General features: G+C 41.1%; 9 protein-coding genes across 13 annotated transcripts; 6 read left to right on the top strand and 3 right to left on the bottom strand.

Moving 5' to 3' along the window:
• The first annotated feature begins 23,274 nt into the window (after window positions 1-23,274).
• Window positions 23,275-32,816, top strand: LOC138621002 (lactase/phlorizin hydrolase). The gene is made up of 17 exons (XM_069698718.1): window positions 23,275-23,884; window positions 24,350-24,420; window positions 25,105-25,182; window positions 25,280-25,373; window positions 26,231-26,315; window positions 26,402-27,080; window positions 27,169-27,817; window positions 27,913-29,463; window positions 29,589-29,857; window positions 29,951-30,241; window positions 30,340-30,538; window positions 30,668-30,870; window positions 30,951-31,057; window positions 31,255-31,386; window positions 31,553-31,776; window positions 32,002-32,238; window positions 32,643-32,816. Exons 1-17 carry the CDS (start codon window positions 23,275-23,277, stop codon window positions 32,813-32,815), a joined length of 5,652 nt encoding a protein of 1,883 aa, XP_069554819.1. The 3' UTR covers window position 32,816.
• A 1,648-nt stretch (window positions 32,817-34,464) lies between these two features.
• gjc4b (gap junction protein gamma 4b) lies at window positions 34,465-37,305 on the bottom strand. Its single transcript, XM_069698861.1, has 2 exons — window positions 36,155-37,305; window positions 34,465-36,019 (listed from the first exon to the last, which is right to left on the bottom strand). The coding sequence occupies exons 1-2, from the start codon at window positions 37,290-37,292 to the stop codon at window positions 36,006-36,008; spliced, it is 1,152 nt and encodes a 383-aa protein (XP_069554962.1). The 5' UTR covers window positions 37,293-37,305; the 3' UTR covers window positions 34,465-36,005.
• A 23,545-nt stretch (window positions 37,306-60,850) lies between these two features.
• cxcr2 (chemokine (C-X-C motif) receptor 2) lies at window positions 60,851-61,921 on the top strand. The gene has a single exon (XM_069698917.1). The coding sequence runs from the start codon at window positions 60,851-60,853 to the stop codon at window positions 61,919-61,921; it is 1,071 nt and encodes a 356-aa protein (XP_069555018.1).
• A 3,209-nt stretch (window positions 61,922-65,130) lies between these two features.
• On the top strand, window positions 65,131-69,467 carry faima (Fas apoptotic inhibitory molecule a). 2 transcript variants are annotated; one of them, XM_069698926.1, is made up of 5 exons: window positions 65,131-65,270; window positions 66,159-66,289; window positions 66,373-66,601; window positions 67,813-67,862; window positions 68,135-69,467. In XM_069698926.1, the coding sequence occupies exons 2-5, from the start codon at window positions 66,176-66,178 to the stop codon at window positions 68,282-68,284; spliced, it is 543 nt and encodes a 180-aa protein (XP_069555027.1). In that variant the 5' UTR covers window positions 65,131-65,270; window positions 66,159-66,175; the 3' UTR covers window positions 68,285-69,467. The 2 variants fall into 2 exon arrangements, with proteins under 2 accessions (XP_069555027.1, XP_069555026.1); XM_069698925.1 differs by having other exon boundaries at window positions 66,156-66,289.
• A 53-nt stretch (window positions 69,468-69,520) lies between these two features.
• On the bottom strand, window positions 69,521-76,006 carry parp9 (poly(ADP-ribose) polymerase family member 9). The gene is made up of 8 exons (XM_069698911.1): window positions 75,912-76,006; window positions 73,967-74,866; window positions 73,510-73,725; window positions 72,968-73,183; window positions 72,675-72,726; window positions 71,518-71,996; window positions 71,144-71,303; window positions 69,521-71,006 (listed from the first exon to the last, which is right to left on the bottom strand). The coding sequence occupies exons 2-8, from the start codon at window positions 74,849-74,851 to the stop codon at window positions 70,735-70,737; spliced, it is 2,280 nt and encodes a 759-aa protein (XP_069555012.1). The 5' UTR covers window positions 74,852-74,866; window positions 75,912-76,006; the 3' UTR covers window positions 69,521-70,734.
• Window positions 76,007-76,164: 158 nt separating this feature from the next.
• On the top strand, window positions 76,165-90,034 carry parp14rs1 (poly(ADP-ribose) polymerase family member 14-related sequence 1). 2 transcript variants are annotated; one of them, XM_069698894.1, is made up of 17 exons: window positions 76,165-76,339; window positions 76,434-76,525; window positions 78,553-78,583; window positions 79,462-79,713; window positions 80,002-80,226; window positions 80,384-82,629; window positions 83,523-83,759; window positions 83,970-84,191; window positions 84,373-84,451; window positions 84,696-84,845; window positions 85,128-85,190; window positions 85,422-85,595; window positions 85,893-86,099; window positions 86,201-86,815; window positions 86,964-87,100; window positions 87,334-87,508; window positions 88,553-90,034. In XM_069698894.1, the coding sequence occupies exons 1-17, from the start codon at window positions 76,165-76,167 to the stop codon at window positions 88,837-88,839; spliced, it is 5,367 nt and encodes a 1,788-aa protein (XP_069554995.1). In that variant the 3' UTR covers window positions 88,840-90,034. The 2 variants fall into 2 exon arrangements, with proteins under 2 accessions (XP_069554995.1, XP_069554994.1); XM_069698893.1 differs by having other exon boundaries at window positions 79,459-79,713.
• A 1,212-nt stretch (window positions 90,035-91,246) lies between these two features.
• esyt3 (extended synaptotagmin-like protein 3) lies at window positions 91,247-105,732 on the top strand. 2 transcript variants are annotated; one of them, XM_069698859.1, is made up of 23 exons: window positions 91,247-91,753; window positions 93,003-93,044; window positions 93,403-93,537; window positions 93,830-93,906; window positions 94,978-95,047; window positions 95,136-95,225; window positions 95,316-95,371; window positions 95,514-95,634; window positions 96,697-96,873; window positions 97,393-97,475; window positions 97,761-97,809; window positions 98,021-98,110; window positions 98,242-98,304; window positions 98,419-98,478; window positions 100,475-100,546; window positions 100,760-100,846; window positions 101,491-101,640; window positions 101,906-102,261; window positions 102,397-102,495; window positions 102,903-103,034; window positions 103,195-103,300; window positions 103,517-103,566; window positions 104,618-105,732. In XM_069698859.1, exons 1-23 carry the CDS (start codon window positions 91,418-91,420, stop codon window positions 104,655-104,657), a joined length of 2,541 nt encoding a protein of 846 aa, XP_069554960.1. In that variant the 5' UTR covers window positions 91,247-91,417; the 3' UTR covers window positions 104,658-105,732. The 2 variants fall into 2 exon arrangements, with proteins under 2 accessions (XP_069554960.1, XP_069554961.1); XM_069698860.1 differs by having other exon boundaries at window positions 91,679-91,753; window positions 92,865-93,044.
• Window positions 105,733-106,101: 369 nt separating this feature from the next.
• dnah7 (dynein, axonemal, heavy chain 7) lies at window positions 106,102-178,713 on the top strand. Its single transcript, XM_069698928.1, has 66 exons — window positions 106,102-106,144; window positions 106,406-106,496; window positions 106,666-106,849; window positions 107,310-107,367; window positions 107,933-108,113; window positions 108,393-108,465; window positions 108,719-108,844; window positions 109,474-109,593; window positions 110,294-110,477; window positions 110,598-110,777; window positions 111,195-111,467; window positions 111,772-111,899; window positions 112,226-112,304; window positions 112,663-112,887; window positions 113,069-113,215; window positions 113,727-113,906; window positions 115,327-115,467; window positions 115,622-115,989; window positions 117,168-117,354; window positions 121,703-121,896; window positions 123,707-123,905; window positions 124,135-124,275; window positions 125,878-126,090; window positions 126,180-126,289; window positions 127,607-127,775; window positions 128,444-128,546; window positions 129,196-129,323; window positions 129,500-129,712; window positions 130,724-130,822; window positions 131,168-131,416; window positions 132,519-132,668; window positions 136,027-136,209; window positions 137,530-137,703; window positions 138,046-138,177; window positions 140,229-140,450; window positions 141,537-141,734; window positions 143,869-144,024; window positions 144,224-144,392; window positions 145,537-145,663; window positions 146,322-146,541; window positions 146,751-147,377; window positions 147,605-147,850; window positions 148,620-148,849; window positions 149,036-149,366; window positions 149,479-149,825; window positions 150,724-150,904; window positions 151,386-151,571; window positions 152,109-152,272; window positions 153,538-153,692; window positions 155,763-155,953; window positions 159,407-159,540; window positions 159,633-159,968; window positions 160,192-160,318; window positions 160,630-160,824; window positions 163,455-163,547; window positions 163,706-163,882; window positions 164,104-164,265; window positions 164,474-164,674; window positions 164,819-164,980; window positions 165,673-165,858; window positions 167,250-167,387; window positions 169,566-169,796; window positions 171,266-171,418; window positions 174,374-174,551; window positions 175,400-175,503; window positions 178,439-178,713. The coding sequence occupies exons 4-66, from the start codon at window positions 107,365-107,367 to the stop codon at window positions 178,643-178,645; spliced, it is 11,586 nt and encodes a 3,861-aa protein (XP_069555029.1). The 5' UTR covers window positions 106,102-106,144; window positions 106,406-106,496; window positions 106,666-106,849; window positions 107,310-107,364; the 3' UTR covers window positions 178,646-178,713.
• A 3,397-nt stretch (window positions 178,714-182,110) lies between these two features.
• Window positions 182,111-202,992, bottom strand: slc39a10 (solute carrier family 39 member 10). Of its 2 annotated transcripts, XM_069698902.1 has the most exons (11): window positions 202,559-202,992; window positions 199,245-199,324; window positions 195,148-196,344; window positions 194,129-194,306; window positions 188,648-188,823; window positions 186,514-186,678; window positions 186,301-186,409; window positions 185,907-186,215; window positions 184,971-185,051; window positions 182,488-182,678; window positions 182,111-182,271 (listed from the first exon to the last, which is right to left on the bottom strand). In XM_069698902.1, exons 3-11 carry the CDS (start codon window positions 196,321-196,323, stop codon window positions 182,116-182,118), a joined length of 2,541 nt encoding a protein of 846 aa, XP_069555003.1. In that variant the 5' UTR covers window positions 196,324-196,344; window positions 199,245-199,324; window positions 202,559-202,992; the 3' UTR covers window positions 182,111-182,115. The 2 variants fall into 2 exon arrangements, with proteins under 2 accessions (XP_069555003.1, XP_069555004.1); XM_069698903.1 differs by lacking the exon at window positions 202,559-202,992 and having other exon boundaries at window positions 199,245-200,450.
• Window positions 202,993-249,596: the final 46,604 nt, after the last annotated feature.

The following is a 249,596-nucleotide window of genomic DNA, read 5'->3' as shown; positions in this document are numbered from 1 at the left end:
ACACACACACACACACACACACACACACACACACACACACACACACACACACACACACACACACACACACACACACACACACACACACACACACACACACACACACACACACACACACACACACCTGAAGCTGTGGGAAAATGCAGTGTCCCGGGAGCGGTTGGGGGGTTTCCCAAGGCTCCAGGAAGCAGTGTACGTTAAGACAGTCAAGTCAAATACAACAAGAGTTACCAAAAAAAAAAAAAAAGCTGCACAACATCAAACAAAAATCTTTTTAAATATTTGAGGCATTAAAGACAGAAGGGTAAGCAGCGTTTAATCACTGTGCTGCCTACACGTTTTCTTTTGCCAGTCCAGGGAATCATCACTTGGGATGAAAATACAATATAAGAGAGAGGAGATCAAATTTTACAGATGTGTCACCCACACCTCTGGGATTTATTATCATGTATTCTATGTTTGTGCAGCACTGCAGCATAACAGACACGCTGGTGTAAAAAATAAACTCACATTTGCAAGTGCACAGCTGTAAAAGACTTCTATTGTCATCCAAGGACGAAAAACTACAATAAAGTAATAGAATAGCAGAAACGGTTGTAGGTAGATGGAACATTACTCACCTTTAATGTTGAATAACGTGATTACTCTTTTCCTTTTTTTAATCCCACAGTAAGAACCAGGTTGTCTGCAGACATTTTTGCAAAATGTCAGGTTTGTTTCCCTGCGCTGTCCCTCCGGTATTTACAAAAATACTTATTGAAATTCAAGGGAAATTTCTAATTGCTACTCCCTTGTTACCCATCATGTTGCTTTCCTCCACTGTAGCTAATTATCAGAAGGAACCATTGCGTTTTATTAGCTGATTCATACAGTGAAATTACACATTTTCTCTGTGATTTTTACTGCAAGGTGTAATTTTAACACATTTCTGTTTTTCCTTTAAAAAAAAATAAAAAAATATTATTACTATAAACAGACATTCTGCCCCTGGGGATGTTTTTTTTATTACCCACCTTGAAAAAATAACACATACAGTATTATGCAGATTAAACAAGTAGCAAAGACATCACTAACAAGCCATGGTTTCAAAAATAAAAATGACACAATATCAGAGAAGGCAAAAAAAAAAAATAAACAATTCTCAGTGAGAAAACAGGTTTAATTAGGTGGATAGAATAGAAGACTGAATTGTTAGTCACATCAAGCCTTTGAAACACAGTTCATTATTCACACACGTTGTCTGGAGTTGATTATGGGAACTGGGCAGAAATAATGATAATAAAGCTGGACTTTATTTTTTAATGATCAAATCAGAACCTATAAAGGCTTCTTCCACGTAAAAGATGCATGAAGGATTGGAAGACTTGCTAATATACACAAGCTAAGAGATGTGATAAATTGCAGGTAACTGTGTCCTTGAATTACTCACATTGAGCAGTGATCAAGCACTGATGCAATCACTGAACAGCAGTAGAGTACATTACAGTAAGGCCTGAAAGGGCACCTGATGCTGCCACAAATGTAGCAGCAGTAAAACTGAGATTAAACACCAGCACCCTCGCTTTAAGCGTGTGGGCTCATCTGAAAAGAAATGGAACGACTGAACCCGGCGGAGCTGCTCTCCAAAGAACAACACTGACAGCGTAATAAGTATCCACTCAAACGGGCCTGTCCACGGTAAGCGAAGGAAGCTGATGGGACAACTCAACCCGGCCGCACTCTCCGCTGACAGCATAATAAGTACTCTCCCAAACTCGTCCATGGCAAGTGTAAAATGGGATACATCTACTGCTGTAACGGCAGCAGATGTGGCCCACACATGATGCTACAGCAAGTGGTACAATAAATGACCAACACTTGGGGCAGTTACAAAGATTGTAATCGCACCATATTCTTCTCTTTCATGCAATACTAAAGCACACAAATGCTGTATTTCCTACGCAGATTCGAAATGCACAATTTTGTATCGTCGTAGGCTCAGACAGATGAGTTGTGAGCTGGCGTGAATCGTTGCTCACACTATTCAAAACTACCAACCTGAGGTCAACTTAGGTGCTGCTGATACCAGCTTTCGTACACACTTGCCGACCCCCACTCTTCCTGTACAGACCGTATGTCGAGGAATGCAGAGACACTTCAGGAACCAGTAGATTTGGTCAGTTTGACTGTTAGTCTGTGATAACGGTTCCTGGCTGCCTGCAGACTTCGGTGAGACTCTCCCTGTATTTCCGATATCCATACTGCCATACCATTTAGTATGTCAGAAAAAGATGTAGTACGTCCCATTACATAGTATATGAAATGGAGTGTGCCAAAAGTTCCAGGATGTCCAGCAGGCCCGTATGCAGGCCAGCATGCTACTCTGGCTGTTCTGACCCACAATCCTTTGCGCGGTGAAGGATACCTCTCTGAACGAGCCACCGAGAGAGTTGGTTGCGATAATGCTCCACCTGCAAAAGGTCATTGGATCCTTTTTCTTTTTACTTCAAATGTCGCACTGCAGATTGTGACGGATACGACCAGGAGGGTCAAAGTTCAAGGGGCATTTTTGTATTTCCTGCATTTCCTGGATTACGCTCCCCCCCCCCGTTAGTTTCCTAAATTGTTAGCCTCTGTGGCTTCGAGACGCCATCCACGTTGCCTAGCAACAGTGTTTTTACAACCTAACCACTTGAGCACAGAGCATACGGTGCACACGACTTCCCATGTTGTAACTACGAGCTCACCAGTTCCATTTGAACGCAGCAAGACTATCTCACATCTCCTGGTTTGTTTGAAACTTTTCCTTCCGGCATCACCGTTGAACGGTATAACTAAAAAGGGATAAATCCCTGAGAGGTGGTCTTTACAAACAACAACTGTAATGCATGGTAGATCACAAAAAGAACACCCCGACTCGTGACAAATGACACAAATCCCAGACAAATCCTTTTTTCCTTCTTGAGGACAAATGTATCAATGGTGTTGCGATCTGTGTTGACCTTAATTATAGCATTCGAGGACAAAAACAGTATTTAGGATATGAATTTAACAAAAGCTTGACTCAGCTGTTTTTGTTATATGGCGTCATAGCAGTTTATTGGTGTTCACCGTTTGAGGTGCAGCGATGTGCAACAAATAGAACCTTTAATCCACTCAGAACCAATCGGAAATCTTTGCAAAATGGATCAGAAACTCATAAAGTGCAATAAAAGCACATGGTTATTTTGTATTTTTGTCAGTGAAAAACGTATGCATTCTCACTTCATCACTCCACAATGCTAAACCACAACTAATTCCTCTCTGCTAACAGAAGCAGCTTGTGCAACCAGTCACTGTCAACAACTTTCCAGAAATGCCAGTACAGGCCTTTCAAAACACCTGCTTCATTAAATCTGCCTGCTTTTCTTCCAAAAGATTGACTGGTAATTGTATTTGAGCTCCGGAGTCATCCAAGATCTCCATGAAACACACACGGTATGCCTTCATTGTAATATTGCTTTGACAGCAGCGGATGGATTTCCTGCACATTATGACGGGAAGATCAATTCCTCCAAACCAACGATAGCGGCGCGTTCTCCGGGGAGCACAGCATTATCTTTTCGGAGATAAGCTAACGTTCGCACGAACACACTCTGTAGGTTAATGCAATTCAAAGTGGAAGATGAGAAGCAGGGGTGGGTGCCAAGGCATGCAAATCTGGCACACATGATAAACATGGGGAAATTGCTGGTACTGCTATAAACTGCTGTGCAGAGAACAAGGTTTTACTTATAGCCCCTTTGAAATAATCGAATAATGTTCCTCTTTGCCATTATCTTATTTAATTTTAAGATTTCAGCCACCCACAGAAGAAGGGAAAAAAGCTAACAGGGCGTGTCTTTGTGCATCCAGCTAACTTAATTAAGGCCCCAAGTTTTAGTCCTTCCTGTCGCGATCACTCAGCTCATTGATTTAGTACATTGGTCCTGCAAAGAGACAATGTTTTGTCTGATTTTTATTCTATGTGGTGAAAAGTATGATTTTATACAAGATATGCATTAATGAATACAGATTGAAATTGTGGGGATGGGAAACGGGCCTGCTGACTGTAATTTGCAGTTCTGTCTGCTTAAGAGTTGGATCAAAAACAGATAAAAAAAAAAAAAAGATAGGAAATGCTTATTAAGTATTTCACATAACATTGACCTAAACACATGATGCATTACTTACAGACTAATTCACACTATAAACACTTCTGAAGCACATAGCAAGTTTCGATAACCAATAGATACCCTGCTTTTGCTGCAGAAGTAAAGTTTTAGATTTATCTGTGATTCCATTAAATTGAGTGTTTTCTGACAGTTTTAGAAGTTTATTGTTTTAAAAGTGGAATGGTTTTGACTTTGTCACCAAAAACTATGGTGAAATTAGGCATCCTCAAATCAACAACAAGGAACAGATGGATACAGATATTTTCAGGGTGTCAGAAAAGCTTTAAAAAAAATAAAATTGAATCAAATACAGTATAATACAGTGTGACAGAATACAAACATCAACCATGACACCTGGTGTTCAACTAATCAATGAAAACAATCGTTTACATCCTTGAAATACAAGTACAAATGACTGGAGATGTTGAATGTAATTTAAACCGGTATAAGAACACACACAAGTGATTTTGGATGTCATGGCTTTTTTCTCTTCTGGCTGGTTTGAAGAAGGGATAACCTGCAGGAGACAGCAAGAGCTTGCTCCACTCAATATCCTTCCTCCACAGTTTAAGGTGCAGCAAGTGGATAAGAAGGATTAAAGGTATCTGAGCCACAAAACATCAGCCAATCCTGTTAAGCCAAGCCAGGCAGGGTTGCAGTAGTTCAAATGTGTACGGTTTCAGCGATCCCCAGTGGGTCTACTGACACTTAAGGATTGCTCACATGACTGTGATCATGCCTGCCTGCACATCTTCTCCTTGTAGGATCCCTTTGTGTTTCTACTGAGCCAGATGAAATAACTTTTGTAAATAGGAATCATTTACAAAAATATAGAATAAAAAAAATCATAAATATCATAATCTCAGTTCAGTCATTGTACAAAAGCTTCGCAAACCAATATATCCTCGGATCCTGCTCCTTTCCCTCTTCAGTTGAACCCCTGCGTTAATGAGACACCACTGACTGGACTATTACATCCGTTCTGGTTTACCGGCAGCACAGATACTCAGTTCAATGGCACATTCATCAAGCAAATCCTGATTTACTGCAAAACCGGAACACTTCCCCTCTCACTTTTCACTCTGTTCTTTGTCTTATAGTTTTCATTAGATCTGGCTTAGGAGTGGATTATGTGTATACTTTTTTTTTTTTTTCTGGACAAACAATACCATGTTTTGTTACAGCAAAAGTTGGTCCCCCAGTGGCTGAATACCTAAAACCCATAACAAGGTTTACTTTTTTTTTTATGTCTAAGCTTCAAGTCAAAAGCTTCATTGAGTCAATGCTGCAGACTTCATGCTTGTCTCCAAGCCAGCTCAATCATGCTCCTCAGAAACATCTGAAAGGGACTGCGACAGTCAAAGTCCTGTGACAGTGCGATAAACAGAATGCAGCTCTTAATCCGCCAACCACACCAATACATTAGGAGGAGAGCTCGAGGAGTGACAGCGAGGTGGGAAAGGCGCTTCGATACTCGCAATCTACCCACCAGATGTGAGCAGCATTACTGTGGTAACAGTGGATTATCATCGATTACATAACTGGGGCTGTGCGCTTAAACCCTACAGGATAAAGAGTCACATTGTGCTGTTTTTTTTTTTTTGCTGGCTTGTACAGTATGGGTGAGACAGATTGTTCACTGATGAATAATTTCAGCAACAAAGGAGTATTTTTGCCACTAAACTTGTTGTGATTCAACCATACACTAAATATAAGAGGATTGAACTGGATTTTGCACTTTGTTCCATTAATAAGTGTAAAGACAGTCCCTTAAATAATAATTTAAAAAAAAGTACATTTGAAAGCATATTGCGACTCTGTAGCATGGCAGCTCTCATTGTTTCATTAGTTTAAGTAACCCTAACCCTTGAGATATAACAATACATTGACATCATTCACCACAAACATGTGGGTTTTTAAATATGCCATGTCTCAATATTTATAATGCATCTGTTTTCATAAGCATCATGCTCGATTTATAATTGCCCAACTAAACTAATTAATGCATGCATTTCAAATTATGCAGGTTTAAACGATGACTTGTGTCTCATATTGTTGGTAAACATCAACCTTTGCTTGTTAGGAAATTTCTGATATTTGTATGTAAATATTGTTACATTTAAAATTACAACCGTTCAAAATAAGATCTCTCCGACTAACCATTAAGTAATTCTCAATGTACGGTTTGCTTCTTTAACAAAAATATTTGTAATGTCACAAATCAGAATTGTACGTGCATATTTGTGCATAACTTCCACATCTTAAATTAAGCATATGTAGGAGACTAATTGGTTTAGTAGATGTCACCTTTGTGCTTTAGGTCTATCACAATATTGGCAGGAACCTTCAATACAGGTGACAGCCAGGTGATAATAACTCGTGCAATTATGGATTGTACAAAATATATTTAAGAAAGACAATGTATGAACTAAGAACTGAGAAAGGCTGGAGTTTAAATGATTTTATTAACCTGCAATGAGGGTCGAGTTGGGGAACTTTATTGATTTGATTAAACAAACCAGACGGTTCACACTCCGGAGCAGCAGGTGGCGCTAAAGCTTCTAATACGTTAGTTGTCAACCGCCGTAAAAAAATAAATAAATAAATAATAATAATAAAAACCAATAGACGAAGAAGAAGCCGGTGACAGGTGTAGCTGGATGGAGGACGAACAGTTTCTGGCTGTAGAAACTGCGCCAACGCTTGGCGAAATGTGTATTTATGGACGGTGGTTATTGTAACTTGCATTTAACAACTTTATGGTTGCAATTAAATGATGAGAAATTAACCTTCCGTTTCAAGCAAGAAGCAGAAGTCTGAACTGTTATTTCACGACGAGCGCGTTAATTATATGCCTGTCAACAGCAGACCCTCTGCGGCTTTAAGTTCAGGTTTAATTTCACGTGGAAAAAAAACAAACAAAAAACTGCTTCGTGACCCAGGAAGAAACTCATTGCGTGCGGAAATATATCTGCCAAAAGCTCCACTTTCCAGCCGAGGAGACAAGGGAAACCCCCTGAGCCCGTTTAGGAGTCTCCAGCTCGGTTCATCTCTTGGACCAAGGCCGTCCATCAGTGAGGACACCGGGAGCTTCTCTTCAAATACTCACAATGTGAGTTATGTCTATTTATATTTATTTATTTATTCTTTTTAATGGCTAGTCGTGTTTGTGTGTTGACAATCCAATCCGATTATAAATGTAGTACATTGGTGGGCTAAGAGAGAGAGAGAGAGAGAGAACAAATGAAACAAATGACTTAGTTTAGTCTGATGCAATCAAGCCTGCTTGGAGAAAGCTGAATTATGGATGTGTGTGACACCGGACAGGCCTACTGAGGCTATTGCACAATCAGCTGCACAACAGGGCAAATCAAAACGTGTTAAAACGTCCTAAGGCCTTTGCAGAAAGCTAAGATAAATAAGGCTAGTAAAATAAAATAAAGGGATGCAAGAGCTCATGCAAAGAATAGGTAAATAAGTACATGTGATCTTAATGATCTTGTCGATTTGTGTGATGAAGCAAAAGGTAATTATGATCTTTTAATGGTTTTATTACCTGGTGATGAAAAAGAAAAGCATGGTCCATGGTGTCACCCTTTGTGTTTTGTTCAATCACTATATATGAAGGAACATTTGGCATCATTTGACTGTCCTTGCAGCCTCAATGCCTTTAACTTTATGTTTAGCTGTTGCGTTTCGTTTCCTTTAGCAGATAAATGTAAAAATCAGCTTGCAACTGTCAAAAAAGTGCACTCGCATCGTTCTGACTGTTAAACGGAGAACAGCTCAATGTAGGCAAAAACATTTGAGTAAAGGCTCGCTTTCCACTGGAAAATATATTCAATTTGTAGATGAGTTTTTGTATGCTTAACACTTAGGTAATTCCCCCGTTATCTGAAAGCACTTTCAATTTGAAGCCCCTTGAAACTTTTGCAACAGGTAGTTTCATTTATGCAGTCTGCTTAGTGGACGATGTCCGGACGATCCAGTGAGCTCTTTGGCATCGCGTACGGTATCGTTTTTTTTTTTTTTTTTCTCAGTTTTTCTCCCTTTAAACCCATTTTTTTTGCTTATTTTTATTACTGTAAAAAGTTTTCAGACAGCTTGCGTGGGTGTTAGTGGTTAATTTCATTCTTCCAATGGTACGGTAGGACATTACAAACTGCGTGTTACTCAAAATGACAAAAACAAGCGTTTAGAGCGTTTGCAACAGGCTCAGTGGGACTGTACTGACTGCTTTCTATGCAGCTAATTTCCTGCCAAAACTTAACAAACAAACATGTTTTTCCATGTCTAATGGATGTAAATGTTCATAAACTACAGGTTTCGGGTAGTTTATCACGATGGGTAAACCTGGCGAAGAAAATTGCATTGGTTTCGAGCCGTACTTTGTCTCGGGAAATCATTACGACGTCTCTGGTGTTTTTTGTTTTTCTTTTAGCGGTTGGTGCTGCCGTCCTCGGTTCAGGGTCACCAGCTGTTGTTCAGAGGGAATTATTCAGGTAATCTTCAGTGCAATTATGGCGGAAAGATTGTACCAAACATGATACATTTCTTTTGTCTTTTTTTAATTTTTTTTTTATATATTTCTTTTATACTTTATCGGTCGAGGCATTGAAAGAAAATCCAGGCGATCATCGGTCTGTAGAACACATCCGCCGGTGACCGTGAATGTCTGTACAAAATCTGTACGCCACATCTAGTAGCTGTTGAGGTACTTTAGTAGTTGAGTGGTCGATCGATGGACGCCGAGTTTATATCACTGGAGCCATAACGCCACTCCAAAATAACTGGGGGTTATTGCTTAATTGTGATGTTTTTGTAAATATTTTTTAAACACAGTTTGACGGTCGGAATGAAGTTAGAATATAATCTACAAACAAAGTAAAGATGTCGCTTTCTCACTCTGCAGTTCAAGGTAGTTGCTCATATTCGAATGTCTGAAAATGCCGAGCGGCGTTGTGGCGAAAGCTCCCTCTGAGGAGAGGCAGTCTGGGTGTAATTAGTCTTGGTTTTAAAGTGTGAAAAGTCAAGTCTTATCTCCCACAAAATATTAATTTGCTTTGCCAAATACAGTTGTAGCCCGACTAATGATGACTGGCAGCGTTTTGCTTTTCTAATCCAGGAAGTGTGACATCTAATTTATGCTGCAGGGAGCACAAGGGACACGTTTTTGACACTCGGGGGCCGTGATCGGGTTCAGACTACTAAAACCCCCTCCCGGTGTTTAAAGTTAGGAAATGATTTATGTTTTGGCTCGGTGTTGAAAACATCAACAGGGTCCTCTTTTGTGTAACTGCATTTGACTCTGTCTTGCATGTGCAGCAGCGGAGGCAGTGAATGGCATATGAGTCAGTCAGTGACTCATTTGGATTCAATTGGCGCCTCTAAACTAAAATCTCTCTCTATGCAGTCAAGTTTCACTTTTTCCACTTTCTGCATTTAAGTCTTTATTTCACAGTGAAAGAGAGATGACATGTGACAAAGGTCAGTAGCTCGGGCGTTGTGATTCAGTGGTATGTAACAGTCGCCAGGGCAGAGGAATTGGAGGACGCGCCGATGAAAAGTGAAAGAAAGGGCTGATAATATCGTTTAACTTTCTTTTGACACTCAGCCGTCAAATCAATACTCTACTTTTAGCATATACGATCAAAGGAAATAGTGTTGTTCGAGTAATATATTTTATTTGTCATAATTTTCCAAATCTTGGATGCACAAGTTTCGTTCAAAGGCAAGGCGTTGAAGTCACACTTGGATCAGCTGATGCTTCATTCATGCGTCATATATCTCCTTCAACGAGCTGACTAGAAGCCTAACATATTATCATATTTAACACATGTTCACCAGCCTTTCCAAGATGTCACTTTTACCTTCCTTAATCCACTGTATTGACACCATTCGCTGCCTTATATCCTTCCACCCCAACCTCCTCCTCATTTGTTAATCCATGCATTTTATGGAGGTGTGTCACTTCTTCCATTGGCGTCTTTGTTGCTGCTTAAATTCTTTTGAAAAATCCCCCCAAAGAGCAGAAGCCTTCTTCATCAATTCTCCATCTGTGCCTGAAGTCACTGTTTACTATACGGTGCTCAACATGTACTGTTCACCATCTTTTATGTGCTCTGCTCTCTGTTAAAATGCAATGTGTCATTTGACTCAACAGCTGACAGTGATAAAACAAACTGATAATATGCGACTGTCTGAAATCTGAACTATTGAGGATGTGTATACAGGGAGTAATGAATGAGTGAGCAACGGGGTGATTTCAGACCTTGTACCATCTGTTAAATGCTCTCAGAGGAAAAAACCGAATCGGATTTTAATGCTTTAATCTTTAAACCAAACTGTCTGTTGTTTCTTCTCGTACTTATAACAAAGAATACGTCTGTGCTGCAACAGTAGAACAATAAGCTGCTTGTTTATTTGTTTGTCTTCAGCTGATGAGGATGCTAACTTTGTGGCACGGACATCTTGTAAAAGGATATTATGTATTTATAGCCTTTAAGGTTATATTCAAGACCCGGGTTTTTGTTTTAAAGTTCCCAAAGTGTGTGATTCAGATTTTAATTTCTCTTTGGATTATAAAGCAGGTGCTTTGAAAATACTGCGAAAGTGTCAAACCGCGCCGGCCGCAGGGAACTGCACACGGGCGTATTCAGCAGCTGCTGTTCAGACTTGCATACATTTGTGATGTCACAAACTCACGTCCGTGTCACATGTCCGCCCTCAGCATGGCTCACTGACGAACCGGTTATGTGGAAGAAAATACCAATCGGTCGTTCTGTCGTTAAACTAGCAAGCTACAAGTTCGATGAAAACCTGTGGTTGGCTGGGCCATGCATCGCTCAGAAAAGTGTCAGCCAATCAGAAGACAGGGTCGTTGATATCAATGTGCCTGAAAGAAACTGGCAGAACACAGCCTGTTCTCGGTAGAACTCCAGAGACAAGCTAAAGAGAGGAGATGCGAAACTATTGCGACATGGTTTTGGTACTGTCAACTACAAAAATACGCTGTCATGGTATCAAGACTGCAAATAAACCGTCAGAGAAGTGTAAAATATGGACCTTGTTTACCACTGTTTGAAAGTAAGGGCTCATTTTGCTGATGCATTGCATGCTGCATGCGTGTTGTAGTTAGAATGGAAAGCTTTGACAGGCCTCGCAACAGTCACTAAGTGAGGTGGAGCTAAGTGGCCAAAAAAAAAACCCGACATTTTTAAAATAGTAATTTAATTCTAAAATCATTTCTGAATTTCAAATGAGCAGTTTCCACCATCCAAAATGACAAACACTGTGATACTGAAGGAAAATGAAATAAACAATAGTTTATAAAACAAACGCAGGTGGGTAGCATTAGCTATTTACATTCATCCCTCATAATATGCAGCAAGGCTCTATAGAACTAATTAAATCGCTGTACCTGATGATCCTGAAAGGTTTTTTTTTTTTAGTGTTTACTTTGTTTTGCAGAGTGAGCAGACAGTAGTCCAGAGTTTACTCAGCGGGGTGAGTGAGCCTGGTGGGAGAATGGCGGACTACATCCTGTCATGGTGGGGCTGTTGCTAATTGTTTCCGGGAGACCAGTGGCACACCAGACAGCCAGACCTAATTAGGACTTTCCAAACAATCCAACCTGCCAGACAGAGTTGTTCGAACCCATTCTGTGAGCAGACGGGCACGATGACTTTGCTGTCATCTTCTCAGAAATGTGACTTTATACTTTTGTGCAGATGTCACAAATTGTTGCATAGTGGCCTTGACAGTTGATTGCATCCACTGTGATAATATACAATATATGTGCTGATATACATATATGGGTAAAAAAAAAAAAATTGTTGAAAATGTGAGATGTTTAAAAAAAAACAAAAAAAAACATGTTCATCTAGAATTATCATAATAGCATTTTTATTAAGTTGAAAGTGGACCTTTTTTTTTTTTCCACATCTTTGTTTATATCTTGTCTTAACTGATCACCCTTCAATCTCACTCTCATATTATGACCGTCTCCTTGTATACTGAAAATATAAAGCAAAGGCAGAGTCAAATTCGGAAGAAAAAAAAAAAAAAAAAATGAAATGTCATCAAAAAAGAAAGAGACTGTGGTAACTCATGTTTTTCTTTTCACTTCTGATAATTAAGTGCTATCATCAGCAGAGACTATAAACTGGTTTTGGCACTTGCTAAACATTAGCGAGCAGTCTGTAAGCCACAGAGAAACACCAAGCTGTATACCAGCTGCTGGTTGCATCCTGCCGCATGTCCTTTTGAAGTGATACAGCCAACCAAGCCGCATGAAGAATGCCAAATGGCACACTGCTGCCACGTCAGTGCCCCAACAATACTATAAAATGTAATCGAGCTTTGAAATAGCAACAGTGTTATGGGTAATATTGCATTACATGTCTGACCAGAATTTTCCCCTCAAGGACTGTGAGGATTATTAGACGGGGCACACATACATCTGGTGAGTGTACAGCACTGGCATGTTCAGAGGAAATAGAAGGAGGCACAGCAGTCTCCACAACACAACAGGACCCCTTTTTTCAATTTCCTGCTCCAGTTTCCATTCCTGCTTTATTTCGTGCGGGGACCTGTAAAGTGGGATTCGCAAAGGAAGAATGCAGCATTTAGCCGATATGGCACCACTGAGCACAAAACAAGGAAATTGGTTCTGTCAAAGGCAATATTTGTGATAATGATCTCAATAAAAACATAGGGTGATTTCAAACAGCGTTAGCAGGATTCCCTCTGTGGATATTTTACTCCAGAACACAGCAGTGTTTTCTAATTGGCTTTAAAAACAAGTGCTGTACACTTCAAGTTTAACACTAGCCAGTAAACTGAGGTGTAATTTACTTCCTTATCCAAACTAAAGCTTGTCTTTAGTAGTTCGATATCAGAGCTGAGTTTAGCGGTGATATTTTCTCAGTTTCATTTAGTAGCCAGACAGTTCACGTCTGGGTGGCACATGTCTTTACGTCCTGGGTTGCTTTCGGCTGTATCGAATTCTGTGAGGTCTTTTTTCCAAACTAGCATGTCAATCAAGGATATAAATCACTGACTTTTTTTTTTTTTTTTTTTAACCAGAAAATTCAGTTTTACACCAGTGAAGTGTAACTAGAGAATTGCCCGACTGATTCTGAATTTTAGAGGCTGGAACCAAAATGTTTGTTTGAGAGATTTTAAAGTGTTGAAATATAATGAAATTATACTGTACATCACCCCGTATTCATTGTCACCCATAACAACCAAGTAAATGACTAGCAGAAGTGAATATTTCCATAGTGCATCAAATGACAATATGAAGACAATGTGAAGTCCCTTCAGCTGTACTAGAGTTTTATATATAAATGTAGCTCATTAGACGGGTTTCCATCAAACTGTTTTAATGCGCATTTTAAATGATCACGTGAAAAAAAATCTGAGGGGTGATACAGAAAATCAAAAAAAAAAAATCTTGAGATATCAGAAGGAAAGATTTGGGCTTCGGTGGAAAAGATGTATAAATAAAAACAAAATGCGACAAAGTGCAAGAGAAACGAATATATTGTGATCTATATGAAGCATGCGACTTAAACATCAACTGAGACAAAAACAAGTTGTTTTTTTTTAAGACCCACTTTGCTCCTCCTGGTCGGCAGCAGAAGGCAGACTGATGCAGTCAGCAACTAGCTGGTAAACACAGTGGGGCATTTAGCCGCCAAAGGGTCAGATATTTTCTTCAGGAGTTGGTAGAGAACAAAACAAACTGTTGTTATCGCAAAAATACCTGGGAAAAAAAACCACAATGTTTTTCTCATGGCCATTACGCCATATTTACCTGCCACAACAATCACCTGTTGATCTAAGGATTAAAACCCCAAAATACAAAAATGAAAGCGATAAGTACTAACCAGGCCATTTGACAGCTGAAAAATAAACATGTCGCCTTCCGGTGAACATAATCTGTGGCGTTGCTGTACTGCGGGGTTTTTGTTGTTTAACTGAGACATTTAAGTAATACAGATATATTTGTTTGTTTGCATTTATTTCTTATCGTAGGCCAGTGTGTTTATGTGAATGTGTTTGTGTAAAAGAAAGAAAGAGAGAGAAAGAATGTTTACTTCACCAATTAGACTCATAAAAGTAGAACACAGGAAAGTGCTCACCAACCTGAATTTCCACATCTAAGGTTGCCACGGGAAGCAGACTCAACAACACCCAACAGCCATTTATTAGTCTAATTATTTACAGATGGTATATTTGTGGCTATTTATTTCGACATTTTGTTACAAGCCAAATCTTTCCAAGGCAATTATTAGAGTCATACCCATCGTGACACCGTGGTAAAAAAAAAAAATCTTTTGAGTATTATACACACAATTTAGTCTGTAAAAGCCTAAATCAACAGCCTACAAAGAGCTGCTGAAACAGACAACCAGACCACATTTGTTTATTTTGATTCACATGACTGAGATTTTTGTGTGATGTTCAGTGGTTTAAAATTTGTTCCTGATAATTTTGTATACATGTTTCATTAAGATTATACTTAACTGTAAGAGTTACACCCAGCATAACATCGGGATCTGTGTTGCAGTGGCTGCTGGTTCCAACAGCTCAGCTGGAAACATTCTTAAAGTATCACATTGCTATTATTGGAATGAAAATATTCCTCCTCCATTTTGGTAGGCTCCAATTCCAGCGTCCCTTCCCACACAGTTCTTGAACAATAATGTTTTCCCGGTCTAGTATTTCAAACAGGAAGATCTCAGCCTCTTTCCTGGAAGGACAGAGTAGAAAAAAAAGCACTTTAAACTCTTAGATTTTGTACAGTGTAATTCATCCACTCACTGTACGTCAGACTGGATTTGAACATGAAATGTAAAGTGTGAGTACTCGTCAAACAAAAACACCACGTGTCGCAATAACAAATGACCCAGGAGGGCAAACTATTTCTTTTGCTTTGATAAGAGTAGCTGTTCCACCTTGTGCTCGTGCAGGCAGAGGGTGTGAGCAAAGATGGGATGCAGCAGTTTGCAATCAACATCACTCTACTTTGATGACACAAAGGGGAGACTTCCACCCAGCAAGCATTCGATTAAAGCAACAGCAGACCATCAAATCTCATCTTTGTGCCCGTGCAAAACACAGCATGGAGAGGCAGTAAAGAGCAGCAGATGTGTCGTATATTTATTAAGTTTGTTTGTGCATGTGATTGCAATGGAGACCAAAGCTTAACATTCATTGTGATATACAATAAGATGACATTTAAATGTTATAGAAATGAGTGATTTTCATGGTTTAGATGATGTGATCCATAACTATACTTTAAACATACTGCTGAAAATAAGTCTTTTGTTAGATTTATTCAATATTTCCTTCAATTTCAGTTGAATTCAATTCTATTGATATAGCGCCAAATCGCAACGCAAGGCATCTTAATATGTCCTCACAGAACCGTATAACATCGTAGAGAGAAAACTAACAATTCAACAATTCCCACACAAGCAGCAGCTGGATGGAAAAACTTCCGTTTGAACGGAAAGAAAGCTTCTGACAGTGGGAAGGGGAAAAACTCCCTTTTAAAAAGAAGAAAACCTCTAAAAGTGGGAAGGAAAAACTCGTTTAACAAGAAAGAAAACCTCAGACAGAATTAAGCTCAGAGGTGGATGGCCATCCGCCTCGATTGGCTGGGGTGATGGGGAAGTGCAGGGGAAAAAAGAACAGCAAAGAGATGGAAAAGATAAGAGCAAAATAATGTTTTGGGTCTTAAAGTGTTCTGCATTCTTGCAGTCGAGTTGATTATGAACTCGGAGCTTAATAATTAAGTTTAGAAAATGGCAGGTAAAAAAGGGTTTTGCCGCTCCAAAGATTTGTCTTCCTTCTCCCTTTCACATAACGTTTAATATAGACGGTTGTGTTGCAGTAAAACCATTCCATTGTCTTGTCAGGCCTTTGCTATAGAGTCTAATACACAGAAACAATGGCAGTTCTTTGGCATCACTGCATTTTATTTACTGAATTCAAGTTGAAGTTCACACCCTGCATGCGGCCTGTCACGTTTTATTTACTGCACATACTGTATGTCATTATTTCAGTCTAATATAACAGACTTCCTCTGTCTGGGCGGTTTCTTATACAAGTGTGTGCATATCAGCAGGCAAGTCATCAAGCTTTTATGCAAGTTGATCAGCTTGACCCGAAGACATCTCACGGAACTTGGAGCGAATACGTTTTCCTCTCGTCTGACTCGCACCGCATCCCGACAGTCTCTGGGGTTGTAGATATTGAGCAGACTCCTTGTTGATCGGAGCTGTTGAGTAGTAAGCGGGGGAGAGCATGTGGAACAGACACCCACCGAGCATTAGCATTAGTGCGCACATCCTGTTGAGAAGGCGCGTCACAGTGGAGACCAGACGCAAGTGTCCTTGCAGGTAGGAGCACTGAACATGTGTATTTGCCCGCTCAGCCCCTATTTGTGTCGATCATGTTGTCGAGCGGACGCGCAGCGGCATGTCCCGGCTCCTCCTCCCTTTAAATCGGTGGTTCGGATCTCCAGAGCAGATTGTCAAGTCCTTTTCAAAGTGATGGAGGTAAAACGAAATCCTCCTGCCTCAATCAAGACGCTTAAATTCAAAACTAAGTGGAGGCCACTAGCTGCCCAACAGTTTAACGCTGACGATGTCCCCCTCATGCCATCGAATACATAAACTGCTTTACTGGTGCCCGTGGGAAAAGGTGCAAGCGTTGCATAAGGCGGGTCAAACGATCAGAGTTCAGTAAACCCTCCAACTAAATTCATCATTTATTAAGACAGGATCTTGAATGTAAGTCGTTTGATCAAAAATAGTTGTTAAAGAGCAAAATGTATTAAAAAAAAAGTGAAAGTCTATTTCGCTCTAAGGAAATGTACGTGTTTCATTGCATGTGCTTGTATTTATTTTCTTGATGTGCCTTCTTCAATTTACACTCTTATTTCGTCTTTACTTACATTTCAATTAAATATAAACTGGCTATTTAACAAATGCCAAACTGCTACATAATGTAGCAACAGCAGAGTTACAGACGGTGTCCCTCAGAAGATAATATACTGGCGCCATCCAGTGGTTATTTATAGACATGGACAATGATCTGAAAATTGTAAAAGTAAACTCTTTATTTCTCAAAATAAATGAGACATACTGAAGCAGTAATAATGACATTACTTTGACAAAGTGGGTGTTCAACTCATAAATCAAGTGAATTATTAAGCATTAAAAAAAAAAATGTTAGGATCATACTGGAGTGCATGACTGCAAATATTGAGATTTCTCCATTTTCACAAATTCCACAGCTCCCTTTACCTTCCTTTTTGTGTTCAAGAGCCGATACAAAACAACGATGATCCAGAGTGCACTGGCTCGGAGACATGCAAAGATGAAATAAAGTGCCACTTCGGCATCATGAGGTGAAAGCTGCAGACCCAAGAAGTCCACTGTATCCGGAGGCAGTATAGGACTGGTTGTATGTACTGATGTCTCTGATTGAGTCACAGTGGGGGGAGGGGGGGGGCACTTGTAGCTGTTTGAAGAGGGCAACAAGAAAAAAGGAAAATGTAATTATTAACCCCAGTTATGCTAATATTTTGCATATAGACTGTATCTAACCTCTTTTTAAGATAGTCATTGGTTCTGCATGCAATTGCGTGTTTGTTTCCGCATTGCCAAAAATGAATAACTTGAGGAAGTATTGCGTGAGGTATGCAAAGTAAGTTAAGCAAAACAACGTATGTCGCTACTTATCTGTGAGTTTAATGTCCTCCTGTGTCACCAATCTTCTACTAAGGTACTTTGAGGCAAAGCACCCATTAAATGTTACCTTAGAGCCACTTTTTAATTCCAACCTACCTGTCACCCTTGTAATCCTGCTGAATTCCCAAATCAACAGGGTATGAAAGAACCGTGGTGTAATGGTTAAATCCAAAGTAATCGTGAGTCTCTTTGATCCTCTTGATTTCCTCAGGGGTGAACTCTGGAAGCCTGTATTAAAAAAAAAAAAAAAGAGACTTTTCAAACCCTATCTAGGATTTCTCACATACATTACTCTGTCCTTAAAAATGCATATTGATCAAGACTTCAACACCAAGTGTCTGGAAAATTTGTATCAAACCAACTTCTCTGCTTGTGATGGTTCAACAAATTTGTATTTACCGTGATTTTGTGAGACCTGCAGCAAGGCTCCGCTTATGAATGATTGTTTTCATTAAGTCAGGGTAATCACCGTTGAAGATGGGATGGGCGAACCAGCCAATGAAGAACTGCAGAACAAAGTATAAGTTATAGTATTAGTTGACCTAGTCGTTTTTAACCTGCTGAAGATACCAGATAGGTGAGGTAACTCTGAAAAGCAGCTGAACTCCTGCACCCATCTGATCAATAAAACACCCAAATGTGGCAGACCCACTTCTGGTAAACACGTCCATTTATGATATCTACCTGTAAGTAGCGCTTGGCTGCATCCACATCCTCCTGCTTATACGGGCTCCTTGGTTCCACCCAATCAGAATTGATGGTAACGGATGTGATGCCACCCTGCGTTGCTCGATACTTGTCATTGTACAGATGCCAAGCCTCAGCGTGGGCCTTGATCAGGTGCAATATACTGCTTACCCACAATGCCTGTAACATTTGAGATTACAAAAGACCACATAGAACATTTGTTGTTGTTGTTGTTTAGAATGTGATCTAAAAATAAAAGCCTATTCGCTTATTCAATGCCAATTGAGTAACCGCAAGTGAAATGAAAGTATTTATCAGTTACAGCAATTCTTATTTGAAGCTTTGACTAAATTGCATCAGTTTTTGTCAGGAAACTATAAGAGTTTCATACATATACTGATCAGTTATATCAATATCTATAAAGGATGAAGACTTTTAAAAATGCTCTGAAGTTTAAATGATAACATTTTTAATATCACCTTTTAAAACTGCTTTGTAATGTTTTCAGGGATGGCACTGTTCAGACTGAACATTCTCAACAACATTTGATCAGATTAACAGGAACATTTGTATAGACATTCATGTCCCGCTCATGTTCACTTTGGTAACACTTTCATATTTTTAATCTAGTGTCATCACGAGGCCAAGTAGAGCTTTGAGCATGATGCTTTTAGTCATGTTGTTGTACAAAGTCTCTTTTTTTTTTCTATCTTTTTTTAAACTGAAAAGTCTCATTTTGTTTCCAAGAAAATTTGACTTGGTGAATTATATATATTTGAAACGGATAATATGCTGATCCATACAAAAAGACTTTTCCTATACAGGGAGTGATCAAAATTGGTCAAGGTAGAAAGCATCCAAGTATAATCCTGTTTGGTTACCTGGAGCAAAGGTACCATATTCATAGCCCACGTTGGCTACAAGGTAGGGTTCATTCAGAGTGATCCAGAGCTTTACTCTGCTTCCAAGTCGGCTGAATAACACATCAGTATACTCTCTGAATCTTTGGACAATGGTTTCATTCTCCCAGCCTCCCACTTCCTGTAGAGCTAAGGGAAGGTCCCAGTGGTACAAAGTAACCTGAAAAATAAAAGGGAGGACATTTTTTTTACCTCAGTCATAAATTTGATACACTTTTTGAGGGTGATACAGATCGTATTTTATTTAGGCATAATAATTTAATAATGACATACACTGCTAATACTACCACCAGGGATTATGTATAATAAAATCATACAAATATGAGCTATTGCTGGTTTGAAAATTTGGCATTTAATTAATAACAACAATCTACGTAGGGCTGAATATTTGCTGCTTCCAAAGCATCCAGTAATCTATGGTAGTACTTCAATCCAGCTTCACTGATGTGTTTGTAGGTGCCATCAGGAAGCACTCTGGGCCAGGACACGGAAAAGTGATGGTGGGAACCTTTCAACTTCTTTAGCACATCCACATCCTCGTCAATCTTGTTGTAGCTATCACATGCAGTATCGCCATTGTCGCTGTTGGCCACTCTTAAAGGAGTGTGGGCAAATTTGTCCCAGATACTCAGTCCCTTTCCATGGGCTCTCCAGCTTCCTTCAATCTGAAATTAAAGACGAGTAGTTATTACAGAACCAGACACAGTAAACATTCCCCCGAGCTCACCTCTTTTCCACCGTGGCAGTGTGAAGCGTTCTACCTTTGTTGAAAAGGGTGTGGCCTGTTATTGCCTACCCGGTAAGAGGCACTGGCCAGTTAAAAGTATTGGGAAAATGTCCATGAAGTACTTTTTCATCATCTGGTAATGGGAAAGTAAAAGTAATTGCTTTCATTAAAGTAATATGTAAAAGTATAAGAACATCCCATAAACTTAAAATATATTATGCATATGTCATTAATTATTATAAAATTCAATTAGTATCCTTGAATTTGTAATGCTTAAAATGACATGGTTGTAAAAAAAAAAGTGTTGCCAGTTATCACATAAATACATTTCTGAATATGAATACTTAACATTACTTAGATAATCATATCGTATCAGGACCTCATTGTCATTTTTACAATGCCGAAAAAAGTATTGATCAGAATTGTTCTTCTGCACGGTTTTCACTTTTGATTGATTATATACTTTACCTTTTAAGATTTTGGTATCAGACGGGAACTGCAGAGGAGAACAGCCATTGATGTCCACCTCATAAAAGACAATGGGTTTGTCTCCACATTTTCCCTATAAGAAAACAATTATTCAATACATGTAACAGAATACACACAGAAGAACAAAAAGGGCTTTCCATTTTATCATTTTCACAGCTCAAGGAGGTTAATTTGAATTGGAAATACATTGCAACCTACCATAAGACGTTGCAGCTCTTCAGCCAGGTTTTGTCCAGTAGTGCAGTCATATTCAACTTTGATAGACAGAAAATCTAAATATTTCTGCAACACGGGCGAGTATATGTGCGTGAGTGTAGCTGGATGAGGAAGCACTGATGATCATCAAACAGCTATATGCATTAGGGAAATATCTCGACATAGTCATAACATGTTGCTGTACTGCAGATGAACACAATCCCTTCTTTTATTGTTTTAACGTTATGTGTGACTATGTCATCTTACCAGTAGTTGGGTGTCACAGATGATTGGGATTTGACTGGCCTTTACCCCAACAGATACTTGTCCGTCTGCACAAATTTGAATTCAGTTATTAATTTACACTTTCCCTTTCATTGCCCCCGTCCTACTTATCATGACCTTCGGGACATGCGGTAAGCAGTTATTGAGACCATTATCTCATCAAGCACTGCCATAATTACTGTAGACTGTAGTGATATATGGGGACAACTACAGAATACGGTAAGAAAAACTCTCCCAAAAAATGATTACAAGCCAAAGTAACTCAAACTCCTGATGTAGTCATGCTGAATATCAATAAGTACTGTAATATATAATGTAAAAACAGACTTGAGAGGACTTGTCTCTTATTTGTATGTTCAAAAAAAATACAAGAAGCCCTATTCTCAATGCATCATCAATAAAATTCTTGTTTTTTTGTACTTTGATAAGAATTTAATAATTAATGCTAGAAAATTAACCACTTAAATCCTGCTGGGTAAACCCAGTGAGTCACCATTATATACAAGTGTGTCAAATCAACATTTTTGAGGATGTTTAATGTTTGAATTTAATGTTATTGGGCAGTCATAAAAAAAAAAAACATTTGCTCATTTTCAACACATCATTGCCCTGCAAAGCTTTAATTGTATATTATTGCCAGCCGATAAAGACATACTGTGCGGAAAGACTTGTGTTCATTTTAGGTGGAAATATGAGGAATGAAATATGGATAAATGGGGTTAAAACATTTTGCGTTTATATTATTGAAGCTCAGCAGGTATTGCAATAAAATATTGATCTCCTACCTCTCCCAGGAAACAGTTGGTGGTAGTGACGGTAGACGATGGCATGTGTATCAAGAGCGTTTCGTAGGTCAGCTTCCTTCCGCTCATCCAAGCTGGTCAGTGTCACCCAGGTCTTTGCCAGCTCTCCAAACTCTCCAAAAACAAACTCTGCATACTGCTTAAACATCTCTAGTAGCTCCTGACTCTCCCAGCCTCCGTACTTCGACCTCAGAGTGTCTGGTACCGTAGATTCCTGAAGGATGGCCAAAGGCTCAAGTTCCACCTCCAGCAGCTGTTTCAGCAGAGTCTGATAACAGCTAACCGCAGCCTGTTGTGGCTGGCTGGAGAGGCCCGTAGGAAGGAGCTGAGCCCATGATAGCGGCACTTTGAAGTGGGTCACCCTTCTGCTCCGGAGGTGCTCAAAGTACCGTTTAGAACCAGGAGGGAGGGGCTGACGGCAGTCAAAGTCGTCCAGCAATGTCCTTTCAGATGGTTGTCCATGGAGGCCCCTAACCTGTTCGTTGATCATGGGACCTGCAAGAAACATGGCCTGATGTTGGTCGTCATGTTTCTGGCACATGCGGTCGTACGCACTTACCAAACACGACGACATGTTGTCTGAGTGTAGGGGAATCGAGTGAGCCGCAGCACGGTTAACCTTTTATAGTCGTCCACTTTACAAGCTTGAACTTTCACACTGACCAGAGTTTGCTTCAATATGTGTTTACCAAGTCTGGCTGAGTGCTTCTGATAAAAGACAAAGGGTCAAACTGGAAGCAGAACACATTTAAAGATGAAAGGTTGCACATTTCTGAGGAGAGCTTGAAGGAGGAACTGTTCAGTTCACAAAGTGTACGAGACTTTCAGCTGGTTATTGACAGTAATATATGTGTTCAGTATTTTTTGTTGTCTTAAGACTTGGATAAGGATCGCCAACGTGTAATTATACATGAATGGTGTTGAGGTGCAGGCCTTTTTGCATCATATAACTGCACAACAAATTACACAAGTTACACAATATTCAGAGCAGTGTTGGTGTAGAATAATAATTGTTGTGTTATTGAGGGCTTTACACATGCAACTATCACTTGTATGAGTCCAGAGTCTTTCTGACCATATCACAGATGCAATAAAATGCCATAACTTGCAATAATTGGATGTGATATCCATCTTAATTGTGTAATAATGCAATAGGAAGAAAACACTATTGCTTTAAAAGAGCTTGCCTTTCTCTGGGTATCATCAGTCCATTCTTTTCAAGCCACGATGAAGAGGCTGCTGTGGGTTGTGTGTCTGTGCATTTTGTGTCTGTATGGTTGTCGGAGCAGCGGCGCGAATGGACAGCAGGACTTCATGTTTCTTGCTGGCCCTCTGACAAAGCAGGGGGTCAGAGGCTCAGGCAGGGGGGTGAATGATGCCTTTGATTGCAGTCAGCCCGTACCTCCCGGTACTGAACGGTACTTTGAGGACCTCCGGAGCAGAGGGGTGACCCACTTCAAAGTGCCGCTGTCATGGACTCAGCTCCTTCCTACAGGCGTCCCCAGCCAGCCCAGACGGGCTGCGGTTAGATGTTACCAGACTCTGCTGACACAGCTGCTGGAGGTGAACCTCAAGCCTCTGGTCATCCTTCATGATTCTACTATACCAGACGCCCTGAGATCAAAGTACGGAGGCTGGGAGAGCCTGGAGCTGGTACAGATGTTTCAGCAGTACGCAGACTTTGCTTTCCGGGAGTTTGCAGCACTGGCGCACTCATGGGTGACGCTGAGTGATTTGGAGGATGTCTGGCTTGACGGGCAGCCCGCAGGGGCTCCCGGTATCCTCCGGCTCAACAAGAATATTTACCAGCTCTACCATCAACACTTCCCTGACAACGGTGAGTTAAACCAGGAGCACAGGCATGAAGTCTTGACTGACCTTATTCACATTTACGGAAATGTGGTAATTTCTTACGTCTGTTTATTTGTTCAATTGAACTGGATGTTTTGTCATCTTTCTCAGTCACTGAAAATATCATTTGATAATGAATTTAGTTAACAACTTGCTTTGTTGTGTCTTAAGAAATCACCTGCAAAAAAAAGATGTACTTTATGACTAGCTGATACCGAAACCCTTCACCGCGTTATTTATTGTTCAGATTACATGTGTAGATTATCGTGCCTATCTCAATAATCAATACGTGAGATCAATAAAACAATCTTGCGTGCATGACCTTGTACAGCAGTGCCCAATGGGCTTTTTTTTTTATTATTAAATTTTTTTTGCTTGACATAGTAGGAACAGCGCACGTTACTGATATTACATTATGTTAAAAAAATATCCATTGCTTCTCTATTCACAGGGAGACGTCTGTCAATGGGGTTGAGAACCAAAGATGCAACTTCTCTTTCACAGATTAAAGCTTCAGCAACAGTAAGTGCATCTTCCTTAATTTATATTTCATTTAGCTGTTGCTATTAAATCTAAAATGACAATCCACCTGAAAGTAACAAATCAATATAAAGACATGGTAACTCATTTTCAACAATGTCATTTTGTCACACTTTTGAAGATGCTCTGTGTCTTAAACTATATCTCTATTAACAGAAGCAAAGTTTGTTGCTGGAGAACATTGGCAGAAAATATATTTCTTTCGTAGACCCCCGTATTAAAATTGCTTTCTACCCACATAAAGGGTTATGGCCGTGGGTCTGAATAGAACAAAACAACCCTTCATTTTTAAGACCTTTTGTGATGAACTGCCAGAGTGCTTTGGATCAATGCAGGGTGAAATGGATTTTTATTTTTATTTTTTTAAATAGAACACCTGATTTAAAATGTATAAATTATTCATTTGTTCTTGCAGAGGAAAAACAACTTGTTGGTATGATGCTCTCGCTATAAGTCCGGCAAACAAGTCTTTAAAAACGTAAAGAATTAAAAATACATGCAATTCGCATGGGATGTACTTATTTTCTCACTAGACTGTATGTATTTGTGCACATATGCGTCACAATACTAACTCCCAATGTCTTTCATTGCACATGTAGTTCATTTTTTCATTAAGAGACATGGGTGTGATCACGTGTGCTGTGCTGTATGTCCTTTATTCAATAGATGGATTTCTTGTCGGTGCACATTGAATATAACTGTGCCTTCTCATCAAACTTTGCAGAGGAGTTGAGGAGCCTACAGGTACATTACATATTAAAAGGGTTTGCTTTTAATTTTGCATTTCATATTTCACTTTGCTATCAAACTGCAGCTACATGTGTGTTATGTTATCTCCTAGATGTTGACTGGAAACTTCCCTGTCCTGATATACAAGATGACCGTCAGTGATTGTCCCCACAGTCAATACCAGCTTCTTGGAGATTTCCTACGTGGTATGTTATTTAAGATCACTCAATATTACTCAGTTATTTACAAATTTTCCACATCTAATTTTAGCAATGAATACTAACAACATGGAGAACTGAATATTTGTTTCTCTTTCATGTATTTTGAAGTTTACTGTATTATCTCCAGCGATCGTTCTTACCAGATTAGTATAGATTTATATAAAAAGTCTGCTTCTTTCTCTCTGAAACAGCAGAGCAAGTCTGCCCTTTAATAATTACGATTCATTTTGAATCAATAAAAGCCCCTGTGGTTATAATACCACTAAATACTATGTGCCATTAACATGCTATGAACTCAATCTCAAACTGCAAATTTCTTTATGAATTTTCAAGGCAATGTTAAAACGATGACCAACACCATCTGAACCAATCTTCTGTGTTTTAATGAACAAACAGATTAGGAATGGCATCAAGAATGTAAATTCAGTTTTAAAGTGCAATATCATAAACTTTTACAGTACAATAATCATAAAAATTGTGATTCTTGGGAGTGTTATCATATGGCAGTGACTAGTGTAAATTCTGCTTAGTAAGGACCAATAAAGTTTTACATGGAAAACCACGTGAATGCTGGATCACAGCCGCAGGACTTGCTTTTTATAATCTGTCCAGCTGTCAATACATATTTTATAACGAAAACGGTCATCACCGCTGTGTTAGGCAAGTTTCATAACTTGACTGATTTAATTAGATTTTTTTTTTTTTTTAATACAACCAGAAAAGTTTTAGTAAACACATCAGCTAAATCATTTACAACATTTTAAATAATAAAAAACAATATGCGTCATCTAATTTATGTCAGTCATTTAACTGTCTGTAACTTTGTCTTCAACTAATTACAGTCCTGCAGGAAAATGATCTGAATATTGTGGGATGTGACATGATGGACATGTTAGGCATCCAGGACATGCAAAAAGCTCTAGTCAGGTGAGAGATGAGTCACTAATTCATGTTTATTGCCAATGTTTTTCATGTTTACCTATGTTTTTTCATGTCCTTCTCTTTTCCAAAAGTCCAATGATTGCAGAGTACACCGGGATGAAAGGGTCCAGAAACAGTTTTCAGAATGTTTGGGAAAAGTTTGCGGCCGAGACCACAAGAGAACGAGATCTTTTCCTGAATGAATCCTTCCCTGATGGCTTCCAATGGGCCACCTCCAGTGAGTCCTTCAAGGTTGAAGGAGGCTGGTCAGAGGGTGGGAAGGGAGAGACCATTTGGGACCGTTTTGGTCATGATGATCTAGCCTTTGCAAATCAGACAGCTGACTTGGCTTGTGACAGTTACCACAAGGTGGACTATGATGTCTACCTGCTGCGAGGTCTTCATGTAAACACCTACCAGTTTTCCATCTCCTGGGCCCGTATTTTCCCTTCTGGCCACCGAGGCAGCCAATCAGAGAAAGGGGTTCTCTACTATGACGAGCTGATCAATGCTCTCATTGAATCTGGCATACAACCGGTTGCCACTCTCTACCACTGGGATCTGCCCCAGGCACTCCAGGATTACGGTGGATGGACCAACGCTTCCATTATTGAAGCCTTCAAGGACTATGCAGACTTCTGTTTCTCCAGGTTTGGGGACAGAGTCAAGACCTGGAACACATTCAGTAGCCCCTGGGTGGTGAGCCATGCTGGGTATGGCACTGGTGAGCATCCCCCCGGAGTAAAGGACTATGTGGTTTCTTCTTATCAGGTGACAGGAATGCTTTTACTATCACAAACTCATACACTGTTTCACTGTTGCTCTGGTACATTTACCTTATTTGTTTTTGCCTTTTCAGGTCACTCACAATATGATCAAATCCCATGCTGAGGCTTGGCATGTCTACAACGACAAGTACAGGAAGACCCAAGGAGGGAAAGTGGGCATTGCACTGAACTCTGACTGGGTTGAGCCCATGGACCCCTCCAGACCTGAACACATAGCAGCTGCAGATCGCTACATGCAGTTTATGCTGGGCTGGTTTGCACATCCCATATTTGTTGATGGAGATTATCCTGCAACACTCAAAACTCAGATTGAAAAGAAAAGTAAGGAGTGTCCCGACTCTGAGCCAGCAATACTCCCAGTTTTCACACCGAAAGAGCGCCAGAGGATACATGGAACTGCTGACTTTTTGGGATTAAACCATTACACTTCCCGGTTGGTAAACCACAGAGATGGTGGCTGCACCCCTGGTCCTCAGGGGGTAGGTGACTTCCAGGCAGGTGTGGACCCCTCATGGCCCTCTACAGCCTCTGACTGGATCTATTCGACACCTTGGGGACTTAGAAGGCTTCTGAACTACATTTCCAAAGAATACTTGAATGCGGCCAAAGTACCTATCTACATAACTGGGAATGGGATGCCAACAAATTACAGTGGCGACAGCTTCAGTGACACCAGCAGAGTGGAGTACATGAGGAGTTACATCAACGAAGCCCTGAAAGGTAGAGTTTGGAATCTCTCTCATTAGAAACCACTTTTTAAACAGACCGGAAATAATTCCAACTTTGATGTGCTGTTTTCTTTGTTTATTTTGTAGCAATTTTCTTAGATGGAGTGGATGTGCAGCGATTCACAGTGCAGTCACTCATGGATGGATTTGAGGGAAAACAAGGCTACAACCAAAGATTTGGTCTTCACTATGTCAACTTCGAAGATGCAGACAGGCCAAGAACCCCAAAGCAGTCTGCATATTTCTATTCCCAGATTATCAAGCAGAATGGTTTTGGTTCACACAGAGGTGACATTTTTAAAGGGGTTGAAATGCAACATAGTCGCCATTCAACTGCATTATCACCCTCAGAGGTTCCATCTAAATCAAAGGTCATCTGGGAGAAATTCTCACACCAGTCAAACTTCCAGAGAAAAATGTACCACTATGGCACCTTCCCACAAGGCTTCGGCTGGGGAGTTTCATCTTCGGCTTACCAGACTGAAGGGGGCTGGAATGCTGATGGGAAAGGGCCCAGTGTTTGGGATAACTTCACTCAGAAACCTGGTAATATTCCTGCCAATGCTAATGGAGATGTAGCCTGTGACAGTTACCACAGACTTGATGAAGACCTCTACATGCTGCGAGCTCTGAGGGTGAAATCATTCAGATTCTCTTTGTCCTGGTCCCGGATCTTTCCTGATGGTAGGCGTACCTCCCTGAACCAGAAAGGTGTTGACTACTACAACAGATTCATTGATGGCCTCTTGGCCAATGATATCACTCCAATGGTGACACTTTATCATTGGGACCTCCCTGAAGCACTGCAAAACCTCGGTGGGTGGGAGATCGTAGACATGATTAATATTTTCAATGACTTTTGTGACTTCTGCTTTGACACCTTTGGCGACAGAGTGAAATTCTGGATGACCTTCAACCAGCCTCACACAATCGCATGGTCAGGATATGGACTTGGCCAGATCCCACCGAATGTTATGAATCCAGGAACTGCACCATACCGAGTTGCACACAACCTGATAAAAGCTCACGCCATGGCCTACCATACATATGACGACAAGTATCGCAAATCCCAAGGTGGTCTAGTATCCGTAGCCCTCAATGCTGATTGGGTCGAACCCAAAGACGTCAACGCTCCCCGTGAAGTGGTGGCCGCTGACCGCGCGCTGCAGTTCCAACTGGGTTGGTTTGCACACCCCATTTTCAAGAACGGTGACTATCCTGATGCAATGAAGTGGCAAGTCGGAAACAAAAGTGAACTCCAAGGTCTTTCAGAGTCAAGACTACCTTCCTTCACTGAAGAAGAAAAGAACCTCATCAAGGGAACTGCTGACATGTTCTGTGTGAATCATTACACTACAAAGATAGTAAGCCACGCTACAGCTCGGCTTAGCCCTCAGTCTTACGAATATGACGGGGACTTGTCAGAAGCAGAGGACGTTGATTCACCAACTACGGCCATCAGTAAACAAAGAGCTGTAGCATGGGGCTTGAGAAGACTCCTTAACTGGATCAAGGAAGAGTATGGAGATCCAGAGATCTACATTACTGAGAATGGAGTAGCTACAGAATCCAAGACAACTTGGGATGACTCTGCCAGGGTATTTTATTACAAGTCCTATATTGACGAGGCTCTCAAAGGTGCACTGATATAAACACATTTTGCAAGATCCATTTGATAATTATCGCAACAACAAAGTGTCTTGATCACTCATTTGTGTGTGTGTGTGTGTGTCTGTGTCTGTCTGTTTTCATTTCAATAACAGCCTATGAAGTAGACAGCGTGAAGGTGAGAGGATACATAGCGACATCACTTATGGATTCTTTTGAGTGGCTTAATGGCTACAAAGTTGGATTTGGGCTGCACCATGTCGACTTCACCAACCCAAACCGGCCTAGGACACCCAAGTACTCGGCTCATTTCTACCACCAAGTCATAAAGGACAACGGTTTCCCCACACCAGATGATGAGAAGATGCTTTATGGGCATTTCCGAAAAGATTTCATTTGGAGCACCGCAACGGCTTCATACCAGGTAACGCTTTAGCTAGCCTGGGGTCAGGGAATTGCACACGCTTACTGTGTTTTCATCTGCTGAAATAATTGTTTAACCTTTTATTGTTTCCAGATTGAAGGGGGATGGAGGGCAGATGGAAAAGGTCTCAGCATCTGGGACAAGTTCGCTCACACTCCTCTCCGAGTGTTCAACGACGACGATGGGGACATAGCCTGCGACAGTTACAATAAAGTCGATGAGGACGTTGCGATTTTGAAGCAACTCAAGGTGACTCATTATCGTTTCTCCATATCCTGGCCGAGGGTGCTTCCCGACGGCACCGCCAAACACGTTAATGAAGCTGGACTCAACTATTACCACAGACTGGTGGACGCACTGCTTGCTGCAAACATCCAGCCTCATGTACGAGGGATTCTTTTTCTAGCATCTCAGAAAAACAGTATTTGTAATGGAAATGTTATGAATTCAGTCAACTTTAGCTGTTTCTCCTTTGTTGTCAGATCACTCTGTACCACTGGGACCTTCCACAAGCTCTGCAGGATACTGGTGGCTGGGAGGATGAGACAATTGTTGTCAAATTCAGGGATTATGCTGACCTGATCTTTAGCCGTCTTGGCCACAAAGTCAAATTTTGGATCACCATTAATGAGCCGTACAATATAGCCAACATAGGCCACGGCTATGGAGCAGCTGCCCCAGGTATGCTTTATAAAAGACTTTGCATCTGAAACTCTACATCACCCAAACAGTTTTTTGCAAACCAGTTCTTGACCGAGTCTTCACCCATATAGCATTGTAGACTGAAAATGACTCCATCCGTGTGTCCAGGGATCAGTTTCCGACCAGGCACTCTGCCCTACATTGTGGGTCACAACCTGCTAAAAGCTCATGCCGAAGCCTGGCACCTCTATAATGACAAGTACCGGGCCGAACAGAAAGGGATTATCTCCATCACCATCAACTCCGACTGGTCAGAACCCAGAAATCCCTACAAGCAGGAGGACATTGATGCTGCAAGACGTGTGGTGCAGGTACACCAAATCCTTCTAGATTTTACCATCAACCTTTACGGCAGTAGTTTCCAATACCAGTTATGTTTATCTTTGTGCAGTTCTACATTGGCTGGTTTGCCCACCCCGTATTTAACGGCGACTACAGCGACGTGATGAAGACAATCATTAAAGAGCGAAGCCTTGCTGCTGGACTGACAAAATCTCGGTATTATAAAAAAAACAACAATATTTACACCTGAAAGAGAAATAACATTAGTTACCTCTGATTTTATAAGTCTCTAGTATATAGTTGTTGTTTTTTAAACCAACTGCAAGGGTTGATTTTTAACTGACACACAAGGTATAACCTTTGCTGTATTTCACATTTCCTAAGTAAAACCAATATCACTTGAATTTTTCCAGGCTGCCTGAATTTACTCCAGAGCAGATCAAGAGAATTAAGGGCACCTATGATTATTTTGGGTTCAACCATTACACCACTGTCCTGGCATTCCCCGTTGGCTACGGAAAGCTTCAGCACTATGATGCAGACAGGTAAGTACTAACATCAGAAAAAGAAATATTCTCTTGATTTACTTTAAGAGCAAATGAAATAGCCTGTTTTATTGAGCAACATCACCCTCATAATTGTATTTTAAACAACTGAAAACATTTTGACCTTTATTTGAGCTTTAAAATCGAACTAATGCGACCTTCACAGGGGAGCAGGGACAATTGCAGATCGGACCTGGCTGGATTCAGGTTCTTCCTGGCTGAAGGTTTCGCCATTTGGATTCCGTAAAATACTGAACTTTATAAAGGAGGAGTACGGAAATCCTCCGATTATCATCACAGAGAATGGCATCTCAGAGCGTGGGTCTATTGACCTAAATGATATTCACAGGAGCTACTACTATGAAAAATACATCAACCAGCTGTTGAAAGGTATTAAAGCACTTTCGTGGAACACAATGAGGACAGGCGGGGAGAGACGAAGTTATAGAAACGCTTTAACAATTTCTTATGTGAAGGAAGATGTAAAATAGTTTGTGATTTAAAAAAAAAAAAAAAAAAATTCTAAACCAAGAAAGTGGATTTTAAGAATATAGAACAAGAATTTATTGTATGAATTTGCAATTTTTTTTAATCAATTTTCTTTTCTCCCCCTAGCTTACTCGCTAGATAATGTGGATGTCCGCGGTTACACAGCTTGGTCTCTGATGGACAACCTGGAGTGGGCCACCGGTTTCTCAGAGAGATTCGGCCTTTTCTACGTCAATCATTCGGACCCTAAGCTTCCTCGAGTGGCCAAGGCCTCGGTTTCTAGCTACTCCACCATCATAACCTGCAACGGATTCCCCGACCCTGCTTTAGGACCCAATGACTGCTTGGACCCTGTGACTGAAGGTGAATTGACACAGAATTGCTCAGATACCTTTTTCTGACTGATGAAGTGCTAAATTGTAGATTCAAAGTTTAAATTTTTTTTTTTTTTTTTTTAAATACTGTAAGTATTTCAAAAGCGCTTTTGTAAGGATCACTAATTAACAGGTAATATTCTTTTTGGTCATCAAACAAGGCATAGTGAGGGACAGAGTGTAAACCGGTGAGCTGTGAAGGTACTTATAGGTGGATGTTCAGGGCCAGGTTAGCTGATTCCAGCCTTCATGCTAAACCAGGAGAGGCGAATGAGCACATTTTTCCCAAAATTTGTAATTATGTGATGTAAAAAAAAAATATATATATATTTATAATTTTTGTCATCAAACGGTTTGAAAATAATATGACTATTTTTGTGCTCTTTTCAACAGTAACTCCTGCGCCAATCACTGACAACCCTGTGGGGTTCCTGGGAATGAAGCTGTCCACCACTGAAGCCGAGACAGGACTCGTCACCACATTTGCTCTACTGATTGTTGTAGCATTGGGAGCTATTTGTTTATCCTTTTTCTTCTTAAAGAGAACAAAATTGTCAAAGAAATAGATGCCTGTTGAATTTACGAACATGAAGAAATTCTAATTCCAAGCAAGCTGGAAGACTTCCAACGTAAACATAATTTAATTGCGGGCTAAAAAAATTTTTTTTTTTTAAATTGTATTGCTGTTCTCAAGGCTCAATTTAGGGTTGACAAATCCACCATGTGATGTTTTTTATTTGATTGACTATCCATACGTTCTTTAAATACTTTTGTAAATTCCCGGCAAATCTTTTAATAGCAGTAGCTCTTCCTGTATTCTGGAAAATAAAAGACAAGTCATTGTCATGTAAAAGTGTTGACTATTTTCCAGTTACATCAGCAACCTTTCGCTTTAATGTTGCCCTATAACAAAACTTTTTCAACCACACGTTTACCCCTATTTGACATTATATAAAACATTACCGTGTGAAAATATGTTTCCGGGTCCATTTCAGAAAAAAAATATTTCATAACTTGCTATCAAATGTCAGCATCTTTTCAAGCCATCGCACACATTGCAGCGCAAAGTATTCAGAGTTCATGACCGCTGTCGTGTTCCTTTGGACAATGACAAGCATTATCAGACACTTTATCCTCAAGTATTTAATGGGCATCATCTGCTTTATATAACGAAACGGCAGATGTTGCGTCACACGTGGCGAAGTGGTTTGTGACTTGCAAAAAGTCCATCGTCTTTTGTGCCATTTCGTGTTTATGACTACCAGTTTCTGAATGAATTGGATCTTACAATGTAAAAGACGGGTTGAAATCCGAGTTGTTTAAAATTAAATTACGTGGCCTCTTGAACCTTGCAGCTCTGTCTCCAGAAGCTCCCGTTTAAACTTGAGCGGTGGTTGGGCATTATTACTGTTGTGAAAAAGGGTCTGTAGGAATCGCCTAAAGCCACTAGAGGTCGCTGTAGGATTTGACTGAACCTTCGTCACGCCTGGAATACGAGGAGATGGTAAACCTTTCACCATAAATTATTCTATGAAGGAAAAAAACTATTATAGCGTCTAACAACAATGTATAATCGCATTCAAAAGGTGCCATGTTTGAAGCCGTGAAGAAGGTCTGGCTTGGAAGGTGAATTTAATGCAATTGTTTAGGCTGCTGACCGAGTTTTGTCAGCTATGGCGTCTACATTACTGTTGCGTTTTAGTCACCTGAGGCTCTAAGCAACAGATGTTCAAACATAAATCATTCATGGGAATAGTTAGAATATCTGACATTTTATATTTGTGGATATACTGTATATATTTATAAATGCTTGCAATAGCCCTCGGTACAAATTCGCGGCTTGTGGTTTTCACTGCTATTTCTGAGCTCTTCCTGAACAGCGTGCAGCGGCAACAGCCATATTTTGAAACTGGTTCAGCTAAACTGATATACGAGAATGAGATGTCGAGCGACACGGCAACAACCCATCTGAAGGGTTTGTAAGACGATGCCGTTTGTTTCCAGTCAGAATATAGATTTTCAGTTGAACTTTCTCCAAATACAAGAAGAAATCTAAAGTAAGTATTTCTCTTATTAGGTGGAGTCGGATGACTAATGAGGGAAAGAAAAAGAAAAAAAAAAAAAACTTATTCGGGATCAACCAGATCAATCAGACCTTAACAATTGCAAAGCCGGTAATAAAACACGGATCACTAGGAAATTGGTATTTGTTGTAAAAAAATGTATTTCAAAAACTAACCACAAAGTACTATCAATACAAAAAGTACAAAAAGTACAAAAAGCATTGGTCAAAAATAACTTGAGATGACAATATTTTGAGTTGGCACTAATGGCACGATGCCGAGTACAAAAGATGGCATCTTCTTAGAGCGCATTCAAGGCATCGAATTCACATTGAAATGATTACACTTGTTTACATGTAGATTGCGGAGAAGTGATAACACTCGTCCAAAAATCAGCACTTTCAGATATCAAACATGACACAGCATTGTCCCTTATTTAACCAACAGATACAATTAAATTCAGGTTTGCATTGGGGGGGGAGGGGAAAAAAAGAAGTAAACATTTGACAGTCGAACATGATGTGTACCTAATAATACAAGCAACAGATTATTATCAGAAGAATTGTAATTATTGACAGAAAAACTGTTGCACTCGAACTCAAATTGTACCAAACATTTTTCCAGAACACGCCAGTCCTCCGCAGAATCTGGCTTCAGAGAGCCGAGACAGTAGTGAATGTCATTCTTTTTCAAATAATAAAAGAAAAGTGTTTGCCACAGTGACGAAAGCCTTTTTTTTTTTTTTTTTTTAAATCAAATCCACAATACTTAAAACTAATACAAAAATAAAGAACAGTATCAAATGTTGAATACAATACAAGACGATATCAAGAGTTGACGTGTTTCAAGCATTACCCAGGTTTGTTTATTCCTTTGGACAAAGGCACCCCAAGTGTGTTCCAGTTACCATCCAGGCACCCGACTTGGGAATGTTGACTGGTGCGGTGCCAACATTGTCAAAACCATTCAAGGAAAAAAAAAACAAAAAAAAACAACGTTGTGAAATTTAACGCCTTAAAAAGTCTTCATCAGCATGACAACAACTCCAGTACCTTTCTTTTGAGTGGTGCCTTGTCCATTAACCTTTTTTTGTTTGCATCCACAAGCACTCGCTCACTCGCTTCCTCAAAAAAAATATAAAATTCATACAGTTTAAACGTTCTTTTTGTTGTTGTTTTCCTTTGCTTAACTGGCTGGGCCCTTACCTTAACAAAATGCACACAAAAAAAGGAATTCCAGTTTAAGTCTGAGGCGAACATGAGATGCAATCACTGAACTTCCAACAAAAGGACAAAATGTATATATATAAAAAAAAAAAAAGACTAATAGCTCTAAGTCTCATAATAATAAAAAAAAAAAAAAATAGATATATATATATAAAAAAAGAAAAGAAACAACAAATAGCTGCCCTGAGGGAGAAGTATATGACCTTAAGCGTTCTTCATGCACGATGGCAGTTTGTAAGCACTTTGGATCTTCAGACAGGCTGGCGTCTCAAGTATTGCTGGGTTCGAGACCGCCGTTCTCCTTTTGACTGGATGTCCGACCACGCCTGGCCGTTAACACCGCGCGGCTCGGGTTGACTTCATCCACCTCAAGCGAATTCACAACGCCGCACACTCGCGCCCCTCGTTCGGTTTCCCTTATTTGTCCGCTCGCCGCTCCTCACGTGAACCGATCAGCTGATGGGAACCTACGCGCGGAGACCTGTCGACAGATTTTTTTTAAAAAAATTTTTAATTTTAAATCAAAGAGCCAGCGAAGCGTTTTGTTTTCGATCGCAGCTGAAGGAAAAAGACACAGCAAGGTTCGCGAGGGGACGGGAGGGGTTAGGAGGCTCACCTTTGTCGCAGGTGCCGCTCTGCTTCTCCTGGGCGAAGTTGAGCCGGTTCTGCTCCACCGCGGTGCCGTTGGACTCGGGGCTGCTGCTGCGCGACGGGCTGCTCTCCCCGTTCCGGTACGCCAGGTCCAGGTGCTGCTGGGCCAGCTTCAGGTGCCTGCGCAGCCTCTCCAGCTCCCGCGACGACGCCTCGTCCCCGAACGACTCGCGGCCCGAGTCGCCCAGGTTGTCCCTGAAGCCCAGTTTCCCCGACGGGTCCTTCTTCAGGGCGACGTGGTAGCCCGGCGGCGCGGAGGGCTGGCGGCAGATGGACGACCTCTGGCTGGCCGGGGGCGGGGCGGGGGGCCGAGGCCGCGGCGCGCAGAAGCAGTCGCGGATGCCGCTGTAGCCGAGGTGAAGGATCTCCAGCAGGGTGAAGAACAGGCACAAGGCGCTGACGGCGTACATGATGAGCAGGAAGATGGTCTTCTCCGTCGGGCGGGAGACGAAGCAGTCCACCGTGTGCGGGCACGGCGAGCGCGTGCAAACGTACGACGGCGCCACCTCCAGGCCGTAGAGGACGTACTGTCCAAACAGGAACGAGGCTTCGAAGATGGCGCGGGAGAACAGCTGGAACACGTAGACCTTCATCAGGCCGTCGCGCTTGATGCGCCGGCGCCCGTCGTGCTTTTTGCTGGGCTTCTCCGCAACCTCCTTTTCCTTCTCCGGCTCGATCTCCTCCAGGATCATGGGGTCTTCCTCGCCGTTGTCCTCCGCCTCCTCGTAGTCCCGGTTGGCGCCGCGGCTCACTATCGGCATCTTCTTCCGGCCCCGGGGCCTGTAGTCGTCGTCGTCCATGCGGGCGATCTTGTGCATGGCGAACCCGAGGTACATGACGGTGGGAGTGGTGATCATGATCACCTGGAACACCCAGAAGCGGATGTGCGACAGCGGCGCGAATTCGTCGTAGCACACGTTCTCGCAGCCGGGCTGCTGCGTGTTGCACACAAATTTGCTCTGTTCGTCGTAGTAGATCGACTCGCCCCCGACCGCCGTCAGCACGATCCGAAAGACGATGAGGAGCGTGAGCCAGATTTTGCCCACGAAGGTGGAGTGATTGGAAATCTCGTCCAACAGACGCGTCAGGAAGCTCCAGCTCATCGTGTCGGTGGAACGGGGGAGCTTCTCAAACCTGCGCAGAAAAAAAAAACAAAAAAAAAAAACTTTTTTTTTTTAAAATTTTTTAAGTCTTTACCAGGAAAGTGTTCACCGACAACCCGAGGAAGCGACTCCCGAGGGTGAGGCTGACGGAAAGCCTTCAGTCTCAAGAACTAAATAAGAAAATACCAACACGCAAACTCAATTTTATTCACCGGGTCCGGTGCGTTGATCACATTTTTAAAATAGCTCGTCTTGACTCTTGTTATTGCGCCAGACGGCCACAAGGTGGAGCCGTTAGGTCACCGTTACCAAGCAGCCCCCCCCCCCCCGGTGGGAGGGAGCGTGCACGGGCAAAGATCCGCTTCAAAAAGGTCAGATTAGGCGCCGTCACAAAAACCGTGACGCAACCGCAACCGCGGTGTTGCGCACGGGCTGCGGAGTGAGCGGGAACGCCCCGAGGCGTACCGCATTGAAAACGATACAAGGAAAGATCAGCTGTGGCGTCGAGAGACAAACACTCCAAATTCAAACGCTCCAGCCAATGTCCCGTCCCGTCCCCCCCCCCCCCTAAAGCTACAAACCGACGAAGTGTCAAAAGTCCCGATTCAGTTGTTGTTGGTTAAGTGTTTAATAAACCGAAATCTGACGCCACTACAGAAGTAGTGAAGGACTCGTGGTTTCACGCCTTCTGTGAAAAACCTCATAAACAACTTTCGCAGAGTAATTACCCGCCGTTGTAAAACCACAACGCCGCGCTTTCACCAAGTGGGGAAGCAATAATCCTTTTTAACTGCAGAACAGTTTGCATGGTTCTTATCTGCGGGCGTCGCTTGTGTCGTTTCTACCTCCATTTTGTCACGTTTTTCTCTGCGCTGCTTAAATTAGCTTAGGCGCTGGACAACCCACGTTTTACGACGCATCGAAAGCGCCGCTCGCGGAACCAGCGAGAGGGGGGGGGGGAGGGGTGAAAACGGTGGGTGCCGGGCGACTCCCGGGCGTGAACGTTTGAAGGAAAAACCAAACCCGGTTAAATAAAAAAAAGTCAAAGAGCATAAAGGACGCCGGCTTCCATTGTGCGGCCAAAACTCGGGCCCCACCAAGCCTCTGATGAATAATCGGCTTCATGAGACATGAAAAGAAACTCCCATTCATGGCTGACCCGGGTGGCGGCTCTATTATGAGATCATTGATTCTTTTTTTTCCTTCCCCTCCCTGTCTGTGATGATTAGGAGTTCCCATTCTGCATGTGAAACATACTCGGAAGAACAACGAGCTCCACTGTCCCGCCGATCCGTCGGGTCTTTACCGGTAACGCAGTGAAACTAATTTTGAGTACAACTCTCCACAAAACGCCCCCCCCCCCCCCCCCCCCCTCCATTTCATTACTGTGTTTATTCTCCGCTTTTACGATGACCGTCTTGTTCACTAGTCGCATGGACCGGGCGCTATCCTTTATCCTCCGCCCGCGGCTCCCCGTCAAAAGATGCCGACGCCGACATATTCGTCATCGACTCCGTATTACGCGTCAGAACTGAAGGGTTTTTCTCCCAAAAACAAACAAACACAAACAAAAAACGACGACACAGTTCCAAGCGATGACTGCTTTCCTGTCAGGCTGCCGGAGACACCAAAGGAACCCAATTCAACGGCGTGCTCGGCTGCTTTGTAATCTAGGCTTGACGGTTAGGGAGTTGACGCCAGCCGCCGTCGGGCCCGAGGAACACCGCTCCCTCACAGGCGCGTCCCGACCGTCCGGTTTAGAAATCGGCGGAAAGAGGGGGGGGGGGCAACAAAAACGACAACAACAACAAAAAAATCAGACAAGAGCGCAAACTTAAGAGCTGAAAAATATAACTCTAGAGCCGTTGTATTTTTGTGCTTCCCGCGCACTAACGGGCGGACGCCCGTTTGTTCGTGCGCTTATTTGCAGCGCCGATGCAGAAGTTTTCTGCGGCGATTTTTCAACGTTTATAATACTTTCACGCGACCAAAAAAAAAAAAAAAAAAAGTCGAAAATGGTGGACAGCCGTGATTTAAAAATCGGCAGGGGGAACTTCTGTCTCCCCCTTCTGCCAGTGAAAAATAATTACGAGAACACACTTCACAAACGCTAAGCCCTGCATAGTCTGCTCCATCACCGCAGCCGTTAAAAAAAAAAAAAAAAAAAAAAAAACGTTTTACCCGCGCAAATTCACCGTGACGCCAAAACCTAAGCGTTTGTGCGGCGTGAAGCCGAGCCGGCGACGTTTGAACTGGTTTGGCGTGATCTTGAAAGTAACCGACAGGTAAAAGCCACGCGGCGCTTTGCGGGTGGAAGTGGATACCTGGATTTTTTTTAATTTTTTGCATAAAACCAACGTCAATATTTGATTGTACTGTATTGGCGAGACACTTTTTAACCGTACTCTCTCGTCACGCGCCGCCAAACGTCCACACAAACAGCAACAGGCTGCCGCGCGCCGGCACCGGTCCCGACCGCGCTTTTCGTGCGGCGCGGATTCGCCGGTTCCGCGTTGCCTCCGTCGGATGGGATTCACCCTTTTTTTTTTTTATTCGTTTTGCTTCGTAAAGCGACATCGCGTGTCCCGTTTCAGCCCTCTGTGCTGCGGGGCACTTGACGGAAAACAGTCTGCTCCCAATGCAGAATAAGTTACAACACAGCCGGAGCCCTGCCTGAACAGAGAGGCCTTTTGTGGCTCTCACATCTGGGGGAGATGAGGGGGGGGGGGGAATAGTTATAGTTATAGTTAACCCTCCTGGATCCCCGAGGCCCTTAAGCCTAGAGGCCTCCAAGAGGGAAACGACCCCCCTCCCCCCCAAAAAAAAAGATGAGAATGAGTGATTAAAAACTGAGGTTGCGGTGCTGGTGGTGAAACTGGGAAGAATTCAAATTCCATCCACCCTTTTATTTCATCACGAGCAATTATAAACCCAACGCGCTGGTTTTGGCCTCTTAAAACGTGAAAATGAAGGTAATACGACACTGGGACACCTCTCTTTAAAAGTATCCCGCACTCTAAATTCATTAAAAAAAAAAAAATAATAATTTTTTTAAAGTACAATGTGAAATTAAAACTATTCCAAATTTGCATGGGGAGATGGGGGAGGGAGAGGGGGGGGGATCGTCCTCGTGGCTAACGGGACACGACGTCACTCCACACGCTCCAATAACGTTCAATTGATGGTTGATGAGGCTTACGGCTGCGCCATATTGGAAGAGGGGGAGGAGGAGGGGGGGAGGAAAAAAAAAGTGTGGGAAGAAACTTTAAGCTATAAATATCACTAATAAGCAGAATAAAAAAATTTAAAAAAAAAAGACCGGGCAACTTCGAGGGGAGAAAACCAATCCCGACGCGTCCCCATGACCAAATGCAGCCACGATTTCTCCGGTGTAAAAAACAACAACAACACAAAATGCGCAAACATACCCTGCATTCCAGCATAATTAACATTACATGTGGCGCCGCCGACAACACATTTTGCCCAAATGTGCCGTAAAATGCCGATAAATCCACACGACGAGGCTAATTTTGGGGGGGGGGGAGGGGGGAGGGGGGAGGTATGTAATGTGAAGTCTCCTGCCAAACCCGTGCGCGTAAAAACTTGGCTTCAACGTTTAAACGACACATTTCCTCACGCTGGGTTTGTGAACACGGGTGGTTCAAATTTTAAAAAAATAAATAAATAAATAATATAAAAAGCCGAAACGACATCTAAAGGCTTTTGGAAAACAACTCCCGGTTAGTACAGGTGCTGAAGGTAGAGATAAAAAAAAAATAAAACATAAAAACTTACGGTAAAAGCACACGCGCACACAAATATATCTATATACAAGCTCAAAGGTGATCCTGCAGCGTATTCGCGCAGCGCCGCTTTTGTTTGTGGCATTTTTTTTTTTTTTGTTACCTTCAGTTGTGATTTCAGCTCCTCCGTCTCATCAGAGTTGTCCTTCTTCTTCTTCTTCTTCTTCTTCCTCCCCGACAGCTTCGTTTTCCCTTCGTGGTTTTTTTTTTCTTCTCCCCTCTCGCTTTAATATCGAGCCACGCAGGGTTTGGGTTTTTTTTTCTTCCCCCCTGTTCCTGCGAGGAGCCTGCGTGCTTCTCCAGTTGTGCGTTGCACTGCTGGGTGAGGACAAAGAATATTCCCAAACCCCCCCCCCCCCCCTCTTTTTCTCCTCCCAGTTTCAGCCGGGCACCCCCACCCACCCCCACCCCCACCGTGTCTGCGCAGAGTGGAGGAGACCGATCGACTTGCCAGCATTCCTGATGCAATCTCCGCTCCCTCTTAAATCCTTGGTTTTGTTTTGTTTTTTTTTAACTTCAGACTGGAACTCGGGAGCTGAAGAGACTCGGTTACTGAAATCTGTCAGGAGAACCCTTTTTTAATTTGTAATTTTTTTTAAAAAATTTTTTTTTCTGTTTCTGTTAAAAACAATATGCTGAGAACTTAAAAAAATAAATAAATATTTTTTTTTTTTTTAAATCTGTTTTAATTGTCACCAACGGAAGAAACCTAACATTGCCTCTTTAGCTGGTGCTTCCTGTTGCAACATGTGTGACCCGCGTGGGCCCAACCGTGCTCAGATATCAGGTGAAGATAAGCAGCGACCTGATCTAACCTTTTTGTTTCTGGTGTGTGTGTGTGTGTGTGTGTGGGGAGGTGGAGGGGGCAGGATGTGCAGAACAACATACAGCCTGCTGATAGTGGTGGTGGTGGTGGGTGCCCTCCTACCGCCCCGCCCCGCCCCCCACCTTCCTTCTGATGCAGATGTTCGGAAGTTGTTGCTACCGTAAAGGTCTTATTATTATTTCCTCCATGTCACACTTTCCTTGGCGTGGGCAACACGTGTGTTTCCTGAGCCCCCCCCCCCCCCCCCCCCCCACCACCACACACACACACACACACCGACATGCTTCACTGAATAACGTCCATGGCTTGATGTCAGAGGGGTGTTAACTCTGTTTTAGAGACAGGATTTGTGTCCCACATCAGGACCAGCGGTGTCTTCAGTCACAACGTGAATAGTCAGTCGTCCGATGTCAGCACTATAAGGGCTCATATTCTGGGGGTTGGGGGGGGATGTGGCAGATATGATATTAGCACCTCGCAAGCAATCGAAAGCCGAGACTTCCTTCAAGCAGCCGAATTTGCAGTTTGGCTTGACGCTGCACTTTCTCGGTCGAGAAGCGACTTAAACGAGGTACGTGCGGTCACCGAGATGAAATGCTGCAGGCGTCCAGTCGCCCGTCGGCCTCCCGAGGTATCGTCAACTCCGATTCAAACGGGCACATTGTTCACCCCCCTCCCGGGCCTCTTGAGAAATGCATGTAAACCCGCCCCTCTTCGGACGAAAACGACCGTCAGACGCCGCTCGAGCTTCATCTCGTCGTCCCATGAAACCCGGCGGCGGCGGCAGCCAACGTTTGATATCTGCTGCAAAACCGGAGGTCAGTGGAGGAATGCGATTGCCCTTCCCCCTTCTCCGGGTGCAGCCCAAGCTCTATTGTGAAACCACAAGCGTGCTTTTTATTCACAGGGTGTCAATGCGGGGTGCTCTCTGGCACCAGACCGCAATCCAAATGACAAGAGAGAGAGAGATAATGTGGAGACCGGAGCGGCCTTCAGCTGAGTCAGCGCTGGCTGCCGTTTAAACAGTTTAACAGGGAAATGTGTTTGTCCCGGAGACGTTTGTTTTGGAGCGCGCGCGCGTCGAGAGTCGGAACGCCATAAGGACAACCGTTGTTTCCAATGCCGATGTGCCGTCACAGCCCTCCTGAGCCCGTAGTTGTCTTGCCGGTCGCTCGTTTGTTTTGAAGGTCACGGCGTAGTCAGCAGCAGGTGCGTCAGCTCAGACGTGTTCGGGATGTCTGAGGCTGTACGTACAAGTGGACGCAGCTTCCGACTCTGGAAAACGAGGCCGATGCGGAAGTGCCTGAAACTGCAGTGCCGCCGAGTGCCGCTGGAGGTCGGCTCCAAAAAGCCCCCGGCTCCGTAGACTCCCGTTCAGCTCGTCTCAATAACATTTCTCCACAAATGATTTCCGGTTTTGCGGTTTAACTGCCTAACCTAATTAAAAAAAAGGTCCCCTCGGGGATTAATAAAGTAATTACCTAACCTGGCTAACGTCGCTCCTTGTCAGTTTTCTGGCCGTCCGTCTGAAAATAATCCCGTCATTAATTTGAAAATAAGCCTCAAAAAGATGGGTTTTTTTTTTTTTTGGGTCTGTTTTGATTGATTGTGTTGCAGTCAGGTTACGGCTATTGGTGGGCGGGACGTAGTATTGGCGGGTTTCCAACAAGATGGAGTCAGATCCCCCCCCCCTCCTCGTGACGTTACTTTTGACTGCCCCGTGGGTTGGGATGCATTTTGCGTCAAATGTATAGCGATTCAGGTTGCATCCAAAGTGTTAAAGTGGTTTTAATCAAAACTATTATTAGAAAACCTGTTTCTTTGCGCCTTCAGCATCGACAGCCGAAAACAGGTCATTTATAAAACAGGCTCCCGTGTAGATGCATTTAGAAACACATTTCCAGCTCTGAAGGGTTGAAGGAAACGCTGATCTTTTAGTGCAGATGGGGATTTATAAGCGTACAGTCTGGCCTGCGCTTGCTTAAGTGGCCTGTGATTTACCCAATGAAGGAGGCTTACGCATTCCTCTGTTGCTCTGGTGGTTCATTGTGGGCTTCGGAAGTTTTTAAATATCTTTGATAGACGCGCACCAGTCGGTCAACACAGTTTTTCCTGCATACGCCACTTTTTTTTTTTTTTTTTTTTTTAACCACAGAAAAAAAAAAATAAAGAGTCATTTCCTCGGTTATGATGTTGCAATTTCATATCCGACAAAAGAGGTGAAAGGGCTTCGCTCAAATGTTGCCCTCTTGTTTACTTCAGAACCTGACCCATCGTGAATCATCCCCTTGTGATGTTTGCTTTCCTGCAGCACACGCACACGCACACACACACACACACACACACACACACACACACACACGCGCACACACACACACACACACACACACACACACACACACACACACACACACACACACACACACACGATTTTAATGAAAGAGTCAGCCCAGAACTGGTTTTGTGCCCGGGTGCTTGTGCAAGTTCTACTAGGAAAGCCTCAATGTTCCCCTTTTGGCAGTTGTGGTCATATCCTTTGTCAGCAGAAGGAGCAGAAGCGCTCCAAGGTCATCAAGATGGAAAAAATATGGCTTTCTCTACGGGACTCACTCTCTGACAGACTGTTACCTTGACTACTAGTAGACCATGTGTTTATTCATCAATAGACTTTTAAGGGATTCCCTTTTATCCCCCCTCCCCCCGGCCTGTTCTAGCAACGTCCTCGGAGTACATGAGGCACACATGCGGGCCTACGGACGTATTACCGTCTTGGCCTCAGCAGGATTCCTGTCTGCACGCTCGTGCTGGTTTTCATTTTTTAACTGGCATTCTTGAGGCACTCTCCGTGCCGACACACCTGGGGAAAAAGCACAAGCGCGCAACTCATTTTATTAAATGGCATGAGCACAAGGTAGATATATACTGTACTGTATGTATATATATACACATATATATATATATGTTGACTGTGTTTATTGGTTTGTTGTATATAATATATATAGATATATAATGTACTGTATATATACTGTATATACTGTGCATTTTATATTTTATATTTTTTTACTGCTATTTTATTTGATTGCTTTTCTATTATATTATTCTATTCTATTATTTTATTCTATTGTTTCTATTATTGCTTCTGTATGTATGCTGCTGTGGCGAAAAAATGTCCCCTCGGGGATTAATAAAGTAAATACCTACCTACCTACCTACCTACCTACCTACCTACCTCAACCTGGCAACCGTCCAAGATGACATTAGAAAGAAAAAAAAATATGACCAGCTGTGTCTCTGCTGCAGGCCTTGAATGGAATTCCTTTCTCTCTCTCAGCATGGCTGTCAGTCAGGAAACTTGTTTTTTTTTTATTAATTCGTTTCCTCTATTTTTAATGCTTCGCAGTTTCTTTCTTCAGTACTTCCCTCAACGCGAATCTTTCTCTAAAAGACACACTTTGTGTTTAGGTAGCCGATCAACCTGCACCTGCAATTATTCACTGGACCCAGATTAATGAAATTGAGCAGTAAACCTTACTTTAATATTTTAATTGACAGTGCAGCGGGGAAGTGGAGTTTCCTGCCAACAAGACTAATGCGTTCCATCTGTGTGTTGTTTAGGAGTCTGCGTATCCCAAATAGTGCCTAATAAGGTTCTGCCTTAGATCCCACTAACTCACTTTCCCTTTAACCCAATAATACATCACATACAGGAGGACTGGGCTTAGTAGAGAGTTTTGGACATCACAATCTCGTATCCCTACATCGTAAAAGAAAAAAAGAAAAGAAAAAAAACAGTACGGACAAAAGAAATATGCTTACATGGCCCCAAAAGCTGTGCTGCAAATCACGCCGCAAATCCCATAAAAATATAGCCAGACGTGTTAGTGACATGCCAAGGGAAGTGAATGCAGTTACAGCACCGTGGCCACAAATTGCTTTTGGAATTTAATTTGAAAAAAACAAACAAAAGAAAAATAAAAAGTTTCTAAAATTTGTAACCCTTTTGCACACAGGAGCAACAGAACATAATCGGTGTTTAAAAAAAAAGACAGACATCTTATGTTGTAATTTCTGCATTTTGATGAGGTTGTGTAACTTTAACTTTGTATTTTTTCATTTTCATTTTTGTTTATAAGTGCATGACCTCTTCCCTTACTCCCCTCTTCAGCAGTCTCTGAATTTATGTCTTCCACTTTACTGTTCCTTCCTTGCAGGTTTACGGCTTCCTATCTCACTGTCATCTCACTGCTGCTGGGACAGTCCATTGAGGAAGAGGGTGAGGGGTTGGGGGAGGAGGACAGGGTGACTCGGCACTGTGTAGACGGAGGAGGGGTGGGTGGGCTTAATTTGCAAGCTCACCTTCTTGTGCTTGGGGGAGGGGGACTGATGTTCTCAGAAGTGAGGTATGTTCGTGAGTGCTTGTGTGTTTTTTGTTCCACAGGTGTCCAAGTCTTTTTGAGGCTGAAATTCTCAAACGCATCTCATTTGTAACAATAAATCCTCAAAACAGCAACAACAACAACAACAACAACAAAAAGCAATTAAAAAGCAACCAAAGCTCTTGTTTCTGTCACTGCAGTCGGCACCCCTCAGCAGGGTGGCTGGGTTACAGTTGGAACAGACCACACGTGGGACACACAAAAGAAGCCTGCCTGTGGAGGAGGAGGGGTACGGAGTTACCATGGAAACAGACAGCCCTACCCCCGGAGCAGATGGTGGCGGTTGAGGGTATCGGGGGGCTGGGTGTAGTGGAGATGGCGGGACCCACAGATGATGATGATCTGTCCCGGGTTTTTCCGTCCTGAAAACAAGCGCCTGTGTGTCTTGACTAAACAGGTGGCTCAGGTCTGAGTTAAGTTGTTTGTGGGCTTTGTCCTGAGGTTCACTGGGAAACTTCAGTTATCAGTCAGATCAAATTAAAAGCATCGCTGCATTTCAATGCTTCACTCAAAACTTTGATTTATTTTGTGTTCGCATTTTGAAATGCGAAATTAGTTTTGCTCTAAAATTCCTGGCTATATACTACCCTACCCTGGCAGTCGGGGTGTAACTTTATAAGCTTATAATTTATTTTGCCAACGTGCAACTGAAATAGAAAATGGTTGCTGCAATCATTCCTCTTGTCCATACTTGCAATGAAGAAATCTTTGCTTTGCGTAACTAAGAGGGAGGTGAGAATAATCCACATTTCCTTAAGGCCTCCTGGGAAACAATCAAAAACGAAACTCAAATCAAGTGGACTATTTTCCGATTGCTTTTTACAGAAAAAAATAAAAAAAAATAATCCCATTTTGTGTTTCCCTGGCAGTGCTCCCCAGCTGTAGGGATAGTACCACAAAGGATGAATTATACCACAAATCTGTGACTGTGACAGATATCCACTTAATTTGGATAAACTGCTGACGCCTGTCAGTTTCTCTGAAGTTGCCAGATGCATTTTAACATAGGAAAATAACCCTTAGGCTGTTTTTATACCAAATTTAGCCCGTGGTGGTGGTGGTGTGCCAACACAGAGGCTCTGAAAAAAAAAAAAGAAAAAAAAAAAGTAAAGTCTTCCATCATCCTCCTACAGTACTCTGTCAAGTGAACACTATTTTTGATCGTCATGATTACAGATACAAATTGAAGCTTTAAAATCTAAATCTATCCCGGATTAATTTGGCATGTGTTGACCTTTTATGCCCATTGACCTGTTACTCAAAACTTGACTTCCTGGATCATATTTTATGTCCAACCAGTCCCTAAAATGGCACAACCACAAGTTAAAAAAAAAAAAAAGGAGCAATCTTTGATCTCTCAACTTGAGTCTGAAGAGCCGAGGCCATCCTTTAAAAGGAGGAAAAAAAGAAACACTTCAAAGCACAGGAAATGTGGTTATTGAGGATGGCCTCTGTGCTCCGCTGCCCCTGCTGCTTACAACACTTCCTTCCATTTGCAGTCTCAGCTCCCATAAAAAAAAAGCCTTTTTATGAGAAAGACTTGAATTTAGAAAAATGTGTGAGGAAAGTTCATGTTCTCTAAAAATGACGCGCCAAATCTTACAAGTTCTTCATGCAGTTTAATTTACGTGTGCACTTGTGTGCGCATTTCATGATAATCCTTCAAAAATTGTTATATGACCTAAACGAAGGGGGGGAAAAAGTTTTGTTTTACCACCAGAAAAAGTTCCCATTCATCTCTGCGTGTGCTTGTGCGAACTCTCCCTTAAAAGACTCCTCTTGTGACTCGACCCTCCAGCTGGCTGCATCTGGTTTCGGAGGGTTTTGTGACTTCGCATTCGCTCGAGATTGATTCCCTCTATTTCCACTTCCAGTGACACCCATTTCATCTTATAAGGCACTTAGTATCAAAGAAATGCCCGAGTGTAGAAGTAATTGTCCTAAGTTGAGCCCGTTAAGCCCCTCTGCCTTTATGTCACGAGCGTGCTGCTCCGGTGACGTCAGCGTGACTCTGCCAAAGAGCCATAAATGCGTGAAAGACTTGGCAGCCGCGGTGCCAGGACTTTGAGGGAGGTTTGACAAAGAGGAGTTATGGGCTGAGTAAAAAACTGCTTGGATCACCATTGATTCAGCATGTATAGCACCTCTCCCGCGGACGACGGGAAAATGAGACGATCTATCAAAGCGGCGGTGAGGGGACTGCAGAGGAGAAGATGATTTGTGTCCCGAGAGCCGTGTGAATGTAAAGCGGAAGGTCGAGCTTCAGTATCACTGTAGAGTGGCGTGACTGGTATTTAGATCCAAATGTAGGGTGTATTAGGGTTAGGGGTTTTATTGGTCATCTTATTTCACATCGGTCAACAAAAACTGTTCATTGAACTCATGTGGTTTTTCTAACGGAATGACACACGAGGGAGAGTTTGGGTGAGGAGTTGTTTGTCTTTACACTGGTGCGGGTAGCTCAGACACAGCTCTGGCGTTGCACATGTGTTTATTCCATCAGGCCCTGCCCTCTCATGTCTGACTGGTGATGTCATGAAAAGAGGTTTCCAGGTCTCGCGGCTTCTTGTTACACCATCGCACTAGGTCAAAGTTAGACTTTTTAGGAGACTACGGTTACGTGTGGACCGGATGGGACGTGTTGCACATTCTGCTCGTGGTCAGAATTATGCCCCACCAAACAAAAACAAAAAACATGACTACAATTACGCAGATTTACCAAGTTAGGTAACTTTTCCAAGTGGATTCAGTGTTGGAGGAAGGGATGAGTGACCGCAGATGATTAAAAGACTGAGGACACTAAACAAAAGAGTACCAAATGGTCTGCTCTTTTCACAGTACTTCAGTACAACTCTGGCAGTGGCGGCTCCTTATTATCACCCTATCGTTGCTTTACAAATGGAAATAAGAGAACTAGGAGTAGAGAGGCAAACCCAGGTTAAATGCAAACGTAAATCCTAAAGCTGGAGTCACCTTGGCGTCCAATTTAAAATGCAAAACCCAACCCGAAGTACGGAAGTGAGAATAGAAAGCGTTCATTTTTGAAGGTGAGAATGGCAGATGCTTTTGAGGGTTGTGGGAAGAGCTATTAACTGGGTATTTATCAAGTAAAAAAAAAAAAAATTGTTTGCGAGATAAACTCAAGTGCCCATTGGCTGAAAATAAACAAGAGAGTTAAAGTGAGTATTGTCCGTGGCTTCTGGACGACGATGGGAATATCCTGTAACTTTCTTTGCAGCATCTGTAGCCTGGAGTGACCCCATTGTGTGCCAGTGACATAAAACACTCCTAAAGGAGAGGTCTGACGGCGCTCTTTTAAACCCGCCTTGCGCGTATTTTATGCCTTCGCAGAAATTAACAGCCCACTGACAGATGGACAGCGTCGTTCACGCTGAAATCTCCTGGTGCGATATAAAACCCTCCCTTTTCCTTATTGGCTGAAATGTTCCAAACGGCTGCTTCAACTAGATAAATCGCCTCCTTTCAGCTCGTGTTGTAAACTTCTGTGACGGCCAGCGGCCACTGCAGACAGCAAGATGCTCATCACAAAAAATGTTTAGCAACGTAATAAATCCAATCATCCATTCGACTCCCAGCAGGTTCAAAATCAGGAGAGACTGATAGCAAACAAAGAAGAGATTTGGTCGTATAGCTGTCAAGTTAATTCGCAATCAATGAGCTAACGCAGCGTTATGTAACTATTTTACCTTAAAATAATCGCTTTCAAATCATTTTAATGGTACACTGACTTCTAATAGGGAGAGCGGAAGCTCTCTGAGTTGACTGCTTACGATCTGCTGCAAAAAGTGTGTAACCCACAGGCGAAGAGAGCGAAGTGAATGGAAACCGAGGAAGCTGAGAGACAAAGAGAGAGCGGCCACTTCTAGGTCTGGAATGAGCTTTGCGAAATAAATGGACGCATGCCAACTTCTTACTAGTCAGTAATTTTAGCTCGTTTGCTCTCTTGCGTTGTTGCGTTTGCTTGATGTTTGGCAAGCTTTTGGTCAAAGGCCAAGTCAGCCCATTTAGAGGGAAGTTAGCAGCTCCCTCGACATCTCGAGGTTGGCAAACTTTCTGGGTCTTCGGTACGTCCTCCCGTGTTGGTTCTCCACCTATGTTGCGACGTTTCAAGTTTTGCGATGTTAATTTTAGGGTCCTCGCTGGTTTTTTTTTTGTCTGTTATCCCATACATCCTGTTTTGACATATGCGTGTACAGAGTTTATTGCTGATTTGTGTTGAAATTCTGATTTTGTGTGAATACCATTAGTGGCCACAGAGGCAGTTTAGCAGAAAGTTCCATATTGTTGCTTTAAATCAAAGAAAAGCAGGACACTAAAACTAAGAACAGGTCTATTTACCCACATTTGTTTGCCGGTATCTCTTAATAAAATACTGTGCCCTGTGTTTTTTAAGCTTTAATGGGAAGGCAGCATGTAATTTACAAAGTTCCATTTTTGTTACCATAGATGTTAAACTGTTGTAACGATATTACTTTGATAGTCTGTAAGGTGCAATTGTTGGTCAGTCAATCAGTTGAAGTGGACATCCAAGTGACCCTAATGACATTTCATTAAATCAGTATTTCCATTAGTGTGGGATTCATATAAAGTTTCCTCGTACATCTGAAGCAAAATTTTCCAGTCTTGACATTGACATTGTTTGACATTTGAAGAATTCCTTAGTCAAGGCTGGAGGGGATTTAATAAGATGTAAGTGGTTGGAACAAACCTCTGGTCTTGTTTTATAGAACGAAGAGTTGCTGTGCAGCTTTGAAAAAGGCTTCATTTAAAAGCCACACAAACCTTGGAAACTAACTGAAAGTCATATCTGAATGTAAAATGCAAAAATGGGCATGTTGTGACTTAACAGTTCAGAGTTAAAAACAAAACAAAACAAAAAAAACAGGTCATTCCCACTTGTTAAAGTTAGATGGTGTATGACAGGATTATCTGTGTATTATTCACAAAGTATTTCTGAGCTGCCCTCGTTGATATTGCAAAAGAACGGCTGCTCGATGACGATGTTTGATCGAATTAATTCAGTGGAATCAACAGATCTGTTTTTGACGAATGTCATGGCAGTCTGATATTGAAGAGCTGAACTTAGGAAAGAATTGCTGAAATTCTGAAATGCTCCCTTCTGACGTTACTTCTGGTCACCAACCATCCGTTGGTTTGGCACACCGACCGGAACATGACAGACAAGTTCAGACTGTCTGAGCAACTGTGAGCAAACCGTGTCTCACTGGCTGACTAACACAGTGGGTTCACAACAACAATTCCTCTTTCGGATTTACCCACGTGGAGAAGTTTTAATGTACGCCTGGCAAAAGAAAAAGGAGGAATGGTTGTTTATCAAAAAAACAAAAACATAATGGAAGATTTATAGTAACAGCTGTGTCCGCCTCCGAGAGAATTTATGAATTTTGTTTTTAATTTTTTTTCAGCCAAGTAACAAAACAGCTGTAGGGTTTTAAAGATAGGACGCAGGCCTGTTTGTACAAGGACCCATGAGCAACATCCACAGCTTGATTTTTAAATTTTTTTTACCTCAAGTGGGCCACACTCCTCACGTTTGTTTCCACATGCAGTTAAAGAAAGCTAACAGTGACACTGTATTATTATCTGTGAGGTCAACTACATAGTCCAGAAACCTCGTGGAGATACAGTGTGTGTGTGTAAAGATCACAAGCGGCCTTTAATGTGGGTGTCATATTAATAATATTAGTTTCCACAAGGGCGTTAACGATCACTATCACTGGCGGTTCCTGTTGGCGCTGATAAGGACGATTCCCACTGTACTTTTCCGCTACCCCATGATAAAAAAAACAAACCAGTATATTAACCCCTTCCACGCTGGGTATTTCTATATCGGGGCCGGGTCTGTGTCTTTAATTAAAACACAACCAGAAGACATTTTTACAACAAGCTCAGTAACATCCGTGTTTACTGATGAATTGTTATGAGGCTGATATTTACCTTCAAATTTACAGTTTAGATGAAATGTCTTGGATTTCTATACCTGTCCTGTTCTCTCTCTCCCCAACCGGTGGAGGGAGATGGCAGCCCACCTCTGAGCCTGGTTCTGTCCGAGGTTTCTTGTTAAAAGGACGTTTTTCCTTCCCACTGCTGGAGTTTTTTTTTTTTTTTTTTTTTTTTTTTTATCCCTTAAAGGGTATTTTCTTTTCTTCCTAGCTGCTGGGTTCGTGTGTTGTAAAGTTTTGTTGTAAGGGCTTTACGGCGTTAAGTGCCCTGAAATAAACCTGCGTTGTGATTTGGCGCTATATAAATACAATTGAATTAAATTTAAGTAAGGACAAAATGTCAATTTCTTTTTGGAGTTTATCAAGACGTGAAGCACGATCTTTGCTGCATTCGCAGCCAACATTTTAGTGCGAGGGCCATGAGTTGCATAAGAAAAGCCTGAGACTCCACCACAGCCAGCTGTTCTTTGTTTCTGGGCTGAGGGGCCCTGCATGTATGTGCCTCTTGAGTGTCTGTGTGAAAGGCAGGGTTTGTTGTGTCTTGTTTTGCAAGTTTGTGCTCACGTAAAGCTAATATAACAGGACAAAGTACAAGTGTTGACAGCATTACCTTAACAATGAAGGGGTGAAGATAAACTATCCAATCAATAAAACCTCCTGTTCAGCAGGTATTCTATACCAAGCACATATGGGCATTGTGAAGAACCCGAACTACCAAATGTTGAAGTACGAGACAAAATAAGGACATTTATTCATTGACTAAATGCATTCACTCAAAGCTCATAATAACTGACCAGTGAATAGAAATCACTTTTGATGTGTCGCCTGTTTATTATTTCTCTGTAACTTTTTTTCCGGTCACGATGGAAATATGACATTTTCATTAACTGTAAGTCCCGCCTATTTACTATGCACGGTCTACAGTGGTGTGCTCATTCTTGTCATGAAGGTCAATATGATGGTTTGTGAAGAGCGGCGTTCCACTGTATATTGGAGAATAAAGTTTCCAGGTCACTGAATGACTCCTGGTCTCTGTCAGATGGGCCTTTTCTTTCCCATGGGTCCTCTGGCAAAACGAGCTGTGACCTTATGGGATTCCTTGAATCCATTATATGTTCTTTGGAAAACAAAAAAAAACAAGAATAAAAAGCCAACCGCTGACTTTGGCCTTCTGTCAATTTCATCATCATCGTTGAAGATAATCTACTTGACCACAGGCATGCTATTCCAGCTCACTGACAATACACTTCTTGTGACATGTCAGATCGATGTGGCTTGTGCACTCACAGTATTGGCTTGTACACATAGCCACACCTCACATGATAATCTTTAGCGCTGCAATGCCTCGATTGTGGGTGAATTACACATTCACACACTCAACCCTCCTCCCTTCACCCAAAATCGACACCGCTTGTTTTGATTAGTTTGGCTAGAGGCGCGTGGGAGGTACAGCTGCTTTTCAGACACCTGACCCATCAGGTGTGCCCTTTAGATTAACTGTTGAAGCAAGAGGAAAACCCACTTCGCCATTGTTCCTAGAGCCTGACACTGGCTTAAAAAGCAGAAGGTACAATTAAGGATTCTTGTGCCACGGGGCAAGACAAAACAAGATGTTGGTACTCTGCAAGTTGTTCAGAATTTATCTTTGGTTCTGTACCTCCACAAAAACCTCTACTATTTAAAACAAACAAACAAACAAACAAAAAAAACAGCGGTGAAACTTGTAACTGTCATTGTCCATTGTCCAATCCTGGCAAAACGTGAAATAGACACGCAGGTCCGCTGCAGCACCATGGCTACGTTTTGCTGAGGTGGACCGGCGTGTCTATTCCGCGCTTTGCCATAATACTGGGTTGCATTGTCACATTTCAACTATTATTGCATGTTCACTATCATTACGGTCCTGTTCTAAGTTGCATCCCAGCATTAACGTGTGCTAGCGTTCCGCTAAATAAAAATAACTGCAGGTGTAATTAAAAAGGTGGCGCTCATGTAGCGCCTCGTAGCTCTTAGCCTCGGCTGTGGGTTTTGTGGCCTACAAACTTCCCTTTCATCATTCTTGTTTCCAGCTTGTAGTAAAAATATTCTAATAAACTGACTGTAACCTGCCTGCTCAGCAAAAAAAAAAAAAAAAAAAAAAAAAAAAAAAAGCAGTGGCGCATTATGCAGCTAAGGAGAGACATTACCTCCAGGCCACCAAAACAAAGTTAAAGAAGATGTGTCGAGTGACCAGAAAAAAAATCTTTTGGCTAAATGGTAATGTTATGTTGACATATCCGAGATTTAAGATCCCCCCTCCCACCCACCGCCCCCAGGCATGTATAACACTTTGAATCTCTGAATAATCTATGATGAAATGAATACCATTGATTTTGTTTTTTTGAAATTATAGCATAATTGAATTTACAGTAATTTTGTCCACAATTAGTTTACAATAGAATTCGGTACTTCTTTTAGCAATAAGCTCAGCCCTTGTGAATCAATAATGTGCCGATATTTTTACAGTATTTTGTGAATAAAAACACTAATTCTAAAGTAATTCATTTTCTACTCAAATTTATTGGTCACAAAAAAAAAAAAATGCACTCATGCCTATTAATTGAAGTAGTCCTGTTGTGGACAAAACTGCTGCCAAAATATCAGGAGTAGTTTGTGGTTTTGTAAAAAAAAAAAAAAAAAAAAAAAAGTCACATTTCTAGAGAAACGCAGGCACCATGAGTCTTCCACAGATCCCCCACTGTTCCAAGGATATATAAAAAAATAAAAAAATCCCCACCAATGTGTGGGTTGGCACACTCTTACTATTGCTTCTAACAGACAAGTTATTTTAGACTTGACTTGGGTCCTTGAAAATACCCTTAACGGCACAGTGGTTGACCTTGATTAAGATGGTTTTGGAACATAAAGTATATGCTGTGGTTTAGGTTTCTGTGACTCATGCTGTGCGTAATATAAACCTAGAAATCTAACCCTAAGCCTCTGGCTTCTAATGTGAAGGGCAAAAGACACACCTTGCATTGAACTGAAAAGAGTTTTGTTTCGTAAGTTTTGTAAGGCTGATCATGCCGTTAAAACAGAAGTTCAGCAGTTTCGTTCCTCCAAAACAGACATTAGTGTGGCACAGCTGTAAAGCCCAAGGAGCAGCAGCACAAAGCAGATAACACAGAATGCACAGAGAGAATACAAGAGCATTTTTTTTTTTTTAATGTTCTCAGTGAGTCAGATGTGAGTCAGATGTGTCAACAAATTTGGCTAATAAGCTTGACTCTGGTTCATACTGTGCTTAAATACAGGTAAGACTAAGTGCTGGCGAGCCTTGTCCACAAGGAAAGACACACCCTTTTGTATTTCTTCCTAAGCCGAGTGCATTTTACTGCCTGTTTACACACACAGTTGCCTTTCTTTTTTTTTTTTTTACAAGCTGTTCTATGTTATTGTGTATCTTTTGTTTTTTTGACTGCATTTCTGGCACCAAGTATGCTCTTTTTACAATCTCCCTGTATAAACCATGTTGATCTCCCTCAAGGTTTGAATGGTTGGATGAGTGGAACACAATGCTCAACTTTTCCCTCATTACTGCATTCATTGTTTTTCAGAGAGAACAATTCTTGAGACAGGGCCAACTTTATATACAAATACCCACAAACTGTCAGAAAACTGTGCAGGTCTGTGGAACCACTATTTTTTATATGAATTCCTGCTTTTCAGTCCAACAATTGCAACTGAACTCAGTACCTTCCTTTGACTTTAAAGCACCAGTATGTAACATTTTCTGAGCAATGGCAACAGCGGCCTCTGTGGCCACAAATGGTAACTGCAGGATTGTAGTGCATTACATTCTTCTGTAGGACTGGGTGCACAAGGGGATAAACCCAACAACAACTCTCAGGGTCACCGTAGCTACGGCTACAATCATCGACTTCAGATTTATGTACATAACCAGCGTTTTGCTAGTAAGAATGAAATTAGACATGGAAAAATGTCTAGATGCGGAAAGACTGCTTAACAAGCAGCAGCTATTTGGGCGTCAAATTAAAAGCACATTTACTGCACTTTAAAATAATCACAAACATGACCATGAAACAGGTTATTGAAAATGGTTGTATTAGTGAGGGAAAGATTTTTTTTTAAAAAAAAGAAAAAGAAAACGAGACATACAACAGCCATACAACGACTGCACTGCACTCAAGCTGCATAGTCTTTCGCCATTTCTCTGTAGTTCCTGTTCAATAAAAAAAGATGAGAAAGAGGGATGTGAGTTTTTGCAGAGTCGAGGCATTAGAAAGAGCTGAGTCAGAGTTTGTAGACTTTAAAGTACTTATGCTTGTCTAAAATGTACTATCTATTACTGGATGTCAAGAATGGTTTATTAACTATAAAATAACAATTTAAAGGCTATATTTAGCTGCACTTTAAAGTCAGATAAAAAAATATAATAAGGCACTAATGGCAATATTGATTGTAGCACTGAATTCCTGAATAAACGCTGCAGCAGGGCTCAAAAGGGAGTTGACACCGTCACAACAGTAGAGATCTTCATTGACAGGGAGTGTACACTTGCTTCTGTTTTAAAATCCAACTTAATCACAATCTAAATACACAAGACCTTTCAGCGGTGTCCACAACCTAATCTCTGGCCATCGAGCTGACAAAAGCAAAAAGCAAACAGAGCAGAATGGATCAACGGGAGGATTGTCTGGGTGGTCCTATTTCAAACAGACATAAAGCAAATAGGTTGCTTTGTGCTGGATTTACTTTTGTGGCGCAACTTTAGATTGAAGTATTAAAAGAGCAAATTCCACAATAATACCTTGTATGGATGTCAGAAGAAAAGGGTTTTTGTAAGCGCTCCCAAGTTATCCCAGCTATCAGGCAAGAAGCCTTATCTACATAAAGCACAAGACATGCACCTACTTTTCAGAACAATCTTTGGGTAACTTTATAAAAGAGCTTGAACTGTATGCTTTAGTTAGGTATAGCATGTGGAGTTGCAGGAGTGGATGACAAGAAAAGACATTTGCTTTTCTGGCCAATCTTTCAGGCTGGAATCTGCTGATTAGAGCAGCATGCGATCCAACAGATGGAAAAACGCAGCAGTCTTTAAATGGATGTGGCAGGGTTATATAAGGAAACCTTTCTGTTTTGTCGGCGTAGTGAGCAGGCTAGAAGGGTGAACTAGGGTCACCAGGACTCACAAGTGAGTGAGCCTTACGGTAGTGATGTCAGAAAACTCAGTATAATGGGAGGTTTCTTGCAAGATAACTCGAAGAATTTTCCTGCTCTTTCATCCAACTTTAAAGCAATTATTTTAAGACCCATCCTTTATATACAAACTTATGATTAAAATGTGATATTCCTTAGTGGCTACGGGTCTGTCTTTAACACTTAAAATCTGTTATTACAGCTACCACTTTGGTAATGTTTCCATGGGTTGACTTTATTGCTTGGTGGAGTAATTGTTGAGCATGTTAAGATTTATTTTGTGAACATTTTTGAACGATGCAAGACATAGTCATGTGAAGAAATAATCGCATGCCATGAAAATTGTTGACTTTTTCAACTGATTTGCACAAGTAAAGACTTCATCATCTTTGAAACAGTGCCAGTTAATATAGGTTATACACTACATATAGAAATCGTGTGGTCTTTTCCATGATTTAGATAAGTAGAAAAAAACTCATACATGAATAAATGTATGTATGTGCACCATATCTGACACATTCAAAGTCAAAAACTTGAAATTGGTGTTACAGCTTAGGTGCCCGTAATTAGAACCTTCTCAAGGAACGACAGGTGAAACATCTTGTATACAAAACTCTGACATGCCAGATCTAGTATTGTATTTGCTGTTGCAGCTCTGTTTGGTGTCATCATGCCAAGATCTAAAAAGCGCTCTAAAACCGTCAAATAAGATATTGTAAATGCCTTAGAGTCTGGTACGTGTTCCAAAAAGATCTCCAAGTTATGTGAACTAAATCATTCCACTGTCAGGAAAATCATCTGTAAGTGGAGTAGATTTGTGATGCGGGTAAATTCTTATAACTGCTTGCGTCAAAGTACATACATTTACAATCAGAGAGAGATTGCACAAATTTGACCTGCATGGGAGATGAGCCAGGATAAAGCCTTTGCTGTCCAAAAAGACCATTAGAGCAAAAACTATACGTTGCCAATGAACATATAGATTAAGAGCAGACCTTTTGGAATAATGTGCTTTGAACAGACGAGTCAAAGATTTGAGAGCGTTTTGGCGACAGTAACTGTAGATGCTGCATACTTGGTGCAGACCAAAGAAAGCTTTTCAGGATAAAAAAGTACAACCTGTGAAGCACGGTGGTGTTAATATTATGGTTTAGGATTAATGCACAGCTTCAGGGACCAATCAGGTTGCAGTTATTGGTACAACTAAGTCTTCAGCATCATATCAAAGAGTTCTTAAAAATAATGTGAGGTCATCTGTCTTTAAAGGGGAAACTGAACCAGAAGTGAACATTTTAACAGGACTTTGACACTCATTTTTGAGCAATGTGCTTAACATTAAGAATGAGGCTGATTTTTAGCAGAAGCTGAGATATCCTAACTTTTAATAGTTGTGAGTAAATCCCGAAAAACACTAAATGTTTTATTATGTAACTCATCAGCCTCCTAAATAACCCACATATTTTGAAAACCCATGCCTCCAGTGTGTCTCAAGCATAAACCCCAAAAACTGTGATGAAATACTCTGTGTAACTTTTTCAGACTTGTCAAAAGTCGCCTGAAGTGCCGCTAAAGCCATTACACAACTGTTCTCTCAGGCTCAATGATGACATAAATTACATTCATGTGTAAAATTGCCTCAAATGTAACAACAAAATGTTGTTTCAGTCCTATTTATTTATTTCAATTTCAAAATGCCAAAACAGGTCAACACTATACACAACACGAAACATCTTCTATGCTCCAACCACACAGATCACAGCTTGTTGCTGCCTCCTACTGGACAAAGTGTCAACAACTGTATCCCATATAAAACATGCAAATAAGAGTATACTGACAGCTTTTCAGAAAACACACTCAACACAATTGTTTGATTTCAGTGGAGGCTCAGCTCAGCATGCCAATTTTTTACAAACTATTTCCTCTTTCTACTGCAGACTACAGATGAAGACTCTGGCACTCTTTGGATTATAGCAGGGTGCATTATTTGTATCATGTATTCTAAATGAAACCATAATATACATACATATATATATGCAATGGGTCAACACAAAATTATAGTTTCCTATGTTGTGCACTCTGCTGTTCAATTTCAAAATTTGGATTATAACACAAAGCTGTTGTGAACCTAAAATTGTAACAACACAGGCCCTTTTTACTCACAAATTTGCTTCAGTTCATAGCTTTGCAAACATTTAGTCAAACCCAACATCCACATGTACAATCAGATGTGAGAATTCAGTGGAAATAACCTGTTGTCAATACTGCTATAGATCTCTTAAGACAGATAACGTCCGTGGTCTGGCCACTTCCCTTAAAAGAATTTGCTAATATAACACCGGTATGCACACACATCACAGAAAGTCTTCAAGCACTCTTTGACAAGTAGCTGTATTACTGTTCAACATTATGCACATCGAGCACATCGGGATGAAGCTACAACTTTTCATTGTTGCTGTCTTAAAGTATTTGGTGCAAACCAGCAAAGCAGAAGGAGAAACACAGGTAAATATCAAATTCAATTTAAAAAAAAAAAATTCTTGTAAATGTGATAAGATGATAACAGACCTACTGATTTGATCTTATTGTCTTTCAGTACATTTGCATGCATGCTATTATGATAAGAGATTGTGTTTTTCAGAGTGAGAACATGGAGAGTTTTAAACAGTTTGTTTGAGGGTCTCAAATTGTTTGAAAAGCAATATTCAGCCTTGGCAGCTAAATTTAAGTTGACACTTACTAAATCTATCTCAAGCTATTTCATACACTGGTTGGGAAAATTGCAGTGGCAATCGAAATTTTGTGTTTTAAAATCGAAACTTTGTGACTTTTTCACCTGAGAGTAAGATGAGAGGATGACACTCACATTCTGACATATCTGCTTTTACACTCATTACTTTGCATATAGTTTAATTGTGTACTTATCATTTTATATTCTTTTAAATCGTAAATCCTTTTTTATCTTTATTATATTGGATTTTTTTTATGTTAACACCAGCACAAAGAGAAATTCCTCGTGCACCTGATACTGAGTCTGAGTCAGTATCAAACTGCCTGCTGGCTACACATACCACATATTTCCCATCAGCAAAATACGTGCACAACATGTGCTCATGTGGTCTCATGTGAAATTCCTACGTTTTTATGTTTTTCTTGTAAGCGAAGATCGATACTTGTAATGCAGATTTAACTATTTTTATGATTTCTTTGAAAGCTATTCTCTTCGTTACTTCGCTGCCTTGGCAGCATTGAATTATGTGTATTAGTACTCGCAAACTTGAATACATTTGTTTTTATTCAGCTGCTGGCCATGCAGGACGGCCAGGATTTTTTCGACGAGGCTTACTTCAATTCAATTTACAACTCGACACTTCCTTCGTATGACGGCAAACAATCGGATTCCTGCGACGTAATTGTCCCTGGATTTAACACCGTGGCCCTGATGGTCATCTACATGATCGTGTTTGTTTTCAGCCTCGTGGGCAACATTGTAGTTGTCTACGTGGTTTGCGTTATGAAGAAAGGTAGAGCCAGCACGGACATCTATTTGATGAACCTGGCGATGGCAGACCTCCTCTTCTGTCTTACCCTCCCGTTCTGGGCGGTTGACGCTCATTTCGGCTGGATCTTTGGCAGCTTCCCGTGCAAAGTCCTTTCCGGCTTCCAGGAGGCCTCGGTGTACAGCGGTGTCTTCCTGCTGGCGTGCATCAGCGTGGACCGATACGTCGCCATTGTGAGAGCGACGCGTGTCCTGCCCTCCCATCACCTGCTGGTGAAAGTGGTCTGCAGTGTTGTGTGGCTGGTGGCCGGATTGCTCGCCTTGCCCGTGGCCATTAAGAGGGAGAGCATCTATGCTGAAGACGTGAAGCTGTTCATTTGCTATGAAAACCTCACGAGCGAAAGCAGCGACCAGTGGCGTGTCAACATGCGTGTCCTGCGGCACACGATGGGCTTTTTCCTGCCTCTGGTGGTGATGACTATCTGCTATTGCTGGACTATCGTGACACTGATTCCCACACGCAATCAACACAAGCATAAAGCCATGCGCGTCATCCTGGCAGTGGTGTTTGCGTTTATTCTGTGCTGGCTGCCTTATAACGTGAGCGTACTGTTTGACACGCTCAAACGAGGAGGAGCATTCAAAGTGAAGACGTGTGAAACTACTTACAGATTGAATGTGGTGCTCCACGTGACCCAGGTGTTGGCCTACATGCACTGTGCAGTGAATCCAGTGCTGTACGCCTTCATCGGGGAGAAGTTCCGCAACGAGCTGCTCTCAGCTCTTTACAAACATGGCGTCATCAGCAAGAGGCTTCTGGTGGCTCACAAGAGGGGCTCCGTCAACAGCAACAGATCAAGAAACACCTCTGTTACAATGTAAATAAGTCCCGATAGATCAATATCTGATGGTCATTTTTATTTGCCCGTTTAACCGGTCAAACGTTAAAAGACCTCACAACTTTTTGAAACTAGAGGACATTTACAACATCCCTCTTTGTAGGTGATGTTGTAAATGTCCTCTGGTATCGGCAAGGCGCGAAGTGAATTTTCGCCCCGCTTTACTCCCATGAGTACAGCTGCTCAAGTTCAATATTTTCGACTCACGCGGACATGAATTTCGCTCCTTTCCACGTCGCTTGGCGAATTCGCGCCAAGCGACGTGGTCTGAAAACACCATAAGAAAATCTGACTAAACTACCATTAAAGGGATTCATTTGATCGTTCAAAATCTGGATCAAGTTTCACATTTATTACTCCGTTACGGCTTTTGTACATTGTCTGATTTTCCTATTTTATTTCAGATAGAGACAAAGATTATCGTCTTTCTTGGAAAGATAAAAACAAAAGAAAGAAAACAAGTATGGTAAATGAATATCTGGAGCCAGCAGTTAGCTCATCTTAGTGTGAAGACAAAAAATGACTTGATTCAAAGGTAACAAAATTCACCTAACATCTCCTCGAAAGGTCACTTATTAAGGTGTTATATCACTTTTGTTTTATCGGTACAACTTTTGTGTAAAAATAACAATTTATGTTCCAAGATATTTCGTGGCTGAGGGCAATAGCTTCCTTTAAGTACTTTAGGAGGATACTACCTCGCAAATTTTCTAGCTGTCTCGCTTTCCCCTTATTTACAGCTGAGCTAACAAGCATTCTAGCCTTTCTTTATGAGTCAAATTATGTCCACATTTCATGCCAATTTTTATATACGTTGTAGACAGAGACCTCTTTACTGAACAGAAGCATGTACGTGTTATACATTTTCTCATCCATATCTTAAAAAGAAAGCGAATTTCCTCAAGCTGAAGTTGGCTATTCTGTAAAAGTATGTTATTGGATAATGTTTCTGAGTAATTAGTGTCATCCTTATTTTGAACTGCCATAAGAAAGAATACCAAGAACGTACGTGGTTCACATGGAAAATGCAATTTTTTTTTAACAGATTAGTCACTTCACAGTTTCAGGTGTTTTTGTTAGTTTTTTCTCGCAATCAGTTCTTTTCATCTTTTAAAGAGGAAGAGGTGGCGAAATCACCTTTCTGTTTTCAAAAAAAAGGACCTTTACTATCTCTGACAAATGACTATCATTTGGGTAACTTCTGGGAAACTGCTGGTGCAGGAAACACAACACTGTACTTCATAATTAATGCTGTAATCTTGAATTGCTACATGTTTTTCATTGGCCAGCAACTTTTGTCTTGCATGATTAATAAAATATATTCTTCCGTTTATCTAAATGTGTACATTGTGTTCATTGATCACGAGTGCTTCTGCATGTGCAGGTGAATGAAATGTGTATGCATCTGATGTCATACCTACTGTATGTGGGTGGCTAAGATTTACTGGTGTAAAGCAGAAGAAGGGAGAATTCTTCACAACTTAACAAGAAATTGTGCAGCAGCCACAATTGCAAAACGAAAAATTAAAGATAAAGGATGTGCATACTGAACACGTGACACACATGTATTGCCTATTGTACTTCCTTCTAAGCAGGAAAAAAAACATGAGGGTGAATTTCTGACGCAAACTGAAACATGATAAAATGTTATTTCATGCTTAGTGTTCTGGTCATCTTCCTGCTAGTGTTTGTGGTTTGGTGATCTGCTAATTTTCTTAGCGACTACGAACCACTATTCACCATGTGCTCCATTGAACATGGCTCACAAGAGCTGACAAATATGCTACAAAGGGGACGGTTATTAAAAGAATCAAATAATCAAAATTCAAAAAGACCAAAACAGAAACAGATTTTTGCGTTTTGTCATTCATATCTTGTAGTAGATGTGAGAGACAATCCCAAGTGCATTCTGGGAAACTGTCCAGGTCCATGCAGGTAGTGAAGCTTTCATGTTGTGCTAAACCACAATACTTACTCTTTGCAAAAAAGAAGCGAGAGATGACTACATAAAAATGTGTAGCGGTCTGCTTTTTTCTCTATAAAAATTAGGAAATAAAAAGGGGAAATACTGTGTTTTTGTAAACATGTCTTACCACGTGTTCTCCTATTTGGTAATTCACTTTCCTCTTGCCCATTTAACAGGTTCATTTTCAGGGGGAAAAATAAAGTGTTTGATGCCAGAGTCAACTCTGTGAAACAGTGCGACAGCTTTAAATCACTCAACTCCCCCTTCAAGTACAATACTGTGTGTCTCTTTTAAAATAGGCTGCTGTATGGTCTTAGATTACATGGTCAGTCCGCTTCCTTTTCAGCTATGAGGCCCTCTGCCAGATGGTGGAGCCAGATCATTTCCTTCATACCATGGCGTTATCAGAAACACTTGGGATTTTATTTAGTAGTTTACAAGAATTAAAGGAAGAAATTACAAATGAAATCCTGGATTTTATATTAAATAAAATGTACTGAAGAACTTAAAGGACCAGCGTGTAGGATTTAGAGGGATCTGACAAAAGAATAATCTAATATTGATAAGTATCTTGTTTTCATTTGTGTACAATGGAACTAAAAATCTTTCTGTTTTCCTCATCATGGAACAAGCCTTTTTTTATGTTGGGTCTTCTTCCACAGAGCGCACCATGTTGCACCTCCATGTTTCTATTTTAGCCTAGAACTGACCAACCTAACGCTGACTCTACTGGGCCAAATGTGTTTTTTTGGTGAGTTATCCTACTCGTTTAAAAGGGAGGAGTGAAAGCAGAGGTCTTCATTTGGTTGCAATCTGCAACCTCACCACTAGATGGTACTAAATCCCACACACAATCTTTTGAAGTAACCTACATTTTTATATGGAAATTGACCTAAACGTTGTACATGTTTTAAGATGTTTGTAAACTCTACTTCGCATACTAATTTGTATCTGATATGTTTTTTCCACAATGGGGAACATTTAATTAGCTTGTAGAAATCCTTAAAAATGACTTCTGACCTTTCTCACCCATTAAGAAATTGAGAATCTGTTAATGTGCAACAACAACAACAACAAACAAAAAAAAGTTTACCCCGATGGACATGATATGTCTGATTAGCCTACCTTTCAAGCTCCCACGTGTAAACTGAACTGGACCTTAGATTTCCATCCTCCCACCAGGGTGGGCGGGGACAAGGCTGCGCGTAGGGCGACGTCACGTTACCGTGGTAACAGCATAGTCACCACTCGTCCGTCGGCTCTCTCTCTCTCTCTTGCAAACCAGCTGTGAGTAAACTGCGTTAAAGTGGCCCGCTGATCATTTGTTAACCGCGGAGGCTCGACGGATTGCTTCAGGGCCATTCAGGTAATCCCGCTGTATAATGGATGGATGATAATCCTGAGCTGTTTGAGGGTTATCCTCTTAGAGCAGAGAAGGTAACGTTAGCGGTAGGAGCTACCGAGAGTTACCATCAGGCATATGGCGGATCTCTGCTTCCGCTTTCTCTTCAAAATAAAACACCGGTTTAGCGAACAAATCAATACCTGTCTACGGAAACAACTATTTTAATGCCTTTGAACGACTGTTACAGTAAAAGGAGTGATACCGAAGACAGAAACATCTTAAAACACTGTAAAAAAATATAAATCTTTGAAGTCTATGAATTGTATGTATGGAAGAAAGTAACATAAATATACTGTTATGAAAAATAAAAATCCATAACTTTCTTATATAAATATGTTTCCTACCATAGTAGATGAATAATAATAATAATAATAATAATAATAAAAAAAAACAACGTAAAGGTTCAATAATCGGTACATACTGTTTTGGTTAATGTGGTTAACCAGTGTTTGTTTGAGTAGTTTATTAGAAACCATTAATTAGAAGAAGTTCAAACATCGCTGGCTTTTAAGTTTGAAAGAGATCCACCGCCACCGGAAGTCAAAATACGAGAAACAGCGACAACTTACTGTGTCCTCTTTACCCATGTTTCATCACGATTTGACGGGTTGTTCGTGCTTTAACGTGAAACTCTTGAATCACAGCAGCGCGTGTTGCCGCAAACGCACTTAAACCCACGCAGGGAAAAATATAAACACGTCCCACCTCCCCTCTACTCCTCTTTATCCCGAGCTCATTGTCAGCCCGGTTTGCAAGCTGACGTGAGGAAAAACAAGCGTCCCGCCATGCGGTAGTTTTAGTTTCCTCCCATTTTAAAGCTCGGGTCGGTTTGTTGTTCGTCTCCAGCAGGTTCCGAAGAAGTCGCGATGTCCAACGATCTCGCCGGTGTGTGGGAGGTGGCCCTGAGCGACGGAGTCCACAGGATAGAGTTTGAACACGGCACGACCACGGGGAAGAGGGTGATCTACGTAGATGGAAAGGTATGTGTGAGAGGAGGAGGAGGAGGAGGAGGAGGAAGGGGAGAGAGGAGACTGTTTTCTGATGTTTAAACTGCGCTTTACAGGAGGTACTGAGACGGGAATGGATGTTCAAACTGGTGGGGAAGGAGACGTTCAGCGTGGGCAGCTCAGACACCAAAGCAACCATCAACATCGACGCGATCAGTGGCTTCGCCTACGAGTACACCTTGGAGATCAACGGGAAGAGCTTGAAGAAGTACATGGAAAACAGGTCAAAGGTCACCAGCACCTGGGTGCTCAACTTGGATGGCACCGACTGCAGAGTTGTTCTCGGTAAGCTCATCTGCGGGGTTTTTGTTTGTTTCCAGTCTTTTCCATTAGTTGTTCGGTCATTAAAATGTCAGACAATGTTAAAAAGAAAGAAAGAAAGAAAGAAAAAAAAGTCAACCGGTGTTCCCCGAAGCTTAAAGTGAAGTCTTGTTTGGTTTCCGATCAATGGTCCACAACCAAAAGATATTACATTTATCGTGGAAATTGAATATATATACATGTAACAAGGTGGAATTAAGAGCATTTAAAAAAGTTTTTCCATTGAAATAAATGACTCGAATTAATCAATTGTCACAATAATACATTTAACTGTTGATCAGGTGCGTTCAGTCACTCGTCAATATAAATGACAAAGCTGTATTCTGAGTTGATTTACATAAGAGCGTGTGCCGGTTACTTTAAATTGGAATATGCATTAATATTTCATCTCTGGGTTTATGTGTTCATTCGTTTAATCAATTTCCATGGATATTGCATTGACGTAGAGCGTGTGATTTACGCCCCTCAAGCCTCCTGCACATATAATGCTGGAGCGGAGGCTAAGCTCTTTACCTGCTTAACCCCCCACCCCCGCCATCTTCAGCCACCTTTGTCATCTGGACAAGCTAATCCTCCTTGAAATTGCACAGCTTACTGTTGATCAGGTGGCATACTCCCCACAGCATGCAAAGCACATCCGAAATACTGGACATCGTTTGCAGTTCAAATTTATATAAGTCAGCAGTAAAAAAGAACAGGATATGTAATGGGAAATTCAGTTTAAGATGTCCAGAGCGTTTCAATTTAACTGGTGGGAATAGTGTGTTTATTATTTCTTATAAACACAACATTTTCTATTTAAAGACTTGGTTTTTCTAAGAACTTATTCTTAAGATATTGTTGTTGTTGTTGTTTTAACTTTCAACTTTGCATTACATGCCATATTATTATTTGTGCACTGTATTTAAAAAAAATAAAAATTTCATAGTGTATATCGAAAGAGGGTGGATATTCCTTATAGAGTTTCTGTTTTTAGGAGCTCTAGTCAAACAGGAAGGATGCCAGGTTAATGGGACAATGGACCAGATATCTGTCTGAGCGTTGTTGCCTTGCTTTGTCCCACTTTAGGATCAAACGGCAACTGTTAGCTGGCAGTCGTAGCGCATACGTTTTATCGGCTAACGGTTTTAAAATATGTTGATTAATTGATTCCGTGTCTGTTTCCTTTATTTCAGAGAAAGACACTATGGACGTGTGGTGTAACGGGCAAAAGATTGACACTGCGGTGAGAATAATACCAGTAACTGATTTGTTAGGCGATAAAGGATGCGTCGCTGAATTTAAGAATGTACCGCGTGCCACATGTGGTAAGTCCATGAAAAAAAAAACCACAGCTGCAGCAGTTTTGAATAACTCCTAAAGTCATAAACCAAAGCATCATATACGCTCAAATTAAAAGAAAAGATCCCGTGGCGGAACATCTTCCGCAAATAGAGCTGAAAATATGAAACGGGAGAATTGTTTATTTATTTTATTTATTTTTATTTGCGCCTGCAGGGGGAGTTTGTGGACGACGGCACGGAGACGCATTTCTCGCTCGGAGACCACAACTGCTGCGTAAAAGCTGTGAGCAGCGGCAAGAGGCGGGACGGGATCATTCACACGCTGCTCGTCGATGGCACAGTGATCGCCGAATGCACAGAGTGAGTGCCTGCGTGTGTTTGCATTTGTATGAAAGCAGAGGTTTGAGTTTTTTTTTTTTTTTTTTTGTGACTTCGTCTCTGTAAAGCTGAATGAGTGAGTGGAGTTGAAAAAAAAAAAGTGTAATGAATTGTAAAGCTGTTGGGAGTCTGGGACCAACTGACGGATATATATATACGTGGGCCTCGGTGTGCAGATAGCCACAATTCACAGGGTATACAAGCCATATACTGGTGAAGGTTTCCTTGTAATTAATCCAGTAACAGTCGAAGGCAGGAAACCTGGTACTTTGTACTGATACAAATACCGCCAATCTCTGCTATTATCAGTACCGAAGTCCAGATGTGCCACAATTATCTCACTCAACCAGTTCACTCGGGCAGCTGCAGGTGAACACGTGCTGCCGCAGATGTCATAATGGTGCAAACCACCACCCGCTTCACAACGCAACCCTCCCCGGTAACCCGCAGACTTGTCCCCCGTGCTCTTCATGCCGGCTGTCTTGTATTTTCCAATATTGCGCAGTAGGAGGTTAAAGTACCAAAAGTACAAGATTGCTCCTCGAATGTAGCGTCGTGCTCCTCGTTTAGTCCTACGTTGACGTGTCAAGTGGTCTTTGTTTCATCGGTCAAACCAGTGTGATGTTATTAGCTTTAAGTAGACAGCTGTACAACATTCGAGGATGAATTGTCTACAATGTAGTGCTTCGACACCGGTTTCATAGACAATCATTTAGATGTGTCAATATTGCCAGCAATAAATAATGTACGCATCACTTTCTGACAGCCAGGCGTACCTTTGGAGACTTCCTGTTTGTCCGAAGAGATGTGCTGTCGATTCATTGGTCGTTCGTGTTTATGAAATGGCCAGATATTGTGCTCATAAGCTAAACACTTTTTTGTGAAGTCGTAGTTACAAATTAAACATTTAATGTGCCTGAAATATTTGTATAGAGAGAGGCATTAACTATTTATTGGGCACTGGCAAAATGCAGTGAAAACTTGCTTTTCCCACAGACACGAGTTTGAACCCTTGAAGTCCAAACTGGTGTTATTATATTACTTAAAATATGAGGGACTTCCTTTTATGTCTTTCATGTCCTGTATAAAAGCTATAAGTTTATACATGTATTTTATTTTGTAAATGGAAAATTGTATTTAACTTGATTAAATCCATGTAGATGATCATGTTTCGTGGTTGAGCTTCAAATATATCTTACTTGTAGACAACACTGGACAGATATTAAGAGCTGTGATCTTTATTTGAACAACACGTTTCCATACTCTTGTTTGGTGATTTACAATCGGCTACAAAATCATTCTTTATACTTCAAACAAACAAAGAACACAATGATTATTTTTTTTTTAAAGTTTAGAAATCAACATCAAGCACACAAATGCTGTAGGCTACACTCATTTACTTGTAATTGTGCTTCTATGTCCCTCCTTGTCCATGAAAGATTTTAGTCTGTTATGTAAAGAGTTAGATTATTGATATAGATTATGATATTCCTCAAAACAAAATGAATATATGATATTGCGTGGTACAACTAAACAAACTAAAAGAAAGAAGCATATTTTTAAGCGATTTTTAAAGTTGAGTCTTTGACTGATATACTAATGATTATTTGCAGTATTAGGCTATTTAATACATGTTAATAATCCAAAAAGAAAAACATTATAATGAAATAATCAAAATGGAAAAAAACTCAAAACAAAGAACTCGATCACTGCAGTTATGTAATGTTCAGCTCTTAAAAAAAAAAAAAAAAAAAAAAAAAAAAAACTGATGTCAGCGATTACTCTGTTATACTGTGTCACTTATCTCTATATTATGGTTTTAAAGAATAATGCAGGCATTTTTTTTTTCTAATTGTAAATACATTCATTAAAATACAACTGAAGTTCCCCATTCAAAAGTCTGTTCTGGTCAATTTTACTTGACCTTCACTGAACAGAACGACGTGTTCAGATTTGAATACTAAAATGTTTTGTTTTTTTCCCCAATTCTCCAATACTCTGAATTGACCTTAAGTCTGAGTTTAAGTTGTTCCTGCGAGGGGGATTCGTGACATCACAATTAGTTCGTAAGCCGATCCCAAATTTACACAATTTTGATGAAGAATCTTAAAGCCTGCATTGTGCATATGTTAAGAATAAAATGTCAGCAATTAGGATTGTTTTTGTTTTTTTCAACTGTTGAAAAGAAACATTTGCACACGCACAGACTGTAATTTTTAGTGAGCGAGGAGGTGAAAATGTCAATTTAAGCGTTTTAAATCGCGTGTGTGTGGAAAATTCACGAGAAGCAAATCATCTTTCAAATCTGAATCCCCTTAGATCTCTGGACATGCCCAGAGAGGGTCTGTGAGATTATTTTAGATTAATTAAACAAAGAACTTGCATCGGTGCGATTGAACACAGTACAGCCGGAGGAATCAGTGAGGAAAACCCTCTTCACTTCTGGCAGGTGATAATGTACTTGGGCAGAGCCTGATAACCACTAAATATGACGGAGATATCAGATCCTCCGCTCACACTGTCATGCACACGTAGCGGTTCTGTCCCCAGAGCAGGTGGCAGAAAAAGACCTCGTCTGCCAGGGACGGAGCTTCCTGTCAGCACCTCGGCCTCCACGAAGTACAGATACTCTTCCCGTTTCCCCTTCCACACTTCCATGGCCTTCTTCGCTGTACTTGCAAAGTAGATCCCCTCTCCATATGCTGGGTCTGCATCCAGAGGTAGATCAATAAGTTTTGTTCTCTTATGTCTTTTGTTATCGTATTGGTTATCTGTTATTAACAGTAACAATTCTGTATTTCAAGAACGTCATCATTAATGCTTTTTCGTGGAATCACTATCGTACCTTCAGGTGGTGCGAACTCGGCGTGGAATCCAACATGGCTGACCATCTCACAGAACTGAGCAGGTACGCGTTGAAACATTTCTTCAGTTGCGTGGCACTGCAGCTGGTTTTTCTTGAGGTTAAACAGCAGCTGCAGTGTAGAGTTCTCCACTTTGTCCAACTAAAAAAAAAGAAATAACTCGCTGGTCAACATCACACGGTTGCAGCTACTTGAAACAGAATCTGAAACAAATTAGTTTGAACCATTTAGAAAGCGCTTATCTATGAGGCAGAACAAAACTAACAGGTTAAAATAAAAAAAATCCAACTGTGACATCAAACCAAATGACTTTATAGTCATAACCTCAAACATGCTGTGATGAAACATACTGTACCTTTGATATCCTCAGCCCCTGTTTGTGGAAGGCAGCGGCTTTGTCTTTGAACTCTTGGGTTGAGCGATCAACTCTCTTTCTTTCAAAGGGCACGTTGTTACCAGCAGAAGACAGTAGCAGCATTTCACCCTCTTCCTCGGCGACAAAATCCTTCTGGACGCTGCAGAGCATGGCCTCCACCTGCAACGCAGCAACTGCAACCTCATCCGAAGGCCCGTTCAGGGTGATGCACGCGTGACCGGCTGTAAAGAACTCCTCGACGGAAACGCCGTTCTGCTGCAGACGAGACAGCTGGACGTAGTCGTTGTGACTGAAGTGCTGGATGAAGTTGTTGTAGATCTCAATAGTGCCAGAGGACTTAAAGAGGTGACCGAGCCATTTATCAGCCTCGAATAGTGATTCAATAGAGGGTCCAGTCAGGCTGATCTGGGGAGGTGGAGTTCTGGTGTTGGGGAACGGATCTCTCTTCTCAGATGCTTCTGAAAAAGACACAAAGGCAAAATGACCGTCGCAAGAGCACTATTCTTAAAGAAATAATTCATGCATTCGTTTTACAGCTTTCTAGGAAACATCCGACGAGTAACCAGGAACGTCAGCCAAGCTTTTTCCTTTAAATTTGACTTGTGATACCTGCATGTTATTACTAAGAGAATGTCTCTTTCAGGATAAATACATCAGCCAAACTGTATGAAAGTCTTGACATACGTACAAGACTATTCTGCCGTGTTTGACGGGTGCATCTGCAATTTCCCCACGAACCAGAGCAGAAGGTGCACATCTAATTAGTGTCAAACTTGCAATGAAGTATGGCTTCCCCCTGCTACAAGCACATTACACTGCTCCACTTTGTTCGCACACAACAGGAACAGTTTTAGAAAACTCTGATTGCCCCTCATGCACTTTGAGATTAAAGCCAGCGATGAATACATTTCGCACGAATTAATTCGCAAACTAGTGAGTTTACACTACTGCAGGGTCAAGGTAAACAAAGACTGGAACAGAAAGCCTTGTCAGGACAGGTTTTTTTTTTACTGTGTTTGTCGGCCCTGCAGTGCTTCACGTGGTGCGATACATCAGCCTTCAAGTCCCTCAGGTACTTCCACAGGTAACTTTGGTCTCGATTAATCGTGTAGTGAACTGAAATATTGTGTTGTTACCGGGTGTAGGGCCGCGAGGAGCCTGGAGCCATTTCATTTGTTCCTCAAAGGCCTGGAAAGAGAAGGTCATTAATATATATATATATATTAGTACGAGACAATTCACAAAGCTTGCATTTTCCTAAGTTAAGGTAGCACTGGCAACTAAACTTGATCAACTGGATAAACCCAGTAAATATTTCTCAGTTCAGGGAGTGTTTCACACCACAGTAAACACATTCCATCTTACAGATGCGTTGGTGTTAAGACATAATGGATTTGGTACAATCATGAGGAAATATTTGAAATACAACCTGAAATGTGCCGTGGTCAGAAGGAAATATGACAAAGTAAACGTTCATCTTTTGGGTAGAATTTTGGGCAAATTGGTTCACAGCGTCGAGCAGGATCCGGGCAGATTCCTTTCTTGTGAACTTGAGGTTTCCTGTGCCGATTGCAGGGAAGGCGATTGACTTGTAAAAACTTGCCGCTGTTAACCATAAGCAATCCGACACTGACTTCCAAAGGACCTATGATAGATGAATAAGCAAACAAGTGGAGAAATGGACAAACCTCAGAAATAATACATAGTAATCGTTACTTTCTAAATGGTGTCTGTTTATAAGCTTTCAGTTGAGCTACTTTTGATATTCATCTTGACAAGGAACTGTTAAGTCTACTGGTAAACATGCACTATTTAAGACAACACGCCATTGTGAAATGGAATTAAGCAATTAATTATTGCTATCTGTTCAACAACATTTTGTGGGGATTCGGCCTATTAAATCTTTGGATATATCCGACTAGACGAGAGATTTTCTTGAATGAATTGCCTTATAACAGACTCGTACTGTACCTTCTCCGCTCCGTGTGCCCCTCTATCTGTGCAACGAGTGTGATACACCTCTTTACATGGTAGTTTGTAGGATGGTGTGCGGATGACATAACCCTTTGGAGGAGTGTTTTTGATTGCATTTTGAATTTCCGGCCCAGCTTTCTGCAATAAAGCTTTGGAGATTTCACCAGTACTCAATTTCAGGTCTGGTGATGCGGTGTTTACGATGACATCTGTCTGAGATTGCAAAAAAGAAAAAAGGACCATAACAATACAAGATTTCAAAAAACTAACAATAAATAATTCGCATGTATTCAAAAAGGCGCCCACAAAAATCCCGATCCTCTTTAATCCCCCCAAACAACATGTAACTTTTACGCGTACTGTTTAATCAAACAAATGTCCGTACAAACAGCCATTCATAAAACAGGGAATGAATCTTTTCGCAAAGTAATGAAGAATCAGTAGTGATTCTTACCGGCTGGTCCTCGATTCTACCCTTCATCAGTGTCAGACAGACATTTGCGATCTGGACAGTGGGTGTTGAGGTTTTGGCAGCACTCCTGGTTTTCCTTGCCGTCGTCTGGCTGTTTGGCACGGCCAGGTGTGGAGCTAGTATCTCACGGCACGCCCTCTCCATTTCCTGGACCGTGAGGTCGTCATGGTTCACAAGAAGGATCTCTTTTGGAATATGTCCAATGTTGAAAAAAACCCCTTCATAGTAGCGTTTCACAGTTTTGACTATGGTGTTGGCGCATTGTGGCAGGGGGTAGTTGAACAACCCAGAGCTTATAGCAGGAATGGCAACAGTATTCAGTTTATTTGTCTTAACTCTGTCAAGAATGCTGTTAATGGCCTTCTCCAAAAATGGTTCAGCGCTGGAAATGTAAGAAGGGTCTGTCAGCTGTGGACCTACAGCATGGATTATATTCTTGCACGGTAGTTTCCCGGGTGCACTGATTATTGCCTCTCCTGTAAGTAGGGGACCATTTTTTCTGATGTGATCATCGCTGTCGCGTTGGATTTGAGGACCACCCGCTTTGGACAGAGCCCAAGCGAGGCCGCCAACATGCTGAAGGTCGGTGTTCGCGGCGTTCACAACAGCATCCACACTCAAGTTGGTGAGATCAGCCTTCCACACAGACACCTCAACGCCTGAGTGCAGCGTGACACCAAACCTCCTGTCGGGGCCAACATATGAGCTTTTCTGATGCGCAATACTCAAATCTCTCTCAAAATCCACGCCACTGAAGGTGGCCCCACATCCAAATTTGCTATTCAGGATATCATTCAGAGCGGGTCCACATTTTTTTACAATGTTGACTGAAGATCCAGTGAGAGGAATATCATGTTTACTGGCCATGGTTCCTGAACAGATCTGTGGAAACACCTTGCGTTAGTAAAGTTATACACTGACATCGGCATCGCATCTCAAGACAGCACGAACCCCACGGCCAACGAGTTTCACAGGGAATCGAGACAACACACGCCAGACGAGAACGAGTGATGATGCTTAGACATCCCGATAAATACTTGGAGCTCAAGATGCAAGAATTACGCACGACTGAAGGTTAAAATAATCAATCTGTAACTGCAGGATAGTCACCATTTACACGATAGGGAACATTACAGGGTTTTTTTTTTTTATCAATAAATCAAAGTAGGGCCATTAACTTGATTACACTCGGCAACAAACACTTCATGGCCAGATTCTCATGTATTGTTTCCCGCTTACTCCAAATATGTTTTCACAAATCGCACCCTTTATCCCTTCTACTTAAAATGCCACCCATCGGATATGACCAAGAATGTCAAAGGTCAAGGTGCACTTTTATGACAAATGTCCCAAGTTGTATGCACACTGAATACAACAGTACATACCATATAAGGGTGGCTGCAGTACATGCTGAAAGTAAAAATAAAAAGTTTGCGACACACACACACACACGCACACGCACTCACCACACACACACACACACACACACACCACACACACACACACACACTCACCACCTCAACTCACCTAAACTCTCAAAAAAAAAATTAAAAAAAAAAAAAATCCTTGAACCACCTCTGGACTGCACTGCATCGATACCGACGCTTTCTGTCCTCCTCCCCAAAAAAACTAATTTATATACTTCTATAAACTATAAGTCAAACGCGAGAGATGTGAAGTAAACCCATGTTTTCTGTCTGCCTCTCTGTTTCTGTTCGCCATTTTTTTTTTTTTTTTTTTTCCTAATTTACTCTTCGGATATTCGCACGCGCAACCTGCCACACAATGTTCACGAAACATCAAAAACAAAGTTTTCTAGTTATTGTTCATCTAAGTTGGAACATTTTCGCATGAATTAAAAAAAAACAACCGTGCATTTCATCTGAAAGACTAAAGCTTATTGTGCGGATACGGTTGAGGAACTCACCTACTGTCGTCTGGAAAGTACCGAAGAAAGCCAGTAAGTGAACGCGCAATAAAAGGACGGACCTTTGCGCACAGTCTCTCTGGATCCCAGCCAAGTTTAAACTCGGTATTTTATTTCTTCGTGCAACTGACTCCATGCCCAGCCTTCAGCTACACCCCCTGCCTCCCCCCACCTCCCGTTTCTGCTTCAACCTTTTCATTTCTTGGGAAACAAAAGTGAAAGTATCGCGGCAGACGAGTTCAGGTTCGCAACGATGGCCGCCGCGTACTCGTATCCTCTCCTCGTCGAGTTCAAAGAAAACGACATCCCGAGATTAAAAAACCAACTCGTGAAGTATTTCCAAAGCAAGAAGTCCAACGGTGGCGACTGTGAAGTTGACTGTGACTCCGGCAGCACGACAGCGACGCTGCGCTTCCGCAACGAGGAGGGTAAGTTTTGGCCGGAAAGGCGCTTCGTTTTGTCGTTAAAATAACAAAAAAAAAACAACCAAAACAAGTAACATTTTTTATTTCTCCCCCACAGACCAGCGAAATGTTTTGGGGAAAGCGACCCATAAAATCAGTTCCGATAAATGGGTTTTGGCGATGACCGTCCGCTTACCCACAGACGCTCAGGTAACGGCCAAAAGTTATTAAAAGTTGGTCACAAATCTGTGACTCTGGCAAAAAATAAAAAAATTGCCAGCAAATGTTTTCCTTGTGCAGTGATCGAAAGTAACGCGGCACATTTACTCAAGTACTCCACTTAAGTGCATGTTCGAGGTATGCTTTGCGTTACACTACCTGATACTCAGAGGGAAACTTAAACATTTACTCCACTATATTCATTTAACAGCGTGAGGCTTTTTACTTCCTGTTATTATATAAATAATCCAAATCATTGAAGAGTTGATGTTTTTTTTTTTTTTCACCTGCACTTTTACATTAATACTTCAATTACATTTTGCTGCTAAGACAAATATAATTTTTATGAAGGATTTTTTTTAGCCAGCACTTTACTTGTGTGAAGTTTTTTTTTTTATATATATATATATTACTGCATTAGTACTTGTACTCTGTGGCCCATTGTGCTTATCTTACAGGCATTGATGGGGCTCCTGTATCGCCATTTATAATAGCCCTGTGTACTGTATGAGGCTACAGAGCAATTAAAACCTGCTTTCATTTCAGTAATTGTTATGGCTTAATGCCCCATGATATCACAATGATATCTAAGTTCTGTATTTGCTGGGGACCTTTGAACCTCTTGTCAGACTTGAACGAGTTATATTCAAACTCGGACGCTGATTAAAGTGAGTCGCTGGCCTTTAACGGTTTATATCTTCCAGGAAGTCATGAGTCATCATGAACACCAGAGGGCTGGTTTATGAAGGGGGTGTGTGAGTAAAATCACATGCAAACGTCACACCACCCACAAAAAAATATCCAAGCAGATCTACTGACGACGTGCCGTGATGATTGCGTCTTTCAAATGTGCAATTTAACGCAGGTTGTCCATTTTGCGTGTTTGCCCGCGTGCATATGTAATATCGGGCGTTTCTACCTGAAGGTGCAAAATACTGCGAGGGAACATGCAAATACATAAATTTAGCACCCGCAATGATATTTACTAAACCTGAAAGTAGAAATAGGAGAAGTGGTTGTTGTGTATTTTAGTACGACTGAAAGGCATTTATTAATCAGATGCGCAAATATGGAGAGACGACTGCTCTTATAGTGGTGAGAAGGAGACGCAGAGAAACCAAAGAATACGTAGTGAACGTGGTTTTACACCCGTGGAAACATTTTTGAAATGTCAGAGGGAAAAATATATCGTTTTGTTCTTGTTATATTTCTATTTCTAAATTCAATGGGATCAGATTTCCTTTTCCTTTTCTTTCTGTGTTTTCCATGGCTGGAATCGCTTTAACACACGCAAACCCCTCATTTAAATACAGCAATTTGCACCTTACTTCAATAATGCAATTACTCTTAATAAATCACCCGCAAAACAGGTGCAAAAAAATGTGCAAACTTTTGGAAGGAAAGCGCAATTTAGTACCCTTTATTTGAGATCTTAGTAAATCAGGCCCGAGGTGGGGCTGCGCTCTGTGATTTCTGTTTTTTTCAGTTCCTGTTGTACAGTGCTGAGGGAAGTATTTGGATCTTTTACTGAAGTACATGTACCAGTACAGCAATGTAAAAAGACTCCATTACAATCAAAAATCCTACTTAAGTGAGAGTACACAAGTATCACAAGTATTAGCAGTAAAATGTTATTAAAATATGAAAGTAAAAGTACTGGTTTGTTCCCGCCGACTAATAAATTACTGTGAAATGTAGCAGAGTGGAAGTATAAAACAGCATAAAATGGAAACACTGAAGTACAAATACCTCAAAATTGCACTTCAGTACAGTACTTGAGTAAAATGCACAAAGTTACTTTTCACCACTGCTGCTCTATGGACATCATAGAGGTTTAAACCAGCATACAAAACACCTGTAAACTATTTATGTGCTATTTCATCGACACAAAGCTGACGGTTTGTTCGACTGGTTTCTTTTTCAGACACGCTGCCGTTTAGATCAGTGGCATGAACACAACATATCAGTGTAATCCAAACGAAAGACGACTAAACTGTCATTTTATTTTTTCAACACAGGATGCTCCAACTGACAAAGGCAACAAGAAATGTAAGTACTGATTAAAAGAAACACTAAAAAGACACTTTACTATGACAATACTGTAACCGTTTTTTTTTTATAATTATAATATTTACAGTCTCATAACACACAAATCACAGGCGTTCTCACTTTATACAATCCATGAGTAATAATACAAAGAGAAATAGTTTTATTTTTCAGTGTCCTGTTCCGATTTTCTTTCTGTGAAGAGTTGGAAACTATACTGTAAATATGTTTTGGTCCATATAGTCAACTGCTAATTTTGCATTTATATATATTATTATATACAGAATATTTATATAGTTATTAAACAACCTGCATTCATTGCTGCACAACGTTGCAGTTACTTGTGGTAGCTGATGCTGTGGAGTTGGGTGGATTATTTGATTACCGTGACAGCTTTACAATCTTTACATGCTTGACGCAACACATTGTAAAAAGACACCTCTCAAAGTACTGAGCTCAACAGAAAAAGTTCAGTGTATTTTAACACAGACTTTTTTTTTCCTCCATGTTTTCATGTTTGTTTTGAAACAACATTCTGCTACACTTTAATACTGAGCTTGAACCGGGGCAATGCACCCAAATGTTAGTTTTTTTTGGAAAGATATTTCGTTTCATTTTCGCTTTCACCCACGTGCTCCTCCACTCAGTTCATGGAGACACCTCTTCAGTTTAATGCAGTAAAATCAACCCTCTATTAACCACAGAAAAAACTTTTTTTTGAAGGTTTTATTCATTGTTGACTGATTTTTAGCATTATTAATAATAATAATAATAATAATAATAAACTTTATTTGTATCGCAAATTATTTATAGTTATTTTATGGTCTGTCAATAAGAACTGTGTGTTTACTCACTTTGCTTTCATGTCTTATTAACAGCAGACGTTGCTGTGACTCCCGCTGCCAAAGTCCAGAACCAGGCAGAAGGCAGAGATGACGACACAGCAGATGAAGATCTGCGTTCCACCTCGACTGTCATAGAAAATATTCCACAGGTGCTGAACCAGGAGTATTTGGAGATGCTGGTGGAAAGCATTTTGAGAAATTATGACTCTCCATCTGCCAACGAAAACTTCATTTTGGAGGTCTTTCGCGACATCAACTCTGCCGTGGTGACTTTTCAGAGTGGAAAAGGTACATGTTTGGTGCTAGTTAATATAAACATTACATAACATGAAACTGTTCTCGACCAAAACTAGGCAGAACAGAAAAGCAACGCATCCCAAATACTATTAGCCAGTTTAAAATCCCTGCTTTTAGTCTCCACGTGTACATGTCAGAATATACACTTCCTACCCAATAGGTCACTGATAATAGAACCTGACAAACTGGTTTACATTTCATTAAAGGAACAATGAACATTAAAGGGATGCTGTTGAGTTTTCAGCAAAATGCCTTAACCTTTTTATCACTGTTTCACAGAAAATGCTGACTTCATAACAAAATGCACCGAACACAACACGTTCAAGAAAAAGAAGTTATCAGCCCGACCTCTGGAAGTCACAGATCAAGTTGTCGTCGAAGACAATCAAAATCTTAGTGAAGATATCCTCCGCCTCCATTTTGAGGGTGAAGGGGCCGATGTGGAAGATGTCACATTGAATAAAATGGAAGAGTCTGCTGTCATCACATTTAAAGACCCCCAAGGTAGTTCACTTGCACTTCCTTTTTTGATATATTAGTCCACCAAAATTTAAATGTACAGTATATGAAAAAAAATATACAACATAATACACATCAGTGATTGGAAATATAATATTAATTCAAGACTGTGACAATTATTCTGAATCCCCCCCCCCCATAGATGTTAAGAAAATCTTGAAGAAGCAGCACTACATCAAGCAGAAAGAGATCAGAGTTTATCCTTTTTATAAATCTCTGGGAATCGTCCTCTATGGCAAAGACAAGCCTTCGCTGAAACTTCCTGCTGCCATCTCTGAACCCATTGAGGATCCTGTCTGGAGATACCTAACTCAAAATCAATCAGCAGCTGAGACAGTTCATAGCAACTTGAAAAAACACTTCTGTAGCGTAAACCTCGCCAAACCTATTGTGTGCTTGAGCCCTGAATCTTCCCTACTGGAGCAAAAAAATGCTAAAGCCCTCATCAAAGAATGGGCGGATACTGCAAAGTCAGTCTTTGCTCAAGCAGTGTCAAAATTCAAATCCCTGAAGTTTGTCTTAGAGTCCGACGTGTGGGAAGAGTCTGAGAAGGAGATCAATCAGGCTCTACCGAACAAAGGTGTGCTTGTAGTGCCTGACAAAGCCAAAGGTGTCCTACATGTGGTTGGCCTTGTGAATGATGTCAACGGACTAGAGAAAACTCTCTCTGAAGTCATCAACGAGATTGTGAAAAGGGCGAAGAGGGAGAAATTGAGCGAAACATGTGAGATCAAGGTGACACGGTCAGTTTTCCACCTCCTGTGTCAAGACGGTTTTCAGAACAGGCTTCTGCAAGTGTACCCACAGCTCAAAATGTCATTTGAGGGAGGGAGTCCAAATTTGCAAGTAGAAGGCTTACAGCAGGAGATTTTGGCAGCGAAGCAAACTCTACTTGACGCAGTGCTTTCATTAAAAAGACAGACCGTCGAAGTGCATGACTTCCTGCTTGAATTTTTGAGGGATGAACAACAAGAGCAGCTTACAGAAGTTTTTTTCACATCTAACAGAATCGAAGCAGCATTTGAAATCAGTGCTTACAAGGTGCAGCTCCTCGCTGTTTCTGACAAGAACCTGAAAGATGCTGAAGACCACCTGCGACGGCTGCTCATATCTCAGTACATTGATGTTGAAGACACTAATGTCCTAGATAAGCCCGAGTGGCAGCTGCTGGTCAGTCAGTTCGAGAATGACAACAGTATGCCATCCAGCAGAACTCAAATTCGCATCACTGGTCAACAAGTCGTGGTGTCAGGCCACAACGATAGAGTCAAACAAGTGAGCAGTCAACTTAATGACTTCTTGACACAAAATGCTCAAGTTGAAGAGACTGTAGTGGTCAAGTCCAATACCATCATTGAATACATACAAAATCATAACACATCTTTGGTGGACCAATTGCAAGGAAAGGTGGTGGTGTCTTACGGAAAGGAGGCCATCCATCTGAGTGGTTCAAGAGTGGATGTGGCAAGTAGCAAGACCTCAGTTGAAAACTTGGTCTCTTCTGTGTTCTTTGACCGTTTACAAGTCGCCAAGCCTGGAGTGAAGAAGTTGTTCAAGGTTAAAGGAGCTATGTTTGTTTCCACTTTAAAGAACAATACTGGTTGCCTGGTCCGGATGGTTGATGAAACTCTTGGTGGACAGGACAACTTGGCGCCTACAACAGTACAAACCCTATACCAACTTCAAACATCCGATGGAGTGGAAATAGCTGTTTGCAAAGCAAATATGTGCAGTTACCCAGTGCATGCTGTTGTCAGTCCTTCATCTCCAGACCTGAAACATAGTGGAGGTCTTGCAAAAGCAATTTTGAAAGCTGCTGGCCCTCAGTTGCAGGATCAATGTAACAAACTAATCAACTCCGGGCAAAAACTCAAGCCAGGAAACTGTGTCATAACCGGTGCAGGAGGGCAGCTTAGTTGTAACAAAATCATCCATGCAGTGGCACCACAGTTTGATTCAGCTAAACCCCAAAAGGCTCAGGCACTTTTGAAAAAAGCTGTTCTAGAAAGCTTAAACCTTGCTGAAGGGCACAACTGCATCTCTGTGGCTGTTCCTGCCATCGGCAGCGGCCAAGGCTTTCCATTCAAGCTGTGTGCTGCCATCATCGTCAAGGCCGTGAAGGAATACTGTGATGAGAGGTTTGAAGACAACACCTTGAAGAAGATCCATTTTGTGAACAATGACGACGTTGCTGCTCAGGCTATGAAGGCTGCTGTCATACAGGAGTTTGGAAGTCATGGTGTCAGTCAATCTCAACAAACCAAACCTGCAATACCTATCAAATCTCCACTTGTGAAGGGTGTTGGATCTGGATCCTTCTTGTGTCGTGTGCAGACCAAAGAGGGCTTGGACATCACTCTTACAAAAGGAAACATAGAAGTTACCACGGTAATTTATACTTTTTTTTGTTGTTCTTCTTTGTGCTTCTGAGTAAAATATTTCTACAGTGGGACTACAGACTACTATCATATGTAGCATTGACTATTCAGTCCCTCATGGTAATCATGATCTTGCCATCAAAATCATTAATGCAAATTACAACCATCTCCCCAACATTTGCAGGAGCTTTCAATTTTGCAAAATACCTAAGATTTCTTTGCAATAAAAGTACTCCAAAGCCAGAAATGTCAGAATTAGACCACAAATAATCACACCTCCCTGCATCAATCTAATCCGTATCTGAATGTGAAATTACCTTACAGTTGTAAGAGATTACACTTTGGTTTTTTTTGCACAAAATATGTGTAAAATATGATTTAAAAAAACATTTAAGGTACTTATTTTCAGAGAAGATTTAGCCCATGTTTTCTATATTGTAGTCACAGATTGTCTGTTTTGTAAAACTTTGTCACATTTATGTCTCAAGAATTTTTTTGTAACTTTGAGTCCATGATTTAAAAAAAAAAAAAAATCATCTTCGGAAGTGTTTACATGTGACTCTTTTCTTATTACGAAGAGTTGAAAAGAAAAAAAAGATACTCGACTTGAAGTTTTTGTCAATTTCCACCATTTAATGACAAGAATTACCCAAACTCTGCAAACTGGATCTTGATTTTTGAGAAAAGCTGCTGAAAAAACCCCCGCCTTTTTGATGGCAACAATTACAAAACCACGAAACCCTGAAGAGATTGACTACTAGCTCCGATGTACCCTTATTACTGAATTCATCTGAGACTTGACCGACTCTTATAGCACTGATTTCTGTCTTTTCTGTTATCTGACAAAGATATTATTAAAAAGAAAGAACACACAACTGATAACAGTCTTGTCACACATTTTAGACGGAAGTGGTCGTGAATAGTATTTCGGATGATCTTGACCTGGACAAAGGGGCAGTTTCAAAGGCCATTCTGGGTGCGGCTGGAACCAATCTTCAGCAGTTGGTAAATGCAAAGAAACCGAGTGGCAGTGCAAATGTTGGCGAAGTCATCGTCACTGACGGCTGCAAGCTGAAGAGCCGGTTCGTCTTTCATTCAGTTTCACCTCAATGGGACAATGGACAAGGCACGGCTGAAAAGGTAAATTATTGAATCATTTATAGCATTTGTTAAATGACCTTTACAATCTGACTTTTATTCAATGTTTTTTTTTCCTCAATAAAACAATATCATGCTAATTTCTATAACACATTGCTTTCAGCTATTTTCAGTTTGAGGTCACTGTTAAATTATCACTAAATGCAATATATTGCATTTAGATATTAATAGTCTCTATGCGTTACCCTCTAGACCTTGAATGGGATCCTCAAGGATTGCTTGGGCAAAGCAGAAGGTGATGGTCTGACCTCCATATCCTTCCCAGCCATTGGCACGGGAAACTTGGGTTTTCCAAAAGACCTCGTCGCCTCTGTGATGTTGGATGCAATTGTAGCTTTTAGCAGTAGCAAACAACCGAAGCATCTGAAGAAGGTCATGATTGTCCTTTACCCAGGAGATACACAGACTATCCAGGTGAGGAAAGATAACAAGCCTTCAAGCAATTTTATGCTCAGATTGGTTCACAAATTGGCACAATCAACCAGTAAGATCTCACTGTCAAGAACAGCACTGTCAAGTATATTTTTTTAGCCTTTTACTTTGGTGAAATATTTATGAGTGTTTTGGTAGATGATCTCTCTGATTCTATCACCAGGAGTTTAGTGACGAATTTCAGAAGAAGGTCCCGAGTGCCTCAGGTGGGTCACTGTCAGCGAGTTCCCCACAAAGTCCAGGTAGGCACCAGTTTTTTATGTCCATACATGCAATTAAAATGCATTGATACCAATCAGTAGGGATTCAGTTTGCTGTCATTAAAAATGCTTTTTAGAATTACAATACTATAAAATATAGTGTATTTGTGTCTACCATCTAATTGCTAATTTTATAAATACTAAAATTTTAAAGTTTTTAACAGAAAGCTGAACTTTTTGCAAAAACAGTATTTGCTGTTAATTCTTAATTTGTGTCCAGTGACAGCGGGCCCCTTCTCCAAGGTTGTATCAAGCTCAGGAATGCACGAGACAAAAATGGGAAATGTCACTGTACAGGTTGTCACAGGAGACATAACCAAGGAGACTTCTGATGTTGTTGTCAACTCCACCAATGAAAAGTTCAATCTTAAGTCAGGTAAATGATAGAAAAACTGAAATATTGAAGTTAGTTGAAGTAATTCAAATTTGTATTTAATCCACACTAAAATTCAAGTTTGCTTGTGGTTCTTGTGGTTGGATTTACATATTATTTGTGATGATAACACTTTAAACTTAATGTAAGGCAATGTATTTGACTGCAATCTCTTTTAACAATAAATATACATACAAATTTATCCACCCACAGTAAAAAAAAGCTCCTCTGGTTTATGTTTATGTGTTTATATGTTTCATATGTTTTCATCTTTCCCTTCTCCAGGAGTATCCAAGGCTATTCTGGAGGCAGCTGGTCCAGCTGTTGCAGAAGAATGTTTCATGTTCGGTATGAGAACACACACTTGAAAATTTCATGACGCCGTAACCCAGAGCTAGACACCACCCACAGTATAACAATATTCTTGCCCGGTAATAACATGAACACTGAATTAATAATTAACCCAATTCTGGAGTCGTAGGATATGGTTGTCTTTTCAAAAGAGCAAGTGTGCTTTAAGTACACACACTCATGGTTGTCACGGTTCGAAGGCATTCAGATCCACTCTCACACCTTTAGGTGCCCAGCCCAATCCAGGCATGATAATGACGCAGGCAGGAAAACTCAACTGTAAGAAGATCCTCCATCTGGTTGGACAGTCGGACCAAGTAAAAATCAACAAGGCTGTGAAAGATGCACTCCAAATGTGTGCAAATAACTACACCTCTGTATCATTTCCTGCCATTGGCACAGGTGAGACTTTAATAGTCTTGACATATGTACAAACATATCCTGTTTGTTGTTGTTTTAGTGTTTTAAATTACAATCAATTCATAGATCGTAAGTTTTCTTCCGATTTCTGTCTTTCCACAGACAAGTTAAGGGAAATATTTTTTTCGAGTTAGGGACAGTGAGCATGTCGTAGTCGTGGCAACCTCTATGATGTGTGTCTGTGTGGTTGTTGTTTTTTAAATGGCCTTTTACAACCTACTTCTATTCAGATAATGTTTTTTTTTGCCTTTGTCTTTAATCTATACTGTTCCTTTTTAGGTCAAGGCAATGTACAGGTTAAGCAGGTGGCGGATGCCATGTTGGATGCGGTGATTGACGTGTTCAGCCAAAACCCTTCTAGCGCCCTCACTACAGTACGGATAGTTATTTTCCAGAAACAAATGCTGAAGGAGTTCCATACTAGTATGCAAGAGAGAGGAGCCGATGACTCAAAGGATAATGGAACGATCTGGGGAAAAATCAAATGTATGTACAAAGATACAAAAAAACGTGTTTGTAAATTCCTCTTTCTTTAATGTGTTTTGGATGTTCAATTCTAATGTATGTAATACAACTTTTTCTTGTAGCGTTCTTTGTAGGTGATAGTGCTGACAAGCCACAGAAAAAGTCAGATTTTTCCATTGTGCCTCAGAAAGTGGACCCAACTTGCTTCCACATCTGCGGTGACACACAGGCTAACGTAATCTCAGCCATGCAAAATATCCAAAACCTCATATCCCAAGAACAAAACAGTGTCAGCATCAATGACAACTTCATCCTCAGCTTGTCTGATGCGGACCACCAGTGCATTGCTGATATCCAGAAGACCATGGATGTGACCATAGGGATCGAAAGCAAGCTGAACCAGGGCTCAATCACCATAGAAGGGCTCCACAAGGATGTGCTAGAAGCCAGCAGAGAGATCAATAAGATTATAAGTATGGCAAGAGACAAGGATGAGCTGAAGAACAAAGTGGAGCAGGCAGGCTTAATGGCAGACTGGCAGTACCAGCAGCAGGGGGTTGCCTTTCAGGTTGTGGATCCACTGACCAACTTCCAGCTTGAAGAAGCATTGAAAAATGGGGAAATAAAAGTAACAGTTAAAATCCAGGGTCAAGACTACACTGTCAACATGCCAAGCGGACCAGCCACTGACAGCCAGGGATCTGTCCTGCAGATAAAGCGAATCAACAGACTAAAAGGTATTTCATGAATATATGGGAACTTGTTTCTCATTCTGCTTCGAAGTCCTTGCAAAAAAAAAAAAAAAAAAAAAAAAAAGCAGTTACATCTCCTTTAGCGTTAATGCGACCGATTTGGTAAAATTGAACCTGCTTGTTTTGCCACTAGATGAAGATGAGCCTCAGCACTGGGTTCCCATTCCAGCCAACACACTGATACATGTCGTCACCATCGCAGCTGGGACACCAGAGCACAATGAGATCCTGAAACTGTTCCAGGCCTCATGCAAACGAACCGTCACCAAGGTAGTGTTAAACCTGCTCTCTTCCAGTGTCTTATTTATCACAAGGTAAGGTAGATATTTATTGAAAACACAAGTTAGATTACTAGAGGAGAAATCAATTGCCAAATTCCTGTAGTTCAGTTAATGACGCACATGCTGTAAATCAAATTTATTTAACGTGCATTTCAAAGAAATGGCTGTGAAAGCATTGGGGATGAGCCCTTAGCAGAAAAATGTACTTTTCTGTCCTCTTAGATCGAGAGGATCCAGAACCCTGTATTGTGGAAGAGTCTACAGGTGAGGAAGCGTCTCATGGAGAAGACAAATGGTCATAAGAACAACGAGAAACGTCTCTTCCATGGCACCTGCGAAGACACTGTACCTACTATCAATATGCATGGGTTCAACAGGAGTTACGCAGGAAAGAATGGTGAGTGTTTTTTGCTTTTATCATAACTGACAGTTATAGGAGGAAATCAGAGAGATTAACCTGAAGGGTCGGATTGATATGTAACTTTGACTTGAGCCCAGATCAAATTTTGCATCAAATTAAGGAAATCGGTCATGGAGTCCCTTGAAACGCATCAATAACCATGACATTTGTGTTTAAATGGGGGAGGGGGGGGGGGGGGGTAACATCACTGTCCAAAACTGAAAAACGTGCATCAGGTCAGGAGCACAACCGGGTGGGTTTTCTTTGACATTCTCAGGTGGTGCATGGTGAAATCTCTGTGCTCCCCAATCAGTGCTCACAAAAACTATGTAACTCAGGCTCATGGTAACTCAGGTTATAGCTTCCCACTGCTCTGTGCATGTCATGGTGCTACTTACCGTTTACCCGCAACAGGAGCGGTCTCTGCACTTTTTTTTATCGTCTCTCGTAATCAGATTTTGAATTTTGCTTTACACGGCGTCCTTTTCAAAAAACAATTTTAACACACAATTAAATCTGTTTTTTTACACTAGTTTGGTCATAACAAAATTGTTTCTAAGAAGTTACTAGCAATAAACCAGGGGTCTCCACCCCGCAGCTTGAGAACCACCAGTAGCCCGCGACCCACTTCCGAGTAGATTGTGGGAGAATTTGTTGTTATTCACATAAAAGAAGGTTATTCAGCTGGTTTGGGTGGAGCTCAGCTATGTGAATTAATGTAACTGAACATGAGTGGCTCTCTGACACTTTCATTTTGTCAGAGACCCCTGCCATAAGCACATTTTCTTCAGGAGATGCAGTCTACATAAAGCACCTTCCTGATTTAATGGATTTACTTTCCAATGGAAAACTTGTATTTTCCTGAGTTTGTTTTGATAACATGATGATACCTCCACTATTTATTACAGCATTGTAGATAATCAAAGTGAGACATTTTCTTTTAGTTGTGGACAAAAAACATAATTTGCACTTACAAATGTAAACTTATGCGAAAATGTGACAGAACATCTCATTGACTTCCTGCTGCGATTTCATTTTCAGCTGCAGTGCATGGCAACGGCACATACTTTGCTGTCCAAGCCAGCTACTCTGAAAGGGACATCTACTCCAAGCCAAATAAAAACCAGGAGAAGTTCATGTACGTCTGCCAAGTTCTGACAGGGGATTTCACCACTGGAAAAAGCGGCATGATCACACCACCGCCCAAGGCTGGCGCGACATCCCTTCAGATGTACGACAGCGTTGTGGACGATATGGCCAACCCCACAATGTTTGTTATCTTCCACGACGCTCATGCTTATCCCGAATATTTGATTACATTCAAGTGATTCTTTTGATCATACTATAGAGTGATTGTGAAATTAGAAATCAGTGAATGGAAAAGAATAGAAGACTTGCCAAAATAAATTCATGCTTAGATGTTATGCACTATGTAACAGTACTGAACACTGTGACTCAAGGCAGGCTGATGGTAAGCACCTACTCTTTTCCAGGAAATCATGTGGTAGCAAAAGACTGTCTGTGTGTGCATGGCCAAATCTAGTTAACAAATCTTATCTCGGCTTAAAATAGAAACTGAAAGTTAACAGGTGTTCTGGTAAACGAGCCTGTGCAAGTAAACAAGCAACTCCAGATCTACTTTCTGTTTGCATTTTGTCGATTGGAGCAACAGAGATAGTAAACAGAGTGATTTCATATTTTGGATTTACAGTCCAAACAAAAAAACAACAGTCCTTGTCTGTTCAGTTTTTTGTTGTTGTTGTTGTTGTTGTAATTTCTTTAAACAGACAAGCAAGCTGTTTCCATCACATCTTTAAACAGCAGTATATCTGGTTATGAAACAAATTTGATACAGAAATGAATAATAAACATACCCCTAACAAATTCATCATTCATTCTTAACGCATAAGAACATTTCTAACAGTATTTCACAACCTAGGACCCCGCCTCGGCTGGGGGCGAACCTTCATTGATTGGGGGAGATTAAGCCAGGGTGAGAGTTTCGCGGTTTGGGGGAAGGCTTAGTCGAGGATCCACTGCGGCTCCCGGGCCTTGCAGATCCCCGAGATCTCCATGTGGGACGGAAGGATAAAGGCTATGAAACATGATAACCATAAGTGAAACGATTTAACAAGAGGGAGGGAGGGTGGGATGCAGAACGCGTGAACAGGCCGAGGTTTAGAGTGGATGGATATTTATAGAAGTGTGGCCGGAAGTGGGGGAGTGGTTGAGGCGTGGTCCTGCTCCTGAAATTCAGCTAAAACTTGATCTCCAATAACTAATGATTAAGGAGTTTCTAGATTTCTTTATAAACACTCGATTCACCCATGTGTGTTACTTTTTTACAAAACTTATATGATAAAAGTCTTGATATTAACTCCAATTTTCAATTTGCTTCCTTCAATCTAAAGCACAGTGCCTTCTTCTTCTTCTTCTTCTTTTAAATTGATCACTTGGGAAATGTCTTGTGGGTTTGCCAGTGATTTATTTTATGCAAAATAAATAAAGATCTGTATTCCCAAATATTTTTAAGAAGTGTTTTTTGTTACCTTATTTTTTATGATTTCTTCAGTGTTCGGGTGTTTTATATCATGATCAAGATCATAAGCTATTTCAAGTGCTTCTCCCAGAGGGTAACTTACTCTTTAAAGTTTGAAAATGTATTTTACTGTGCATTTTGTTTTCACGATCAAATCATAGTCATTTTCTAAAGTATTAAGACCCCCTTCACTTTTTTTTCCACTTTATTAGGTTTCATATTTAATGTGAATGAATGAAATTTACATTTTCATCGTAAGCCTCAACTATGTAACCCATAACAACACATTTGTGGAAGTTTATTAAGATTTTTAAAACTAAAAGCTCTCATTTTCATTTTGTTTTTGAGTAAGTCACTACAGGCTTTGCACACATGGGTTTGGCCAGTTTATCCCATTCTTCCTGGATGGGAAGAATCTGTGAACTGACATCTTCAAGTTTCTCAATAATATTCTTTCAGGTTTAAGTGTCGCCGTTTTTATTCAATTAATCATCGGCTGAATAGATATTGTTCCAGATTTCCAAGCCTCTTTGACTTTTATTGAAATTGGATAAGACAAAAAAAAAAAAAAAAAATTCTCTGTTGCTGCAGTCTTGTAAACCACATCTATTATTATTATTATTATTATTATTATTATTATTATTATTATTATCATTTCAGCTGATTAGGGTAATATTCTGTTAGTTTGATAAATTTAAGTGACTGCTACTTATTAATTGTTGTTGAATCATTGTTCTAAGAGGAATTTAGTAAAAAAAACCATTTCAATAATTTAGTAACATTACATTAATAACGTAATTTTCCAGCTATATCCGGGTAGGAAAGAAATCACGGATTTATTATCACACTGTTTTATTAAAACGAGAGCCTATGCTTTCCTCTCTGACTCCAGTTGCAGGACAGATAGTGTCAGTGCAGACACATTTCCCCGGATTATTTTATCTACCTACAGGAAGCTCACAGAAATGCACTACTTAAATCGCAAACAACATCTGAATAAAATAAAAACTGTAACAGTAACAAAAACAGACCGATATATGTTATTTTTTCGCTTCAGCTTTTGCGTTTGATTGTATTTTATTTGTCTATTTAATTTTTTTCCTGACCGTATTCCCCACCCAATGGGCGCAGGTGTGCCTACCTGCCTCTCGGAAGTTTCAAACACGGAAGTTCTGAGATCCTCACCTTTTTTTGTGTGTTTCACCTCTGGTGAGAGCGGTGCCTGGGCTACTCTGTTTACTTGTAAACAGTGGTGTGAAATTCAACCGAAGTAAGAAAAAAAAACCCAAAAAACGTTCGTCTCTTTCGGCGCCGAGCAAACTTCGCTGGACTTTTGGAACCGGGTTCCTCAGCCGCAGTCCGACTAGATGGCATCCGGCGGACAGATGCATCCGAGCGGCCCGGCGCTGGGAGCGGGGCTCGGGGAGACCACAGACAAGCTGAGCCCCTCCGCTGTCAACCGCATTTTAATGGAGTTCCTGATCTACTTTGGGCGAGCCGTGTTCGTCTTCTACCCCGTGTATCTGACAGGATACCTGGGCCTCAGTATCAGCTGGGTGCTGCTGTGCATGCTGATGCTCACCTGGTGGCAGAAAAACCGCCAGTGGAAAGGCGCCCGGATCGGAACCGCCATCGACTTTGTGGACAACGAAACGCGTGTGATCGACACCGAGCTGAAAAGTGCCTTACAAATGGCATCGTGGGTGTGTATGCTGCCACGACCAGACACTTTGTAGCCCACTGTTTTTCTGTTGGAAGTAGCTCTGTTTGAAGTGCCTTGCCCGAGAGCACTTCAGCAACCAGGCAGGCAAGGGATCCAACCCAGCAACACACACACACACACACACACACACACACACACACACACACACACACACACACACACACACACACACACACACACACACACACACACAAAAGTGTCTTTTTGTGGTTAATATCTTTCTTATTATAAGTAAAATCGTCATTTAATTGCAACATTTTCTGACAATATATACTTCAACAAATACATGTAGTTTCATAGGACATCATGCCTCCCTGTTGCCTTAAAAACAATGCACTCTATATTTGCATGATCATGCCAGACGAGGACTGAACATTTCCTCCTCCGAAAAAAGGTTTAAGCCAGTCAAATGTCCTGTTATTTTGCAGCAGGTTTCGCCTCTGCACATTTTGTTTACACCACACCCGCTCTGACAGTGACTCATGGGACCTCGGCAGGGAGAGAGAGACAATGAGAGAGCTTCTCATGTCAGAGGAATGTGATATATACAGTTGAAAGCAGATCAGATTACGCTGGTGGGGGCAGTTTGTGAGTTGCAGACTTCTAACTTTGTGTGCAAAGAAAGAGAAAGTAAGACTTTTAGAGTTTTTTTTTTTATTATTTTTTTTTTTTTAAGATTTCCCCTTGTACCGCTGTATCATCATTTACCCCATTTGATAGGTGTTGTTACATGTAGTTTTGAGTTTTGGGTAAATTTGGGCTCTCTAGCATCTTGCAGAGCCCTCTGATGATGAAACATTTGTGTATTTAGATGAAACTCGAGCCCATCAGATGCTGTTTATGAGAACATGATTCCAAATTTCTGTTACAGTCCACAGTTTTGATGCTGCAGAGAAGCTTTGGTAAGCCTTAAACCAAATACTACTGTGCCTGTCCGTGTTAATATATGCACGAAGGAATACTGTCAAATCTCTGGAATGTTAAAGTGATTTTTCTGAGCTGCATCCGCCAGTCTGAGAGCCGCTTAATTTTTTCATTTGACTGATTCCCTGTTTACTAATTTAAGATGTTTTTTTTAAATTTGCATGAAGGATAACTACAAATGAATCTCACCAGCGTGTCTTCCATCACCACCATCATGCATGCTGCTGTGCTGTTGGGTCAGTATCGATCACAGTTGTGATTACAGACCTGCTTTTTAACTTCACTGTTTTCTTGTATTTCCACAGGTTAATTTCCCCGATGTTGAGAAAGTTGACTGGGTTAACAAGGTAGAGCATTCAAAAAAAAAAAATCTTTCAGCTCCCTCGTTTTGTGGTTTGTACGGGGTGTTTGCTCGGCATCTTTTGCAGGCTTGGATAGATCACAAACTGCTTAATCCAGCTGTTGAATCATTTGGATGTGATTGATGTACACTGAAATGCCAAAGCAACATGCAAAAAAAGACTTCATTATTTCATTGCAACAAACAAAAAAGGAGAAAAAAACACGTACATTTTTATATAGAGTTTGATGCATTATGCCTTTTAGTAATCACATATTCACCAGTGGAAATGAACGTACGTTTTCTGTTCGATGATGGTGTCGGATGGAGGTGTCTTCACATGCTCTGCTGTGTCATGTGTTCAGGTGTTGGCGCAGGCGTGGCCTTTCTTCGGCATGTACATGGAGAAGCTGCTTAAAGAAAACATCCAGCCGGCTATCAGGCTTTCCAGCGCTGCGCTCAAAACCTTCCAATTTACCAAGGTCCACTTTGGACACATAGTGAGTTGACATTTCTATTCACCATTTCTATCTATCCGCCCTCCATTAGGCTTCTCACGCTTGACCCTTTATTAAGGCCATTAAAGTCCTCCTAAATATTCAGTCAAACAGTGACCACATTCTTTTGCCTGATGTGTGTTTTATAATACAAAGTACACACCCATGCGATGTTACATATATATATATTTATATACATGTATAGTTAGAAATGTGCCACTACTCATTTATCTGATAAACTGAGGGTGCAGACTCTCATTAAAGGAGGTTCCTTCAAACGTTTCCCTAATTTCAGCCTCTCAGGATCACAGGAATGAAAGCGTACACCCACGAAGTGGATCAGAGGGAGGTGGTTCTGGACTTGAATATAAGGTCAGTCATACATATGTTTCACTTCAGAGCTGCCTGTGTTTTGTCACCAGGCGTTAAATGTGTTTTTGTCTCTGCTCAAAGTTCACTGTAAACTCCGGCACTGTTCACACCTGCTATTAACATCTGCCTCGAGTGGCCGCTTTCGATTGGGTCTCAACTCCCCAGTCTGTACGCAAATGCACGCGTACGTTAAGTAATAAACAAACAGAAATGCAAAGCGATGGGCGTTTCGCTGTGCTGTCAATTAGCCTAAATCTGTCATATTTCACATTTCAAGTCAATTCTGTCAATTTTCATATTCTACCAATTTATGTTGTCATACATTTTTTTTTTAATTCTCCCATATTTCTGTTACACTTTTTAGTGAAACACAACAGGCTTTTAAAAAGTTCCATGTAAACACATGTTATTATTATAATCATGTAGATCTGTCTGAAAGCCTTCGGACTCCTGACTTCATACATTTTACTGAGGAAACAGTCTACTGTGGGTAAATCGTTTCCCATCAATGGGACGGACGCAGGAAGTGCTCAGAGGACACAGCAGAAGTTGACACTCTTTCGTAAAATACGTCATGTGGCAAAATGTTCAACCCGAGACCTCTCAGTTCTCGACCCTGCTCACATCGGTTCAGGCACAGATTATTTCATCATTCAAACAGGCTTGAAAGGTCTCTGCTCTGTAGTCGACAGGAGGAACAGACGACGGACTTTGTTTTTATTCATCAGTTTAACAGTCTGCAAATCATTTTCTTGAACCTTCTGTGCAGTTCAGCTGCACTGCGCAGAATCATACAGAAAATTCATATTTTTCGTGTTCCTATTACTTACACAGAGGACATCATTTGAGTAGTTTGTCCTTCAGTGAGGTCCACGGCACATTTGTGTTCACACTGCCAAAACAAGGTCACCATTTGCGTCCCTGACCCCTTCAAAAAGTGGTCCGAGATCACACCTGTTCTCATCTTAATTCCAGGTGTGAACGGAACCTCTGAACAAGCACCTAAAAGTATATACGCTGTTTTCTTCTTTGCTGCCGTTTACATCTCATAACTACTGCTCATCTTTGCAGTTACGACGGCGACGTGGACATCGACGCCGAAGTGAAGTCCCCGATCACAGCTGGTGTGAAAGGACTTAAAGTGAGTGTCTCATTTTTCTGCCTCGTACCTTTCCACCACTTTAAATGTTTACTGATCTTGTACGTAAAAGCTGCCCTGAATCTTCCAGCTCCAGGGGATGATGAGGGTCATTTTAGAGCCTCTCATTGGTCAAGCACCACTGGTGGGAGGAGTCACCTTTTTTTTCATTCGCCGCCCTGTGAGTGCTTGCACACGTTTCCAGTATCTGATTGTGAAAAGTGGAGTCGTGAGATTAGTCTTGTTTAAATCTCTAAATCTTTTTCGTCAGACACTACAAATCAACTGGACTGGAATGACCAACCTCTTGGACACGCCTGCCTTTAAGTTAGTGTCCATGGAAACCTCTGACTCTTACAATGCTAATCCCTTCTTGTTGGCCTAAGCCGAGCCGTTATGGTCACTCTGACTTTTTGGTGTTTAGTTGCCTGGTTGCGGTCTTCTCTCATCTCCTCTGTCCCATTTGCAGTTCATTGTCTGAGGAGACCATCATGGACATCATTGCCTCTCTCATGGTGTTGCCCAACCGCATGTGTATTCCTCTCGTAGACCAGGTCAAAGTGGATCAGATGAGGTTCCCGCTCCCTCGTGTATGTAAGATATACGGAAACATTTCCAATGTACTTGTTTGTCTTCATCTTAACGCCTGCAGCTGCTTGCCTTTTTAAATGGCATTGTGCCTCTTTCGATTAACGCTTTGAACCCCGAACAGTTTCTGGGTGATTCTTTTTATTTTTTTTGCTCCCGTCACGTTATTATTGGGTATTTTTCAGCAAGTCGTGCACCTCGATGGAAACAGCACCGTCATGGCCAGAACCAGGGAGAACTTTAAAAATGTATTTTGTGCCGTATAACACGCGTATAATGTCAAAAAGCATAAATGAGAAAAAAAAAAAAAAAACACAAGTGGAATTTGTTTGATAATTTATTTTCCAAGAGTGTAAAAAAGATTAAAATCTATACATGCCACCTTTTTCCATTTGCACACAAATGTTATCAATGTTGGAAAAAAAATTCAAACTATTTCTATTTTTACAACCTCTGCAAACTTCTCTTTGTCCTCTCCATCCTTTCTCCTCTGGGCTCCAGCCTGCAGTTCAGTCAAACATTTGCTGAATATTTTTGATGTGACTGAATCATTCAAGGCTCCTCAGTTGCGCTGAGGCGTGCTGAATGTTTGTTTTACAGAATCTGAAACCTCCATATTTTTGAGAAAATTCTAAATGAAACATGTAGAACAAAGTGATCTTGATCAAATATAACTATTCAAAGCTTTGAATTATTAATTTTTTTCTGATGGAAGCAGAAGTTGGGTACAAATAATTAGTTCAGCAACTGTTGAATCTCTGTTTTTACAGTTTCTGTCTGTGATAAATGGTGTAACTTTGGCTTTTTTTTTTTTTTTTTTTTAATAAGGGAAACATTCCTGTCAAACCTGCAGACGGTTTGTGGGTTTTTAAGAGGGTTTAAAAAACTATACCATCACAAAAGCTAATAAGATAGTTATGTTGTTTTGATTTGTCAGTTTTTTATTTTTTTAAATTTTTTATTTGATTAGTTGACTGTGGGTATCCTTCCACAAAATTGCTCCTTTGTGACTGTTAGACTGTTTTTACTGTTAATCTGAATCCTGTGCCTTCTTTGCTCTTCAGGGGGTTGTGAGGGTCCACTTGCTGGAGGCCAGAGATCTGATGGCCAAGGATACGTACATGATGGGTTTAGTGAAAGGCAAATCGGACCCCTATGCGATACTCAGAGTCGGCAACCGTCATTTCAAAAGCAAGACAGTCAAAGAGAATTTGCACCCAAAATGGAATGAAGTGTACGAGGTAGAGTAACACAGCTGTACATACTTACATTTTAATAATGAGATTTCTGTTTTATGCAGACCTTTTTAAGCCTTTAACATTGTTTTTATCCTTCTGGATAAACTTAAAAATGCTTGATGGTTGAGCCTGAACAGGATTGTTTTTTTCTTATCTTGTAATGCTAGATAAGTATGCAAAACAGGCGAACAGCTAAAAATACAATCACATAATTTCTTTGTTTGAAAAAAAGCAAAGCTAAAAACGAATGCTTTTTTGCTACAGATTGCAATCAATCACTGCTTAAATCACTATTAGGAGCTCCTTGTTTGAAGGCTGAGGTTGACAAATTCCTCCAGCTTCGGTTTGCTTTCTTTCAGCCACTGATTGCACTTTCAGAAGTAATTCTCATCATTGAACATCTTATTGACTGCATGTAATCTGCTAAAAGGCTCTTTACATGAACTGTCCCATCTGAAAGACATTTAATAACATCCATCTTTTTTTTTCTTTTCTTTTCTTTTTTCTTTCACCTGTGGGCAGTTTGTCGTCCATGAGGCTCCGGGGCAACAGCTCGAATTGGAGCTGTATGATGAGGACACAGATAAAGATGACGCCCTTGGAATGTAATACTCTATCTAATAACAGCTCCCAAAATATAGGAGATTTTATTACCCATTATTTACCATGTTTGACACTTATTACCCTGCCAGACATATCCCACTAGGGCACTAAATAACAGAATCAAATGTAAACAGGGTTTAATTTTAATATCAAATACGTATTAATACAATTGTTGTCATGGTATGTATTTTTAGCTTGGAAAAAAACATGCTTAAATCTCATTTTAAATACATGTCATAATTATCATTGTCATTATATCACTATTTTACATTGGCTTTCTGCATTAGATATAACCTTGATCTTGGAGAAGTAAAAAGGGAGAAAGAAATAGATCAGGTAAGCTTTTATTCAACATTGTGATCATACTGAATACAATTATTTGTATTAATAATGCACTTTTTCTTTGCCACCGGAAGAAATAAAGGTCAACGCTACAGGAGACTGCAGGATTGCTTCTAAAATATGACATTTTTACAAGGTTTCTATTTAGATTAAAATCCTTTAAATGAATTTCCTGTTGAGAAATTGATCTCTCCTGCCCTGACAGTGGTTTCCTCTGGATGCGGCCGAATATGGTGAAGTTCGTCTCAAGCTCCAGTGGCTCGCCTTGAAGACCGACTCCAGTCTGCTGAAGGAGGTACAGTAGCTCCAGTGTTGCTTCAGTCTCAGATTACAACCCTTTTATTCATCATCTACCGTCAGGAGTTTCGTCAGCTTGCCGATCTCTCGGCTTTCTCTCTTAACTACCCGGTGCTGTCTCTCCTGCAGTCTACCGACCGCCTCGCTTGTGCTATGCTTGCTGTGTATCTGGACAATGCCTCCAACCTACCGGTAAGTGGTTTCCAATGGGGGACTGTTGTTGTTGTTGTTGTTGTTGTTGTTGTTGTTGTGGTGGCGAGCAGATGATGTAAATGTGCTGAGCTGTGATCTTGTCCTTGTCTCCAGAAAGACCACAGTGAGATCACAGAGCACCCTAAACATGGGAAACACTCGAAGGAAGCGCGGGTAAGAGGAGAACTATTTTCTTTTAAGCTTTCAGTATTCTTACAGCTGGCTGTGCTCTTATGATTTTGCCAGCTGACCTTCCTCCCCAGCGTTTGTTGTATAGGGGCCCCAAACCTTCATGTGCCCTAAATGTCAGGTGATTAGTTGTAATTTTACTAACAGCAATTTTAATGAAAATATTCTCTGCTAAAGCACAATATTAACTTAAACAATATGGGCCTCAATGTATCTCCAATATTATAATTTTTTTATGGAGACCCTGCATCAAGAGTTTGCTTGTTTATATATTTAAAAAAAAAATGTTTAACCAAAACAGGTGGTCAATTGGGGGCCAAAGTGAATTTCTGCCCATTAGAAAGAGGGAAAAAAAAATAAATAAATACCCATGCATATTTTACATTACAACATAACATTTATATAAAAACTAAAACTTCCTCAAACACTCATCGTCATTGAAAGAAAACATTCTTTGTTTTTTTTTGTGTGTATACATTAGAAAGATAGCATAATCAAAATGAATTCACATTTATTTTATTTATTTGCATTACTCACCATCTGTTTAATTTCATTAATCAATTCCCAAATCACTAATAATACTCGCATTAATTTGTTCATTTTAATTTTTACATATAATTTTTTTTACGTATCCCCAAATGTATTTTTTTTTTGGTATACCCAAAATGCAGTACTTTTAAGAGATATAACAACTTTGCATTTAAATTTTTAGCTCATACGCAAAAAGCAAATGTGTTGAATTCAGAGAATAGAACATTTATGAAATGAGTCACCCGGTGTAGCTTCCTTTTCATTTGAAGGCAGTTTGTATCTTGATGTGAGACAAAAGCCTCAGTCTGATCAGATGCTTCCCTGTTAGTGTTCCAGGTGTGCCTCTCCCTGTGAGTACCTGGTATTTCCGGTTTTTCTGGTGCATGCTTGTCATTTTACGTGGGTGTGTTTTTACCACCCGGAGTTCATGTTGCCAGATTTCCTCCTTAACCTCAGGCTCGGTCAGGTTGAGTTTCCCAGCGTAAGAAAAGTTGTTTAGTAAGGAAACATTTTCAGTATGATGAAATTAAACAATCATTACATCTTTACACATTTGTAAAGCAAATGTAGCGTGTGATCTCTAAAGTTGCCTCGGTATGTTAGACAAATTAACAAATACAATCAAGTTCACTTATCCTCTGACAGATATTGGACATTTTGAACGGTTGTAATCAAATTCACCAGGTAATTTAGGCATTTTGTTTTAGTTACTATAGGAAACTTTTTCATCCAGACTAGTTGAACTCATTATGGTGTCCTGACTTGAACTCTCTGCGGAAACCATTGCCCTCTGCTGGCCAAAGTGTGCAAGTACGTCAACAAAGTGAAAAATAGAGTTTGGAGCTTGCAGAATTTCTGATGTTTTTCATTATCCTGGAATGTTAAAACGAGTGTCTGCCATCAGTAGCATTCCCATCCCGCTCCAGTGATGATAAAAGGTTACTTCTCAGCATAAACATCTCCTCTCTGTGGCCTGCATGTGGTGTGGTGTGTCTGCAGTGGATTAGAGAGAGGAATGCAGAAACGTCCCAACCTGGAAGGCGGCAGTCTGCTTGCTTGCAGACAAAGTCCCAACATTGGCTTGTTGCTTTTTGTAAAAGTCACACAGTATTTTAAAGACAGAAATGTGTTAAATGGGAGGGTGAGACATGAATTGTCAAGTAGTATAATATTGTTGATAAATTAATACTCTGATTAGAGTCAGTTGAGGGAGATAGACATGATACCTTTGTACCAGACTGTAAATATTATTTTTTTTAGTGTTGACACTGAATAGCAGAAACAGAGACTGACTCAATCTGTCTACCTTTATTTATAAAGCACTTTTCACACAAGTCAAATGTCATTCAAAGTGCTTTACAGACGAGTGACAAAAGAGCAGTGAACCAATAAAGCATTGATCATAGATTACAAATGTACTCACCGCCTCACTGATTTGCTTTGTTTTCAGCTCACAAAGAGGACTGCCGGTCCGACCTCCTTTGTGGAATTTTCCATTGATAAGGAAGTTCAGAAAAGCAAGGTATTTCTCCGCTTTACCACACAGATACGACATTTTTCCTTCAAGTGTTTGTTTTTTGTGTATTTTTGCACTGCTCAAACAAAACAAAATTACATTTCCAAATGTAAAGTCTGTAATGCAAAATTGCTTCAGTCACAAACACACAACACGGTAAATGCTTGCCGTTTTTCCGATGAAACTATTCAGTTATCACCTGTCACACTCTTTCCACAGGTGGCGTATGCGTCTAAAGACCCGGTGTGGGAGGAGGGCTTCACCTTCTTTGTGCACAATGTCAAAACACAGCAGCTCAGCATTCAGGTCTGTCAGCTGTTCCATGAATATGTCGGATTAAAACACTCGTCACATCGATAGTTTTCAACTCGACAGCAATCGCTGCTAACATCACAACAATATAATGTGGATTTCATTTATCATATTCCCACTTTTTTACTGTTTTGACTGGATATCAATCATTTGTCACAACACGTAAGTGGCTCGGCAGTGGTCCGACTTCAAGAAATACATTGTAAGGAAAGCTTGAAATCTAAAGTCAGGGTTCCTATGGGGGTATACAAGGGAATTTGAAAAAGTCTTTTCTAAAAGTCAGGGAATTTAAAAAAACTTTTTTTTGGCCAAGTCATGGAATATTTATACATGATATATTTTGTTTGCATGTTTAGATTTTAGTTGCCACCCATCAAAATATAATACTTTCCCTATATGTAGCTGTAACGCTAATTAGCTAGTTATTGTCAGTGTGTATGTTTGGTAGCATCAGCTGTCACTGACAGAAATTGAAAATGTAGCTTATTATGCTGTGAGCTAATTGGCGTTATTGTTAAAAAAAAAAAAAATTCTTCAACCAGTGTTGTAACATTATATTATAAAACTAAGACATCGTTCAGGCCTCAGGAGATCAATTTATTCACTCTTCTCAATTTGTCTTTGTGCATGCGGTTCAGGTCAAAGAGCTCGAGAAGAAGACTCAGCTCGGTGTTCTGAACTTGCCCCTCAGTCGCCTCCTCAACATCTCCGACATGACTCTGGACCAGCGCTTCCCACTGGAGCGCTCTGGAGCAAACAGCCAGATCAAACTGAAGGCCACTCTTAGGGTGGGCACACCAGTTTGAAAACACACACACACACACACACACACACACACACACACACACACACACACACACACACACACACACACACACACACACACACACACACACACACACACACACACACACACACACACATTTCCTTCTTTCTTTGCTTCCTGTTCAAAGCTAATAATCTCTTCCATTATTTGAGAACTTGCAAGTGAGCTCTATTTCGGTGACGCTTTTAGGATCACTGACATTATCCATGTCCTCAATTCTTCGATAGATGCTTACTTTGGAACAGCCGCCACCCAAGATTATCCTTTCTCCTCCTCCTCAAGCCAAACAACAAAAACAACAGACCAACCAAGGAGGTAACACCTCCGCCGCTACGTCCTCCTCTCCCGCGGTTTCGTCCAACGACGTTCCCGCTGCCTCCTCTCCGACCCAAGCGCTCGATGCACCGGCTAGATCAAACGGAGATTATTCCGCTCACCGCCGTGGGTCCTTCCTGGCTTCTGAAAACGGGAAGTCATTTCCTTCCACGTCAAACATGCGCCGGTACGACTCTCACAGCCTGCTGTCGGAGAACTCCATGGCCTCGTCACGTTTCGACCTATCAGAGGGAGCCTCCTATCCAGAGTGAGTTGAGAGCTTTGTTCACATCACTTTTTCACACCTTCATTGCTGACATCTAACTTTTCTTCCGCTGTCGTGGGCGGAGCTAGAAGTCAGAAAGTAAAGGCGACAATTGCAAATGTATTTTCATCCCTACAGGGCCATTAGGAAACATCAGGGTTCATTTGGAGAGATCCACCTGACTATCCGCTATACTTCCCTGAGGAGGAAACTCATCATCCTGGTTAACAGTTGCAGGTACATCACAAAAATCCACCGTCACTGGTACTTTACCGGCAGCACCAATACTGACAGAAACTTTAACCATTGGCCACATTTTAGATCTTGGAGCAAATAAATTCTCATTTAGGTCTTTGTATGATTACATTACAAAAAAATATTTTAAATACACATATGCAATATCATTTACTGTTATAGCAGTCGGTAGAATATCATGAACTGTTTTTCATTGATAATATTTAGATGCTTACAGTCAGTAGTTACTTGTTTTGAACGCTCTGACTCAACCTAATATAAAAAAAGTGAAATAAATACAGTAATTAATATACTAATGATTTTCTTTTTGAATTTATAATGCTAAAGTTGTTCAAAAGGAACCACAAAGCCAGCTTTTATGAGCTACCATACGTATCTACTCCCTACAGGAACCTATTCCCCTGCAGTGAGAACGGCACAGACTCTTATGTCCGCCTGTATTTACTCCCCGACCAATCCTGGAGACACCGCAAGAGGACACACGTCAAGAAGAGGACAACAAATCCCATCTTCAATGACAAGTAAGCTCACTGGATTCCTCCCATGTCGCACATTTGTATGAAAAAATAATTACATTTTCCTTGTCTGTCGTTTCTGTTTATTTCAAGCTCAGAGGTTGAAACTGTTTCTGGCACCCTTTTTTTTTTCTTTTCTCTTCCTGCCCACGTTCTTTAATCACAGATTTGAGTTTGATGTCTCTCTTGAGGAAGCACAAACCAGGAAGTTTGATGTGGCAGTGAAAAACAACAAAATGTTTCACATACGAGAGAAGAAGGACATTGGCATGGTAGGGTCATGCAACTTATTACTTACTGTATTCTTATTACTGACACAAGAAGGCTGCTGGCATTTAAAATGTTTTATGTTGATAATACAGTCAATGATGAGAGACATATATAGCCTCTAATTTTCAATTTAATGTTGCAAATGTTTTTATTTCACATGTACGTTGCAGAATTAAATTTCCAACAACTAAATTTTCAAGTTTTGCTTGTGTCCACAGGTGATGATTGATCTTTCGCAGCTCGATCTAACCAAAGGCGTCACTGAATGGTATGGGACCCAGTTTTCTCATTTACCATGACACCATAGCTGCAATTAATTCTTGTTGTTTTGTTTGGAATGGAACACAAATCTAACGTATTATATAAGAACTGAGCACAAGTGTGCTGAATTGAAATATCACTACGTCTCTCCGTAATTATACATTTTCTTGTGTGAGTACTTTATTCGGTCAAGAAAATCCTGCCTGGGTAGCTTTGTTAAAGAACAAAAATAACCATTTTGAGAAATTCCTATATTGGCTTTTCTTGCTGGGAGTTAGAGACAACTTATGTCTCTTTATTGCTGTGTGTTGTCTGACAGTAAATGAAGCAAAAGACTCAGCTCAACTCTGGAAACACAGTGTTAGAGCTAAGCTGCTCTGCCCAACAGCAGCAAAATCCACCTGCACTTGTTATAGTTTACCGATTATATCCCGTCCGCTTAATCTTTACAATTTCCGAGACTTGTTGTCGCGTGAGGTTGCCAGGAAACGGAGACAGGAAATAGTTTGGTACAGAACCCCATAGAAACCAACGCATTTTTGTGGGCCATTATTTAAACTGCCAGTCGGGAAAGTACAAAATAAATGATACTTTTTTAAAAATTTTATATACATTTTAAACAATCAAACTATAATGTGTTGATTAATGATCTTTAGAGGCAGACTTGATTACAGTTGGGTTAAACCAGTCTCTGTTTCTATGTTTCCAGTCTTTGTTTTATGTTAAATTAACCAGCTGCTAGCTTCAGCTATTTATCTCAATAGGTAGGTATGAGTGAGGGTTATCGTTCTTATCATCTGACTTTTAGCAAGAAAGCTGATGATTTGCTCTAATTGTTATAGCAAACATTTGCCATAACTGATGACCACTGAACCACCTTGCATCGTGTATGAATGTGTGTGCGAATGGGAAACGGACCAATTACCAGACCCAAGTCTGGCTGGATGGCATAAACCCTGTCTGGTCAATATTAGAAATTAATTTAAACATTGGGTGGAAAAATATAATGTGTATGTTGGTTTAAATATGATCATATTTCACATCTCTTTCCTCCTCAGGTACGAGCTCACACTGCCGGGGCTGAAGAAATCCATGTAGCGGGTGGAGCCGTTTGCAGCATAGACGGCTCCTTCTCAGCCACTGAAGGCAAAGTGCAGACTTGATGGTCGGAGAGCTGCATTTTCTTTTGTCTTCGTCATCATCGCAGAACAGTTGCACAAAAAACATTTCAAATACTGGACATAGCTTACTGTTATGATCACAGATACACATGGTAATATTTGAAAACCACAGGCCGACTTAAGTCCTTACTTAAGTTGCAGTGCAACTTGTCTCACATGCAGACATTGGAATATTCTTCCGTGATCATTTTAGCATGAGCATTTATATAAATTTATTGTAGCCTATTTGCATTGACAGTAGCCACCAAATTACCCTTAATAACAGTAATATTCAGAAGCATTCTTTTCCATTGAAAAATAAAATGCATTTTATCAGAAAATGTTTGTGTCTCTAGAGAAACAAGGCCATGTGTATATTTGGATATTTTTTATGACAGGTTTTTGAATTCATCTGAGCCAAAGTTCTCCTTTTTTTATTTTCATGTAAATAGTTTTAATGTAATATATTAAGCGAAATAAGGTAAAACCAGGTTTGTTTGTTACAGCAATCCAGAAGAGTCATCACATGTTGAGGAACTGTTACATGCTTTAACACATATTCACAGCTAGGTGGTGTGGTGTGTGGGCAGGTGAGCTTTTCTGTTGAACCAGTGAGTTCATTAGTAGTGAAACTGCATCCAAGCAAGGCACATGAAATAAAGCTCCTTGCTAAAAGGGCAATTTGGGCTTAAAAAGGAAAAGGAAGGAGAAAGTTACCAAAGGAGTGAGAAATGCATCTTTTAAACCGAACTATCTTTGTTTATTACAAAATTAATGAAGTACCCTCTCACAACCTCAATGAATGGCGTACATAATTTCCAGGAGAAGACGTTTTATACAACTTAGTCAACTTTTATATATCTCAGTTTCAGTAAACATGGGTTTGGCATGCAGAGTGCTAATAAAGTCAGCTCTGCATGTATGTGTAATTTCATTTGAAAACCCTGGTGTTTTTTAGTTGATGGTGTAAATGTAATTTGTTTTCAGTTCATATTTATGGCAAATAAACATCTTCAAAAAAAAAATACAACAAGTGTTAATGTACTCATGATTTAAACGGATTTCTTTATGTATCTTTTAGGACCAAATTAAGTTTCCTGTCGCGGTGAACTAGTATCTTGCTATAGTTACACTGATTTTTTTTTTTTATCATATATATATATTTACATCATATATACCGTCGGTGGTAGATATATAAACAGTTTAACACGTTCATACAAAACATCCGGAACTGCAGGTGCTTCTACGTCACCCACTATCGCGAGACACCTGTTGCTTCCTTAACAACGGTCCTAGCAACGACAACAGGACTCCGTTAACGAGCCGGCATTAACTTAAGTTCACGTTGCACCAATAATGAGTTCAGCCAAGAAGAAACTAAAGATAGCAGACGGTCTAGTATTCTTATCACAAAGTCCACCACAGGTAAGTTTAGAAAACAACCAACTTCAATGATCTCGGTTTGGAAAACAAGTCATTGTGTTAATGCCGCGACAGTTAACGGTTCGTGTTGTAACTGTTGGACTTAACGTGAAGTCAGATGTTGACTCGTTTTAGTAAAATATCTAAAAACGGTTTGTCTACTGCCTGTAGTACTTTTATATTGCCATTCCAGTTATCAGGGTGGAGCAAACATATATAAACTAACTTGTAAAAAACAACAACCTAATAGTTCACTGTACTTAGGTCCGCAGAAAACAGCCATGGGTGGAAACAAAGCCGTCATTTTCTCTGTATCCTCCACTGGAGCCTCCAGGAGCGGACGCAGCTTTAACACGTGGGTTCAACGCATGTTTTCAGCTGTTCATTTTTGATTAAAAAATACAAATAAAAAATATATATATATATAGTTTTTATGCAAATAATTAGGCTACGAACTATTTGATACTGCTGTAAGTATTTTTTTTGTTGGCTTGTTTGAGCTGTTTGCCCTTCATGTGCTGCAGAAGCGGGTTTGAGTGAAGAGCCGGACGGCAGACAGGCACGTCAAAGTTATGGCAAAGCGCAGATCTGGTTCCAGAGCAGGAGGGCTGCCCAGATCCCTGGGACCTCCAAGCCCAGCAGCAGCATCCGCACACAGCTCAGTAAAAAAGACACGCATTTTCATCAAGTTCAGGCTCAACTCTTACAGTGAGTCTCATTGCTTTTTATATACCTTCTAAGGTTACTTATCTCTCTGTTGTGACCTATCCGTTCAAGTAATTCATCTCTACATTGGTGACACTATCTTTTTGACAGCACAGGAACAATTTTACTATCTAACCCCCCCCCCCAAAAAAAATGTGATGTAAAATTGTGGTTTCTTTAGACAGGAATCCAGTCAAAGCCTTTTTGAATGCGTCGTTGTACTGGAAATCGTACCAAAGGCCACTTTACACAATTTTATAATTTAAATTTCTCATGCGTATTTGTAAATTTGTTCACATTGTGCGCACCTTTTTTTTTTTTTGTCTTTTCTACGCTGCTGTGACGAGTACATTTCTAAACAAAATCTAAACTAATCTAATCTTAAAAATGGGTAATACTATTTATATCAATAAAGTGGCATTTGTTGTGACTCCTATTTTCCTCTTTTTCTGGTTTCTTTTAGACAGGAGAAGGGTGAGGATGGCAGCTGTCCACCATATGACTCGCCTGATACTGAAATGGTAAAATTATATCACAGGCCCTCGTTTGCTGTCTATGTGCCCATAATGAAGACATTGTTCTCCATCATTCTTTGACATAATCGTTTTTCATGACACTTGACACCGTAGCTTTTAATGATGTTTTGTTTTGTTGGTCTCAGCGCTTGCAGTTGCCAGGAGCTTCTTTCTTAGTGCATGCTTCTTTTTTTTTTTTTTTTTTTAACTTAAAAAATATATTCATGATATATACACAAGCAATAAAAGTACACACATTTTTTTAAATTTAAGAATGTGTATGCATATTATTATCACATTTTTAATAAAATTAAAATTAAAATTAAAATTTAGGTGTACCTGTATGTAATGTACCAACACCTAAACATTTATTAAAAATGTAAACAAACTCAACAAAATGGTATAAATTTACCCTCAGGGAGACAAAATGGAAAATGAAGTCAGTGTCTTTTTTGGCCTTAATCTTAATTAGGTCCTGGATCTAGAAATGTTTCCATTATCCAGCAATCAAAATATTTGTTTAAAATATCTGTATTGTTGCTGAACATAATGTACTATTCTATCCTGTCAGAGATACAACCAATATATCAAGGCAATGATAGATATGGAGAACGAGGCCCCTATGGAATATTCTTGGCTGGTGAACATTCAGGAATTGGTTCCCTGCCACTTGAAGAGCCTGAGAACCATGCTGGAGCTGCTGGTGGATGAAATCAAAGAGGACTACATATTCAGCATCAACAGGGCAATCTGTACTTATTTCATTAATTTTAGCATCATGAGCTTTTGATAGATGCAAGCATGTTACTTACATGAATCCATTTGTTCTATAAAATCCACACATCATTATCAAGATGGAAGCATGTATTTCTCCAAAATAGCAACATTACAAAATGCTTTTTAAAATTAAAATTAGTTTACTTTTTTTTTTTCCATTGTATTGGCATTAGCTAAATAAAGTATAATTTTTATGCTTCAGAATGTAATTATGGAATATTGTTTGTTTTGATATCTTTTGTTTGTGATTGCAGTGAAATATACACTCAACAATTCAAGGGGAACTGACAAGGACAAAGTAGAAGACCTTCCCCCTCACAGACTGGAGTGAGTCAGCAGTATTTAATGGAGAATGTGGCTTTTAATTTTATGCAATATGTCTACTTGCACACAATGTGTAGGATGGCTGTCATGACCAGGCCACTCAGAGATTTTGTGTTTTCCTTTATACAAGAAAAACTTGCATATTAACAAGTAGTCACTGGAAACCTTTAGAAATACATATTGATTACACTATTTTGTATTAGCTTGAGGAAATAATGCTGCTCTTCGAAGTTCAGTTGTTGTCTTTCTCTGCCAGAGTGAAAATAGTGCCAAAACCATGGCACAAATCATTTGTCCACGCATGGAAGATAATGAGTGAAAAGCTTTACTCTATCAACCCCACTATGCTGCAAGTCAGGTACCTTTGGCATGCCTCCTACAAGTAAGTATGCTCTGACACATTTTTATTTACACCTCGAATTCAATTATTTTTCTATTTTAATACAAATAGAAATGTCTTATCAGTTTGATAGACTTTGCTCAAATTAGCTATTTACATTTAAAAATATAAGCTTATTTAAGAAAGCATAAATCTGACTGAATGCGGTCAGTCGGTCTGTCAGTTTGCCTTACAATGGCAGACTATATTGCATACTTGAAAGTCCTTGCATCATATGATTAGACTGATGTAATACTATCATGACAATTGGAGACACGTTTCCTGCCAAAAGTGATGATATTTGACACAGAACAAATAACACATCTGTGTGGTATCAATCATTTCTTGTTTTGATGAGATATTTTTGACCAGTTTTCTCAGATTTCTGGGGACTCTTTTTCCAGAGCTCAGTGTTTGTAGGCTCTCAGACAGTGTTTGCCTTTAAATGCTACTTCTTTTACATCCTAATGGACAGAGATATTAAAAAAGCCAGATGAAATTGCTACGTAACAGAAAACTGGAGTCAGATCTGAGAGATTTCTCAGATTTTCTAACACTTGTCTGGCATCACTAGATTATGGTAGAGCCACATTTGCCCTACGATGTTACCCTCTTGGATAACCTGTTTGCAGAAATCTCCGTCTGATGGACGTAAAGGAGTTCCACAGCAGAGAGGAGTCCATTGAGCTCTCAGTGTTTCAGCAGATTGTCACCCAACATGTTGATATTGCCATAGGAATCCTCCTCACAAAGTAAGACCACGTTATCAATTACCACCAACATACCTGACATCAGGTAAATAACAGCGAGAAGCAACATTGCTTGCTTTTATTTGATATACGAATGTGATTAAGGTGTGTTGAATAGACCTCAAAAGTACTTTCAAATACATTTATAAGTTATGCAATGTTTTTCTAAGTTCTGTCATGAATGCATGGCATCTTTAATCTGCTATCAGTAAAACAAAATCTCTTGTGGTATCATCGAGTAGCAAGCTTAAGAAGGTGTTGTATGAACAACATCAGCAGGTGTTCTCCCCCTCCAAATATGATGCTGTGGTGAGCTGATGTTATGTTGCCTTAGGAAAACGTAAATGATTGACAGTAGCTACATTTCAAGTTTACCTTTTCAACTAATAAACTGCTGCATTAGTGGAGAAGTTTTAACTGAGGCTCCCTTCACCTTTAAGGTCACTTCCATTTCTGAACAAGTGCATAGTGCATGTAAGTCTGTTGAGGAGGTCTGGGATATCAGTACCTACCCAGAAATACCGCAGAGCTGAACTGACTCTGCTTCTTTTGAAAGCAGCAGTCATTGAAGTAACAGAGGACTGACTAATCTGACTGATGAAGAATACTCATTTTGTAGGTCTAATTTGACTATTTGATATTTACATGTGGGGTTCAGATCCAAATACAAGAATCTTAAATGTGATTTTGTTTTCTTTTCTAGATGGGTTCCAGAAGTGCAAAACATTTACTACCAAGGGTGCAAGTACAAACTGGTGCCTCCTTGCAACAAAAGGGTCAAACTACAATCTTTCTTCAACTGTGCCGCTGCGCTGATGACCTCCCAGCTACAGAATCTTGCGCTAGACTCAATGAGGGACTACACACACCTGATTTCCCAAGACCCGGTAGGAGGAAGCTTAATTTCAGACCAATATAGTTTATAAAAGTTGGAACAAACTGGGCCAGAAAAAAATGATTTCAATAAACTCTTTGCTTTGTTTTTATATTTCTCTTCACCATCTCAGCGTTCAATCCGAGCCAGTGAGCACCCAGGCTTTGTTCTGCATCTGATCCTGAAGGACAGGGAGATCAAGTTTGAGCCCGACTTCAAGATGTATGAGGAGGCCCTCCTTAATGTTTATGATGTCATGCTCAGGTCTGTCAGCCTGGTACCTCGTGTGGAAACCCAACTGTACCCTGAATGGGTAAGAACACAAGTCTGTGTATATCCACCCAGCTGCCAGTTTATCTACCTAAAACTAATGCAGTTAAATATAATAATAATAATAATAATAATAATAATAATAATGAGATAATAATACTGCAGTAATGTTCAGTTTTTGTTTTACATGGAACTTCCTATCTAGTTTTTTATTGAGAAATTTTTTTTTAATACTGAAACTCGTTGATAGCATGTAACATCTGACAAATCTATCAGTGCACAGGGCATCATTGTGTAGAATATTTAGCCGAGTAGCTGTCATACTATTTGGATGCCCTTATTCTGTACTTTAAAATCACATCAACTAATCATGGCATTGCATCAATCATTGACTTATTATTAATCAAGCATATAGTTACATTTCTCTCTGAGTTTTGTGCCCTACTTCATGTCTTCGCAGCCACGTTCCCAGTTTGGAAGCAACCTGAAGCCCATCATCCTTCCAGAAATCCTCCAGGTGCACCAGGAGGAACTGTGCAGGGTGTTCTGGGCCGAGTGTGTCAGGCCCAAGGAGCATGCGCACGAGTACGATAAATACGCTGCACTCGTATCCAGGCAGGCCGAGGAAGACGTGGAGCAGTTCCTCACCGAACAGCACTCCTTCCAGGAAATCATGGTGGAGGTGATGCACTACCAGCAGCTTGCTGACCAGATCCAGTACACGTCATGCAAGGTACCTGCGTACAAAAATCAGGCCTCGAATCCAGCAAAGTCATGCAATTTATCAATCTGAGGTGATCTGGACTTTAATCTGTGTCAAATGTAAATATCTTATGTTTTATTACTTTCTATTTCTACTGATAATTAATAGAATGCTGTCTAATAAGTTGAAAAACTTAAATAACAGGAAAACTTAAAACCAATAGTGCTATATATTTTTTTTAGACGGTTAAATCTGCTTTTTTTGTTGTTGTTTTATCACTGGGCATTTGTTAAAGTGTAATAATTGTGTTACTGACTAATAATGTGGACTTTAGGTTGTGCATTTTGGCATGTTTGAGGTCCAGTCCCATAAACTCCTCCACTCTCTTGTCGAGCGTGCTCAAGAGCTTCAGCAAAAACTGGTTTCACGGATGCTGCTGCACCATCAGGAAATCAACAAGAAGTCAGTTTGTTTACCGTTTTCTCTTTTTCATTTTTTTTTTAGCAGGAAGCATATTCCTTCTATATCCAAACAAAAGTTAAAATGCAAGTTACAATTGAAAAACAGCTGACAAGGATTATAGATACTGCTGAAATAAGTACAGGGATGCTTCAGAGTTCAAACTTCAGTTGGTCTGAAATAAACATGCATGTCACAAGGAATGCACATTAGTAGCCATTTTGGATTTAGTCTCATTGTTATCTGCTGTATTGGTGCCATAATAAGACTGTAAATCGGTGAAATCCTCCTTACATGTCACTGAATTAATTGTGCTCTCCCTCTCACAGACTCTGTTATGAATTTGAGAAGATTTCAGAGAAGGCTTTGAGCTCACCAGCTGATACTCAGAAACTGATGGAGCTTAAGGTGACTACCCCAAATTCTCATCACACAGACCAGCCTGGTCGATCATGCCGTGTTATCCCTTATCATTTTATCCACAAAGCAGTAACAAATTGCATTTCACATTCAATATCTAGTCAGTAAAACTTGCATTTAAATTTTTTTTATTTTGGTTCTGGTGCGTCAGCCCTCAGGCTGATCTCAACTCAATGCTATAGAAAGACTGGGATATCTTTCATTGATTCAGACCCAATACCTAGCTTAGCATGGTAACTAAAGAGTGACGATGACAGTAATTAAAGACTTTATTTTTAAGTATAAACCACAGTTTTTCTTCCATATAAATGTCGTACCACTTCCGTGTGCGTTGTCCCCCATTCAGACCTACATTAATAAGGTGGAGACCACAGAGATGCCACTGTTGGAGCAAAGACTGGCAGACTCCAACACAGAGCTGTGTTTCCTGATGGACTTCGTCACCCTGTCCCCAATGGACATGGAGCACAACACACAGACCATCCAGTGGCTTAAGCGTATGCCATCCATCTTTAGAGAACACCAAAACATAATTGCTGAAAAAACAAACCAATATCAGACTCACCTCCAGGTCCGTGTTTCTATTTTATCTACAAATCTATTGTTTCTGTTAAACGTTTGACCAGAATCTGGATATTGTTTCATCCAAATGGTAAAACGATCAAATTAAATTGATTATGTGAAGGTAAAATAAAATACACGGTTATTGCTAGAAAGCAAACATCCTGTTTTTTTACGTGCACTCATTCCAGTTTGCCCGTGAGCGCTTTGTGGAAGAACTGGAGAGCTACAGTGCACAGATTGAGGAGTTTATTATGTTTGATGAGCTGACAAATGTCAGCAAGTACCTGAAGAAAGCTCAGTCCCTCAATGCCAAGCTGGAGTTGGCCCTGGATAAGGTATGTTATGACTTTATAAAGACTCGAGACAAATCTGTAGCAATAGCGCTGCCAAAAAAATTGGTTGTGATTGTAAGCCAATATTGGAGTTAACAGAAGACTGATGCTCAAACCATGATATGAAACCCCATATCATAAAGTGTCTTTGTTAGTTTCAGTGCAACTGCACCTTATACAGGTGTGCAAGATCCTCATTTATAGTATGATTCAAAGTTATGTATTCTTTGGTTTTAGAAATACTTCACTATAAAATTTACATTAAAACAAAAAAGGTGTTTGACTTCTTGCCTCAAAGGTAAACTTAAATTATACAGTAATTGAAGGTGAATATGTCCTTTAAGATTTTTTAACCTCTAGAGGGCAGCGTTGGATGTAAAAATAACTCACAGGAGTTGTTATGTGCATCATGTGTCATCCATACATTACATACATCTACTTATCTTTTCTTTGGATGTCTTTGTTTGTGATTTCTTTGTTCCTTCTACACTTATCTCTCATCCTACCTTCTTAGATTAATGATTTCAATATAGAAGAGGAAGCCTACGGCTGGTCTGTTTCCCAGTATCCAGAGCGTAAGAAGATCCAGGACAAGCTGACACCCTTCCTGCGCCTCTATGAGACAGCCACTGATTTCCTAAAACATCATGAGCAGTGGCTTCACGGGCCGATCTCTGGTGTGAACCCAGACAAGGTACAAGCAGTAGAAAATTACTTTATATTCAATATATAACCGACTGGGGAGTTCGGTGACATGAAATCCAGCTGAGCCATTTTCTGAATTTCTCTATGAATTCTGCAGCCTCAGTGCTGTTGAACTGTATTTATTGGGGATATCGTGGGCTCGCTGGTGAGATCGAAATCTTATTAATCGTCGAGGTAATGAATGTTGCATTGACATTCATCCAGTTCCTGGAAAGACCTGACAAAACTACAGAAATGAGAAAATAATCTATTATCAAAATTATCCTGTGGTCAGATTTCTTTTTACTGTTCAAAAAAAAAAAAAAAGAAGAGGCTTCTATATGAACTGTATTGTGAACTGTCAAAGTCATTAGCAATTATGCGTGTAATTGCACATTTCTGTAGTGCTGTGAACACTCGTTACAGCCGTCTGAAGCGCTGAGAAAAGGCTGCTCCCCGTCACTTTTCACACTTAACAACACAACATATAGTCATTATACTCGTAGTAACTCATACCTCCCTCTCTGTCAACCCTCATTATTCCACAGACTGTATTAACGTGCTGTAGCACACACGTTTTCAACTGACTGAGCTTCCTATAGAGTGAAGCAGCACATCAACCAATGTCTTCTGCTTGATGTCCTTTGCTTTCAATGCATTTGTAAGACTAAGCACTTCCTTCATCACAACAGACTCTGCTGTTATTACTACCACTGCAACTATCAACGTCACCTCTGAGAGCAGTGCTATTGCCTCTAGCAGTACTGTTGCTTTTACCACAATCAATATGAGTACCTTTGTGACTACAAAAAACATTTCAATCTGGGGTACCACTTGGTACTTGCGCCCTAAATCACCATAGCAACCCCCCCCACACACACCCACCTTTCATCCTGTGAGCTGCCTTGAAATACCACAGTTACCATTTTTAAACACCATTGCAACCACCTAAAAAACACCTTTTACACAATGGGGACCACATAGCAACACACTAGCAACTAGTTAAAACACTACGACCAACCACTGGGAAATGCCACAGCAGCTGAACGTAACACAATAGCGACTGCCTAGCAACTATCCTGAACATTTCTTTTTGTGTTCTGCCTTTTATTCTTTCTGTACTTTTTCTTCCATGTTTTAATTTGATTTAATTTAATTTGACTTTAACAGTCAGCCACTTTTAAACTGTAACCAACTTGCTGCAATCAAAAAAAGCTGATGTTTTTTCAACAGCTGAATTTACAGAAGTTTTTGCAAGGATGAGAAGACAATCTTTACACATATACATTTATATACTATGTATTGTGGGCTATTGATACTTTAGCTTAAAAACTAATAGAGTCATGATTAGTAAACTTATAACGTCATAAACCATTTTATTACATTAATTTATATCCATTCTATTTATTTCCTGTAACCCGCCCATGTAGGTAGAAGGTGATGTTGGCAACTACTGGCGCACCATATACAAGCTGGAGAAAGGCTTCAGTGAAGTACCCTCTGCCCTGAGCGTAGCCACCACTGTGAAGGCCATGGTGGAGGACTTCAAGGAGCACATTCCTTTGGTGCAGGTACGATCTTAACAGAAAGATTTAGTATTTAAAGAAGTCAAATTTACTTTAATTATAGCTGTCATTTCGTCATACTTAATCAGTCATAGTTTAAATTGAAATGTCTCTCCACTGGCAATCTTTTTCTTTTGTACTCCTCCTCTTCTACTCATAGGTGGTGTGCAACCCAGGCCTGCGTAAACGCCACTGGGAGGAAATGTCAGAGCTGGCTGGCATCCCCCTGGAGCCAGCTCATGACCAAGTATGCATGGATCACTTCATATCATTGTGCCTGGAGCAGCACCTGAGTAGTTTCGAAGGCATCAGCGAGGCGGCCGGCAAGGAGTACTCCCTGGAGAAGGCCATGGATAAAATGGCCAGTGAGTGGGCTGGTATGGAGTTCAACCTCCTGGCCTACCGAGAGACCGGCACCACCATCCTGTCGTCTGTGGACGAAATCCAGATGCTGCTGGACGATCACATTGTGAAGACACAAACCATGAGGGGCTCCCCCTTCATTAAGCCTTTTGAGGTGGAAATACGGTAAGAGACAGGAGGAGTTGCCTGAGAGTCGTATATCCTGCTTGTTTGCAAAAGTAGCTCACAAATGAAATGAAGTACATCGGGAAGAAAATAAATTAGATACGCCCACTACTGAGGAACAAGTCATTGGCGGTCTTTGTATTGCCGGCTGCTGGGCTTCATAGAAATGATGCAGCAAATACACCCATCTGTGCCCCACCCCCCTGACTGCTAATGTCAACTTGTCCCATAATTTGGCTGCCAAAATGTATCTGCTTTTGACAACAGCCGTGCAGCTGTCGACCCCAGAAAACAAACCCAGAGATGTATATTCACAGATGTTGATAGTGAGTTCATGATTTCTGTCCAAAAGGACATCACTGTTGAAGAGATGCTACAGTATGTGAATCAAAATACCTGCAAGCAGATATCAGAGGTGCTTGAATCTTTTTTTTTTTTTTTTAATTTGGAGAGAGGTAAAAGGTTCATGTTAAAGTGCTAGTTGCATAACTCGATTTAGATATTGCTAGAGTCCCTCAGTATTATGTCTGACCCTCCAGAGGTAGAATAGGGAATCAACAGCTTACTTACACACACACACACACACACACACACACACACACACACACACACACACACACACACACACACACACACACACACACACACACACACACACACACACACACACACACACACACACACACACACACACACACATACATATATGCACGCTGCTAATAACTCTGTCTGAAGGCATCATTTTTTTCTGTCTTCTGTTGTGCTTTAAAAATCATTTCTAGTTAGTATTAATCTCCCACTGGGTTCAGTAAATAACATTTTCCCATCGTTTTGAATTTCGGAGATTATTAAAATATTATTTGCTGCCAGGCGTAGTTTGATACAGGATTTTCTGCAGCCTTTCAAATGAATGTGATTGTGCAGAATGCTTGCGCAAGAAGATTTTGATCAAAAATGTTGTAATATCACATGGTAATGTCTATAACATCATTATCTAGCTTTGTGGTTGGGAGAGGATGATTCTACAGTGAGGATAAGGAAATCAGTTTAGCAATATATTTTAAGATTGCATGCCTTGAGTCAATCCCACATACCTTTGCTACTGATTATAACACTACATTAAAAGATACATGGTATGAAATGAATAAATACATAATTTTTTTTATGATTAATTTTAGGGAATGGGAAAACAAGTTGCTGCTTCTCCAAGAAATCATGGATGAATGGTTAAAGGTGCAGGCCACTTGGCTTTACCTGGAACCCATATTCAGCTCGCCGGACATCATGATGCAGATGCCTGAAGAGGGACGCCGTTTCGTATCTGTTGACAAAACATGGAGGGACACCATGAAACAAGTTTCGCTGGTAAATGGGATAATTTCTGTTGTTTTTGTTTTGTTATAACGGCAGGATGCAAAAATGATTAGATAAATTCTCTAAGAAGTCTACGATCAAAGAAATCGGCTTCTTCCGTAAACTGTCACTTAGCAAAAGAAGGTTTTGTAGGGCAGATATTTCCAAGATAAGAGCATTGCATTCACTCATTTACAGGGCCACAATCACAATATATCCTAGATATGTCAAAATAGCCAAGAATGCTCATAGGTTTGCAATAAAACGTTTTTTTTTTTTTTTTTTTTTACAGTTTATAAAACTGAACTTTTGAAACTGAGTTTTTGAAAAAGTTGACAAAAAGCTACACTATACAGAAATGGACTTAAACATCCCATATTGGAGATAAATATCATTGTTAAATAAACACTAACTAAAGCCTAAAGATAAATATCTTGTCAAATTTTGGTCACACACATTCAACCATCCAACTTATACACAGACAGGACTGAGCCCTTTTCTACAGAAGGATTTCTGTATTCTATTTTTTTAATTATTTAATTGGAGTCAAAACTATTTTCTATCACTACTGTGACAGCATAAACCTGACCAGGTGGGACGGCACACATTCATACACATAAACATGCACAACAGCAAGAGTGACAGTGGAGGGTAAGATACAGTGAAATACAGAGGAAAAGACACATTTCAGCTAGAAGCAGAGTAGGATTGTTTAGACAGAGAGAAAGGGAGAGAAGTGAATCAGTAGGAAAAGTATAGAGAGCAAAGCGAAAACAACAGAACGAGGACAGAAAGTCAGTGTTGCACCAGCATCCTCAAAGAGTTTCCAAAGGGTAATTGGCGTCCTCAGTAGACCTGAAATGAGACACATCAATTTCAGGCAGTGTCCTCCAGAAAGCCCAGCCTGACTGCACCATCAAATAGAAATTATGGATTTTGTCTGGAAGGGGCAGGGGTGTATGAAGCCACAAAGAAAATGAGGTCATCGAGGGACAGGGAGCATACACACACACACACACACACACACACACACACACACACACACACACACACACACACACACACACACACACACACACACACACACACACACACACACACACACACACACACACACACACACACACACAGATGTGCATGCATACTGTCTCGTCTACTGCGAGTTATGTCCACTGTGTTGTGGAGCATGTTGGCACAAATGCTGGTGAAGGACAGGATAAATTTGCGCTTACCCAGTTTGAGGAAAATAATGTTGCCTTTCTTGGTATAAAGATAAATTGATTACTTTCCATGTCTAGACAGGAACTATTTATAATTTAATAGATAATTCCATTTCATTTTAATAAATAGAATGAATTGTGTAGTGAGAAGATGGAAAAAAATCATTATGCGTTTATATTGGAGCATGATTGTAATTTTATTGAAATAAAGTAAGATGAAGGAGAATCAAAACACAAACGCACGCACGCACGCACGCACGCACGCACGCACGCACGCACGCACGCACACACACACACACACACACACACACACACACACACACACACACACACACACACACATATACCACTATCTGGCTGGTGAATGTTTGTTGTTACAAATAATATATCAGCACAATTTGCTACACAGCATATTTACAGGAAATCATAATCCTTGTCTCTCATCATAATTTGTAATCATTTGAAAAATGTGCTTATTTTTCCACCATCCTAAAACGCATTTGGTTCAGTATTAATACAAAAGCTTGTTGTATTTATCAAAATGTGTTGATTTGAATTTGATTTGAAACCAAGAACTGGAAAACTGGTTCCTCTTTTTGTCAAAGGGTCTTTTAATCAACCTGAGATTGCTGCTGCCTGTCATGTATGTAATTCATACACAATGTGGACTTGGCCAACTTGAATGTATAGAGCCATCAGGGATGACAATAAAATACGCCCTTCATAAATTTTGCTGGAAACAGTAACTTCTGCCGGCCAAATGAAAATATCAGACATTGAAAATGTAGTTGCCCCCAGGACATTAGAATACTGCAGGTTATTTATTAAAACGATTTTATAAGCAAAATTCCCAATTTTTCTTAAATCTATTGATGGCAAAACAATATTTTTAGATGAACAATTATGGAAACTATGATTTGCACTGTACTTGTCTTTTTTTTTTTAAATTTCAGATTGCTTGCATTATTTAAAGCCAATAACTCTGATTCACCCCACCACGAGGGCCAGTTACAGTAAAAAATACCCCTCCACACAAGCTTGTACTGCATCAAAAGCTGAAAAACAACACGTCCCTTCACTTCGTCCACAGCATTGATCAGCAGTGCATGAAATTAGAATCTCCTCAACTACATACTCTACGACAGAACAGCGTAAGCAAAAGCAGATACAGTGCAGCTCTCCGACCCACAAATCACATTAGAGTGTAATGTTTTCGTCCGGGCTGTTTACATCAGACCAGCCACTGGGAGCTGCTCTAGATCCACTGATCTTCCAGAACCTTAAAGCCTCCACATCTCAACTTCATTTTACTACACTTTTTTTTTTTTATTTGGTGCCTGTTTTAGTTAGTCATTAATCGACCATTGCATGGATAAAAACAGGGCCAAATCACTTTGAGAGATCTATTTTGATGAACCTGTTTCCTTTTAACTGCAGCGAACCACACCCTTACATCCTCTAATGAGCTGAGGAAGGAAGAAACAGTACCTCTGAACTCATAGTGGCATATTGTTGACAAACATAATAATCGATGCACCCAATGATAACGCAGTAAAATCCAGTAAAAGAGTAGCTCATTTGATATTACATTAACATTCATGCAGATGTAAAACTCTGCAGGATGTACCTTAAATGTAAAGGCATTTGTTTGTCCTGAATGTGGAGTGTGTGTCAGATGAGAACAGAGAAAAATATTTTTTTGGACATTACGGTTATTCTCCACGCTGATTATACCCCTGCTATATCAGCCGTGGGTAGTTCCTGTCCTCCACTGAAGCCATCTGTTTGGTGCATAAAAACTACATTATCACTGATAATACATGCATTAAAACATTATTATCTATTCAGTGTGCTCATGAATAACTTCCTGCTGGCACAGTGAATATAAAAATAGACCTACTATTACATTGTCCTCTCAAAGAATGGGTCAAAAACACAAGTGTAATGATATCTATGAAAAGATATATAGACAGTTCATCAATCAGACACCTTTAGCTAGTGTAATTGTATGTCCATTGAGATACAATCAAATAACTCATTAGTACTGTGTATAATCTGCTTTTTCCTGGTAATTGAGTTTGATGATTTGATTTAGCCTTTAAAAAGAGTCAGTTACAGTAATTTTAAGGCTCTTATTACCTGATTAAAGAAAAAGACCTCATTGTCAGTGGTTTCAGCATTTTGCTCCATTCCTGCATTTTTATTTAATTCCATTCACAAGATGACGTCAGGCTGCATTTCAGAATTTTTCCAACATTTCACATATGCAGGTTGGATATCCACTGTCCAACCTCAAAAATGACACAGACTTTTATTTATGCACTTCCTGGGGGTGACAGTTCCACGAGATATTGAATAAGTGTACAAATGAGATGATATCAGAGCTGAAATATTTAATAGGTGTTAGACATGCCTCAGGTGAAATTTCTATTACTGTCCCAGAACAGATTTTTTTTTTTTAGGATGCTGTGTGACAAGTGGATATCAGTGTGGAGTATAAAGTGGATTTTTGCTAAAAGGAAGAAATTGCTGTCTTTTAGTGTCACCTTCAAAGCAGAAGTGACAACACTGCATTGCTGGAAAAATGCGAAAACAACAAACTGTCTTTGTGTCATATGTGTCGCTGATTTTATTTAGAAATTTATTTGTATCTTGGAATTACGATAAGTTTTTTTTTTTTTTTTTTTTACTTACCATAAATAAGTACAACACCTCAAACACAATAATGGACATCATTTCATGCACATCAGTTCTCACATAAGCGGCAGTCATGGTGCAAATATTGTGATGTGGGAAGCCAATGTGAAAAAAAGCTGCTTTTTCTTTTTGGGGTAATTGCCTTGAGTGCTCGTTTTAGAAAAAAATGCTGTATGGTCCCAAAAGGTCAAGAAAACATATATTTCATTCATACCCACTGTATGTAAACACTTCAATTGGTAGCCTTAAAGTAGAGACCTGAAACTGGGAACTTGAAATGAGTCTAAATGGAGCTGAAATCATTTAAATGGGCAAAACATGTAAACTTTTTATGAGTTTCATACTAACTAGCCTTGTGTTGAAATGAGTTGATCATGAAAATGAACTTCCAATTCTGTTGGTTTGCCAAAGTTTTAAACATTATTCTCTCCATGCTGGTGTAGGACAAGCACGTGTTGGCAGTAATAGACATCGACAAGATGCTGGAGAGGCTGAACAAATCCAATGAGTTTCTGGAAATGATCCTCAAGGGTCTTAATAGCTACTTGGAGAAGAAACGTCTCTATTTTCCTCGATTCTTCTTCCTGTCCAATGAGGAGCTGCTGGAAATCCTCTCTGAGACCAAAGACCCCACAAGGTTAACCCATAATTTCCCACACAATCAAAATGATATGTCTTGTTTTATTAATTATTGTCCATCAATTGCACTTAATAGCATCAGTTGTTGTGTGTCATTGGACAACAGGTATAAACCCCCAGGTCAAAAATAGTTTGTCTAAGTGAACGATTAATAATATACTAAACTCAAAAGTAGCTTTGTACCACAATATGTAGCAAAAAGAATAGTGAAACCTCAAACCCTTTCCCTTATAAAAAACTTAAAGTTTCAATTTGTCAAAGAATGGAAAATCCAGAAAAGGTATTAGAGAAGAATGTAAAAAGTTGATTCCTTTTGGAAACTGATTTCTAGGCTACCAAATGTTCAGCTAGCTGTGGTAAATTGATTATAAAAGCCGTGTTTCTTCATGTGCTAACAACACCTACTTTACCCTTCAACCAACCCTCGTCTAATTTCCTCCAAGGCATTTGATTAATAATAAATGTGGTTTCAGGCCAAACATTTTCTAATCTCTTACTCTGCTATTTCTATTTCCCATTTCATTTTCACTCTGCCATCCCTCATTTCTCTCTCTGACAGCTGGGAATTCTCATCAGATCAATACAGATACATACAGTCATCAGCTCCTCTGTAAAGAAGAGATCTCAGCCAAAGTGGTGTGAGATTGGTGTTTATACAGGGCGCATAATGTTATGGAAAGGACGTTTTTGTTTGTTTTGAGAATTTTAAGTTATAGCTATTTGAATGCAATTCCCTGACAAAAAGGCGTTACTTTCAGAGCATATAGAGAAACAGCGATACCTAACTTTTAAGCAAATGCCAAAGCTTTAATGTTTTAAGTCTGAAAAAGGTTGCTCACCAAGGAAACCTGCCTATTAATACTACAGCAACTGAAACATAGGGATACAGAGCAGTACATAAATGAGGAAGGACTTGTTGAGTGTGTGTCTTTCAACAGCAGTGCTTATTAACAAAAACTACTTCAGCAAATACTGTACTGAGAGGCTAGACTTGAATTACACAAAACCAAGGACAAGTACGAGATTTGCAACATCAAAAGCCGCAAGACAGGATGTGGACCTGAATAAAGAAAAAAGCTGTGAATGAGACTCATCTACTAGAGATTTAATGGGACCAGCTGGATTCTATCACAATTTCCAAACTAAACTTTGACACATAATCGATTAAAATGATAAATTTCAGTGAAAAAGACGGTTAGCCACGTCACATATTCAGTGTCTTTTTTTATGAGTAAATCCACACTAAAACACATTTTATGCACGCTTCATACAAATGTAGACGAATAAACTCCTCTTACACTAGGGCTCCCTAATATGAAGTAAAAGCCTCAATGTGTGCAATTTTACGTAATTCTATCATTAATCTAATTGCTCTGTTGCCTTGAGTCCATTTGCTCCACTGCTTTTGGGTCAGATCTACAGGTTTAAACGGGAAAGGATCAACATTCATTCCACGCTGTCTTTTTTTAGACAAAGTAAAATCAGAAGTGTTCAAATTCTACACAAAGAAGACTTAACCATATAACAACAGAGCAATTTGTCTTGGTGATATTGATCCAGACACACACTGACAATTTACTCCTCGTCTTGCTGGCTGTGCAGTGAAATGGCACATCAAAGCTGTACTCCTCCGTCATTGTCTCCACTGGATTCATTTATATACAGATGCAAGTGTGTTTATTATTATTGGTAAACCTAAACAAACATCTGAGGGGCTAATCTCACATAATTTGGCAATTAGAGCAGATATATTCTAGACACTAGACAGCACCTAACTGATTTCATGTTCTTGCATTCCTTTCCACAAGGGTGCAGCCCCATCTGAAGAAGTGCTTTGAGGGCATTGCTAGCGTGGTGTTCACCGATGTACTGGATATCACCCATATGAAGAGCAGTGATGGTGAAATGGTGCAGCTCCTGGAGATCATTTCCACCTCCAAGGCCAGGGGCCAGGTGGAGAAATGGCTCCTAGAACTTGAGAGCGGCATGATTGCCTCCCTGCATAAGGTGCTGTATGGATTGTTATTGCACTATTGTTGGAGGTGAACTCGTACACAGAGTAGACAAAGCTCGACAACATTGGCCTTTGATACCTTGGGCACTATGTTTTTCGTACTGCATTTCAAAACTAGAGACAGTTATGAGAATTTGTTCCTCTATGTGATTCAGTGTTTCCCTTGAATATGTACACAAAGCACTGATTAAAAGCCCCTGTTGCTCTTGTGATCCATTGTAGGTAATAGGAGAGGCAATGAAGGCATACCCCGATGAGGTGAGGATCAACTGGGTGCGAGCTTGGCCCGGCCAGACTGTGTTGTGTGTCTCACAGCTCTACTGGACAAAGGACATCCACGAAGCTATCAATTCCGGAGAGAAGGTGACCAACCTTTCATTGGATTTGTTTACATACATTACAGCGTTTCTTCTAGGCTTGGGAGGGCGGGATGGTTTATCACGTTACTTGTCGGAGGGTGCAGCTCCAGGTTGGATTGCTAGCGTGATAGTATTTGCCATTCATCCTTATTACTTTAAGTACATACAGGTAGGGTGTATTTAATAAATGCGGATATTTTGGTCAAATTTTTAGCAGTTTAAGGTTAAGTTTAGGACAGCTTCATTGTAGGCTTTTATTTTCCCCTTTTTTTTAAAGTCACGTAACGAATGTAGTTGTCGTGAATTCAAATTACATCGGTGGGGTGGCGCGCCCTCCCAAGACAATGGTAAGGGAAACACTGCACTGTGTTCTGAATTATATTTTACATACCTAGTATTGGTGCAAGTCCAAACTATAAGGGGACTTCCTATAGAAGCTCCCTTCTGTCCCCTCTCACAAACAGTCCTATGGCTCTGACTTCCACAGCTGAACATTTGTTTTTCTGAACGTTAAATCCCTGTCTGCCTTTGAAACCCCCAGAAGATATTTAAATGACATCTTCTGCTCCTTGCATTAAACAAAAGCCTGTCCACTACACAAATCTTTCAAAATTTCAGATTTAGTTTTTTTCTGACTTCCATATTTTTTACTGATAGACCTAACTCACAGACATCCACCCTTTATTCTCTTAAAACACAAGCATTGCCTGCATGTTTTGCAGTCTACAGTATGCTTTGAAGTTCTATGATGTCTGTATCAAAGCTGTAACCATGGCAACCCATAGGGCACAGTATACAATATCTGACAGAGCACGAGTTCACGAACAAAACAAAATATTTAAAAGGTTTCCAAGATGAGTATAACAAAGTTACTGGACAAACTTTAAAAACAATTGTTTACATTTACATAAAGTGTGGTGCTTCCAGTAATGACTGTTCTGGTAGCTCTGTCTCCAAATTGACATTGAATTCAAAGTAGTTTCACACATACACATACTGTATGTGAATATGAGCTGAACAGTTAACATAAGGACATAACCAGCTGCTGCTTTAAAAAGGGGAACAAGGGCACTTCCCTGCATCACACATTATAGTTATTTTTCTTTTCCCTCAAGATTTTGTACATTTCACCTCATCGGGTGAAGATCCTTTTCCTTGTTATTGGTCACAGCTTCAGTCTTGGCTGTGATTATGTTGTGGAAAACCAGTTTGCAATAAGTTTGTTCAGCTACTCTGAAAAGGAGTACCGATTGGAGCCCAGTGGGGGGTGGCTAAGTGTGATTTTGTTGAAGCAGTGCCAACAATAAGGGAAGGGGTCGAGTTTTAGTGCATAACATATAATATGTGGAGGTCAATGCAGATTGGGTGAAGGTTGCACCAATAGTTTCAAAATTAACACAAATTAGGATGGAAAAACTGCAAAAAAAACAACCCCAAACAGATGGACCATGGCCAGACCAATATATTCACAGTGAGCTTGACAGTGATGGACGTAGTTGTCTCAGGGACCCTAAGTTTGTAGATGGGGTCACGATAGCATCCTCTCTCTGTGTTGATAAACTCCAGCATGCTCTTCCTTGTATTTAATGATGCCTCATTCCCACAGGCCCTGCATGCCTACCTTGAGCTGAACAACAGACAGATCGATGACATTGTGGCACTTGTACGTGGGAAACTGTCCAAGCAGAACCGAGTGACGCTCGGCGCCCTCGTCGTGCTGGACGTCCATGCCCGGGATGTTCTGGCTACGCTGGTGCAAAAGGGAATAAGTGATGAGAATGACTTTGAATGGCTTAGCCAACTGCGCTACTACTGGGTGGTAAGTGGAATTGGGCAGGATGAAGTGACTGGAGATTAATGTCAAATACATACTTTGTGAGTGAAAAATCTTCACCAAACTGTCCGCAGGAGAACCAACTCCAGACAAAGATGATCAATGCTGGTTTGCCTTACGGCTATGAATACCTGGGCAACACTCCACGTCTGGTCATTACTCCTCTCACTGACCGCTGCTACCGGTAAGACCTACAGCACAAGGTAGGGATTTCTTCTTCTCTAAGATTTACTTGCTGGAAAATGCCTCCAGGTAAAAGTTTTATCGTTGTGATAACACTCCTAACTCGGAGTTGGAGATTGCTACATTCAGTTGAACTCTGAAGATTACATCAAAGTGACATCATGTTGTTGCTTGTGATACCAAAACAAGGCTTTTTCAAAGCAAAAAGACTTTGCAGGCAACTGTTTCACCAAAATATTTCATTACTCACAGCTCCATTTAAGTGTTCACTAGTGACATCCTAGTGTTAAAAATAATTAAGAACTGATAGCAGTGTTTGATCAGACACCTGTTGAACAAGCACAACATTTCCTTGCAGAAATATGACGTCTTCGTCCCCTTTGCTCGCACTAAGTTTCTGCACCAAAATATTATATTTGAAACTTAATTGAACTCTTGTAAACTTGGTCCTAATAACAAGCAAGTGCCCCTCTAGCAGTGGTGCCTGTTAGCAGAGTCTCTTCTCATCAGCAACAAAGTGAGAAGGAGATGAATATTTCCAAAAGGTCTTTTTTTATAAAGTGCGTAATCATTGATTAGTCCAAGAGTATGTGAAGTTTTTTTTAATGGTTTTTCATGGTCATATATAAATGTCAATAAGGGGATATTGCCTGGGATTAATTGTTCTATGTATGCAAAATTTTCCCAATTACTGCAAACAAGTTTACAAAAACTTCACATCTGCTTTAGTTTAGTGATTGTGAAGGGGTTCTAAACACTGGTGTCTTCTCGGTCCGAATTTTGTATTTGTAAAGTTAATATTAGTATTAGTGACTATGGTTATCAGCCCTGGAATTCCATATTAGTCCATGTCTTATAATAATAATAATGGAATTAATGTTTTGGATTGTATTCATTTATGACATTGCATGTTGAAAACCAGCATTGATACTTTTTAAATGTTTGAAGCTGAATCCATAATTCATTCAACACATATCCCAATCAAATTATTAATAATGTATTCTAGCATTGAGTGTGTAATTAGATTACTCTGAAACACTTTTGTATAAAATTTTAGAAAAATAATGAAATAAATAAGGTTGAAATATAAACAAACAAACCTAAATGGGTGAATAATCGTACGATAGTATTTGGAACAATTACATGTACAGTATTCAGTATGTTGCACTTGCAGAACTTCACTGCATACACCTCAGTAATGGTCTCAAAAACATGTGGTCAAACGTCAGTTTATTTAACCTGATTTAAAAATCCTCGACAGCAATCAGTTCAATTCACTTGACAATTTATTTTGTCCTGTGTGTTTGTCCTCCTTCAGCACTTTGTTTGGTGCCCTCCACCTCCATTTGGGAGGGGCCCCTGAGGGCCCAGCAGGTACAGGAAAGACAGAGACGACCAAAGACTTGGCCAAAGCTGTGGCCAAACAGTGTGTAGTCTTCAACTGCTCTGATGGACTGGACTACATCGCTCTGGGCAAATTCTTCAAAGTGAGTGAACTCTGTTTCTGGAGCCTGAGACACTAAAACCATGCACTATTTTACTTCACATAATTAATCAGATGGACATATTCATTACAGGGTGTTACTCTCTCCTTTTGGATGGAAGTGTGTCTGAGCACTTACTTCTGCCTGGGAATATATCACTAGAATAACTATCAGTGCTTCAAAGAGCTGAATAACAGAGGATGACACAGGTGTAACATTTTTCTCATTCTTATTTCCACCTAACCCAGATTGGGCTATTCAAACATTTAAATGTACATTTAACTGCAATGTTTCCTTACAAAAACGATATAATGTGACACAGTAGTTCAGTTGTGTTTGCTTATTGTTATAAAAATAAACTAAGAAAATGCCACATGAAAATAGTTTCTGCCACAATTTATCCTTTAAAAAATGACACAACGCTGATGTCTTAGGAGGCTTGCTTGTAGCACCACTGCAGCTGATCTTTATCGTGTCATTACAGTTGTATGTGTCTTGAATGTGTGAATTTTTGAACCGGTTGAATTACTCACACCCTACTAACATTTCCTGCCTCTTGTCAAACTGAAATAGCTCACATTCGAGTACGCAAGCAAAACTTTCTCTCATTCTATTTGAATTTGCAGGAATTTCATGTATGTCGATGTGTTTGTGTTTGTGTGTCTGTCCAGGGCCTTTTGTCCTGCGGAGCCTGGGCCTGCTTTGATGAATTTAACCGCATTGACTTGGAGGTGCTTTCTGTTGTGGCTCAACAGATACTCACCATCCAGAGAGGTTTGTTTATTGACTCTCTGCCTTCCTTTCCTCTTTGATCTTTGAATAAAACTGGCAGTATACCAGAAACTAATTTGGCGTAGTCTCACCAGTGAACAAGTAGGTATTAAACTACAAAGAAGTGCAAACACTGAGCTAAAGCAATATGTGTTGTGTGGTCAGCAGAACTTCAAGCACAGCTTTGTTCACCGCAGCACAGCAGTGTGTCCTGTGTGTGCTATGGGCACTGAAGGACTTGTGTCATAAGATACAAGAGCCAAAGGGATACCCAGAACTTTCTTTTAACCCAAAACTAAAATTTGAAAATGCTAAAAGCTATTAAATGTTACCTAATGTCTGCTAAGAGGTTTTTACACAGTTGTACTTTGATTTAGAGCCTTTCTTTATGTTTAATTTGGGCTTTTGGGCTGAACAGAATACACTTTCCATGACTTCTCAGACCTAATTGGACTCCTCTAAGTCCTAAGAGTTAGGATGTCCATTTGTCTACATATGTTCCTCGGATGGGGATGTAGCATTTGTCCTCTACTGATATTGTGACAGACACGGTGGGCACGGTGTCTACAGGGTCGGACACCACTCTGCTCTTCAACTGTCTTCATCAGAGTCAAAATGCACAAACTGCATCTAACTGCATCTGTGTGTGCAGGAATTGCCGCCCATGCTGAGATGCTGTTGTTTGAGGGGACAGAACTAAAACTGGACCCCTCTTGTGCCGTGTTCATCACTATGAATCCTGGCTACGCTGGACGCTCTGAGCTACCGGACAACCTCAAGGTGCAGGATAATATCGTGGACTTTTGGAATACATAATCCGCATTCTGATTCGTATACATAGGCCTGTTTTATGCACGTCCAAACATTAATGATACAAAATCGTAACTTTAGAACTACTTGAATTCAGAATTTTTCAATCATAATGCATGTTAGCAAAACTGTCTCTTTACACCCAGGCACTGTTCAGGACTGTCGCTATGATGGTACCCGACTACGCCATGATCGCAGAGATCGTGCTCTACTCCTGCGGCTTTGTGACCGCTCGGCCTCTCTCGGTGAAAATAGTGGCCACTTATCGACTCTGTTCGGAGCAGCTGTCCTCACAGCATCACTACGACTATGGCATGAGAGCTGTCAAGTCTGTGCTAACTGCTGCTGGAAACCTCAAGGTATGTCAAAACTGATTTACTCTGATGTGATGGGATTCTTTTTTATTTGTCAGATCTCTCTTTCCACCAGAATAATTCCAGACAGCGACACAACCGAAGTGTCTCTATCAGGAAGTTTGCTTTTCATATTTTACCTGTCTCATACCGTTATCGTTACCGTTCAGAGAGATTTTAATGATGATTTCTTCGAGAGAAAAGCATTCAAGTGGAATATAATTAATTGTTGGACTCAAAGACAAGTTGTACAATAAGAAAAGCTAGATTGTGGTATAATATTTTCTCACCTCTTGCTCAGTCTTTCTGGATGATAGTACTGCTGAGCAAGTTAAAAGGCACATAGCTGAGTGTAATGTTTTGCCTCATCCTCAAAACAGATTTAGTTGCATTTTTAATGCTAAAGAAGAAAATTTCAAGTTGGGTTAGGTCACACATTAGTAGTTATGAGGTATTTGTTCCTCAGGATTATTCCTTCCAATGCAGTGAGAGTTTTGACCCCACACCAGCACACTTTCCAAACACAACATGAGAAACAGTTTCACAGAGTGCAGTGATGTGAGAGAGAAAGAGAGCTGTGGAAAAGCTTTCAAAGAGAAAAGGTATAAACAGGCACCTATTTTTTTCTCTATAAGCCAGGGATATTTCCCCCACTTTAGTAACCTGATGCAAACATAGAATAGTTTTTCATCAGGTTCTGCACAGGCTTTGCAGGCACACTGAGCCTGGTGTTTTTTTTTTAATATACTTTTCAAATGGAGAGGTGTGTATTTAGTCCCCCTAGCAACAGCTTCTGATGTCTCCTCTTGAACTTACCAGGAGTGCCTGTCAGTCACATGTGGAAGAGAGAGTAATACTTCACTTCATGTAAAACCCAATCACTCAACCGCTCTGCATTACATGACTCATCCTTTTATTGCTTTGTTCATGTGTCTCATTCTCTGCCTTTCTTACTCATATCATGTTTTTGTCTTTTTCTCCTCTCGTCTCCTTGGGGATGGGTTTGTTTCGCTGCAGCTTACCTTTCCAGAGGAGAACGAAGATACCCTGTTGCTACGATCCATTATCGATGTCAATCTGCCCAAGTTCCTGTCCCATGATCTGAAGCTATTTGAGGTGTTTGGAGCTTTTCTTGTCTTGATTAATGAACCGGTTTACATCCACTGATGTCAGCCTGTGTTAATTCCAGTCAGTTCTTTTGGAACCACGATGCGCAAGGACAATTTAACTCAGAACAGTTCACTGGAATATATCTGTGTGTGGGGTTACCATACGTTTCTGAATATCTGTGTCTATCATTTCTCTGTCCTCAATCCGATCATCTAAAAGCGAATGTGATTTTGTACATTTTGGTAAGCTTTATTTTCATATGTTGTGGTGAGTATGTATTATTTGTTTCCTGATTCCTCTCCCAAGATTTCTTTCTCACAGATCCCAAACTTCCTTATTTTGTCATATCAGGGTATCACTTCCGACCTCTTCCCGGGAGTCAAACTTCCAAACCGAGACTACAGCATTCTGCTTGAGACCATTGAGGAAAACTGCCGGCGCATGAACCTTCAACTCACAGAATTCTTTGCCGAGAAAATCCTGCAAATCTTTGAGATGATGATCGTGAGGCATGGTTTCATGCTGGTGGGCGAACCCTTTGGAGGAAAGACCAGCGCCTACCGTGTGCTAGCAGCAGCACTTCACGACATCTTTGAAAAGGTATGATTCCCATTTACATTTAACCAGTAGACCTTCAAAGACGGTGGATCCTGTGGACAATAACAAAAGCTAAGTATGTTAAATGGGATGGTTGGAGAAAATAAGTTAGAAATGTGATGTAAGATGATGGCAACAGAAGTGGTGAAGAAGGATAGATGGGGGCCTTAAGTTGAATGACATTCATTATCATAATGTCAGGTATTATCCTTTTCAATTTGTCAGAAATTTTGAAAACAAAAGCCTTATTTTCAGATGGGTGCCCATGCATTTTTATTACACATTTTAATGGGGTTTCCTGAGTCCTTGGGATATCTACTTCCCCAATCTGTTTAAAGAAAAAAAAAAGCTGAACCTTTGTGTCAGGTAAAAAATATGTTACACTCAATATCCAAGGCTTATCTGAGCTACATGTTTGTCTCGAGTAAACACATCCATCCAATTTGTCAGGGCTGTAGTCTTTGTTTAGTAGTTATCGATCTCACAGAGAGGACCAGAACTGGCTTGTTGTATTTACATGGCTGAGAGGGCGGAGAGGCATCCCACCAAGGAGACAGATGAAGGCCTGCTGATGGAGCGCCTGGGAATGCCACATTTATCATCGTCATCCTTGTCACTGCACATCCACTGATCATGTCGAACCCCACTCCCCTCTCCCCTCTCCCCCTCTCCCTCTCCCCCACCCTCTCTCTCTCTCTCTCTCTCTCTCTCTCTCTCTCTCTCTCCTCTCTCCCTCTCTCTCTCTCTCTCTCTCTCCTCTCTCTCCCTTTCTCTCCTTTATTTTTTCAGCAGTTTACTTTCTCGTTGTTTTTAACTCAAATTGACACCTTGTCTGAATCCCTGTTTGTTGCAGTTTTTGTCTCTGTTCCTCAGTTAGCAGAAGTTCTGTCATACCGACAGTAATTTTCAAAAGAATTTATGAGGCGTAACAGAGACAAGTTGGTGCAATGAGTGGCGTGTCATTGAGACGCATTTGTTTGTTTTTGCATAAACTATAAAGTGCAGAAGTCTGATGTATATTCATTCGTGCATGCGCATTTGTGTGTCCTTATGTGTGTGTACACAAGTCTTATGTGTGTTTATATTTATGTGGTTGTTGCATCAGGGTCTGATGGATGAGAACCAGGTCCAGATCACAGTAATCAACCCCAAGTCCATTACCATGGGCCAGCTGTACGGCCAGTTCGACCCCGTCTCTCATGAGTGGTCTGATGGCATCCTCGCCGTCAGCTATAGATCCTTCGCCTCCTCCCAGGTAAGATGGCTGCCCACGAGTATTTAGCAACCTCCTGGAGAGTAAAGCACTGATTTCATCTGATATCAGTTCAGAGACAATCAGTCAAATAACATGACCCGTAATATTGTCCTGACTTGTGAAGCAGCATGCTAATTTAGCAACATGGTCCTTCCCTCACACAGATGAATATGTTTACATTGGTGATAGTTACACACCTCTTGTTTTGCTATTGCAGAGCACTTGAAATCAATAACAGAGACCAAACAATGTAACAGACTCATCTTACTTCCGAACTGTCAGATTTGACCCTGCGCAGTTATAAACCAATCAGAAATTCAAAACAGTTGAACCCATGCCATGCTTTGTATCGTTGCAGCATACAGTCTTTGGTCAATTGTATTACGAATAAAAACAAGCAATATTTTTTTAATAACAAAACACATTTTACAGTTTTTAATTTTGCGGACAAAATAATGTATTTCTTTTTAAAATGTGGTTGATTATTTAATACTTGTAATTTAGTGCCTGTAATATATCTTGCGGGTAGTTCAGAATAGTGGTTAAACTGTTCATTGGAACTACGTATTAGCGCCCCTGTTCAAGTATGTTAATGGTCTCCTGCTAGCCAATCAGAAACAGGGATTTTCTGGTGACTTGCTACATGCCACAACTACCAGTTTATGAGGACATGGTTGAAGAGACAAGCTTGGAAGGTGCCTTACTTTTGGCACTGTTAAACAGTGTCGTCACTTCTCAAGGTCATTGATTGAGCCTGTGCTTGATAAACTGCTTTTTTTTTTATACTGGCTTGGAAAATCACACAGAGTTCGTAGTCAGCAACAATATTTTGGTCAAATGCTATAATGTTAAACAAAAAGATCTGTAGTGGAAAATATTTTAATATGAAATTAAATGAGCTCTCTGAGTTTCATTAAGACCTTTTGTTGTTTTCATTTAAAAAATTTCTTGACTAAAGAAACTTGATCTGGTGTTTAGTTTCTTACACACTAAGAAATTGTTGTTCTGAAATAGTTTTCCCCTGAAAATTGTTTTGAAACAGACTTAACTTTCGGAACAATCTTATTTGTCAAAAGAGACAAACTGGTTTTTAAATTTTTTTTTTTTTATTAGAGATGCTGAGCTGGAGGTGAGATAGGTGCATTCTTTAAAGATGATGTGTCTCTGAAGAGCGTGAAGTGTTGCGAGTGTTGTGTCTCTAATGATTTCACCCTCTGTTTAGTATCAGCTGCATTGCATTTGATCAGGTTTCTTTTTGATGTGAATTTCTTGTAATTTATCTTTGTGACACACTGGGCTTGTGGCTCCGGTATTTGCCTGTGAAGCCTTCTGCTCTTCACAGTTTTTCTCTCGGGAGTAAAAATGATCACTGCTTGATTGCTGTATTGGCTTTTGTAATTTTGTAACACTGTTTCACTTATTTACTGAAGGAGGCAAACGTAACCCTCGAACTTTCCTACTGGAACTTGATGGGTTTGCACTCTTCACCTTAAGTTGGAGTTCGAGAAGTTAGATAATTAAGCTCTGAATTCTCGGTTTATCGTACTTGTTATAAAGCTAAGTTAATGTTTCTGTTTAATTAGTTCTTTATCCTTTGTTTAAATTTGGACAACTTACAAAATCAACATGACATTTTAACCAACACGTAATATTTGCTCATACCGAAAACCTTTTGAGCATAACTTTTTCTTACCAGTTAAAGCAAAAAAAAAAAAAAAAAAGTTGTGTATCTCTGTTTCAGCTACATTGTGCTGTGCAGATAAATAAAGGTGGTGCTTTTGCCTGGAAATGTTTGCTCACAACATTCAGGCAACCAAAAGTGGAGATGCAGAAATATACTTTTGCAGTATGGAATACGTATTCCTCATTAACTATCCGAATTTCTTAGAGCTGGAAATTGCTACTGCACTTCTGCCTGGACACTAAAACTTTAAAGCATATTGTATTTGTGGTACATTGGATGTGACATGACATGCAACCAATAGCTACATACTATAAGAAGCTGTGCAGCAGAGATGTGATTGAAATGAATTATTGTCTGCTCAGTCTCGGTTGAGCTGAGCTGAGTTTTGGATGGATCATTTTACAAAAGGCATGACATTTCAATTAATTACAAGCTGGTTGAATAAATAGGCAGCGGCGACAGGTAAACAAAAGAAACTTTTGGCTGTCTTGTTAAAGTTAAATCTTTAATAACTCTCTTTCATTCGCGCACACATTAGACACACATAGGCAAACAATTTACAGATTGCAGTGGAGGCATAATAGAAAATAATTTGTTCCCTCTATTCTCAGACTGCTTGCAAATTAACTTGTCATTTAAAAACTGTCTCTGTATATAAAGTTTTCATTTTACAGATGTTTTTTTATTTTGAGTGTGAGGAGTGACATTTACATACTGATGCAATGAAAATAGAAAACAAGAACAAATCTGGTCTTAATTCATTTTCAGAAAAAAAGTAATTTTCCTCTCTGGGAAAAAAAAGTCTTTCTTTGTTTTTCTGCAACACATTTTACGAAACTAAATTTGTGTCTGCTAATCTGGAGTCAACAGCAGTGCAGTGTATTAAATTCTCTACATACACAATGGTTTTAGTTTTTTTTTTTGTCAGATCATTACATTATAGCACATTCACTTCCCTCTCGAGCACCAGATGGCCTCAGCCCAGGCATCTTAATTTGTTTATATTACAACAAATCCATTTAAAGCACAGCTCTTGCCAGCCCATTTAACTGGAGAATTGACATTTGTTGTCAACCCCCATTATGACAGTGTAGGTGTTAATATCATTCATGTAGCAAAGATTCTTTACTTAGATTATAATGCGCAGGAGTTGTTTTGTGACCTTGAAAGGATGCACAATAATTTCTGTTAGTGGAAAATAAGTGAATTCAGTTTGTGGCTGCAATAAAAGACACAAGGAACGGTTTTAATGAACTGAGTTGTCGAACATGCATTTGTAAAATGGACTCTCCTTAAATAATTCTGCATATTTTAGCACTACAGAGGCCAACCTTCTGGTAGATGTGGCTTGACTTTTCCGTGTGGTAAGAAGCCTCCCCAGGGTTTAAAGGTTTAAGAATTGATCTGTCTGTTTGTCTGTCTGTTCATTTGCGCTTTCGTACGCTACTCCTGACATACGTCAAGCTGCCTCAACATCAAGAATGACATGATTTTACAGGGCTTTATTTTAGCCCTTAGTGGTCTTGCAAGATTATTTATTTATCTTTTGGTGATAAAATTAAAACAGTAAGTATTTGTGTTTGTGAGCTTTTTTCTGTTTGTGACCAATTCAGCATAATTTGTGCTAAACATTGTGTTGAAATTTAAAGCTGTGCTATTGCTCGTGTCTTTCAGTCTCCCGACAGAAAATGGCTTATCTTTGACGGCCCAGTGGATGCCGTGTGGATTGAGAACATGAACACGGTCCTCGATGACAACAAGAAGCTGTGTCTAATGAGCGGTGAGATCATTCAAATGTCACCACAAATGAGCCTCATCTTCGAGCCTATGGACCTTGAGGTGGCATCACCAGCCACGGTGAGAAGTACCTTTACTTTGATTAAAGATTTCATCATAGTGTGTCCTGCTTTTCCAGCAGTTACTCCACCTGCTTTACCTTTGATTGTTGACTTTTCTAAATATCGGTGCAGTTAACTATTCCATGGGGTTGTGTCCCATCCAATTGGAATGTTCCTCTTTTCCCTGTTTCTCAGGTTTCGTACTAAAGACAATGTCACATACAAGAAACAGCATTATTTAGATTTCTATTTCTTTTTACTCACATTTTGTGACGCCTAATATCTTTTGCGCTGTGGCTATTTTTACCATCACCTCTGCTGTTGGTAATAAAACAGTTCGCAATGTGCTTACATCAGCTACGTCTTTTTAAGAAGCTACATTGACATTTATCAGAAGGTCATAACACTTGAAGTACTCATGCAACCTCCCCACACTTCCACCCCCAATGCTCAGGTAATCCTACTTTATTTTCAAAAGTGCTAAAGGAAAGTTTTCTTTTTTTAATTAATTGTACCTCTCTTTATGGTTCTTTGTTGTGATTCAGGAACAAAGGCTTTTGCTTGCCATACACATATGCCTTGAGAGAATACTTTTGCATCATCCCGGCTCTACTGTTTTTTTTTTTATTAAAGAGACTTCTATTTTTGATTCTCCATAGCCTGGAATATGTTTCTTTCATTACACTGAATGCAGACACATCAACTTTTTTTTTTTTAATCACAGTGAACTCTCCTTACTTTGTGCACGGCCTCTTTTGTGTACGGTTTATTTATTTCTTTGTCTATGAAAGTTTTTTTTTCTCCCTCTATGGGCTATCTTAAAATGTTCATCTCTCCTCTCGTCTCTTTTTCTCTCCTACCATATCTGCATGCATGTTTATTAGGCATTGCTTGTATGTTTTTACCCATCTCTGCTCATTGCTCTTCCCGTTGCTCTTCTTTTAATCTGTCTGTACTTCTTTGTAAAGCTATTCACGGGATGTTGTGTGAAGCTGATGGATTGCAATACGTTTTCAGGAGTAGACTGTAACCTTGTCATCAGATAATCTTTAGACACAGTGTCATATACAGTATGTAAAACACATTTAATCACACTATTAACCAGTAAAAAGGATATAACGCTCGTGCTTATATTAACTCCGTGTAAATATTTCTGTCAAATTAGAACCACAACACCACCCACATGCTAAAGCATATCTACATCTAGTCCCCAACACTGCATCCTATGATTTCATGGTAATTTGCCTTGGGAACAGTTTTGCTCAGTTATTATATTCTCACAAACTGATTGAAACTGGTTTAGACTTGGGTTTTCACATGTGATATATGTTTGTGGCAGGTATCTCGCTGCGGTATGATCTACATGGAGCCCCATATGCTTGGCTGGCAGCCTCTTATGCTGTCCTGGCTCAACACCCTGCCAACTACAGTCAGCGCCACACACAAAGACCTCATCGCTGACCTCTTCAACCGCATACTGCCAGCCTGCCTGCAGCTCATTCGAAAGACCAGGGTGATGAATTCATAAGAACTTCCTCAACGCTGTACATTTTCAAAACTACCAGCGATTGAATATGTTGTGTTGACGCAAAAGAGTTTTTTTTTTCAATCTGCATCTACATGAAAACTCTGCCTCAGTTCTTTTTTCCATGTTTTAGAGTTTTAAACACTTTCATTTTGTGTTTTTACTTCCCCCCCTCCCCAGTTTAGTTAACTATACTAACTTTTTAATGAGTTCTGAGTCAGTTGGTATGTTCCGACATCTTTTCTGTTGAAGCTTTGATGTGTCTTATATATTCAGACATCACGTCTGTTCGAGCTTTGATGTGCGTTGTCTCTTTTTGTTTGATTTCAGGAGCTGTCCCCGACCTCTGACACCAATCTAGTGAAGTCCCTGATGAATCTGATGGACTGCATGATGGATGAGTTTTACGATGAAGCAAAGATAAAGAACATGAATGAAACAGATATTTGCTCCTGGTTGGAGGTTAGTGTCCACACTGCTAATACTACCGCTAATTATTATTTTATTTATAATAATAACAGCTTAATTGACTATTTAAACCTAAAAATGAGCAATAAAGCCATCATTATAGGGTTTTAGCATTTTAGCACAACCCTGCAATAAGGTATTACAGGGCAGCCTAATGTCCTCAGAGCAGTTAGTCATATTCAGTTTCAACTTCCCACTTTAACCAGTCTTAACGAAGCTATGCCCCTGTTTGATAAGCTCCCAGTGCTAAATGTCTACTTTCATGATGCAACATACAGAAATGTGGCAAATAAGTAGATATGTTACACTATCACACATGACCTTAAAACACTAAATCAACATCCAAGAGCTCCAGCACTATATTACTTCGTATTTGATCTTATTGCCCATTCAAAAGTTGCACTTTAACATATTGCAAATATTTGATCTAAATATGCTCAGAATACAAACTGAGAGTACTTCTGATTAAATCAAAATAATAAAATGAAACTGGCACTGTTGTAATTTGCTTAGCGTTGATGTTGTGGTTGATGCCTGTGGTTTTGCTGGTGGAAGCAGAAAGAAATGCTTTCTTAAAGTGAGAAACCTTAATGGGTAAATGTGTTGGTTTCCTGAGGGCGAAGTTAGGGAACACTCGCTAACTTCAGGGTTCAGCAATTCTTTAAATGGCTAATATATGAAAAGAAAACCCAGACATTTTTTTTTAATGAAAATGTCATATTGTCATTTCAAAAACAATCTTAAATTCTAAACTGAGACCAAAAACATCAAATTAAAACTGTGTTGTGGAAGTACTGAATAAAATAAGACAATTTATTTTCTGTTATCTGTAGCTTCATTGAGCTATTTTCAGTTTAAATCTGACTTCTGTTGGTTATGAACTGAAAATTGCAATGCTTCTTAGGTTCACATCCAAAACTTTTCTTTTACTTAACAACATAGATACAGTATGAACCAAAGAACATTCCTTTTCCCTTCTAAATTTACTGTACTAACCAGGTCTGCCTCCTCCAAGACCCACAAAGACAAGACAAGTTTAGCAGATGAGCCCTTTTCTTCTGCTCCCTGCATGAGTTCCAATAGATTTTTTTGGCCTCTGAATCATTTCTTTTGAAAGAACTGCTATTATCCCCCTATGGCACATTGCACTGATTAATGCCTTTCAACCCTCTCTCCCATGTTTCTCAGCCAGTCATTATCAAAGTGTTGAATTAATCAGCTTTTTAACAGCAGGAGCTATCATGAGGCTGCTAAGCCTCATTTCCAATTCCTACAGTATCCCTGCTGTTTCTTTTTTTCCCAACAAAGAAATCTTGTCTCTGTGGATTTTGTTTTTTGTTTCTTAAAATAATCGTACACTGGTTGAGGTGTTTACATTGTTGCCTTACATTTAAATCGATGAAGTATCAATGAATTGCAAACCTTTTTTGTGCAATGACATTTCTGTCTGCAAATCCAAGTGTAGACAGACACTTTTCTATTTTGACTCTTAGTGTAATACATAGTATCTATTCACCCATGGTCAGGTCATTTTTGTTTTTTAGTTTACAACTAACAGAAGTCTGAATTAAATGTAAAATAATTCAATGAAGCTGGAGTACAACAGAAAAGTATTTCTTCAAATTTCAGTACTTCAGAGCAGTTTTAATTTGTTGTTTTTGGTCTCATTTTACAGCCAAACATTATTTCATTTGTGTAACAGCTTTTGCTCTGGCTTTATTTGTTATGTGTTAGCCATTTAAACAATTTTCAAACCCCAAAGTTTAGAAGTGCTACCTAACTTTATTATTTGATAAAATCAGGTAAAAATGTTGTTATACAGTTTGTTTATTATTATTATTATTATTATTGTAGGCTTACAAATATGATGCAACAACCCCAAATATATGGATAAGTAGTACTAACATTTTTTAAATATCACTTTACCCTTCAAAATTTAGGGACTTTTTCCACCCCTGATTTAATGGATTAAATACAGATTAATAGTATTTAGCGATGAAAAGCAGTGATCGTCGTTGGTGATGGTTCCTTTTCTCTTTACATAGGGCATCTTTGTGTTCTGCCTGGTGTGGTCAGTGGGTGCCAGCTGTGATGATTCAGGCCGGGAAAAGTTTGATTTGCTGGTAAGAGAGGCACTGAACGGTCCCTTGAGTGAAAACACTTTGGCCCGCCACGGCATCATAGCCACCGTCGCGGCTCCGCCAAAACAGCTGACAATTCCCCTGCCCGCTGAGGGAACAATCTACCAGTATCGCTTCATTAAAGAGGTAAGTCTGCTTTTTACACTGGTGTGGTTGAGAGCAATTCGCTGAACTTTTAACTCAGAGTGCTTTTTAACGAACACTGAATAATGTAAATCACAACTCAAACTTAAGCAACTCATAAAGAAGTAATTCATACACTTCAAAGAGTTAAGACTGGGGCAAGAACTAAATATCTCTCTCACAGTGAAGAACAGAGATGGTTATATTATGCAGTTGTTCTGTTTGCGCCATCATTACCACAATAGCTGACAACAACACACAAAAAAACCCCACATTAAACATCAAACACCTGTGGGCTGGATAGAAAGACACCAGTATTACATTTTCTTTGCTGAAGAAGAGGGACTGCAATTTACTGAAAGCCTGTGACCTTTATAGTGTCATTTTTAAGTATCTGTCACATGGCTTCTTCTGCCTTCAATTTACTGCCAGTAAAATCTGATTTTACTTTGGAGGATGGTGAACAAAGTGGTGTTTTTATGGCAGGAAAAAAAAAATACAGTTCAGTTCCCCTTTCAAAGTAGATATGAGATATTTTTCTGTAAAATCAGCTTAGTTCCTGTTTCGACAATTATATATTAATTAATTATCAAGGTCATATTACATACATTACATTAGCCAAAGTAATCCTAAAAGGAAAATACTTCTTTGCTAAGCAGTTGACAATTTTATATATTCTAGTGGTCTTACAACGTCATTAGAGGAAAAGGACTGGTATAGATTTATCCAGTAAAGTGAGAAATTTGCTGGATATTGATTTGTCTTTTGTACAAAAGGCTAACAGATGGTTGACACGGCATTTGGCTTCAGAGGCATTTATTTCATACACAGCAACTGTTGTTAATAGTGTAGGTTGTTGATTTGAATCAATTCTGAGCACAGATGAAGGGTCACAGAAAATTAGCGACCTTAAATGTACAAATACGTGTACCTGTTAATGACTAATCAATTCATGTGCTCTATTTCATCAAATATTTATATCTACTGCGTCGACCACACATTACTGTATGTGCCCAATATACCATGTTTTTTTTATATACCAAGTGCAAATCCTTGATCATCTTTTTTTCTTCTAATTTTTCTCCTCAGGGCCCAGGCATGTGGGAGCTTTGGACAGACACGCTAAAGACGGCTTCCCCCATATCCAAGGACATGCAGTTCAACGAGATCATCGTGCCCACTGAGAACACAGTACGCTACATGGCGCTGATGGACCTCCTCGTCACTCACCAGAAGCCCCTGATTTTCATCGGCCCCACTGGCACCGGCAAGAGTGTCTACATTACAGTGAGTCATTTAATATGTAATACTTCATTAAGACAACATTTGGAAAACACTGAAGTCGAGAGGAATTAGAGGTAAAAATTATGCAAATGCAGTTGCAAGCGTCTTTGCAGTTTAGATGCCTTTATTTTTATTTTATTTTGCTGATGAGAGTTAACTTTAACATTGTCCCACAAGACATAACAGAGTTAAAAGGAGGAATACATGTGTCGTTGTCAACAATAAGAATAAGACTGCTTTTGAATATCATATTGATAGTTCCCTTCTCACTATGCCCACTGTTTATATTTTAAACCTTCATTTTTTTTTTTTTAAATCTATATTTGCTAGCGAGCACTCTTGCTCTTCACTATATTTCCAAGTACATTTCTTTCATGTTTCTTTTTCTTCCTTTGCCACCACTGACTGTTGATCATTAGAATAGGAGAAATACAGTCAGGAATGCAAAGACCAAAACCTTCCTGCTTATACATTCTTGTGCATATTCACAAAACAGAAACAAAACTGAGACTCTTTCATCAAAGCATTGCCCCATCTGTGCAAATAAAAACGGCAAAGGTTACAAAAAGTCAGTACGAGCTACATTAGTTTGCTTCCGTTTATACACAATGAAATATGATTAGTATGCTGGCTTGTTTCTCTTTCTGTACTATTAGGATGCTTTTATAGGAAAAATTGTTGGTATCATATGCTGAAAAACACCTCCCATGCAACTGATATCTTCCTAGGACGAGTGAGCATTCATTTCTAAGTGTAGACCCGGCGCAGAGTAAAGGCTGTGAACACACAAATCATTTGGAGGCAGCACAGCTACAGACACCAGGTGTGAAATGGCCACCTTGGAGGAATACAGAGTGTCTCTCAGCAGAGCCTTCAGCTATTTATATCAAGGACTAATCCCCCCCACCCTTCCCTTTGCTTCATTAGTTCATCCATTAGTGTGCTCAAACTTGAGACTACGGGGTGAATAGAGATCATCTCACTGGGGAGCCTACCATGTTCTCCACTTCCTAGTTATCTGTGTGGCGGAGCAGATTTGTGCCATGCCGCAGCCAGCAGACCGTGGCTGAATCCCAAATGTAGCAGAAGTGATAAAGGAGAACCAACTCTCAGACCATGTGAATATGAGTGGCATGGTGCCCTCACTACTACCATCAGACAACTTTACAGAAGGCTCCCTCACCTGCACCCATACAACTCTGGCGTGAGACAGAGACGAGCTGCACCACTGATTTATAATTTAGACAAGAGGGTGATGATGATGCACATCGGCTGCATCCTGTGATCATTCCCATCACAAGCCACCCTCGATTACGCAGCTCATTACTCACATGATTTTCATGAGCACGTGTGTGAGCACTGTCTGGTGTGAGGAAGGGCATGTGCTCTGAACCCACATGGTCCAAAATAGATAAAACCCAAATAAAATACATCAGATCTTTATTCTATGCTCTCTGTCCACATACATCGAGAAAAAAACATTTGTACTAAAATTAGTTGATTCTACCATTTTCTGCCTGCATAACATTATTTTACAGCGTGTCCTCAGAGGGCATATCATTTCCCACTTCATTTCAAAGTTCTTTTTGGAGATTAACTGCGATCCAATTCTTAGCCAATAATACACAAACAAAATGCCACATTTAATTAGATCAGTAAGCTTATCACAACCATTTGTCAGGATCAAATTAGAAATAATCATTTAATCGGTACATCCCTTGTCCAAGGTATCTCTGGCATGCTGATTCAGAATAGGAAGTAAAAATCCTTAAAAAACCTTTTCAGCCAAATGAGCACTTGAGTGCAGCTATCAACAAAGTTCTTACCTTGATTGCATTTATTTGTTGAATAAAGTCCATGGCATTCCCACATCTTCAAAAGGCAGTTATTAAACAGAGACCTTTATAGAAAATAACCCTTCTACTGAGGCTGCAATATTTTTGTCATATGGTACCTTTTTTTTTTTTTTTTCCCAATGTCACTCTTCTTGATGCTATCTCTTATTGTTTTTTGCTGTGAGAATATTGCATTTTTGCGTCGTCGATGTACAGATATTGCTCTTGATTGTACAATGCACTTCCATACTATGAGATTTGTTGATAATTTATGTGCATATTTCAAATTATGTCTTGCCCAGGACTTCCTGTTAAATCGGCTGCAGAAGGATGTCTACACCCCTTTATTTATCAACTTTTCAGCCCAGACGACAGCTGCCCAAACCCAAAACATTATTATGTCCAAGCTAGATAAGCGACGTAAAGGTGTGTTCGGGCCTCCACTTGGGAAGAAAATGGTACGGCTTCCTCATCGTTTTCATATCATGCTTTATATTTGAACAACTTCTTTGTTTGTCAGTGTAAAATCATTTCATTTTGTGCAGCATACAGTTTGAGATATGAAATACCGCAAATGCATGCCAGGAAATAATTTGGTTTTAATCATTAGAGAGTATATAAGCTTATTTCCTGTATACTAATGTTACATCTTATCAGGTGGTATTTGTGGATGATGTGAACATGCCAGCCAGGGAGGTGTATGGTGCCCAGCCACCTGTGGAGCTACTGCGCCAGTGGCTGGACCACTGGAACTGGTATGACTTGAAGGATTGCTCCATGATCAACCTGGTAGATATCCAGGTTATATGTGCTATGGGACCGCCTGGTAAGTAGCAGCTGTTGTGCTGGGTATTTACATCAATTGTTACATCAATGGTACTGTTTCAAATCTGGATAGGTTCACAAAATGTTTGTCTGTTTGTAGATTGAGTAGCTTTTTCCTCTGTTGCTTCGCTTCTGCTCAAGTGCTGTTGAGTCAGTGTCACAAACAATTCCCTGCTGTTTTCCGGAGCTGCTTGCTGCCTCAAGGTTTTTACAAACAGAAAGTGTTCACTACTTCCGCCTCCACGACAACTACCGGTGTAGACACGAAAACAGCCCTGCCCACTGAGGCAGCTGGCAGCGACAGTTGCCAAAGAAAGGGGGTGGGTGCCACTCTCAGGTGGCCACATTGACAGGATGTGCTGCTGCTGCCAGAGCTGCCACTTGTTTCATTTTTCCGGAGTGCCAACCCTTGAACTCAAACCAAGGAGATTAAGGGAGAAATGAATTATATTACACCTCCTCAGTAATGAAAGTTACAATGGACTTAGAGTAGCACTCTATTTAGAGAAACCTTTCTGTGCTTATGATATTAGTTGGCTAAACAAGCTATTAATGTATGTGCCAATACAAACATCTAAGATTAGTGCTATGTCACATTGTCTCAGTCAAACGTAGTAACACAAGCAAGTTGATTATTCTCTGAGATGTCCGTGGTTTCGCTTTCACCTGTGTGTCGTGTCACTGAGGGGCATTGTTGTCTTGTATTGAGCAACAACCAATTAATCAACAAATCAGAACAAATCTTAAAGTCCTCTGTAGGCCCAGAAATGCACTTCATGTCAAAATTGCTGTATTAGATTACCTGTAAAATAGTATTAATCACTTAAAGCAAGTGAGCAATATGTGGCAGGGCATCTCTGACAAATGCCATGGTTGATGGCTCAACTTTTAAAAGCTATAATCGAATGAAAAGGAATAGACAAGAAAAAACGTTCCTGTCCACCAGTATGTAATATTCTTAGACATATGATGCACTGAACATACAACGTAGACATATAAAACTACTAAACAAACAGTAACTGAGAACCATGAAAAAACAGGGTACTGACTTGGAGTGTGTGGATGACTGGATGAAACATACCTGCCACAAGTGTTATCTCTGTTCAAGATGATATTTTTTCTTATTTGTCCTGCTTGTTGTGTAGGTGGGGGGCGAAACCCTGTCACAGCTCGGTACCTGCGCCACTTCAACATGGTCACCATTAATGATTTTGATGAGAAGACCATGTACACAATCTTCTCCAGGATCATAGATTGGCATTTCACCACCCGGTAACTACAATGAACAAATAACTTCCACAATGCTTTCATACAAATTGACAGAGTGTGTCCATATACTTAGTTATGTCCATAACCAAACGTGAACAAGTAATTTGCAGAGCTACTCCACAGTATTAAAGGTGCTGACTGTTCTTTTTGAGCTACATCGTTTAATTTTTCAGTGTAGAATGAAGTTACTCTTAGAAATAGAATGAATTGTAAATTACACTAACAAAGGAGGCATGATTTTAATATTGTAAAAGTCAGGAGAATAAATGTCAGTTACAATCTAATTATTCTATATACCTGTTTCTTTGTCAATAATCAAATGATTAAAAGTGTTGTTTTTCCTCATCTCTTCCTGCACTGCTGCATTGTTTACCTCAAAGACCACAAGTTCAAAAGCAATCAAATCTTTTGGATAGCTTTCAACTGTACACAAGCAAACAGATGAATCACCTGCATTATAAAACGTTATAATAGACATTATGGATTTTTTGGGGCATTTTGAAAACACATTGTTAATGCAAACAAAAACCACCCTTGGTCATATATTATATTATACACTTTGGGTTCACACAACAAACAATTACAGATGAATTTTCCTTACTAAACTGTAGGAACCAACCAGCACAGGATCTGAACAATAAATTCACCTTTTCATCAACAGGTTCTCCTTCCCCACGCCATTTACTGATCTGACCTCTCAGATCGTCAACAGCACTATGTCAGTGTACCAAGAGGCCACCAAGAACCTGCTACCAACCCCCGCAAAGTCACATTACTTGTTCAATCTGCGCGATATCTCCCGGGTCATCCAGGGCATCTGCCTGTCGCGGCCAGAGACTGCAGATGAACCAACCGTTATCAAACGGCTTTGGGTCCACGAGGTATTGTTGTACACAACAAACAGTGTGAGGTACCTGAGAGCAAAGTAATCTAAAATGCAAATAATAGAGAACAAAAAAGCAGAAATATATTGTTCTAGCTTCAGTCAAGCCAGCACCTGCCTCTCACTTTCACACTTAACAGATTGCTCTATATCTGTATACCTGCTTTTGTCACCCACTCTGTATTTCTTTTCCTCATTGATCCTCAGGTCCTGAGGGTATACTACGATCGACTGGTCCATGACACAGATCGAGCCTGGCTCGTGAGCCATCTGCAGGCCATGTTTCTGACTCACATGAAGGAGAACTTCCATCAGCTCTTCCAGCATCTGGACCAGGACTGCGATGGAAATGTCACTGAGGATGACCTGCGCAGCCTCATGTTCTGTGACTTCCACGACCCCAAAGGCGAAGACCGCAACTACCGCGAAGTGCACAACCTCGACCTGCTACGTCAGGTGGTGGAGTCCCACCTGGACGAGTTTAACAACATCAGTAAAGCACCCATGAATCTGGTGCTCTTCCGTTTCGCCATCGAGCACGTATGCCGCATTTCTCGCATCCTCAAGCAGCCGAGTGGCCACGCCCTGCTGGTGGGGGTCGGCGGGAGTGGGCGTCAGTCTCTCACCCGCTTGGCGGCCTACATGGCAGAGGCAGAGCTGTTCCAGGTGGAAATCTCCAAGACCTATGGAACCACAGAGTGGCATGAAGACCTGAAGCTAATCATGAGGAAGTCGACGCAGGGTGAAGCTCATGGCGTGTTCCTCTTCACAGACACTCAAATCAAAATGGAGTCTTTCCTGGAAGACGTTGGCAACTTACTCAACACTGGTGAGGTAAAGTGTATGTATGTATGAGTTGAGGTATAGATTACACGTACAGAGTAATGGGAACATGGGTCAGTAAATGAAGGGTCAGAAAGAAGAAAGTATGGATGGACATTGGATAGATTGAGACATGGACCAATGGTTGATGAGTACAGAGTTTGACAAATGGTTGTGGCTAGATAGACTGTAATACAGAGATAAAGGGTACAAAACTGTCATCGTTTGGCCGTTTCCAGGTGCCTAACCTGTTCGCAGTTGACGAGAAGCAGGAAATCTGCGAGCGAATGCGTCTGCTGGACCGGCAGCGGGACCGTGAGAAACAGACGGATGGCAGCCCCTTGTCTCTCTTCAACATGTTTTTAGAGCGCTGTCGCACACAGCTGCATGTGGTGTTGGCCATGAGTCCCATTGGCGACACTTTCAGGGACCGCTTGAGACGTTTTCCCGCCCTCATCAACTGTTGCACCATTAACTGGTTCCAGGTGAGTGTGTGTATGTTTCGTGTGTCCTGATGTACAGTTCTGATAGAACTCAAGGTTGTCGCCATTACAGTAGATGATGTTTCAAATTTGGATGTTGCTGCAAAGGTGCTACAAATTATAAAATGTGGCAAAAGATCGATACATACCACAGTTTCAATTTGGATACCCAAAAATGCAGTTCAGTTCAATTTAATAACAACATAAGCCATCTCAAGGCACTTTATATAGTAAAGTCGTCACAACATTATGAAGAGGACACGTTGTTTTACAAATTCAGTATCAGACCAAAAGTGAAATATGGTCACCATATCCTCTTCTGTTTTTGAGTTTCAGTGTTGAATAATGGCCAGAAAAGTGTTTTTGCCTAAAATTGTGAAGTCACATTAAATTAACCTTTGAACTTTTGAAAATAAAATATCATCACACCATAATTTGTATCTTATTAAACGCTTATAATTGCAAAATTTCAGTGTAAATAGTGAATTTCTTTTTGAGTTATGGCCACAAACATGTTTTGTGAGTGCACGGTAACCTCGAGCTTTTGATCACCAAAATGTAATTAGTTTATTTTTGAGTCCAAGTGAACATTTCTGCCAAATTTAAAGAAATTCCATCAAAGCTTTTCTGACAAGAATGGAATGGATGCATTGACGGACAACCTGAAACCATAATGCCCCTGTGATGGTGATACCAGTAGCTGGAGGCATTGTTAAGACACTGTATGTTTGGCAACACAGTGGCAAGACAACACGTTTTCTTTCCTTGTCAGACCTGGCCCGAGGACGCCCTGCAGGCAGTGGCCTGCCGCTTCCTGGAAGATGTTGAAATGACGGATGAGATCCGAGAAGGCTGCATCAACATGTGCAAGAGCTTCCACACCTCAACCATCAAGCTGTCGGTCTGCTTTTTGACCGAGTTGCAGCGCCACAACTATGTCACCCCGACCTCATACCTGGAGCTCATTTCCACCTTCAAAGCCTTGCTGAAGACAAAAAGAGCGTGAGTTATATTTTATGGTCCCGTAGTGATTTGTAATTTAAGTTTTGTTACTTCAGGTGTTACTTCTATATTTTCACATCAAATTGGCTGTAGTTTTAAAGGACTGAAATCAGAGCTGGCCACAAAAGCTAAATTCCAGTTTTCATGTGTAAAAATGTTACTTAAATTTCTTATTCCTTTGTCCAGTCAAGTGATGAAGCTGAAACGTCGGTATGAGGTGGGTCTTCAAAAGCTGGAAGCAGCAGCCAGCGACGTGGCGATCATGCAAGTTGAGCTAGAGGCCCTACAGCCACAGCTGCTTGTTGCCAGCAAAGAGGTAGATGAGATGATGGTGGTGATTGAACATGAATCTGTGGAGGTGGCCGAGACAGAGAGGGTGGTGAAAATTGATGAGACTGTGGCCAACGAACAAGCCATGGCTGCCGAGGCCATTAAAGATGACTGTGATGCCGACCTGGCCGTAGCAATGCCTATTCTGGAGTCAGCCCTGGCTGCACTGAATACTCTCACCACTCAGGTATGAACAGCAATGTCTTTTCTTCCTTGGGTAAAGCAGTTCCCTTACCTCTGGCTCAGATGCCAGGTGTACTGGAGTAGAATAGTGAACAGTGGTTCTATCTTTTCTACAGGATATCACAGTCGTGAAGTCCATGAAAAGCCCACCCACGGCTGTCAAGCTGGTTATGGAAGCAATCTGCATTCTCAAAGGACTCAAGCCAGATCGTGTGCCGGACCCCTCAGGCTCCGGTAAAAAAGTGGAAGACTTCTGGGGCCCGGCCAAAAAGCTTCTGGGAGACATGAAGTTTCTCCAGAGCCTCCATGAATACGATAAGGACAACATCGCTCCAAATCTCATGGCCATTATCCGCAATAAGTACATTACCAATCCAGACTTTGTACCAGAGAAGATTAGAACTGCATCCACTGCAGCGGAGGGCCTGTGTAAGTGGGTTTGTGCCATGGACAAGTACGACAAGTAAGTAATGTTCTTCTCCTCCCGTTTTCTCAGTTATGAAAATGAATGTGTATTCGCAAAGCTTGAGCAAGCTTTCCATCCGTTTTAGTGATTAACATGAGACTTACTTAGCTTCAGAGGAATAATTATTTTCCTGGTGTGTACCATGCATGCAAAGTCCCAAGTGATTCATCTAACAGGCCAAGTCCAAGATGTGAATCATTTAAAAGGAAATGTTTACATCATTGTGTTTCTGACAATCTTAAATGCTTCCTTTATTCATAGAGGCTCAAGTTTGTCATGTGTTTTGGATGACAAAAGTCAATTTTCCTGCTTACAATTAAGTTCATACTGTTACTCAACACTTAAAACTATGCACAACTCCCAGTGGCACTTCTCATACACAGTCGAGACTTCTTCTAAAATAAGAGAAGATTGGATCAAATTAATTTCATCACATTATATAATATGCTATCAGGAAAAATCAGGAAGTTAAAGAATTTGATGACAAAAATACACAATAGGTATAAATACGATGACCTGCTGCTACTTTTTGTACGCAATAGAGAATTCAACAGAATCTTCTTTTTAGGGCCCGAGCAACGAATGGTGCGAAAGCCCTATTGTTTTTAATTATTATTATTATTATTATTATTATTATTATTATTATTATTATTATTTTAGTTTCTCACATTATGTTAGTAATGAGTTTTGTTTCTACTGATGGAGTACAGTTGAGTATTTCCGTATAAATGAACTAAGGTTTAGGCCATATTCTATTTCATACGATGTTAACACTTTGACCTTTGGTTCCCACATAGCTTGTAAATCTAAGAAATGCGAGAATCTGCATTGACTAAGATGCTACTTATCTTGTAAATGTAGACATATGAAATTAAATGCTTCATATGTCCTTCAGAGTGGCCAAGGTGGTGGCTCCAAAGAAGGAGAAGCTGGCTCAGGCTGAGGGGGAGCTGGAGGTGGCCATGAAGAGCCTGAAGAAAAAGCAGGCTGCCCTCAAAGAAGTCCAAGATAAACTTGCAAAGCTGCAGGAGACTTTGGATGCAAATAAAAGCAAGAAAGCTGACCTGGAGAATCAGGTTGGGAATTGTATATGTGTGTGTGTGTGTGTGTGTGTGTGTGTGTGTGTGTGTGTGTGTGTGTGTGTGTGTGTGTGTGTGTGTGTGTGTGTGTGTGTGTGTGTGTGTGTGTGTGTGTGTGTGTGAGGGGGAGACTGTTGAATTTTAACACTCGCTATTGCTTGAGGTATTAAAAACGTAACATTCGTTGCGCAAATTTGATCACTGGAAGGTTTTTGCAGTCACTGTTTAACACCCATATGCATATGTAACACCCAATGAAATATATGCATATTCGTTTAACAAAGAAAAGACTGTGCCTCTGACAAGAAAATATTATCTACTCAGCCTTTTGGACTGAACTGCCAACCTAATGCAATTCCTGAATTACACAGATTTACCGTGGGGGAAATGTGATGTTATCTCAGTTCCATGACCACAACAGTGCAACATATTTTTACTCTCCTCCTCCTCCTCCTCCTCATCCTCCGATGCCTTCCAGGTGGATCTGTGCAGTAAGAAGCTGGAGCGAGCCGAGCAGCTGATTGGGGGCTTGGGCGGAGAGAAGACACGCTGGAGTGAAATGGCCATCGATCTCGGACAGCTCTACAATAACCTGACGGGGAACATCCTTATCTCAGCAGGCATAGTGGCTTACCTGGGAGCCTTCACCTCCAGCTACAGACAGGTGGAGTCAGCGGAGGGAGCACACAGTACATATACGTGATGTAGATAGCAACAACAGATTAGGAGATGAGTTAGCATTTGGGACTAGCATTTCCATTAGCTGTGAGGTTAATGATTTTTGTTCTATTGATCACACTGTGACAAACCTCTGCAGTGAAAAATAAATACTTACCACCAAGGCACTTTGATTTCCCCCCCTGCTGAACCTCATATCTCAAACACCAAACTAGTGTTTAAAGGTCATCTTTTATACTTGTTCACATGCAAGGTCACTATGATGCCAGAAAACTGAGAGGAGGGTGAATTGGTACATTTTTCACTCCATAAATGTGCGAGTGAATGGAGGAAAATCTTGCTATTGGGACTGTATATATTAGTGTTTTTAATGTTTACTTGTGAATGTGTAGATTTTTGTGTACAGCTGAACTGTTCACAATCATGTGCTCTTATTTAGTCGCAGGATAGTGTGTGTGGTTTTGTCTCAGGGGATGTAAGAAAGTGAAAATGAAGTCATTACCAGTAATGTGCTTCTCTCCAGGACCAGATGGAGGAATGGATCAATCTTTGTAAGATCAGAGAGATCCCCTGCTCCTCCAACATGTCTCTCATGAACTCGCTGGGTGATCCCGTTAAGATTCGTGCATGGACCATCGCTGGCCTACCATCGGACAGCTTCTCCATAGAAAACGGGATCATAATCTCGTGAGTACTGAAGAGACTACCTTTACAGTGAAATGTGATTCTCTCAAGGCGAGGCACAAATATCACCTTAATGTTTACCGTTGTATTTTCAAAGACTTCAACACAATAGTTTTGGAAGTCTTCAGGAACTTGTACTTAAAATGCGAGCAGAAAAGTTGAGTCAGGATTTGGCTGGCATCTCAAAATTACATGAAACATCAACGGAAACAGAAAACTAAACTTCAAATAGACTTTTCACAAAAGCAGTGCTTTAAAGGTGTTATACACCTGCAAATTGTTCCTGGGCTAGAGACAAAGAAGTTGATCTCAAAGGGCCTCCCCTTACTCTGCAGGAATATCTTGATTGAAACTGCTTGCTGCTGTTTATGTTTTTATGCCTCTCAATTTGTATAAGGAATGGGTCGCAGTGTTTAAATGCAGTGCCTTTGCATATTTTTGATAGATGATGTACCAAGATCACCGTAGATTAACAAAGGTTTAGAATTTAATTGGTCATTATCACTCTATTTACCCAAATGAACAAAGAGGCTGGGACACAACTTTTCTGGTTCCACTTAAAGGTCCCATATTGTATAATTTCATATTTACCTTTTTGTTTTTTGATTATAAAGCAGGTCTAGGTGCCATATAAATACTGTGAAAACATCATAACGCTCAGTCCGCAGAAAACTGTCCGGAGTTTGTACTCAGCAACTGTGTCGTTTGGACTTCTGCAAGTTTGTGATGTCACAAACTCACGCTTATGTCACATGTCCGCCCTCAGCAAGGCCCATTGTACGACTTTATTTGTGTATTAAAACACAGAGCGAACAAGCTGCTGGACACAAGAAAACCTGTGGTTGGCCTTGACATGTGTCACTCAGAAAAGAGTCTGCCAACAAGAGGAGAGGCTCATTGATCTGTGTACGATGCACCAGTTGTACCAAAACAGCAACTAAAACACTGCTGAAGTGAAAAATGTGGGACCTTTAAGTTGCATTAAAACAGTAATATGACAAGACATCTGCTTGTTTGTGGAAATGAAGAAGCAACATTGTTTTTTAATCGCAATACTACGGCCCCTGGTGTGCTATCCAACTGTGAGCTGTCTAACTGTGCTCAGAATGACTATTCACCTCTAAGCAGCTCTCTACATCTCAATTCTTGTTATCCAATATCCCCCCTACTGTTATGATGTGTCATGGTTAGCAGTTAGAAGATCTTTTACTCTGACGAGGCAGCACCATTTGATCACCCACCCCTGTGTGTCTGCGTGTGATTTGTAGTAACGCCAGGCGATGGCCTCTGATGATCGATCCTCAAGGCCAGGCCAACAAGTGGGTGAAAAACATGGAGAAGGCCAACAGCCTGCATATCATTAAACTGAGTGATGCTGACTTTGTGCGCACCCTGGAGAACTGCATCCAGTTTGGCACACCAGGTAAACATATCTCTACAGTAGTTGGATGCCTCTGCTGTTGCTGTGCAGTCTTGATTGTACCTCACACACACATTGTTGCAGTTCCTCTTATTGCCTGCTGAGGGCTCTCTTTACCACAGAGACTAATTAGTGCCATGCAAAGAATGTTGCTCTCCTTTGTTCTCTGCTCTGCAGTGCAAGAACTCAAATAAGCAGTATTACTGAGTGAGGCGTTTCGGTGAGCACCATTAGTGTATCAAACTACTGTAAATCAGACAAAAGCTCAGGAGAAATCAATTATATTTTCTGCGTTTACATTTTTCCTGCCCAGTTTTGGCGTCATATTGAGATTAGTAGGCAGATCCGACTATTTTTTGGCTGCTTTTTAGATGTCTCTGTGTCTTGTTTTTTTTCACCTTGTTTGCCTTGAAGTGGAATTGCATTCAATCCCCTAGTGCAACTGTGTGTATGTAACCTTTTGGTCCACAAGCCGGTTTCAGAACAAATCCAACCAAAGGCACACAACATAAAAAAGCAGCTCTGGCAAACTACTTGTACTTTTGTCTTCTCATAGGATTTCAAGGGGGAATGAGAGGGAACATGAAAAGACGAATTAGAGTTAGAAGCAGAGAGCTACACAGCCATTAAAAATACATCTAAATAACGATCTGACTCAGGCAGCCTTTGGGTCTCTCAGACCGTAACGCTAACAGTTCAGATAGTAGCTTGTCCTTGCAGTGCGCAAAATAGTCCCCAGAGGGTACAGTGTCACCGTTCATAGCCTGTTTTCCTATTTCAGTTTCACACTTTTTTTTGCTGTTTGTTATACAGCCTATGATGTAATACTACTCTTTCACATAGCTTGATTGAACTGGTGTTTACCCACCAAATCTCTTGGGCTAGATTTGAAAAATAATACATAATACTATTTCATCTGATTACCACTATTGATGTGTATATTGGGACAAAATGCTCCTCCAAAGCAGTTTGAAAAGGGTTGACCTGATACTTCCCTCAGCTATCACTGCCTCAGAAAGCTGTTGAAAAACTTAGTTGCCATCGAAAGGCCGTATCAATTATAGAAGGGCAAATGTTCTTAACATGAGAACAGCATTATCATAGTTAATGTGAAATCACATTAATAATGATATCATGAGAGTAAGGGATTTGTAACTGGGAATGTTTTATGTGCTCCACTGATTTCTTGGTATTGCATGTGCATGTGCCTGTCTATGGACGCTGCAATGGAAAATCACTGCAGAGTACTTCTCACAGAAAATTGTAAAAGGGGGTGATTGTAGCTTAAATTCATGGTGTAACTTGAAATATAAAGCTGCTGTAGCTGTACCACACTTTAAATCCAAGCATATATCACAACAACTAATATACGTTTCTATATGGAGTTTAAGGTTTTGTGATTGGCAAGGTTCTCCTACAGCCCCAGTCATGTGAATAACAACTATTTGATTTAAAGAACACTTTTCAAGATGCAAAGTGCTTTTCAGAGCCAAAGAAGATGGCCACAATGTATATAAAGCCAGAAGCCTGTACATAATTCAAGTTTGACACAGTCCAGTGTAATACATCTAACAAGAGACTAAAATCTATATTAAGTTAAATGGAAAACTTATTTCTATTATTTATTCATTTTTTTAAACTGGACCTTTTTCAGGTCCCATTTAGCAGACAGCCTGTTAGCCAACCTAATGCCAATTGGAGACGAGAACCCAGTAGAGTAGCACGGTTGCCTTTTATGAACCCTGGACTGTGAAATAGTGCTCAGATCTGCCAAACTTGCAAACCAGTGTGCTAAAAAAAGATTGGAAACCAGTGCAATGATAGAATTAAGATGCTGAAGGGAAAAATACTTTTGCCTTGGCTTGTAGTCTAGCCGCACAATTAAGAACCTTTTGAAGTAGTGCAGTGGCTCAGCTGTTGAGGCGGTAGTGTAGGTCAATAGCAGACAATCTGACAGCTCCAAGTGATATATATATATATTTTTTTAAAGTGTATGTGTATGAACACTGGTCTCTCTTCAAAGAAGTCATCTGTTTGTTTAGGAAAAACATTGATTTGAACATTTTCTTTCAGTGCTGCTGGAGAACGTTGGTGAGGAACTGGACCCCATCCTGGAGCCACTGCTGCTGAGGCAGACTTTTAAACAGGGTGGTGCCATCTGTATCCGCCTGGGAGACTCTACCATTGAGTACGCTCCTGACTTCTGCTTCTATATCACTACCAAGCTGCGCAACCCCCACTACCTGCCTGAGACCTCTGTCAAGGTATTGTACAGGGAAACTGGTACTTATACACAGGAACACAGTGATTATGATACTTAAACAGTGTTCTGGCATCATTTATTTCTGTATTCAATTTAAAAATGTTTGCCCAATCAATCATGGTTGAAGCATAGACTTTGTATGGAAGTGGAAGTAGCTTCCGGGTCTGAAAACTGAGCCCGATGCGGAAGTGCCTTAAGCTGCAATACCACCGGGTGCAACTGGAGGTTGTCTCTAAAAAGTCTCCGGCTCCATAGACTTACATTCAACTAGTCTCATAAAATTCTCAGTCAATAAAATTCCTCCATGAGTTATCTCAGATGTCGCTAGCTAAAATCGCTCCTTCTTATTAGTTTTCTGCCCGTCCATATGAAAATAATCCTGTCATCAATTAGAAAATAAGTTTCAAAAATCAATGTTTTTGGGGGCGTGTCTGTTTGATTGACAGGCCGGGGATGCAGTCAGGTTACGGTTATCGGTGGGCGGGACGTAGTATCGCCAGGTTTCCAGTCAGATCGAGTCAGATGATCCGCTGGCCCAAGTATGGTCACTACCGGCTCCAAACCGCTCTGAACTAGCAAGAAGGCGCCGGCCAAATTCCAAACTCAAGGCCTCATAAAGGCTGGTCACAAACCAATGAGCGACGTCACTGCTGGTTGTAGATTGTTTTAAAGTCAATAATTTATTTGAAAAAGACAAATATTTTTAATGAGCTCTGTGTATTTGCAGAAGTTTCATTATGGTTTGATTGCGTGTCACCCATTTCACTGGTCAACTTGCCACAGTTTGACAATAGGGATAGGACAAAAAAAAAAAAAAAAGGCTGCCAGTGCTGCAGAACCTGGATACATATCAATGCCAAAGCCCCTGTAATTTTGCTTTGTTGTGTTCATCCCACAGTATTGAGACACAGAAATATACTCCCGTGTGAGAGATTTGAAAAGTCCTGCCACTGCCAATGCTGCACCCTGTTCCACCCCAACACCACACACAAACATACTCTGACAGACGGGCCTGAAGCCGGCACAAACCTTTAGTCATGAAAGCGCGGCAGAGCATTTCTTGACAGTAACCACACACCGGTGCTGTTTGCAGCAGGCTGTCAGTGTTCTTGTGATGAGCCATGTGCGATCCTCCATTGCCTTCTCGACCTATCCCTTCCACGCAGATGGGGGGCTGGTACCCTTCAATCCTACCGCCGCAGCCCAGGATAGATGAATCTTCCACAACGGATCCCCTGCCAGCACAGAGGAGAATAATAAAATACAGGCACTTACGGGGACCAACCCAGACATCTGTATTCCTCTAGCTTTGAAAAGTCATTTTCATCACAACTAATAGTCGCTAACAACCTAATTTGCTGTGCCATCTACATTTTTCAAGACACTTCATTTTATTAGTGAATCATAAATGACACGTGGGGCACTGCAATCTCTCTTTAACTCAACTCAACTCAACTCAACTTTATTTATATAGCACCTTTCATACAAGCCTGGAGCCCAAAGCACTTCACATCTGAGCAACATACACACATAAAAAGCAAAGATCCAAACAAATTGACAGGCATACAAAACAGAACAACAAGATAAGAAATAAGGTAAAACTTGTAAAAATATAGGTTAAATAAAATGAAGAAATTAAAATTGCAACAATAAAAACAACATTATAAGAATCAATAATTAAAATTTGGGAAAGTGAAGAAAAACACAGAGGATAAAAACAATAATCAAAACTTAAAATCAGGATGATAAACATCACTAGAAAGCCAGATTAAAAAGACGTGTTTTTAGTTTTCTTTTAAAAACACAGCTTGACATTCTGATGTCCGAAGGCAATGAGTTCCACAGTTTAGGGGCATCTTTACACAATACAACCCGTATATTTATACAGGGCATTTTGGTAAGGGGGAGGTTATTAGTCTAAGGGCAGTCAGTCAACATATGCCACTCTTGTTACATTTTTATTTTTATTCTAATTGCAAACCACTGTTGTTGTTGGTACTTGCGTACCATGCTGTGAACAGATCGGGTCCAGTCTACATCCAGGACATGGTCCAACCTTACATCCCGGCCCGCTCCCTCCGCTCTGCTTCTACCAATCGGCTTGTCGCTCCCTCACTGAGCTAAACTCTCTACAAAAGCACGACTGTTTGCTGTCCCGGCTCCTAAATGGTGGAATGAGCTCCCCACCGACATCAGGACAGTGGAAACTCTGTACATCTTCCGCCGCAAACTAAAAACACACCTCTTCCGACTTCACCTTGAACAGTAGAACTTTAGTAGCGCTTAAAATGGCACTTACTGATAGCACTTTGTAGTTTGGCTTTCTTGAAGAAAATTGTATTTTCTTGATTCCTGTTGTTCTGGGTTTTGTACCCTCACGGTTGAAATGCACTTATTGTAAGTAGCTTTGGATAAAAGCGTCAGCTAAATGTAATGTTGTTTTTTTCTGCTGATAGATTAGCGCCACATTCCCTCTTTGGTTCTTAGTTATTGCATCATACCACTAAAAATGACAGCATATTTTTTACCTCAATAGCAGAGTGAATTGTTGCTCACTGATATCACCATCCCAATGGAACACAGCACCCCCTACAAAAAGAAAAAAAAATATCTAAGAAAAAAAGCAGCATTAAAGGAAATTGCATTACTGAGAGGCAAGTGGTTGGAAAGCATTACCGACGATCACATTTCAAACATCTATTTGCAGGGGCTCGGCTCGTTATGGGCGGCTATTAGATTGATTCAACTCATTTTTCACAACTGGCTCAATCCTCCTTTTTTTTTTTTTTTTTTTTTTTTTTTTTTGCTTAAATCTTTTTTTTTTTTTTTTTTTGCCTGCAGTACAGTACACAATGCAGCTTCCATTATTCCCATTAAACCCTTTTTGAAATGCAATAGTTCCAAATAGAAGAGTGCGAGCATCTAGGAAAGCAGCCCTAAGGGAGCTCAAGGGGACGAAGGGAAGCAAACAGGGAAGGGTGTATGTGTGAAAAGGACAAACTGGAGATTTATATGGGCACCGAGTCTTTACCACCAGCTGAGTGGGTCTCACAACATCAATAGAAATGGAATTAGGCCCCGGAGAAGTGCACTCGTTTATTAGGGCAGAGAGTAGATAGCAGATACAGGCTTTTAACCTCTGGGTAAGTGCGAAGCAGGATGACTACAGCTGAGGTAAAAGATACTCCTTCACTTTGCGCTGCAACACCTTTTCACAGAAAAGGGGGAATAAAAAAAAGTAAATGCATCCTACCTGTACTTTGCCAAGGCTGGAGCGGTTATTGGAATTGATTGGATAGGAGGTTAGTGGGGGAGAGCAGCACTGGAGCCAAGGTGATCAACACTGCACTGTAAAGTACTTTACTTTAATGACCCAGAGCAAGGGTGGACCAAGACAACCCCTCTCCCAATTTGTTTCTGTATTTTGTCTTTGGTTTCACCCTGTGTGGTGTAGGTGACCCTGCTTAACTTCATGATCACCCCAGAGGGCATCCAAGACCAGCTCCTGGGCATCGTTGTGGCCCGAGAGAGGCCTGACCTGGAAGAGGAGAAACATGTCCTCATCCTTCAGGGAGCAGAGAACAAAAGGCACAGTAGCACTAATCAAACACAACGCCTGCTTCCTCAAAGTGAAAACTGTAGTTAACTGTTTCATTTTGGTTTGCAATTTTTTTTGTCAGACAACTGAAGGAGATTGAAGACAAGATCTTGGAAGTTCTGTCCTCCTCCGAGGGCAACATCCTGGAGGACGAGACGGCCGTCAAGATCCTCTCCTGCTCCAAAGTGCTGGCCAACGAAATCACAGAGAAGCAGGCCGTGGCTGAGGTGACGGAGCAGAAGATCGATGAGACCCGCATGGGCTACACACCCATCGCCATGCATTCTGCCATCTTGTTCTTCTCTATCGCTGACCTGGCCAACATCGAACCCATGTACCAGTACTCCCTCACATGGTTTATTAACCTCTTCATCAGTTCCATTGACAGCTCGGACAAGAGTGACGACTTGGCGCAGAGGTAAGCAGGCCTGGCTAACGTAATGGGGAAATACTAGTTCCTACTGAAGCAGGTTACCAAACCACTACTTTAAAGTATCTCTCCACTCAAAAAAAAAAATCATTTGTAAACAGTTCAAAATTACGAGTAATAGTGTGAGTGTTGATGAGTTTGTGAGTTTTGTTTGGTTTGGATTAAAACTCCACTAAACAAGACTATTTAAAATGTTATGTCTGTTTTTCAGACTACAGATCCTGAAAGACCACTTCACCTACACACTATATGTCAATGTGTGTCGCTCACTGTTTGAGAAGGATAAGCTGCTCTTTTCCTTCTGCCTCAGTATCAGTCTGCTCATGCACGACAACCTGGTAGGAATGTACACTCACATTCGCAACACAAACCTTAGATGTTTGAACGCATCTATTTTTGTTTTGTTTGTTTGTTAGTAAGTGATTAGTTCATCAAACAAAGCTAGTTCGTGTCATTTTTCAGACTCTGCTTCTCAATGATTACTTTGCACTAGATTATCTGTATTATCTGTATTTGCAATTTGCATAATATTGTTATCCGAAGATAATCCCCCAAATTGTCAACCATTAAGCCACTTAATCACAAATTCTGCTCATTCCGCTGCTGTGTTAACAGCGTAATAGCTGCATGGTACTAATTGATGTTGTAGGTGGATGAGGGGGAGTGGCGCTTCCTTCTAACAGGTGGTGTTGGCCTGGACAACCCCCACTCCAATCCTTGCACCTGGCTCCCCAAGAAGTCTTGGGACGAGGTATGCCGCTTGGATGAGATGGAACATTTCAAAGGACTGCGCCATGACATGGCTCACCTGAGAAATGAGTGGAAACTGGTCTACGACAGCCCGGTGAGTGTTATCAGGCCGACTGCTTCCTTCTTTGAGTGTTGTACTGTATATGTTTCTGTATTGGTACAAACAGAGTGGGTACAATTTTGTTATCTTCTATTAAGAAATTGAAAAGTTTAAAATACCTGATTGAAGATAACGTGGTATAATGCCTGCATCCATGAAATACATGTACAGAAAGTTAACATTAAAACAGAAAGTACTCCAGAGAACTAAAGGGAGAAGAAAATGTGTAAATCCTCTTCCTCCAAAAAAAAAAAAAAAAAGACAATTTGATTACATTAATGTGGCTGACATGGCTGCTGTCTTATTGTAGTCACTGTGTTTGTGTTAACAATTGGCTGGGAATGTGGTGGTGGTGGTGGTGGTGGTGGTTAGCAATTAAGGTTAACAGGTTAAAATAAGGTGACGTTTGTTATTAACACTAGTGTTAGGCCACGAAATATCAAGTCAAAATGCGTTCTGCTGCCTTTAAAAGACCGACATATTGGATTTTATAGAATGAAATGCTGAAAATACTCAGGATATTTACCGGAGATTTAGTAAATGTATTCTGTATGTGAATGCATGGGCCCCATACACGCAGACCAACTTGGCACCAGCTTGAGCAATTGTTTGCCTGTTAAAAGAGAGCAAACCTCACAGCACTGCCACAGGCAGCACATGACTTTGGTTTGACACCTCGTCACTGTGTCTCAAACTAAAAGTTATTTCAAATGCAACTGACGTTTTTCAAAGTGTGCCCACTTACAGATAACAGCTGACCAATAAGATTACTGCATCTCCAAAGATATAGTATTTGTGGTAATTGAAAATATGAATTTTTGATTTGTCTCCCTTCAGTGGTACTTAATAGAATAGTTACTTAATTTAAAGATGATAAATCATATCGTGATGTATTGGTATTGCTGTTAATTGAGCTCTTTACCCTGCGGTGTAACTCAGTGGTGACCCACAGGTTGGCCTGTTCAAGTGGACTATTTAAGATGTTATTAATGTTGTTGCTTTGCTGGTAACACCTGTTTAATAAAAAAAATAAAAATAAAAAAAATCTGCATATGAATGAGAGGGTTTGATGTCCTGAGCATGGACAGAATGCCAAGGAATACAAATTACAAGCAAACCTCAGCAAAACAGTTAGCGAGATGTGGAGAGGGATTAAAAAGGGGGAGGAGGATAGAGTAAACAGACTAAACCTATTTTCCAGTGGGTTTGGCACAAGAATCAGTGGCCAGCTTCACTCACTCAGCTCAGTGGGGTAGCACCATGGAATCCCACATCACTAATGAAGCCCTTCATTCCACCTTCCCTACCTAATGCCATTGCGGCTGAATACACCACAGCCGGAAAAAAAAACAACCCGGCTGTGGTGTATTCGCTGTGATTTCAATGTAACATTGACAGAGGGGAAACAGGAGAAAGAAAGTGGGAGAGGAAAATAATTTGCCTCAGGTACAGACCATGCAATTTGACTATCTCGCCATCTTCTAAAGAATCTTAGCTTTATCCAATTAAATGTATTCAGTTCTCTTTATGATAGTCCCATCTATGCAATCTAGATACAAGAACAGCGGTTTAATCAATGTACGGTGCAACGTGTATGCAGCACACATGGTTGTCCCGTCGCTGTCACACACACACACACACACACACACACACACACACACACACACACACACACACACACACACACACACACACACACACACACACACGCATGCACGCACATGCTCACACGAACTTTGATTTATAATCAACAGAATCAGCCACAACACTTCTATCTAATTAAATCCAGTTTGTTCCAGTTGTAAAATTCACATTTATTCAATCTTGATGCAGGAACAGCTGTTCAATCAAGCACACAGGCACTCAGACACACACGCCAGCACACCCCTGTTCACACAGAGAAAATCCCCAGGAGATCCTAAATAGGTGTATCCGTCTCAAAGCACCTGCCAACACACATAGCCAGAAGTCTCTCGACAAACAGCCTGGGGGGGAAATAATTCCAAAAGTTCCCGCTACCATTGCTCACTTCCTCCTTTGCACTTGTTTCACAAATTAATCAAACATATTGCTGTGACCCAGTAGTGTTTCCCCACCTCTGTTTCTTATTTTTTTTCCTTTTTCATACATGTTCAGCTGTCTCCCGATATTACTCTCCTACCCACATTTCACATTACGGATTACCCGTGTTTTTGCCTAATTACAAAGCTTAATCTTTCCTCTCTGAGAAAAAAAAATGGCCAAAAATTCATTCGGCTACATGTTTTTGAAGGTAACCTTGATGGAAGGGCCGTGCTTATTTCCTTGATGAATAAAAACGCTTTTGTATTCGCTCATTTCAAACAGACTTAAAAATATAATTTCATAATTTGCGTGCCTGCTCGTGTACTCTGCTGATTAATTTCTTACTTTATTGTTTTCTTGGACTGTCAGTTAGAATTTAGGTGTACGCAACATACGATGGTAAAAGAAAAAAACAGTGATGCCATATTTGCAGTATGTTTTTCCCAGGAAAAGCTACGTGACAGCATTCATATTTAGAAGTATGCACATATCCAATGTGGAGCGATTTCTATTTAGATACGGTCTGCATTCAACATGGGTTGTGCTGTATATATTTGCAGGATCCCCATCAGACGGCCTTCCCTGATGTGTGGCAGGCGAAGCTGAGCGAGTTCCAGAAGATGCTGGTGATTCGTTGTCTCAGACCAGACAAGGTCAGTTCCTGTGGGCAATTGTGTCTGTTGCTACGGAGGTTTCCCACATGAACACACACACACACACACACACACACACACACACACACACACACACACACACACACACACACACACACACACACATACTAAACGCACTCCATTAACTTGTCCCTCAGATTATACCCATGGTACAGGAGTTTGTTTCCGACAGTTTGGGCCGTCCCTTCATCGAAGCGCCGCCCTTCAACCTGAGTAAGGCCTTTGTGGATAGCCACTGCTGTGCCCCCCTCATCTTCATCCTCTCTCCTGGCTCAGATCCCATGGCTGCTCTGCTCAAGTTCGGAGATGAAAAGGTACACAGACATCTGGAAAACTCAGCAGCTTTGAAGCCTGCTGTGTGTACAAACTCAAAATGAAAGGAGAAATTGAATCCTCTAGATTTACCAGGCTTCCACATAGCTCTTTTTAAAGGAGACATTTTTTGTTGGCACCTTTCAAGGCAAAAAGATATATATATATATATATATATATAATTGAGTGTGCGTGTGTGTGCACTGCTGTTCTTAACCCTCAGGGCTTCACCGGTAACATGCTGGCCTCCCTCTCTCTGGGTCAAGGCCAGGGTCCTATTGCTATGAATATGATTCAGACAGGCATTAAAGATGGCACCTGGGTGGTTCTGCAGAACTGCCACTTGGCTACTTCATGGATGTCAACGCTGGAGAGGGTCTGTGAGGTCAGAACACACACACACACACACACACACACACACACACACACACACACACACACACACACACACACACACACACACACACACACACACACACACACACACACACACACACACACACACACACACACACACACACACAGCTTCTCTCCCCAGTGGGAAGAGAGCTAATTCATGTCTTTTCTATATGTATTTATGTATTTGTGAGCAGGGACTGAACCCAGACACCACACATCCAGACTTCAGACTGTGGCTCACCAGCTACCCATCCCCTACTTTCCCCGTGACGGTGCTCCAGAATGGGGTGAAGATGACCAACGAGGCTCCAAAGGGCCTCCGCGCCAACATTGCACGCTCCTTCCTGATGGACCCCATCTCTGACCCGGAGTTTTTTGACAGCTGCAGCAAGCCGGTCAGTATGCTCGCCGTGCATATCTATCATGCCTACATCAGTGGGTGCATTTCAGAGTGTGTTTGCTTTAGCTGTTGAAATATTAAACAAGCACCACTGTTTATCTGAGACCGTGCCTTTCATCTGTGCTTATCCACCTCCCAGGTTGTGTTCAAGAAACTCCTCTATGGCCTGTGTTTCTTCCACGCCCTCGCCCAGGAGAGGAGGAAGTTTGGACCTTTAGGTTGGAACATTCCATACGAGTTCAATGAGACCGACCTCCGGATCTCCGTTCAGCAGCTACACATGTTCCTGGAACAGTATCAGGTACCAGATATTTCCTGTTAGGGATGATTTTTTTTATATTTATTGAGTTAAACTAATAACAAAATTCGATAAAGCATGGGCTGCAGGCTAGTGCACGCTAGCACAGCCTTGTTCTGTCATGCACACTTTCTATACTCTCTTGTAAATCAAGTTTATCTCTGACACAAAATAAAATTCTGTCATATGCAGATTCCCATCTGTGATCTCCTCACATGTACCTACACTAATCAGCATCGAAGCCCATAATAGAAATTCTGGCTTTTACAAGTGGGTTCTGCCTCGCTCAAGTATTCACTTTCATAAGCCACATTCAAAATCCCTATTGACATTTTTCCACAAAGAGATAGCACTTCAGCCATTCACCAATCCGTTTCTCTGCTACAGCCGAGAAGAAGTGGCAGGAATAAACTACAGAGGATATATTTTTTGAACGCGGTGACATTTTCAGCTCGTAACCGAGTGTGTCTCCGTGAATTTGTAAGTGAATTCCTCCTCCAGAAAATGCCAGTGGCCACCACTTTACTTTTCTGTCTTATTACGCCAGCTTACGTTGCAAGTGTGGGTCCTGAAGTGAATTTGAATTCTTTACTGTTTTAGAAGAGTGTAAATACATACGTGCTGAGTAGCATAACTCTACTCATCAACTAATGTTACGTTCTCTTCTAAAGTGCATGACTTCTTGTTTCCTGCAGGCTGTGCCATTTGATGCCATCCGCTACATGACTGGTGAGTGTAACTATGGAGGGCGTGTGACGGATGACTGGGACAGACGAACCCTGCGCACCATCCTCTCTATCTTTTACACCTCAAAGATCATTGAGGAGCCTGACTACACGTTTGATCCCAGTGGACTCTACTACGCACCAGCTGAGGGAGATGTAAGAAATACAGAAAATCCCCCCCCCCCCCCAGAAAATGCCTCAAGTCACTACAAACATCCAAATACCACTCTTAGCAACAAGAAGTATATTTCAAATAAATCACAACATAAATTAAGATCAGGCTAAGCCCAAAGAAGAATAAGATTTACAAAGATAAATAGGTAATTTTATACGTTATTAACTGAGAATTTTGTACATTATTTTACACAGAATGCAGTAAAAGTTGTTTTAGATGCGAAACTTCACTGAACCGAGTCATCACTCACTCAGTCAGTCACATTTAGCAGGCTGCAGACTCGCTGCAAGGGGCAGCTGTTAACTGTTAAGTGTCTCTTATTTACTTTCATGATCTATGAAACACAGGTATTTCATATGTGTCTTGCGACACATATGACAGAAATGTGACATGTGACAGAAATTTGATCCTTTGCCTTAACTAAATAGTACATTTATTTGATATTAACTTACATTACCAGCTGTGGAAATGGCTACTTATAGAAGAATTGTTCCTCACTTTTAATATTTTCCTGATTGTAGAACAAATGTGTAATTATGCAGTAAAAAAAAAAAAAAAAAAAAAAGTTCTTCGAAGTAGTCACTGTTTTCCTTCATGACTACTTTGCACACTATTAGCAGTATCTCAATCAGGTCGTTTTACTGTACAAATTCTACATACATCATAGAAAGGACCACAAGTACTCTGGACTATTTTCTAAGAGCTGAGCTTTCAAAAATACTGTTGTGGTTTCTTTTTTGTGTTCAAGTTAGTGTGACCTTTTTAAGATATGGTGCACTGCAGCACAGAAATGTCAGGTAATATGTTATTTACATAGAAATATATGAAGTCGTATTTAAATATCCTCCAACAATGTAGCTGCTCTTTACTCAGAACAGCAGAGTAGAAACAGTTCCGTGACCACAGAACCATCCGTTACACAACACCGCTGGTCGTGTCACTCCCCGATGACGTCTTACAGCAAAACTTAAACTCACTAGTTTTTAAACTAAGAATAATTCAGGATTCGTAGTTCCATAGCCATGCTGTTGAGCTACCTTTAAAAAGTCATTAGGAGATCAAATGTGTGTAACAAGGCACAGCAGGCAACCACCATTAGTGAGGGTTGATATATTTGTTCACACAAGTACAATCTATGGCGTACACCATTTTATTTGGCATTTTGTTCTCCAGTGCTGCACCCCCCTCCAACCACATCTTTTATTCATGAAGTCACATTTACATAGTCATTAAAATAAATGTCAGCAATCTAAGGAGCCGACTTGTTTTTCAATGAGTGTTATTACTCGAGATGTTTCCTGATGTTGCGTTAAAAATTGTCCTCGTAACTCACCTCCCTCCTCTTCCTCTGTTTTCTGCATTTCTGTCGCAGTACAACAGCTACATAGAGTACACCAAATCGCTTCCACTCAACCCGTCGCCGGAGATTTTTGGCATGAACGCCAACGCAGACATCACCAAGGACCAGGCGGAGACACAACTACTGTTTGACAGCATCTTGCTTACACAGGTAAATCCACTTTTACTTATCATGCATTCACTAATATATTGATTAGCAGCTGGTTAGCAACTAAGATAAATACATAAAGAAGTGCCAACGCACACAAATAAGAGTTTATCTGAATTATTCAATCTGTGCACACTTACAAATGCCGGGTTATTTTTTTTCTACCCATGAGAGAAAAACAACCCAGCATTTTTAGTGTGCATAGGAAAAATAAACAGGCAAGTACAAAGTAATTGGTGAAGAATTTTTCGGTTATTGTGACGCTAAATTGGGCGAAAAATATCCGACCCAAAACAGCACTGCGGCCTGGCATGGGTACAGTTAAAAAAAAAAAGAAGATGTTCACTGATTTTCCAAGCCAGCAGCACTGGGTCGCTTCCCAAACCCGTGCGCCCCCTCTTGGCCAACATCCCAGATGCTCGGTTGTAATCACCCCACCCCAGTTGGTAGATTTCCACATTGTAAACAACATGACCCAGCGAATGCACGACACGCAAAATAAACAGACTGGAGTACATGCACGGAGACATATTTACATAGACAGTCAAATAATTTCTCTCAGCAATAGCGTGCCACCAGCAGTTCTCCATTATTTCTTATAACTACCCTTTCCAGCTCTACATATTTAATCGCCCTCCATTGAAATACACGATGCAACATTAATTAAAGAGAAAAATTACAAATACATATTTCAGTTATTTGTAGAGAGACTTCTCGAAGAACAAAAGAAAAATGCCTCTTATTAGGGTGTCTTCCTTTGACACTGCAGAGACGCAGTATGGCTCACAGTGGCTTTGGTGGAGCTGTGTGATCCCACATCATTATATCGCAACTCTGTTGAGTTAGACTAGAGGTAGCTTGTTTCCGGATTATATCGTACCACTTCCCAGCTCCAGTCAATGTCAATGCTTCACATCGAATCTAAAGGGATCTCACATCAAGTCCTACTTTAAGATGAAAGAAGCACAGCTTCTCCCACAAAGCGGAAAGGGATATTTATTTATCTATGCACCCATTTATTTATTTTAAGAAACAGAGACGTGTCTCTCACCTTAAAAAAAAAAATGTTTCGCGATGCTAAAAGTGTAAATTGCCTAAATTCGCTTTGGAAAATAAAGTTTTGAATCGAACAAGTGCAAGAGATCTACTCATAACACCAGATAAGTGACTCTATACGTGCCTCTTTCAGCTCCATACATACAGCGAAAGTATATTTTGAGGGCATCAGACCGGGTTGCAACAAACAAATAGAAAAATGATCTCCACCGGCATCGTCCCCTCAAGATTTTAAGCCAGAATTGGAGCTCCATCGACCCTGGCAGTTATTAATATAAATTCCATTCAACAAGATTAATAATGGCTTCAGTCATGTGTGGACTTCATTAGCATCTAATACGGTCTCATCAGTCTCAATGACCAATAAACAGGGAGACACTTCAAATGGGACGAAGCAGCTATTTATCATTCTCCTACTGTAACCCCGGTGTCATTAGCCAATGATTATCCATTACCGCTGGCTAGTGAATACGCATCATATAGGTAAATGGAGCAAAGTTGGACTGGGAGGAAAGCGGAAGAATCACAGATTAGAGCGAATAATTATCATCTTGAATGGTGATTAGAATTGTTGATAAGAGTGTGTCAAATTAGTGTGCGTGTGGGTGAAATTTGGGGGGGGAAATGCTGCGATGCCTTCCATCTCACGCCGTGTGATGAGATCCTAAGATTACGCTCGCAACAGTTCCTCTGCGAACAGAGCGTCACGAGCAGCTGTGAGCTGGCCCGAGATACGCGTACAAATGAAAGAAGTCAAGGTAAAGCTGAGCGGTGACGGATACGACTGCGATGTTCTGTGTCCTTTTCCACGCACGCATCTAAATCAGCGCGGGGCACAAACACGATGAAATATAAGCAAAGTCAAGTCAGAAGTCGGACCCTCTTAACATCAGGGTCTTTTCACAGATCAAAATAGCGCCAAGGCAAAAAGAGTCCTCAAAAGGGAATGCATAATTGAACACGTCAAAGACAGCAAATGATAACCCTCCACCACCCCACCCCCCCCCGCCCTAAAAAAAAACACACACAAAAAAAAAAAAACCACGAGATGTCAATCCAAAGCGAACCGCACGTCCTTGCCTCCTCTTCTCATCAGTCCTCTGTCGCTCTTGTGTCTCTGATCAGTCCCGCTCTTCGGGCGGAGATGCCAAATCCTCAGATGACATGGTCTTTGATGTGGCAGCTGACATCCTGAGCAAGCTGCCTGGAGACTTTGACTTAGCGGCGGCAATGAGGCTCTTTCCCACCAGCTACAATCAGAGCATGAACACAGTGCTGCTGCAGGAGATGGGCCGCTTCAACAACCTGCTCCGCACCATGCGAGGCTCCTGCATCAACATTCAGAAGGCCATCAAGGTACATCCTGACATCATGGGAAGGAAAGGAATGTATTTACAGTGTCACGTATGCTACACTTTTTCTTTTTTTTTTTAGAGAGAAATGTTTGCAAATTTTTGTTAGCACTAAAGCCTATTTTCGTCATCATTAGTGTTAACTATTTAAATTCAACCCCGGTCCGCTTCTCAGTAACCCTTGTTGTTTAGATGCTAAGGGCGTGGCTACGTGGCCCAAATGGCCCACGGTAAAGTTGTTTGCTTCAGATAAACAGTAAGGCCAAAATGACGAATCATCATCGATTGTATATTGCGCGCAGTGACAGCAATAATTCGTGATGTAGAGACGCACCTCTGCTGTATGATTACAGGGGAAATGCCGGCAATACATCCTCCAAAGTCAGATGCCGTAAGCGTTCAGCAAAACACTCCAAATGGACTAATCGGACATTTTCTGTTCATTAAACCAAGGAAACACTTCAAACGTGATTGTAAAAGTTTAGAACATGTAGACTGTAGCCACCGTATAGAGATTCTTCTGCCTAAAAGGAAAAAAAATAAAAAAAAATCCATGTCGGTTATTGCTACGAGTATCTTACTGGCGCTGTTGTTAGACTTTGCACTAGATTGGATCCATAAAGAAACAAGAGCGAAATGGTTTAGGGAAGTTTTTAAAGTTGGCACTAACCGCCACTACTCTGTAACATTTAAGCACTTTAAAACAAATATTCTTAAGCCTTAATATGGTTTTAATCTGTTTTGTTGTTGTTGTTGTTGTTGTTGTTTTCTCATTTTTGCCACCGAGACACACTTTGAAACTTAACACTAGTTACGGAGGCCAAAACATCCTCAGGCAAAAAAAAAACAAACAAAAAACAAAACAACTGATTGCATTTGGAAAACTTTGCCGATTCCAAAGATGCTGATTTCATGAAATAGTTTATAATTAAGACCAATGATACTTCAGTTATTTGGTCCACTGAGGGTTGTTTTTTTTTTTTTCATCAAAAGACTCAACAGAAAGTAATCTGAATATTTGTATACGGATATTCGGTGGCTCCGCTCAATTACACCACATTCAAAACGTTAAAAAAAAAAAAAAAAAAATACACGTGTCAACACTCACATGGTTCTTTTTACACCACTTAATAAACAAACGCGTTTCCTCTCCGTCTGAGATGAGCCGTCCTCACGAGAGTTAATTGGAGAGAGCGTGAAAGAGTCAGGAAGGGGTAAAGCACATCAGCCTTCGTACCGCTATCAAAGACCTCCGACAGAGCAGATAAGAGTTCTCATTATGCGGCTTGTCTGTCACCTCGTATCTCCCGGGGAAAGTTGTCTTTCAAGTGACGAGCTTCGATTCCTTTCATATTTGGCTTCGGCGTCAGAAGAACGCAACATCACGCCTTTCCGTCGTGAAGACTCGAATCACACGTTTGCGGGCGAGCGTGTAAAAAGTCCGTGTATTTGTGCGTGCGTGTTCGTGTGCAGGGTCTGGTGGTGATGTCCGCGGAGCTGGAGGAGGTGGTCAGCAGCATCCTAAAGGGTCGCATCCCCGGCATGTGGATGAAGAAGTCCTACCCCAGCCTCAAACCGCTGGGAAGCTACGTCAACGACTTCCTGGAACGGCTGGAATTCTTACAGGTGCCTTCAGGCTCTAAATCAAATGCTGACAAGCGTTTTGGGTTATTCATATCGACTTATGTGTTTCAAAAAACAAACAAAAAAAACACGTTTGAGAGAAGGAGGCGCCGGGGGTCCAAATAAAACGGAAAGGGGGGGAAGAAAAAAAGAATCAAAGAGAACAGAAAAGTTGGTGTTAATGATTATTGCGCGCTTTTGTTATTTAAAAGATAGACCTTTATATCTTAATCAAGATTTTAGTACGCATTAGTGCATACCGCACATGTTGCCGTGGTCACCGCCGTTGATGGGCAAAGCCGACAATCGCTAGCCTGGTGCGACACAAACCCGATTTCTTTGCGTGAGCGGGGGATTTTTTTTTTTTTTTTTTTTTTTTTGCAGTTTGCAGTTTGTTTTCCGAGCAGCGAGAGTCGGGGGAAAAAAAAAAAAAAAAAAAAAAAGCTAACGCGGCGCTCGTCACGGTTAACCGGCCGTCCAATCGCAGCGACGGAGGGGCGGGACGAACGCCGGTCGGAGACCAACGCCGGTCGGAGACCAACGCCGGTCGCTCATTGTCCCGCCCTTCAAAGCGGCCGTGCGAACGCAGCCAAAGCTCACGACCAAAGAGAGAGAGAGAGAGAGAGAGAGAGAAAAAAAAAAAAGAAAAAAGACTCCGACAAGACTGCTTAAATAGTAAAAAACAGCTGTTGTGTAACCTGCGCTAACAGATTCGATCTCACTTAAAACAAACAAACAAAAACAAAAAAAAATAACAAAAGCACGATATGTCTTATTAAAGTCGTCGGCGCGTCTTGTCACAGGCAGCGGAAGCCTCTGGGAAACTTGTTTTGTTATCTCAAGAGTTTACGCATGAAAAAGTTCGGACCTTTCATACTTTTAGCTTACAGCATACGGTGAACTGAAACCTGCCTTTAAGCTGAGTCGCACTTGAGTCGCACACCGGTTCTTCATTTCGCTGTCGTTTATCATCCGCATAGGAGGTCGGGGCCGGAGGGGGAGGGGGGGGGGGGGGGGAGAGAGGGAGGGGGGGGGGTGTAATCTACTGAATTATTCTTTTTCTTCATGGGCAGTTGGTCCAGGAAATACATGCAGCCGCATGACCTGCCCATGTGAGTCTGCAAAGTGCTGCACTGCTTCATCAAACAGATCGGCCGGTTCCCACAGCAGACGTATTCCACCGGTTCATCGGCACTCAGTCGAGGGAAAAGAAGGCAGCGTGCGCGTGTGCGTGTGTGTGTGTGTGCGTGTGTGTGTGTGTGTGTGTGTGTGTGTGTGTGCGCGTGCGCGTTATCCAACTGAAATGTCGACCCATGACTCCCTACAGGGTGAACTGGCGAGTCACAGGTTTCTTCTCTGAGACAGCGCGTGTGTTTTTTTGTTGTTGTTTTTTTGTTTTTTTACGAGCCACTTTTGACTTTTCAGGAAAACAAAAACAATTGTTTGCCGTTTTAACAATTCGTAAGAAGAGAAACACCAGCTCGTCTTCCCGTCTTCGGTGAACAGATCCCCTCAGAATGGTTTTAGCCTCCCTCGGCGCGACGAAGCATAAATTCTGTATCTTACCCGGGCGCAGCTGAAACTTTTGTCGGTAAAGCGTTCCAGTTCGCCGACATAAACCAAGCGCAAACACGTAACGTGCGCGGTGACAGGTTTGGTTAGACGTGGTATTCCTTCCATCTGCTTCTTGTCTTTGCGCTCAGCTTTGCTCAATATATTTTCTAGTGTTCTCCACTGAGCGCACATGCAGAAATCTAACAATAATATAAATGGGCCAGGTAATAGATGGGAAAAAAAAAAAAATCCTAAAATTATTCAACTGTGATCTTAACCTTATGATTATACCTTTATGAGCCCCCAGACCTTAGCATAAAAAAAATAAAAATAACAGCACATTAACTTAACTGTATTAAAGTATGTAATATACCGTCGACATTATTAAATATTCATAAACTATACGTAGAGCTTACATCGCTCCTTCCGGAACCTATAAAAAAAAGCGGGTCGTTTCATCCACATGCTGTGCCGGTGCAGAGCAGTCAAGTCTTCCCCGCTGAGAAGTAATTAACTCACCGTCAAACACCTAGGAATATAAATCTCTTTGTTTATGCTGTTGTTTATCCCGTTGTTTGCCTGCCGGGCAAACGCTCGCGATACGGTTTCCCGGATGGTAACGTGGCGTCTCGGTCGATCCACGGTGCGCATCGAAGCCTCTCGGCGGGCAGCTTTGAAAAATGCGACTTTTTCTTTACGGCTTTGGCTTTAAGGGAGATACGATCGATTCTTTGTTGCCTCCCGATCGGGGGCTATTCAAACAGTCTGGGGAGAGTTTCAACGTTTTCACCTTTAACAACAACAAAAAAAATGAATATGGACCTGCTATAATATAAGCACCATACGTCCGTTGGTAATATGGCGTCACATTGCCAATTATTAGTATCATAACCAGGCCCAAACTGTTTTGCTATGTTCATCCCTGCTGTTGGGATTAGTTTATTCAAAGTACTAAAATATCTATTAACATGAAGAGTTATTTGCAGCTATTAATTGACCAAATATTCCCCCTTTTTGCGGGTCAACGCGTATTCTTTTTTTTTTTTTTTTTTTTTTTTTTGTAAGCCCCGAAGCTGATAATGATTTTTTTTTTGGGGGGGGGGAAATTCATTTCTTTATATTGATCAGGTACATTCTGTTCTCACCATCACATAATCAGCTGAACATCGTGTTGAATGTCGTGGTATTTGACCGCAGTCGTGCCGCTGCCACGCCTCATTTTGTGAAATTGTTTTTCATTTGTGCATTTTTAAATACATATTTTTTTTATTTTCCCGTCGCAACAGAAAATAATAATAATAAAAAAAAAAATCAACGCACGTAAAACCCAGCTAACCCAAACCCCCCCCCCCCTGTGTTTTGGTTGTAAATGTCCTCGTCGTCTTTGCCCTGTTGTGTGTGCAGAACTGGTACGACAAGGGCACGCCGGCCGTGTTCTGGATATCGGGATTCTTCTTCACGCAGGCGTTCCTCACAGGCAGCCAGCAGAACTACGCCAGGAAACACACCATCCCCATCGACATGCTCGGCTTCGACTTCGAGGTCCTGGACGACAGAAAGCAAAAAAAGGCCCCGGATGACGGTAGAGCGCTGCTGGGGAGTTTGGTTTCCACGCGAACAGTTGAAGCGGCTTTTGAATCGTTAGAAAGTTAAAATGACCAAACGCAAAGTCAGGTTTCAGGAGAAACGTAAACGGTGGTGGCGAGAGAAGAAACAAACGGGGAGGGGGTGGGGGGGGGAACGAACATAAGGCAGATGGAATATGAGACGGGGGGGGGAGTAGAAAGTAAGAAAGAAAGTTACAGAAAAGCCTCCCCTGCCTCTCATCTACATGCGGCCCTGCATCAGCCCCTCGCTGTGCCCCCAGCTCTGCTCAAAGTCTCACATAAAGCCTCACCCTCAATCGGTTCCCAGCTGGGCCCCCACCACGCCAACACGGCCCCCACCACGCCAACACGGCCCCCACTGCCTCCACTGCCAAGCTACAAAATCTGACAGTGTGTTTGTGCATTTGAGTGTGTGATACTGACAGCGTGCCAGCATCCAGTTATCTCTAAATGGTCTCCCCCCCCCCACACCCCTCCACACACACACACACACACACACACACACACACACACACACACACACACACACACACCCTATCAGTGAGAGAGATCACATGTTGCACGAAAAGAATGTTACAGGGCAGAGGTCAGATCAGCTTGACTCGGACGATTTTTAAAAACATTTTTTTATATGGTTCCTGGAAGAGCCAGTATCCACATGTGCTGTAATCGCGGGGTTCCTCCACATCTGTATTTCATGTCCAGATTTTTTTTTTTTTTTTTTTTTTTTTTAGATATACCCAGTGATGATAACCTCCTCTTTGATATCTCTTGATGTGTGTGTGTGTGTGTGTGTGTGTGTGTGTGTGCGTGTGCGCGTCAGGTGTGTACATCAGAGGCCTGTTCCTTGACGGCGCCCGCTGGGACCGAAAGACCAAACTTCTCGCCGAGTCCTACCCCAAAGTGCTGCACGATCCCGTGCCTCTGGTGAGGAGCACGACGCAGACGCGGCGCCGCTCGCGTCGACGCCAACATTTCATTTGAGAGTCCTCGTAAATAACCCGGCGGTCGGGACGGGGGACTCCCTTTTCATTTTTACTCTCCTCACTTACCCGGCGACCACGTTCAAGTTGAATCATTTCGTTTTCGATCACAAATCACTCTCACATATTCAGAAAGATTAGTACCGAACGTCTCCCAAGTTTATTTGTATGCCGTCGTTGGCCGCTCGGCAGCTCACCGACCGGCCGCAGGTCGACTCGGGGGGAGCGACGTTGGCGATCGCGAGTTCTAAGTCGATGAATTTCACGATCATCGCGGAAATCGGCGTTGTCATTTTTCAGGAAGCGCTCTTGCGTCGGTCGACCCGAGAGGAGCCGACCTCGGGTCCTCTCTCTCGCTTGACACTTTTGAAGCCATTTTTCGCTGCGACGCACAGCAACCTCGGCTTCGCCGTCGCCGGGGCAACCGGGTGCCAAAGCCGTCGACGGTACGTGCGAGTCTTTTGCGGCAGTTTGATTCAGTTCTGTGAAGCCTCATCGGTGTGTGTGCCACCTTCCCACCGTGTCGACATACGGTTTGAGTCGCAGTCTGTTTCGTGGAGCTTCTCTTGACTCGTCTTCATTTAAATGTTCCCAAACGGCATGTTTTATTAAAAAAAAAAAAAAAAAAAAAGGAGAAATTCTACCGGTCGTTTAGACCCATTTGCTTGATTCTCAAACGTTACAGAGGAAGAAGGGATGCTGGGAAACGCCAGGGGGGGAGGAGCCCGAGAAAATGCAGGCACCGGGACCGAAAACAGTTATGTTACTCTGCAGCACAAATATCTACCGCTCCAGCGAGTGACGGAGAAGGACAGATTCATTCATGTCCTTTCAACCTTTAGAACCCGATGAGACGCAAATTGCATCTAAATTCCGTTTAAAAAAAAAAAAAAAAAAATGCGCGTGCGGGATTTTGACCGCCGACAGGATTCGACTCCCCCCCCCCCCCCCCACCGGTGTGAAAAATGAATAAAACCTAAATTAGGATGAAAACTAACTTTTGCCAACAAGTCAGAAAAAAAAAAAAAAAATCCACGTTGCATAAAATGTTCATACATAATGTACGAGGCGAGGATATTTATTGATTCTTCTCCTGTAAATTCTTCTGGGTGTCAAAAAAAAAAAAAAAAGAAGGTAAGATTTGATCTTTCCTCAGATTTCTTCCGATTAGTAAAATGGGGGCAGATTCCATCGTGATTTGGTGCGAGTTTGCTTTTTTTTTTTTTTTTTCTTTTTTCTTTCTCTATAACAAAAAAAAAAAGACAAATACAGCGAGGAAAAGAACAACAGCCACGGAACCGCGGCCGCGGCTTCGCCCGGGAGGATGTTCGCAGCTCCTTGTTTTCTGAACTTCAGCACTGTTTTAACATTCTGCCTGCAGCCCGCCTGTCTGCTTCGCTTCCCACCCTTTCATTAATTAACCGTGCTTGATATGGTATATGAAAGTAGACTGGCAAAGGGGGGGATGGGAAGTTGAGTGCCAGTGGCTCAGGACGACGACTGATCAAGTTTTCCCCTTCATTTTTTTTTGTATCCCCCCCCCATCCCCTCCCCATGTTCTCTCCTCTTCACGATGCGTTCAGCGACTATAAATAATGCACGAGACTGACTTTTTTTTTTTTTTTTTTTTTTTTAATATTCAGACATTTCAGGGCAAGTTATTAACAGAATCAGTTTTTGACAAGAGCGGAGCTTAATTAAAAATGTATTTATTATTTACGGCGTGGGGGGGTGGGGGGAGAATACAACAGAGGCAGCCGAAGTTGGCTTTGAAATGTAAATCTTCACCGAGGCGCCCGTTACGGAACCAGACGAGTACTTTTCAGGCTGCAACTCTACAAACTGGTTTTGTATTTTTGTTTTTAAGATGTTTTTTTTTTTTTTTTTTTGAGTGGCCCATTTTATGCCTTTTGCATAACCAAGACTTTCCGAATAGCCCGGGGGGGGGGGGGGCTCCTCCTCGTCAGCGCTATTGTTTTATAAGTTTACGTCCCCCAAAGTTCCCGATTTGTAACTTAACGTTTGGATAACAACTAAGAGATTCGGGTTAGTTTCCGCTGAGTTACATTTTGAACGCTCGATGCTGACCTTTGACCCTTCCCTCCCTTTGAAGACGCCCGCGCCGTCCCCCGCGCATTCGTCCCCCGCCATCAGAGGAGCGATCGTTTTTGCATGCTCATCAGCAGAGCCGTAACCAAATTCCACCAGCCAGTCAAGTGATTCCGCCGTCGTGTGTTTCGAAAGGAAAACAACCCCTAGATGTTTGTAACCGCTGGACTAAATGGTCTACAGGAAGAGAGTGAACATCTTAAAAGGCCCCGTATTGTATACATTCAACTTTCCTTTGCTTTTTACGCAGTAAAGGGGGCGTTCGGCTGCTGGGCAGACCCCGTTAAGTGTCAAAACCCACGAGGAAACTCGTTAATGCGCGCACCCCCCTAATCCGGCGTCTCTGCCCTCTCAGCGATAATGTAACGTCGTCCAAAATTCGATAAGAACCTCGTACTCGCGCATGTTGTCCAAATTTCATTTTGAAACGCCATATGCCATTTGGTAAAGACGTCAAACCGTAGCCGGGTATCGAACCACCAACCTTCCGATTAAGGCGCCACCCACTCTACCATGTAAAAAAAAAAAAAAAAAAAAAAAAATCCTCCCTGTGCAAATTGATATAGCACGACAGTGTTTTTTTTTTTATATAAAATTTTGGACACGCCGTAGTGACATTTTTTTTTATCGAATTTTGGACGACATGCTGTAGTACGACATTAATACGTCAATGTAATATGTCATACTGCGGCATGTGTCATGTTCACCCAGTCCCCCCCCCCCCCCCGCCCGCCCCCTCCTTTAACCCCTCTCCCTCCTCTCTCTACCAGATGTGGTTGAAGCCCATCAGGCGGCAGGACCTTCCCGAGAGGATGTGCTACATGGCGCCCGTCTACAAGACGAGCGAGCGCCGCGGCACCTTGTCCACCACCGGACACTCCACCAATTACGTCATCGCCATGACGCTCAACTCCAACGTTCCCGCGGAGCACTGGATCCGACGAGGGGTCGCGCTGCTCTGCCAGCTCAGCTCCTAGTCTCGACTTTGGGGCTCGTTTCACTCATAAAATAATTAAAAAAAGATAATAATAATAATAAAAAAAAAAAAAAACTCCCACGCACACACAGGTTCTCGTAGATTTCTGACGTATAATGTATAACTTCGTAGCTTACAAAAATCCAGGACCGGACGAGGAGCGGGAGATGAGTGAAGAGGGCGTCGTTGTTTAACGGGGTTACACCGGAACCACGAGGGATGACGAGTCCAGGATCTTCAAAAGTTGTTTTTTTTTTAATTTTTTTTATTTTCCTTTTTCGTAATGGGGAAGAATGCACAGACAGGCAAGTAGCAACGATGTCACATTTTTGCATTTCATACCCAGATTCTTTGAAGACGTACTACACGGAAACAAAAGCCAAACATAATCCTGGACTTTTTCTTCTTCTTCGCCCGATTAACAGTGAGGAAACGTTTGTCTTTGGGGGCGTAGTGTCGAGAGTGTCGCTGAGCAGTTTAGATTTAAATTGTACACGTGATACAGGAGAGACACAGGTTACTCCCCCCACCACCCCCACCACCTCCCCTCCAAAAAAAAAAAAAAAAAAAAAAAAAAAGGAACTATACAATTTCAAATGTACAAAAAAAACAAAAAAAAAAACAATCAAGATTTAAACCGTTGCAATCGACCAAATGAACCCGAACTCGTTAGTTTAAAGAGGGCGAACGATGAGCTGCGATTGATGTCCGGATCAAAATACATTCATGTCCCGCCGCACGAACGTGAAGATGTGAACTCGATAAGTGAGGTGAAATGGAAAAAAAAAAAAAAAAAAACACGACGCGCAGACGATGAGGTATGTGCTCTGGCGGCGGCACCGTTTTGCCGTCCGATCTCGTACCGCCGGTTTCACGCTACGCCCCCCCCCCCCCGAAAGAGTTGCCCGCGGTCGTCAACGCAGTTCATTTGAACCCCCCCCCCCCCAAAAAAAAAACAAAAAACCAAACCCCAAAACAAACCGTAACAAAGATTACCAGCACTTCAACTTCGCGGCACGAACAGCGAAGACAAGTCCCGACGCTCGACACGACGTCCGCGCCGGCCGGACTCGCGCGACGAACCGGGTCGGATCGAGTGGCACGAGTTCGACGAGGCCGACCGTGATTCACAGCCGGTTAAGACACAAGACGATGGATGTCACACAGTGACAGGATAAAACAAAAACAAAAACAAACAAACAAACAACAACAACAACAAAAAAAGAAACGGCCCCACGCAGTTCTCCGTGCGCTCCGGCGGCCGAAGCCCGGCTCGGCAGCGTAGCGCGTGAGCCGCGGAACAGCCGAATGGAATGTCGGGGTCAGGGAGGAGGAGGAGGAGGAGGAGGAGGAGGAGGAGGAGGAGGAGGAGGAGGAGGAGGAGGAGGAAGAGGAAGGGCGATGTCAAGCACCAGCCACTGAAAAAAAAAATAATAAAATAAAATAAAAACCACACTCTGGCCGGGTTTGGCACATTCAGCAGAGTGACTGTAACGTAACACCCCCGGAAACAAAGAGGAATGTTTAAAAAAAAACAACAACAACAAAAACAAAAGACACGCTAATAAATAATCTCCGTCCTGTTGGTTTCATTAAGCGGTTAATCCTCAATCACGAGCGCTGGGACTCTTTAACGCCGACTGCGTTTTGTAGTCGGGCGACACGCCGCCGTTCGATCGGTCCGTCTCAAGATTGTCAGGAAGTGAAAACAAGGAACTAACTGTTGCGTTCGGTTACGCGACGACTGACACGACACGGACCTCAAGTATTTACAGAACACGTCCAAAAATAACAAATAAAAAACAACAACGACGACGACGACCCCCGCGGCGACGGTGACGACTGAAGCAATCCGATCCGCAATCACACGTCCGCTGCGGGGATAATAATAATAATAATAATAATAATAATAATAAAAAGCACCTTCGTAGGAACTCCCAAGAGGCGCCCCAAAAGAAACGGGAGTGAACGACGGCACCGTGTGACGAAGACGAGCAGTATTTAGTTTGTCTGAATTCACATTTTGTACCTGTTGGTTTTCACAACGATGAACAGAAAAAGGTCTTGACGGCGTCGCGTCTCGTTTGGCTGCGGATTGTCAAAAACCCTCGCGAACGAAAAAGACGAAAAGAGAGAGAAAAAAAAAGAGAAAAAGGTCAGACGTGTGTGACATCTAGTTCCTAAACAAACAAACAAACAAACAACAAACAAACAACAAAATACTGATTATTGTAAACGCTAATTTGTAAAGGCTTTGGCAGCGGTGTTAGCAGCGGTTACCACTACGAACTATGAAAGTTTAATAGTCCCAAAAAAAAACAACAACAACAACAACAACAACAAAAAACAACAAAAAGTCTAAATGAACATCGTAATAATAATCTGAAGGAATATTTCAAGAAAAAAAAAACATTGCAGCAAAAATAAAGTAAAACAAACACTGATCTTCCGCCTTCAATCGGGGGAACTTCTGACTCTGCAGCCTCGAAGCTGTCGACACGATCCGCGGGCGACGAGACCCGAAGGGTGTTTTTGTTGTTGTTTTGGGTTTCTTTTTTTGTTGTCCCCCCCCCCCCCCCCACCCTCCTCCGTCAGTAGCAGCGAGCTACGCGGAGCTGCGCGTCTCTTCGAGGACCGCCGAGGGTTCAGCCGTGGAGACGCTCCAGTGGCCGGGGTTTGGCGAGGGGGGGGGGGGGGGTGGAGGGGGTGTTTCCTCCGCACGCCACCTGGTGACAGCGAAAGGGTGATGATGGATGGCGGGGGGTGGAGTGTTACGCGCGCGCACACACACACACACACACACACGCATGCACACACACACACACACGCGCACGCGCGCAGACGTACGAGGCGCGGGGATGATGAGAGACGAGGTCTGGAAGACAAAACACGCTAACAACAGGTGATGATGGATGGACGGCGAGCTGCCGGGCCGCGACAGCTGCCCCTCTCCTCGGGAACACACACACACACACACACACACACACACACACACACACACACACGCACACACACACACACGCACACACCCTGCACCGACCTCAAAGTCTCCACATCTTTTTTTTTTTTTTTTTTTTTAAGATAGGGGTTAGAGGAGGTGGATTCTGGTTGGTGGAGGTGGTGGGTGGAGGTGGCGGGGGTTCAGACGGGCCTCTTTTTTTTTCTTTTCTTTTTTCCCTTCTCGCTTCCCAGGGAGCAGACAGATCGGAGGCGACGGAGGCGAGGTGACGGAGCGGAGTGTAAACATCACGAGTCATGAGATGCGTAACGCTGCGCGTTTTGGGAAAATGGAGGCACGGAGCCGCGAACGAGACTCAACATCGCATGCAAGACTGGGGGGCCCGTTACGTTGCGACCTAAAGCATGTTAAGGCCAAGAAGAACAACACCGATACATCCAGCTGGCGCCCCCCCTCCCCTTCCCCCCAATACACCCACCCACCCGCCCTCCCTCCCCCCCCGCACTCCTCCGCTAAAAGCCCAAATCGAAGAAAACAATGCGGTCCTCGAAGATGGCGATGAGCAGCATGATGCCGAACCCGGTCAGCAGACCCAGGTTCTGAAGGATAAAGTGTCCCAGCTGGCAGCGCTTGTGGTCCTCGCTGTCCCCGTGAAGCATTTCTGGCAGCTGGGAAAAGACACAAAGTCGGGATCAGAGACAATACTTTCTTTTCTTTTTTTCTTTCTTGGCGGGGGATCAGCATTGCAGATCGGGAGGCAGAGGAGAACTCGGGCAACCGGCGAGAGGGAGACGGGCGAAAGTTAAACTGGTGCTGTTGCCAGGGGACAAATTGTCCCCCCTCCCCCACCCGAAGGGTCGTCGAGGGCTCCCGCGCCAACTTACCATATCCACCAGAGCCACGTAGAGGAACATGCCAGCTGTGATGGCGAAGATCCAGCTGGTGACATTGTGCGTGTACTGGCCCACAGCTGTGCCAATCACCATGCCGACGTAGGCCATGAGGGCGGACAGCAGATTGTACGCGATGGCCTGCTTCACCGACATCCCGGCTTTCAGCAGCACCGCAAAGTCACCTGTTGGCAAGGAGACACGCGCACACACACGCACACACACGCACACACGCACACACGCACACACACACACACACACACACACACACGTTTAAACACACTCACTGCGATTGCCAGACGCTCGTCTCCTCTTCTAACCACTGACTGGACATAAAAGTGTTCGTAGCTTCCGGCTCTGAAAAATGAGTCCGATGCGGTGAGTGTGGTGAGCCGCGATACCGGCGGGCGCCACCAGAGGTCCCGCAGACCCCCATTCAACTTCTCTCGTGAAATTCTCAGTCAATAAAATTTCTCCACGAGTGACTTTGGTTGTCTCAGCCAAAGTCGTGTTCCTTCTTGTTCGTTTTCCGGAGCACCGTCTGACAAAATAGTCCCGTCATTAATTCGAAAATAAGCTTTAAAAAGCCGTGTTTCCAACCGGCGCCGCCAACACGCACCAGAACCTCTGCGGCAGGAACCAATCTGTTACTTCCATTTTCCTCCGGCTCGTTCGGACCGTTCATTGCGGGGACGGAGACGAACCGGTTCCAAACAGCAACAACAACAACAACAGCGCCCCCCTCCCCCCCCCACCCCCCCTCCACGCGGGTGAAAAACGGAGCCGCCCTTCCTCGGCGGTGCGTCTTCAGCTCCCCTCCGATAACACTGTACTCATGATTACATATGCACGTCGCGGCCTCTCTGCGCTCTTCAATCATCGCCGGGGCCGACCGGGACGAGCGGAAACGTCCTGGATTTCAGAGAGAGAGAGAGAGAGAGAGAGATGAATACGGAGGAGGAGGGCGGCCTACATTTCCCGCGCCGCGTGCCGAGCGGCCTCTTTTCCTCGCTAATTACCACAATGAATACATTACCACGCCGCTCTCGTCCATCAATCAACCCCGGAGGAAAGGAAGAAAGAGGGGGGGACGTTAAAGAGGGACGTTCCGCGCGCACCTCGCTTCGACGGCTTTTTTGGGGGTTTTGTTTTAGTTTTTTCTCCGCCTCCTCCTCCTCCTCCTCCTCTTCCTCCTCCTCCTCAACTGCCGTTTCCTGACTCCCCGCTTCCAATCCGTCAAGACACTCAGACACGCCTGCCGCCGCCTCATCTACTGCAATTAACACACCCATCAATGCCAATTAGCTTCACTCTGGGTGGTTAAAGAACCCTCATAATCATCATCTTTTTGCATCCAGCTGCCGGAGGGGGAGGAGTGGCGGGGGGAGGGGGGGGGGCTTCTGTGTTCAGGAGGAGCCGAGAGAGGTGCACTTGTCAAGCCGCGGGGGTTTTCGTGTGTGTGTGTGTGTGTAGAGGGGGGGGGGGTGGGCGCTGAAGAAGCAGGCGGCGAAATCAACAGGAAAGTGCGCCGTCCGCGCGCCCGACAAAAGGAAGTGACGGCTCGCAAGCTTCACGGGACTTCCAGTGCCGTGGTTCGAGGCCATCTGGAAACCCGAGCACAGAAATACGAGACAAAACGTGTTGCGGAGGAATCAAGAGCTCGCCGGGCCTTCTCGTTCCGAAGGACGCCGAAGCCTCGCGGATACCACAAAAAAAAAAACGTCAAAAGACATCACAGCGTCTTCGTCCCGTTCCTCCCGCACAGTTCTTGATTTTTCCCGCCCGGACACGAAGGCTCGCGGAGGAAAGATGGCGTCGATGGAAACGAGGGGGACCGGCCAGACGAACCGAGGGCCGGTGATTCACGGCAGACGCCGCTCTGTTCATCGAGCGCGCCAACGAGACCCTTCATCGCCACCACCACCACCACCACCGATCGGCTGCGGACGATCCCGTCGCCGAATCAAACACGGCGGCTCTCGGAGAAGACGAGCTGAACGCAAATGGCGGCGTGCCGTCCTCCCGGCCGGACTATGGAACGGCGCGTGCCGGGGAACGGTCGGTCATCCTCACCGACGGACGAGTCGTCTCGCTGCTGTCACGCAAAAAAAATAAATAAATAAAAGCATTCGTCTGGGGAGAAGGACTGTTTTTGTTTTGTTTTTCTTCTTCTTCTGGGGGCAGAGAGAGAAGACCGATTATTATCCACGGCGCTGGATTTTTTTTTTTTTTTGAACAAGTTCGGCGGGACAGAAGGCGGCGAGACTCGCTGTGATTAAAGTTTCGGTGCAGACGAGAGACGTTTCGCGCGAGACGCCAACTCGGACGCGAAAGCCTTCACCGAGCGGCTTCGTTCCGCTCGCGGCGTAAACGAAGCGCGCCGAGTAAATCGCTCGCTTTCGCCAGTTTTTGTTGTTGTTGTTGTTGTCGTTTTTGTTTGTTCTTGTTGTTGTTGTTTTTTCTCTCCCAACACTTACCGAGCTCGTGAGGTAATTCGTGGCAGAAAACAGCCACCGATGTACTGATGCCGCCCGTCAGGTTGGCGCTGAAGGCTGCGCCTGCGGAGACGAGAGAGAAGAGACGAAGTCGGAGTTAGACGGGAAGACAAAACCGCCGTCGCGTCCGTCTGTTGAAACAGAAAAGCTTCAGACGGGAAAACTTTTTCGCCGAGTTCGGCGTAACGAGCGGAAACGCTGCCGCTCCTCGGGAGGCTCCGCCCCTTCCTTAAAACCCCTAAAAGTCCCGATGACGGCAAACCCCCGCAGGCCGTCGGGTAATCCGACACTGAACTGCCTTTTACGACCGCAACCCAAAGGGACAATTATGATTATTTTTTATATATATATATATATATATATTTGAAAACCGGCCACATTTTTATGACTTGAATTCTATTTCTGTGAACTTGATAAACTCGATGTTACTTCCTGCGTTTCTAAAGTGTTCCATGCGAAGGACATTTTCTATCAAACTCGCCGCTGCTCTTTACTTTTTTCTCGTTTTTAATTTCGGTCTGTGATGAAAACCAATTTTCGGTGTTTTTTTGGAGACGCCCGTCATCATCGCCTCTAAACCTCCGCCGTCTGTCCGATGTCGCAGCCCGAACGGTTTAAAATGACAGCGTGGTTTGTAAAAAAAAAAACAAAAAAAAAAAACACCGATGTACTGATGCCGCCGCTGATGCGACTTAAGATCGCATCAACGCGTTGAAAGAATCGTACGATCGCGGAGCGTGAAGCTGAGTTCACGTCCTCCGTTGTAAGAAACTCTTGTTTTCTGGTCAAATAATAATAATAATAATAATAATAATAAAACAAAAACAAGCGAATCGTCTCTTTCGGTTTTACAGAAGAATTCCCGGAGGTTGTTTCCCGTTTGAAAGAACCTGCGGCCGGACTCGGCGGACTCGTTACCGATGGCGAGGCCGTCGCTGAAGTTGTGCATGCCGTCCCCCATGATCACCATCCAGGCGATGCTGGCGATGCCGGCGTCCTTCATCTCCTGGTCCGAGTGGCAGTTCCCCCCGTGCGAGTGTCCGTGCGCGTGTCGGTGCGCGTGCTGCTTGGCCTTGCGTCCGTTCTCCTTGGCGGGCGACGGCCGGTCCCGCGCGGGCTCGCCGGTCGCCAGCGGCGTCTCGTTGGTGGGCGAGTCGGGCGTCCGGAGCTCCGTGAGCTGCGTGTCGTTGTGGCCGTTGTCGCGGGAGACGGCGGCGCTGTCGGCGTCTGGGGGGGGGGGGGGGAAGCGGTTAGCGGCCCGACGGGCCTTCGGGGCGGGCGAGAGCTGCCGCGGCCGGGAGCGGCTTCTTACCTTCGCCGAGCGGCTTCAGGTGCAGCCACTCCGCGTCCGAGCGTCGATTTAACTTGTGGTCTGACAACTTCCTGCCGATCTTCCCCTCCTCGCACGCCTTCTTCATCCCCTGCGGGCGATAAAAAACGGTCGTGGGTGGGGTGAGGGGGTGTGTGTGTTCGGGACGCAGACATCCAGCGAGCTGCGATGTTCACGAACTACGACTCGTCTCACCCTTTGGTCTTTGTAGTGCTTGAACATGCCGATGCAGTGCTCGATGATGAAGAGGAGGTAGATGCCGGACAGCGCCGTGAGCCCCTTCCACACCCCGTCGAATTCCGTGGCCATGTCCGTCTCGCGGTCCGTCTTGTGCTCGCCGTGGTCGTGCTTCCCCTGAGACTGGAGACGGGAAGAGAGGAAGACGATTGAGCGGCAGGTGTCCCGTCACACATTTGACCGGCTTCCCACCGGAAGAAAAGAAAAGAAAAGAAAAGAAAAGAAAAGAAAGAAAGAAAGAAAGAAAGAAAGAAAGAAAGAAAGAAAGAAAGAAAGAAAGAAAGAAAAGAAAAGAAAAGAAAGAAAGAAAGAAAGAAAGAAAGAAAGAAAGAAAGAAGGAAGGCAGGGAAAGGAAAGGAAAGGAAGGAAGGAAGGAAGGAAGGAAGGAAGGAAGGAAGGAGAAAGAAAGAAAGAAAGAAAGAAAGAAAGAAAGAAAGAAAGAAAGAAAGAAAGAAAGAAAGAAAGAAAGAAAGAAAGAAAGAAAGAAAGAAAGAAAGAAAGAAAGAAAGAAAAGGAAGGAAGGAAAGGAAAGGAAAGGAAAGGAAAGGAAAGGAAAGGAAAGGAAAGGAAAGGAAAGGAAAGGAAAGGAAAGGAAAGGAAAGGAAAGACGTCGTGTGATTGGAATATTGCTCGATGAGGAAGAGTTCACTGAACGCCGCCCGGTGGGATTTGGGATTCGGACGTTCCGGCGTCATTAAGACGAAGTGGGTCAACGCTCGTCACTGGACGTCACGCCAATTTGTAAAAATGAAAACACGGAATAGAAACCCTCCAAAAAAAAACGGTGCATTTTCACTTTAAATTCTAAGAAGGAATTCATTTTGCTTTTGCTGAGGTCTCTCCCGATGTAGGAGGAGGATCAAAGTCCATGTCTTCTGAGTCTCCGGGAGACATGGACTTTGATCTCCTGACTTCGCAGAAGAAGAAGAAGAAGAAGAAGAAGCGCTCTCCCTTTTTTCTCGGACTTTATTGAATATCCGCGACCGTCGCACGGCAGCGGGATCGACGGCGGGCCTGCGAGCACACCGAGAGAACCGGCGGCGGCGTTTCACTCGCGATCTGAATCTCGCGGCGGCCGAAAAGCTTCCCCGCCCGGAGTCCAAATATCATTTCCTCTTCAGAATCACGTTATATATATATTTATTTTTTTTCCTGCCGTGGGTCATTAAAGTTTTGCCGCTCAAATACAAATTTATTGTCATTAATGACATTCTGCAAACTCTCGTCTCATGACTTTAGTAAAAAAAAAAAAAGAAGTCCGGCAACAGAAAATTCACCTTTGAATGAAAAGTTACTGTAGATTTCTTGAATCATAAATTAAATGAAAATAAAGATAAAAGATGTGTCAGCGGTCACTGTACGAGTACAGATCTGTATCTTTCCTTTGAGACTAAATGATAAATACAGGAACTAAAAACAAAATGGGAAAGTTCCCGCTTCTCTCGCCGTGGTGTCTGATAAGTTACATTCAATTTGAAAGCTTTGGATGTGAGCGGAAGAGTTTCTGGTTCAGCAATAAAAACAACCAACAAAATGATATCGAGGAAATATTACAGCAACATTTCTTTTCTGAAACTCCGCAGAACAAAACGTCAACTATTGTTTTTTGTTTTTTTTTGTTGTAAATTTACTTTCCTTTGAATAAATACTCTCGTTCAACGATTAATCAATTCATTGACCGGTTAATCGGCAGAAAATCCATCGCCAACTACTGTGATAATCGATTAATCGCTTTGAATAAAAAAATATAAAAAAAAAAACGTTAAAATGGTCTAAATCCATCTTATTTTCCCCCGACAATAAACTTTCGGCCGTTTATCAGGACAAAACTCGATTTTTTTTTTTTTTTTTTTTTAAATCCGCGCCTTCGGCTCGAAGAAAGAACAAACGGCCGACGCGTCAACCGGGGGAAAACGACCCGCAGGTTCGCGGACGGTGACCTCGTTCGGCCGGGCCGCGGCGCTCGGTGACAGATTTTGGACCCCCGCGGGAGTCGCCCGCGGTTTCTGCCGCCGCTCGACCGAAACGAAACGAAACGCCTTAAAGACGTCGCCGACGGGGAGCCCGCGTTCCGCGCCGTCGCGTGACTCACGTGAGGCAGCAGGTGGAGGAGGGCGTCGCCGCTCAGCGTTCCCACCGCCAGCGCGACCAGGAAGGTGAGCAGGAACTTGAAGCAGGACTGGTTGAGGATGGGGACGAGGACGACGCCCAGCAGCGACAGCAGGCTGATGATGGTGATGGACACGAAGCCCGAGACCCAGATCCACACTGGAGAGGGAGGGGGGGGGGGGGACAAACGGGAAAAAGAGGATTTCAACGACGACTTGACTTAACAACGGTAAAATGGGATGTTTAAAACTGAAGGGTCCCGCCCTGATGTTTCAGCGCTGAACACTCACACACACTTGTCATCAGCTGTAGGGAAGGAGACTCCACCCCCCCCCCCCCCCACCCCCCCACCACCCGAAACTCTTCCGCATCGCCTTGCGACGCGTCCTCCGAATACGATGCCGGGGGACAACCGTCCCGACACGTCGCCTCGCCCATTCCAAGACCTGCGTTAAATTTTGCCGCCCGCGATCCGGATGCGATTCATTTAATTGCCGACTCTTCGACAGTGCGGCGAAGTCGGTGTTCGGCTGTACAATCACGGCATTTTTTTTTACGCAGATTCATTTAACTGGAAAAGATTTAAAAGACCAAAAATAAAATACAAAATTTTGTGCATTTTAACTGTTTTTTTTGTTTTTGTTTTTGTTGTTGTTTAATTACTGCAGTTTCTGCTGCAGGTCCTCATGACAAATCACAGACCAATTAAAGCTTCTTTCTCTCCGAGTGACTTCCTCGTGTCTCCGTCTGTTCACCTCGTGTCTCCGTGGACAACGCTGGTTGACTCGGGGCAACGACAGCGTGCATCGCGTTGCGGCCAAATTAAGGAGCAGAGCTCCACGTTTCTAAATACCGCCATCGCTCTCTCGGTGATCCGCCACCGCGCGACACGGACTGGACCGCTGCCGGGACCACGTTTATGCGACGGTTACGATTAGTTTTTTTGTTTGTTGTTTTTTTTTTTTTTGTGCACAACGGTGTTATTTAACCGCTGACGGATTTGGATCATTGTGAAGACGAGAAAAAAAGAAAAAAAAAGTGTTTTAAATGACATTCACATTTCACAGAACTTCACCGTCCAAGATTGGACACGGTGCATCAGGTCAGGAGCAACCGGGAGGGTTTCCTTTCTTCACCCCGAGCACACCGGACGCTCTTCGTATATCTATTTGCTTAAGTGCCGTTTTGTACCTTTTTTTTTTTTTCTTCTTTTTTTTTTTTTTTTAAATCCGCTAATGCAGATTTGATTGTTGAGTGAAGAGCGCTTCTCTCCGCTGAAGAACTCTTCGACGCGGCGTTGAAGGTGGAAGTGACGCGTTCCGGCAGCGGCTCTGTCCGAGTGACTCGGTCGATAAACAGCGAAAAACACGTGAAGCCTCGGTTCGGGCTGGGAGGAGCCGTTAAGTCGTAAAGCTGCCGTTCGCTGCGCGAGTGCCGCGTCGTTGAAGACGGACCGACCGAACTCGGGTGAATCCATTTCCTCCTCTTAGTCCGAAATGTCTCTTAATAACCCTCGCTTCCTCCTCCTGTTGTTATCGTCCGCTTTCAACGTGCCTTCCGGAAGGACAATTTTTACAGCTCGCTGCTTTTCCTATTTGCCGCCGTCGGCCGGGACGTCGTGTGACCCTGAGAGGCGGCTTGTGCGTCGGCCAGGCGGTCCGTCACCGCGGGTCCTTCGCGCTCACGCCGCTCGTCTGCTTCCCTATCTCATTACCTTCGTGCAGCGGTGGTTGTGCGCGCGTGCGTGCGTGCGTGCGTAGACGTGGAGGTGGGCAGGCGGTTGCAGCGGGGCGATTGAAGGCGGTGGAGAAGAGAACAGAAGGAGACCAAACTTCTCTCCAATTACGCGTCTCCTGTAAAACCGCGGCTCAGAAAATTGGCGCCAGGTGTCGCTGAGGTTCCCCTAATTGGCGCGGCCTGAGAAAGAGGGAGGGAAACGAACTGCACATTTTCTCCCCTCCATCCCTCCCCCCCCCTGTGGATGCCAGCTGGGGGGGGGGGGGGGTAAATGAGAAGCGGCTCCGGGGCGCGCGGCGAGTCTCGGTACGCCACGGTTGAGAAAAATCCAGCGCCTCTAGTTTTCCCACTAATGAGGAGCCGTCGGTGCCCTTTTGACTTGTTTGCGCCGTCTCCCTCGTCGTCATCTCCCGTTTTTTTTTTTTTTTTTTTTTATGGCCGTCTTCGCCTCGGGCACGCGTGATGCAGGTCTCTCCGGAGGGGGCGTGTCCGTTGAATAATTAAAGATTTACGCAGGGCGTACGTTTTGGGAATTTGGAGTAAGCCTCACAGTTGAACTCGAGTGCCTTCCTGCGTTGACAGTTGTCTCATCCCGAGTGCAAAAACTGCAAAGCGCGAGTCTTCCGCAGCCGCAATTGTTGTTATTATTTACTCGTCGTAAAAATGTCACTTTCTGCCTCTAATTGAAAATAAATTCGGGATGTGCAGAGCGTCCTATGACCCTCGGTGGCCACGCAGCCCGATGTTTACTGTGACGGCTCCCCCGACGTCTGGCCCCGCTCTGCGTAATGTAAAGTTTAAACCAAAACACTGCCGGCAGAACGTGACAACAGATTAATCTGACGCACAATCGGACTGACGGTCGCAACGCTGATAAACACACAGTAACGTACCATGGAACAGAAATCCAGAGGAAAAACTTCAGAAACGTGCAGCCCGTGCTGTAGTTTGCGTGTTTTTTCTGTGCAGAAACGGAGATCTCTGGTTCTGGTTTGATCCGTTTGAAGCTTTTATGGCTTTATGAGCTTCTTCTCACGACCTGTAACTCATTAACTTTAAAACACAGCGATTTTATAATTTGCATTCTCATAAAACTGAAAACCCCCGTGAGGTCCCAGAGCAAGGTTTAACGCTGACCTTCATTCTTTATTGCTCGTCTTACCGCCCGTTTCCTTCCCTGGTTTTCTTTTCTGAATATCGTGAATCGAGGATGTGATCAGACTACAGACCGAACAAAATAGAGAGAGAGAGAGAGAGCTGGAAGTGAGACGTCTTTTTTTTTTTTTTACTTAAAAAAATGAGTTGGATTCAAAATGCCCCTTTCGCAATTGGTCAGCACGTAATCGGTCCATTCGCTCACTGCCATGGCAACAAAAATGATTTAATAACTAAGGCGCACACACTGAGCTCCAAACAGAAATGATAAGTGCTGCGGTGAGGTGAGTTAATCCAGATTTAGAGGGACCATCGCTGGATGAAGGACAGTCAGATGTGACGCTGCAAATTGACCACCTCTTCATTCAAACACACATTTTCTCACCAAGTGAATATGCAGCACAAAAAAAAACAACAACTCTCTCTTCCTGGGTGACCTTTGACACATACACATCAGTGGTGGGGCGGAGCCAACTTTTCCACACTAATCAGCCCTATTAATACGTCTGCTGTCTGTCAGCTGCTGTGGATGGACATTAGTTATGCATATGCTCATATGCTCACTGGGACTTGTGATTGACAGGAGGAATGAATTAACCAATAAATATGCTAAATGCCTGCTGCAATCCAAATTCACACCTGGATGCAGCAGCAACTTCCTAAGAGAGCCATGCTTGGTTGTATGTATTCCTTCCACACCTACAGCTGCTGCCGATCACAGTGGATCCATTTAGCTGCTGTTTAACTGACAGGACATACAAAAAATAAATAAATAAAAATAAATACATTTGGGTTTAAGAGTTGAGTCACAGACTGTTCCTGTAGAATTGCAAGTAGCTGGCAGAAGAATTGGTGATATATTATATGGTTATATTTCGTAGCTTCCAGTAATGTATAACTAAAAATATGAAGCAATATTCAATAAAAAAAAAAAAAAACTGCATGTGGCTTTTGAGAAACGTTTATCAACTCTTATCGTACGTAAGAGCATGTTTAACAGGAAACTGGACAAATCAAGCAGCATCCGCAAAGACTGAAACATTTCGCCAAATGCAGAAGTGGCCAAAACCGCAGTTCCTCAAATGCCCACTTGAGGCTGGCTGGGAAAGCGAGTCAATACCAAAGGGCAACCAGCAGTGACGTTCCCCATTGGTGTGTGGACGGCCATTATGAAGCATGGAGTTTGGATTTTGGCCGGTTACGTCCACTTCTGTACACAGTCTGTGGTCAATACCCATTAAACCCACTGTTAAAAGTCCAACCTTCACAGCAGCGTGCCACGCTACGTCTATTTTTGTCTGCAGTCCAAAGGAAACACGCAAGATTAGTATGAAGACTGTGCTTAACAGTTTTATGTGACCGGACTTAAAACCAGGAGCTGATTCTCTAAACAAAAATTCCCTCAAGTCTACCAGTCTGACATTCAGAGACAACAGAGGTGACTCTTCTTTCATCTGTAAAAAAAAAAACCAAAAAGTTAAATCAGCGATGACATTTGTACACGAAGCTTCGTCTCCTGTTAATTGGGTGCGTCAGCGTTAAAGATGTGTTCTCCGTGTGCAGTGCTCAGAGAGGCTTGCGCTGACTTTTAAAAAAAAAAAAAAAAGTAATGTCAGAGAGCAAATTACTCTTTTGTTAGTGTTCACCGCAACGCTGCACAGAAGAAAAGCTTCCGTTACGCTGAGAGGAGCTGAAAATGAGAGAAGGCGGAGCAAACTATCGCGGCCATACCCGGAGGATTATGGGTATAAATGCATTTGTTGACTTCAATGATTATCACTACGGACAAAGCTTTGATTTGTTCTGTGATTCTATTATGCAGGTGTGACGCGCCTCCTCCTCGGAGAGGAGCTCCGGGTCAAACGCCCCTGACAGCGTCGCCTTACAAACCCGGAGGTTTGTCTCTGATGAAGATATCTTCTGCCCGATAGCAGCAGATAATAAAAACCACAACTTGGCTTTGTTTTTATAAATCACTCTACTGTCAAATCTGTCAAGTCGATCAAACAGAAATAAAAGATGAATAACTATCTGTTATTTCTATTTGATATAATTACATTCAGTGTTTCAATAATCCAATCTTCTCGCAGTTTTTTTCCCCCCTCCTCCTCCTGCTGTCGAGCAATTGGGCCGCAGTAACGACGCTATCGCTGGTCTATTGTTGTTGTTGTTGTTTTTACCACGCAACAACGATCTACTGTTCAAACAAGCGGCGTGAAAACATGATGATTATGTCCGTGTGTTATAAAGGCCCGGCGACTTGTCATCTTTTGTCGTGGGCTTTGAGTTTTCAGGTCAAGAGGCTCTCACTGCACAAAACCTGAAACCATTAACGCGCATAACGAGGATAAGCAACAGCTTTTCCTGCACTTCGTACTCTAATAAAAACATGGCATTCAGGAATACCTACAAACAAACAAACTAGAATAAGGCTGCTCAAAGTGAACTACCTAACAGACCCGGGGTGTGTGTGTTTTTTTGTTTTTTTTTAGCTGTTTGCTGACTGTACAGACTGAAACGACCGTTTGTTGCTTTCCACATCTGCCGCATACATCAGATGCTCGGCTCTTACCGGTGTTGACCGACTCCAGGGCTTCCTGCTTCACCTCCATCTGGTGGTGGTGGCGGATGCACAGGCGACTGTCTATCTGGTAGAGCAGGGCGGGACACAGGTAGGTGAACTGGCTGGGGGAGATGAGGGAGTCGGGATTCAGGCCGTAGTAGGTGAGCAGCTGAGTGAGGTTCAAACACTGGGAGGAAAAGGAAACGGTGTGACGGTAAATATCAGGGGAAGAAACCACTGACCGAGGAGCAACATTAAAACTACATGCAAAAACAAAATACAGGATATGAAACACACTGCCCGTCTAAAATTGAGAAGTGTCTGAAAGTTTAAATTTAAACACTTTCTCTTTAAAAACTTGTCACCACTGAAGTCCCTTCTAGTAAAACCACATCTTACGTCTCCCGGGAAGGAGGGTTGGACTAAAACCACAGATTTGGTGCTAAGTAAATTTGACATTTGCAATTGTGATTGATAAATCAATTCGTCTAAAAGGAAAGGCAAACATTGAATGGTGTTTTCGTTTGTTTCCACAGCCACATCTACCTTCTTTGGTCTGGACCTCTTCTGTTTTGACCAGACCAGACCAGACCAATTCAATTCAATTCAATTCAACCAGTATGTGTGAAAGTTTCTGTTTGTTTGCAGTGTGAAGACACTTTTGGTCCAGAATTTTAAACCAATTACAGGAAGTGGAGGCAGGCTATCATCACTCAATAAACAATAGAAGAAGAAGAAGAAGAAAAAAATAAGTAAAGTAAAAATGAGCTGTGGTAGCACGTGGCAGGAGGAGACAAACTATTTAAATGTAATTTGGTTCAATTAAGACGTCAAAAGTCAATTTAAAAATACACAGAAAAATGCTGAAACTTATAACTTGTTTTCTAACAGAAACAGAATTGATGGTAGTAATCCCATAATAATAATAATAATAATAGTCCTGTTACATTAAAATAAACCTGTTCATTCATATTTTTCCATTAAAAAAAATGGAAAAAGCTCACCATTATACTGTCATGAAGTCTTACCTCCTCGTGCTGATGTGGTAATCCACCTGAATGCCCAAGGAGCACGGGGACCAGTGGAGCAAGTGTGTCCGGCTCTCCTGGAGCCTCTCTCTTGTCTTTATGAGAATGGCCGTCGCCATGTCGACCATCATGGTCATGACTGTGTTCGTGTTCGCGTTTGCGTCCGTGTCCGTGGGCATCAGACGGAGATGTGGGAGGAGATGGGGTTTTGTTCCGCCCCCGCTGACCTCTGACCCTGGCTGGCTTCCTGGGCTTCTTGAGCTGGCTCTCCGTCGGGGCGGGAGAGGACTGTGGCCCCTGCGTGCCTTGGGAAGGCTCCACGTGGGCAGGGGGCAGCTGCTCCTGGTCCGAGCCCGTCTGCACTTGATGAATATGATTGTTGTCGTGTCCGTGGTCACTGCCGTTGCGACCAGCGTGGTCGCGGTCAACGCGAGGCTGAGGCGACGGGCCCTTGTGGTCGTCCTGCCTCGGCGCCGGTTCGTGTTTGTGCTCTTTGTCGTGGTCGTGGTCGTGTGTATCCTGCACATGTCCGTCAGAACGTTTATGATCACTGTCCTCGACCTTAGAGTGATTATGATGGTGTCCGTGGCGCTCACGGTCGCGTTTTGTTGCTGCCCCGGCAGCTGGGCTGGCGGCAGTGGTCTTGCTGCACGGCGTGGGATCTCGGTCTGTGTGTGGACGGTGGGACCCGGGCTTGTGGCGCGTGTGTTCGTGCTCGTGGGCCTGGTTACGGCCGTCATCGGTGGGTGTATGCGAGTGTAGCCCCTCCTTCACGTCCAGCAGGTCGAGGTGGGCCACGTGGTCGTGGCCCAGATCCTCGTGATCAACACCGACCACCTTCACTTCTCCCAGACCCAAGCTGAGAAGCAGACTCTGAAATCCCTTGTAATCTAGGCGGTCCTTCTTGCCGTAGCGGCTGAACAGCTGCTGGATGTAGAAGCGCTGCTCCTCCTCGAGAGTGTCCCCCCGGGAACTCCTGGGCAGCGGGGACACGGCGGGCGCTCTCACGTACGAGGCCTCGGAAATCTGCAGGTCGCTGTGGGCGCGGCTGTGGTCGTCGTGGTGATGTCCGCCGTTCTGATGGCCGTGTCCGTCTTCATGGCAGTGGCTGCACTGGTGGAAGAGGAAGGTGAGCAGACACAGGAAGCAGAACTTCGTGTGCATGTGGACTCGCATTGTCCCCTCACTTCTGGTCCCCTGCAAGAGACGGGACAGAAGTCGAATCGTGAACAAAGACGTGCGCACGGCGAGGAGCTCATTTTAAAACATATGACAAGTGAAATGATTACGCAGCGGTGCTCGCTAGAGAGAAAGAAAATCGAGTGAACGTCATTCAGAGCGTGTTTCAGCTTATGTTCGCGACTCGTGCTCCGCAGACATCATGTGCTGCCGTTGACCAAAACATGTTTGGTCGGATACAGAGAAACGTGGAAATTCTTTTAAAACAGACTCTTTCGGATCATTGTTGTCCGGCAGAAATCCTTACAGACTACAGTAAAAGATCATTTCCAAACTACTGTAACTTTTTTTTTATTCTGTTTGGCATTTTTTTTTTTTTTTTTTAAATCGGGTTTGTAAGAGAAGTAAAATGTCTAATTGATCCTCTAAATGCTTACTCTTTAAGAGTTGAGCTTAAATATCACAATATAGAATGTCCCAATATGAAATAATTATCACACACAAGGAATCGTGTTGCACCGTTACGCATTCAATCCGAAAAAACAAAACAAAACACATCTCTTTGTGAGCGAAACAGAACTCATTTGGTTGTTTTTTAATTACTTGTTGCTCTGATTCATTTCTCTGGACGACGGAGTTTTGCAACATAACAACAATGATTAAATCACCTCGCGGAGATTCCACTTTAAAGTAAACAAGAAGAATTTGCTCAGTGTGAAGGCATATTTTCTAAAGCTACCACTTCTTAGGTTTGTCACCGAAATGAGGAACAACTTCACATTTTAGAACAAAGTCCACAGTCAAATATTACACGTTAAAAACCAGAGGTATGAGTGCAATGCTTAAGAAAACAAATGTATAACAACGATTGTGAAGAGGAATCCCTGGTATCAATCAGATTAGATAACCCTGATGCCACTAAAGGACTGATCAATATTGGACCTACAGAGTCAGATAAGGGCGGATGAATGATGCACTGACACGCTGACATCTTGCGGGGTTAGCGGTAGTTCCCATATAAGGAACCACAACGGGAAAGGGTGCCAATGAGCTTACACATCACGGACGAATACGCCATTCAAAGCCGCTACCTTTAGCTCGGAATAACAGGTCTAATAGCCGAATCAGGGAGCCTTCTGGAGCACAATAAACTCTCTGCCGAGAATTGTGTAACAAATTGCTTGTTTTCTTCCCACTTTAAAAGGCCTGAAGCAGCAATATCATTCCAGTCAAATGATCCTCATAAGGTCTCTTGTGAAGCCCGTGGGTGTTTGATGCGGGGGAGGGAGGGGGGGTGGGGGGGAGTAAACCGGGGTCAGATGAGAAATGCTGCTGGATAATGGGAAGATGGCACACAGCTGATACCAGAGAGAAGCGTGCAGGCGCGCGCACACACACACACACACACACACACGCACGCACACACACACACACACACACACGCCTTTGGCAGCCGACTTGTTAGGAAAGTTTTTCAGTGGCTTTCCAGCGGGCGCGTCACGGGGGAATAGATCTGCGTTGACCAGGGCGCACGTACTGTTAAAAACAAAGAGGGCGGTAGGTCCTCCTCACAGCTGTCAGGGCTAGTAACAACAAATTGCACGTCGTAGACTTGTGTGAGCACCACCAACATAAACATCGTAATATAACAGTATTGATCTCTTTTTTGGATACCCGCAAGACAGCAAGCAATGGCCAAACAAAAACTCAAGAGGAAAGAATACAAGAACGTTACTTTAAAACTGAACAAACTCCTTTTGTTGTTAAATATCCTTCAATATTCCTGGAGGGAAGTTTGTCTACACACAAAGATAAAGGTACAATTTCTCTTTTGTAAATAACCTACAAACATGCAAAATTATTCCAGTCTCTAAGTCCTTCTCAACGGATGAATACGATCAGTCTTTCTTTTTGTCACACTAACATATTTCACGGGGGAAGCACTTGGAAAAGATCCATTTCGGTTAAGACAAAGCTCTTGTTTATTCTTCAAAGCTTGATCATTGTCCAGACGACATCAGTTGCTTATCAGCTAAGGACTGTTAACACATAATGGAGGTCCTTCTCCCCCGTGTAGCAAGATCAAGAGCCTGTGTACAAGCAGTGTTTTAAAGTACTTCATAATGTGGTTATTTTTTTTTAATTAAAATGCAGACACACAGAGTTTTACTGTCTCTGCACAGAATACAGTAAACGGCATATTAAAAGCAGCAAAAGACCCAAAGTGATCGCATTTAAACGCCGTGCAACTCAACTCCGTTAAAAAGACAAAAGAGTATCGAAACCATAAAAAAAAAAAAAAAATCGAATTGGCTTCTTATCACTGATTAAGGAACTACTTCCAGAAACTCAAAGCTGAGGCTACTTACCACTGCGTGCTCTTGAATGAGTGGTGTGTGTGAAATTAAGTTGGGCCGAGAAGCGAATGATGGGTTCAGCCGTGAAGTGCGGTCACAAGCCGAGTTCACCGCTTGCCGACAAGACGGTGTTTATAAACATGAGACAGCAGTGACCTATGTACCTCACAGCAGATAGGTCGGGGCAAAAAAACCAGGGCCTGTTTTAAAAGAGCACACCCTCTGTGCAGCAACACAGCGCACAGTGTTTCCCGATTAGAGTCTTTCTTGTACTTGGCCTTTAACGGAAACAACAGGGTCTATTTAGTTTGAGAGTTGAATTGTGTGTTACGCAAAATAATGAAGAAAAAAAACAAACAACAACAAAAAAATTTTCCCCTCTCTCTCTCTCTCTCTCTGAAATGAAATTATTACCGTACTTTGTGAATGCATTTACCGCTAAATATTCTAATAAATCTTATAAGTGATTTCCCCCGGGTTGTCGGAGATGTAATCGTTATTTGTTCCAGCGCAAAACAAGGAAATAATCCTTTAGTTACAAAGTCAAATACAGTAACTTACCGAAACTTTTCTTCCTGCTTGGCCCCCAGTCCTGCTGCAACTCTACGAGGGGCTTTGACGACTCTTCTGGAACTGGCACTCTGGAAAAACATTAAGAGCGGGAAAGACACGTCAAGCTCAGACGGACGTAGACATTTTGTTGTTTGGTTGAAGAACTCGGGCGTTCAGCGCAGGCGAGTTATGTGACCATTTTGCCGTCACCATTTAGTCTTCTAAAGGACGATCCGGGCAACTAATTCCCCTTTACAAGCAAAAGAACCGACGCGTGAAGGAACGGGCCCGTCCGACGCTCTGCCATTGTCGACGTAAATAATCCAGCAACGTGCGAAACGGCGGACGCTCCCTCGCTCACCGCCGAACCGCGGCCGAGAATCGCTGCGCGCCGGCGTGCGGAGGACTCTGCGTTGGCAGTTTGCTTTACTGGCGCGACGGGGTCAACCTGTTTAGCGCGTATTGAAATTAAAAGGTGCGTCCCTTGGACCCGGCGTGACAACAAACACGTCCCAAACCACCGCAGCAAAACAAAACAATTGGAAGTAAAAACTGAAAGCGCACTCAAGGTAACGGACCAAATAGCTTCTCATTTTCTAGCAGCAAATATGCGTCCCGCATATTTTAAAATGCTTTTACCTTCGACTTTTTTTTTTTTTTTAAACTTCAAACTAACTTCCAGCCTTTGTGCGAGCATTCCCCTGAATGTGGGCGACTCGTTCACGTGACGCACCTAATAAGTGGACAAGAGGACACAGTCGAGTTGAGTAAAAAGGCTTGTCGACACTCAATACTCGAAATTCTATCGGCTGCTAAATGTTTTGAAAGTGTACATAAACATCTCGGAGAGGGAAAACAAACGAAACACTCCCGAGTAAACACGAACCATTGTGTGAATTTGAATTAGCAGAGCCTCTTCAAGTTCTACTGGAATGAAAGCAGTGAAGTGAAAGTCACCTGTTTCGTGTTACGAGCCAAAACTACCACATGAGCGTGAATGTCAGCGTTTCCCTGAGGATTGGTTTTCAGCAGAAGTGCGGTTGTGCGCGCACAGAGCCGACAGAGCCGCCGCCGCCGCGACGCACCAGCGGTGGTCCGACTTAAAACTGCTCGACGGCGAGCCAAGACGCAACACAATTGGACGTTATATAACAGCAAACCGTGCATTTTAACACGATGCCATTATCATTACATTGGTGTAAAATAATTTTTTTTAAAAAACAGACATCATGTAGAGATTGGGGCTGTCACGATAACGAAATTTCTGCGGAAGATTATCATCCAAATAATTGCCTTTTTTCTGTTTATTTTATGACATTATTATCGAGGAAGCCCAATTATATTTTTAGAGTAACCGTGTACTTTCTGTTGGTTTCATCCAGCCGATAAATGGAAACGATTCTAGCGACGATGCAAAACGACTGCGGTCGGCTGAAGAAATTGCTGTCAGGTGGTTATGTAATAATTGTGACAGACTTGTGCAGAGAAGTGAAACAAATATGCTCACTGATAAAGTGAGTGCTATGACAAGAAGCAATCCTGATTTAGTACATTAGGATTCATTTATATCCTAAATTTCTTAACTCAAAATCTCTCAGTGGAAATGAATGTAAAACATCATAAAAAGAAAAAAAAAATACAGCAGATGAGTTTATAATAATTTGCCAGATTGTAAACTACATGGAAAACTAAGATAAACAGTTAGACTACATACAAACAGGTTTTTTTTTTAAATATTCTTCATAACAACGCTGTGTTTGTGTAAAATATACCAGTGGAAGATGAAACACTGCAGGCAAAGTTGATGAAATCATCCCTTTTCAACATGTTTATACTTTTTAAACCGATGGTTTGATTAAGTATTTAACAGCTCTTTACTCTTGAAGGTTTCAGTGAACTTTTAGTAACGAGTGTGATTCTCCTCGACTCAAGTTGAATTGTTATCGTCTCTGTTACCGACCCAGAGGACGAAGGAGATGACAGAGACGAGGCGGCAGCACCAGCGGTCTGGTCCAAGTGGCAAAAAAGTGAGCCTGGTTAGCATTCGTCAAAACTGTCATTTCTGAACACCTCTCTAAATTACCCCGGAAAAAATGTTTTTTTTTTACTTTCTATCTTTTCCAAGTTGTTGATGGCAAAAGGAACACTGTTATTCCTCTGAGGGAGAAGAAGAAAAGCGACTCTGAACTTAAGCTGCTTCATATGATTCTCACGCGACCGTACGTATCCTCCTGATCTCACCATCAGTCCGGCCACTGCAGGAAAACAGAGAGGAGTGAACGGAAGAAAATCTATTCTGGTATTCAAGACATGTAACTGAATGACTCGTGTTTACTGTTACAAAACACGCATGCAGCATTTAACGGGTAAAACAAGAGCAATGAAACTAAGCTTGGTGTGAATGGGTATTTTCTTACATTAAGACCCATTAACTCTAAAGACATGCGATCCCATTTAAAATGCAATTAATGTAAAAATGGCTTCCCGAGTATTGTAATATTTTGAGCTCTTGAAATGTAGTAAATCTAAAAAAAAAAAAAATTTAAAATTTAAAAAAAGCAGCTTCCCAGACCTGTGATTGTTACATCAGAGAGGTTCAGCCCTTCACTTTTTGATCCACACTGCTAAGCTGGGAAGCTAAACAACCAGACACCTGCACTAGTTGGAGAGTGAGACCCCAATTTGTTCTTGAGAGAGACACATTTAAAAAAAAAATAAATAAATACATTTCAGAGGAGGTTTTCTTAGTAAGACCTGAGGCACGCGAGAGCGGCCAGACGTCAGCCGCCACATGGACCCAACTCCCAGCAGATGGCCTGGAGAAATCCTGAAGGACAACGATCATCGTACGACGAGATTCAGGGAAGTAAGAAACAAATGACACACCAGAGTTCAAGAGAAGCTATTCCATGGAATTTCTCCATACGCTGTCTGGAGGGTCTCCAGCAAATATCCTGACTCAAGCGACCGGCGTATGTACGTGATGTCCAGTCTGATAGCAGCAGGTGGTCGGTGAAGACACACATGTCTCCGTATTTCTTGATCCCAGGCGAGTTACAAGACGCATTAATGACCAAGAACGTCAAACCTTTCCCGCTGATGCAGTTCCAGCTCAGTTCAAAAAAGAAAAGAAGCCCCAAATGTCCATGTGACTGTCTTTTAAATAGACTGCGCAAGTAAAACAAATCTATGCGAAAACAAAGGGCTGACACGCCATATGGCTAAGCAAATACCCAGCATCCCTCCGGGGTTCGAAATTAGGCTGTGGGATACCATTACACAGCAAGTTCAAATAGAGCCAATGTAAACAGGATCCGACTCACCATGACTTCTTACAGTCCTTTGCGTGACACACAAAAAAAACATTTCGAGTTCAGGTTTAGAGGTTAAAGCCACTGAAGTCACTTCCACAGCGTTGTTGAATTTGACGTTCACAGCCGTGAATTCCAGAGGAACAATCGAGGAACTGCGACGCACAACGTCGCGAGACTGCTGCGGCGAAACGCAGGTGCGTGGCTGATGCTCTGTGGCCCGGAAACGTGTTCACCGCAGCGCAAAAGAGTTTAAGACCGCCAAGCAAAACCACCAGCAGACGGAACTGTGAAGCTGAACAGTACACTGGGCACACGTTGTAGAGATATAGAAAGAAAAAAGAAAAACATAGTGTTGCTTACCTCAAAAACAAGACAAACAGGACAGGAGTCCACACCAATATGAGCGTTCATGTCAGCACTAACTTAAGTAACAGGTTGAATGTTTTGAGGCTTTTGGGTCCAGTGACTTCACTAATTTGTACAGGGAGGCGGGGTTGAGGGGGGGTGGGGGGGCACCGGGAGGCACCGGGAGTGTCTGCATGTTTGAGCAGTCAGGGAGCTGCGTTCAGGATCAACCACCTGACCAGCTTCTCATGGAGCGTACGCGTGTGGCTACATGTGCTTTGACGAGCAACTGGGGAGGGGAGGGGGGGGTAACGTGCACCAAAAATGATCCACGACGGCGTTATCGCAAGACCTCCTTGTTCATGAAAACAGATGAAATTCTTACCAAAAAAATAAAAATAAAAATCCTCTCTTAATTTGCAGAAAGATTTTAAGCTCATCCACCTCTTAATGTCGGCGTTGACCCGTGTCGTGTCCTACAGGCTTAGTCTGACCTACAAAGACGTGCCTTCTGTCGAGGTAGTCTACTCCTCGAGTCAAACTGAAAAAAAAAAAAAAAAAAAAGGATGAGGTTTAAATAGATTTATTAACAAATGTCAGGTAGCGCGACACGAAAAAAGAGAGAGAGAAAAAAAAACGCCGTATGTTGCATTTAATCACAATCTTATGTTTAGTAAATACCTGGTGAACCTGCAGTACACAATGGGCCACAACACAGGTGCGATGGTGAAACGAACCCGCAGCTATCTGCGGATGCTTTTTAGCTCTACACAACGTGGCTGCAGAACAATCAGCGCAGCTTTTGAAGTGCTCTTCTTACCACAATAAAATGTTTAAACTTTGCTCTTCGGCCAGGCGTCGCTTTATTTGATTTGGTTCTGCTCCAGACATCGACAGCTGTAAGGAACATGTTCTGCACCTAAACAGTTTCAAGTAGTTGTCTGCCAAGTCTATTAAAGATATGAAAACATGGACGGTGGAAGTATTCAGAATATTATTCCTCAAAGCATTACAAAATGTAAATCTAAGGCCGCCTCACGGCCTTGTTCAAAATTCCCTGTCTGGATAAACAGCATTAGTGTGGGGAGGGTGTTACATGGGGAGCAGATTGTGGACACTGTGAGCACTAAAACAAACACATGAGCCTGGTCTGTGTTTACAAAATTCCTATTAGAAGCCAACAGCTGGCAGCAACAGTGACTTTCAGTGAGGGTTTGCACAGTAAGGTATCAAGGTGGGGTTATTTTTTTTTTTTTTAAGAAAAAAAGCTAATTCCAGGCAACTTCAAAAACATAATTTTGACCTGTACAATGAGAGTACGCTGACACGGAATAAATAAAAAAAAATTAAAAAAAGACAAATGTATGCAACGAATCATATCAGGTAAACAAAGATGTAGTTAAGACATGTTGAATGAGGCCCTCTGAGGCTTGAGAGTTGTGGGACTTCTTCCTAAAGATTTTCCATCATTATTGTTATTTTAATTACAGTTAACAGGCACTGTAAGTAATTAGAAAAACTCGATTTTTACTCAAAGAAAAATCAAAAACACATTCGATTTAAATTAGTCGGGAAAATTACAATGCATCTGGTCCTTACACCAAAAAAAAATGTAAACAGAGGCATCAAATAATGTTCAGCCATATGAAAAGTAAAACCACCTAAACTCATCATTTGGACTGTATTTGGACTTTTTTTTTCTTAACCAAGCATAATCCATAAACAAGCAACACATTAATCTGTGAACGGTTACATACAGATGCCAGTTTTGACTCCACAGACAATAAGCCTTCTTCAGGAGTTAGGCAAGCAAAGCTGAGACCAAAACACAATTTCAGCAACGGCATTCAAACCACTGTACACATTTGATATGACAGACAATTTTGATCCCATTTTAGAACATTAAATGGATAAAGTCTTGGGCTTCAGTCTGTCTTTACTGAGCCCAGTTGCTCTTTTCCTGCTCTGTACTTGTTGAGATGTAGATCTTATGATTTTTGGTTGTCTACTACACCACAAAAGCATCGCTTGTTCATTTAGCCCTGTAAGCTTTTTAAACCATAAAAATGACACAATGGCAGCCTTTACATAGCCTCCTAAAGCTTAGTGCTGAAAACATAAAGTGGTACTTGTAAGCATAAATTGAAAATAAGGTCTGGTTGTGCAGCTTAACATTTAAAGGGGGGAACTCGGGCTATTCTACAGACAAAGGCATGCGTTACGTTTTCTTTTCATTTTGAGTACTACTCAGCTTGTGTGAACAGTTCATGTTTCCCGTTTTCTGGAAGAGCTTCGTCCAGTCTGAGAAAAATAACCTCAATGACAATGGAGTTATCTCAGCTGGGTTTTTAGGGCTGCTAATTTATAACAGAAAGCCTGTTATACTGAGGGCACGATGCTTTAAGATGTGTATTTAGCGGTATTAGGGATGGACACAAAAATACAACTTTATATTCACTGGATTGAATTGATTACAGCAACAACAACAAACAAGATTCTGCCTTCAAACACGTACCACTGCCAAATATACTCTTTTTTTTACATTTCCAAAGAAGCCTTTTTACTTTATATATCACCATGCATGTTGAGTGAGAACTCTACAGTCTTCAAAGCATTATCAAGGCTGTGTAATGTTAAATGGGCATATGAGGCCCGACTCATCATCCACGCAGCTGCTATTCAGAAACAGGTTTCTGACATGGCACGAACCCATTCAAATCATAATAAAATGATCTTCATCTTCATTTGACTGTGGCTTGTGAGAGAGAAACAGTTGATACCAGGCTGTAACTAAGGGTGGCAACTGAATTTATGTCCCGAGACCAAACCAACAAAGCCACATAATGAATTCACTGTGTCCTGTAGCACTTGTGTCTTTAGTTTCTGTGTGTAAACTGTGTATTTTTTTTTAAAGAATGAGCAAAATGAAAATGTGATGCACTGTCAAATACCAAGTAAGGTGACGTTTATATGACTTAACGGTGATTCAATGAATTACAAGAAGTGGGTAGGCAAACATGTAAAAACTGTGAGGTCACAGGAAGGAAGGGGAGCGTCCCTTTAGTTCTTTAATAACGTTTCTGTCTGTGTGTGAGTGGAGGGATGTGATGGTGGGTGGCAGAAAGTAAAACTGGAAAGTTTCTTTTAGTCTTAATAACATCATCTTGTCATCTAAATGTCAACATTTCCATTTGAGTGGATGAGCTCATGCTTTATTACACTAAAGACAGTGGACTACTCCAAGAGTACAAGTCTTGCGAACATGTCACACTTGTCTGCATATCATTTGTCCAAATCTAACAGTTGCGATCCATCGAAAAGATCATCATAAATAACATGAGGAAATGTTAAACAAAAGGAATAGCGTCTTATTCAAGATATCCTACAAATACTAAAATATCTAGAGCTGCTGAAGACTTGTAGGTTAATCAATCAGTTGATCATAAGGAAATTAATCACAAATTACTTTGAAAATCCATTAAAGTTAAGGATATATATACATATTTTATTTTTTTCTCAGATAACAGCTTAAATGGGAATATGTTCTGGTTCCTTTAGTCCATCATAAACTTGAATATTTGTTGGTTGTGGACTGTCGGTCAAGACAAAACAAAACAAAACATTTCGGTCTGTGGAAATGCTGACATTTTAAAGACCAAACAACTAATCTATTAACCAAGTAAATGAATGAGAGTTACTGCCAACGCAATGCACCTACAAGATCCTCTCTCTTTTTTTTTTGGGGGGCTTCATTTCTGTATGAAATCTAAGACTTCAATATATATTCACCTCAGTCGTGCAAACAAATATGTGCAACAGCTGTTACTCTGCACGCTCAGTGGATTCACATCTGCACACATACAGGATACTTTACAGCCGCAGGCAACAATTTGCTAAATTAAGCCCTTCAACTTTGAATTGCTCACACCGAGAAACACACTATACTATAAGTGTAACAGCTGAATATTTATCAGGGAGCCCTAAAATGCCAATATCACCAAAAAGCAGCCACTTCACAACAGGAAGGTCCCGCGCGCTCAGTCCAGGAAGGGGGATTAAAAATAGATTTATATTAGATTAAAAAAAAACAACAACCTAATAATAAAATCTATTTGAAGCACAACTAAGCCGTGAATCACCATCAATGACCACCACCACCACCATCATCATCAGTGACCCTCATCCTGCCCACGGACGGTGTTGAACACCGCACGTGGGGCGCGCAGCACGCGAAGATATTCGTCCGCGTCATTGAAACGTGACATCCAACACAGCAGCGTTTAAACACGCGAAACCAACAATTCACACGCAAATAAGTCAAGACTCCGACATCAGTCAAATAAACAACCCCCCCCCCCCCGGAGGTATCTTTCTTCTGAAGTCCTCCTCACCCCCCAAAAAAACCCGTCCGGCTCCGTTTCCGAGAGGTTTCTGTCGCGCTAACGCTAAGCTAGCAGCCGACTCGCAGGAAACCAGCGTCGAGTCTCCAAAGAGCGACGACGTGACAACAATGTCTGAAACTCGGTCACAAACGTTCACAACGGCGGCGGACGACATCTGCGCGTTGTAGCAGACGCCGCCCGGGTCCATGTTGTGGGAGTGAATGATAACAAATGGTGGTTTTTTTTTTTTTTTTTTTTATATATATAGTTACCTCACTCGAGTGCCGTGTGCATCTCCTCTCCGCTCGGTACCAAAAAAAAAAAAAAAAAAAAAAAAAAAAAAAAAAAAAAGAAAAAAACCCTTTCGTCCGCGTTACGTCATCGGTCGGGAGGTCCGCTCATTCACGGACGTGTCCTACGGAGTTTACGCGCGATGCCGGAAGCGGCGGGACGGCAGTCTGCGCAATCTGCGCAAGTGCGTCGAAGAAAGCGCTGACGTATCTTTCCGCCACATTGTGTCTGCTGTCACCTGACTGAGGAGACGAGGACCAGACAGAAAGACAGACGGAAGGAAAACAATTAAATCAAGTACGAGGACCTCAAACTTGTATTTAAGTAGATTAATTTAGTGAATAATCTCATGGCATGAAATTAAATCAATATCAATAATAAATATAAATTAAATATATAAGTTGAGGGGAGGCTGTGGCTCAGTCGGTAGACTGGGTTGAACACCAATCATGAAGGTTTGGTGGTTCAATCCCCGGCTCCTCCTGTCCAAGTGTCCCCGAGCAAGACAATGAACCCTAAAATTGCTCCCGATGGTGAACATCAGCGTGTTGTAAGTCGCTTTGGATAAAAGCATCAGCTAAATGAAATGTAATAACTTACTGAGCATGTGGTTTGTCTAGAGAGCCAAACCAAGTGAAAAGAAAAAACTATCACAGAATAAACAATCTACCTTCATATCCTTTTCCAACTTAATTAAAATAATGCTTTTCTGGGTAATACCTTTACTTCTCTAATTGTATTAGTCAATAAATACCTGCACAGTAAATCACAAATATGTTTCCAATTGTTCTAGTAAGTAACAACATAGAAAACAGCGACAACATATCTATGAAATAAACTCCTCCAACCTCCGTTGTTATTTTTGGAAGACAAAAATCACACCGGGCGGAGCGTCAACTGGATTTATAACTCCTGGAAGTCTTTGTTTAGCTGTGGCTGTTAATAACACCACGACCCAGAAGGGATTACATCTATATATATACAGCATATTCCTTTGGAGTTACACTTGTACCAAACACATCCCCCATTACATGCTGTTGGTTCATTTGAGTCTGTAAGATGAGATCATAACCTTTGCGCTGGCAGTAAACTTAATTACAGGGTGTACAGTGTGTCACAAATTTACACAACAGAAGAAAGCAATTACCTAGTTGTGCCACATTTTCTGTAAAATCAAAATTAAATTTTAAAATCTTAAGAGTCTTCATTGATGTGTCAAAACAGTACAACACAAATTAATTCAAATATGTCGTACAATAACAGAAGGAATTTTGCTCAGGGTATTAAAAGCTAAAACATGACAAAGAGGAAAAAGAGGAAGCTCTGCATCTCAGACGGGGGAAGTACAGAAGGTGAATATGCAGTTTAAACCAGCTGATTGAGACTTTTTTTTTTTGGTGTGCGAGTTCCTTATTTATCCACCAAAGGTTTGAACTAAGACGTAGTCCCTTACAATCAAAAAGTGATCCTACAATAATGACAGTTACATTTCTTTAATCCATAATTGAGTAGTTCGAATTTTTTTTTAAAGTTAATCTTTTCACAGTTTTTCAAGATTAAACCTGCATTAAATGTCTGGATTACCTTGGGGCATATCAGGCACATGACCGGTGGCAGATCACTGCTGCCACTGGAGGCACAGAGGTCACATCCTCAGCATTGTGTCTGTGCATGTGGGCATTTTGATGAACTTGGGAAGGATTTACACTCAACATTTACACACAAAACAAGGGGAGGTTTTAACTCTGATTATGGAACTTTTTACACTCAACGTGGACAGTTTGGGCAATAGATTTACTGAGCATAATTATATTACAGTGGCATGACAAATGTAAGTGAATCCTTTTGAATTATATGCATTTATGGACAAATTTGTCTTAAATATAGTCTGATCTTGCCCTAAGTTGTAATAACGAAGAACATGGTCTAATCGAACTAATGACACATATCATTGCATTGTTCTTGTCATTCAAACATTGACAGTGTAGGTAGGAAAAAGTATTTCAAACTTTAGGCTGATAACGTGAACAACATTGGCAGTTACGAGTTAACAAACCTGGAGTCCAGTCAATAACAACATCAATCAGAGTTTGCCATTTAGAAGAAATGTCTGCTGATGCGTTCATCACAAAATAAAAGGGGATGTTAGAAGACTTAGTCAAGAATTGTCAAGCTTGACAAAGAGGATCTTGACACTCTACAGTGTCATTAAATTCAGTTCAATTCAAATCTATTTATAGAGCGCAAAATCCAAAGCCAAACACGCCATAAACATGGCAGTCCGGCTGGCAGGAAGGTAGGCAGGCAGACAGACAGGAAGGCTGAACGCAGCGGGGGCGTGGCTCCACTGGGGGAATCCTGAGGTCCTCCACAGCAAGAGGCAGCAGACTGGGTACTTGTGTGACCGGGCAGCAGACTAGATACTTGTGTGACCGGGCAGCAGGCAGGATGGAATGAGGGAGGTCCACGACACGTCGCCAGCACAGAACGGGAACAGGTACCGGTACTGGAACACAACAGGTTCAGGTCCGGGAACAGGGAGGGAGGGAGGGACTGGTGACAGGTTGTGGGTGACAAGCTCTCACTGGCAGTATGGACAGACAACTAATGACTGCAGGAACCGGGTTGATATAGTCTAGGGAGGTGATCAGTGAAATGAGCCACCTGCAGGTGGTGATCAGTGGGAGTGGCGGCAGCTGCTCAGACCGGTGAAAAATGTGGCCATGGGAGGTGACTGGAGGCAGGGAGAGGAGGACACAGAACACATTGGAAAACAATAACAAACAGACAGGGGAATGACAGCACACATGAGGAGATGTGATTGGGGACAAAATAGAGTGAGACACACTAGGGTCAGACAGGGATCCTGACAACAACATTATAGAAAGGAACCCAGCAATTCAACAATTCCCATGTGAGCAACAGCTAGGAAGAAAAAACTCCTTTTCAACAGGAAAAAACCTCAACAGAACCAGACTCAGAGGTGGGCAGCCATCTGCCTAGTGATGTTAGAAGCACAACGTTGTGGAAAATTATAGCTCTCCTAGGCCTTTATGTCTTTTATACATTCTTGAAATTTCACTGATTTGTTTGGTCTGGTTTCATAGATAGATATAACTGGGTGTCATCTGCATAACAATGATAGTTTATGCAGTGTTTCCTTATAATATCGCCGAAGAGAAAACATGTACAATGTGAAAAGTATCAGACCTAGAACAAAACCTTGCGGCACTCCGTTACTAACTTAATGGAGTTGCATGGAAGAGTCTTCATTGACGTAAACAAATTGACATGTATGTAATAGATACGACTTGAACCAGTCGATTGTAGGTGCATCAATCCTAATGCCATGTTCCAGGCTCTGTACCAAAACCTTGTGATGAATTGTATCAAAAGCAGCATCAAAGTATCAAAACAAGTCCACTGTCAGACGTTGCTACTGGAAACATGTTTTGTCTGAGATAGAATTGTTTGGGCAGAACACACAACGCTACAAACAGTGTGATGTAAAAAGAAAACCGCATACTGACGTAAAAACAGTAAAAGTACAGTGGAGAGAGCAGCACGATTTTGGGGGGACTTTACTGCCCCTGGGCTTTGACAGCTTGCCATTGTCGAGGGGGAAATTAATTCCCAAGTTTAACAAGGTATCTTACAGGATAATGTCAGGGTGGCTTTCTGCAAGCTGTAGCTCAGTGGATGCTGGTTGATGCAGTGAGACCATGACCCTATATACTGAAATAAATCTACTACAGAATGACTTCAAACAAAGGAAATCTGCTTTCTCGAATTGCGTAGTCAGACCTCAGAGATACCGTGTGTCTGACATCATTCCCTTGAGTAATTCACTAATCCCTAAATACAGTGTAGTAATTTTTGGGGGACAAAAATGTACACAACCAAAATTTAGAAATTAAATATAAAAGTAAATATAGTTGCATGTTATATCAAATTGGAGTTCTTCTTTGTGAGCGATAATACGCTTTTATTTGTCACCAAGACTAAAACATAATTGTACAAAACTATTACATTATGACAGTGTGGGTATGAAATATATATTTACTGCATAAGGAACACAGAGAGCCTTAGGGGCTAATAGATCTGGGCTGATTTTACCTTTGACCTTTCTGTTAGACCTCAAACTTATTTATACTGGAATTTTATACAGTATTTCAAAGCAATCAGCAATCTCATGTGTAGCGCTCCGAGGAATCCATCAAGGTGATATGCTCTGGAATTTTGTGTTTGACCATGTTATTTGGTATGGTACAGAGGAGGCTGAGCACAACTGACCTTCACTTTCTGTGTGTAGGTGGCTGTGTGTGCGTGCAGGTGAGTGTGAGGCATTTGGAGTCTCTGAGGGAACACACAGCTAATTTCTGTCGGCCTCGCACCAGCTGGGTCCAATTCTCAGCTCCTCCCCACCCCAGGTTCCCCCCCCCCCGCCCCCCTCACCCCTTCATGTTGGGAGATTAATATCAAGTGATTGGCAGCCGTGTTCTCACTTAGCACTCCAGTCATGGTGCCCCAGGGTCTCTGCCAATCGTAAAGCAGTGGTGGAAGTGCCATTGTGGCTTTCACTGTCATTTAGCCAGTACCCAGCCCCAGCAGACGGAGGATGAAAAGTGCCAACGACCGTATTGAATTATGAGCTCGACTCAGCCCCGGCCATATATACAACCCAGCACGGGGAGCCATTTCCTGCTGAAATGCCTCTTGCTGCAGATTACCGAGGTAATATTTCCTGCACTGCAACTAGAGTGGTTGTGGTCTGCAGGCAATCTACCTGACTCAGCTTCTGCCCATGGAGCTCCGGCTGGCATGAAAGACGAGGCATTGGCTCGTGGCGGAATTGGCCTTTTTATCACGCAGTGGTTAAAAAAGTGAGGTGATTTTTAATGAGGACAACTAGCATAACTTTTCACACAAAACCTGAGGCCATAAGAGGTTGAACAGCTACTGTGCGTAGTTACGGACATGAGTGAAATAGTCAATTTGAGTTATACACCCGATCATGAACCTACATTACCAAAATAAAATTAAGGTCGTCCATCTTGACTGTGTCCTTGCATTGGATTGAAATAAGCATTTGGGGATATGTAGTCTGGATTGTGTGTGTGTGTGCGTGTGTGTGTGTGTGTGTGTGTGTGTGTATGTTCCTGGCTGACATTTTGCTGATACAAAGAAATACTGGCACCCCTGCAGACCCGCTGGATCTCTGTCCTGGAGGGCAGCCAAAGACAGAAAGAAAAAGAGAGAAAAGGCTAGAGAGGGAGAGAGAGAGCGATACGACAAGTGACACGTTTTAAATATCAGCTCATTAGCCACCTGTAAACCCATCTAATGAGCGCTCATGGATTTTTCATTCTCTTTTAATCGGGTAGAGGTTGAAGAAAGGCGGGTGCACTTGTTTGTTTCCCCCCAGGTTTGTCGTACTTGCCAAACCTATAATGCACACACATACAACTCCGATAACCAGCCGACACCCAACCACTCCGACTCGCACATCCTCGATCGATGCGAGCAGGCGAAGAGCGTCAAACAAGCTCTGTTAGGCTGCAGTTGGTCCATACGAATATCCATGATTGAGGTAGATCGACAACTTGAAAGTAAGGTTCACGAACCTGTCCTACGATCTGACACCAGCCATTTTCCTTTTTTGTAAGCACTATAAAAAAAAATGACAATGTTAGCATGTTTTCGAGGACCGGCTCATCTTAGACTAGACTCATTGATGTGCATGTGTCCAAAGGTGTCCGTATGCTTTGTGCCCAATTCATGCAGCCCAATTATAAGGTGGACGGTCATCTGTATTGATCTGTAAGTCAAAACATTATTTTCAATGTCACATGAATATTTTATAAAAAAAAAAAGAAGTGAAGGAATTTCATAACTCAATTTATTTGCTATGTACAATCTAGATCACACCTCAGGGAACTATTTTTATTGATGTAAAAACATTTATCAAATGTTTCGATCTTACTTTGATCAAAACAGAGGATCAAGAAAAATGTGATTCTTTGCACGGGCCACATCAGATGTTACTGGCATTATGTCTGAAGTGGGGAGGCGTTTGTATACCACTGAGTGGGGTTGTTCATTTTTAAGAAATATGCCAGTATGTTTTATTGATTTTTTTTTTTCAAAATGTTTTTGCAGTGCAGAGATTTCAAACAACACCTTGGGCCATTGTGGAAGGAAGTTTTAACTTTTTGTTGAATCAGTTATATTGTGGAAGCTGCACTGAACCTATCTCAATAACAAATTTGATCAATTTCTCATCATAATCTCTCTGATTATCTCTCACAATGATTGATAATGTCGACCTGACATCTACTTTTTTAAATTAATTTATTAAGAAAGAATTTTTATTTTACCTATTGGGTATCAAATTCTTCAGATTAGTTGTTGTTTTCTTGGTCTTTAGTATCACGGCCCTTTTCGACTCATTTTTACTTGATCTGATTGGAAACCTGGCCATACTACGTCCCGCCCACCGATAGACGTAAACTGACTGCACCACAGGCCTGTCAATCAAGAAGATACGCCCCCCAAAAACACGACTTATTGAAGCTAATTTTCTAATCAATGACAGGATTATTTTCAGATGGACCGCCATGAAAACTGATAAGGAGGGACTTTAACTAACAACGCCAAGATAACTCGTGGAGAAATTTTATTGACTGAGAATTTTATGAGACTAGTTGGGAGTCTATGGAGCCGGAGGCTTTTTGGAAGCAGCCTCTACTGGCACTCGGTGGTATTGCAGCTCAAGGCACTTCTGCATCGGCCTCATTTTTCAGAGCCAGAAACTACACGCACTTTTATATACAGTCTATGGAGGGACTGCCACGTCACCATAGTTCATCCATTGTTGTTTTTTTTACAATTCAAGCACTAAGTTATATTAGCTCTGCTTTGCCTGTATGGTGGCACAGAACTTCACAACAAGTTGACAAGTTCAACTTGTATATATTTTTTTTTTTTCAGGCATTTTTCTGGCCATGTGATAAATATGGGTCCAATTCTTTTAGCTTTGTTTTGGTCTCCACTAACTCCTGAGGAAAACACTGAACTCTGTAGCTGCTAGATGTTTGTTTTTCTTCACCAGCTAGTCACCAATGTGCTGTTGTGCAGGTAACGTATGACACTTCTATCAGAGCTTGTGTGCTGCTGAAAGCGATGTTGATGAGAGTCGTATATAATCAAAATGAAGATCTGTGTGTAATTGAGGTTAAAAAGCTCCGTAGAGCTGCGGAGTTGCAATAATTCTCTATGGGACCATTACTGTGATTGACCCCTTCCACATTAAACGCAGTGTTTTGATTCATTTTTTCACCCCATTTTCCATGCTATCAATCAATCATTATCATGGAATAAAGGGGACTAAATTAAATTAAGCCTTCATTGTCAGCCCTTAATTGTCTGTTGATGGCATTATCGTCATGATATATTCATAAAGGCTTTTGAAGGCCACAATAATGCTGGTTTCATTTGTGTGAACAGGATATTAGTTTTTATTATTTATATGAGCAACAATTTCACATCTAACTATATACACACATCACCTATATCTTGAGGAATTCCTGAATGACACAGTATTTTAAATGTAGGGTGGAGGTTTAGGATTTCATTAAAATACAGGGATAATAAGAAAAAAACTTTTTTTTAGTGTTTCTATGTTCTTTTACATACAGACATCTGTTTCCTGTACAGCAAAGAGAGGATACATATCTTATTAAGAGCTGTCCATTCATTTCTCAAGTTTGATGACCATAATCTAAGTGAACAGGTATTGAAGGCATACCATATGAAGGGCTATTCAAGGATCCTTCACAAGAAGTGAGAGCTGATTTTTGTACAAGATCAAGTGTTCACAAGAATAAAAAGAGTACTTTTTTCAAGCCAAATCTTGTCTTTTTCAGTGCACAGAGGAGTGCACTTGATTCCTGACAGCCCTGACATTTTCTGAAATCCAGCCGCAGCTCCTCCTGTCAATAGCAGCAGTGGCGCTCCATCTCCTTCTCTGAGATCTTACGGAGAAAGAATCGGGCACGTTCAAAAGTTCCCTGCCGAGAAACATAATTTCAAAGGTGCTCAAAATCTCATGTCTACCTACCGGGGCCAATCAAAGTACAATATATTCCATTGGCTTTTAATGCCATGACAAAGATGAAGGGAAAACATTTGATAGCACTGTAGTCTTCTGTGTTCTGTAAAAAGAGAAAGTGTTCTGCTCGTGCCATTTGTACTCGCTTTAGAGGGCGCGCATTATTCGGTTGTTAAACTAATATAATAAGTCGGTGAAACATTTTGATGGTCTGCTGCAGTGCCATCATTAATTGCACAGCTGTCACGTTTTTTCCTCAGTCATCTTATTCCTCACTCCATTGGAGCCCCAGTTAGTAGCCAAGAGGTGAATCTGATTCAGAGCTGATGAAATTAGAAAATGTATGAGGTCTTAACGAGCTGTGGTAAATGAGAGATAACCATTCAGATTATCAGTGTGGATACCTAAATGGGTTGACCCATTAATAGGAGTTTCCATACCAAAAACAATATACAAATTTAACTATGAAGATTTAAGATTTTCTCTTAACTATAATCAATTAGGTTGATTAACCTGCTTAACATATTACTTTATGGATTTATTGTTGTGTATTACAGGAGCAGGGGGTTATAGCTAATGTTTGTAGATAACATGCAGTTATGAAAAAGTGAATTACCATACACAGCAAGGCGATGTAGATGCACGAGTCCACAAAAACTGTGATTAGTCAGCTTGGTTGCCATGGTTTCACTGATGCAGGTGTAGATTGTTGATACTGTAGAAAACATTAACACATTTCCACTGCAGACATTCTGCTCACTACTGTTGTTATTTTTCAATCGCAGTAATAAAACAAGCATGAACCAGGCATAGCAAGAATATAGTGTTTAGTTTTCCCATATAGGGCAGACGGTAGCTAAAAATCACAAATATAAAAAAATATACAACCTGATACAAACTATAAATTGTGCTGTCAGTAGATACAATCTAATACTTGAACAATAAAACACATCTATAGATCTCTTCAGTTTGTATAAACCAAACTTTCATGGTAAGGTTTTGCTCACTGTTTTCTCAATAAAACACAATTCACAATATATTTCTTTTTAACAAAGCTGGGTAGTTTGTTGGAACAACGCAGAAACAAAAGAAGCCTTTATTGTTTCAGCAAATTCCCCAAACTGACAGTGTGCACCGGAGGAGGTCGGGGCAAATATAAGGTCAACAAAACGTGACGTTTACAAGAGATACCTCTGTTCATTTACTTCTTACCACTGACAGCCAAGTTTCTTCTAACCACAACAACAATCTCCTCCTAAGGTTGATCTTTTTTACCCAAACTTAGATCTTTTCGAAACCCTTACCAAGTCAATTTAGTAGTAAAATCAAGCTAAAGTTGAATTATTGTGAATGATTGTGTCTTCAGATCAGAAAATTATTATGTATTATTATAGACTGAAAGATGTGGACCAACAAAGGATTTTTCAAATACTAATGATCTTGTATTTTGTAGTCTTTATATGTCCAGCATAATCAACAATATAAGGCATTGTAGGTGTTTCTTTGTTCGAGCCATTTGATTTGTCTGTCTTTGACATTTAATATTTGTATGACATTTCGATTTCTGAGGTAAATTACTTTAAAAAAAATACGAGGTGGGGTGTCTCCACACACTGACATGCTGCAATCACTTCAACAACAATAACTCCAGTAGAATTATTACATGTGCAGATTGAGCAAACATCAGAAGTCTCATCAGCTGACATGAGTTAAACCACTGGTTCATTTCTACCATAAATCCAGCACAATTCCTCTCACTTTCCACTTCTCTCCGGCACCTTTTTTGTTTTTGACACCTGCCTAGACTTGGTTTCTCGGGAGATCATAAAGAAAAATGTATGAGTGCTGTCACTCAGATGAAGCATTTGTTCTCATTGTGATTCTTTAACCACAATTCATTTTCCATCTTCCTTACATTCCTTTCGTTTTTGGTCTTATCTTTTTTCCTTTTTCGTTTTTCCTCGACATATTCAGCGTGTTTCTAGGACTTTTGACTAAAAGTCCTAGAAACACTCACAAGCATTGTATGCGAAGTACACTCTTGTTTTTTCACATCTGTGATCAGACACAGTTTCTTATTTGTGCTGTTGAAAATAAACAAATAACTAAATGAAAATGATCATCGTATTTAAGACAGAAACCTTCCATTTTGCCATTCATAGCTCAGGTATTTCAGTCATCCCAAGGAGGACAGATTCTGACTACCATAAAAAAAACACAATAGCTGACTTTTTTTACTTCACTTGCATGTGAATTCTTCATTCTTATCATTTATTTAAAAAAAAAAAAAAAAAAACCACAAAAATACAGAGCTGCCTTTGCACAACCTTTATCCCACAGTATTCTATAGTTGCTAATAGCCCACAGCACAGCGCAGCAATTCAAAAGGTGATTTGATATATACAGATTTTATTACACTACCCAATCATTATCATAATTTTACGAGTTTTACGTCACATTTGTTATGGAAACTGTTCATCTAATGGCTGTGCAGTGCCTCTACCCTGACATCCCAAATCCGTTTTTCCACGTGCTGTCACGATCCATCAGTTTAATTTGAGAGATCACAAGCGTACTTAGCCACAAGCATCGATGCTGTTATTCAATAAGACGGCCATGTTTCATTATTCATCTGTCACGGAACCATGCGAGAAAAAAGTGAAAGAGAAATGCATCTTCTTTTTCATCCTGCATGAAAACAGACGACTAACTCACAAGACCTGCCATTCAGAGATCTGTGAATATGAGGTCAAGGGAATGGTAAATGTTTTTTCTAACTGTCAATGACCAAATTCATGACAAACAATTCTTTTAACAAATAAGACAAACTGATAAAGATATGCATTTGGGATAAGTAAGGAATTTTGCTCAAAAAGAACCTCAATCAAGCCCAATTCAGTATCATTGTCAACCAAAAAAAATAATATAGCTACTGGAAATATTTGGACTGGAAAGTTTCTGAGAAAAAGTTGTGTCAACTTTCCTATTTTGCCATGTAAGTCTGAACAATAGCAGTGGACTGACCTTCGCTGTGCATTTTTCAAAGATCTTGAAAATGGATTTCATTAAAACTATTGGGCAACTTGCTTTTGTCAATAAGCACTTGTCTGGATAAGGACTCACTGGTCCTTGTAGGCATAATGATCAATTTGTCTCCATTGACAGACAATATTAAACTAAACCTCGTAACCTTTTCATTTGAGTTTATCCAAGCCGTCATTTGAACTTATTTTAATCATATTTCAGGAAATCTGCACAGATAATATAATACAGGCGAAACACAGGACTAATCTGAATCAACTCTGAATTTTTAGAGTAGTGCAAGGCCTTTCCTGGAAACTGCCCCAACAATGAACAGAACAAACCCAGGAGAGTTCCCATGGTAATGTACATTTTCTGACCCTTAGCAGCAGCTTAGTTGGCCTATGCCTCAAGCAGACACTGCCTGGGTATCCTCCAAAGAAATGTCTGCTTCATCACAGCTGGGGAAGACAAAAAAAAAAAAAAAAAGTATTTTAATAGTCCTCACGCATGGAATGGAGTTTTCCTAGCATTTCATGATGTCCGATGACATTTAGATAGGAGGCAAAGGGCTCTCTGTTTGAGTTCATTAATAAAAGTAAGAAAAAAAACACAAAGTGAAGGCAGATAACTGAGGTATTTCCTCTAAAGGTCAAGTGAATCTCATGCAATTACTGTGTGATGGGACAAATCTAAAGTTTGCCAGAATTAACAGAAAAAGAGGAGAAGGAAGCTTTTACCTCGTTTACTTGTTCAGTATAAAACAACTTTGTCTGTATTATTTGTGTAAAACCGAGCTATATAGAGCTTGCTTGGTATAAATATATGGTTCTGGCCACGCTCGATAGGAAATCATTCCCTGTGTTTACATCCTACTAGGCGTAGACCTCGAAGTTGATTTTGAAACTATTGGAGCAGCTTTAACTAATCGGCGTTGACCACCATGAAGGTCTAAACCTTCTGAAACCATACATTTTTTATACATTTACTTGTATTTGTTTAAAGGCCAGTCTTGCTAATATGGCAGAGGCATTAAAATAACGTTGCAACGGGTCATAGTGGTCAATTATCTCCGTCACCGCTGCAACTACATTTACAAAAAACTATTGTTTTCAACGTCACCGCATTCAACCACCAACAGCGACTGAACCAATGTTAATGTGAACACGGTTTCCAGACTATTATCCCGGCAAGAAAAACTGAAGCTGTAAGCAATAGTCTCGCATGAACAGGCTAATAGAGCAAACACAGTGTGGCTCCAGGTGCAGCTATGTCAGCCAGTTGACTGAAAAACTCTCCTGAGGATGAACCTGTTTCTTTGGTAATTCTCCAACTTTTTTATCTTGTAACACCTGCAGGTCAAAGTTATCATTTATGTGAAATATCTAACAATCCAGGAGCCAAATTGGCATCAGATTGTGAACAGACATTCATGGTTCCCAGAGGGTGAATTCTGATCACACCCTTTGTCTAGCACCATCAGCAGGTTGGCGTTTTTGGCTTTGAATGAAATGTCTCACATGTATTGGATGGATAGCGCTACAATTCGGTACACACATTCATGTCTCCTTCAGGATTCATTTTAACAACTTTCCTGGTCCCTAAATGTTTAATCCAACACCGTCATCAGGTCAAAATTGACTTTGGTTGACAAACAAACACTTGCAAAACTAATGATATTTCGAATGGTCAGAGCACAGCAAACACTAAACCAGTTAATCACCCTGTTAGCATTGTCGTTGTGACCATTTATTGCAAGTTGTTAGCATTTAACACAATGCACTGCTGTGGCTTAGTACAGACCCTAAAAGTCGTTAACATGGCATTTCTTTGTATATTAATAGTTGTTGGAAATTATTTAACGGAGCTTTTATAGTGGTATTCAGCTTAACCTCGGACTGTTAACAATGTTTTTCTTTCATGGTGCAAAAGTGAAGAGTGTTTGTGTCTGTGAGTGGGTGAAGGAAAAGGAACGTGCTACATAAATGCTCTCCATTTGTACCACTATTGTCTTCTCTATTATAAAATCCAGGCAATTCCTTTCTTTTAGCTTTCATTGCCAGTCACCACATACTGTATAGGCAGACATAAAGCCAAACCACCAGACACACACAGAGAGACAGACGCTCATATTATTACTGGGCCATTTATACCACGCATCAATGCAACTTGCCATTTAAAGGTTCGATATGAAGTGAAGTGGTTGACAGTCTTTATTTGTGCTCAAGTGTCCCACTGGTTTCTGCATAACCCCTGTGCTTTCTCTTTCACAGCATGTGATCTATTTGATTATTCTCTTGCGCTGTTTGCAGGAATAAGGAGGAGACCATTTGAAGGAAAAAGAAAAAGAGCTTTTTATTATTAAACTGTCACTGGGTCAGATGTACACCGTTCATGACGAGCAAACCCTTAATTTACAATCTGTGTCTATTCATGATTAACCTTTATGGAAGCCCTCTCTGTTTATTGGTGAATGTATTAAAAATCTGATTCTTACACTCAAGTTTGTTTCTGTCTAGCCCGTAGACTCTACGTAAAAGTGGACGTAACTTCCGGGTCTGTAAAATGAGGCTGATGTCGACGTGTCTTAGACTGTGATACATCCGAGTGCCACTAGAGGTTGGCTCTAAAAAGCCTTTGGCTCCATAGACTCCCATTCAACTAGTCATATAAAATTCCCCCTAAAGTCACTCCTTCTTTTTTAGCTTTCTGATAGTCCATCTGAAAATAATCCCGCCATTAATGAGGAAATAAGCTTCAAAATTGTGTGTTTTTTGGGGGCGTGTCTGTTTGATTGACAGGCATATGGTGCAGTCAGGTTACCAGGCTATCGGTGGGTGGGACGTAGTATCGCCAGGTCTGCAATCAGATGGTCGGATCCGCCGCTTGCTCCCTCCCAACACGCCCAAATATGGTCGCTACAGGCTCCAAACCGCTCTGAACTAGCAAGGCAACCCCGGCCAAATTCTGAACTCAAGGCTTCATAACGGCCGCTCACAAACCAATCTGTGGCGTCACTGCTGGTTGCCACTTGGTAGCCGTCTGTCTTTCTCCCTCCGATTATCTACGATCTACCAGTAACACAGAGAAACTTTACTAGTCGTCCAGCACCATGGGACTGTACGTTACATTGACAGCTCCAGCAAAGACGTGACAGTTAGACAGCAAGCCGGTTTCTGAATTATTGTACTGTAGTTTAATAGGTAGGAGTTCCCTTTGACCTTCTTGGAAGTAGATCCATCTTTATCAACAGAATAGAGCTCACACAGCATGAAGCATGACTTTTATTTGAGTGATAAAAATGAAGCTGATGCTTGCCACGTATGAATTACGAATAAAAGTCTTTCGAACCTGCACTGTTTTGAGGATTTCTTCTTCTCCCGATGAAACATGCTCCTTTTCTGTTGAACATTTGATGGAACAAAAGCACCTCTTTGTACATAACGCCATTGCTTTGAATAAGGACAAATCCGTGGGTGCAGTTTCCTTCTGCAGGGTGGTAATGAACTGTCGTCGCCACCACTGTTACTGGCACACTGTCACATCCCATCAAATTGTACTTGTAGTAGCTTGTTGCGTGCGAGCACACGAGTTTTCGCAGGCATTTGTAGCTTGTCCTTCCTTGCACAAAGAAACAAAGCAGGACCACATTTGGATGATGGCATTCACTGATCTAACTTTGGACCATTAATGGTTTAGTTTGGCAAAAGAACATTCAGTTCACAGTGTAACAGCAGCACTGCTTGGTTTTCCTTTAATTTCAGCCAAGAGCATTTTGGCATCAGACCCAGTCGATTAAAATGAACATTCATATGGAGTTAATTTGCTAATTGCTTATGAATGAGTTTTTGAAAAAAAAAAAAATATTAGTAAATCTTGGAATAGTGGAAATATTTATATTAAGTATAAAGCAAACAACCAAACACTTGCTGTCACCATATCTCTCTGTTTTCTCCCCATTTAATTCACATATTCATAGGTAAAATAAATATATGGGATTTTTTAAAATTCGGATAATAATGAAATTACATTTTTAAAGGTTTTAGTAATGTATAATGTATTAGTACATTTTGAAAGAGGAGCAGTGATAGTGTTAAGTAACACTTTCGCATGTTTACATGTTAAAGTGGTGTTTAGAATGTTTTCACATAAAGCTGACGCTAATGAGAATGTCATTCGTTTTTACGTGTTTTTAGTCATAAAACAACAAAAATGTAGATTTTGATCCAATGATGTTAATGGAAACTTTAAGTTACTACAATTCATCTGATGAAATCTCTTGACTATCCATCACAAATAGAAAACTCTAACTCTAACGCTGGCACTCAAGTAAAGGTCAGGGGAAAGCATTTTGTCAGGGATCCACAAATCCCTCTGCAAAATTTCTAATCTATTTTAAAGCTGTCGAGAAGTTTTGCTGGATCAAAGCGGAGGACGGACTTACAGACCAAGAGCTGTACTGCTGGCGTGGCTGAAAATAAAAACGGGCATGTGTGGGGGCAGAACTTTTCTCCTACTGACTATAATTATTAAAGTTATGCAATCACTTTTTCAGAGAGTAATAAGTAATGAGTAATTGATTACATTTATCACGTTTGTTGTCCAGCATTGGATACAGGTGTTCCCATACCTCTTGAGTTTCCTTATTTATGTGGCAGAACATGAAACAAGTGGCAACAGTATAAAACATGCTAATGTCTGGTATACATATTCTTCATCATGTATAAGTTAGGTTTGGTAAAGGATAGCTCCAGTGGGTCTATGGTGAACAGAGTGAGGCAGGAAGCAAAGTCGTTTTCTAACCTACAATACGTTTTGGCCCTTTGGGAGGGAACTCGCCTCTGTGCATATTGTAAGTTGCAATAGCATTTTGGGCCAAAATGAATAAGTAATAAGACAGAGACTAAAGCGAGAGGAAGCTGGCTAAATATTTCATCCATCCAGCCCTTTGCTGTGACCTACAATTTGGACTCCAACTGACTAGTGGCAATTGTAAAATATCATGAAAAGAAATGAAACCGTTTCTACTGGAGTGGAAATTGTTCCCACTTTAATGGTTTGAGGGTGAGAGGATTTTTTTTTTTATTCTGCAAACATTAATACTCTGATCAGTCCGACTCTCCACTATGAGGCAAATCATCTGTTTTTAAGGCCTCTACGCAGTTTGCCGCAGTCACAATGTGCTTTTGTGCTCTCTTTGATACTTGAAAAAACATTCCTGCACAGTGCAGACATCAATAACATTCCCGGGTACACACATAGGGTCTCCACAATCACGTTAATCGTTTAAGTATAAGTCAGAGTTGCTCAACAGTCATGATATGGCTTCACTATAACCTAAAAGGTGCTTGCCCGTCACAATCTGTGAAAGAAAGCAGGCGAGTTTGGAGACGTTTCATGTAATTTTAAATGTCAAGCTCTTGCTCATTTAATAGTTTTATTTGTAAAATCTGCCTTAATAATGAAGTGTGATAGATGAATTGAATAATATAGACTCTGATTGGTAGATTAGAGCTAAACCTGCATTATTCAGTCTCTTTTGAGGGGCAATCAAAATGAAGAAATGAACAATGATAAACAACAACAACAACAACTGAGAGAGAGATGCTGTAAAACTGAATCTGTGCTGTAGGAATAATAAATCGTGTTGCTACGCAACTACCACATCTGTCAGAAAAGACAATGCTGGCTTCAAAAAAGATTAAAAACAAGAAAAGATGAGCATGCGTACAGTACAGTTGTCACGTCGAGGTGCAGGAGCTGAGACATGTTTCGTGTGCAGAGCAGAGGACAAAGCTTCACGTGTTTGAGTTGACACACTGACAGCTCCATCTTCAGATAAGAAAATAATGACACACCCAGAGGAGAGAGGATTTTCAATATTTTGAGCTTTGTTAAGCACATCAGCTTAAGTTAGTGATTGCTAGTCTTGTTATTGGGGCCATTTGTTAGGAGCCACTGACTACTGATGTACTTATTCTAACAGAAAACAGGACAAATTCTGATTGTGATCATGAGAAAGAAAAGGCTACTATCTATTATTATTCAGACCAAACATCTCAGACAAGAAGGATGAGGAGAAAGGAAGAGAAGTGAAAGAGGTTAGGGATGTGCCCCAGTTGACTCAGGTGTCAGCTGTTTCCTGATGTCCTTGACTCCTGATTCAGGAAGTCAAACCAACCATAGACGCTGCAGGCGGAGAGGAAGGGAAAATAATCTGATTAATGTAGAAGGTGACCACTTGTTTAAAAAGACTGGTTTCGGTATAGTTTAGTTAGTCACAAAATTGGTTAACATTTTGAGAGCCAAAGCCCAATGGTACATCAAATCTAACTGTTCGCTTCTTCTTTGGTCTGTCTCACTCTAAACAGGGAAACTGTTCTTGAGGTATACTATCCAGATTGTAAGATAATGGTGTATCTGCTTGATCACTTACAATTAAAAGTTTGTATCTTGGTCATTTTAAGAGTAGCAAGAATGTACATGTAGAGTATTTATTGTCACTTTGGTCCATAGTATGACCTTTCCAGTTGTAATCTATGCTATAAAAACATGCATCTCTATCCTGCTGTTACAACTATGTTTATACTGGCTGCAGGAACTCAAGTTGCCCCGTGGGCTGACAAAGTCTGAAGGGGACTTGTCCCTTAAATTAACATCCTTATCCAGACTTAATGGGGTGAACCACACAACCAACTGTTGAGCGACACAATACTAATCTGATTCTGTTACTGAGCTCCTGCGTTAAATGAAAGAACTATCAATTAACAAAGTAGAAAGTGGCTCAACTTTTCTTGCAATGTGAAGTAATGTGGCAAAGTACTTTTCCTTGATCGATTACATTTTTAAAATTTTCAACTCTTGGCATCTCGGCTTTCAATCTCAAGCCTCTTTTATTCAAAGTTAAGTTACATCTGCGCTACAACACCCCCACACCACCGCAGCTCGAACATTCAAAATGTTTGTTATTCCAGGGCTGTTTCTGGTCTGAATGTCAGTCAAGGTTATGTTCCATCTCTGTCACATTGCATGCATCATTGCAAATGGAAGTTATGAGTTTGAAGAGACTTTGTTCATTACTGTAGTCCAGAAGAATCCTTTGACTTTTCTCAACCACTTGCCCCTCTTAAGATCCTGTCAGCGTTTTGGCCGGTTAATACAAAGTATAATCAAATAAATGTTTTTCAATTCTCCAGATCATTTTTTCATTACTTCCTGAGTCGATATTAGAGAGGTTATTTATTTCTTCTTTAATAGGCCTTAAACACTTTACGGAGTACTGGGGGAAACAAAAATAGCAGAGATAATGTGCAACAGTGACTCAAGAGTTTTTGTTTTCAGCAACATCGACCACCTCAATGTTTATTCATGCCTCCTGCACAGGGGCTGTCGTGTGCAGGTTGGCTCTGACTGGCAAATATGAGCCGCCTCAAACATGGGCAGTGCAAGAGGGGAGGGCTTCATTCACAACCCTCATTAATAGTCGAAAGCAGCGGCACCATCTAATTATGAAGCTCATCCATCAACTGTAACAAGGGCCGTCATCGATATTTAGTTGGGCATAAAAAGCCTGCACGCTCTGCTTTATATTCTAAGCGAGACGCCACAAAGAATTTGCAAGTTTCCAATCTTGACACTAATGGCTTTCCATAATTTAATGAATGATGTATTAAACCGAGCTGGGAACCTTGGAGAACTCGACGAACGAGCTGGGAGACACAAACAAAAGTCACAGCCTGTAATTTACTGAGAAACTCTTGACCTATATGAGGGAAGCGGGGAGGGAAGGAGGCGGCGCGCTGTCACTTCGCCACCTCTGGTAGAGCAGAGCGGGGACTCGAGTGTTTTTTTGTGGGGTTTTTTGTGATTGCCTGTCATTGGAACGCAAAGGCCATCTCTGTCTCATGCTAATTAACACCTCTTAATTATAATGAACTGACTGATGGGCCATACAGGGAAGAGGAGAGAAGATGGATAACAGTTGATGTTATCAGTTGTTGCTCTTTGAACCACAGCACACAACAGTTACACAGCTGTATCTGTAATGAGCATTGTGAGCAAATACCCTGATGTAATTTTCTCTGCAGATAAACTCAATAATACCCAATAATAATGATTATGACTTCTATGCACAACACAAGGATGAATCACTGTGAATGAATCACTGAACAAAATGCGGATCATTATTTGAAACAGCTGCTCTTTCAGTCACATGTTCATTCATGTTATTAACAGAAACTAAGATTTGTGTTTGTTCCCGTTCTCCTGGGTAGTGAGATAATTTGCACCACCAACACATGCACGCTGAAATTCTACCTTACAGGCCTGCAATATTTTCCTCTAATGAAGCCATTATTTTGCCTGTATCAAATTTGGTAGTGTGAGGTTAATGGCTTCATTAGGCAACAAATCACCACCCTGGGCCTGTGTAACACACTTTGCCCTCCTGTTTGGGCTATATTTCAATGTGTGCCATCTATGTATTGAATTATGTGGGAAACGTGTGTGTGTGTGTGTGTGTGTGTGGGGGGGGGGCTTTTATTGCAGAATGTCATTCAAAGCAAAAACTTTTCAAACCAACGTGGTTTATGCTGCTAATTCAGCAACCTATAGGCAGGCACCAGTACAGATATCTGTCTGACAGCAAGGACAGAGAAATACATAATATATTCTTTCTGAGGACTAGCATTTGGTCAAAAATAGTACAACACAGAAGCCCAGTATCATGGCGAAGTGTAAAAAAGACACGCCGGTCCACCACAGCCATAAAATAAAATAAAATATAATTTTTGAAAGTATGCCCAAGTCTTTATTTAGTTTTTCTGCCAAAAGCACATCGGTGTTTGCATATAAAAATGCCATTTCAAGTCTCTGCACCTTCTTCATAAAGAGCACGCACGGTGTCAGATGAGTGAAGCGTGTGATCATTTCACAGTGTTTTAAAAAACAATTATGGCGCGCTCTTTGAAACGCGGCCCATTCAATCATGCACTCAAAATACAGGGTTTAGCAAGCGACTTCTCACAGCTAACTCTGTGTGCAGCTGCAATGTTTAATTCATGCCTGTGTGTGTTTGACTCACTCCATTCCAGGTAACACTGTGACAGTCGCTGCCACCATAATGGAGTTGGAGGGGGTTCTGTGGCAATCAAAATGATAATCAACTGACAGACAGACAGAGGCCATATTGAGCAAATAACTATATGGCTGGTAGGGAGAGTCAAGTACCAAAGCTTTGTCTCAAGAGTTGAGCTTTCTTGAAGTTGTGATCTTATCTTAAATGAAAGAATGCTTTAAAACTGTGAATGAGAGAAAAATAAATCCTGGTTAAACGCTAACATGAATCAAGCCTGGCCATGCTTTCCTGTAATCAACGCAGATCTAAGCGATCTTCACAGTATTAGGCACATTAGTCACGTCATGCAATAATGTCGCCACTATATTTAATACTGAGTCAGGAGAAAAAGTAAAAAAAAAAAAAAAGCGTCTGTTATTTATGAGACAAAACTTTATCTCAGTTTCACAAAGTTTTATTGTTTGCAAATTCTTAAGCAACATTGACAAGAAAGTCATTGTAGTTTTTTTTTTTTCCACAGGAGAAGTAGTGTTCGTTTATCATTAAAACTACCCTGGGCATTAATAAGAACACATAAGAGGGCTTTTAAATCAGCGTTGGAAATAAATAACAGAGCTTTTGTGTTTTGCTCCCTACATTTAATTGACGAGCAAGAGCATATTCTGAATGACTCCTACATTTTTATTGACTTTAGCAAATTTTTCCACCAAACTCATTGACAAGAGGCAGGCACAGAAAGAAAATATGTTTTTGTGCTTAATGGAAAATGTGAAATTGAAAGCAGGAATGTTTTTCTTATTCACCACAATCAAACAAAAAAAAAAAGCACATTTTTACAGTTTTTATTTGTGGGAGGCTGTGGCTCAGACGGTAGAGTGGGTTCAACACTAATCGGAAGGTTGGTGGTTTGATCCCCAGCTCCTCCTGTCCACATGCCCAAGTGTCCCTGAGCAAGACACTGAACCCTAAGTTGCTCCCGATGGTGAACCATCAGTGTGCGAATGTTCTCCTGATGGCAGCACCTTACATGGTGATCTGTCTCATTAGTGGGTGAATGGGAAAACCATGTTAAAGCGCTTTGAGACCAAAAGGTGATGAAGCACTATACAAGTACAGACCATTTATCAAGATGAATCTCTAACTAGAACCAAAACACTGACAGGTGTTGAGGTGATACCCCCCCCCCCCATCATCACATCATGATCCAGAGTAAGAACAGAGCAAACACTTGTCTACATTAACTAGGTTTAGTCACCCAGGACCTCGTTATCTTTTGGGGGCTGTTCCACCTAAAATTAAATCTTCTGAGTGTCTGATGGATAATTTCCTTTTATTTGATTAGAGATTTGAGGCATCCAGGCCCAGATGTCATCTAAATGACATGATTGTATTAATATACAAAGGTGATGTCGGAAAAATGCGGGATTTGTACACATTGAACATTTGATGCTATAATTTACAGTTTACCTAGCCGAAGGGGCATTGGTGTACAGTGAACCCTCGTTTTTCGCGGGGGTTACGTTCCAAATAGAAACCGTGATAGGCGAAATCCGTGAAGTAGTAACCTTTATTTTACAATTGAAATAGATAGAACTGGACATTAAATATATCTACGTTACATATAGTCGTAATGTGATTTCAATGCACGATGCAAATCCGTGAAGCAGCGAGACCGTGAAAGGTGAACCGCGTTATAGCGAGGGTTCACTGTATAGCAGAAGTAGTATGAATGAAAAATTTAACGTGGAAAAAATAAATAACATTAAATTAATCTTATTGTCTATAAACAAAAAAAGTAAAGAATATTTAAGATTTATTTGGAAAATCAAATGACCTGAACAATACAAGATAAACAGACTTCTGTATAAGGAAAAAGGTAATGATCATTTAACAAACATGAATCAAAGTATATATATATATAAAAAATCTATGTTGTCCATGGAGTCTATATATATTTCCCTGTAAAAAAAAAAAAGTAACACGAAGTTTTTTCCTTTTCACAACAGAACCTGATGAGAAATATGCTTAAAAAGCAATGTGTGTAATTAATTTGATCCATAATACAAAAACTTTGCAAAAAATTGCTTTAATTTATTTGCACTGGTACACACAACATAAGTGCAGTTACACACACTCACACAAACACAACCTGAAACGCAGGAATTAAGCGTGACTTCTATTTATAAAAATAATTCACCGTTATGTCCTGTTTTGCACAGTTTGCTGATTCGAGTACTGAATGAGCTGCTCACGGGGGGAATACACTCACATGAGAATCTGTCCCTGGCTGACCCTGCTGAGTTTTTGCTGGGATCCAGCAAAAACATTTTCATGCCGTTCAGTGCATGAAAATTGGACAAACTACTCACACAGTTGAAATTTTATTGGACCCAACAGCAGATCCTGTTGAGTAGGAGCCACCACGGATCAACACCGTCTCGCCACTTCATACTTGTTTCCCCTTTGACTACATGTTGGTCTTTTTACAAAGAACAATCAACAAAGCAACAAGTTACTGCATCACAAACTGTGTTATTTCTAAGTGATATCACCCATTGGTTTGCGAACGGCTTCAAGTGTGGATTTTGGCTGTGGCCACCTTGCTAGTTCGGAGCAGTTTGGACCCAGAAGTGACAAATATTTGGGTGAGCTGGGGGAGAGGAGGAGGGGGGGGGGGTGATGGATCTGACTCGATCTGATTGGAAACCCAACTATACTACGTCCCGCCCACCGATTGCAGAAATCTGACTGCACTACAGGCCTGTCAATCAAACAGACACAAACCCAAAAACACTGTTTTTTGCGGTTTATTTTCTAATTAATGGTGGGATTATTTTCAGGTGGACCACCAGAAAAGTAATAAGCTAATAGCACCAAAATGGCAAGTGGAAACAATTTATTGACTTTGTATTTCATACGACAAGTTGAATGGCAGTTGAATGGGACTCTATGGAGCTGGAGTGCTTTTGGAGCCAACCTCCTGTGTGGCACTCGGTGGTATTGCAGCTTGAGGCACTTCCGCATCGGCCTCATTTGTTAGAACCAGGAGCTACGTCCACTTTTATATACAGTCTATGATTATTTCGAATGGTTCATTTACACAGAGGAGGTCTACAGGTAAATGATTGGCGAGAGCTTTGTCATTGTCACATTCAGCTCCCCTCTGAGGTTGTTACACGACTCTTATGGGTCATGTCACCGGCACACAACAATGATCTCCTTTGAGGCCATGATAGAACTGGAGATGAGAGATTACGTAGAAATAGCTCAAATCAATGGATAATGAATACTAATCAATCACTGGTGAGGAAGGTAGGCATATGTGGCAACACAGAGAGCTCTCCTGGTCTCTGGCATCTCTTTGATTAATGCCCTGTCTCGCCGAGCATGGTGACCGGGCTCCCATAATGCATTACAGACCACTGTCTGGAGACTTAATTTTCTTCAACCTCAATCCCCCAGAACCTTCCCCACTCTCTCATACCTTTGCGTGATGATGCCTCCCAGCTGACCATGGCAGTAATGCAACCATTAATAGTGTTGCCATAGTGATTAATCACAAACTGAGTCAAAGCTCGAGATGCTGTCTGAAACAATAGATTTTGTTTTCGGGGGCACTTTTTCTTACCCTTGGTTTGACTCACATTCCCTGCATACCACCTGTGCAGAGCCAGGTTAAAAGCCATAATTAAAATAATGAAACCCACTTTATTCCAGACCGTACAAAAACACCAAATCCCTGTTTAGGTAAGCTGCCTTATAGTGCGGCTGTATTCTGCTTACATGCTGCACATCACAGCGTAGCTCCTGTAAAGATGACACATGGGTTTAACAAATGAGATGAAATGTGAACCGACAGATAAGACAAAACCTAATTTGGGCCCTGTGGGGATTTAGATTGCTGCAGCGGCGGTAATAGAATTCAGCAGCAAAGGGACAAAGATAATGAAAATGCAAAACTGAATGTAAATAAACGTGAAAATAATGAAACAATAAATAAATAAATGACTGTCTGGCTCCAACGACGTCTACTGGTATCTGCTGAAGACGTGGGGAAAGTGGTGAGAAGAATAAAAGTGTATGAGTTCAGGCTGATAAAGCTTATTTTCCATCAGTAAATACTAGCAGACACAATTACATATTTTATGAGCCATCAAGTTGTAATTCTATAGAAGGTCAGAGGGTGAGAAGGGTAAATATTTACAAAGCACTCTCTGTCAAAGGGAAAGATCATTACTTGATGGTTCTCATTCATTAAATGTATAAGTGGCTACAGTCTTTAAAGATATAGTCTTTAAAGGTCTAGTGTGGTAGAGCCTTTGATAAACGAGTTCACACCGTGCTGATTAACCTTTCAGTAATAGATACATCTCTCTGTATTTCACAGTATAGAGTTTTTACATGCATGCAAACTAGCCGTATTCTATAGTTATAGAACATAGACATTAGAGACCTTGGTGAGTTGAGCTGGCTAACTTCAGATTTAGCTCTATGCCAGCTTGAATGGGGATAAAATAATTTGATTATGCGCTTCTCTAGACTTCCCAAATGTTATCAGGCCGAATGGATGAAATTCTGACGGTTAAACAAATTATTTGCGAAGGTGGACATCTTTTATTTCATTTATCCACCATTTTACAAGAGTAGCGGGGGAGTAGGCCTCGTCACAGCCTGTGACGGAGGCACATGTCATCAGAGTTTTACTGGCAGTGGAAGAAGTGGGAGACAAAAGTTCAACACTGCAGATTTAAGATTCTCATGAAATCACACCCTGTTGCTGATCTCTTCAGCTAAGATACTAGCTGAGATTTTAATTAACCATCTATAAGTCAGAGTAGTATTCATTGTTAGTGGCAGAATCCGCCAACCATGTACCAGATTTGAGCTGCTTTCACACCGTAGATGTGGAGGAACCAGATTACAAGATGGAGACTTGTTCTTAGAATGAAAGCTGCTTGGTGGCACATATACCGACATTTGTTTATTTTACTAGCTTTCTCCACATCAGCAAATTTGGTCGGATTTGGTTTCTAGATGTCCCTAATGTTATTGGACCTGATGGATCAAATTTTAATAATGCAAAGGGGAATTTGTCTGGGTGTAGGACTAGGGTGACCAGGTGCTCCACTTTATGTGGGTCTGCACAGCATTTTTATCTGGTGTTGTGTGTTCGACATTTTGAGACAATGTCTCAAATTTGATTGGCTTGAGTTTTTAAAAGTCAACACTGCGGGACAGACGCTTTTCTAAAATATGAAATTGCAACTACAACAAATAAATTCCCACAGAAGCCCAAATATGACTGGCAGATAGATAAGAAACAGTAATTGAAATAACTCACAACACTCCCAATTTTACAGGTCAGCAGATTGTGGTAGTAGGTTAGCACCACATAAGATGATTTACTGTGAAACTTGAACTTCCTGTTGTACTACTTAGAGGGAGTTTAAGAAGTTGCAGTAAAATAAAATATATTTGTTTAGTGTTTCACATGCTAAAGATGTAAACTGTTACCGGCATAGTCTATTGTGTGTGTTTATTTTGAAATTTGGATAGAGAAGTTTAAAATGTAAACTACCTGCTCAGCGTTGGTAACGTGTCCCACATTGACCACCACAAACAAACTCGTTGCCCCACATTTGGTTGGTTGGAATCTGGCCACAATATGTGAGACACTCCAAAAAATGTTTTTTTTGTGTTTAACAGTCGCTGCTTTTCCAATAGTTGTGTGTGGGTAAAAATTAAGTTTGGTACGGTTCATAGGAAATAAAATGTTTTGTCACCACAGATAACACTGGTGAGTCATTAATAAAAATGAAAAAACAAGTGTCTACAAAACAAGTCATTTTCTGCATTTCCTGATAGTGGATCAGTTTTAATGAAACTACAAGCAGCTGCCTCAATAAACTGTTAGATAGAGTTGCAGCGACAGGCTGCGCTCCTCCAACTTCTCAGCAAGATGACCAGCTTCACTGCATCATGCTGTTGTGAGGAAAACTACTCAAACTGTGAGCAGCATGAAGTTAGATCACTTGCAAATATCGCTGACTGACTTCTTGATTAAAACAACATGAGTTTTTTGGGCTGCGCTGAATACAGACACTGGTATCTGGTGTATTTCTGACAAAGGAGCTGCTCTGCAAGTGTTTGCTGTAGTGCTCGATGACTTCTACACCAGAAACTACAAGAGTCTCCAAATCAAACAGGAGGGAAATCTTAAGGTTTCCTAGTTTAAATGGTAAATGACAAAAATGTACCAATGATCATTCAAACAATCTTGAATTAAGTTAATGGATCTCTATTTTGCACATATTTTATTTTGAGACTGACCTCGTTATAAATGGTTTTGACATCTGTCTCTATGACAACAGTACTTTAGCACAATATCTCTATCACACTTCAAGCTTTGGCAGTTTGGTCTTTGTTCCATTTTAATTCAGATAAGAGCCATATATTAAAAAAAAAAACCCACCAGCCTTTATATTTCACTTCAGACCAGTGTAATCAATAACGGTGGCACTTACTGTCAGAACAAACTCCCAGACTAATTTTGGTGCTCAGGGGAAATTTGTTTAAAGTATCTTTTCAGAAAAAAATTTGTTTTAGCCTGGAGCGCCTAAAACGGCCGAATATAAAATTATTGAAATTGTGAGCATAGATCTTTGCGAGTGGTCTTTATTGCCTTGCCTCTGCTCTTCAGAGGCCACAACAAGTGCACACAAGCAAAGCCTGGATTAGCCGGGTAATGGCTGGCATCAATATGAGCGTAATGTCATTTCATGATGCATCCAGATCGTTACTGGCCTGGCAAAGAGTGGTCCCCGGCCTGCTGTAATGACCGGGATGTCAGGAAAACAAATGTCATTAGGTAGCAGTATCAAATATAGCTCTTATATCTGTGACAGAAGTGGAAGAAGGAAGCAGTCATCTGATTTCTAATGTGTTTTCTTTGCGTCAGAGGAAAGTGCTTTTTCTCATCAGCACAGAAAATATTTCACATATTTGAAGAAACAATTGCTTTGTTGTTGTTTTTTTTTGAAACTGTAAGGATTCATTTGTAAGGAGTTTTCACACAAAAAAAAGAGAGAAAAATATGTTTATTCTTCATGGATTTAAACGATTTTTTTCATGCTCCAATATTGTGTGGCCTGCAAGACCCCTTCAAAAAACACAGGTCATTATTAGCTACAGCTGTGGGATTAGAGCCTCTGTTAGGAGCAACAGAGAGAGACACTCTGAGGTTTGAACGCACAGCTGAAAAATAAGAACGACTGGTGTTGTATTTACAGCAGCAAAACATAATCAGCCATTAGATTGTAATGTTTTATAATGGTGCTTGAACCTTGAAATTAGCCTTTCTGTGTCAGTTCTCTATTGTTTGCATCTCTCTCTTTTTTTTATTTTATTTTTTTTAATTTTTTTTTACTGTTTTAGCAACTGGTGATGGGATTTGTTGTTGTAACATGATGCAATTTCTTTAAGAATAAACTTGTCTTTGTATCTGGATACAAAATAGAGGGCAAACGTACCGAAAAAAATAATGATAACGAGAAAGGTTTCCACATTATAATATTTGTTGCTGACGCGTAGACAACGCGTCAGCAACAAATATTATAATGTGGGCATGCTGGAAGAAAATTATTTTTCTATTTGTTTTGATCTTTGGAAAAAAAAAATACAACTGTACATTGAAACAGCAAGTAAATGAGTTGATAAAGGTGTAGTGTACAGTGCAAATTAGCAGAAGGAACATTTGTATAGACATGTATTAACACAGTTCAACGGTTCCGCTGCAGCGGAACAGGGCAACGTCTAATGAGAATGGTGAGGAAACAAACAAAAAAAAGAGTAAAACATCGGGAGCTGCAACCAAAGAAAATAATGAGACAGCTAGGGATTGTTGAGTGAAGTTGGTGGACCACTGTGGTTTGTGTCTTACCATCATTTCATCATGTACAGAAAAGACTCGGGTGTATTGTTATTACTGCACAAATCTCCAGGATGGAATGCATCTTTTGTTACTAACAGATGATAAATACTCACTCACTCTACCTACCTACCTACCTACCTCTGTCTCTGTCTCTGTCTCTCTCTCTCTCTCTCTCTCTCTCTCTCTCTCTCTCTCTCTCTCTCTCTCTCTCTCTCTCTCTCTCTCTCTCTCTCTCTCTCTCTCTATCTATCTATCTATCTATCTATCTATCTATCTATCTATCTATCTATCTATCTATCTATCTATCTATCTATCTATCTATCTATCTATCTATCTATCTATCTATCTATCTATCTATCTATCTATCTATCTATCTATCTATCTATCTATCTATCTATCTATCTATCTATCTATCTATCTATCTATCTATCTATCTATCTATCTATCTATCTATCTATCTATCTATCTATACTGCAGGGCAGAAGCTTTTCTAAAATATAAAATTGCACCTACAACAAAGACATTCCCACTGAAACCCGAAGATGACTGCCAGATAGATAGGAAACAGTAATTGAAATAACTCACAACACTCCCGATCTTACAGGTCAGCAGATTGTGCATGTACATACTATTTATTTCATCTATATTGCTCAACTAATGATGCTTTTGTCTGTCCCAGAAGCCTTCAGAAAGTCGAGCTACACAGCTCCCCACCACAACCATTCATTATGCGTAGTGCCTTTAAATTGTCCCAGGACTTGTATTTAAAATGGACATCATCTCTCTGAGAGCACTGGAGGATTTTGGGTGATGAGAGATATTGGCCAGTAATGTTTTCCAGCACAACTCAGCGTCCGTCGGCGCTGCTGAAGATGTCTGGCTGTTTGTGTAATGATAACTTGAGCAGTGAAGCAAAAAAACAACAACAAAAACTTCTAAGTCTGCACATTTCTGCACTGTACATGATATCAACATCACTGTTGACACAGGTGGAGGAACAGTTTTTTTCCCCCCCAATGCTGCATCTGTTGAAAACGTACAGTACATGCTGCGGTCCAGATGTATAAACAGGTTGATTACAAAACATTATTTACAGCCACTGATACAACTGCATGTTGTTTGTCTTCTCAGCTGTGGAAGGATAGACAAACTTTGTCTTTGAGTTTTGATGCTGCGCATTAACAGTTATGAAAACCTGTTGTTTCCTTCTCATGACTAATCTAAAATAAAAACAAAATAATACGTTCTCTTTTAGTACTTGCAGTCTGTGAAATATTTTGCTGCCAAGGTAGAAACTGGAGCACATCTATGGCCAGTGTCTTCCAAGCTAATTTCTTTAAGTTATTACGATATTACTTCTGTCATGACGCCACACTCCAAAGAGCATTGAGTAAAGAGGAGACATACTGATACCAGTTTGTTAGGACAGGCAGCACGACCGTGCATTTTAAAGCACTATCAGTAGATAAGCAGAGAACAAAACTTTCCATTACCGTCCATGCGTTAATCAACAACTTACTCTGCAGAGAAGTGTAAAACAGTATTCAGGTGCTGATAATAATGCAGAGAAGTATATTTGATAAAAGCCTAATTCCCACCCATTAATGCAAATATAACATATACATTATATAAAACAGTTAGATCAAGTGCACTCCATGGAAATTGGATCCTTTTTGAAACAGTACTTCTTATTTAAAAAAAAAAAAAAAAAAAAAAAAAAATATATATATATATATATATAAATAAAATGAAATAAACACGTGACAAACTTGACATTTTGTTTGTCATTTGAAATCATTTGAATAGATTAATAAAATTCCAGTGACATGGAAAAAGTAAGCTCATCCCTACGTTTATTACACCTTCAAATCCATAAAAGTAGGATCAGGTGTTCCCATAGACAAAATATAAAATTGGACGTAGCTTTTCGGTCTGAAAGGGGCAGCTAGGAGTTGACTTCAAAAAGGCACAACTCCATAGACTCCCATTCAACTTCCATCATTAAATAACAAGTCATTATGGTGTTTTTCACCAGGGTCACTTCTTATTAGTTTTATGGTGGTCCATTTGAAAAGAATGTCATCATTAATTATATCGTAGGCCTCAAAAAGCGGTATTTTTGGGGGCATGCCTATTTGATTGACAGGTCTGTGGTGTAGTCAGGGAGGTGAGGCGTAATATTATTGTGTCCCCAATCAGATCAAGTCAGATCCGCCGCTCGCTCCTCCCTAGCTTGTCCAAATATGGTCACTTCTGACTCCGAAAGAGCAGGATGGTGAAAAGAAAAATACAGGAAATACAGGACTCAAGAACAGCATTTCACAAATCAATGTGTGACATCACGGTTGGTTACCACTTGGGTGTTCTAGATTGGATACCAACAGTAAGAACCACCTCAAAGGAATTGACAGGTGGAAAATGTCTTAAACCTATGACCTATAGGCAAAGGATGTTAAAAGATCTTTAAATTATTTGAAATAAACCTACAAATTTACAAAGAGCACAGATTTCAAATGACTATCAATTTAACCAGGATGGCAAATTCAGCCCAAAAGCATTTGATGCAAAAAGAAGTCTAAATGAAGACCAAGATTTCATCAAAAGATCTGCGGGTAACTCTAGTCAACGCCCAGATTTGGATCCCAATGAAATGTTGCGGGAGCATTTAAATTGGGCAGTAGATGCAAGGAAATCCTCAAACATCTTGCAACTGAGGGAATGTTGCATAGAAGAGTGGTCAAAAATGTCAGCCAGCCGATGTCAAAGTCCAATGAACAAAAAGGCAAAACGCATACAAAAAGTTATTTCTGCTAAAGGGGACAATACAAGCCTCTGAGACCAAGAGTTTATATAAGAGTATAGATGCATATGAACATATATAATATAATGTTTTTATTGGAGACAAATATGTTATGTACCAATATATCATCCCAAAGCCTGCTAATATATGTTGATATAATAAGTATATATGGAAATAATAAATATAGACATGTATGTTTAAATTTAATTGACATATGACATACATTACTATATATAATATGTGTTGTTACAATAAAGTTACATATATAAATCCGGCGTAATTCGTAAACATATATGGTCACAACATATAATACCAAATACAAATCCATCATATACATATTTTTGAGATATGTCGACATAAACAATTTTTTCTACGGGTATTTATTATATGTTATAAACCTTATATGCTCATATATTCTTAGGGTAAATAAAAATATATTTCTCTAAATAGATAACATTTATGGCAACATCACTCTTGATATGGGGGTCTATATTACATTTCTGTATGGGTTGTAATAGCATATGGTGTCTAAAATCATAGCATACAAGGTTAGTTATTTAAAGGCAATGTATTAACGTCTGTGGTAATTCTTATTACCAACAAAAAGTATGACCAATTTCAGTATGACAAAATCTTTATGTAGAGCAGTTTGTATTCTTCTGAACACAAGCTGCAGAGTGATTTAAATGTTATGATGTTAGAACAGTTCGAGTTGATTAACCTCAAGTCAGAGCAGCCATGAAACTGTTTTATTTTTTTTAAAGTTTAAGTTCTTTGATTTCCTCATTGTGAAACGCTCTCTGCCGGCAACACTAACTACAGTGTTCGCCAAGCAGCAGGCTGAATCTAGGTTAACTCAAATAACAAAGATCAAAACCTGCGTTTTCTATAGCGAACCCTATTCCCATTCATAATGTACCTCCAAATTTACATATGGATCATTGCTCATTCATCATGATAAAACAAGAAATATTCCCAACAGTTTCACATCTCTCCTGAGCAATCCATCCTCATTTTTTTTCTCTCACTTAATAAAGAAGCTAAGTGTTCAGCAGCAGGTAGTGTTCTGCATATTGACATTTTTAAATACCTACTTATAGCATCTGTAAAACCCCAATGATATATATATATATATATATATATATATATATATATATTTTTTTTTTTTTTTAACCTTCCCAACCTTTAACTACCCGACACAGAAAGTTGGGGTCGGCATAGCTATAAGAGGGTTAAACAAAATCAGAAAGACAAAAGAGAGATGCATTATTATGATTTCCTCATGCTGTCCTTGCTGCTAACTACAAACAAAACAAAAATCTCTAAGGAGATTCATCATGTCAAAAACCTTGGTGGTTGTTTTTTTTCTCTCTCCTTCTTTGCTGATGATATGGATAATGAGCCACCTGTCTTACTGTTCTGCAATATTTCACTCAGTATTTCATCTGCCGCACCACTGGGAATAAAATGCTCAATGTGGTATGGAAGAACAAAAAAGACTGGCAGATTCTTGGCTAAGTTGCTTAACCTGCATAGTGCACATTTCTTTTTTTTTTTTCTTTTTTTAAATCTTTTTTTTTTTTACAAATTGTCTGTACCCTGTTTTTCTAATCTCCAGACTTCCCCAGGAGGCACTGGAGCTGAAGTCTGTAATGTTTTTCAAGAATATGTCATTATTATATTCAACTGCGTGGTGGATTTATATCCACAACAGTGGAAAAACACAAGGATGAATTTCACATTGTTGATGACTCTCTCCGTGCTCTGCTATTGAAAAAAGTTATTTCACGTTTCTTAGGCTGGAGCTGTTTTTCTGTTACATTTACAAATGAAAAAAGTTTCTGTTTTAATTTAATTTACTTCCCAAATAGCTCTACACATTTCTCTGCCTCCCTTCCAACGTCAGCAGAGCCGTGGGGATTGGGGGAAGAAAAGCGGTGGCCCCTGCTATGCAAAATGCAAATGTGAACTTTGCAGAGAGACCAACTTTGATACCCAGGTGTGCTTGGTTAGCTGAGAAAGAACAAAAGGAGCGGTTGATGTGCCTCCATGTCTGACGAGGCTCCTATTTATGGTTTCAGTGGGTGGGTAATGAGAGTGCTGTGAAGACTCCACCTGCAGATAACACAAAGGTGGTCATGCTAACTCTGTGGGTCAGTGCACAGTACTTTGAATATGGTGGTGCATGCAAAAGTGATGGACTCAGATTTTTCTCTCAAGACAGAAATGTGGATATTTTCTTATTAAAAAGATTGCATGAAGATGACAATGTTGCACCGGTCATTCAAACCCATCGACTGTACACATGTTTGTAAGTGGACGCTCAGGGGCAACTATTTTGCAGCTGCAAAGCTGCTAACGTAAAGTAGAATAAAGGCATCTAAAAATATACTTTTAGTTTATTTATTGAACGTACAGAGAATTATCTCTTGAATCTGAAGCTCCCCTCGGCTCTATAGCAAGTTTCAGCTAATTTTTTAGCTATCTGGCCCTCAATTTAGGTGTTTACTTCTATCATGGTGTCATTGTCAGCAACAGCAGGTAGCTGTTATATTGACAAATAAACAAGGCAGAGAGGAAAAAGCCTAAACTACAGAAAAGAAGACACACAGGTAATTAACATATTAAGTATTGAGTTATGGCCATAAATGTGTTTTGTGAGGTCGAAGTAATCTTGATCTTTAACTTTTGACCACCCAATTCTAATTTGTCTGTCCTCGTGTCCAAGTTTATGACTGCACCAAATTTGAAGAATTTCTCTCAAGTTGTTTCTGAGATAATGCGCTCACGAACAGATGTATGTACAAACAGATTAACAGGCGTAAGAACAAACAACCCAAAAACATAATGTCTCTGGTTATTGTTGCCAGCGCGGAGGCTCCCTCATCAGCACCAATCAGCAGACAAAGACAGAGCAAAAAAAGAATGAATATTGGACTTGCATTGTACCACCAGGTGGTTAGGGAAAAAAAAACAAGTATTATATTGCTTTGTAACTGCTGGGTATGCAAATAAGCAACTGCTTGTTAACAAGTGCATATCAACTATCAACTTAATAGTTGAGGTCTTCACGACTTTTTTCTGCTGCCTCCATATGGCCACAAAGAAATGTTATAGGGACAATATCACCATACGTGTCATGCATTACTGCTTGTTACAGTGTCTTTATGGGATTTGATGATTCATAATGACTTTATAGCAAGGTCTGCTATTAGAACTTTTGGAATTCCTTTTTTTTTTTTTTTTTTAAACCCTTATTGAGGTCCATCATGTCCTATTAAGGGAAGGAATACACTATTTTAACAAATCTAATAGTCCTTACCAACTCGGACACGTGCACATGATGCTTGCACACGACATTAACGTGTTAAATATTGCATGCTCTTTTTTCTTCACATGCACGATAGCCAAGCATTATCTCGATTGGCATCTGTATAAATCACCCACTTTTACTGTTGTGTATGTGTATGTGTTGTGAACTTATTTTTTTTATAATAATTGATCAAGACTTTCAGCATGTTTTCCACTTTCACTGTCGACCCATAGAGCCGTGATGGACAGTTGGAAATAAAACAAACGGTGAGTTTAGTTGAAAGTTATTTTTGTGGAGTACATTTTCTGACATTACTCAGGCTGCTGAAGAGCAGGTTGAAGTTTGTAGAGCTGCTGTCTTCTCTGTACCTCGGGAGCTGTGTTGCTTCTCAGGTCATATCGCTATGGACAACTCAACAGTGATTTTGTACCGCTGACATCTCACATCTGATATTAATTCTCAGTCTGTCAGTCACAATATATATATAAAAAAGCATATACCTGACAAGGTAGTTTATCAGGTAGGTCAAATGATTTGATTAAAAACCCCATACATTTATTTTGGAGCAAAATAATAGGACAAGGACTGCAGTGCATAGGGGATTGTGGAAAATCAGGGTTAAAGCAAGAATATATAGTTTTTTGTAATTGTTCTTCCCTAATAATCACTGAGGTGCCCTTCAGCATTGCTGATATCCTCCAGCTGTTCCAGTGGAGCTTCTCAGTGGTCAAAAGATCAAACTGTGGTTTTAGCTTTCAGATTTGAATGTGTGTGTCTGCGAGGGAGGATGTGCCTTAAAAAATAAAAAGCTTTGCTCTCAGTAAAACTACTCTGGTCGAACAAATGTGAAAAATAGCCCCCTCTGCTCATTTTAAAAGATATATTATGGAATTGATATGCTGAACAGATTCATTAGGTGGAGTCCATAATTGATTGATTGATTGATTGATTGTCTCAGCTGTGTTCTGAATGATGATTGCATACTGTCATGTTTATTGCCTTGTTTAACAATCCATCATCCTCTTGTGAACAGGTTGTATCGCGTGTAAATATGGTGGAACAATGGGCCATTTCTGAGGTGTCAGTGGCATCTTCTTATGCAATCATGAGCGTGATGAAATGCATATTAAACAATAGCATATCGGATGAGCTACAGTAAATGTGCCACGCACTTTATCGGTGCTGGAATGCAGGGGTGAGCAACGAGTGTCACTAATACAGTTTAACGTAATCATGTTGACAGCTTGGTTTCACTGTCATCAGTCACTGTTGTCTGTTTGCAAGATATGAAGTAGTATAGCTACGTTGAACATTTTTACTGATGATTGTGATTCTGGGCTATTGGTGCTGGCTAAATATTGATGGGAGTCATTTCTGAATGACATATATATATATAACAATATTTGAGGTATTTGAGGAAATTGGGCAATTTAAATCAGTGTTTAAGACACTACCATGGATAACATGTTGATAAAAATCTCATGGGCCAACTTAGCAACTGTCGAGGTGCCACTTCACTTGGTAAACATCACTGCAATGATTGCGAGGTTGGAGTACTCTTTCATCTACAGTGTTACCGTGGACAATTTACAGTTAGATAACAGTTTAAATCTGTGGGCTTGATTGTTTTGTAATAACACAGCATTGCTATTTTACAAAGAAAAGAGAGTAAATAATGGTAAAAGGAATTATTTTTTGAAAATATGGTTCACTGTTCTGACCACTTATGTCCATGTGGACTAAAATATTACGTATGTTGTATACCCTAACGACAGTATGAAAATTAAATATGATTTTTTTTTCTTACTTTTGTCTTAATTGACACTACCATAATGCATTTCATTGTCGACACGGCTCACTGGTAAAAAATAATAACAGTAACAGCTTTGTGTATATAAATTCCCAAACCAGTGTTAGAATTAATATCTGATGTGTTCAGTGTGTATTTCAGAGTATTATTATGCAGCATGGAAATATGATGCAGCCTTTGTTCCCATCTCTCAAAATGTCTGTCAAAGTGACACATTCTTAAGATTTGGCTAGCTGAGCTAGTTAGATATCTACACCCTTGTAATCGAACAAACCGCTTCTAAATTCTCCTATTCCCACTGCTGCTTCAGTCACTCTTTCACGGGAGCCATTTCTTTTTTGTTCATTTTTGAGTTTTTGTCACTGCCACTTCTGGCTCCCCAAGGTTACTGCCTTTTCAATCTCAGTGTATACCCACAGGTATGCTGTATAAAAATACAAACAATAGAAAGCCACAGCATTCAATGTATTGTAATGTGTTTCTGTTCTGCACACGTTTGACTTTGTTGTGAGTGTAAAGCTACCTTTGTGTCACCAAAAACTACTATGCTGAAAATACTGGATTATAGTACCACCAGAATGCCCTGCACCTCATACAAAACAGTTAATTCAGGCAGGAAATAAAGAAGGAGACCTATAAACTGCTGTACAAATGCCTTTCTGAAGGAATCAAGACATTAGTAATTCCTAGCATGGTATGTTTAAGTGGAGTATGAAAATGGGGGATGGAAGACAAGCCGTCGCTCTGCTATCCTGACTTCATTGCGAAGTTTGTTCCACAACTGGGTGACCAGAATGGAGAAGAGCCCTAACGGAGATGAGCAACAACGGGGTCCTTGGCGCTCCCTTAACTGGTCCAGAAGCAGGGGTGTGCAATGGTAGTGTGAGTGGAGGTAAGTTGGCGGTAAGACGGAGAAGTTGATTTTCTTGACCCAAATGTGAGTTGCTAAAAGGTTGCGGTGTAGTAAACATAGAAGGGAAGTGGTGTCGGACACCTGAGCAGGCTGAACACCAGACAGGCTACCGCGTTCTGGATTAGCACCAAACACAGGTGCTTCAAGTAGGACAGAGTTGTAGAGGTGCAGGTGGAAGGTCACAAATGCTTGGATGAGCACTTGGGTCGTGATCTTCAGTGAAGCAGGAGTGGATCTTTCAGACAGCGTTCAAGGCGGTTCTACAAGAGTGGGCTATTGCTGTAATATTTAGCAGGGACAACAAATAGCTTATCTCTCTTCTTTGCAGATGATATGGCTCTGTCGGCGCAGTTAGACTGTGACCTTTGAGCACTGCCAGTTGCATAAAAAGCCGTTGGAGTGAGGGTCAGCACCTCCAAAGCTGGTTCTCTGGATTTCTTCAAAGCCGGGTTTTCTTCAACCATCTTGAGAGTGGGGTGATGTCCCAAATGGCAAGTTTGAACATTATGGGGTCTTGCCCACAGTTGAGGGTAAAAAACAATTGCATTAGATTGAATGGAAGATTGGCGTGATGTTGTTGTCAGATTGAAGACGGGAAGCAAAGTTTTCAGTTTATCAGCTGATCTTCATTCTAGCCTTTCAGTCCAAAATTCAAAACAATGAGCCTGTTGATACAAGCAGCCAAAATGACCTTTCTCCACTGGGAGGCCGGGCTCACACAGATAAGGAGCTCAGCGATGGAGTCTGGAGTAGGGCTGGCTTTCATCTGAGCAGAAAGGAGCCAGGTAAAATGGTTCGGGCATCAGATGAGGATGCTTCCTGGGTTCTGTCCTTTGGTGATTTTTCTGTCGCATACTGTTCGGCTGGTTTGTCCGAAACTAGAGATTACACGGTACATATTTTCGGGCACATTAATGTCTCGCGATCCCTCAGTAGCAAGTGGAAAATGTTGCCGGGGAGATGGATGTCTGAATTACCTCTCTAAGACTTCTGTCACCACCACCTGATCAAACACCATTTGTTTGGGGTGATGGACATGGACTTCTCATTTTTCATTAAACAACATCGAGAGTCCCTCCAGCAATTCAAAAATGAAGTGTAGAGTTAGTCCAGGCAGAGCACTGAAGTTGTGTTCTGACTGAACAAAGTTGGGTTTTTTAAGGATGCACATAAATAAACTGTACACATCAGTGCGACTGATCATTAAACTGTGGAAATGCAAGTCTGCTGATTACTGAAACATGCTGATAGTCCATCTGCTCATGTTCATTCTCACCTACAATATATTTAGAGTTTCCAGTTAACTTGGCCTGAAAGAGAATGGGAACAGCACACAGAGGAATTCCAGCCAGATACATGTTAACTCCTCAGAAAAGTCCCCCATTGGAATAAACCTTGAGCCTTTTTACTTTAATATAACATCACAAAGCAGCAGAGATCTTAAACATGCACACTCCGAGTTTTCAAGAGTAAGTTAGGAGATTTAAATGCAGACAACAGGCTTGCGTATAAAAAAAATGAATTAAGCATCAAGAACGGAGCCTTTTGCATTTCACAATGGCTGTCTGTAAGTCAAATTCTTCACTATGTAGAGTTCTTAACTTCACAAATATTTGAACATAAAGTATAAGAAACTATTATTTTTTTTATATTTTCTGTTTACTCATTAAAATAGTCACCACACAAATGGGAGAGTGCTTTCATTTTCTAATTGGGATTTTCAATTTGAAGTTCATACTGTAAGTTGCAAAACTGCTTTTTGAAATTCTGCTTTATGCTGCTGTTGCTTAAGTAGTTTGAAAGTCCATTTGCTTTAATGGATGCCTTTTCATTTCCTTGTTTTGGCAGTCAAATATTTTCAGGAGTCTTGTCCTTGAACCATTTGCAATATCACTGCTGTTTTGGTTGGTGATGAATGGAAGGCGCCTGTATCCTATTTTGAATGGATATTAACATATTACTATTAGCAGTTTTAAGTTTTTTGGAGACAAAGTTTGTTTTCTTTCCTCAAGATTTGTTTGTGTAAATACTGCTGCTGTTTGAAGAGTCTTGATGAGACTGAAAGGTGCACAGCACTCTACCAATTAAGTAAAGTGATACAAGAGTTTGTATAGGTGAAAAATATTTATCAACCAGATTAAAGTTGGACAGATAAAAAGACAAATATTTTTTCCCTTTTCTTTTCTTGTCTATTTCTCAGCCCTGTGGGGCGTCAACCCACCAGGAGGAAAAATCATTACCTCTAACATTGAATGTCCCTCTCATTGTGCAGCACTCGCATGGTTTAGTGCTACCTTCCCATGCTTTGTACACAATTGTCATACATGTACTGTTAGTAAAAAGCCCCCTACGGTGTATTGATCTCTCCTTTATTGTGCTTAGCTCAGACAATATCCTTTCATGCTTTTTCATGGGAGGCGAGAATAATGCAAAGATATAGCTGGGTTACAAATGATGGGTGTATGTTTGTAAGACAGTGGGGAAGAACAAGAGAGGGCAAGAGAGCGAGATAAAGAAATATGATTGATTGCATAAGTATTACAGAGTATGTGTTGCAATGCCACCCTCTGTGGTTTTGATCTGTTCCGAGTTGGATGAGAATCCTATGTGCCTCCAGGAGTTAACAGGCATATTTGCCTTTTGTTGTGCCAATGACAGAGTGACGGAATGATGAGAGAGACAGACGGAGAAACAGAGAGTCTGAGTGACACAGACAAAGGCACGCACAGACGGTGAGGGTGTGCGAATGTCTGAAGCGACATTCTTTTATTGCAGAGACGCTCCGATTTTTCAATCGATGGCAGCATTTTCAAAATGGTCACAAAACAACCGAGATGTCATTGTGTGTCACCGTTCCTGTCTCCGTGTGCGTCGCTGCAACATATGCAATTAAAGTGTTTTGTGTGTCTGTCAGCGAACGCTTTCACCACCATGTCTTTGCTCAACAGTGCGCAGCATATTTATGTTACGAAGATTGCTATTACTCGGTCATACACACAATAAGTGGACTGTGTGTGGCGCTCCAATTTATGTGCCATTTCTGATGTTGTAATGATCAATATATCTTCCAGTGTGTGAAAAAGCTAAAGTAACCATAGTATTGCTGTGAATTATTGGGTTTGTGCACCATGACAGTATTCAATATCACAGTGAAGCTTCTGTTTATCACTGCAGACACACTAGTGTCCTTATTTATTTATGTAACTTCTGGTGTAAACATTGAAAAGGCAGTATATATATATATATATATATATATTTAAATAAAGGCTATAATAAGAATGAAAAGGTGTGAACATGAACACACATAACAGATCATAAAAATAAAAAAAAATCTTGTTTAAGACAGAAACAAAGCAACCACCTGACCAGCTAATCCCAAACCTACTGCTGTCGTCTTATATTGTCCAAATAAGGATTGCTAATAGGATTACTTTACTCTTTGAAAAAAAAGAAGAAGTCATACTGACATTAATTTAAAAGGTAGGAGAGGGAGGGGGGGAATGGCTCTCTCCTCTCCTCTCCTGCAGAGGGTGCCGTGGTTCTGTTAATTTTGGGTGTCTAACAATGTACTGTGGCTCAGTCTAATACCATGCACTGCTGCGTCTCAAGTGATGCAATGCATTCTCGTTACATAAATGTATTTTCGTGCTTTAGAAAAAACATATTCTCATGACACTGACTATCATACAGGATGGACTCAGAGGGTTTTGTAAGTACCTAACACTCAACCACTTAAAAATGAACATAAGAGTTCACATACCAAATTAAAAACACAGCATTTACTTTGAACCCATAAAGTGCATTTATACTCCATATATTAACACCTTATTTATAAAACACTACAGCCTTATGTTGTTCAAATCTGATTTGAGGACATTTTTAAGTGTTTATTGATGTATTTGCAGCGACAGGAACTGTGTTTAAAACTAATAAAAACACTGTTGAGCTTTAAGGTTTACTCTTGACCTCTGTAGTAGTACTAGTTTAAATGATACATTAATGACTACTTCAAAATGACCTTTTCTTAACTACAACTTTAGCTCTAAGCTAATTTGTTAATGTGTTACGATAAATGATTAATAAAAGGTTCAACTACAGCATTACCAGGCAGTTGTTTGTTTTGAACACAATTGATAATATGCAATTTGGTATTGTGTCTAAGCCTGTAATAACATCCACCAGTCCACTTGATTAGGCTATAAAGGTAAGGTGTCTTCGGTTTAGGAACCAAAAAACATATGCTTAGGGTCAGGAAAAGATACTGGTTTGGGTTAAAACAGGTCATTTTACATAAGTAAGATTACACATGTATTTAACGTGCATTACACAACTTAAAAATGTTTCATTTATGTACGTAACTCTCTTGCGTTTCTTAAATAGAATCCATGTTGTATCTTGATTTCCCACCGACTCCGACATTGACTCAAGTCCTTTGTTTGACCTTGAAGATGATGATAGGTTTTATTCAGCCACGTCTAACATTTTTCTTGCATCGGCAGATCCACTTGAAATTTAACAAAGAATTTAAACACTGACAAAACAAAAAAAAAACAACAAAAAAAACACTTTTAACATTATAATCACTCAAACCACTCTTTGTACTTTGTCACGTGATGCCCTTCTTTGACCTTGGTCATACATGTGTGCATTTTTCATGCCTAGATGAAGCAAAACGTGACACTGACACGGTATCCTCAGGTGGACTTGTCATTGGAGGTAAAGCACAGGCCAATTCATGATGACTGCATTCCACTTACTATGTTGGTTCACTGTTATGGAACTGAGCCAACATTACTGTGTGCTACTCTTCAAGGAATAATGAGCAGAAGTACAACTAGCACCTATCACTTACACTGTTATCATGGAAAAGCCATAGTAAATAGAATTCTCAAACAATGTGTTTCAATGATGTTGGTAAACAAATGAAGAGTTATATGTCTGCATGTAGAAAGAAAACCACAGAAATGAACCTCCATTTTGAACTGCATTTGAAGTCTTGTCATTCTTTGCGCTGCAAATTTCACTGTTACTAACGAATACTACACCGAGTGTACCA

This window comes from Brachyistius frenatus, unplaced genomic scaffold (assembly GCF_029030835.1).
Source record: "Brachyistius frenatus isolate BFR_SWC_R1_liver_20210118 unplaced genomic scaffold, ASM2903083v1 Contig_28, whole genome shotgun sequence".
In the NCBI taxonomy this organism is placed as follows: domain Eukaryota; kingdom Metazoa; phylum Chordata; class Actinopteri; family Embiotocidae; genus Brachyistius; species Brachyistius frenatus.
The sequence above is the reverse complement of the archived record's forward strand: the minus strand, read 5'-3'. Positions and strand labels throughout refer to the sequence as shown.

Excerpts from the sequence above, each read along its gene's own strand:
- parp14rs1 (XM_069698893.1), top strand. The coding sequence starts at position 76,165 with ATGGCCGCCGCGTACTCGTATCCTCTCCTCGTCGAGTTCAAAGAAAAC. Across the intron at positions 76,526-78,552 it reads GCTTACCCACAGACGCTCAG|GATGCTCCAACTGACAAAGG; the intron begins GTAACGGCCAAA and ends TTTTCAACACAG. Across the intron at positions 83,760-83,969 it reads GACAAGGCACGGCTGAAAAG|ACCTTGAATGGGATCCTCAA; the intron begins GTAAATTATTGA and ends GTTACCCTCTAG.
- esyt3 (XM_069698859.1), top strand. The coding sequence starts at position 91,418 with ATGGCATCCGGCGGACAGATGCATCCGAGCGGCCCGGCGCTGGGAGCG. Across the intron at positions 93,907-94,977 it reads GTTCTGGACTTGAATATAAG|TTACGACGGCGACGTGGACA; the intron begins GTCAGTCATACA and ends TCATCTTTGCAG. Across the intron at positions 95,048-95,135 it reads CTGGTGTGAAAGGACTTAAA|CTCCAGGGGATGATGAGGGT; the intron begins GTGAGTGTCTCA and ends TGAATCTTCCAG.
- faima (XM_069698926.1), top strand. The coding sequence starts at position 66,176 with ATGTCCAACGATCTCGCCGGTGTGTGGGAGGTGGCCCTGAGCGACGGA. Across the intron at positions 66,290-66,372 it reads TGATCTACGTAGATGGAAAG|GAGGTACTGAGACGGGAATG; the intron begins GTATGTGTGAGA and ends TGCGCTTTACAG. Across the intron at positions 67,863-68,134 it reads GGCAAAAGATTGACACTGCG|GGGGAGTTTGTGGACGACGG; the intron begins GTGAGAATAATA and ends TTGCGCCTGCAG.
- dnah7 (XM_069698928.1), top strand. Across the intron at positions 108,114-108,392 it reads CAGCATCAACAGGGCAATCT|TGAAATATACACTCAACAAT; the intron begins GTACTTATTTCA and ends TTGTGATTGCAG. Across the intron at positions 113,216-113,726 it reads TGGAGTTGGCCCTGGATAAG|ATTAATGATTTCAATATAGA; the intron begins GTATGTTATGAC and ends CTACCTTCTTAG.
- gjc4b (XM_069698861.1), bottom strand. The coding sequence starts at position 37,292 with ATGAGCTGGAGCTTCCTGACGCGTCTGTTGGACGAGATTTCCAATCAC.
- parp9 (XM_069698911.1), bottom strand. The coding sequence starts at position 74,851 with ATGGCCAGTAAACATGATATTCCTCTCACTGGATCTTCAGTCAACATT. Across the intron at positions 73,726-73,966 it reads GTAGAATCGAGGACCAGCCG|ACAGATGTCATCGTAAACAC; the intron begins GTAAGAATCACT and ends TTGCAATCTCAG. Across the intron at positions 71,997-72,674 it reads TCCTCGCGGCCCTACACCCG|AAGCATCTGAGAAGAGAGAT; the intron begins GTAACAACACAA and ends TGTCTTTTTCAG.
- cxcr2 (XM_069698917.1), top strand. The coding sequence starts at position 60,851 with ATGCAGGACGGCCAGGATTTTTTCGACGAGGCTTACTTCAATTCAATT.
- LOC138621002 (XM_069698718.1), top strand. The coding sequence starts at position 23,275 with ATGAAGAGGCTGCTGTGGGTTGTGTGTCTGTGCATTTTGTGTCTGTAT. Across the intron at positions 27,081-27,168 it reads ATGTGGTTTCTTCTTATCAG|GTCACTCACAATATGATCAA; the intron begins GTGACAGGAATG and ends TTGCCTTTTCAG. Across the intron at positions 27,818-27,912 it reads CATCAACGAAGCCCTGAAAG|CAATTTTCTTAGATGGAGTG; the intron begins GTAGAGTTTGGA and ends TTTATTTTGTAG.
- slc39a10 (XM_069698902.1), bottom strand. The coding sequence starts at position 196,323 with ATGCGAGTCCACATGCACACGAAGTTCTGCTTCCTGTGTCTGCTCACC. Across the intron at positions 186,216-186,300 it reads CCTGAAGCCGCTCGGCGAAG|ACGCCGACAGCGCCGCCGTC; the intron begins GTAAGAAGCCGC and ends CCCCCCCCCCAG. Across the intron at positions 185,052-185,906 it reads CAGCGACGGCCTCGCCATCG|GCGCAGCCTTCAGCGCCAAC; the intron begins GTAACGAGTCCG and ends TCGTCTCCGCAG.